Source organism: Leptidea sinapis, chromosome Z, assembly GCF_905404315.1.
Source record: "Leptidea sinapis chromosome Z, ilLepSina1.1, whole genome shotgun sequence".
In the NCBI taxonomy this organism is placed as follows: Eukaryota; Metazoa; Arthropoda; class Insecta; order Lepidoptera; family Pieridae; genus Leptidea; species Leptidea sinapis.
The window spans coordinates 22,908,056-23,178,672 of record NC_066312.1 but is presented as its reverse complement, the minus strand read 5'-3'; the positions used below and the strand labels follow the sequence as shown (position 1 = coordinate 23,178,672).

The 270,617-nt window shown below is 34.3% G+C and overlaps 5 protein-coding genes, 3 long non-coding RNA genes and 1 pseudogene across 11 annotated transcripts; 7 read left to right on the top strand and 2 right to left on the bottom strand.

Moving 5' to 3' along the window:
- Positions 1-2,011: 2,011 nt before the first annotated feature.
- On the top strand, positions 2,012-34,421 carry LOC126978269 (putative fatty acyl-CoA reductase CG5065). Of its 2 annotated transcripts, none has more exons than XM_050827007.1 (8): positions 2,012-2,157; positions 21,370-21,569; positions 23,169-23,477; positions 23,922-24,117; positions 29,108-29,306; positions 30,395-30,634; positions 32,218-32,475; positions 34,158-34,421. In XM_050827007.1, exons 2-8 carry the CDS (start codon positions 21,372-21,374, stop codon positions 34,327-34,329), a joined length of 1,572 nt encoding a protein of 523 aa, XP_050682964.1. In that variant the 5' UTR covers positions 2,012-2,157; positions 21,370-21,371; the 3' UTR covers positions 34,330-34,421. The 2 variants fall into 2 exon arrangements, with proteins under 2 accessions (XP_050682964.1, XP_050682963.1); XM_050827006.1 differs by lacking the exon at positions 2,012-2,157 and adding an exon at positions 16,702-16,885.
- An 8,066-nt stretch (positions 34,422-42,487) lies between these two features.
- LOC126979016 (uncharacterized) lies at positions 42,488-44,965 on the top strand. The gene is made up of 4 exons (XR_007732737.1): positions 42,488-42,500; positions 42,805-42,890; positions 42,972-43,087; positions 44,575-44,965. It is a non-coding gene; the product is annotated as an uncharacterized LOC126979016 (long non-coding RNA).
- Positions 44,966-55,613: 10,648 nt separating this feature from the next.
- Positions 55,614-73,687, top strand: LOC126978953 (mediator of RNA polymerase II transcription subunit 23). 3 transcript variants are annotated; one of them, XM_050828083.1, is made up of 17 exons: positions 55,614-56,109; positions 56,186-56,430; positions 57,710-57,842; positions 59,010-59,186; positions 59,488-60,257; positions 60,448-60,848; positions 61,166-61,340; positions 62,142-62,311; positions 62,592-62,710; positions 63,191-63,378; positions 64,518-64,698; positions 65,324-65,469; positions 67,836-68,059; positions 68,560-68,799; positions 69,532-69,976; positions 70,587-70,793; positions 71,708-73,687. In XM_050828083.1, exons 1-17 carry the CDS (start codon positions 56,068-56,070, stop codon positions 71,844-71,846), a joined length of 4,002 nt encoding a protein of 1,333 aa, XP_050684040.1. In that variant the 5' UTR covers positions 55,614-56,067; the 3' UTR covers positions 71,847-73,687. The 3 variants fall into 3 exon arrangements, with proteins under 3 accessions (XP_050684040.1, XP_050684038.1, XP_050684041.1); XM_050828081.1 differs by having other exon boundaries at positions 55,615-56,109; positions 59,485-60,257; XM_050828084.1 differs by lacking the exons at positions 57,710-57,842; positions 59,010-59,186; positions 59,488-60,257 and having other exon boundaries at positions 55,617-56,109; positions 71,708-73,686.
- A 2,007-nt stretch (positions 73,688-75,694) lies between these two features.
- On the bottom strand, positions 75,695-78,015 carry LOC126978954 (uncharacterized). Its single transcript, XR_007732731.1, has 2 exons — positions 77,570-78,015; positions 75,695-76,037 (listed from the first exon to the last, which is right to left on the bottom strand). It is a non-coding gene; the product is annotated as an uncharacterized LOC126978954 (long non-coding RNA).
- Positions 78,016-83,027: 5,012 nt separating this feature from the next.
- LOC126978873 (failed axon connections) lies at positions 83,028-136,948 on the top strand. The gene is made up of 6 exons (XM_050827988.1): positions 83,028-83,516; positions 124,810-124,945; positions 125,547-125,749; positions 126,258-126,395; positions 128,588-128,860; positions 129,314-136,948. Exons 1-6 carry the CDS (start codon positions 83,214-83,216, stop codon positions 129,380-129,382), a joined length of 1,122 nt encoding a protein of 373 aa, XP_050683945.1. The 5' UTR covers positions 83,028-83,213; the 3' UTR covers positions 129,383-136,948.
- A 4,440-nt stretch (positions 136,949-141,388) lies between these two features.
- Positions 141,389-144,267, top strand: LOC126978996 (uncharacterized). The gene is made up of 4 exons (XM_050828137.1): positions 141,389-141,473; positions 141,598-141,711; positions 141,815-142,052; positions 144,110-144,267. Exons 1-4 carry the CDS (start codon positions 141,414-141,416, stop codon positions 144,265-144,267), a joined length of 570 nt encoding a protein of 189 aa, XP_050684094.1. The 5' UTR covers positions 141,389-141,413.
- Positions 144,268-164,943: 20,676 nt separating this feature from the next.
- LOC126978877 (peroxidasin-like) lies at positions 164,944-227,926 on the top strand. Its single transcript, XM_050827993.1, has 7 exons — positions 164,944-165,121; positions 213,863-214,078; positions 217,487-217,558; positions 218,009-218,241; positions 222,271-222,564; positions 223,374-223,646; positions 223,716-227,926. Exons 1-7 carry the CDS (start codon positions 164,961-164,963, stop codon positions 226,565-226,567), a joined length of 4,101 nt encoding a protein of 1,366 aa, XP_050683950.1. The 5' UTR covers positions 164,944-164,960; the 3' UTR covers positions 226,568-227,926.
- Positions 216,019-217,070, bottom strand: LOC126978416 (fasciculation and elongation protein zeta-2-like; annotated as a pseudogene).
- A 241-nt stretch (positions 227,927-228,167) lies between the features above and the next one.
- On the top strand, positions 228,168-232,732 carry LOC126978879 (uncharacterized). Its single transcript, XR_007732723.1, has 2 exons — positions 228,168-231,466; positions 231,506-232,732. It is a non-coding gene; the product is annotated as an uncharacterized LOC126978879 (long non-coding RNA).
- The last annotated feature ends 37,885 nt before the right edge of the window (positions 232,733-270,617 follow it).

Sequence of the window (270,617 nt, the reverse complement as noted above, 5' to 3'; positions counted from 1 at the left end):
GTTGTCGATATTGCGAGTAGACCACCTGGTACGTTACATACATTCCAAGAATAAGTACTAATAAAATATAAAATAGCCTGCTATTACTAATCTTATTCTATACCACCTTTATTATAGACTTTTAAAGCCAGAACTTATTGTAATCATCATAATATTATTTACGAAAGACGCTCACTAACTAACAAGAAAACTCAAGTTCCGCAATCAAGCGGTTACGAACGCTATGTATTCTGCCTATGATTTTACTTCTGGTTGATTAATCTATGACACATACTATTTGTCCTTGTCGCGCTGCAGTTGACATCATAATCTCTATCTTGCTCGAACCACCACGGAAATAATTCGAGATTTATTTGTAAATAAGAAATAAAATACAAATACGACGTTCTTTTATATACTTTCGTATGGTATGAAATACCTTACTACTCTTATATATCTTGGAAACATAGTTTTTACATTTTCTTAACACACAGGTTGGCATTTTAGATTATTATTATCACGCCACGAAAACGTTCGGATTAGCTCGCTGCTATTAGCCGACTAAATGAAATTACGACAATTGTCTGAATTTGTCTGCAACAATTTGCGCGCGCTAGTGCGATATCTACCTCTTTATTGTATATAATATCATTGGTAATTATCAATTGCATATACATCATCAATTGAATTTACTACATATTTATTTATGTACGCTATTGCGTGAAGACTACATGTATTACAAATTAAAGAATAGGAATTTACATATTCATGGACAGACGGAGTTCCGAGGCCCATCTTCCGGCTTCATCACGAGATTGTATCGATAGTACTATAATCATTTCTTTTAATTAATTTGTTTTAGTCGTAACAGTCATCACACGTAAAATATTTTGCTCTATAATTTCACTTCACCAAATGATATCTGTATAAGCATAGATGCACTTCAGATCTTCTATACCATGGGATTAATCTGGATATAAAATAATATGAGTATATTTCAAACAAAAAAAAAACATAAGAACACACGTTAATTGTACAAAAGACAACACACAATTGTATTGTAAAACTTTTTGAAGTAAGTGAAAAATATAGTGTCAGTGAAACCAAATATGCATGTAGGTATATTAAATATATTATTTTAGCTCAATCAAATGAGGATAATGAATTCAACCCAATTCGACCAAAATATAATTCACACAAGCTCCTAAAATACTGAACAACCACTTTATCCAAATTGACTTTGGATCATAATTTTTATAACTATTAACAAATCATAGAATTATAAACAGTTACAAAATTTAAGGGTAAATGTATAATACACTTTTAAAATAAAGTGCGTTCAGGCGTTATGTGTGTAATATAAATGTTTTCTTTAAAAAAAACTACTGAACAGCATATGTAAGCGATCGGACAGCCTGAGATTTTATTATGAATTTGATTATTTCATAGCAATAGCAATGCTACAATATTGTAAATTTTTTTTAAAGAGCGTAAAAATGATCTCTCTTTCCGAAGTGGTGGTAGTTAGTGCTTTAATATAAAATTAAAAGTAAGCGAAAGAATTGAATTTTGAACAAATTAATAACTTTTATGTATAGACATATACCTTATGCTTAATAAACCGCAGTAAAGTAACAATCCGTTACCCAAAAGGTTGGCACAGATATGAAAAGACAAACTTACTATGTATGTAGGAGATCACGGGTCCTTTTATTGATGCACTTACGTAGGTGACACCAACTTCATAATGTTCATTAAGTTGGGTAAGCAAAACATGCAGCCCCTTCGTATACCTACATAAAATATACCAACACAAAAACTTATTTTAGTTTTAATAAGGAAAACAATTTATGACATTAAATTATGAAATCAATCACAGGTCAAACAATATCCTAAATTCACTTATAAATAACATAACACAACTAGGCTATATTCGCTAACGATGACGCAATGTTTACACCGACAAATCTTATCATGTTTTTGTTAGTACCGGCCTAGGATGTACAAATCCTTCACAGTTTGCACTTTGACCGTGAGAATACTGAACGATAATGAAAATATTGCGAAGCCTTCTTGACTCAGCATCCCACTTTATCAATGGTTGTAGTGAGCGCAGTAGTTGCTCGTAAGATACCACGACAGCCTGCCGCCAACGATACGTCAGCTTTGCATCGACAAGTGAGTATTTTAAGCATTATTCGTATACAGTACGCAGAAGGTCCTCTGTTTTATCTTGTCTTATATCTTGTATATAATCGAGCCATTCTTTTATATATATAATTTGAATCTCGGAAGCGGCTCCAACGATATTCATAAAATTTAGTATACGGGGGATTTCGGGGGCGATAAGTCGATCTAGCTAAATTTCAAATTAAAAAAATGTAGTATCATTCGTGCTTTAATGAGAAACAGCTACAATAATATTACAATACAAAGGTAAATTTTGCTACTATATACTAGATTATAATAGCTCAGATAGGACATTGGGAATCCATCCGGGAAGCATAAGCCTATTAGTTTATTTCTTGTTCAAGTTTTGTACATTCTTAAAAATCCGAGCAAGGCTCGGTCGTCCAGATATTTAATATTTATAGCAGCAGAATAAATATACGAGTATATAATAATAATAATAATTTTTTATTTGCGAATAACTGCCACCAAATTTTTTACAATTACAATAGATATGAACAATTAATTTCAAATAAAGAAAAGAAAAAAAAAACAATACAAATGTTAAAAAACAATAAAAACAAGAGATATTAATGGTTTGAAACATGTAAGGATTATTTAATAACTAGAAAACGAGGCAGCAGCGCGATTCGCAAAAAGGAAAGTTCTCAGCAAACGTTAGGACGTATTTTCCTAACACTGATATTATGAACTTCCTATTTTTTTTTCCGTGCAAGCTATTTTGGCAGTAATGTGTGAAAAAATAATTATAATATTTAAATATTTATCGTATATCTATATCTAACAAACAAAGCTCAGAACTTAATAAATTTATAAATCTGAAATGAAAATATATAAAAAAGTATTATAAAAATCTATAACTATAAAGGATTCAAAGTCAGTGGTACTCTTGAATATGGCCTGTTACTAATATGGAAAATCACAAATGCATTTTTTATGGATAAATATTTTTAAATTATGTTAAATGTAAACTTATAATATGTACTTTTATTTCTTCTATTATTTTTTTTATTGTAACCATAGTATTAGTTTTACTTTCTAAATGTAATTAGGGAGCATATTTGTAATTTTTATGTTCACCAATTAATTAAGATGTTGAAAAATGTATTGTATACCTATGATCAAAATGAAAATTTATGCGGCACATTTATAGTTTTACTAGATTTTTCCCACAGCTTTGCTGGCGGTGATAATCTATATATATAAGAGAATGTATGTTTGTATGTTCCCTCATAACTTCTAAACTATTCGACCGATCTCAATGAAATCTTTTGAAATAGATTCGTTGAAGCTCAAGTAAGGTTTACATATATAATTTATGTATATGGCAAAACAACGTTTGACAGGTCAGCTGGTAAAGAAATATAATTGAAATGCAAAATATTCTGAAATTCTATTTAGTTTAAATAACTGAAAAACTGCTTTATAAAAAATGTTTACGGCTCGAATTCTTGATAATCAGATGTAGATGCGTAGCCGCAAGAGTGAAAAAATATTCATTCACTATTGCTTAGAGGCGACATTTTATTATATAATGTGAAATTTTTTATTATAGACTAGCTGACCTGGCAAACCTTGTTTTGCCATATAAATTATATATGTAAACCTTCCTTGAGCTTCAACGAATCTATTACAAAAGATTTCATTGACATCGGTCGAATAGTTTAGGAGTTATTAGGGAACATACAAACATACATTCTCTTTTATATATATAGATACATAAAATAGGTGACCGAATACATGATATGTTTTTAATGTCTGTGTTTTGTTGATTTTATACTTATTTGACAGTTTTTTAAATACAGTTGGCAAACAACTGATTGGTACGTACCTCTTCTTCTTCTTCGCTTCATCTCTCTCAGGGTGCCATTTGTTTCCAAAGCGGTGGTATTGTTAGAAATGACATCAAAAAAGAATTCTAAAAGAATCAATATTGAGAAAATAAATGACTTTTATGCCTTTCACTATACCTACTCAATTTAATAGGGTATTTATTACATTTTTGAGGTGCCTCAATTCGATTCCAACATAAAAAAATAAAAACAAAAAATATTCAATTTTTAAATGCCATATGAAATGTATTTAAAAAATTATCGCGCGTTATTTAAACAAAAACGCGGGACGCCGTGTTGTTCTATTGTCACGACGTCACGTTGGTGTCACTTTGTTTGTTCCCGATGGACTCCTAAAGTACACAACCGATTTTACTAAAATTTTGCATGCTATGTGCACTGTGAACCAACTTTAGAGACAGGATAGTTTTAATTTCATTTCGTGACTTTTCATATTTTTTTAATTTCAAATTTTATTTCAGATCGAACTTCTACAAATTATTTTTATTATATTATATTATGCATTTGTTTGGGTAAAGTCTGTGCACTGGTTACCAGCTAGTGTAATATAAATATATTTATGTAACAGATCTAACTGCATATAGTTTTTCTTAAGCCAAATCTGGCTAGAACCTGTTCCCTCAAGAGTTGGCACTTTGCATAATGGCCGTTAGATTTTCTTTCAGAAATAAAATTTTGACACACGTCTTAACGTCTAATCTATACATATAAATAAAATTGGAGTGTCTGTTTGTAATATTGAAATAGCCGTTTTTTTACTTCATGTATATAAATATATATATAAACGGTAATTCACCAAAATAACAATTTTTGTCTGTCTGCCTGTCTGTTTGTTCCGGCTAATCTCTGAAATGGCTGGACCGATTTTGACGGGACTGTTATTGGCAGGTAGCTGATCGACTAAGGAGAAACTTAGGCTACGTTTATTTAAAAAAAAACTTTGATTTTAGAAAATCAAAGTAATGTTGCAATGTCCAAGGATCGGTCTAACTCTAAAAATAATTTATATGGCAAAACAACGTTTGCCGGGTCAGCTAGTTTTAAATAATAGTCTTAATCATTTTATCGTAATATATAATCTTAATATATATAAATTACGTGACACGTTGTTTGTCCGCGATGGACTTCTAAACTAATGAACGGATTTTAATGGGGCTTACTTCATGGAGTGCAGTTTGGTCCAACTTGAGAGATAGGATAGTTTTTATTTCAAATTGGGACCCATAATTATTTTTATTTTCAATATTTGTTTCGTATGGGTGGGTATATTTTCTATGAGAGAATTTTGTGACGCACGGTTTGACAGTTCCGCTATGAAACAATTATAACAACAGGGAGCATTTTTTACGAAATAATTCTTCATGTTTTGAAATATTATTGGCAAATTCCTATTAAACAGTATTTTTTTATTATCTACAGAACAACGTCTGTCGGGTCAGCTAGTTATATATTTTGAAGTTAATTTCAACTGTATACGATGATAGTAATTTCGTAACGTGCCGGAATGACCTCTGTGGGTTTTGGCCTGTTATATATCAATAAATTGTAATTATATATTCCATAATTAGAAAAATAAGTAAGTAAGAAGACATTACCTACTTTTATTAATATTTTTACATATTGAAACTCGGCAGATCACAGGATGCCTGCTAGATTATGGGTACCAGAACGGCGCCTATTTCTGCTGTAATGTGTAAACATTACTGTGTTTCGGTGTAAAGGGCGCCGTAGCTAGTGAAATTACTGGGCAAATGGGACTTAACATCTTATTTCTCAAGGTGACGAGCGCAATTGTAGTGCCGCTCTGAATTTTTGGGTTGTCTAAGAATCCTGAGCGACACTTTAATAATAATAATAACAATAATAATATTGACACACTTTTACACAAATTATCTTGCCCCAAATTAGGCATATAGCCTGTGTTATGGGTTGCAAGACAACGATATATTTAATACAATATACTTATTTAAACACACATAAATTCATATAAACATCCATGACTCGGAAACAAACATCCATATTCATCATATAAATGCTTGCATCTACCGGGATTCCACTCGGCTATAAAGTGAAACTTTTATTACATCGTCGCAAATCTTTTCGTCCATGGATCGCATGTCACATTACACCTGCGGGGTAGGGGTGAAGTTTTTTTTTTATTTCAATTAAAATAAGTCAGGTTGGTCAAGTTGATTACACGCCAGATTTAAGCTCTGAGTTTCCCTTGCATCGTGGTTTCATAAAACCATATTTTTTTTATGTAGCGATTATTATTCAAGTTATTTTTTAAAATATTATATTGTAATATACTGAATCGAATAGAGCTAAAACAAGATTATATAAAATACTTAAGTTCTTTGTGTAATGTACCTAATTGGAATGCTAAATGGCGTTTTAATGGTATTTAAGAAATTTTCATATAAATTGCCAAAACATGTCGGGCGCCCGAGTAAATGTCAGACGATCACATAGAACAATCTTTTGCCGCTTAAAACTCTATCTAAATTTGTTTTTCTTCATAAACTTTTTCTTTACAATGTGTAAACAAAACTCCACGATGATCAGTTTACTATTTAAGATATGAAGCGCAACAAACATACAAAAAAGCTCACAGCTTAGCTAGGATTATGTGTTTTACTGGAATTTGGCGACAGATATTGGGTAAAATTCGTTTAAAGTTGCTTCATTCAATGTATAAATCTCCTGAGATACCATGAGATACAATGAGTATATGATTTTTTCTCTTGTCATAACTGCCTGTTAGACTACATAAAACGTTTCCAATATTGACTCGGCAGAAATTGGCAATATGGACGAGCCGTTAACCGGAAAACAGAAACCCAGCAGGCTTCTTTTTTTTTATAAAAAATAATGGTTACAATGCCAAATAGTACGATTAAATGTAATATTGAATAGCCTGAGGACGGTCGCTCAATTCCCAATCTGTGGTATCATTAAGAAAGTCAATAATTATTTTAGTAACCTTTACCTTTGTATACGTTGGATGAGGGCAGCGCAGGACCGATCTTCGTGGAAATCTTTGGGGGAGGCCTTTGTCCAACACTGGACGTCTTCCGGCCGATGATGATGATGAACCTTTACCACACAAACGATTTTTAACAATTCTTTTGAATTTCGTAATATATATGTTTTGAAGATTATCTGGGATCTTTTTGTAAAAGCATATACAACACCCAACAAAAGAGTTAGCCGAATAGTAGGCATTAAAAGTTTATGTTTGTTAAGTGTTAACATTATGGTTATGACAGTTTCTAGCAAATACTAATACAACAAACTATACAAGTGTGTATAGGTTGGACTATAAACATGTTTCCGGTACAGTATTGAGTTTCAATCAGTTAATGATTGCACATAATATGAGATCAAAAAGTTGCCTCGCTTTACCTAAATAGCTGTGAACGTTGAGCCTTGAATTAGCTTGGTGTTGCAATCACGTTCAGATATATTTAATTTGGCATAAGGTACGGTAACGGTACTTTTAACCAAGGGCGTAGCTACCGCCATATCTGCCATATCATTATACGGGGGCCCACGACGTGCGTAAATAGTCTATACCAATCAGATGATATGGCCGGTAAAACTACACAGAACCTACCTATTTTCCATTAGTTTAGTATCAAATTCCAATTCCAATTCAAATTCCAATTCCAATTCCAATTCCAATTCCAATTCCAATTCCAATTCCAATTCAAATTCAAATTCAAATTCAAATTCAAAAACACTTTATTCGTGTAGGTCACGAAAAATGACACTTATGAATGTCAAAAAAAATAAAATTATTGTTTCTTATTGAATTTACCGTTACTTCGTAAAGGGTTGAGCTAATGAGAAGAAGTAGCAAGAAACTCATTGCCACTCTTTTAAGTCAAGATTTAATAATATATCATATAATATCATTAATTTTGGTCTTTCACGACAAATAATAATAAGAGATAGTTTACAAACATTCTAATGTATGTATAGTCTGTACTATGGATGCCAGATAACAATATACTTATTGTTATATACATACATACATATGTATATATTATACCTCGAAAACAAACTTTCATATTCTTCATGATAGTGATAGTATCTACCGGATTAGAACCGGGGTCCGCTAGTTTAGAGGTCAGGGCATTTACCACTAGGCTATCATTATGTAATAGAAAATCGTAATCTGTTGCTACAAATACGTACCTTTTGTATGTTATTAAAATCTGTATGCCCATATTCAATTGATGTCTCAGCGGTACACAAACAGAAGATTTCAATGGTTCAAATTAAGAGTACAATTAATTATGACTAGACGTAATAATTTTATACTGTGTAATTAATATACGCGAAATAAAGTTATTCCCAATTTACCTTTGTTACTACCTGAAAAGGAGAATTAATTTTAAATTTTGGAGGAGTTTGGTAACAAACACTGCGACACGAGAATTTTATATATTAGATAGTAGGGATAGCTTTTTTTATATTATACATAAGATAATTATGTAAGGCCTTTGATTGTGTTTAACATTCAACGCTGGTCAGGAAGCTATGTCACTATCGCATAAAAGGAACTGCGCACTATCTTCTGATTTCATATCTACACAATAGAATTCAGAAGGTCGACATGAAAGGCAGGAGATCTTCTGGGACTCCTCACAGTATGGGGGTACCACAAGGGTCTATTCTTGCACCGTTCCTCTTCCTTATCTATATAAATGACCTTCCTTATCTTATAGAAAATATAAAAGAATTGTTAAAAAAACGATTGTGTGGTACTCTAACATAAATGTCACATCCTATCTTGAATAAAAATATTTGAATTCCAATTTGAAGTTAAGAAAATCGACTTCGTCAATTAGCAGACCTTCATGTATATGTAAGGTCGTGCTCTAAGACCTTTAGTTAAGTGGAATTATTTCTTTAAAAATAAATACATGCGCATAGTCTTGCGCTGTGTTAGGCAAGCATATTGTGTTTGCATGTTTTTTTGCGTAACTGCTATAATTAACTCAGCTTCTGTACACTGAATACTGCACTTAACGGATGCGTTAATTATAATAATGACAATACTTCATATAAAATACTAAGTATTTTTTTTTGTCCGTGAAGCGATTATGTATTGTATGGTTAAGATTGTATAAACTCCAATTGACGCTACTTTGGGTGCCAGACTAAAATATATTAAATAAGATAAATATTTCGGTCAACGGACCAGCTAGCTATTCAACGCGGAAATGATTCCAATATTTTTGGTACACTTCTTCTAGTCTTTATTCTACTTCTAGTTTTTACTTCATGTAATCATTTTAAGGATTGTAAGTATAGTCTTAAGAATTAATATATTTAATAATATTAACATCCCCTCGACTTTACTCAGAAATGGAAATCCATCAAATTTTTATTGGCATCCACTTGGATTTGAACCCGGATCACTTAACTTTATTGCCAGTCAATATATTTAATATTAATGTAATTCTTCTTTACGTGTATATCATTGAACTCTTTCTAACTGGACTTATTTTGTACATTAATGGACATTTTTATTTTGTTCCGGTACACATAATCTCCGAATCAGCAAAAGCAATGCCAATATTATTTTATGCATTTTGCAGCTTGGTTAAATTTATTGATAAAGTGAGATAGGTATTTGATATCGTCATTTTTATATACTGTTAATAATAATAAAAGGAATTTATCTTCTCGGCATAATTAAACAATGGCTCATTACAATGCAAGTATAATTTAAATGTATATGGAAAAACAAGGTAATTGTGAAAAATATCTTATTGCTCCAGGTTATTCTAGATTCTTTTTTCGGATGTTACATCTCAGTGTCTTTCAAATTTCCATATAAGGTTTTAAAATTCACAGTTCATTCCTACGTAATAAGTACAAAACACATTATATAAAAATAAAGTATTAATGATTGTTGGAGGTGTTCGTTGGCAATTAATCTATATGTCGTAGGTATATTATCAAAGCCGTGATATTACAATTTCACTAGTGATACGAGTATTATAATGAAACGGTAGATTGTAAATCGAATTCATTTCTTACAATTTAACGGCTGTTTTAGTTACATTGTAATGTCACGGGTGCACTATAGTGATCCCATTAATATTATAAATGTGAAAGTTTGTATGTGTGGATGTATGTTTGAACTGCTTTAACGCAAAAACTATTGATTGGATTTTGATGAAACTTTACAATAATATAGCTTACACACCAGAATAACACATAGGCTATTTATTATTTACAAAACTATTGCGTGAATTATACTTTATATGGCAAAACAACGTTTGCCGGGTCAGCTAGTATTATAATAACTCTAGGCAGATAACAAATGAAGTTAGCAGTGTGAGACAGCGTCGGGAGATTTGGTTGGTATTTTTTTTTTTCATACGCAATTTACAAAAGAATAATAGTAAACATTGAAGCTGTATGCAATTTTCCATCTGAAATTATAGTTGAAATAGAAGAAACAAGGGCCGATTCGGTTCTTTTGTAATTAGAACGATTTTCTTGTGAGTTTCCCTGTATACATCGTCACTGTTACAATCGCCACCATCATGAATTACTTACGTATGCCACAAAAGCTTTAAATTCAATCATAAATGTTTTGTTGAAAGTAATTTATATTGTAGGTAGAGTTGAAAGTGTTTTGAGATCGTTAGTTTCATACGCCTTTCATATTACTTTGTTGTTTTTGAATAGACAGAAGATATTTCACAAGACTTTGTTACTATGTCTCTTTGTGTCGTAAATACTTTGTAGCTTCAAACAGTTTTGTAATACGCCATTTATTTTTAATGAACTTTTACAGTTGTCACCATAAGCACTTAAAACATCAAAAAAATATTCAATATTTTTTGCAATGATATACATCTGCATATATGACTATAACAATACTTTCTTTCTCGGTATTTCTTCTTAAAAAAGCGCATACACCTAAATCTGGTTATGATTCTTATACAGCAGTGTTCACTTAAAATCACATTGATAATTTTTTCTGGTAAAATGTATCTAAATGGAAAATTAGATACAAGCAAGTTATCAAAATTTCAAGGGAATTTATTTCATAATTAGTTTTTAAAGAACCTTAGAATTACTTGCTTAAATAACGAACTATTCAGTTACGATAATGGCTGTTTGTAAATATTTGTGGTTACGTCATTGCTGTTAGGTATGTAGGTACCTAAATATAAATTATGCTTTATGCTAATCTATACAGAGGTTGATAGGTTGACACTTATCAACTCTAGGATCAAGGGATTAAATGACAATGTAATAATATTATGGATATATTTTGATACTTTAAAAAACCGAAATAATAATCCACAATCTCTAATACTTTCTTAAAAATTTTTGAAATTAAACTTTTTTTATATTGTGGGAGTTTCAATTGTTTTCTCACATGGTCTTTCTTTAAATCAAATAGAAACTAATGCCACTTATTCAATCAGGTCAACGAAATAATACTTATAAATGTCGAGCTGAGCTTTAACGGAAAGAAGTGGCACGAAACACAATGCCACTCTTTTAAATCAAAATAAACAGATTTATCGTTTGACAAATCATTTTTATAACAATCGATGTAAAGCAATGCAACAAAAAAAGTCAAACGTCAAAAGATAATACAATTAATTAGCGTAGGAGGCCCAAAGCATTTTTCCGTTGCCTCTAATACGGAAAGGGTCGGCGAAAAGAGAAATTAGCACGAGGGTTGCAATGAGAAATACTGGTCACTAAAGATAATTATGAAATCGAAAGACTTAATCATGGCATTGAATAGGAAAACCTTTGAGGCATGTGTACTTACATGTCTGACTTACGGTTGCTAAACATGGGCACTGACCAAAATCTGTAAGAGAAAGATGTAAATAAATTATATACCATCATAGGGCAATATGCAGTCTAAAACAGAAGAGATAATAATAATATATAATAAACACTGTTCTCGGTACAAGAACGAAACTTACTGAGATACTGGAATGAATAGACTAACAGAAATGGAGGTGGGCAGAGCACTTGATGCGAAACACAAAAGGAAAATGGAGCCAGGCAGTGACGAAATGGTATCCAAGGTATGTCAAGCGAAATCGAGTAAGGCAGTTTACTAACTGGAGGACTCACACGCGAGACAGGAAGCAATGGAAATCTTTAGAGGAGGTTTATGCCAAGAGGCACGCCGAAATTAGGGAAATGTCGTAAATTTAGTTTTAGAATTATTGTATGTAGTTTGTTTCGAAATAAAAGGGCTTGTTGTTATTATGATTTAATGCTATGTTATGAATGTTTCAAAATCACGGCGATTAATAAATTTGAGTGTAGGACCATAACAAATACGCGCTTGGCATCGCAAGTTGTACTTGCAGGTTAAGTTGCTATTAATGTAAAACTTGCTTGCTAACTAGGAGACCTGCTGGCATACTTCGGTGATGTAAACGATTGCAATACAAGATTGTATCTATGGATTTTGTATTGCAGCTATCGAATATTATTGTTGAGGAATAAGCATTTAAGGCTGGGATGCACCAAGTAACTTTAGCAATAACAAACATGATAACGTATCGGTTAAGAAAAAAATTAAAATATTGAAAATTTTTAGATGACGTCATAAGTTCAACTGCTAACCGTAACCGTCCAATCTTAGCCGATTTAAGCTATTGCTAATGTGAAATAGCTAAAGAGCGACCTGTCAAATGTTTCAAATAATATTCGATATTGACTTGATACTTCACTTTTAACTATAACCATGCTAAGGATTACGATGGTGCAACACATTCCGCAGTCTATGTTAAAGTCAGCGTTACTGTTAACTTTAAATTTGACTTAAACCTTAACTATAACAGTTAATATGATGCAGCCCAGCCTAAGGTTATATAAAATATTTTAACCATATCTCAGCGTAAACTTAGTTATAATAACTGTTAAAGCCAATAGCTCAGACCGCTTATATATTGTCTATTTGCAAATTTATAATTATAATAATACTAGCTGACCCGACAAAAGTTGTTCTGTAGATAAAAAAAAAATACTGTTTTATAGGAATTTGCCAATAAAAATTCAAAACATCAAGAATTATTTCTTAAAAAATGCTCCCTGTTGTTATAATGAAATTGTTTCATAGCGGAACTGTCAAACCGTGCGTCACTAAATTCTCTAATAGAAAATATGTCCATACAAAACAAATATTGAAAACAAAACTAATTATGGGTCCCAAATCGAAAAAAAACTATCCTATCTCTCAAGTTGGACCACACTGCACTCCATGAAGTTATCCCCATTAAAATCCGTTCATTAGTTTAGGAGTCCAAAATAGTTAATCTTTTCAATCTTCTACTTATAAATAAATAACCATTTAACACATACATACTAATATGTTTTTTTAAGTTGAATAATAAAGATATTTAAGGTTATACTTATTATAAGGTTACTAATTTAGTTTAACGTATAATTTTTAAACACTTCAAGTAAACTTCAAAATTTTTACCATTTGCTTGCAAGATCTTTGTATAAAAATATTCCGTTGTTCTTTTGTAGAGAGAATATTTAGTTTACTTTTCAGTCACCCAGTGTTATATGTTTGAAATCGGATTTTTATCGGTGCTATCAAATTTTTTAATAGCAAAAGCACAAGACTACCAACTAAGAAAAGAAACTTATGCCCCAGACCTGACAAGAACGGGCGCAAAATCTCAGCGGACTTCTTCTTTTTTATAAAATTGCGATCAAAAATAAAATTCAAATTTATATTTAGCCTGTAGCCTGACGGTGATCGCTCCATTCCTGCTGTGATATCATTAAGAAAGTCATTTGTGTTATGTAACCTTTAGCACATAAACGGTTTTTTAACAATTTCGTAATACATTTGTTTTGAACATCTTCTGGGATCACGCAGACAGATATCGCCCAACAAAAGACATAACCAAGTAGTAGGCATAACAAGTGTATGGTTCCTGCTGTCAACATTATGTTTATAAAGTTTCTAGAAAATTCGCTTCTGTGCCTATGTACATACTTAACATTTTCAAGAATATATTGAGAGGCAAGAGTTAAAATGTTAATCATTTGAACCCTACCAGGGGTATGAAAATTTATTTGTTTATTTATTCTATTATTTATTTAATACAGCTTCGAAATTACAATAACTAAAAAAAATTGGTCCCACAAAACCATCTTGATGGTTTGTCTGTGGGATCAGCGCAATCTTAATTATAACATTTAGTAACTTAATATATAAATGTAAAGTTATGGAGCTTTTTAAAAAACTTGGAAGTGAAAGTTGTTACATAATATTGATTAACATTACTAAGGACTAATATTATTTAAATGCTAATATATAATGTGTCTAGATTGTCAATATAATTTTAGACATATTTTGAAACTTTATTTTATGAGGTTCGTGCAGTGACCTATATATATAGACAATGCACCTCATACAAAATCATAACCGAAATATGGCGGCACATGCAAATTACACCATAATAAAGCTTCGACTACTAGGTCTATACATTTCTGCGTTTTCTCCAGTTGTTTAAAATATTATTGGTCAATAGGCAGCAATGTAAACGTACACAATACGGCATAGCTACTAATATATATAAGAACATTTTAACTATCGGGAAAACCACACTATTTTAAGCGTATTACTCGACATTCAATAATTTGTTAATAACAAGAGCTTCTTTTTTAGTTCTTACAGTATGGAAACAATCATATACAACCAAGGCGTAAAAAAAGGAAAAGTATCCATTTAATCCCAAAGATTTTATGAGAACCGTTATAAAAACTTTAGTCGGGTTCACATATAACAATCGACGGCTAAAGAAAGCTATAGAACGCAAATTGAATGAATAAGTCAGCGCGGCGAGTGTTACAAGTGAAAGGAGATTTTTATCAATTTTACGTCCTCCGACGTTTTTATATGTGGACAAGGTCTAATAGCACTTTTTTTTATGAAAATAAGGGACGAGACGTGCAGTATGTTCAGCTGATGGTAATGGATATGCCCTACGACAATGCAGTCCCGCTCAGGATTCTTGAAAAACCCAAAAATCATAAGCGGCACTACAATTGCGCTCGTCACCTTAACACAGAAGATGTTAGGTCTCATTTACCTGTGCATTTACCGAGTAATTTCACTAGCTACGGCGATCTCAGACCAAAACACAGAAATGTTTACACATTACTGCTTCTCGGCAGAAATAGGTGCCGTTGTTGTACCCATAATCTAGACGGCTTCCTGTGCAAATGACCCTCCCATATATTTGAAACTATATATATTTGAGTAAAAGTATGGATGAGGGTATTTACTGGCGCAATGTATTTACTGTGTTTTACCTCTAATTTTAACGCTAGTGTCACTCCCATATTGTAAATAGTTTTAATATTGACAAAAATATAGTAGCAATGAAGAATAACAATGTGTGCGAGAGAGAAGAACATCTCTAACGGGGATTCAGTGAGATAGAAAAGGAACGCGAATCTATTAATAATGTAACTGATTTTTAGCCACGTTTGACTTTAGCTCCTGAGTGTTTTGAATATATTCAACAAGCTAACGTATATATTGATATAATCAAAATTGGTCACGCTTTATCGTTCGGTCAGGTGGTCTACACGGTAGTATATTCTCAGTCTAAGTTCGAAAATAAAATAGTATCTAATTAAATAATGAATAATTATGAAACCCAGTGTTACGAAAGCTCGTATATTATAAAAATAATTGAGTAAAAATAACTATTTATCAAACATAATAGCAACACTAATCTTAATAAGTATTAAGCGTGCTAGTTATGTTTTCTATGTAAACTTATATAAAAAATACACTATAAATAATCAAAAATATGGATATAGGAAGCAAGGTGGAATGAATATAAGTACAAGAACTGGCAATACATTTTTTTTCTTGCAGTGTGAATAGTTTGATTATTCTACTAGCGTAAATCTTTAGAGCAATTTACAACTATATAGGTACCACAAGTTATTAAATTTATTACTATCACTCAATTAAAATTAATCTTTAAATTTAAACAAAGAAAAGAAACAAATTATAAATACCAATGATAATCTTAATTATAATAAAACATTTACCATTTTTTAAATAAATTATGAAATATATTTTAATATTTATTTAGACATACGTGATATACTGTATCTTCTTCACACCACAATACTTATAACTCATCTGAGGTTTATTTATGATTTATTTACATTTATTTCTTACTTATTTAAGTCGAAGTGTTGAAGTATAATTTCTATTGCATCAGATTGCAGAGATTGTATCAATATTTTGTTAAATGCTGCACATGAATCAAAGTAGCTGTCGTAACCTTTTCGTCACCGACATCTTAGAAAATGTAAATGTTCATTTCAAGGTGTGGTAATGTGTTTGAATTGAAGCTCATCTTCACTAAAATGCCACTATCACATCTGCATGAGGTTCAATCTCAACGAATTTCACGTATTTCAGCCCCACACACACACACACACACTTTTTTTTTGACACTCAGCACACACTTTTATCAAGCTCATTCTGTACATGGGCATACTATTAAGGCTTGCAAGACCACAACAGATGATTCTCGGCCCAACCAAAATGATAGAGAGCATTGACCTCGCTAAGTTTTGTAGAGCGATTTCACATCTCGACTCATATACGCGCAAAACAGCTGACGCCACTTGTTTGTACGAGAATCTTGATAATTTGAAATAAATTTAAATTGATTTTATTTCATAATTTTAAGCATTGAAAACTACAGTGCATAGAGTTAAGTGTTGCCAGGCTTTTTCAAAGTTCGATAGAGTTCTTGTTATCTCTCTAGTGTTGCAAGGGAACTTTGGCGACGGTAACCTACTACCAGGTAACTTGAAAGCATCTATTCGATAAAAACTAATACTGTGATAGGTGTAAGTGTATAAAGTTAAACTAATATCTACACATAATTTTAACAAATCGAATTTAAAGGGCATTTAAATTTTTGTTACTGTGTTTTTATCTTAGATTTTGCTTAAAAGTTACTTTTTAATTATTATTTTTGTTAACCCCTCGTTTCGCGAGCGTGTAATGTAAAAAATCACTTAATATTACAAGTGTTTTAATTATTCAAAAAGAGTTTTATTTAAATCTAGTAATCTTATATTTCATAAGTTTCTTCAAATATATTTATTTAATATAATTGGTTTGATACTTCTTAAACTAGGCAAAAACAGTTTTAGCTTAATCGAAAATATACCTGTACATCTATATCTATCGTGTCTACTGTCAAATCGTGCGTCAATAAATTCTCTATAATAATATGTCCATACAAAACAAATATTGAAAATAAAAAATAATCATGGGTTGCAAATTGAAATAAAAAGTATCCTATTTCTCAAGTGGGACTAAACTGCACTCCATGAAGTAGTCCCCGTTTAAATCCGTTAATTAGTTTAGGAGTCCATCGCGGACAAACAAACGTGTCACGTTATTTATATATATTAGATGAAGTGATGACGTAATATCGTCAAAAGTACATTAAAGCGTCAAATTATATTTGAGGTTATGGCACTTACACCGGACCCGAAATATTTTCGGCTCTAAAAACATGTTGGAGACCAGTAGTGTTTGAGCGTAACTTACCACGTTGCTTAGACACGTGCTCAAGCCTCAAGCTATATTTGTGCTGACAAACGAGTTATATTTACGTAACAAGTAAGTAAAGACAGTCGCTCGCTACTATGTAGTAGTATCACAAATTAAAAGACTACAATATTATATTTAAATGAAACATTAAGTTTCTGAAGACAATTTTGTCCAGAGTCCTCTTTATTTTATCGATATACTAGCGGAACCAACAGACGTTTTCCTGTACACACGTGTTAAATTTGTTAAAGTGGTCTAGAGTGAGGAGATCATTAACATACGTAGGAGAATTATATGTCGACTGTATTGATAATCTAAACCAATTTCAAATTCACTGGAACACTGTAGAAAATCATCAAAATCGGTCCAGATATTTAGGAGGTAGTTCAATTGTGAATCTAAACCATCCTCGAATCCACTTAAACACACATAGAGAATTTCACTAAAATCGGTCCAGCCGTTTAGGAGGAGTTCACTGTCAACACACGTACAGAAGAATTATATATGTTAAGATATGGCCGGCAACGATCATGTGGTTTCTTTGGTTTTGATTGTAAGCGGCGGCGATCTCCTAACATCAGGTACACCAATACACTCCTCCTTTTCCATAACTAGGAAAGAATAGAGAAGAGTTCACAATTATTAAAAGAGAATCTAGTACCGAAAGCTTTTATACTCTTAATAAATTTCTATATAAGTAACAATTTCAAATAAACTTAAAGATAAAACTTGTTTCATATAATGGTAATAAATGGTGGTAAAGGAGCTCCTGCAATTAGACCACTCATCGGTCCATGTTGCGTGCAGTGTTGGTCAGATGTTCCAACCAGCCCAGCTCCTTCCAGAAGTTCAGAACACTCATGGGGTGTTCGCAGACTGCTCGAAGCGTTGTATGAATGTTGAACCTTGTATTAACTTAGGTTTTTGGCGGCTCGTTGGCCACCCCTGCACATTCCAGGATTATATGAGTGACCGTTTCATCTTCGGCCAGACAAGATTTCAACTTTATGTTACATATTATAATATTCAAGTCGTTTAGAATGCCTTTTGTACTGAATAGAGTAGTAAATACTTACACAAATGAAACAAAAATAAAATTTTATAAACGATGTGGGACTCGAACCTGCGACCTTTCGCGTTCCGTGAGAGAGCTCTTTTCAACTGAGCTAACCGTTCGTGTGACGTATCGTTTATAAAATTTTGTATGCTTTGTTCAACTCACAGGTTGTGGCAGCAATTTCGTTTTCAGTTTTATTTGTGTAATTAATCCCAGAAATAATCACTTTAAAATATAACAAATTGTTTAGTAAATACTTATTGATTATAAATAGCTGACCCAGCAAACGTTGTATTGCTATATAAAGTAATAAAAAAAATTTTTGGGGTGTAAAAAATAGATGCAACCGTTTCGCAGACCTACCAAATTTATCGTACTACAATTATTGTAAGTATTGATCCATTCCCATCTTGCAACCCTATAGCGGATTTGTGAATGGAACTAAATAATATAAAAAAAGGCGATACAAAGATAGGGGTTGATCGTAGAGGGTTGAAAATTTAGAGTTGTTATGTATGTTTTAATGCTGTATCATAAATATAAAAAAAATTTAGGGGTGGACCACCATTTACATTTAGGGGGATGAAATATAGATAGAAGCCGATTCTCAGACCTACTGAATATGCATATAAAATTTGGCAAAAATCAGTAAAGCCGTTTCGGAGGAGTAAGGTAACTAACATTGTGACACGAGAATTTTATACATAAGACAATGATTGCCTGTGTATTAATCAATTTCAAACAGATGAATAAGTTAATTATGGAACGTTATTACATACTGATGGCAATGACATTCTATACATATAGAAAATCACACCACATAAAACAAAACCGAAAAATGGACCATGCCACAAATTACTCCATAATGAACAACTATATCTATAGATTGCCATATTTACTCCAGTTGCTTAATTATATCTGTCAAATATAGTCGTCATTATAAAGTTCAGCGCCATTTTCTGCCTCGTAGTAGTGGTATTTGGTGTAGATAGCAAATATTAAGATCAAAATAGGGTAACTATAAAGTAAAATTTAAAAATTTTGTAGATTATCAGAAGTTGGGAGTAATTACAACTGGAAACCAATTTATTTCTTATTGACATTAACTGAGATATGCACTATAATTATTGTATGTCGCAATTTTTATGTTTAACAAGCCGTGTCCAATACCGCGTCAGAGAGGACTCAGATCAGATTAAGTTTATCAAATGTGTACCTTATAAACTTATTTCGATATAATATGCAATTGTATTATCATATATTTTTTTAATGAAAATAATGGACAAGTCCAGCAGGACGTTCAGCTGATGGTTATTGATACGCCCTGCCCATTACAATGCAGTGCCGCTCAGGATTCTTGAAATACCCCTAAAATTCTGAATGGTACTACAACTGCGTTCGTCACCTTGAGACATAAGATGTTAAGTCTCATTTGCCTAGTAATTTTACTAGCTACGGTGCCCTTCAGACCGAAACACAGTACTGCTTCACGGCAGAAATAGGCGCCATTGAGGTACCCATAATCTAGCCGGAATCCTGTGCAAAGGAGCCTCCCAATTTATATTATCATAACGCAAGTTGAATTTACAGAATATATGCTCATAGAAGTTGTTAAATATAAAGATACAACAATGTACTTGTGCTTTTCTGTCAAATGGCCTGTGGCAATGTAATAAAACAATAGCAATTGCCTAGAAGCGATTGAAGTAAAACTTAATAAAAATTAACTTGAGGAATAATTAACAGATACATAAATATATTATATATATATCCATTAAAAAAGCCGTGTTACCAACTAAGCACTTACGTATTGCTGAAGAGCTAGGAGCATTGTAAGATGTTTTTGCTATTTTGTTTTCTTGTAATCTTTGACGATATAACCTCATCTTTGTAGCAAAGTTGCCATTTCATTCTCTACCTAGAATAAAAAAGAATCTTTATAATAACATTATTTTAACAAGTGAGATTTTTTTATTTTACTAAGACTGACATAGAGTTATATTGATATTATTTTTCATTAGAAAATAAGCATTTACACTTCTTACAGGTCAAGTCATTATCAGGTTCTTGATTTTCTCTTTTATTCTTATTTATTGATGAAAAAGTAAAATGTTCCTAGGATTCCTCCATTTCATTTAACTGATTATTATTTTATTTTATATTCTATTTATAATTCATTAATACCAGTTGCACGTTTTAAAATTAATTAAAACAAAATAATTGAAAATCAGAATTTGATGGTTAGATTACTAATTAACACATATCAATATGACGTTGTTATTGAATATTAACGAATATAATAGGCTAATAATGGAAGAAGAAACCAAAAACCAGATGATACAGAAACGTGACGCCATCTTGCCGTAACTGACTTCCGGTTCCGTTGCATTGTCGTCCAGTTACCTCGTAGCCTAAAAAAGCTTTACTTCAAAAAATATCTAAAATTACAAAGTACATCTTAATTAACTTCAATTTAATGTTTTAGGATACATGTATAAATTTATGTGTTGTCTATTTCGTATTATGTAGTCATTTATATGTAATCTTTTCTGTATTAATTCTAGTTTCTTTGAATTTTCAGCCACCTAGAACTCGTACTTCCCAAACGTGCTGTTAAAGATACCTTATTATGTTTGTCTATTATTTATTACCTGACTGTTTTGTAGAAATGAAGGCCGAAATGTCTGTGCGGGATTTCTACAAGGGCAAGAGTATATTAGTAACAGGCGGTACTGGACTTATGGGGAAAGTGCTTATCGAGAAATTACTGTATGCCGTGCCGGAAATTGGAAACATTTATATTTTAATGAGGCCAAAACGAGGAAAGTCTGTGACGCAGAGGATGGAAGAGATGCAACGAAAACCGGTGGGTGCATAAAACAAATACTTTCAAGAACCGCACATTACGACCACCATAAAAATAGACTATTTTGTATCTGTAAACATGTTATTATTGATAAATTAGATATCGATAGTATTATTTCATTCAAATTTCGAATATCCCTGAAAAACAAAGAAATTTGATTTGACCATCGAAATGAAATGTCAATTTGCAAACAAATTTGACAAATGTTGAACGTAAGTAAGATTTTGAATGATATGATAGTTGGGGCCGACCCTAGTTTCTCTCTGAATAAAACAAAAACTATGACAGCTACCAGAAAACTTTTAATACCGCCTTACCGCCATCACTGGTTAAAATTAATGGGGGTCTTAATATGCGGCTCCTGAATGCATCATGTAGGCTTATGATATGTGGGCAGATAAAGTAGTGTATGTCTACATACATAGTTAGGGATTAAAACACTCGTGCTTAAAATGCCCATCATTGTGTACAGTCACATAAACTACTATATTAAATAGATGTATTATATTTTAATGTATAGGATATTTTGTAGGTTTAGGTACCTACCTGTAAATTGTTTAAATAAATACCTCTATGTTTAAACTACTCATTTTTGCCATTGATTTACTCTTTGACATTATTTTTTGTTTTAAATGCGTCAAAAGATTATATGCCCTTGAATCTCATTCAGCCATAGCTTACCGAAACCCTCTAAGAAAAAAGCGATTCACTCGATTGTATGAAGCGTGCTGTTATTGATAGATTGACAGATGGCGGCTTAATCTTGAATAAGACGAAGATTTTTAAACAACTACATTCCTACTATGAACTCTTTTTGCGATTCAATTGACAACCAAAAATGAACTGCTTTGCTATTCGAGTTGTATTTGCGAGTGATTCGAAAAAAGTTCCTATTTCCTTAGAGGAAAGTGAATCGTGTTGTTAATAACTTTAAAAAAATAGTAAAATTTTATTGATGAAAGATGAGATGAGAATACTTTGTTGGACTTTTTTGTAAAACAAAAAACTGAAAATAAATACCGAAAACAACGAACAGCTCGTTGAGAGCGTGTTTGCGCTGGTTTCTGCATACTAGCTGCACGAATGCTTGCTTTGTTACCTATTGGACTACGCCCCTAACACAAGTACCTTAAGTTGCCTCTTTCTACAATTCAGATTAGCCCAAATTATGCGCACATCAACATATCAGATATCTCAATAACAACGTAATAAAGATTTTAAAAGTGCTGATTACTTTTGTAATCCTACATTGCTCCTGATATACAGCTATTTGTGAAGGTATGGTGTGCAAAATTACTAAAATAATCCCCAAATATTTAATTTGAAAACATCAGTTCAGCTAAAAATCTCACAGATGAAATGAAATATTTTTATGGTTGCTGGTTGTGGACCAGTTTGCGCAGTTTAGAGTTACACTATATTTACGCTTTGTTTCACGTCTCCCACACTTCTATTACCTTCCTATTTACATATCTATGGTCTTAACAGATCTATATGTATATTCATACACAGATCCGTAGTCTCTTTAGAGGTAGTGGTAACTTTACATTATAAAAGTATTGTGTAGGTATATGACTAAGTAAGTTGTGTTGATTTCAGCTATTTGACAGGCTGAGAAATGAGCGACCATCAAGTTTCAATAAACTAAAACCAATACAAGGTGACATTCTGTTCGATAACTTCGGGTTGTCTGATACAGACATAGCGCTCCTGTCAGATGACGTCCGTGTCGTATTCCATTTCGCCGCGACCCTAAGGCTGGAAGCTCCACTCAAAGACAATGTGAATATGAATACAAGTGGAACCCAGAGGACCCTCAATATTGCAAAGAGACTTAGGAACTTGGAAGTGTTTATACACCTCTCTACGGCGTTCTGTTATCCTGATTACAAAGTACTAGAAGAAAAGGTAAAGTATTAACGAATGGACATAGAATTTTCTTGCGTACAGACGTGTATAGGTGTGTGTGGTGTCACACCAGAATAGCACCACCCTATCTCCTCCCTTGGGTGTCATGAGAGGCGACTAAGGGATACAAACAACGGAGGATGGGCAACAGCATCTTTCGTTAAGAGTACACCATTTACTGCGATCGCCAACCCGCTTACCAAGCGTGGCGATTGTAGCAAAAAACTCCACAAAAATGACAGACAGACGAGGTGACAGCCCGATAATACGTGATATAATGCACATATAATAATGTTAGAGTATTAATTGCACAATCTGTTACAGCTTTCAGTCTTCCTTTAAGTCTATTACGATTCATAGTTTCTTGCCGAATTATAAATTCGGGTATAAGGCCCTAAAGTGACTTTATTTCAAAGACTTTTCAAAGTTTCGCATAATATTCAGGTACATGCGCCAACGGTCAGACCTTCTGACGTCATGCGCCTCGTTGAGTGGCTTGACGACAAACAAATAGGGCAACTTACACCTTCTCTGCTGGAGTCTCACCCTAATTGTTATACGTATTCGAAGAGATTAGCTGAGTCACTTGTCAACGATGCGTATCCAACGCTGCCTGTCGTAATCGCCCGACCTAGCATTGGTAAGTCTCGTTATAATCTAGTTATTAATTAAGCTGATCATATATGTGTTAAAAACATCATTAGCTTTGTACTAGGTATCTGACTGTATCTATCAAGACACTGTTTTTCAGAAATGCTTGCTTGTATCAAGTTTAAATTAACACCAAAGAAACTAAATCAAATCAGCCATTCCAGCTTTATTTATGTTTTAAGTTTGCGCAAACTAATCACGAAAATTTGGCAAATAGCAAGATTTTTTTTTTGTTAAATATCGCGAATTAAGTTTGGTTTCAAACAGGCGATAGAATATACTATTATTATCTCCTGGGACTCCTCTCGGTATGGGGGTACCAGAAGGGTCTCTTCTTGGACCCTTCCTCTTCCTAATTTATAGAAATGATCTACCTAACCTCCTAGAAAAAAAAAACACAAGGTGGTATTATTTGATTAAGGTGACACTTCACTTATATTCAAAGTGAAACGAAGCCAAGTTTTATATGGCGAAGTAAACAATGCTCTATCTGACATTGTGTACGGGTTCAGCGCCAATAACTTATTGTTAAATAATCATAAAACCAAATATATTAAATTTACCGCGCCAAATGTTAAAAATGTAGATGCGAATATTTTATTAAGCGGAAAGGTGGTAAGACCAGTGGAATCTGCTGTATTTCTTGGCATTACTCTTGATTCCAAACCTCCACCCTCAGGCTGGCTCTTTAATTATTGTACGATATCACATTGTAATCCATATTTTTACATTTAAAAAAAGCCCGCTGAGTTTCATGAAATGAATGAGTGGTAGTTTTTGACGTTCAATAGGTGATTTTGTATCCTATTTTGAATAAAAATATTTGAATTTGAATTTATTATAAAGAGGTAAAGTTTGTGAGATTGTATCGGCAAACTCTGGTACTTATAAACCGATTTTCAAATTTCTGTTACCAATAAAAACCACTTTATTTGTGAGTTTCATGGCCCATTTAACCTGAAACATGAAAACACTTTGTGGTAAGAGTAAAAACAGTTTGACAGTTCGTAAGTAAGAGAAAAAACAGTTTGACGAAAACGTTTATTACAAACGCTTGCTTACAGACGTTTGCTATGAGTGATAAATATGATTGTTTTGTTTTGTTTGCATGTGGCAGCATCAGAACATTAACCAATATGGTTACACTGGTAAATGGGGACGCAGTCGCGGGTACCGGCTTGTTTAATATACATATAAACAGATACAACGCACCAAAAACAGACTTAATTTATTATATTTATTAAACAAATCAAATCTTATAACTATATTTACTACGATAGGATTAAAGTTAAACTATAATTAAGGGGAAGCGTACCATGAGTACATTCAGCATTTCCGCATTGGATAGCTAGGCTAATCTGTTGACCGAAATAGCTGCCAGCGCTTGGGTTTCCAGTAGCCCTATTGAGCTGCGAAGGCGAGGCCTTTGGCTATTTAGATTCTCCGTGCCTCTGGGCTTCACGGGGCAAGTATCTCGAAACCAAAAGGCACAAAGATGTAAGTCTCGCTGAGACCGATATATTTGCGACGCTTGCTGTCTTCGGCAGGGCTTGCAGCCCCAGCACCAAGTACCGTAACTTGGACATGAGAAGGAGCCAAAGTGTCGACACAAGTCGCGTCCCACACCAGCGCCCTTCCCCGTGCCCAAACCTCAAAGATGCTTAATCTTTATTAAAAGATCTTAAATTAATTGCAGAAACAGACGCAAAGGGCAACCTTATCTCTTGAGGTGATCTCTTGTTATTTCACAGTGTATGTATATTATGGTTTACTGCATAAATGAATGTAAAAGGTTTTATGATCTTTAGATATAAAAGCAAAACATAATTAAATTTAAATTGTTCACAAATATTATTAAGATCCTTCTTCAGCCCTTCATATAGTAAGCTTTTTTTTGTCGATATTTTAATTGTGTTTTTTTCATTTATGTTGTGAAAATAGTACCTACTGTTTAAAAGGCACTCTGGATTGGGGTTAAAGTTTCGTCAATTATTATTATTAGTATGATAGTCAGTATAAATTAAATTCCAAATTCGGTTATCGTTTGCCGATTCTAATTACCCTGGTGGCTTGTGAGTGGCTTAGTGGTTTTAATTTTCATTAAACTTCAAAAGGAAGGCAAAAAAAAGGACTTCAGAAAGAAGAAGGAGGTGAACCCTTCGATTTCATTGTTTTGTTATAGTATAGGTTTGTAGACCAATTTTTTTCTATGAGATGATATAATATCTCTCCCGGATTGGTCCGGATGGAATCTATGAGTATTTTTTTAAACTCAATAATGCACGTTACTGGTTCACGGCAAAAATAGGCGCCGTTGTTGTACCAATACCTATAATATAGCCGGCATCCTGCGCAAAGGAGCCTCTCAATGGTAAATGAAAGAACTCCTTAAGTTTTATCGGTTAACATTTATAGCATTTTTTGTTTTCTCAACAACAAATCAAATCCATTTGTATATAGTTTTTGTATAAAAATGGCCTCTGGTACTTATAAATGTAAGTATTTCACATGTGTTAATAAGATAGAGAAGCAACTTTATAGTCGTTATCCAAATTAATAAGGTAAATCACCAAATCGATCTGGTGATGAAGCTGAAAATTGGGCATCGGACCTGCTTGATAGAAGCATATACCTATCCATGACGGATCTTAAAATAATTGTTATGAGACGTACCTACTATTTATGCTACATGCACATATTTATTATTCAGTTACTTTAGATTGTCATATGATTATTACGGCAGTTCGCGAGACGCCTTAAAAACGTACACACCCCTCTACCCTGCTTCACATTCACAACCCAGTCACATTAATTATGCCCGCTCTAAGTTTTGCCACGCAAATGATTTACTATTATAATGCTATTCATTTATGTCAAAAATATGGTAAAAGGTGATTATTTTTGTGAATTACGATGTTATTGCATTTTCAACTACACCAAAAACTCGGCGAAATTTCGACTTTAGGAATAATCAATAAAGTGTTTTTATGCAAAAAGTACTATTTATTTAGTTTTGACACAACGGCGACGATATTTTCTATGAGAGAATTCAGTGACGCACGGTTTGACAGTTCCACTTTGAAACAATTTCATTATAGCAACAGGGACCGTTTTTTTTACGAAATAATTCTTGATGTTTTAAAATATTATGGGCAAATCCTATAAAACAGTTTTTTTTATCTACATAACAACGTCCATCGGGTCAGCTAATAATATATAAAAAAAGGATTGCGTGTTATTAAGTACTGAAATTTTACATATTTGGTTTTAGTGTTGTTATTCTTAAATTAAACATATGTATAAGTATGTACATTTATATACCTTCGTATATACGTTTGTAAATACGTGTGTTTGCCCAGCTAAGGATTGCTATGCGAATAAACTTGTAAATTGTAGCAAAAAAAAATTAAGATTGGTTATGGCTAAAGTAATATGTTTCCATTACTACTAATCATTATTATATATTTTAAAATGTGAACCTTGTATTTCTTGGTTCCACACATTGTATTTTGATTTAAGTATTGGGGAGAATCTATAACAAAATTTAGCACAAGCGACTGCAGACTAATTTTGCATTACTTTCTTCATTTTCAATAAACTTAAGTCGCCATTAAATAAATATAACCAGGCGTTATTAATCCATAAGTATCCAAATGATTTGAGCCTTTTTTGAGACTTAATTCAGCTAAGTGTTATCTTTAACCAATACGAAACATGTTTCATCTCTACACGAGGCGTTTTCAGGAGGTGTTGACACGCTTAATTCTGAAGCGAGAGTCTTGTTTCAATCCTCATGTATCGACATTTACCTGAAATACATGTATAATACATCCTATTTTCTTGTGTGTACACGAATAACTGTGCCTTATTTGATAACTTTCAGACACATTTTCTCCACGTATATATTATATACTAGCTGACTCGGCGAACTTCGTTCCGCCTAACAATCGATTCTTTAATTAAACGTAGCCTAATTTATTACATCAGCTACCCGTCAAAATCAGTCCAGCCATTTCAGAGATTAGCCGGAACAAACAGACAGATAAAAATTGTAAAAATTGTTATTTTGGTGTATATACTCGTATATTCATATATAGTAAAAAATTATTATTTCAATATTACAAACAGACACTCCAATATTATTTGTATGTATAGATTTAATTTTGATTTATCATGTCATCAGCGAAATTTGTATTTCTATTGGTTACCTATACATTAACTTATTTGCACTCATGGAAATTTTTATTTATAACTAGCTGACCCGGCACACTTTGTACTGCCTAAATCGATAGACCTAAACTTTTGTATAAAATAAACCTAAAAAAAACAAAAGGAATCCTTTTTTTAAGTGTTATTACCTTATTACCCGTGTTTTAAGGAAGTTTATTTTACCTCCTTAGAAAGTTAGAAAAATATAAAAAATTCTAATTAGTTATTCATTTTAAACTATTATTTTTATTTGATTTCTGAACGACGGGGGACACGTCAAAGGAAAATTAAAATTGTTGTTTTTATTTAAATCCGAGAATTTTCATATTTAATCAAACCTTTTAAGCCTTCCCTGGACTTCCACAAATAATTCAAGACCAAAATTAGCCAAATCGTTTCAGCGGTTCTCGAGTTTTAGCGAGACTAACGAACAGCAATTTATTTTTATATATATAGATTGAAAACGTTTATTATTTTATTAAGTTTTATTGCGAATGATTGTCAAATTGATATAATCATAATCAAAATAGTTTTAATCAAAGCCAATATTAAGCTTCTTAAGTTCTTAAGCTGTACTATATGTAAAATAAATTAATCAAAGTACCTTACTCGAGTAACGCGAATCTTATTATTTAATATATATTTTAATTAATATTATAGAATATTTTAATTAATATTATAGAATATTTTAATTAACAACACTTAAATTTGAACTTTGAATCTTTAATACTGTCCATTTATCTACCCAAATGAAAGTTTTTTTTTTTCAGTGTGCCCCAGTTTAGCAGAGCCTGTTTGCGGATGGGTTGATAATTTGAACGGGCCTATAGGCGTAATGCTTGGGGCCGGTAAAGGGGTTATTCGTACAATGCTTTGCGATGGAAATTTACAAGCCCAAGTAATACCTGTTGATACTGCTATTAACGCCATAATTGCTATTGGACAAATAGAAGGGACTAGAAAAGAGAAGTGAGTATCCTGGCGCTGGCATTAGACAGATTACATACTACAAAAATCATATCAACTTTGCCAGTTCTCACCCTTCACAGACCTCGATAAGTTAATCTTTTCAACTGATCTTTCCGATGCTCAAAGTAATTGATGCACGTTTATTTAATAATTTATTATATATATAATATATTTACCAAATTATTTTAAAACGCGGCTACATTTGTCGCATTCAGTATTAATTTATATGAACTTTTTCTTTTACACTTAGTAATTTGGACGAATTTACGCCGATTGAGGGATAGTGAGCCGCTTGTGAAGAACATTAATATGCTTGTATCTAATGCTTGACGTAGGGCATTGGCGACATTTTAATCAATAAACTCAGTGGGCGATGCCGTGCTCTTAAGAAGGCTTGTAAGCCCATATTATGCTAACAATACCTCATGAGTCAACCATATCGTATTGTGCTCTGCTTACAATAGTAGTATTATATGGTCGAGTGCCTCATCTGATGGTGAAGTGAAATTCAGCCACCATCAGCAATACTAGATTTCAAGAGATACGTTGCTGGCCTTTGAATTGAGAATATGCTGAATGTCTTGTTTGTAGGTTAAAGTTGAAGAAGTTAAAATTTTCTAGTAAAGTTAATTGAAACGTTTTAGTATTGTTGAAATAAGTATTGATGAAGGCGGTGACTTTAATACAAAAGAGGGTCCCAGTGAGTTTCTTCCATTTCCTCATTAAGTTTTGTTTGTACCCGACTCATTTGAGCGCGATTTGACCCTCTTTAAACGGCCACATTTCGCTTAAACTTCCTACATTTATCGAGGACCGAGAACAATACATTAATTTGACAAAATTATTCCATTTTTCAATTTGCAAAATAAGATTATTGTTAATTTATACAATTTTTCGTCTATCGTATGTAAGGTAGGAATTGATGTTCATTTTAAATTTCAACCATTATCTTTTCAACCAAAGCGTGTTTTTTAGGTTTTTTAAACATTTTTTTTATTTAATAGTACCAGTACAGTAGTGACAGTCCTAAATGTCTTTGTTTGTCCTTCGTAAATTATTAAATTAATTGCGATTGTTATGTCTTCCAGAGCCGACGTGATACCCGTCTATAACATAAACAGTGGTCACCAGAAACCAACAACATGGGGTGAAGTACTGGACATTGCGAAGGACTATGGCAGAAAGTATCCACTAGCATGGCCTTTATGGTATCCTAACGGAGGCATTACAACAAACGTGATAGCCCACGAGCTCCGGAGGGTATTCTACCATTTGCTTCCAGCTTATTGCATCGACTTTCTGCTTTTTCTCACAGGACAAAAACGCTTGTATGTACATATTATGTTATCAGCAATAATCAATAACAAAAGCATTTAAAATTATGCTATTAAAAGTAGAAAATAATGTTTTCGCACAGTTTGACAGTTCTGCTGTGACATTATTGCATTACAACAACATGGAAAATCGAAGTTATTGTTTTTTCCTATTACAGTGCGCAAAGTCCGATTTTGCGCATGCATTTGCGTTCGCAAAGTACCACTTTCCCACACACAAGAGCCTGCGGGAATATTTGAAAATAATTATAGTGGTCGAATTTTGCGCAACTTAATAGGAAAAATTGCATACTATACTCGTGCGCTCGTAGTTCATCCTAGCTACTTTGCGCACTTGTATAGTAATGTACTATACTAGCTGACCCAACAGACGTTGTTCTGTTCAAGATATATCGGTGTGTGATATATCTTAGGTTAAGTGAGATCTATAGAGCGTTCTTAGACTTTGCTCAGAGTTTACTTACGTAAAACTTAGCTGAGTGTAAGCTTAGTATAATCTTTTATTTCGTTTTTATAGTCATTTAATAGGTAAAATTATACTGAGTTAAGCTTAAACAGTCGAATATAAAAGAAAGTTCGCATTTTAACATAATCAGCAAAGTTTTACGTAAGTAAAGACTGAACAAAATCTATGTTCGCTCTACAGACCGCGGTTTTAATGTCAAACAACTGACAGTTATTTCAAATAACAACGGTAACATTAAAAAGATTATAATAAAGAAAATGCTTTATACATTTCTTTAAATTTCTGCGCAATTTCCTTAGTATTTTAAACATTTAAAAAAAAAGATAACTGAAATCAGTAAAGGCGTTCTCAAATAACATGATCAGCAAAAATATAGGTTAATTTTTATATATATGTATATATAGATTAAACTTCTACAAGTTTCATAATTAATAAAAACAAATTTGAATGTTGTATATTTGTATAAGTTTAGGTGAAGCGAAGTACTACTAACCAGCTAGCTATAAAAATAAATGTATGTATAAAAAATATATTAATGTTTTGTTTGCTCTTATTTTTGAATTATTATAATTCACTTATTTTTTGCATTTAAAACGGTTAATCTCTCCTATTCTACTGATATCACGAGCAGATATTGATTACAATGACTTATGCCCCGACTCAGTTGATAACGCGGGCGCTATAAGAATTTTATTTTTGTATTCATAAGATGAATTCAATGATACCTAAATATTTTAATGTCTCTGGCGTATTTTCCTCTGACTAATCGCCCTCTCTTATTTGACTTGAGCCGACTTTACAAGAAAAAGCATTACAATATAATGTGATACTTATAGTCTTATTCCGTTCCCACGTAATAAAGTGCTGAGCGCTCCTCTTGAAGTTTTGACTTCAAAAATCTTTAAATATTACATCTATTACTTGTTTTGTTACTACGAGTTATTTTAATCTAGTTAATGAAATCGGCGAATTTATCCAAAATCTATAAAGGGCTTTTTTAATTTAACATAAAATTTAATATAACATGTAGTTTGATATATCCAGGATATATCTAATTAAAATAATATAATAGTAAAAAGAATCAAATAAATATATGTTTGTCTTATTTTAGCATGGTCCGAGTTCAAGAGAGAATAAGCCAAGGCCTGCAAGTATTACAATACTTTACGATGAGACCTTGGTCGTTCCCGTGTCCTAACTTTGATAGCATCCAATCGAAACTGAAGGGAGAGGAGAAAGTAATATTCAACACAGATCTAACCGATATAGATAAGACGCAATACATGTACAACTGTGTAGAGGGAGGGCGGATATACTGCTTCAGAGAAGACCCTAATAAAATACATCTGAACAGACTCTATCACAATTTGTAAGTATAATTAGTAATACTAATTGTTTTCTAGCATCCCACAACCGCGCGTTACGCAATAATCTTCGTGCCTCGCAATAAATTGTGCTTCATCTGCAGCTGTCTAGGTATTCCCGAACCGATACGATTTATTGATTACTATTACATATCTAATACCTATAGCATTACAATCGCTTTTTGCGGTGGTATAACAATAGTTAGCGGAGAATTACAGTTACCGAAATGAATGCAAAGCTGAAGTGGCAGCGACATAGTTCGACGCATAGATGGCCGGTGGGGCAAAAAAGTCCTCGAATGGCGACCACGTACCGGGAGATGCAGTGCTAGTAGGCCCCCCAGAAGATGGACCTACGATTTGGTCACGATCGCCGGAATAATTTGGATGAGGTCAGCGCAGGACCGATACTCGTAGAAATCTCTGGGGAATGCCTTTGTCCAGCAGTGGACGTCTTCCAGCTGATGTTGATGATAATGGCGGTGGTTGTCACTTTCCAACAGGCAATATAGGCGAGAGATCCTCTTCTATAAAAAACAGGCGCGGGTATAGTATACCTTCGACACAAGGCTTAAAACTAACAGTTCATTACTAGCAGCTTAGAACAGTTCCAGTTTTTTTTACATGCTTTTTTATGTTTATTATGTCTGTCTGTACCAGTTTCACGTCCACCATGCCAATTAATACTAAATCACTAGTTACTCACTGATCATATATAAGTGTCCTGTGAGGCGAGGTGTTTAACGCTGTGTAATTTCAACCTCCATGTTAAGATTTCTATCCATAATACGTAGCAATTGCTCAATAGTGGTAGGCTTCCGTGCTATGTCGTGTATGTCTGTCAGTAATATAACTCTTGTTACCAGCTCTTATGTCTGCCGACAGATCTCATGAAGAGGAAACATTAGTGGCCATTTTTCCATACAAAACGTTCTCTAATCTCTTCTCCTTTATTTTTAACCCTAGATCAATATTGTTTTCAAATAAGATCAATATTATTAGTATCTAATATCTCTCTGTTTTATTGTTTTTAATGTTTTACTTACATATAGACTAGCCCCGCAGCTGCACCTCCTGTCGTCGCGCTTGTTTTAGCATCATTGCCTCCAAAAAGCGATGCTGACACGGTCACACTGCCTGCATGCAGCCGGATGCCTCCTGTAACTTCTCGCTCACGTGTTCACTTCCTTCTCAATGGCATCTTTCCAATCCCTCTTCTGAAAATATTCCGCTCAAAGGATAGAGTCTTTATTTGCGTTCACTTTTCAAACTTGCACTTCGCTGGTCTGCCGCTGTTCCTCTTGTCGTAGTGCTAGAGTACTGTAAAAAGTGCTTAAAACGGTTTAATCATATAGGCTGCAAGCCGAGGCCTAATTAGTATAAACCGACAACAATAAGCGAAAATCTCAAAACAATCCGGCAAGGAATATGACCTTCCCATTAAGTTTCTCAATTTTCTTTATGATTAGTTAATTTTAGGAGTAGAAAATTGCCGAGAACTAAACTCTGATTTTTGCGCTTCATACTCACGATTTTTAGTCAAAGTTGTGACATCATATCGCACTGATCGATTTCTGAGCCGCTAGTGTTTCCTCTATATAGGTAAAATATTTTTATCAAGACTAGTTATTCGTAGGTAGGTTATTGGTACAGTACGAAAAATAATCATCATTCTTTATTGTTTCAGCCTTTACGTTCTGGATTGGATCGTCAAAATTTTATTTTTGCTTTTTATACTATCCCTACTAGCTACAATGTTTGAGCCAGTAAGAGAACTATTCTCGTATGCAAAGCCAGTCGTCAAACATCTACCGTTCTTGGGGAAAGCAGTTTTCACGCCTTCATCAAGCCGAGGTTAATCATACGAAATCCAACTATTTTTAAGTTCTACATATAATAATAAAGTACTTACAGTAATACTAAACATTTATATTATATATAATTATAATTGTATATATATTACTCTGGTAAATATTGCTCCCACACGGTGATTATACTCCAGCCGAAGATATCCTAACCAATGTTACATAGCAGAAGATAAGAGTTCAGTTACATTCAATACCCACAAATTAAGTAACTCATCGTGCCCAAAGAAGTAATCACTTCAATAGTTCATTTCGTTAAAAGCAGAAAGTATGAAAATCACTCCATTAGGGACTGGGTTCACCCGTACCTATATGCTTGGGCATTGTCTTGCATCAAGACGAACCCAGGCGGAATGCACTGTGCAAGTGGAATCACGTGCACTGATAACTTCCTCAATGTAAGACTACGTTACGGTATATACTCTCACCGTTGCGGAATCCCTATATGAATTTACAAAGTCAGTTTTGACGTGTTCTAAAAAAGAATTACCCAGTTCTGATATAATAATTATTAAGGTTTCAAAAATATAACAGCATAAAATCATTTGGCCACATCACAGGATACCTTTTTTTTAAGGGCCTCATGAGCAATGTCGCGGCTAATAACAACAAAACTAAGGAAATCTGTCATCATACTCACAGTCAATTTCGTGTATTTTATAAGAAATACGAAAATCTATAATAGTGGATATCTAGTGGATATAAATTGAGATTTATTTACCCTGGTCTGTTTCCAAGTAGTGTTCCAGTATTCTGCGGTGGTTGGCTTGACTATGATTTGGTGGTTTCTTTTTAATCGAGTTAAACAAAGAAGTTTCCTGTTCTACATCATTTTAGAACTTATGTTCTGAAAAAAATATCATGATATATTTCTACGTAATATCTTAACAGTACTTTTCTATTCCGATTCTTACTACTGCTGATATCGGCTTGGTACGTCATGTTTCCGAAGCCGTAAAGGTTGACTAATGTGTTACTGAATCCGTTGTGATATATTTTATCTGCTCTGTGGTTGCGATGGTGCAGTTTTTAAAAGCAACTCAGGTCATTATTTTGATGATAAGTACGTGGATATTTTTGTAGCTCCTACTTACCTATTTGAGTCATTGGGCCATTCATATAATAATTATTTGTTTGGGTGATGGTGATGTAGATAAATAGAGTGTACAATAAAAACGTTCAAATAAAGAATAATTGTTTCATTTAAACAATTTGTAGGAGAGATGAACCAGCTGGTACCCCTCTGGACTTTCTCAAGGAATAGTAATATGTAGTCTGCTTTACGCTAGTTCCACACTCAAGTGCCAATTTCTATTTTGCTCCATACCATGGCATTTGGAAATATCATAGTCGAGCTTTTTCAGGTTTAGACTCCACATCGTATATAGTCCCCGTCACGAATATCATTGAATCCTGCCTGGCAAGAATCACAGAATACATGCGGTATCTTCTGTTATTTATCTGGGTGTGTCGGTATATTTTGTTTGAACTGATACTTTTTAGCATACTCCGCGCACAGAGGAGTAATCATTTGGAATTTCTAATAGAAGAGAGACTTTCACAAATAGAACTTTCTGTATTTATGCAGTTTCCGTACCGAAAAACAACAGTGTATTTGTACTGTTTTTTGTGTTTTAGCTAGAAGAGTGTGTCTTCCGGTGCAGGAAGTCTAGTGTGATTAGGATGTTTTGTGAAACGTTACTCGGACCATACTGTGTCTGCTATGAGGACATATTACGCAAAATAAAACGGATTATATATTCGCTGTATCATTTAGATCGCACGGAAGTTTCGCTTCATATTATACCGAAGCACGTTGACGGTGATGATTATAGTGAAGAAATGTCTTGATGTTAAGTCTTAGGCATAGATGGTATGATTGAAGATAGATCAGAAGTGAAAGGGCAAGACCAAATTGGCTTCGAAGAAGCTGGACGTCATAAGTAAAGCATGGCAATACTTTAAGCCTACATTCTAGCGCTGTACAAAGCGCAGGTCCAGCCACATATGGATTATTTCTGTCATCTCTGGTCTGGCCCAGTACAGCTCGATCCGTTTGTCTGCGTGTAACGTAAAGCAGCTTGAATTGTCCGGGGCCCAGTGCTCTGTGAACGGCTGGATCACTTCCACTGGCTTTTCGTAGAGACGTCGCGTCGCTTCATTGTGTGTCTTCTACCGCCTTTATCACTTGGAGTGTTCCGAAGAGCTGTTTGACCTAATTCCCGCCGCCGAATTTCACCTTCGCACGACACGCGAGAAATAAGGATATCATCTGTATATGTGGCGGTCCTCCACAATTCGGTTTTCAAAGAGGATATCACTTTAAAAATAACAAATTGAATATATAGTTAGACACTTTTTGATGGGTGAAATCTCGTTAGTTCGCGTCACCGAAATGCTTATAGCAGTATATCTGTAGCTATACAGCTGACGTATTGTGCAATAAAATTGAAAGGATGTCGTAAACACATCATTGTGTATATACTGTGCATTGTGGAAATAGTGTTTTTGTTTGATTAATATTATTGAAAATAACTTTAAAAATAAATCAATAATTTATATGTTTTTAATAATTATGAAATTTCAATTATAATCCTAAAAGAAATGACTTATTTTACATAATATAAAAAAATCACGTCGTATAAAAATGAAGCTGAAATATGGAACATGCAACAAAATACACCATAGTACATACATACAATCACACCTCTTTCCCGTAATGGTAGGCAGAGACCACTTCTTTCCACTTGCTACTTACATACTTGTTTCGCTTCGTCCAATTTCATAAATAAACTGGGACTGCTTTATCTATACATTGCCGCATTTACTCCAGTTGTTTAACGGCCGTTTTCAATAACGTATCTCTAGTTACGGATACATTGCTGTCACCGTTTAATGACAAGATTTTATCTATCCATAGTTATGTCCAATATAGTTATAGTCCAATGCTTCATGTCGATAGGTTATTGAAATGTAAGTAAGCGTAAAAGGATAGATTTGTCTACCTCTAGTAAGTTAAACTAAGGATAGATAGGTTTTAGAAACGGCTGATAGTCAATAAGCAGTTATGTAAATAGTTTATTCAGTTCTGGTTACGTGTGTTGAATTTAGAACCCGATTCGGACAGTGACAGTTGACACACAACTGAGGAGAGAAGTGTTTTTAAATTGTCTTTAAGCACACTTTTACTGTTCCGCTATCAGACTGCGAATGATATGTCCTTATCATATCTATATATATGTCTATATATCATCTTATAATTTTCACTTCTATCAGCAGTTTCTACAAGTACATTGTTTTATTTTTATTCATTAAACCTTAGATAACTTATACGTCTAGTTACAGCCTCTTGCTGCTAGACAACCGATGATAACAGGCCAGGATTATTACCTTAATGTGCGTGAGACAAAATACGTCTTACACTCGCGATTTGTATGTCACTTTGTGTTAGTGTGCGTGCATTGCTCAAAATATAGGCTAATCACCTAACCTCAATTTTTTTCGACGTTTTCACAGCTGTCATAGACGTTTATAGGCCGTTTTCAATAACGTATCTCTAGTTACAGTTATATACTTTTTTTTATGGAAAAGGAGGACAAACGAGCGTACCGGTCACCTGGTGTGAAGTGATCACCGCCACACATCCAGATGGTGGGGATGATATCCTAACTTGTGGCATGTCGTGCGAACATGGAATTCAGCGGCTGGAATCAGGTGAAACAGCTCTTCATCATAAATGCGGTAGAGGACACACAATGAAGCGATGTCTCTACGCAATGCCAAGTGATCCAGCCGTTCACAGAGCACCGGGTCCCCGACAATTCGAGCTGCTCTGCGTTGCACGTGGTCAAATGGATCGAGCTGATACTGGGGTGAGCCAGACCAGAGATGACAGCTATACTCCATATGTGGCCGGACCTGCGCTTTGTACAGCGCTAGAATGTGGGCCGGATTGAAGTATTGTGGTGCTATATTCTACGCCCAGTTTCTTCGAAGCCAATTTGGCTTTGCTCTCCAGATGGCCGCGAAATTGGCAATCGCTCGAGATATCGAGACCCAGAATTCCGATACTAGGCGAGGCTGTGAGGGAAGTGTTGTCGAAGAGCGGTGATATGGGGTTTTATTAGTGGTTAACGCACAAACTTGAGTTTTCTGGGGGTTAAATTGGACAAGGTTCAATTTTCCCCATTCTGCAACCTTCTCAAGAGAGGACTCGATAGAAGATCTACTATCACCGTTAAATGACAAGTAAGAAAGTGTAAAATGATAGATTTGTCAACCTCTAGTAAGTTGAACTAAGGATAGATAGGTTATTGGAAACTTATATGATCTGAGCATTAGTCGACTCATACCGGCTTTTGCCGAACGATCGTCGTAAAGCTGAGCGAGACAGCACAGTGAGCATAGACTTGTTCAATACCCACAATATAATATAATAGTCATCAAGGAATCAATAAATAATTACTTCAATGAAAGTTAAACAATTTGCATTGAGCCTTTGACAAGACTTTCCGGGACGATACGACATGGATGTGTGCTTCCTCCTGTGATTCCTCTGGTGTTGCAAGAGAATGTGGGCGGCGGTGATCACTTAATACCAGGTGAACCTTACGCTTGTTTGTCCTCCTATTCCATAAAAAAAATGTCTGGCAAAAAACTTTCATCTTCTTACGACATACTGTTATATTAGACCAAAGAAGCTTGTGAGTTAAATAAAAATATAGTGCTGTGTGCAGCGTCGCGTCGTCTGCGTAACTATGTGTTAGCCTCTATGTTGTCCCAACCTCTTGCTAATGTTTTAAGTTTGTTGCGCCCATTCATCTCAGTTCTGAGTCACATGTACTATTTCGAATGGGCGGTAGTTTTTAACATTCAATAAGACATGTTAAATCCTATTTTGAATCAAAATATTTGAATTCATGTAAAATTAGAATTAAATCTATTAAGAAATTTTTGCGTTTTGTCCGGATATAGTAACATATTAATTTGATGAAGTCCGAAACATTCGTTTCCAACCAAGACTGCGTAGATCGAGCCTTATGACCCGGGGCCGAGTGTTGCTGGAAGGACCATTTTTAGTTATTGTACATGGTGTTGTTAAGGGGCTTTACTACCTTCTCAAGAATGGTATCATGACATACTTGTGCCAATGTTTTGATACCTTTTTCACAAAAGTATGACTCAGTCACTCCTTCATAGCTAATACCTCACCAAACCATCACTAATGTCGGATAGTGCCCACGTTGCACTCTGTCGACTAATTGGGAAGCTTCCTTAGAGCTTTGAGAATAAATACGGTCATTTAGTTTGTTAAAATGTTGCTCAGTTATAGAAAAAATTCTCATCCGTAAACAATATTTTTATGTGACCTCCCTTTGTGTACCGCTTCGGTAGTTGTTTCGATTATACCACCCTATTCTTTTTTAAATTATCAGTTAATAAATGACCAGTACATCTCTTATCGGCTGCAAGTCCTAAAATTATTTTAAAATGGGCGACATGGTGTATTCTTCATCTCCCGAGATAAAATCTTTTCCTTTCCGGACAAGATTTCTTCGAATTCTTTTCCATACTGCTTTGACCACCTTTTTAGTACAATTATTAGTACAACTTTTCACAGATTTTACAAATATTACAAAAAAATATTTGGTCAGAACAATTATTTAATATATCTCAAATATGAAAATTTTTCCTGCGCCTGTTTTCGATTCTACGCAAGATATTACAAATTAAGGACGAATATTCAATTTTGTTCTTTCGAAGTTGGTAGCACTTAATTTTATCCACTAACCAAAGAGAAATATAATCACTACGTTTTACTACTAACTACCTTACTACTACTTACTACTACCTTAGTATAGGTACTAAAATTATGATTTCTACGAATTGTGTTATTCATTAACAAAAATATTATAATAACAATAGATACTCAATGACGCGCGCCAAGTACGTTTAAAAAATTGTTTTCAATTTTTAAATTTACCACAAAAATTTTGTAATTTTTGAACAACGGTTACTTTGTTTTTTTTTTTTATATGTTTTGGTAAACGGCAAATTTTCTTTCGTTTTTTTTTATAAATAAACTACACCAATTTTTCTTTGTATTTTCACCATTTTTAATGACTGTTTTTTTTTTAATCAGAGAAGTTGTGTGTATTTGGTTTTTTTATTTCATAATTTTTTTAAAGATCAGTTTTTTTTTTATTTGCAAAAATGAATTTATTATTGTCTCTGTTGCAATAGTTGGACGTGTACTTGGCGCAACATTTTACAGTGAAACTATTTTTGTGGGATATATAATATAATCGTCATAATACCACGCCCTAAAGTATCTTTAGTGCCTTATCAGTGATGTTGTAACTTGTTAATATTAACACGCTTCTACACAAATTATCTTGACTCAAAATTCAAGCTAGTCATAGCCTGTACTATGGGTGCAAGATACAAAAACGACTAATTTAATACGATACATTACATACTTAATAATATATAAATACGTACGGGTAAACTTCTACTACTCGGAAATACACATCCATGTTAATTATGTAAATGATTACAACAGTAGGTTTTATGTTTTATTATGGTACATGTTTTTAAAACGGTATGTTGGAACAAATCCCGGAAAGTCGATCATCAAAATCACTGGGCTATATGGATCAACGTAAAAATGAGATATTTGCCTTCAAATTTTGTAGACGCACTATAATTAGGCGAATCAATAATGATGTCACCAATCGCTTAGATGGGTGCTTGTGCAAAAACATTTGACTAATATCACATCAAAGAAAATTTAAATCAATATTTTTTGAAAGTATATTTATTTATTATTTATTTACTTTGGATTGAGCTTCATATAGTCTGAGAGCCCGTGACTGTCCGACCTTCTTTATTTTATTAAATTGAAAATATATTCACAGTGGATGCCTCCGACTCAGGACGATGGCTTAATTTAAACCTTGATTATTCGCGCCTTTAGGTGGTAACATGTGGTAAGGACCACATGTTACCACCTAAAGGCGGGTGTATAACATGGAATTACATTTTCCCAACTTTAAAAGATAATTTCCTTATATTTCCTTTGGAATAAATATAAGAAATATCGTTATCTATATTGCCAAACTGGCTTCTTAAAAGCTTGGTATACTCAGTAAGGCGAGACAGTACTTCACTATAAGTCACCGCCTGCAACCATATAAGGCGCAAATCAACATCAGGTATAAACCATAGGAACCATACGCCTATTTGCTGTCCTCTTCAATACAAAATATGAAAAGGCACAGCTAGCATTACTTATTGTTGAGCATAATCTGGGTGTTATCTAAAATATTTAATACAATAGGAGTTTGTTAGTTATACATTCAAATCACATGCCTTGGGACATACCTGACGATCATATACCTTTGTTATGAAGAGTTGTAATCAATATATAGGCTATCCAATAGGCTTAAATATGTAATTCCATATTATACATGATCGTATTACACACGAATTTTCATCAAGATCGTAAAGGTGTTCTTGAGTTATAAAAGGACATAGAAACATTCAAAAAAATTCAAAACTGGTAGAGTTTGTGTCAGATAATCGTAAAATGTTTATTTATATCTATAACAAAATATCTAAAAAATATCCAATTACTGACAGAGGCTACAGATTTATATAGTAGTACTTCGTTATGTTTGCATAATGCCCGGGAACAACTTATTCCGCAGTGTGGCAAACTCCTTTCGGCATAAACAAACCAAGCTTTCAATAACGCAAATTACTGATATGTAAAAAGCAATCGTGGAGTTATGCAAAAAGGCTCTCAAAGAGTAATTTGGGGACTTAAAGAAGACACAGGATTTCTGATGAAAGTTACAGATTATGTGTCAGTTGTTTCAGGAAGCCAAGTGCTACGAAGTGCTGTAGCGACGAAGGAAATAAGAAGTGAGTTCTTTCATAATATAATTGTAATATTTATACACTTGTCACCTATCATAGAAACCTGAACTTCAGAATAACTTATTGTGTATAATATCCCTAATATAATAGCCCTTGGGAACTTTCCGCTTTCATGAAAAAAGGAAAGTTTCAATCACGGGCTCTTACTCTATTTCAGTGACGCATCCAAGTCTTTATAAGAGACCGCATCAGAATATCGCGTTGCATTTGAAGCTTCAGGGGACGTGAGTACGATCTCTTTATTATATCATTTAATTTAAATGTTCATATTTTCTTTATTTCATTATAACATAGTTAGTACTTACCATTTTTAAAAAAGTGGCACAATAAGTGGCGGTTGGTTTGCGTGGAATCGAAAAGGCGCCGTTTTGTTAAATTCTTAGTTCAAGTTTACAATGTGTTCTTACTGTTTTCCATGGATAGTTTTCCTCGTTGCACCTATTTCACAATTAATTCAATAGAGGCTAGACATTTTCTTGAGTGTATAAGTATTTCCAGTTTACTTATTTTATGTATGTTTTTTTACAGTGAGCCAGGGTGCCCCTGAATGTATAAGGGTAGGAATCCACAGCGCTGTACTACCCATATACCTACTACATGGCCTGCAATCGGGAGTAAGTACTCTATACTATCTGTTATTATGTCATGTTATATAATGTATCTCTTGTAATAGCCAGCCCATCTTTTCCCGGCAGGAGTCACTAGTCAGGCCTGATCCCGGCTGCAGGCCTGTTACTTCCAATGCCCCGCGGCCGACGCCGTGACTTGTCTACGGCGCCGCCCGCGGCTCTGGCCCACCCGCTCAATTAAAGTAATTAACATTATTTTAGTACACGCAGATATCAACAATCTATTTGAAGAAAATAAACCTATAGATACCCCTATTTCTTACTCACTATATAATGTTACGGTCTTAAGTTTAACTTTATATTTATATTTATGTATTAACATTTTTTCCATTAACATTCACACAAAATTTTACAGTTTCAATAAAAATTCTTGGAGAAAATATTATCTTCATGTTTGAAATGCGCCTTCTTAGTAATACATAACTTTACAACAAAATTGCTGGCTAAATGCATTTTGTGTATTAATGTTTTTTTTATGACAAAAACGGACGAAGACTAACAGGATGTTCAATTGGTGGTAATTGATACGCCCTGCCCATTACAATGCAACGCCGCTCAGTATTCTTGAAAAATACAAAAATTCTGAGCGGTACTATAATTGCGCTCCACACCTTGAGACATAAGATGTCAAGGCTCATTTGCCCAGTAATATCACTAGTTATGTACCAGTCTCCAATTCGGACATACTATTAACCGAGACAAGACGAAGGTGATGATAGTAGACCGGGCCGAACAAATTGGAACCAACGTACCCTATATAGCCAACTGTGAAGTGGTACAGAACTATATTTATCTTGGTTCTACTATATCAAGTACTGGAGGATGTGGCGAGGAGATCAGACGACGGTGCGCCATCACCAGGTCTGCAGTGGAACAACTGGGAAAGATTTGGAGGGACAGGAGGATTAAACCAAGCCGACAAAAGTCAGATTGATGAAATGCCTTGTGTTTCCAATCTTTCTCTATGGAGCCGAAACTTGGTCTCTGAGACTGCTGGACCGCCGCAAAATCGATGCATTAGAGATGTGGTGCTGGAGACGCCTCCTAAAGATCCCGTGGACGGCATTTCGCACCAACGTTTCCATCCTCAAAGAGCTTCGTATTAAAGACAGACTATCGTCAATTGTGCAACTAAGGATACTGAAGTTCTTTGGTCACGTCTCTAGAAATGAGAACTCGATGGAGAGACTGGTAGTTCAGGGCCCGGTGGAAGGTAAGAGAGCACGCGGTCGATCGCCAACCCGCTGGTTAGACGCCATCACAAGGGCTACTGAGTCCACCATAGTCCAGTGTACTCGCAACGCCTCTAACCGTCAGAAATGGAAGCACATCCCCAGGAGATCTACCCTCTGAAAGGATATTGACCCATCGAACACCCCACCATGTACCTCGTCCGCGCAAACACGACCACTCTGACAAGAGTGTCCGACTAAGAAGATCACTAGCTACGGCGCCCATCAGTCCGAAACACAATAATGCATTCTTCACGGCACAACAGGCGCCGTTCTGGTACCCATAATCTAGCCGGCATCCTACACAAGGTGATAATCGCATAATTCGTAAATAAAAACCCCTGGTTTAGCGTGAGATCAGCCAAGTTCTCTGTATAAGGTACAATCAACTTGATAAGTGTGTACCTACATGAATAACATATTACAATTTGTTTCAGATTCCATATTATGAAGTCGACTTCATATTAGACGTTTCCGTCACATTTTCTTGTTATTTCGTGTTCATGTTTGTGTTATTTAAGTAGGTACTCGGATTTTTTTAAGTGTGTCTTTGATTTATAGCTCATACCCAGCCTCTTGGCTGGGCTTAATTATTTAATGTTTAAGTTAGATGTAAATTCTAAATATATATTTATTTTATAAGGAACATAATTTAAGACTTGGTTGCGGTGAATTAATTCAACGGGAGGTGGATTGGAAGCTTATGCGGTTTTTCATCTTTTGTTTTTTCATTTAGTATTTAGTTTTAAGATTATTTGAGTGTTGTTAGTTTAATCAACATAGTTTTATGAAATAAATATTTGTGTGATCACACTATTAAATAATTTATATGATTTGTTTTATTTTACCATTTTGGATGGATACGTGAGCGGTCGGGTCACGCGACAGTAAGTGATGACCGTCGCCCTACTCTCAACACCGGAGGAGTTACTCGAGCGATGTCGGATTTTTAGATGATGTACGCGTTCTTCTAAAAGTAGCTGTGTCTTATCACATATGAAACACCGCACAATGAAGTTGACTCCGACGTTTGATTGTACGTGGAAGAAAGTTCCGCACATTCATGTGAAGAGGATAATATTTAAGATTGTTGCATGTGGTTCGTTCGTGGGAATTGCAAGCACACACTTGACATGAATCAAACATCTCTTCGGGGTACTAGGTGGTCGTAATAACTGCGGTAGAAGACACACAATAACGCAACGTGTCTGGGAAATGCAAAGTGATCCAGCCATTAACATAATACCAACCTCATCTCCAACCACTCGAGCACCCTTGCGTAGTACGCCCTCGTATTATCTGATATTGTGGTGCACCCGATCTGACGTCTTGATTTACCAGCGCTCTAACAGCCTTAGGCTACAGGAAGCTAAATATATTGTGTACCTACCCCAGTTCAATATTTACTTCCCTCAACGTCTTGTCCAGTATAAAGGCCAGGTGATTACAGTCTAATTGAAATGGGGGAAAATTCATAATAATAATTGATACCTATATATTATCAACAGTGTAAATGTGCAATTCAACATCATCAAAACAATAATAGAAGTGGCTAATGAAAACAACAGCAGTAGGTAATTAATGAAATAATTATTCTAAGACATTTATTGAGACAATAAAAATATTCATATTACAATTATACAATATCCAGTCTCAATAAATAATTCCTTGGTTACTATTATTTCTATTATTGGATTGTAATATTAATAAAAAATATCGTTGGAGAAAATATTCCCTATTGCATATTATATAATCGACTATTATGTACAATGACGTTCTATACATGTGGACAAATCATTCGCAGTCTGATAACGGAACGGCAAAAGTGTGCTTAAAGTCAATGTAAGCACATTTTTCTCGTTAGTCGTGTGTCAACTATGAGTCAATCAACAATCCTAAGTCTGCTATAAAAACTGTTTAAATAATGCATTAACGACTCAAAAAAGAGATGATGTGACTTATCATTTGTAAGGTTATTTTATTTATATAAGATTGATATGCAAAAAGCGGAAGTAATTTAATGAAATGAATATTTTTTCATTAAATATAGTACAATATTATTGACAAGTCCCCAGACAAGACCCGCTTGTCAGAATGGGACAGATGAAAGGACACAGTCAGAAATGAAAATAGAGTCGCCCTTTTTCACCGACTTCAAAAAAAGAGGAGGTTCTCAATTCGGTGGTATGTATTTTTATGTTCGTTACCTCAGAACTTTCGACTGAGCGAACCGATTTGGCAATGAGAAAAGTTTACGAATAACTCAATATCGCGAAAGACGATTTCGATAAATCTTTTTTTATTGGAAAGGATATACTTCAAAGGTTGTTTGGTGATAGTTAGTTCTTTAGGCTTAAGGATCTATGATTAAGTAACGGAAGTCTTCAATTAGAATAAGAATAATTTATTGGGGTACCATATTAGTTACATAGATTTACAAAATATCTGGTACAAAGTATACGTTGGTTTAAAGTAAGTAACTTTAATTTTACAAGTATTCTGGCCTCACACTAGGATTGTCGTGAGGTCCAGTCTCTTCCCCTATAATAGTACAAAATAAAAATAAAAGAACTTTGCGTGTATGTGTGTGTATGTATGGATATGTGTGTATGTGTGTGTATGTGTTTGTGTTCAGTAAGAAAAGAAAATTGCTAACGTTGGTATAATAATTTAAATTATTGTTTTTTAGTTTAGTACAATTATAAGTGTTTCTGAATCATTGTAGTTTAAAACTTTTAACCAATCAAATATAATTTATAAATTTTTACAACTGCGTTTAGTCTCATCTATAGAACTCCTATTTTGTTTGTATAATTTACTGTACAGGTAAGGCCCCAGGAAATAATATGTTCTTCGAGCAAAGGAGAAAAACACTCTTGGGCGATCCCATATTAGCGCCCTATGAGAAACACGTGCCTGGTTTTTTTGCAGTTTTGTGGAATTTAAGTAATGTAGAGGAGATAAATAACTGTCTTATTCGAAGATGTTTTAGCTCTAAGTAGAGGGAGTCTGTTGGATATCGCCACGGCGTATTGTATGCTATTTTAAATATTGCACGTTGGGCTCTTTCTTGTTTATTTAGAAGTGTCATTATTGCGGCTCCCCATGAAATAATACTATAGCTCAGGATAGACTGACATAGAGCGTAGTATAATATAGCAATTAAGTGTGTGTCCGCAACATACCTAGGTTTTTTGAAAATATGTGAAAGCTTTCTCACTCTTTTGCAGAGTGCATCAATGTGGTATGACCAAGTTAACCTCTAATCAATTAACACACTTAGATATTTAATGTGCGAGACTCGTTCAAGTAGTTTACAGGTGCAACTGCTTTGAGTATTTCTTGTTGAGCAATCATGCAGGTAAATATGTAGAGGTTCTTTAGGTGTAGAGAGTGCAGATATATTAAAAGCTTTACTTTGATTTATGAATATTAATAGTGAGGAGGTTATTTTTAAGCCATTGTGATATTTTAGTTAATCCTTGCTGAGCTACACAAACTATATCACTCCATGATTTTCCATAAAATATCACAACAGTGTCATCTGCAAAAGTAAAGACACGTGCATTGGTTAATTCCATGGAACAAAGGTGATTTATGTAGATCAAGAAGAGCGTTGGTCCCAAAATACTACCCTGAGGAACCTCATAACGGATATTTACCAGATTATTAGTGAGTTGGCCCATACATATCCTTTGTCTTCGATTCTCAAGGTAAGAATGGAACCAGTTTAAAGCCAAGCCTCTAACTCCAAGCCTTTCAAGTTTTTTAAGAAGTATTGGCCGAGAAACAGTATCAAAAGCCTTGGCTAGATACAGGAAAACACCAGCGTATTTATTGTCCATTTTATTTGTTACAAAATTAGTTAAGTCACTTACTGCTTCCTTAGTGGATCTTCCACTGCGGAAGCCATACTGATTCTTAGCCAATATCTCATTAGACTCCAAATATTTAACCAGTCTTACATTGACTACTTTTGCTATTATTTTGGTAATAGTATCCAGCAGCGATATTGGTCTATAGATGCTTGGTTGAGTTGTATCACCTGCTATAAATATTGGCACTACATTTTCTATTTTCAATTCACCAATAACTATTCCTGTAGACAACCTTAAATTACAAATAAATTTAAGAGGAGCGGCTAAAACGTACTTAGCTGCTTTTAGAATATTGTTGCTAATATTATCATAGCCAGAAGAAGCACTATTTTTTTAAAGTATTATTTAATGTAATTATTTCAAAATAATAACATGGTTGAAGAAATATAGATTGTGGGAATAAAACTTTTTTACTTTTGCAATTGTTTACCAGTTCCAATTCTTTCAAGCATTGAGTTAGCCAACTGCTCTCCTATACTGCTAAAGTCTCATTCACAACGTCTAATGATACTGAAGGTTTTTGTTTAAGTCTAAGTAAATCATTAGTATTTTTTTTTAAATTACAGATATTTTTAATTGATTCCCAAATTTTTTTCAGATTATTTTTATCATTCAACAAGTACTGTCTCTCATATTTTTCTTTTTGAGCATGCAAGATGTCGCTGCAGAAATTTCGGTATTTCTTGTAATAGTTTTGAATTAATTCATCTTGTGGATTTTTTCTTGCTGTTGAGTGAAGCTCGTCACGGCATCTTATACATTTCAATAAGCCTGGTGTAATCCAAGATCTTATAATTATATCTGAACTACTATTTTACGTATTGATGTATTTAAGTCGACAGCAATTTTTATTTTGGAGAGAAAATAATTGGTTGCATCGTTGATATTTGGCAATGGTTATACTTGGCTGAATATTTTTATGCTATCCGGATATTTGACTCACCTACCGTAATATCGTTATCGTCAAATAATTGTTGTAGTCGAATATAATGATGATCAGTGGAACTCCTTAACGACTTACAGTAAGGGTGCTATCTGTGGCAGAATTCCTAACTGTCTGTAATAAAACTGCAATACGCTTCGTTCATCACTGCATTGAAAAATTTAGTAGATCTACACAAACTTAGACAAATTATTAGTTAGTGTGGTTCAGAATCACTAAAAATCTAAAAATTAAAATAAAATTTGACAAAAGCTGTCATACAAATATATGTTTATGTCCGCTTACAATAAATGTACCTGCGTTTAGTAATGCGATGGCTACTGATGTAACCTCGGTTACAGGATACGCGCACAAAATACCGCCTGTATGTGTTGAACAAGTTGCAGCTGGTTGCAGCTACTATTATTTATTTCATCTATTTTTGTATTGTATTTGTCATTGGATGAATTAATAAAGGCTTACTTCATTTGTGGCCAATACCACCCTAGGCCATATTACCATACCATTATTATCAATAAACTTACAAACTAAAGCAGACATCCAGTGCGCTTTGAATGCACTGTCCTGTCTGTCGGCTATCACCTTCAAAATAATATTGGGACTCCTCTCCAACCTATTTTTGACGGAGGTGATTCTTTTCCGTATGATTGCGGAGAAACCATCGACACGGTTCTCCACAAATATACCGGACGCGATACAATATCGAGGCAGTCCCAACATTATCCTGAAGATGTTATTATATTGGATCTCCGTGTCCATTAATAGATTTTTGGGTATAGTCAACCCACAGACTGTATTTGTCATTGGATGAATTAATAAAGGCTTACTTCATTTGTGGCCAATACCACCCTAGGCCATATTACCATACCATTATTATTAATAAACTTACAAACTAAAGCAGACATCCAGTGCGCTTTGAATGCACTGTCCTGTCTGTCGGCTATCACCTTCAAAATAATATTGGGACTCCTCTCCAACCTATTTTTGACGGAGGTGATTCTTTTCCGTATGATTGCGGAGAAACCATCGACACGGTTCTCCACAAATATACCGGACGCGATACAATATCGAGGCAGTCCCAACATTATCCTGAAGATGTTATTATATTGGATCTCCGTGTCCATTAATAGATTTTTGGGTATAGTCAACCCACAGACTGCACGTGTAAAAGCTCTGACAGAATGATTTTAATAGCGTGATCTTTACATCTTTTGTGCATCGTGCAAATCTGCGAGCCAACATATTCCCTCTAACCACGATAGCCCTCCGCTCCCTATCAATGTCACAATTATCCGTCATGTCTGCTGTAACCACATGACCAAGGTATGTGAACTTGTGCACCCTCACTAGCTCTTCACCGTACAACCTCACTGGAGGTACATAGCTCGGAGAAATTCCGCCTGCCGCAAAGACCATAAGCATGCTTTCTTTACATTATATTTAAGTCCATGCTTTTCTGCATAGTCTTCACACACACGCAGCAAATCTCCCAGCGCGCAGACCGATGGGCTCAGCAGCACCTATGGTTACCACTTGTCCCAGTAGTTATAGACCCATTAGTTTAATTAACTCTTTAGGTAAACTATACGAACGTCTGATTCTCGCGCGCCTCAAATATTATATCGCGGAGCTGATGATACCCGACCATCAGTTTGGTTTCAGGACTACTCACTCGTGTCCCCAACAAGCCCACCGACTCACTGAGTGTATTCTCAAACGAATCCAATACCGTACAGTTACAGCGGCCGTATTTCTCGATGTCGCGAAAGCTTTCGACAAGGTATGGCATAACGGCTTAATCTTTAAGCTGTATGAACTGGGTATGCCAGACAGGCTCGTGCGCATCATACGAGCCTACCTTACTGATCGAAGGTTCCGCTATCGAGTAGAAGGCACGTTATCCACGCCCCGACCCATCAGGTCGGGAGTGCCTCAGGGCTCAGTTCTATCCCCGACCCTCTTCTCACTCTTCACGAGTGACCTCCCGAAGCCTCAGAAAGTGCAAATTGCACAATATGCGGACGACACGGCTCTTTATTATGGCGCCACTCGGGGGCGCCTCGCGACTTATATAAGAGTGCTTCAGGTCGCCGTTAATGAACTAGGAGACTGGTTCAGAAAATGGCGGATTGAAGTCAATCCCTCAAAGAGTGCAGCGGTACTCTTTGGTAATACTAATAAAATAAAATCTTTGGCCCCTATACCTATTGTTAAATTATATGGGACCCCTATTCCGTGGGCCCAACATTATAAATATTTAGGTGTTACGTTTAACAGTAACATGAACTTCACAAAACATATCAGCACGGTTTGCAATAGAGCCCGGTTTGTCCTTAGCCGCCTGTATCCACTTGTGTGCAAGCGAAGCAAACTACCGCTCAGACACAAGGTGACATTGTACAAAACCATCGTATGTCCCATTATGTCGTACGCAAGCATCGTGTTTGCCCACGCGTCGCCGAGCCACTTGCGGCGCTTGCAAGTGGTTCAGAATAGATTCACGCGCACGGCCACCGGAGCGCCGTGGTTCGTTCGTAACGGAGATCTCCATCGCGATCTTGAGCTGCCGACCATCGCTCAACATTTCAAGGAGATATCGCGACGCTACTTTGATATATGATGGTGGCCGAGCACCTAATATCTTGGTGAGGGAGGCATGTGCTTACACTCCTCTAGACCACAGTCTGAACAAACAGAGGCGACCTCGACACGTACTAGTCGACCCGGACGACTATATTACGATCGCGAACGCGACACGAACACCATCACCAACACCGACACCAAACCAACCACACCGCCCTCGAAGACGTAGGCGCGGCCGTGTACATCAAACCGCTGCCACTAGTCACTTTGAAGATTTCCAGCGGCCACTATCTAATATAATGCGATTCACACACTTTGATAGAAGCCCGACGAGATAGTCCTCGTCCTGTAATCGTTTAACACCACTCACACTCACATCACAAATCACATACCTACAATAACGCTACACACAAATAGTCACAAACTTACATACACTCACACATACTTACATACATATATCACCGCACTCGCCGGCGAGTGCGAAATCTCTTCAAACCTAGAGTCCACTGGACTAACAGATATATTACATCGTTAGTGATCGTCTCTCCATCCAGCCTAGTGAGCAGGCGGTCCGAGGTTCGAGTCTCCTTCCGAGACGCCCCGCGCCTGTGAGCTACATTTTCGGCCTCCAAGGCCCCGCCCGGCTTCGCTGTAAAAGCCTTCAGGGCTATCAGCACAGAGGAGGTTTTTAGTCGGTAGGGGGTGTTTACACCCGAGCCCGACATATGGGCCCCGTATCGGGGTCTTCAATACGTAAATGTATTTTACTCCTCTCGAAAAAAAAAACGATCACTAATAATATTATAATGACGTGATATTGTATTGTGTACTTTCATATGTCTAAAAATCACCAGTAGAGGCAGTAGATGTCTCTCATCTATGAACCAATGTGAACTCTAATTATTGTAATAATATGTATTTGAAACATTTGATCAAAAACAACTTTAATCTCAATCCATATAATTTTCAAACTTATAAACTGAAAATACAAATTACACAGTACTTACAATCGGTCTGCTTATCATTCAAAACTAATATTTTTCTACATATTGTAAGTAGGTCAAATATTAAGTAAGTAATAATGATATTAATACGCTTAGGTACCACTGTTTTTACGGTGTTCTTCGTGTTGTTACTTGTAGGTATTGTAAAGTAATAGCGATCGATCAAAATTTTCACCGTCACAGATATCTCAAGTAATATTAATTTATATCTGCCTATTTGCCTATATTGATGCACGCCCTGAAACAGACATACAGCAGAAGCTAATAAAAGCGTATTTAATATGTAAGGGTAAATAAACGCATTCAGGAAAGTTCTTAAAGAATATATATATTTTTATTTTATTTACATTTTTTACGACTATTCGATATAATATATCAAATATTTTACATATAAGTAGATCTTACATGATTACCTCATTATAATTATATTATCAAATCATTAACTATCGTAACTGAAACTACGTGTTTATTTTATATTCAATACATGTAATAGTGTTGTAATGTATGAATTGTAACTTACTTAGTACCCACGTGCTTATCAGATTTTCCGGCACTATTATTGACACCACATTCTTCCATAATTTATAGAATTTTCAACTAACTTTATGAAAGTATATTAAAAATCAATTTCAATAATATTATTAAGCTTCAAAATACAAGACAGTGAAAGGTGCGCGAGAAATGATGCGCACCAAAAACGTTACTATGAGATTTGATGAGTAGATTTTACCCATATTTTTCTCATACCGGGCGCCTTATATGAAAATCGATTCTTAAAGAGAAAACTCCAATAAACAGTTTTATAAACTTCGACATAATATATTAATTATATCAACTAATATAGAATAAGTTTGTTACTAACATATATGTAATTTATTATTGTATTTAATAACATAGGTTAAAACTATTTCACTTACATTTATACAACGTGAACCAGAAAGGGTATAACATCCCTTCAATGGTACGTTATTTGGGTCATATGCAATAGTATGGTGATGTTTAAGTTTTAATAAATAAATAAAAAATAAGAAAAACACTTCGCTACGAAATAAAAATATTATTTTTCAAGTTCTTTTCTTAGACAACCTTAACTTTTAAAGAGACTGCCAGTTATAGGCGGGGCCTTTGTTTATAAACAGAATGAGGTGACCTACCTATGAACTTAAACATAAACAATAATCTATGATTAAGGAGTATGCACACTACATCAAATGTGGCTTGTGTCTGTATTTATTCATTAATTTTTTACTTCCTGTTATTGCGAAACAAATAAACAAAATAAGAATTTACATAACATTACACAGTTTCACATCTGTATTCCTGAAGGGTTAGAGGTGTATTTTTTCCACCCACGTTTCACAATGTTTAATTCCCACGTAATAGGGGGTGAGCATCTACATTTCTCAACTATGGGCTGCTAGTGAGAAATTTACTACGAAAAACTCAATAACTGCCCCATTCCATGCGGGTAGAAAACCCCGTCCGGGAATGGAGTACGTATTATTAATACGAGGATGGTCAAAGATATCCATATTTGACAAATCAATTCCGTGAAGAACAATTTCTTAATAGGAGCCTATTAGAATTATCTTTATTGGATAAAACATTTTTGAATTTAAATGTCAAGTCTCATTTGCCCAGTAATAACAACAGCTACAGTGCCATTCAGACCAAACCATAATAATGCTTACACATTTTTGCTTCACGGCAGAAAAAGATGACGTTGTGGTACCCATAATCTACAATTACAAATTTGGAATTATTTTCAATGTAACTTGAAGAAAACTTCAAATAATTCTACATTGAAGTGCTTCCGTAATAACTAATCAAAAATGTGAACTCTTTTAATTTCGAACGTAATAAACAAATCTTGAATTAAAAATGGTGCAGTGTGTAGGGTGCCTTTAGAATAGTCATTTACACACACACAGAGCAATAAATATCGTGTTTCAAAGCACAATTCAAAGAGTATTAAGGCAGACAGGCCGATCTTTTCAACCTAACATATTTAAATAAATACAAAATGTAAAAACACAGTTACAATTACACTAGTTTTTATCTTTTAAACGTGTTTTATTTAAATGTGTAACACTCGCGGAAATCAGAGTAAATACTAACATAACATAGTATCATAATTAGATTATAATTAACTATCTTTATTGGGTTATACATAACTACAGTAAATACAAATTTAGAAGTATTTTCAATGTCAGCTAAAGCATATGCACATACAAAATAACTTTGTCTTCATGGCAAAATGAGAACACAAATTGCTTTACAGCTGCAATAAATAGTAGGCATTTTACTATCATCTGATATTATGTCACATCTACGTTTTTCATCTGTTTTAGGTCAAAGAGAGTTCAAAAAACAGCTGATTAGGGTTGAGGTAATCATAGTTTTTGCGAAAACTTAGCACTTTAAATATTGTATTAAAATATAATGCTAATTCATTTCTGACTTCACATAGTCATTAGAGATGACCTAAGGAATGTCTGGTTCAAAGCATAGTATACCCATTTAGTTTCACCTTGTATATGGACCTATTGTTGTCTAAAATAAATAGTAAATAGTAAAACCACTCAAGTGCCTAACGTTTTATAAACAATACCTACAGTTTAATCCCAAATATTTTTAATTTGACAGTACTCCAACAACAGTTTTTTTTTAATAAACTAGAAAACTTCAATACACTCATTTTAATGCTGCGTCAAAAATGCGGCTGACAGTATACGGGATTGCGTTCCGTTTTAAATAGTAACTAGTATAACTGGCTATAAAGGAACGGCTTCACAGTATACTAAATTGACGTCACACTGTACAGTGGTCGCAGTGCATATCGGAACATACCCTTACTACTTTAGATTATTTTTTATATTTGACTTAGGCCAAAGCGTTACTAAACTCTCTTTGTTTTTTTTTGCTATATTTTTGTACTAACTCTGTGGTTATACTTGACATTTGACAAGTCTGTTTGGGTATGTTTTGAAGTAGGAACTAGGAACCAAAGAGAACTTAACCACTGTAGAAACATTGAACCACATTGAACTTTGAAAGTGTCCTGAAACCTCCCTGTCGCCGCGGCCTTATCTTAAAAATAGTACCAACAAAAATTCCTCCTGAATCCCCAACGTTGTTGATAATATTTTTACTTTTCAAGTACATTTATTGTACACAATATATACAATTTTTATAAGTTTTGTTTATTTCTGATGATGTGTTAACGTTTGTTACAATGTCTTTACTTTATATCAGCGATTACGTATGAAAAACTATTGTTTTGATCAAGGGTTAACGGCTCGTATATAATTTCGCATTTCAAAAGAAACGAAGAATCATGAATGAAAAAATTTATATTATTATTATATGTTTCACCTAATGTTGCACCAATATATTATATGACCAGAATAACAACACTCATCATATGTATACATTGTACATTCTAAGAATATTGCTAAATATATGGTGGAATACTATTTTTTTCAATAAAATTCATCACATAGGAATACAACAAGTAGTAAAATGGCTGATACTCAGGTTGGAAACATCGTCAATGAAATTTTGGTAAGTAATTTTCAAGGATGCAATATTTCTAGCAAATAAGTTACCACTTCCTACTAACCAACAATAACTTTTCTAGCGTGTGGAAACAGTGGAGGAGGCATTCAGTTGTTTCTTAGTTCATAAACCAGAGCAGGAGAATGAGAGGCTAGCCATGTATCAAAAGAAGTTGAGCAATGTGTTAACATCAACAAGTGCTGAGGTACAAGACTCTGCAATCCGTCAATATTTGACACTTACTGCAGTTCTTACGAATAGATATAAAATGAAGCAGCTATTAACTCTGTTAGAAAACTTGGTCAATACCAATATTCTTCAGGCAAGGTATTTATTATGTTTCCGATTTCCTATTACCTTAATAATTAGCTTATCAATGAAATTCAAGGTTTTAATGACAAGGAGTGACTAAATAAGCAAAAAGAAGTAAATTGTTCCACACCAACAGTAGCTCAGTAATTTATCTAGCAGTGAAGCCTGTCATACCAATAATTAATCAATTAGAACTTACAGAGTGCTACTGCTTATTGGTGCAAAGGTGCCTCTGATATACCCGAAATTTTGTGCAAAGATCAATACTGTAGTATTATGGACAAAAACAAAAGAGATAAAGTATGCCTAACATCCTGTGATACATGTCATGAGGAAAATCTACATTGCACATGCTCAGAACACTATTATGGTCATCACTATTTGGATAACCATACTCAGATTTTTTTTGTGGAACTCCCTTCCACTCAATAAAGTTTTGGAATGAATTTCCATCTATGCAAACCAATATTGATTTATGTAAAAGTATTGTATCATATGTAATACATTGAATACACACCATCAAAGGAAAGGTGGTCGTGGTTCATGTTGGGGCTTAACTGTTGCTGGAGTTGTAGTTTATTCATATTCCATGCTCAGCAAAAAAGATAGGCCTTCAACTGAAACTCGATAGGACCTGCTGAACAAGGAACATTGAATAATGTTAGACAGCCAAGCTACATCCAATGCATTTACATTCTACACAAGAACCTCAAAATGTGTGTCCTACTATGGAAGCTAACCTGCTAAAAGCTTTTTACTGGAGCAAGCTAACCTGCTAAAAGCAGGCAAAGCTTTGTAGAAGTCAAATGTAAACCCTCACAAGTTTCCTCCCCACCAAAATTGACCTCAGCAAATCCAGCTTTTGTAGATTCAGAGGTGTATGATCCACCATTAAACTGAGGTGTCTGAAAATCACGCAGGCGGAGAACCTGGCCTACTTAAACCCTATGAGGATCCTCCTGCTAAGTAACAGCTATTGTATCATTGTATACATTGTGATATATGTCATATCACATAATTGTACCTACCTATTCTTGGCAATTCTGGTATGGTGTTGAGGCTAGTTTTTCATGCTATTCCCTTATTTATATTTAACTGCATATCTATGAATGTTTCTAATTTAAAACATAGAATAATTTTATATTAATTATATTCACAACCTAGCGAGTCAGCTGATGGCCAAATTATATTATAGCAGGGTATTAAAATATAACATACATATTAACATGCTGTACAATATATCTTTAGGCAAATTGAATTAAAAAAGTCAATTATAATCACCCAATAATTTTAGAATGCTATGTGACTGCATCCTAACTAGTGAGAGGTTGACCTATCAAAATGCAGATTTTTGGATTGAATGTTTCAATTTGATTAGAAGAGTAATTGGCGGAGTTGATTACAAAGGTGTTAGAGAGATCATGAAGGTAATAATTATATTTTTTAAATTATTTGTAATTGTTTAAATTAACAAAATGTATGTTAAATTATATATAAGAACTACTAACAATCTAGGTGTGCCTAATTGTGAAGCACTACTCATAGTCACTTAAATAGCTACTTAGTATTGTTTCAAATGTTCACTCCTATAGTTCCCTATGGATTCCTTAATAGGCCTCAGGAATACTTAACTTTAAGTATCATTGGACTTATACTTAAATGGTTAAGGAATGGTTTTGACATGTAAAAATTGAGATTAACATGTCTATTTCTGTAATAATAAATGCAATTTAATATATTACTTTAAATTAATTTAAATAATTAATCAGTGATAAGTTACAATAAAATAAAAATGTTATTGATGGTGTACTCATGTTCTATATGTTGAGGATGTATGGTAGATATGTCCTCAACTAAACTGAGAAGGCTTCCATCGCTAAGTGTGGAGGTATAGAAGAAGGCCCACACCTTGTTTTATACAGGCTGCCACATTCTTTCATTTACTTGAGCTTTATAAGTGTAACTTATATTTTGTAATGAATTTCATGAAAATCTTATTCCCAAAACACAAAGTCACAGCAATCACAATTGAAAACACTAACTGAGTGGACTTGAGCTATATGTACACAGTAAATAATAACCAGTCATTTTATTTTAGTTGTTTTCAGACAATTTTGAGTTGTTTCTTGCTAATCAATATATTTGGATTTCTTTTCAATTGTCTTTAATCAAAAATAAGTGTTTATGAATAAATTTATGGGCTGATAAATTAATTTGTCTTATTATTTATTATACTGGTATCACAAATAATGAATCAATATCCTGTCGATATTGAAAGTTCAGCTACATACTTGCAGACTTACTTAAATGTTTCCTTAGCAAAGGAAACCAAAAGTGACACCTCTGGGATAGAACTCTACTTAGTAGATTAATATATACTCAGCTAAGTATATTTGTAAAATAAGGAATGACTATGAGTGTGGCAGTTAGAGCAAATTATGCAAAATACTATACCAGAAACCACCTAAAAGGCTGTCATTGCTCCTTAGCATCTAGTAATGCTAAGGCTTCCATTAAAATTTATACTGTTATATTAAGAATATATCATTAAAGAACAAAGAATTATTAAAAATTAAATTAATATATTTTTACAGGGTTGTCGAGATAGAGCACTATCACTGCCTGTAAGGCTGAATTCAAGTATCATGCCTCAAATGAAAGCTTTACACAATGTTATTGAATATATATTTGATCGGAATGCTTCCTTGTTACCTGCTTACTTTATAGTAACTGAAATACAGAAAGACTATCCAGATAATTTCACACATTGGGTAAGTTGATCTTCCTTCATAAATCATTTTGACTTGGGATCTTTTCTTTTTTCTGTCACGGTTAAGTTTTTCAAATATATGTATAATGGAATTGATCAGAATTGAAATGTTATTGTTATGAATATTATGAATTATACAGTCTTCTTTAGGCAATCATTATTGCCCAAAAAAAAAATACTTAGTATATCAACAATATCAATACTGATCCAGTTTGACTTTATCGAAATATTACACCCTTTTGGAACACCTATTTGTCATAAACAAAAATGATCTAAAGCAAAATTTTAACATATTCCAGCAGTTAGCAAAATTATTAACTACATTTGTTGAAAGCTTCAAGCCTTGCACACAGATGGTTTCCATAATTGGACACTCACAGATGCTTCCTGTCGTCGAATTCTCAGGCTATGCAGATCATTTAGTTAACCCATGGCGACTTGACCCAGCCACTTTGAAATTATGCTTAAAAGGAAATTTGCCATATGATGAAGAACTATTAAAACCTCAGATAGCACTACTAAAACATGTTTTGCAACAGCCTTATTCGAGAGATATGATGTGTTCTATGCTAGGTCTACAAAAGCAACATAAACAAAGATGTATAGCCCTTGAAGACCAACTCGTTGAGCTTATGATACTCCCGATGGAAAGAAGTGAGCAAGAGGATGATGAGGATGAAATGTCTTCCACACACTGGTGCTGGCTGCATTTATCATCACAAGTTATATATTTAATATTAATAGGTTTTGCATCATTTCCCAATATAGTGATGGGACTTCATAGCAAATTAATTGGGCATGATTTGAAAAAAGGCAGAGATCATTTAATGTGGGTATTGCTCCAATATATATCTGGAAGTATACAACGTAATGCATTGTCAACCTTTCTACCAATTATCAAACTCCATGAGCTCTTATATCCAGAGAAGGAACCACTACCCGTACCAGACTATACTAAAGCACATTCCAGTCACCAAATGGCTGTTGTTTGTATTTGGATGCATTTGTTGAAGAAGGCTGAATCGGAACATAAAACCATGGTGATGCCACAAAATCTTAAAGTTCAATATGAGTAAGTTAAAGACTACACACTTATAATCAACGCACCTAGTAGCAATATCATAACACAGACTGACATAACACAATAGCTAGACAAAGTAACCTTCAAATTGTACTAAATATTGCATCTTATTGTGGTTGTGTTAGATAATAAAGATTTGTAATATTTATTTATTTAGACTTTACTCAGATTTCTTTTCCAGATTCCTACAACACTTGATGACATCAAATACAACACCAACTTTATTGGGAGCAGATTACCGTATAGCCCTACTGTGCAATGCATATTCCACCAACCAAGAATACTATGCGCGACCAATGGGCATAATTATAGAATCACTATTTGGAAACCAAAAAGCATTACCCAATGGAAACCCAACGGCACCATTGCCTACAGTCCCATTATCAATGTGTATATTAGATAGCTTGACATTGCATTGCAAGATGTCATTAATACACTCCATTGTATCACATGTTGCTAAACTGGCACAGAATAAAACTAATATTCCAGGCAGTAATGTAATGGCACCGGCTTTGGTGGAAACATATAGTCGGTTATTGGTCTATACAGAAATAGAATCTATGGGGATCAAAGGATTTATAAGTAAGTATGGTAATATAATTCTGTAGATAGCTAATTTGTTGCCTATTTAGATGACAAGCCTCCCAAGATAGTTATGCAATTAATAGTTGATTCAATTATTTACTTTATATTTCCAATTCAAAATTCTAAGCAACTCTTTAATTTATCATTTGCTAACCCCACAAATCTTAATTTATTTATAATCTCATCGGTTTCCCTAATTGCCTGAATACATTAACATTTTATTGTGTATTTCAATTTATTTTGTTTTATGCCTTTACATTTTAAAATAGTCACAAAAAGTATGAATAAGAATAATCGTATTTTAATGTCGACAGATCAGTTACTACCTAATGTGTTCAAGTCACACGCGTGGGGCATTCTTCACAATCTTTTAGACATGTTCTCATATAGAATACACCATATACAGCCACATTATAGGGTCACCTTGCTGTCTAATATCCACTCATTGGCGGCATATCCTCAAGCAAATCAGACTCAGTTACAACTGTGGTAAGTAAATCTACTACTTTCTACAATCAGTTTGTTAATCATAAGAGTAAATCTTAATCTGTATCAGGTACAGACTGTATGTAAAACAGATTGATTTTTTATGTTCGCAAAAGCCAGTTCTCAAATAGAATTATAAGATCCTATAAAAATCTAGTCAAGTGGGTTTCTAGAGTGAACTATCTCTATGTGTTTGTCATGTTCATGCACATATTCTGGGTAGGAAGTTTATTAAATAAATTATACATCCATAGTAAAACTCCATTTCCTAATGGACTGAATGGAGGGTGACATTAACAAAATGAATCATTCATCGAATTAATCAGCTATAACAACTTAATTTAAGACAAAGAAAATAAACAATTTTCCTCATTCTCAATTTATTTTCATGATATTTTTGGTTGGCTTTGCAATTGACGCAAGTGCAAATTTTATTAAAATTGACAAACTAGTGGTGTTTGTATGTCGGTCAGTATGGAGTACGGACAGGCCTGAAAGTATAAGAGAGACAAAGACCAGTTCCTAAGAACTATATCATCAATTGTATTGACTAGAAAAACTGCATTCACAGATTTAAAAAACTAGTGCTCTTCTATTATATAGGTATCAAATTAACACATTTGATTTTTAACCTCATAAGCAACCTTAAAGAAATAATTTGTTTGTATGGTTCTATGCTAATGATTAGAATCCATCAAATTGGGTATAAAACTTATTCAATGGTCAGTCATGTTTGGAAACAAAATCTATCCAGAGAACTCATTATTACAGTCATATATAACTTTATTTTGTACATTTTTACAGCTTCGAAAGCACTGCCTTACGTTTGATTACAAGCCTGGGCAGCTCAGGTGTTCAATTGCAGATGTCACGTGTGGTATCTGAACCGAAGTCTCTAGTCTCAAGTGAAAGTGAGGAGTTGAATAGAGTGTTGGTACTGACATTGGCAAGAGGAATCTATATGACTGGTGCTGGTAATTATATTAACGTTATCTCCTATTATTAGCTCCGGTTTCATGCTGATTGACACAATTAGTTAAGAAACAGCTTAAAAAGTGCTGAGAGTATATTGTGTCTAACCAAAGGCTGCTAATTTTTCTGGTCAACTTCATGCTGGTGCCACATAGCATGTATGGGCACAGCATTTGTGTTGCTTCATGGTTATATACTACTATACACACAGATTTTACTATTTAAATTATTATTAAATAAAAAAAGTATCAATTCTTTTCATAAACAATTTTGTTTGCTTAGGAAGTGACGGTGCTGCAGTGAAGGAACTCCTCACCACAATAATGACTAATACACCTCACATGTGGTCTCAGCACACGTTGCAGTGTTTTCCGCCAGTACTTGTGGAGTTCTTTGCGCAGGTAATGTAATAATGCATTTAATTATTGTCAAGTAAGACCGAAAACGTCAGAAGTTCAGTAGCTGTGCCGAACTGTTTTTTTTATGGAGCAGGAGTACTAACGAGCATTTGGGTCACCTGATTGTGTGATCACCGCAGCCAACGGTTCAACCTATTGCGCAGTTTTATTGTAGTATCAATAAAACTACCTACTGACTGTGTATGCATTTCTCGTCCAGGATAGTATTGCCACTATTATTTAGTATTTATATCTCCTTACTACTAAACTTTTTAAATAAACTTATAAATTTAAAACTAAACTGCAAAAGTAATGATGGAGCTCGTAAAAGAAAGTCACAACCACGTGATCATGCCTTCGCAATAAATTTAATTTTCGAATAATTATAGCCTCTGTAATACGCCATGTTTAACAATTGTGTTGAAAAAGTCTACAATAAACATTATTTCAACGTTTTGAGACTGTTGTTTTTTCCAATTTCAGAACCCAGCCCCAAAGGAAAATAAGCAGCTCCTTAAGAAGTCTGTGGAGGAGGAATATCGCAAATGGACGTCGATGGCTAATGATAACGACATCATCTCCCACTTCTCTGTGCCGGGCACGCCTCTGTTCTTGTGTCTGCTGTGGAAGATGATCTTTGAGACAAACAGAATAAACCCAATTGCTTTTAAGTAAGTATAAAGTGACAGGTGGAAACTCATTATTTGTATAGTATTTTATGAGTAGGTAACCCTGTCCGTTCGTCTATCTTCCCTGTTCTATTTGCGGGGTTACGTTCTAATAATCATTTGCCTCATCACTCGCCAATTTGTTTTAACAGTGCAATCCTAGAATTTCTTGCTGAGTGATAAGAAGAGTTAAAACTTTGAAGAATTTTAAATGTTACTATGAATTAATCTTAGATAATTTATACGTCTAGATAGAGTTTCTTTATCTTAGGCAACGCATGAGAACAGGCCTTTGTTTATTACTTTAGTGTGCATGGCATGGTGGGTGCAAGCTACGAATGAATTAACTTTGTTTTAGTGTGCGTGCGTTACTGAAAATAAAGGTTAACAGTTCGCCGCTTGTTTTTTTCGACGTATTCATAGCTGTAACAGTCTATGTAGACGTAGGTTTATATTATCTAAGGAACTAGCATACCCTTGATCATTTTTATATTAAATGACTTGCTGACCCAGCAAACGCTGTATTGCCATGTAAAGTACCAAATAAGAAAATTTTTTATGGTCTATAAGAAATAGATGACGATTTAAGATTAAAACTTAAAATTTCTCCATCTACATAAAAATAATCTGATAGATAGTTAACAACAGCTGTAGTTAATCTACCAACTATAGTTATCTAAAATTAAGTTTATTTCTTACCTCCTGTGAGAGTTAAAATGATAATATAAAGATTCTAATTAGTTATTCATTTTAAACTATTATTTTAATTTGATTTCTGAACGACGGGGGCACATCAAAGAAAAATAAAAATCATTGTTTTTATTTAAATCCGAGCATTTTCATATTGATTCACCTTTTAACCAAATAATTCAAGACCAAAATTAGCCAAATCGCTCCAGCCGTTCTCGAGTTTTAGCGAGACTAACGAACAGCAATTCATTTTTATATATATAGATTACTAGATATGTTAAAAGTGATATTACAAAATACGGTTGGCAATCAGACCCCAGTAGTACTAGACTACGACTAGAGAATACAGACTCAAAACAACTACTCCTTCTTGACACACTAATTGACACTTGAAGGGAATCCTGTGTGTCCATAAATGCATACTGTATATTATAGTATAATTTATACTGCAGGATTCTAGAGCGTATAGGCGCTAGGGCGTTATCAGCGCACCTTCGAAAGTTCTGCGACTATCTCGTTTTCGAGGTGACGAACCCGGCGGGCGGGCCGCATATCAACAAATGTGTAGACGCCATTAACGACATTATATGGAAGTACAACATCGTCACAATCGACAGACTCGTGCTCTGCTTGGTAAGTATACCAATCGATTTGACATATATCCTTTTGGTTTCATGTGACAGATGACGTTGACGTATTTAGTATTGTGTTATGCGCGTGAGACTAGAGACGAAGACTAAAAATTTGACTCACAACCGCGGCCATCTTATTGGCATATTTCTTTTTACCTTTTCGGTAAGTGATTTCCGCCGAATTTTCGTTCTTGCCACATCAGACGTATTACAGATTTTTCCTGACCTTTTAGGTAAGTACGCGATCCTTAGTAGGACCATTATGTTGAAGACAAGCACATATCTGGTGTAATCGATTGCGTGAGTCAAGTTATATAGGTATTTACAACACTGCTCGCGATTGATTTAGTGGTTGGCGTACATACATCAAACCGACTATCCTAGTATTATGAGTTACTCTTCAGTATACTAGGTCGCTCCAAGTATTTTTCGAGGAAAAATGACGAATCATGCCAGAGGAATCCAAACGACACCACAAGTATCCAAAATTATAATGACAATAATATTTAATATAGAAATCAAACTGTTCTCAATTAGTGTGATTGACAATTGGCAGAAAGATGCAGCTAAAATTAATAGGTTGATCAATTGTTAATAAACTCTAAATCTGTGGCATTATTTTTTAGGTATTGAGGCCAAACCCGGACGGTAATGAGAGCCAAGTGTGCCTATATATAATTCAACTTTTACTTCTGAAGGGCTCTGAGCTAAGGAACAGAGCACAGGACTTTGTCAAGGAAAACTCCCCGGAACATTGGAAACAAAATAATTGGTATTTGTAATTTTTATTCGAAAGCGTTTTGCTTTCATAGGTTCATCCACTGTTTAAGTTTTCACGGCTAATCAATACTTCTAAATAGTTAAAATCGCTCTGGAAATTTCGGCCTTGTATCAAATGATGTTTACGCGGGTAGACTTGGGATTGCGTGTGTTGGTAACTTAAATCGTGAATAAGAGCAAAAATTTCTGCAATGTAGTGTGAGGGAGTGAAAGTCCAACACCTCTCGGGAACACTTCCCGTGATACAGGAGAAGATATACATTGAAGCGACGCCTCTACGCAGCGATAAGCGATCGAGCTGTTCACACGGGAAGCCCATATGATGGAAGCTTGCTTACAATGGCCGCTGCCAATGTATGTATTAGTTATACTAGATCAATGTTACATGTGGAGCAATGAATCACGACTTGTTGTTAGATGTTCCGTGTCGAAATGAAATTAAGTTTTTAAAATATATTCTAAGAAAACTTATAGTTGTATTTACTCAAAATAAATCCACAATATGCTTAAAAAAATGTTTTAAATTTAAACAATAAATAGTCGCGCCAAAAAGGGAGCCGCCATGATCATGACGTCATAATAACATAAACTAAGAAACGTCCACAACATGGTGGTTGGCGTTTACGGTCATGTGACGGTGATAAAACAATGATTTTAATTTTGAAAATATAAATAATTCTCATGTTTTAATAACAAATTAGTATTAAATTCGTATTTATTATAGTAAAAATACTATCAATTACATACTTTCACAATTTAATTTTGATAGATGAAACTGGCCTATCCTCGTCAATTGAGATGGGGCCAAGCCATAATATTACTGATGTCATATTGATATGCAGACAAAAAATCAGCACAGTTTGAAAAACTGTTGGACAAATATATGAGAATTATTTTTAGTCATTGATGTTTTTTCCTATTACAATTGAGTTTTTTATTGTTCCCGCATGTGTTTAAAGATGTTGTAGTAAATTATTAACTATATATTATTTCACATTAATAATAATAATAATGTTCACATTAAAACGGCCTTTTACTTATATAAGATAAATTTCAAGATTTAAAAATATTGTATGTATATATAAATATTTGTGGTTTATGTATGGAATTGCCTTTTTTTACTGAAAAGTTCCAACATTTTTTTTGTACGATTTAAAAATATTACATTTATTTAAGTGAAGTCCCTTTATCTTTGTTTCTATTCATTTCTGTCATCTCAAGCACATTTGTGCCTTTGTGGACCTGGACTCAACAAACTCTATGAAGGCGTTTTGAATTGCTCCTTGAGAAGTAAAATTTTTACCAAGTAGTAAATTGCCCATATTGCAGGTCTGTTGAGTACGGAGGGCTTGGAAGTGTAGGTCCTTTTGAAGTTCAATATTCTGCTGTTATCACTAATTACAGTTAGAAGACTTCAATAAGTTAATTTTCACTATTGATGTCAAAAAATGTATATAATATATATTGGTATTAAAAAAAACTGTTTATGCGATAGTTTAATTTTAAATGCCACCGAATTGTTCCATTATTTACATTGTTTCGTCTTTTTATGCATGACATCTTATATTAATATCGTCATGCCTTTCAAGTTCAATCTCCCGATGATCTCAATACACACGTGAGCTGCTGAAGTACCAGCCTTATGCTTCTCTGGTCAATGCCGCGATGATGGAGCAGAATGACTTTCTATTGCATTTTTATTGCAGCCACATGTATTAAAATGTTAAATCATTTGAAAATAAGTCAAATAATAAAATCTCACTATAAATTTAAATTTGTAATGCTGACTACGATTGCTTGCTGACGTCACGCAAATGTTACTTTGATAAGGTTCCTGTAGGTACTCAGTATGATTTCGAGTTAAAGATTGAGCTCATTACCCCATTATAGGCATACAGAAAGGTCAACAACTCATAAATTCATAATACTCTATTAAATGTCCGTGAAAGTAGTACTTTTCAAGTCATACATACGTTAAATATGTTATTAACATACATTAAAATCCGCCGACACAACGAATTATTCATATTTTCCGCGCAAAAAGTAGGATGTGCATGATTTTATTTGAAATAATTTAATAAACAAAATAAGATTATTTATTTTACTTGTATCTTCATTATTGTTTTATTAAATGTATACTTTAAATTGATAGTATTCGATGGTGAATACGTTTTTACTATAATATTACTGAGACAGTTTTTTTTTGTGTCTGTTAAATAATAACAGTATAGGTTCCGCCAGACGTTAAAAATCATCCTGTAGGTATATATATACCTGTAGGTATATACCTGTAGGCATATGCCCTGGATGTATGCCCTGGCGGTTTAGAGAATAGTAAATAATTAGAATTTTTTGCAGGTATGACAAGCATCTGGCCTTACACCGTAAGTATCCTGAAAAATTCGCTCCAGAAGAATCTAACGGTGCATACGGGGCCCCTATACCAGTCTACCTCAGCAATGTGTGTTTGCGATTCATTCCGGTTTTGGATATTGTTGTGCATAGACATCTGGAAATTCCGCAAGTGTGCAAAAATCTTGAGCAACTTTTGGAACACCTTGGGTATCTGTACAAGTTTCATGGTGAGTTTTAAAATCTTTTTACATTAAATTGGATCTTAGCAGGCGAATATGGTATCTGTTTATTTTTTTAAAGAAATAAAATGTTTATCTCTAATTGCTTTTAAAATAAATCTTTGTGGCCAAATGACAACATCAGAAACCAATTTTTATCATTGTTTTTCTAGCATTCAAATCTTATTTTTCCGTTACTATTAAAAAATAGAAATCTTTGACAGTTAGGACTATATATTAAGGAACATCCCTACAATAACTAGGTGCCGTTCCCTAAAAAGTTTTTAATTTGACCTTTAATCTAGCTGTCTAGCGAGACCTCTTTTTATGTTGGTCGAGGTCCATGTATGGAAACTATTAATGGTTTAACTGGTGTTGAGCCAACACATCGCATACTTGTAATCTCGTGATTCATGTCAAAATACTTCCATATCGGCTTTACGAGGTTATGATTCTATGGGACGGTGATTGAACAAGTAATGCCCGACATAATTATTATATTATTTCAGACAGGCCAGTAACTTTCCTATACAACACTCTTCACTACTACGAGACGAAGCTTCGCGATAAGCCTTTATTGAAACGTAAGCTGGTACACGCGGTTCTGAGCGCTCTTAAGGATGTCAGGTCCAATGGTTGGGCGACCACGGAGCCATTTCAGATTTACATTAGCAAGACTGATACTGACACAACCACGTGGATCCCAGATTTAAACTATTACTTGAACTTGGTCAATCGGATGGTGGATAGTATCCTTTATAAATTAATTTGTGTATCGAATCACTCTATAATTGGAATTTTACTCAAATATTTTGCAGCTTTAAATATTCTGCAGAAGAAGGCTTAAGCTCTAAGTGTATGTACAACATTTTCATAGAAGAGCTGTTTAATGAAGGACAATAAACAAATGGTCGTAAGGCTTTCATATTGGAAATACTGACGCCCACACCTCCTTGCGACACCAGAATTAATATCATATTTACTATCGTATCGAACTGGAAATACCGTGAAAGGAAGCTTTTTCCATTGTTTGGTTGAGTTAACGCTATAAATCCATATAATATGAATCTCAGTTTCTTCGAGGCTGATTTGTCTTCGCCTTCCAGTTGACCGCGGAAGTGATTCGAGACCCGATAGTTTCCGATCCGATATTACATTTGGTACCTTCAAAGCGGTACAACCACCTCAAACACTTGTAATTCTGTGTGAGGATTAGTGATTTCTTCCCATCAGGAATCCCTCGACTCGTTTGTCGTCCTGTTCTAAAAATTTTAAAACTGAAAATGATTTCTCACCAATACAAAGAAAATAATCTGCTGAAGTTCTAAAGTTTATATTGTTATGTTGTTGCAATACTTTCTTTATATTAATTAGCATAAGTCACTTAAGTGTTTCTTAGACGCCTCACATTTAAGAGAAAAATGAAGAAATAGGGTAAATTTTCAACTCGAAGGCATATAAATTCCTTAACAGTTTTACAGCCATGACAGGTATTTCGCACTTTCCCAACACGGACTGGCGATTCAACGAATACCCGAATCCGTCCGCTCATTGTCTGTATGTGACGTGCGTGGAAATAATGTCGTTACCGATAGCCCCCAATATTGTCGGCAACAGTATACTGGATGTAATAACAGTGGGCTTCATCGTCATACCGTCCGACAAACTGCAGTTATGGATCAATGCTATCGGCATCATCATGGCGGCTTTACCAGAAGCATACTGGGTGGTTCTTTACGACCGGATTTTGGAGTTAATTTCTACTCCCGAACTGGTTGAATGGACAAGCGAATATACTCCGTTCCAATTGTTTGCTTTGAATACAAATTATGATGCAATGGTCGAGAATAAGTATAGTTTTCTGTTAGCGCTGGCCCATGCTTTCTGGTATCATGCTGGAGCCGGACTTATTATGTTGATGCCGACGTAAGTACTGCATATGTTGTTCCTTTTTATAGTAGCAAAAAGTTTATTTCATTTGATATAATGCTCGCATAATACCGTTATTTATTCAGTGTATACGGATTTAGTCATCTGCTCCACTTGTTACAAGTATATAGATTTTATTAATTATTTTGTTTTTTTTTTCTTACACAAATACGTAGAAATGTTTGAGTATTTTTTATTGCATCACTTTGCATAAATATAGAACTGGAGCTGTTAATTTTAAAATAATCGCAATGAGTTTAGTTCTTGTTAAATAATCAATTGTTATCATTAATTAGTTCTACTTCTCCATAGTGGCGCTAAACGATTAAACATAATATAACTTTGACATTCTTAAGTGTCCCGTTTGTTGTATTTTTTTTTTTATTTCTCACTCCTTCAAGATATCATTGTTATCCACATGACTAACACGACGTAAACAACAATAGCAATATTTGAAGCTAGATTTTAGTTAAATAGACTTGAACTATATTGTACAAAAAATTTTAGAGATTAGATTTTATTTATTAAGTTTATAATATTCTTAATAATTAAAATTAAACATAGTCAATACGTAATTCAACTTAATCTCAATGTCTTTCTTTTACAGATTTGTGAAGGATAAACTCGCCCCTGAGATTCGCACTGAGACCCAGCTGTTATATTTATGCCATCTAGTGGGCCCATACTTACAACGATTCAATTCGGACCTATCAAGGGCTGTCGGGGACATCACAATAACGTTGTATGAACTATTGGAGAAGATTGACAAGACACAAACCAATCTGGTGTACATTGACCCCATATGCGATTTATTGTATCCTTTTTAGTATCGATATATATTTGTTTTACGAGTTGTCCAAGATATGGTCTTGATAATTTGTGATATGTCCTGCTCAATGCATCATGATTATTGGAGAACCCGAAGTCCTGAGCGGGACTGCCCACTAATTTCTCTTACTACATCGCTCTTGAAAACAAAATAACCGGTATTATTTATTTATTTATTAGCATCACCAACACAATAATCACTAACTAATTACATTAAATATTATTCTAAATGAGTCTAAGTGTTATTGCACTTACATGCAACGACCACATGCAAGTACGACGTACCTATACATAATTTTTAAATTTAATTGTACAACATAAGATCTAATCAACATAAAATTGAGATATAATACTATACAATTATATAATTAGTTTCTATTAAGTGAAAATTAAATAAAATGTACAAAACTTATTTTACTTAATTATGGCAGAACTAATGAATAATTACATTATTATGTATGTATTTCGGCGCCTATTTTCTGTCGTGAAGTAGTAATGTGTAAACATTACTGTGTTTCGGTCTGAAGGGCGCCGTAGCTAGTGAAATTACTGGGCAAATGAGACTTAACATCTTATGTTTCAAGATGATGAGCGCAGTTTTTGGGTTTTTCAAGAATCCTGAGTGGCACTGCATTGTAATGGGTAGGGCGTATCAATTACCATTAGCTGAACGTCCTGCTCGTCTCGTCCCTTATTTTCATCAAACAAAATATGTATATGTTATGTATATTATGTGTATGTGCCTATTATAACCTTGAGTGACGTACTTTAAATCCCTGGCAGTGCTTTAGAATTTTTAAATTTTAGGATCCTTCGTTCCACTCTAAATTAAAAATAACACTCCCCTTTATTTGATAAAATATAGCGTACTATCAAATAAGTTTCTTGAACACAATCCAGATACCACATCAAATACATGTTCGTGGGTGATGTGCTAAAGAATGAACTGGAGACGGTGATCAGAAAGCTGCGTCCCGCGTTGCAGATGCGGCTTCGTTTTATCACACATCTCAACGTGGAACAAATTAATGTTGCCTAGCATAACGATTACTACAGTTATACGCCTTCGAGCACTAGCTCTAGCTCGGAATAAAGTATACACTGTAGTAACAAGACTGTAACTCAAGTGAATTGTGTGTTCTTCTGGCGGGTCCAGACGATATTAGATTTGCCGTAAGGCCTCAATTACACGAGGGTTAAAATGGTATCGTGTGAAACCCAAATCTAAATACCACAAGGGTAAATATACCCAACTCGTTCCTTCCACATAATTTTAACACTAACCGTAGTAGCGTTTAAGAAGGAATTTCCTATCGTATTGTGTATTTACTAGTGAGAATTGCTGTATGTATTCTTTTTGAAGGGGTGATGTATAAATAGTAGTCTATGCTTTATCTCTAAATAAATACTTACCCCAGTGATTATATAGTAATAATAGAATTACCAAAGTGTATTCAATCGGTATTATAAACACTGCAATTAATTTATAATCGTGTTCAATTATATTTAAAAAATGCTCAATTTGCAACGAAATTCTCGCAAATATTAAGTTTATTAATATGTAAAAATAATACTTGTAACATTTATGTATCTTGACAATTAAGAGAATGACTTATGGATGTTAAGCTTAGACTGAATATTTGTGGATTATTTATTAAAAGTTTAATTGATTTTAGTTTCGCTAGGGCTATAAAAAAATTAGCAGTGTAATCATTCTTTTGTTGTGCAAACACTGGTTATAAGGGCTAAGAGAAAAGCACTTGTAATTCTAAACCAAAAGGCACCTCCACATGATATTGTTGTCATGCATAGTATTTTTCACGATTAACTTATCGCCACGCATCTGTCCCTGCTGGCGGCATTTTTGCATCATGCTATCAAATTTTTTTAAGCACGAAATTGAGTAGAGCCGTCCTGTTGAAGTTTACAGTAAGTGGTCGTTCGTGGACATAACCCAACAAAAGAAGGACGTATTCTTCAGGATTCACTCGCCCGTGGAGACAGCGCCTAAATGGGAAATCCTCTTATGTTTAATAAACATTTTACTGTCATCACAAGTAATTTGCTACAAGTTGTCCAAACTTATTCCACTGCACTATATCACATGTATTATACATTTATATAAATAATTTAAATTAATATTAATACAATTAAACAACGATGATAAAAGTAATATTACTGAACAATAATTAATACAGTTGGCCACTTTAATTTATAAAATTGTTTAAGTGCACTATATCTACATACACAATGTATGTAGGTATATAAAATAAATGATCAAAATGATTTATCCCACTGCACTATTTTTCATGCTAACTGTATATTTGTCATATGATTGAATTTAATTAAGAAATATGATCAAAACCATATTAATCAATAATTTTAACAATAATAATGTGTGTCACAATCAAGTGAAGATTATTTATGTACTTTATTGTACTAATAGTTAGTAACATTAGTAGTTAAGTAGGTATTAATAATTTGAATAGTAAGACTTGTAATATTTAAAAAAAAATCAATTTGCATTGTCTTAGTAAATAATAATTATAAGACACATCAGAACAAGATCACTATAACAATTTAGTTAAATTTTCACAATTATTTATAAATTTTATGATAAGATATTGTAATAGTGTTACCAATTCAGTCTAATAAAATGGTATTTTGCAATAACTTTTTTCTGTAAACCTTGAATAATATTCATTCTAACTTATTAAAAGTTCTAAGAATTAATGTATTACAGTGTTCTGTGTTAGTCTAATAAAAGTACTTTTGTATCAACAAGTAACATCAGTAAAGTGCTGATTCAACTTGACTTTGTCTTTGCGCATTGCGAGAATCTTGTAACACCACAGGAAGATAGAAAGTCTAGACTTTGTATACCATCAATTCAATAAGAATTTTTTTTTTTGACATTCATAAGTGTCACTTCCGTGACCTACATGAATAAACTGATTTTGATTTGTTTTGTCATCAGGTGACATAATATATTATGTATGTAGTTTGTCATTTTCCATACAAAAAAATTAAATGCACTTCTACAAAAAAATCCACATCCACCTTTCCTAAACCTGCAATGCAGATTGCAGTATGATGGTTAATATACATTTTGGATGCAGCCTTGAAACTTCTGCAAAGTTTCTGATTAAAAATATCTATTGAAAAAATAAACAGTCGCTTCATGTAAACTGTATATTCATAAATACATAAAATAGAATTAGGAATGTTGGAAACAATTCAAATTTAATCATTTTCAATACTTTTCGATGAGTATTTTTAATCGGGGTAGGCTACGAGGGACAGATGCATATCAGAGAGTATCAGGATAAATGCAAGGTTTACTATTTTCACCAAGCTAAACATCTTTTAAATATTTGAATGTAAATAATTATATTACATATATACCTATTATAAATTCTGCAGCTTTACAAACCTCATATACATCGATTGAGCCATATATTATTCCACCTCCATCTCGTGAGCTTACTAATTTGTAGGCAGTAATCATCTTATTATTCACAGTTAACAAGTCGATGCAACCCATGCATTTCAAACCGTGACATAGAGATCTCACCATAAAATCAGCTATATCAACTATTTGCAAGTATATCGTATTAAATATATCGTGGTCTTGCAACCCATAACACAGGCTATATGCCTAATTTGGGGCAAGATAAGTTGTGTAAAAGTGTGCCAAAATAAATAAATAAAATTTGCAATCTATATTCATAGGCTTGGTTATGATCTAGTAAACGAGGCAAAAAATCTATAATATAACCGTCACTTTCATTTTCATTTGCATGATCAGTCCGTGAAGATGGAGCACTTGTTTAGTAATCTATATATATAAAAATGTCTTTATATATAAAAATGTCTTTATATATAGAAATGTCTATATATATAAAAATGTCTGTATATATAAAAATTAATTGCTGTTCCTTAGTGTCACTAAAACTCGAGAACGGCTGGACCGATTTGGCTAATTTTGGTCTTGAATTATTTGTGGAAGTCCAGAGAAGGTTTAAAAGGTGAATAAATATGAAAGTGTTCGGAATTAAATAAAAACAACAATTTTGTTTTCCGTTGATGTGTCCCCCGTTGTCCGATATTTGTTTTGTATGGACATATTTTCTATGAGAGAATTTATTGACACACGGTTTGACAGTTCTGCTGTAAAACAGTTTCATTACAACAACAGGGAGCATATTTTATAATTCTTGATGTTATGATATATTATTAACAAATTCATAAAAAACATTATTTTATTTATTACTAGCTGATACCCCGCGACGTAGTTCGCGTACGTATTTTTACACCTTGGGTTACATTACTGGACTTTTAGTATAGATCCCTAATTTTTTTGAAAATGTTATAGCTGTTTAGCCTGTAACACTCGGGGATAATGTAGCTTCCCAACAGTGAAAGAATTATTCAAATCGGTTCATTAGTTGCGGAGCCTATTCAATGCAAACAAACAAACAATCAAATCTTTCCCCTTTATAATATTAGTATAGATATACAGAACAACGTCTGTCGGGTCAACTAGTAATACATAAAAATACTGACGTTTTCTAGTGTTTCGTGTTCGCTAGCATACAGTTTCCTAATTTCAACGATTTTATTTCGAGGTGTCACTACATTTTTCGAAAGATGCCTTGTAGTTGTTTGGCATAAGGGCCACCACGCCGCATACGTAGAGTTCGAAAATTTACGCTTTATTTATTATTTTAATTTTAAAACGCTTTTTCGTTTCATAGAGTTTCAAATCACATCGATTCTAAAGAAGTATCACTTCAAAAATTTGATGTAAGTAATTGGCAATGATGAAGTCTACAGTGATTGGAAATATGCAATCAAAGATAATGAGTTAAAAATGAAACAAAAATATATTTCTGAATTATTTTATATGTAATAATATGAAGTGTAATAAAATGATAAGGATTTATCCTATTTGTGTAAGCTTTTACATTACCGCTTTTGTAATTGCCAATTTTTTTAATATTATAATAAATGTAATATTAATTAATTAAATTATTATTAATCTAATAGTATAATCGATAAATATAGTAATCTATCCCCAGATAGACATTATATGCCTTCGCGGATTTTTCTGTAGACCTACATAGATATAACATACACAAAATTCCACTATACATTATTTTATTATATTTCAAAGGGCTTAGACAGCGTTTTCTTTGCAAGCACCCAGACGGCTTATTTTTTCCGACATCTGCAACAAATATTTATATATGAATAGGATTTTGTTTTATGATAATATGTAGTGATAGCAAACCACTGATTAATTTTTGAAAATGAGTGACCACCCTCAGTCGATTGAATTAATAAGTTTTATCGTAACGAATTAGTATAAAAAAAAGGAAGCCACCGATATCTTGCGCCCGTTCTCCTGAAGCCATATATTTTCGAATGAGTGATAGTTATATAGTGTATAATAGAAATACCTACGTGTATTAATTTGAAAACCATGCGTCCAGATTCAGTAAGTGACACTTCAATTACCTAGGATATCACTACATAGTATAAAACAAAGTCGGTTTCTCTGTCCCTATATCCCTATGTGAAATCTTTAAAACTACGCAACGGATTTTGATGCGGTTTTTTTTTAATAGAGTGATTGAAGAGGAAGGTCTATATGTATAATGACACCCATTAAATGGTGGAGATATACTTTTATTTTTGAGGTTTCTAATGTCATGTCGTAAATAATTACTTTTTTCCGCTTACATTGCAAAGGCAGGCTGAACCCTACGAGATTTATCAAAATAATTTACTTAGTATTGAACACATTGAAATGGTCTACAGAAAACTCCGCTATGGTATGTCTATCACTTATGGATATCCCACAATAACATTTTTTTGTCATTTATAGGTACGACAAATAATGGCTAATTTTAGAAACGATTTTAACCAATACAGCATTAATTCTTATCTAATTAAATATATTGTTGATTTAATATAGATCTATATGGCCCTTTACAGCATATCATATAAATAAATATGTTCGAAGATATTTTAAAAATTGCGGGATGTAGTTTTTTATCATTTTTTCAGTGAATGACATAGGCGCTAGTTAATAACTATAAGGTACTAGTGATTGTGACTACCCCACATTAAATTATAAAAAGATATATCTGGAAAGTAATATAATAAATATTACGATATTTAAATCTACCAGAATAAATTGCGGAAACTAAGGACACGAGAAAATAACATTTTAACTTTCTAAGTATCAAAGTATTAGTCTACTCTAGCGAAGTACGAGGTCTGATCAAAAGATAACCGTTATTTTCAATTTTTTCAAAAAGTATTAATTATTTATTCATCAAGATAGTTAATCTTGTCCCCACCAAAGTTATCCCCCTCATATATAATACACTTATGCCAGCGTTTTTTCCAATCCTCGAAATACTTCTGGAACGCGCTTTTTGGTATCGCCAACAGCTCCTGTTTCGATTTTTCTTTTATCTCCTCAATCGTAGCAAAACGCTTTCCTTTCATCGGTGTCTTCAGTTTTGGGAAGAGGAAAAAGTCAGCGGGGGCCAAGTCCGGTGAATACGGTGGTTGAGGCATGATAACGGTTTTGTTTTTGGCCAAAAACTCACGCACAAGGATTGTGTGAGCTGGTTTTTGCTCAAAATTTAGCAATTTTGGAACAATCTTCGTTGCCGCACGTTTCATGCCTTAAACATCCGTAAAAATTGCTTGGCATGAGTCGAACGATATGCATACATCATCACCAACCTCACTGATAGTGATTCACTGCTTCAATCTCGAAGAATCTTCGATATTTTCTCGGCCTTCCAACCGATACCACAATTGAACTTGTGTTGTGCTCATAGTAGACTCGCCAAACGCCACAGTCAACATTTCAAATGTCCTAGCGCATTTAATTTAATTTTTTACACAAAACTTAATACAGTTTCTTTAATCCATTTTGTCGAATAGTAAAAAATTGAAGAGCACACCAAAACACGACTAACCTTTTTATCTGTCAAAAACAAACTGACAATCCAAAATGGCTGATATTGCCAAGTGCCAACATATATAACAGACAAAAATTAATGAAAACATTTAATGTGCCATAATAATAACAGAAAAAAATGCGAAAATCGAACATACGTAGGTAACTCACGAAATTTGAAAATAACGGTTATTTTTTGACCTCGTATAGACCACAAATCACTATTACTCTAACGTGGTATTTAGGCACAAATAATGTCATTTTGAAAGCTGATAGCACCACAGAATAGATAGATAGTAAAAGGCTCATGTAGTCGGGGCACGCGTACGCCACAGTTTGTACATTTCCGTAAATGTTAACTAACAATACGCGCTCCGCATATCAGCACGTTTTTGACAGCCATTGAATAAAAACCCTTGTAATCAATACAAATATTCCTTACTGTGCTGTATAAGAGTGTAAGACTGATAGCGTGTAGGTACATCTTATCATCGATAAGTATTATACTTATTTTATTTCAAAACAATCATTACGATATCGATAAAGAGGTATCGATAGTTTAAGTATAGTCTATGAATGTCTTAATTGACTTCTTATTATTTACATAAATCCAATATTGGCTAGATGCTAAAAGGTATATTATGTTAATATCAAAGAATTTTATTTTTTATTGGAGCTTAATCCTTAAGAATCAGTTTTGAGCTGTTATGGTATATATGTATATATATACTTGGTTTGGATAAATTATGAGGAGTAAAAATCAAGCGTATGGATTCACGTACTTGGCAGTGAGATTATGACTTATGTGTACACTTTCAATCCCAATATGCCCACAGCGTAAAACAATTATTGCAAGTTACAACAGTATAAAAATCGTTTCCAAGGTCTTCAGTTTGACAAAGAGCTAATTTTGGGATCAAATATACTAATCTATATTTTTTTTTATGTACAACCAAGCTTCTAGACCTTCAACCGAGAAACTACTTCAAAAGTAAAAATTGCTTATAATTGGGATTTATTATGAAAACTCCTGTCGTGCGACTGTTTGACCTGTTTTCAGATTTATAAAAATTCCACTCATAATGGAAAAGTGGATCGAGGCGACTGGGAGACAAAACTGGTTTCTTGCTAAATCCAACATAATAAAAAGGATGGATAATATTTGCTCAATTCAAATAAAATCAAGACAGCCTACACAAATAGTCTTGGAAAGTTACAATATCAATATAATATTAATTACCAGGGAAGTAATAAGTACACGCATAAAACACAGTTTTTTTTTATAAGTATTCTTAGTTATTCTGTATATACCCAGGCGCCAGTAAGACGTGAGATTTTTTAAACCGTACTGCTTCTATACGCACTGCGCGTGCAGAAATAAAATGTCCAAAACAAGCAGTAACGAATGATTAATAAAAAGAGAAGCTATAAGTACTGATGAAGTATTAATAATCTTGTTAGTCTTATGATATGTGATATTTTATATTAATAAATGGCAAACATTCCCAGAATTCATGGGTTTCGATCTATCTTTTACAATTCTTTGAAGTATTTCCTCTACAGTATGATGTAACGTATTTACCAATACGTATTATGGGTACCATAATGGCGCCTCTTTCTGCTGTGCAGCAGTAATGTGTAAGTATTACTGTGTTTCGTTCTGAAGGGCGTCGTAGCTAGTGATATTACTGGGCAAATAAGACTTGACAACTTATATCTCAAGGTGACGAGCGCAGGTGTAGTGCCGCTTAGAATTTTTGGGTTATTCAACAATCCTGAGCAGCACTGCATTGTAATGGGTATCAATTACCATCAGCTGAAAGTCCTGCTCGTCTCGTCCCTTATTTTCATAAAAAAAATGTTTGTCTCTGTTTAAAAATTAACGGTTATTTAGTTTTGCTGGAACCTTCCATATATTAATTGTTAAATAATAATACGCTGTACCTAAGAGACGATTAAAACTATTAATTTGAATTCGTTTCGTTATTAATTAATTAGTGAACAACTTAGAAAAGAAAGAAAAACTAAACATTTAAATACGATGAAAGTTTATATAGAAAAAACAGGTGGAATTAAAAAGGCACTTAAGGAAATTAACCACAAAAAAGACTGGATACCAAATATTAAAAACAAAGTCGGTAAAACTAGTAGCAATAGACACGATATATTAAAAATAACTACCGAATATTATAAAAATTTATACAAAAGTGATAAAATTCGAAAAACTACAAAAGAATGCATTGCGCTGACGGACGAAGAGCAAATACCTGAAATATTAAAGGATGAAACTATAAAAGCTATTAGGACACAAAAGTTCGATAAGGCACTAGGACCAGATCTCGTTACAAATGAACTACTAAAAACCACATTACCAGTGATCGCTCCAAAACTAACAGATATATTTAACGAGATTCTCAGAACGGAAATTATTCCAGAGGAGTGGACAAAATCAACTATAATACTACTACATAAAAAAGGAGACAAGACAAATATATCACATTATAGACCAATCAGCTTAATGTTCAATGCTTACAAAGTGTTTTCCAAAATAATATTATCTAGAATAGCCAATACCCTTGACGAAAATCAGCCTAAGGAGCAAGCTGGATTTCGTAGAAATTTTTCAACTATAGACCACATCCACACCCTTCGACAAATACTACAAAAATTTAAAGAATTTAAGAAAACCTACTTTATCGGATTTGTTGATTTTAACAAAGCATTCGATACCTTAGAACATGAATTTATCTGGGATGCATTACATTTTCAAGGAATACAAACAAAATATATTCGAATTCTGAAAAACGTTTACAAAAAGAGTACTGCACAAATAAAGTTTGAATCTACAGGTGAAGAGTTTGACATTGAAAGAGGTGTTCGCCAGGGAGACCCTATCTCACCTGTTTAGGCTTTGTCACAGTTTTGTTTTCAGCCGTCCTAGAAATGGTATTCAGGAATCTGAATTGGTCAAAGAAAGGAGTAAATATAAATGGCGAAAATCTGAATCATCTACGTTTTGCTGATGACTTAATCGTATTTTCTGATAGCCCAGAAACTTTAAATGGAATGTTACAGGAGTTAGCGGATGAGAGTATTAAGGCAGGCCTTTCAATGAATTTAACAAAAACAAAAATAATGACAAATTCTGCACAAACAGTGCAAATAACAGTTAATAACGAGCAAATAGAATACGTTCAGGAATATATATACTTAGGGCAGTTAATATCTAATGAAGAATGTATGCAAAAAGAAATAGAAAGAAGAATAGTTAATACGTGGAAACGATACCATGCTTATTGTACGGTTGTCAGACATGGGCATTGACAGAGCAACTAGCCAACAAAATTAAAATTTGTCAGAATGGAATAGAAAGAAGCATAATAGGAGTAAAAAGAAAGGATCGTGTGAAATTAAAAGCAATTAAAAATACGACAAATTTTAAGAATGCATACACAACATTCAAACAATTAAAATGGAAATGGACAGGTCATATGATAAGAGAAAAGACAGAGAAATGGGCAAGACTAATAACTGAATGGCAACCACTAGATAGCAAAAGAAATAGAGGTAGACAGCCTATGAGATGGGAAGACGACATCAAGAAGATAGCGGGGCAACTATGGACTCGTATAGCAAAAGATAGGACAGAATGAAAATCTTTGGAGGAGGCCTATGTCGGAAGACAAGCTGTACCACAGTAAAGACCGTTTGCCGATAGCGTTTAGAGGCACTTTTTTACTATTTTAGTACCTAGTATGTAAAATTTGTACAGTAATAAAGGCTTTTTTATTTTATTTATATTTAGCTGTACCTAAGAGACGATTAAAACTATTAATTTGAATTCGTTTCGTTTACTTACACCCTTATCGCATTATGTATGGAAGAGAACAATACTTGAATACAATTTGTAAAGATATAATTGATTTCGATAAAATTATATCGATATGTATATGCATGCACTACATTCTTATTGCTTACATTAATTATTCTAACATAAGTTGCATCGATTAAACGTAAAGATAAATGAACCATACGTCACAATATTATCGTTCATTTTTAGTTGTATATTTTGCAAAACAATTATATTTCACTTGACATCAATTGACTGGTCTCACTTGAGCCTCGAGTAGGTACATTTGTACACAATAGTGGCGACAGGGTAACGCCCACATGACACTTCCTCTAGTTTTTTTCTGTTCCGTGGACACTCGATTTGTAGCTGACGTTTAATTTTTTGAACTTAACACTCTAAAGTTAAAATTCCACTTGACATTGACGTTTTACTTTTTCATGAATCAGCCGGTGCTGCCAGTTTATAGGAACCTTCGACTAATTTAACTATTAATGATTATTGAAAATCATATTAACTGAGTTCGCCCGCAGCTGTGAGTTCTTACTCTGTTGGAAAATTATCGAAGAGACACTGCGACTTTCTATGTAGCCAAGGTAAAGAAAAGTAAGTAAAGTATTAGTTTGGCTAAGTAGCCATGCTAAATATGTACCTATAAAATAAAATTACATGGAAAATATTAATGTAGTCTAATTTGATGCTTAAATTTTTGTATTTCTTGTTGTTAGTAAATTTTTATATTATTCTATTATTTTGACTGAAATGAAATTAACAGAACTTATGGTCGTGCGTAACACAACAACAAATAATAATTTTACTCCAACATCAAATCTATATGAGAAAGAAGTCTTGATAAAGTGTGCGATAACTATGTTCAATTTAACATGAACCCATGGTATATCAATTTCGTGAATAAATTACTAAAACTATGACTAGGCCAGTCTAGCGATACTCTCTAAGAAATAAGCGATTCAATCGATTGTATGAAACGTGCAGTCATTAATAGATTGACAGATGACGGCTATAAGCTGGTAAAAAACAGAGACAGCCGAAATCCACTACGTTTTAAGCGACTGTTCACTTTCAAATTTAGTGGGATTTTACTTCATCGCCAATCGCCATACTGTAATTACTAATAATATATCATATTTATGTGCAATCACTGCACGTTGTATACTAAACCCTTAAGTCCCACCTGTACTATTTACATCCTCTTTGGTACTGGCAGCACTTTCAATACATACCAGAGTACTCAACATTTTAATATTTCGACTGAAGGACGCTGTGTCCAAGTCATGAAATAAATTAAAAAAAAAACGTTCCGTAATCCCTACCTACTCTGCCGCCCGCGGCCCGCGACCGATAATAGATGCGCATTCAGCATTGTGCGTCGCGCATACCTTCTCTCAACTCGAATGAAGACTCATTCCGCATTCGGCGTACATCGCGGAGCAACGGACGTCTAGTTTGAACTGAGAATTATATTGTGCGCCTTTTTTGATAGCAACTTATTAACAGACTTTAATATTTTCGTGTTTTGTTTAATAATACTCGTGCACACTTGAATTGTCACAATGGCCACAGAAGTTGTAAACAACGTCCCGGACAACACGGCAAAGGAGAAGGAGCTCAAAGAGGACGCGCCGGTTGACAATTCCCAAACAAAAGAGGAGGCGCCTACCTCCGGTGAGAAGACCGAGGAAAAAATAGAAGACAAGAAGACAGAGGGTCAGTCCAAACCTAACATTCACAAAATGAACTACCAGCAAGATGTCGTCTACCTGTATCAATTCTCGAGAACTCCTTTGTTGCCGTCTACCTCACCATACTGCTTGAAAGTTGAAACATGGCTTCGTTTGGCCGGCATCAAGTACGAGGTAAGTCAAATAATTCTTAACCCTTAAATACCTACTGTTTGTTTTGTATAACATAATTTGTACGTTTGTTACACTTTAATTATTTTAATTTAACATATTCCTAGATATTTATTCATTTATTTAATAAAACTATTACTAATTTATTTACAATATTTTTTATATGTCATCCCACCGCTGGGCAAAGGCCTTCCCCTTCTTTTTCCATTGGTCCTTATTGTAGGTATGTTCTACGTGACTATATTAATATATTCCTAGATATATTTAACAATAATTAAACTTATTTTTATTTTCTTCGTGCAACGGTTGATGCAGCTGCCGCGAATTTCGCTTTGCGAAATGTTATTGTGAAAACACAACAGAGATAACGTTAAGAAGCATTTACTTTACTGTTATAGTACGTTCGACTAATTAGTCGTATAAAAATAACTACACACCTAGTTCTAGCTAGAGCATTTATTGTTCAAAATTCACGGGATATTCTAAAACATAATAACTATATCCATGGTAGGTACGCAACTTATCAATAAAAAAATAAGTAATTTCTTAATCAATTAACAAAATATTAACCTAGCTCTAGGTGGTAGGTACCTCCCAATAAAGAAACTTGTTGCGGGTCTGTCAAAGCTTAATTTGGTAGCTTAATGAGCTACATAACGTCCCTCTAACATAATTCCCTGGTGGCCACTCAGGAAGCAGCAGCTTCTTTGGACAACAAAATCTATTTCAGAACCTCATTCGCACTTATAATTATTAAAAAACCCCATATTTGCGTAGGTAGGTAGGTACTTCTTCGTAATATTAGGGAAGACGTGAAAAACCAGTTTTGTTTGGATAATTCCGCATGAAGACATTAATAATGTACCTAAAATAAAAGTGAAATTGCGTTTTTAATTATTAGTCTTGGTCACCACACACATATCTTTTCACAACCTTCTCGGAATTCTAGCAGATATCTGATATACAATAGGATTTCTAGTAAATGCAGCGCTTCTTATAACTCGTTAACAAAACATTTAAAACAATGGAAGTTACAGGAATTAATTTATCGGAGTTTGCATAATTTTAACGATTCTTAGATTCCATTTCACTAACAAACTAGATTTTAAATAAAAAATAACTTATCATGTGCATTTACTGAAAGGGTACAAATAACTGGTCTAGTGCGAGTCGTAGGGTTCCGTATACATCATACACCTACAAAACATTTAAATTAAGATGGCGCACATTTCGTATTTCGCACTCTAGGATTTTTTTTGTTGTTGTAGCAGCCATTATTAAAACAAGTCTGACAAAATTATGAAATACAGCCAGACGGGCGAGAATTTTTGTAATAGGTTACCAAAAATAATTCTACTAATTTGGTAGGTTTGGCGGTATCTCTTCCATAATTCGTCACAATTTAATTCATTGTTATCTACGTCGTTTTCCGTGGTGGTATAACCGGTGAAATATTTCTTATAAGCGATTGTCCTTGAGACGATTTAACACCAGACCCCTTCGGAACCCATAAAGGACTGCCCGTTCCGTTACCGACCAGCACCGTAGCGTGCCATGCATAGAGCGGCAAGTATTGTCGGGGAGAATATAGTGGGCATAGTAGAGCGTATCGTGTTGCTTGTCGTGTCTGATACGTTCATAGCACGGTCATGGTATGATACGTTGTAGTGGGTAGAGTCCTTAAATCTCAATAATATTATTAAATTACTTAAACCGTCGAGTAGGGAATATTCAAGAATATCAGCGCGTGCGTATACAAAGAAATTGCAAGTAATGGTTTTGTTGCACACCCGCCTATTTCGAATTTTTTTATTTAATACAGCATTTTCGGCAATACAAGCTAAAGATATACTCTTTAAGTTTGAAGAACCTGTTTGGAAAGATCACACTTTTTACTATAAACATTGAATATATAATATATCCCATCCGTTGGAATATAGATATAAGTTGGTTCTTTTGTAACAGGCATTTATTTTCTCAAAATAGATTCCTTTAGAATTCTTTTTGATGTCATTTCTAATAACTACTAGATACTACTACTACCACCGCTTCGGAAACAAATGGCGCTCTGAGAGAGAAGAAGCGGCGCAAGAAACTCTCCCAGCATTCTTTTTTTGCGCTCTTTTCAATAAAAATATACAATATTGTACAGTCATTTCTATCGCTGTATATGAGTAACATCTTAAGCCTTGTACACATACAAAGAAAGACGGCGAACAGAGGCCAGATAAAGGGGTTCGTTATTTTCACTCGTTGCGAACATAGTTTTATTTTTTGCTTTACTTGGGTCATCTTTCCTTTAAGAACTTAAAAGTGACCAACCCGTCATGGTTTTCATACAAACGCTCCTATGTGATCATGATATTTTGAGACAAGAAACTAATCTGATATATTTGATATAAAATATAAGAGATTTCCATCTATGTACATCACGATATTATCTCTGGAACCATGAATTAAAAAGTAGTAATATTCCTTTCGTCGCATAGAGATCAGCTAAGAAATTAAAAAAAGGATTTTGTTTGTGGAAAAGGAGGACAAACGAGCGTACGGTTCACCTGGTGTTAAGTGATCACCGCCGCTCACATTCTCTTGCAACACCAGAAGAATCACAGGAGCGTTGCCGGCCTTTAAGGAAGGTGTACGCGCTTGTTTTGAAGGTACCCATGTCGTATCGATCCGGAAACACCGCACAAGGAAGTTCATTCCACAACTTTGTAGAACGTGGAAGAAATCTCCTTGAAAACCGCACTGTGGAGGACACCACATGCTTTTGATTTTCTTTTTTATTCTTTTTGGATTTTGCGGCGTTTGATTTAAACAATCTCTCTTTTTAATCATAGCATTTATAAGTATAAAACTTGGCCAGATGAGCTACAAACATATTATCGCGATATATGCAGGAATAGCGTTTTTGCTTCCTATGGCATCCACGTGGATGACGTCGCGGGTAGTACCTAACTAGTTCAGTATAAGCCTTCAAAGTCTGAAGATGGACGTCCATAATCATTACTACTTTAATATAAAACAAAGTTCTCCGCCGCGTCTGTCAGTTCGCGATAAACTTAGAAACTGCAGCTCCGATTTTCATTTAAATTTTGACATTACTTATACTCTCATATACCAATTTAAATAGCGGCTGGCTATCAGATTACGACCGGCAATTAAATACTTTGTGTTCTATCTATTCTATGACTTAACAAATGTCTGGCATACAAAGAGTACCTAAATCTGACAATCCTAAAGCGAAAGGGCCTTTGTCAGAAGCCTAAAAACCATATTGTATGTAGTTTCAACAGCTTTTACTTTAATATAAGACATTATACATCGTTATGGTAGCAGTAGAACAACACGATGAATGAAGCCTGTGTAAAGTTCTAGTTAAGATGAATAGAATCACTATCACTACAAATTATAAAATAAAGTCATTCGCCACGTCTGTCTGTCTGTCTGTTCGCGATAAACTTTAAGACTAAAGCACCGACTTTTATGCTGTTTAGACCAATGGATAGCGTATAATTTGGTAAGTTTTTGTACACATTTTCGTAAATATTAACGACATTTGTTGGTGTCAAAAAAAAATAAGCCGTCTGGGAGCTTTCAACGATTACGAATTCTGTATCCTATATAGGTCTACAGAAAAGTCTAAAGGTATTTGTGTATCTATTAAGGCTACTACTATATCCATTACAATACATTAAAAAAATGAAAATTATAATGCGGCAATGGAAAAGCTATTTACTCAAATACGATATTAATCCTTATCATTTAATTACCTACTACGTTTTTGTTTCAATTATAACTCATTAACTTTGATTACACATAGCTTTAGGCTAGGAACATTATTCCCGAAAATCGAGGTTCTCATGAAACTTTCTATGTACAACCAAACTGTGGAATGTATTTCTAAGTCGAGTTAGTTCCCCTTCAAATACCGGTTGGGCTCGTACATGTAGAATTACGTATCATCGTACAAGGTATAAATTCTACGATGGTACGTACGTTTTAATACTTTTGTAATAAATAGTAAACATATTCTGTGGTGACTTTTTTTAGATAGAGCTGGTATTGGTATTGAAGGGGACTGCGCTGCAACGTCTATGTGTGCCGCGCCAATATGTGTAATTTAATATAAGGAGACGAAAAGTAATTCATTTTTATATATAGATTGTATGAACCAGGAACCGTTGCGGTCGTTCTCCAGAACACTATCTGATTAAAAGAAACAAACATTTGTTTTTATGTATAAGGAATATATTAAATGTTATAACACTATATTCAATAAAACCAAAAGTACTCCCCTTATCATTCTGCCCTGTGGTCTTAATTACGTTTTTTTAACCCATTTTGGTTATATATTGTTGTAGCGGCACTAACACAAACGGACGACCCATCGTAAACTTGATAAGGAACTTATGCGATTTCTCTGGTGCTTCGCAGTTCAAATATAGACGGCGATGATTTTATATTTTTCTTCTATCCAGTGAATTCTATTCTATAAAAAAATCTCACTATAGTATCGAGTTTGATGCGCATGGGCCTGCGATCCGCTTGTTTTCTGTATTGAAAAGCGGAAGAGAAATCGTTTATGATTATAATTAGTAAACGGTTTATTTTATACTGAAATGATGAAAGAAAACCGAGAATGTAAATAATGGAAGCGCGTCTCGATTTCGTCGACGGGTTTGTTTATTACGCTCCACCATTCCTTTCCCATTTGTAAACTTATTTGAAACAAAAAATTGATTGTTCGTGGCTTGCTCGCCAGATGTTTTGAGCAGTGTTGTTGGAACACTTTGTACATATTATATGTTGGGACAACGTTATCGATAAATCAAAATGCTGTTTACAATTGATAAATTTACCAAATAATTGCACTTAATATCATTTATTTTGTGTGCTTGAGATTTTTTATAATATTTAGTAAATCTCAAATAAAAAGTAAGTTAGAGAAAAATGTACCGGAGTTATCATATCATCATCATCAACCGGAAAACGTCTAGTAACCCCAAAAAATCACCATAACATTCGGTCCTGCGCTGTCCTCAGCCAACGCATTCCGGCATTCTTCACCAGATCATGACGTGTCGCCATTCGAGGACTTTTCTGCCCCACCGACCATCTGCGCTTCGAACTATGTGCCCTGCCCACTGCCACTTTAGTTTCTCAATTATTTGGGCTATGACTGATGGTGACTTTGGTTCTCCTACGGATCTCATCATTTCTGATTAGATCTCGCAAGGAAACTCCGAGCATAGTCCTCTCCTTAGCCCCATGAGCTTTCTCATCAGGGCCATAGTTAGCGACGACGTCTGGGTTCTGCAAGTCATTAAATATATTTTTTATAAACTAGTTGTTACTCGCAACTTTGTTAGCATTTACATTTACCAGTGTAACCACATCAAGACAATCATACATCTTTCATTGTTAAGGCAACGTTCGTAAGATATATTTTCGTTTGACTGTTTTTTCTCTGACTTACATTGCAAATATTGATTAATACGAATACTACGAGAATGTCTTTTAATTTTTCGGTTTGATATGCCCATGACACTTACAAATAATGTGGCTTTCTTTTGGTAACAGAATTTTCAAAATCGGTTCAGTATATCCAGAGATTACAAACCTCTTTATAATATTAGTATAAATTATAGGTAACTTTATGTATATAAAACGAAAAATGGTTGTATTACTGATCTATTTTTGTATTCATTAACCACGCCTTGATGAAGGTTCCATTTCTTTTTGTTTGCAAGGACCCCCGTTATAGTAATAGAAGATTTAGAACCCTAAAAAGAGATAAACACACAAAATTGACCCAAATCAACCACCACACAAGGACTGCACTCTTCTGCTATCCAACCCTACCCTTACTAAAATATATAAATTCATAATGTGATTCAGAGTTTAAATATCTTAATTAAGCAATTATGCACTTTATAATTGTGTAAGCAGACGTTATATTTACTAAGTACTACTACTAATTGAAGAATAGTTACATTTTAGTAACTACATTTTAAATTAAAGTGAATCAATCGTTATTTCGACAACATCCTATCAAGATTCCAGTGCACAGTAAAAACTGTGGCGTAAAAAGTCTGTAACCTGACACAATAAGATAACTGGAGCGGATACTTTTGGATCCGAACCAGTTGCAGTGGAAGGATCAAGGGCTTGTTTTTGTGCGTTCAAGTGCGACCCGTTCAAACCGGATAGTGATGGGCGAGCGTATCGATAGCTTCGAATGCAGCTAAGAGCTTATTTACACGAGGGCTATTTTTGTTTTTTATTATATTTACAATATTTAATTTATTTGCGGTGGAAGTGGCTTCTTATTGGCCAAATCACGAATAGTCACAAATAACGGATACGACTTAGGCTCGTTTGCCGTCGTTATTGTACGTGGACTTGTCCAATATAACGGTCTTGTCTTCTTAACTCGCCTCGCTATATTTTTTCTTTCTCTTTTGCTCCATTGCTTTATATAAAAGTAATTCGTCGCCATTTTTAAAAATCACTTTCATCAAAAACACGAGTAGTAGTAGTAGCGCCTGTTTACTTCACTTGCCAACTGAGTGTGAACATCTACTTGGATATTTTAACGAAGAGCGGAGAAACTTGATACCTATAATGTGATCGTCCATGCGTCACGACCTACCGATTTTATTTGTCAAAGACGGGTAAAGTGTGAATGAGCCCTAAATTTACCGCCTCCTAAGTTTTAATCATAATCTTTATAATTTATTTGCTTGTCATATTATTCTTATAGCTCTTCGATTATAGTAATATTTTATATAGTCTTATAGGTTCCGTACTCGAAGGTCAGCCAAAACTTTCGCCGCCTTTTCGTCTGTCTTTCAGCGGTATTATTACCTCCTGTCGTTAAAAACAACTTTATCATAAGTATTGCTTTTTTTGTCGATGAAACGAAACCCTTCGTGTGCAAATCTAGTTTTTATATCTAGAAATAGTTTAAAACAAAGTCGCTTTCAGCTTTCTGTTTATATATCCCCTGACTCCCAAACTAGGCAACAGATTATGATACGGTGTTCCTTCATTTAGATAATTTTTTACAGATGTTTTAAATCTGGTATATAATAAAGCAAAACTTGGTACATTTTTTGTAAGTAGAAAACAAGCATGTTGTTTTTGTCGAGTTCCTTCAAATTAAATTAATATCTCTTACGTAGGCCAAATCCTAAGAGACACTTAGAAATGGTGTACGAGAGCATTGTAGTTCTTCTGAAATGCTAAAGCATCTCTTATCTGTTATCATGTCTTGTTGACTGTTGTATTTATCATATCTTTAATTAAATGGTTAAAATTGCGTTTTTCAGCGTTATTTACACTTTTATGTCATATTTATCCTTGTCCAAATAAATAGAATAGTATTCTTGGGAATTAAATGAAGATTATAGTTAGTTATCTAGTACATTACATAATATCTCAAAGAGACAAAAGTATGTATTATAATATTATGTTATAGAGAACACGAGCAAAATTAAAACGCAATTTTTTTACGAACATTTTGGTTACTTGTGTGGCAATCCACATGACTATAGTTATTTGATGTTAGCTTTGACAACTCACAGCGGCCCAAAGAAGCGCAGTTTTTGCCGTTCTATAGAGCTGTGTAATACCTTCTAATTGTCTTAATAGGTGTTAAAGCTATAGGCATATATATATCTAGGTAGCGCTGATATCGTTAGTGGCCAAAATTATTGTCTGAAAAATTTGTGTAATGCTCTTTTTATATACTTAATAATGATTACTTTAATGTAAGGCATAAAATGCCAAAACGAAATGAGACATTCATCTTGGTCTTAAACCTGACCGATCGCGATGTGTCCATTCCCGTCAGCAGCAATACGCATAACGCAACTCTTTAGCTTTTCATTTCGAAACCTCGTTAATGCATCATTTGTTCGTATTGATTTAAAAGTCAGCAGCATGACACAAATATATTCACATTTTTACGACTTTTTTTTTCTTAGCATTTCGTTCAGATTCATATATTTATTTTAAAATAGGATATGACATCACTTGTTGAAAGTCAAAGGTAAGCTAGTATAAATATTTTTTATTGATATAACATTAAAAGATAAACTGAGCCGCACACAAATGAAAGTTAATAAAACAAAGTTATAATACAGATAGCAAATAAATATCTACTTGTATTGTCCATTTATCTCATGTATGACAAATAGTGAGCATACAATATAAACTCACACAGCTTTCCTGTCCGGCCATTGCAAGCTCCATAGCTGAATTGGTTATATTATAGCAGGCTTCGTTATGCTCGCGTAATACTGCTTGTGGCGGCGTCGTGGGGCAAGTCGTTTCTCTAAAATATATTCGAGGGAGGTGATGATCTGGTCTACGCGTCAGGCACTTGAACGGGCGCTATTTGTGTTGGCTAGATTATTTTGTCATCAGTAATTCTGCTTCATGTTGTTTATTTTAAAATTAATATATATATAGTTACAATAAATCATTTTTTCAGAATGTGGATATATTGCTCCCATAATATCTGTATTTATGTAGTGTTTGTGGATTGACGACCCATATCGCCGAATGGTTGGTGACCTACTAAGATAAAGGTCTCGGGTTCGAATCCTGGTAGGTGCAAACATTTATATATCATGAATATTGCTCTTTGGTTCCGAGTCATGGATGTTTATTTGGGTTGCAAGACAACGATATATTTAAATACATCCTTGTCTTGCAACCCATAGCATACACGATGCCTAGTTTGGGGGAAGACAATTTGTGTGTTTCCTACAAAAATTGATACATCTTTTACCTACTGTATGATATCTTTTAATGTTGTGTCAATTTAGGACGCGGAAGTAAAACTCTAATGTCTATATTTCAACGGGACACCTCGGTTACTCACCTGGTGTCCGTTTGGTAGTCGTCGGACGCGTCATTACTGGTGTCTTTATGGTGTCTAGTTTGGTAGCTTACGGGAACCACGGTGGCACGACTGGTTGAGCCACCGTGGTGTCTCGGTCAAATATAGCCCTAATACTTAGGAGTGGTTGAAAAATCTGTGAATAGTTAGTTTCTTTTAACATCTTGAAATGCATCGTGAATAATAATGTCGAAAACAATAATGTATAGAACGTCATTGCTATTGGATAATAATATTATTTCGAAACAATGTATATGCATATATCAGCTCATCACTATGCCAAAGATATCTCTATCTTAATTACAAGTGAACTCTGAAATCAAAGGTTAACGCACGTAGTCTCTTTTTTAAATCACAACAAATAATATGCATAGTATTATACCATAATTATATTATTTGCCTTTCGTTTTTTATTTCTGAAGAGCAAGCAGGGGCAAGTGCCTCACCTGATATTTATCTATTCGATGATAAAATGTGAAGATAAAAACATGATCACTTCATTCCTTGGATGGAGGGGTCATGTTCCAACATGGGTGTTTCCTTCTGAGGATTTGCCAAAAAAGTAAAGAAGGAGAATAAATGAAGGTAAACACATGATAGCTTCATTCTTCGGATGGACATGTCAATTTGAAACATGGATCAAAGATTTGTCAAAAAAGTAAACAGCAAAACCAAACCAAAACTATGCAAAGCTGTAAATATATCGTTGTCTTGCAACCCATAGCACAGGCTATGCCTAGTTTGGGGGAAGACAAGTTGTGTGTTTCTGAAAAAAAATTATACATCTGCTATACCCAATAATTGTTTTTTTTTGTATTAATTTACATACTCGTATTTACTCGTTAAGCCGTTTGAGTATTTTTGTTGCATCGCTTTAAATAATCCATCCAATTCCACGGATTTATATGTTTCAACCCTAACAGTAACGATATCTCAGCACGCTTCGTCTACTTTAGAGCCAGCTGAGCTACAGTAAGTAAACTCTATCAAGAATAAATGAAATTATCGATACAATTGAGCGGAACGGGCCATCTCTAATTGAACAGAATATACAATTATTGTTTTCATTCGTCATCGCACTTCAACAATTTTTGCTGTTTAATATGCGTGTAATACTTTGAGTACCATGTACTATATATTTTACTTGTATTTGATTATAATGAAATGAATATATATACATTATATACTAGCGTATAGACGAACAAGTATGCAAGATAGAAGAACGGAGATACAGCATGATACAAAAGGTAAGCGAATCTTTTGTTCCTGTAACCGATTTTGTTTGACAAGTCGTAAAGACTTAGCCATTCTTTGGATTAGCTCCTTAGTATTTTAAATATTAAACTAGCCACTAGCAAACGCACACATTGACAAATCAAAGTTGGTTACGCATTATCGGGCTGTCAAGTCGTCTAAACTTTATTCGAAGCCTCTCGTTCTACTTAATCTCCGAAGAGGCTGTGCCAATTTTGATGGTATACGTTAGCTGACTCATGGCTAATGGGTATTCGTTTGAAAATTATGTTACGGTTGCGCATAGATAACACCCAAGATATAGAATACACCTTGAAAATTCCATTTTTGATGGCCAGGTTACCACGTAAAAAAATCGTGTACCCGGGTAGTTGTCGCGCGCCTGGGGCTGAAAAATAGGACGACATCGGAAAATTATAATATTATAATACTCAAAGCAGTTACATCAGCAATCGTGCTTAACACCCAGTTTATGTTGGTGAATGTTCCAAAAATATATAAGGTGCCGAGCTAAACGCGTACACTGTCGGCCCCAATAATAATATTATAATTTCGACCAATATTGTTTCTCAAACATGCCTGCCTTTCGCGATGTATTTATAAACAAACACTCAAAACGTTACAAACCTGTATCGAAACAGTATCTTTTCAAACGACTCTAAAATGTTGCAGAGTGCAGTTACCTTAATTTTATTATAAATACTAAATCTTGATTCGTGTGCGAAGAAGGCGTGTATGTTATTAATTATTGTACTGTGGCAGATAAACGCTGCTTGATACCTAGTTCTTGGAGTAACAAATCGATATTCGGTCTCCGTATCACTCTTCTTCACATTTCTAACTAAACATGAAAATGAAGTCATATTTTTACACCTTCATTTATTCTCCCTCTTTACTTTTTTGGCAAATCTTCAGAAGGACACACCCATAATGCAAAATGATCCGTCCATACAAATAATAAAGCAATCATGTTTTTACCTTAATTTATTCTCCCTCTACTTTTTTGGCAAATCTTAAATTATTCACAGATTTCTCGCTACCACTCCTACGTATTAAGGCTATATTTGACCGGGACACATACAGCCACCAGAGTCATGACGCGTCCGAGCTGGTCGCGCCACCAAATTGGTTGTGCAACCAAACGGACACCGGGTGAGTAACTCTCTATAGAGCTGTATATATTTTGTTGGTAGCGGCGACTGGTTGCGCTGCCGTGGTGTCCCGGTGAAATATAGCCCTTAGAGTTTTAGTTCCGCGTCCTTACATTGACACATTGAATTTAGGTACAAAAAGATAACTCTAAAACTATAAGAAATAAGAACGGATTGTGTTTGCAACTGTTTAACTTTGTGTAAACAAACGTTACTGGATGTCCAATGGCGTCCCAATTAGGACCCTTCTGAGTCACATGATCATACATCTCCCCCTTATCTGACCCTTTTTAGGGTTCCGCATCTAGTTCTGTTCCGTACTCCACTGTTAATCCATCTGTCTGTACCACATAAATCGCAACAGACAGCTATACATAATAATATAATAAAAATTAAAATGATCTCCATACAAATAAGTATTAAGTACATATTGCACGATGGTACATGGTTAGTATGTGTGACTCCCACTTGAGCTATTTTTAATAAATTAATATTATCATTAAGGATAACTATTAATGAGGGGGTGAACAAATATTTTTAATCCACCAAATAATGAGGCTTTGCGGCTTTGAAAACAAATGGAATAATCAATTTTCTTTTAAATTTAGTACAATAAATAATATAACTTAGATCAGAACGAAATACCCCGTCTAGTTAAAATTGTCCAAATATAATAAATCATCGAAAATTGCCGTCAAATGAAATTTAATTACAAAAATACTTAAAACGACGCAGTTGTTCATCTTTTTCAACCCTTCGTATATGTTCGGTTAACACTTGGCTTTTTTAAATTATATTATACTTGACAGGGTTTAACGGATAACAAAAATACTCCGATTTATCACATACCACTTGTACTTACACAACGCAATATGCGATGCGTTGTAACGATGAAACATAAGACAGGAATCCACTGTAAGTAAAGACGTTGAGTTAAATGAAGTACACATTATAGGGAGGCGTGTTTCATGGTGAGTGTGGTACGGTACGGTGGGGGGAAAGCGGTAGGTAGCTCGCAGACCGGCGGGTCGTTGGCCGCAACCTTGTAGCGAGCAGCCTCTATCAAATTATACTACCAATCACTATAGCACTCTCGTACAACGGTAATCGTTGTTAATAAAATAACAAAAATACTACACCTGTTTGTAATACATATTGATACTACATTCAAAGTAAGAAATATGTTTGTAATAAAAGTATAGTTTTTAAACCTCCACTGTTGTATTTTTACACATCTAAGTTGTAGTCTTCTTGTTCTCGCAAAGGATAAGGAAATATGTACTCGGATGATGGAACTTATTATAGAGAAGGAAAAAATGCGTGTGTGTCATAGAGTACATCCTCTTACATAGGAGATTATTTTGGTTTATTACCGGCATATACAGTTATATTTTTTTTATATTATTAATATACTATACTCATAATTTTAGTCCATAATTTAATTATTATCAAACTAATAAAAAGTGCTCAGCCACTATAACTACTTATTCGCTAATCGTATTTCAAATAATGCCATGTGCGTAACTTTTTTTTAGCTGTATGGTCAAGTTAAAATGACGTTTGACAGAAAGGGACAAAACAGTTTGATAGCCAAAATAGGTTAAATAGGCGGTTGGTATTTTAGTGAATAAAAATACGGAAACGGATCTGCGAAAATTAAAATGTGCATTCATTCAAAACAGCGTGGGTTGATTTCAATCAAAACAATAAGCTTCTCATCGTAACATAAAAATAAAAATATGTATACCTAAATCGATGAATGGACTCTTCTTCTCGCTTGATTTTAATTATGTGTTACTTTCTGTGAATTGTTTCGAGTACACCCAAACATAGAATATTAATTTATTTAATGACTTGACACAGTTATAAGTTATTATACTTTATTACATGGTGCGGTAGTTTATGTCATTTATTATTTTAATTGTTCCCACTTTGAACATTAGCGGTTGGCTTTGTGTAATTAGTCCAACGATACCCAGTGGTCGTGTGAATTATATATATAAAAAAATACATAAACTGTATGGACTAGTTTTTAAGATTAAATTTAATTAATTACAATATGATGTTAGTCACCATTTGCAAGTTTGACTAACATCATATTGTACGAACTGTACTTATAAAATTCATAATACTTTAAAAATGATTTCTTTATGAGAAAAAGCGACGAAACTACCGAGATATTCGCCTGACTGATTCGCATTCGCAAGAACAAAATTCTGAGCGACATCGCAACTGTCCCTGTCCCTTTAAGGCATAATAGCGTAAGTCTCCTTGGTCCAGTAATTTCACTAACTATCATTCAAAACGAAACAAAAATCAGTTTACAAAAACGGCGTTGCGGAAAAAGAGAATGCTTTAAAATCTAGGGAAAAACTCGATTTCGTAAGGGGACTTAAGGGGTATTTGTTACTATATGACTTACGATGATATCATTGAGGCATGTCTTACTGCTTCCCGCTATACCCACATTGTGGGCAGTGTATGATATGAGTATTAAATCACAAACAAAGATTACAAACATTCATCATTTGATCAGAGTAATGCTTTTCCTTTAAAAGTCGACTGTTTTTGAGAAACAATACAGAGGAAATTATTAAGGGTCATCAATTCTAAGAGAAACAACAAATAATTTTCTCCGTCCATTTAAAGTTAGATTGCCGTAATAGCGGTGAAATCCATCGCGTGGAAAAGAGAATGATGTAGAAAATACATTTTCATAGAGCTAAATGTTTGTAACAATATATTAAGTATTAGTTTGTGGTCAAAGCTTTCTCAGAACGGTGGTTGGCGTGAAATAAACGTTTGTGTTAAAGCATGGTGATGTCTCGCCGCCGTCGACACACTTTCCTACTATCGTGTTATTTCTATGTGAAAGTCATGGCACCAAGATCAGCTGCTGCACCGCGACAAGTGATCTTCAATGAGAGCGCCCAGTGCATCTCCAGTATGACATTTTGTATTGTCTTCTTAAACTGTAACGGATAATTCGAGAAGTACACTAAAATAAACCTTTACTTTAATTATTGCACTTGTACGTTCATGAACCGATCGATCCCAGCCACCGAGACAGTTTTCCTAGTTGTGACTTTTGACTTGTTACTTACAGACAACCTTAATAAAAGCAGTTATTTCGATGGATTTTCTCATTTTCTACAAGCTGTTAAAATTTCATAGCGCTGTGAAACAAATAAGAAAACATAGTTTTTCGATTAGTTGTCAAATTAATACTAATATAGATAAAGTACCTACAACGCGTATACTACTTACATAAAATACCTTTTGTGGCTTATATACTTAAGGAATAGGAAAATGGGGGGCCATTGTAAAATATCGTATTTATGTGTCGATGAAGCTCAGTTTAGGAGACATTTTTGTTTCCGTCTTACTTGATAAATAAATACTAAAATCCAATATTTAGGGCTAGCTGAGAGGTGCCACATATCTATATAGCCTTTAGCCGTCACCCACTCAAATGTGTATAAAGCACCAGGAGCGCGACGTCACTCGCTCGTTTTATCGATTTAGTTAAAACAGTATTGTTCACGCTATAACTTGCACTAAAGTGTTGGATTATGAACAAGGATAGCATAGATAGACTTTTCATAATATAATCATATGACAAGTCTTTAGAAAACACCTAAGACGTTCTAGACGTTTTAAAAGTTTGGAATCTTTGGAATTTGGCGAATTGTATTATTTGGGATTTGCATAATAATCAAAAGAATAGGCCAATTTTTAAATATTTATTTTATTAAATGCTTTTATTTCAAAATATTGTACAATGATTCTGAACAATAAAATAAAGTTAAGCTCTCATCCTGATATCAAATTTAAAATCTCAATTATTAAATTGACTTGAAAAACTTGACACGGCAAAACTGAACAAATCCATTTTTATATTAGCTTGTTTTATAGTGATTTCAATGACAACATTAATATTATATAAAAGCTTCCATCCATAACCACCCAGAATTTGCCACACAATGTCGCTGATTTTCGCAAAATGGCCGCCACTGTTAAGAGAATACTATCCCTCATGAATCTGGCAATCACATTATACAATAATTATTCATGACCGACTTCTTTTTGTAATATTAGTATTGATTTCCATATTGGTGATATAATGTGGTGACCCTGGCTAGCAGACAGACACGAATACATATCATGGAACCAGATTGTTTATAGCCTCAAGCGTTTTTGATTTTTTTTTAAGTGGAAGCCCAACTCAATTTCTATAAAAATAATTAATAATTTGTTTGTTGCCAACGTAAATCATCTGCATATTTACTTTTATTTCAACGGTCATAAATATTCCAATAGAGAGATATATATATATATTAGCAACATTGATAGATATCCGGTGACACATAATGAGTTATTTGATACTACAAAGTAGGTACATCAAATTTTACATGAAAGATAATACATTAAAATAATGACAATATCAGCATAAAATTCATGTAATCAGCTTACAGGAACTGAAATAATTAATGAATATATTTATGCCATATTGAATTTAAAATATATAGCAGAACTTAGAGAAATTATACGACGCTTTTTATGCACTGTTTCTAACACTTCTGTTACTGTGAGTAATTTGTGCTAATGAGAGTTAGAACTTTTTAAAATTTTATTTTTATGAGAAAAGTATCAAGACAAGCACGACGTTCGCCGGACGTAAACTAAACTACTGATTAACGGACGGAAATTACGTGAGATGTTTAAGGAGGGGGTCGAGGCAAATCTCATTTAATCTTACGTTGGAGAGAGAGAGAGAGAGAGGTCTCGGCAAATACCACGCTATTTTTTTCTGATTGAAACAAAAAAAATTATACTATTTGCATTCATTTAAACATATGGACATGTTCGTTCCAAAAGTCTCTCTTGAGACCGCGCATGATGCTCCATGGACTGAATTAGAGTAGAAATTCTTTTTTTAATCACAGTAGTTACGATTTGTATTGTTAAATTTTTATTACACTTCTAACTCTCAGCAATATTGATTACTAGTCTTAACTAGTCGTAAATAAATAAAAGCACGAAGCATTTATTTTTCTTTTTACAATAACAATTCAACGCGTTTACGTAAGAAACACTTTCAAAAATCTCACGTGAGATTGGGGGATGGGGTTGAATAAAATCTCACGACACTCACCAGGGATGGAGGGAGGAACAGACAATTCAAAAAAAGAACTCACGTAATTTATGGACGCCCCCTTATTGGCCAGACTAGTTACACATCGTTTTTAGAATGTGAAAGTGAGTTACGGAAACGTAACTTCATAATTAATAATTATTTCCTCGTTCCATACTCGTCTAGGTTACGGCTTGCGAGGCCGTTGACAAACTCAATCGCGTGCTTACTGCCATCCTATGGGAGTTGAATTAGGGCCTGTCCTTATAGATACTATTTAGTGACAGCCGTCACGCTACGATGGCGCATGTCTGTGATGATTAATTAGTGACAATGGCTGTGGCACAAATAATTATGCAAACATATTTATATGGTCACCTCAATATCATGTCTTTATACAACATAGGTGGGACTAGGGTTCGATTGTCATACGTACTAAGTCTTACCTTTTGCCACTAAAACAGTCTTTGTAACGTATATTATTTTTGGGTTGGTAAGATTATACTGAACTAGAACATATTTTTAATTACTATTTCGTAGAACTTATTTAGAGCTGTTACTCTATATAAGTTATATTGGATATGTTTATCCGTGCAGATAATTAATTAATAAACTCATATAATTTTTAATTATTGAGCTATGTTACGCTGTTATTAAAATGTGTTTCAATATAAAATCATGACGAAAAACAATGAATTATTAGAAATTCATCAATCAATTGAATTTCCAATATATCCATGTTATCTTCAAAAACTCACCTATAATAACTAACTTAAATAAGTACATATATAGTCAATCTGCAAATTAATATCAAATGCCACAAAAAAGGATTTTATTTAGGTTTTTGTAACCAAAAGTATGACTTATCAGTCATAATATTGATTTTCAAAATTTAATGGATACATAGGAAAGCAGGTTTTATCGAATAACAAACAAGCATGGGATGCATGTAGACGCGTTTTTCTACGAACCTTCACCAGTGCGACAAGTCGAGATATGTAAGCCGTACAAATATTAAACAAAAAAACAACGGTTGAAGAACGGCATTTAGCGAACCAAAACTTGTTTTGCATATTCCAATACATACTACAACCTGATTGCCGTTCTATAACCTCCATATAATACTGAAGATTTATTATTATAATATTTTACTATTACAATTAAATATTACCTTCGCTGGTTGACAGCAGACAATATGGTTTGGTCTGCATAAAGTTAATATAGGGATTTAAAAAAATGTAACTTGATACAAAGCGCAGGTGCCACATTAAGCGGGAACATTAGCTGAGCCTTTTTTCCGTTTTAAAATTTCTAGCATCGATTAAAAATTATGAGTTAAAATCCCAATAGTACGAGTTTCGTTTTTGGCAATTTCTTTCTCCAAAATTTAACATATCGTAACGAAATTTTAGAAAGTGAAGGAAATATTCTGTGACGGACTGCTTGGATTTTTTCGCTTTTTGTTGTCGGCGTTTTATACTAGTCCTCTGTTTGCAGTCTATATGATTAAGCTGTTTAAGGGAATTTTTGAAGTACTCTACCCACCTCTTGCGCTTGTAATAACATAAATGTCAAAAACAGAGAGTCACAGATAATGATGATGCAGATCTTATTTGAATAAAAAAAATATTGGGTTAAAAACAAATTAGAAAACAGTCGAGAATATTTATATGTAAAAGTGGCCTAATATTTCCTCTTAACAATATATACTTAACCCAGATTAGTAGCCTGACGGTGGTCTTTATATTTAACAGTTTCTAGCAGTAAATAGTTTAATATTTTCCTCCAACAATATCCCTCGCATATTTCTAATTCAACATTGCAGATACAAAACTACGCAATCAGAATTGATAACTCGTTGCACGCCTATTGATGGTGTACATTGACGTATTTGGAGGAGCATGCAGCCTGCATTATAACTTAACCAGCGATGTCCAAACCTCAAGGATAAATAAACATAGCTCAAATTTCTTTCATTAATGAAATTCCTCGCACGGTTTCTTCATCTCACAGGTCGAAACGTCATACTTTACTTTAAAAATACCGCGGAAACAAATCCGGTAACGCTCCTGTGATCCATCGGGTATTGCAAGAGATGTCGTTGGCGGTGATTACTTCACGTAACATACAGATAACAAACATACGTCTACTCTTCTTTCTTATACAAACGATAGTCTCTTCAAATGATGCCGAATAGGAACCGGCTAAGTGATACCCCCGTTTACTCGTTCGTATCTTGATTCGTATTTGATAATATTCCCTAGAAGTGCGAGAACTTCAAATAGTTTGATTTTATCAATATCATCGGATATACTTAATTATTTAGGGATTGTTTAATGATGATATAGCTTCTTATTTATTGCGTCCAATATTTAATTGTTATGGAATAGAAGACTATCGCATGCAAATCACATCGTGTGCGCATTGCAAAATTAGTCCTATTCTGCGTCTGACAACATCATTCATGACTGTAAATCATTGCTTACAAATATTAATATATTTCTTGTTTCTTATATTCTCCATTGCCGTCTATGTCAAAAACAGGTAAGTCTATTTAAAATCATCGGAAACATCGAACTATAATAATTTACAATTTTATGTTAATAGGACTCGAATCTCGAGCGGTGCATTGTAATGGTAAGACCATTTCGAGTCTCCAAAGCGGATTAAGCTTTGACATCAAATTCGTATTCTCTAATGTCGACTATACGTGGCACTACCTTCGGGTGCGGAAGTGTTAGCAGTTCATAACTGCTCTCTGTAATCAAACAATCAAAACTGTCTAGAGAATGCAAAATTGTAGACTCGACCGTTCGCTTGGTTGATATTCGACGTTCAATTGATATCTTATCGAATGCACCTACTGCTTTAGTTAGCGAGGGATAGTTCGCGTGTTCGATATTTCTCTACAGCTGCGATACATATTAAATTCATAACTCATATGAGACACCAGTAAGCTTGAAGGTACGCTGACAAAGGCATGGCAAATGCACTTTCTCGGTAGAAACTGGATGTACCTCCTTTTCGTATAAGCATCATTACCTATAAAAATATTGCGCCGCGGCCGCTCTGGAACTGTAAAGTGTAAACCGGACCTAAGATCTAAAATAATATTGTAGATAAGCTACTTGACAACAGGATGTTCTTGTTCCCTTGAGATATTGTAAGACTAGGCGTTGTCTCAGTACGGCTTACTGAAAATACTATCGTTCCGGTATTCTGTATGAACGTCAAGCGATTGATTTATCCAGTTGCATATTTTTAATATCATTTTCTTGATGAATGAATGTATGATACTAGAAATAAATACTTTAGTTTACTCGGATAGCGATCTGATTGTGAATTAAAACGTTTTAAACTGGAAGGAAGTGTTCAGTAACTTTTATTTAAACTCTAGAATAACGCGACGATGTCGCATCGATGTAGGTACAATTCCCTACGTGACCAATCAGCAACTGCGAATACCAATGTAAACATAGACAGTTTAAGTTAACATACCATAAGGGACCACAGATAAGATAAATGTAACTTATCGTTGTCAATATTAAATTGTTGCTCGAAATAGCCCAGGTTAAATATAACGCTTTTTATATGCGCACGTCTAGACAAGTAGTATTTAAGCCGCGTAGGTTTTGGGCTAAAACACTCAGACTCAGAAAAATAATTACATTTAATACATTGTAATTATTTTTCTTGCGTTTTTATGTGTATTTATGTGGATTATTAAGAGAGCTACCAAGTTATATAATATAAATGTATATAATTTTGTGCTGTTCTGTAAATGTTATAACTAATACTACATACTACTAAAAACAATTTCGCTCAGTGATTAAAGTATAAATCGGTAAAGTTCAGTTCCGTGGTCACTTGGAAGAGAAGGCCAACCTCGCCTCTAAAAAGCTTGGTGTACTCAGTAAGGCGAGACAGTACTTCACTAAAAGCCACCGCCTGCAACTTTATGAGGCGCAAATTCGGCCTCACATCGAGTACTGTTCTCACCTCTGGGCGGGTGCTCCCCAGTACCAGCTTCTTCCATTTGACCGCATACAACGAAGAGCGGCTCGAATCATCGACGATCAAGTCATCTCCGATCGGCTTGATTCTCTAGCATTGCATAGAGAGGTGGGTTCTATCTGCATCTTCTACCGCATTTATCACGGGGAGTGCTCAGAGGAGCTGTTCGGGTTGATTCCAGCGGCTGAATTCCACCATCGGACATTACGTGCAAAGTACCATCCGCATCACGTAGACGTCTGGCATTCCACAACCGCGCGTTTTTTTCGAAATTTCTTGCCTCGCACAGCCACTTTGTGGAATCAACTACCGGCAGCGGTCTTCCCGAACAGATACGACTTAGGGACCTTCAAGAAAAAAGCATACTCCCACCATAAGGGCCGGCAACGCATTTCTTGACACACCTGTTGTTGCGGATGTCCATGAGCGGTTGCTTCACCTCTCCCCATCCCGTGAGCCTCTTGCCCGTTTGCCCCCTCTCATATAAAAAAAAACAATGTCAAACAGGAGTATATATGTAATAAAGCTTATCTAGACAAAATAATCAATCAAGAGGGAATGGAAATTGCAGTTGAAAAGAATACATGAAGTACAAGTAACGAGAGAAGGGCTATCTGTTGAATTGTGATTGATTCTGAGAATTCAGTAGCAGAGGGTGGACGAGGATTCCTCAAGTGACAAAACACTTGACTTGATTGGACACTTTGCTAGCCTCAATTGCTGGTTGCAATGGGTGTGATGGATTTAGAAGGTCAAATTGATTTACTACCGCATTTACCTATTATTGTAATAAAGGGTAACCTAACATAAACGAGGAGCTCACGTGATAATACACTGGCAATATCTCGGAGGCGGATAACTGAAATTAAATGTGTTCTTTTTTACCACTGAAAATGTAAATGCAATATTTTTTTTATGTAAGTGTTTTATAATGTTAGCTCCATTGTCTGAATTTCCATGCGACTGAGAATTTAATACATCTTAATAAATATATACAAATCATAATAACATATCTAAAAACTATCACATCCTGTTACACACATACACATACACACTCATTCTTAGAAGTTATATTTTTATTTTATCTAATTTTGATAATTTGATTTGACTATGTAGGTAATTATGTCTGGTACCGAGAAGTCACTGACAGATGAAACACAGTTCATACTAGTTAAGCTGTCTTTGCACCCTGTATTGTATGTAATTACAAGTACTATTATTAATTATTGTAATGTTTGGGAAATAAAGTTATTTGAAAATGATAGTTGTTTCAGAAGAATAATTTTGATATTTAAATCAATACCGCAGAATTTTCTATTTGTTTCACAGTATGCACTTTATCAATCTTTAATAGATTAAATCAAGTAAAGTAACGTTCCTATAATGTATGCTTTGTTGTAAAACTGTTGAAGCTCTGCTAATTATTGTTCACGGCGCTAATGTAATCGACAACTCCCTTCAGTGTTGATTGTTAGTAGTGTTGCTTAACACCCACTATCCATTATGGAATTCCATTGCACTGACTGTAAAGCGGTTATGGCACAGGTGTTGCTCTTAACCCGAACTTACTTGCTACTTTACCATATTAATTACGTAACTTAACTTTTATCTAGGTACTCTCCTTAGTTTATAATAAATTTTTATAATTTCTTTGTAGTGAAACTTTGACAAAACCATTTCGTGATAATTTATATGATAACTAGCTGACCCGACAGACGTTGTTCTGTATATAATAAGTAAAATAATGTTTTTATATGAATTTGTAAATAAAATATCATAACATCAAAAATTACTTCGTAAAATATGCACTCTGCTGTCGTAATGAATTTGTTTCACAGCAGAACTGTCAAACTGTACGTCAATAAATTCTCTCATAAAAATTATGTATGGACACATCAAAGGAAAAACAAATTTGTTGTTTTTATTTAATTTAGCAGCATTTTCCTATTTATTCACCTTTTAAGCCTTCTCTGGACTTCTACAAATAATTCAAGACCAAAATTAGCCAAATCGGTCCAGCCGTTCTAGAGTTTTAGCGAGACTAACAAATAGCAATTCATTTTTATATAGATAGATAGATAGATTATATTTGTATTTAATTAATGCTTATTATGATTAAGGGTAAACGTATACACTTCTATATTAAAGTCCCAGCCACTGTTCAGGCATTATCTATAAATAAATTTAAATGTTTTAAAAAAAATGGCTCTGTCGTAAATCCTATTACTCCACTGCTCGGACAGCCTGGGACTAGATTGTGATTATTTTGTAGCGATAGAAATGACTATACAATATTGTATATTTTTATTGAAAAGAGCGCAATAAAAGAATGCTGGGAGAGTTTCTTGCGCTGCTTCTTCTCTCTCAGAGCGCCATTTGTTTCAGAAGCGGTAGTAGTATCTAGTAGAAATGACATCAAAAAGAATTCTAAAGGAAACAATTTTGAGAAAATAGATGCCTTTTATGCCTTTTATAATGTAATTTAAATCTGGATATAGAAATTGAATCCGATGTATTATATCGATATTATTATAACTATTTGTTTAGTCTGAGATACTTATGTAGTTCCTTTGCTCTATTTATATCGAACGCTATGACTCATGTTAACAGTATATGCGTAAACCAAACGAAGTACATAAACCCATTAATGTTAATTAAACTCAGTGGTATATAGAGTGAATCTCAAGGGGCTTAACATGAGTCAACTATGGCTGATAAACTTTTCCTTTAATTAGCAAGGAACGGTCATAGGGCGACGTGACTGCGCCATTGAAAAACGTTAAGGATTATTAACGTCTGGTTTTTATATTGATTTTGTTTATGTTAGATTATTTAGAAACCAGATTTTATGTTATCCACCAAAAGATACTGAATTTGCATTCTAATACGTCAATCTTAATTTTCAAATCCATTAAAGAGATAAAATTTGTATTTGTCACATTTTTTGAAATAAGTCTAACCCCCTTATTCATAATAGTCTAACTTAAAGCATTGCTAATTCTCACTCTGTCTTCTTCTATTGACCTAAGTCAGAATGAGAAAAAACACTCCTTAGCGGCTGTTTAAAGTTAGCGGACCATTATGAATAAGGGGGTTATTATTTCACAATGCCCAAGTTAAGTTACGAATAGTTATTTACTTGAAATACCTATCGAATAAAGACATGATTTGCGTTTTACAATGTTATCTAGGAGGTAAGGGCCATTAAATTATAGGATGGATCTAGTATTAAATATTATAGTTAATATATAATGGTAGGGAAGTCCAAGAGACTAACCCCCTTATTCATAATGGTCCGCTTACTTAAAACAATGCCCCGCGGAATCACTCGCGCAGATACCGATCTCGTGGTAGTGGAAAGTGTTCTAAGTCGGACTATAGATTTATTTTTGTTAACATAAAATTTTCAGATATCACTTAGTTTTTATTTATTATTGTATTATTTTCTTTAGATTGCTTCAGAACATAATAATGATGTACAATATTGTCAGCTAATTACGAGCTTTATTTGTAATGTAATGTAAAATTTTATATTAACTGGATAATAAACACAAAATAGTATAAAGATTTTGGAGCTTTTGCTATGCCAAATAGGAAAAGGCAGGTGCGTACATAATAATATATAATAAACAGATACGTTTTAAATTTGTCCGTCTGTTTGTTCCGATTTTTACGATAGGTACTGTCATTGGTAGATAGCTATAGCGTTATAAGATATCATTTTTTAAATTATTTTGAAATAAAAAGAATTTCGTGAAAAAACTTAAGAAAAAACAACACAGTAAGTATTTTGTTTCGGTTACTGTAAAGGTCGTAACAAAATACTATACTTTTCTTTTATTTCTTAAGTACAAGAACTTCAAATGAGAGCATCTAATCTAGATCCATTTCCTGTGGCTCAGTAAACAGATGTCTTGGTACAGAAATCTCGAACGAGACGGGAAATTCCAATTATGGGTCATTAGAAAGCAATTGATGAATAGCGTGAGCATACACTAACCGGTACACGCGATGCACCTTTAATGTCTGGCAATGAGCCGAGTGCTTACTATTATATTATGTGAAGTAGGTAATTTCGCCGCAAAATCCTACTAGTATAATAAAGTTTGTGAGTGTGTGTGCGTGAATAAGTAACAAACATATTGTTACTTTTTCACGCAAAACTACTGAATGGATTTTAATGAAACCTTACGATAATATAGCTTACACATCAGAATGACACATAGGCTATAATTTATAAAGAAATGTGTGTGATGAGTGCCAAATGAAAAGAATTTTTCAGGTTATTTAAGCTTTGTAAAGTATGTCAGAGAATACTCCAAAAATAATTTATATGGCAACACGTTTGCCGGATCCAGCTAGTACAGTATAAAAGGTAAAGTTTTTTCGAGAATTCTAAATGTTTCTTTTCATCTTCTCAACATTATATTGGTATATTAAACACGGGGTTTTTGATGAGGTTTGTCTAGAACTTATATATTTTCAAACTATACAATATTGATGTACTGTTTCAATTAAGATCTTAAGTTAAACTCTAATTTCGTATTAAGTTAATGGTATGTAGGACGTTCAGTTTATTCCGATACAAAGTAACAATATTTTTCCACTGTTATGTTTCACGTTATTAATGCATTGTATAAGCAGTTACGCTTTATATTTTTACATATTCATTAAGAGCGCATAAGAAACCCGACACCGAGGAGATAGAAAGTCGATTTTCACTTCAAAACAATATTGTCGGGTAACAAATAAAGAAGCCACGTGACTATCTCGAATATCATATTAATAAGTTAGTTTTACTAAAATAATGTTACATGCCTTGGGGTAGCATCGCGTTATCTCAAGAATTATTTTAGATATATTTTCCCTTTTCTGAACGTAATATTGTTACGATGGTCACGTCAAACATCAAATTCGATAGGTATCTACTGGCCTAAAGGAATCTCGATCTTGAAATACCTAGCTGCTTTGTGAACAAATTTGTTTACTTGTTATTCACTCTGGTTACTAGACTTACTACCTACACTACTCGAGAACACTCGAGAATAATCCTGACTTGTATAAATAGAGGCGCACTTGAATCTTTTGTGTTATTGTAGATTAGTTAGTGCTATTTGTGCCTAGTAAGAATTATATTACCGACTAATAAATTATTTATGGAATTATACGAGTGTTTTCCGAACCCTGTAGTCCTGATACGTCTGTGGAAAATAAGATAATGATTGGTTGACTAGTTGAAGCGTAAAAGCGTAACACACAAGCAAATTCCATGTAGCAGTTAAATACCTATTGCTAGCTGTTCTATCCGGCTTTACAAGAATATTTTTTTTACCACAGAATACCATAATGTACTAGTAATAATAATATAAATATTAAAATAATTTATTTGCTGGCATTTTTTCTCGCAGATGTAAAACGTAAAAAGCTCTATTTTTTGGCCTTTGGTGAGGATTGTTCTATTTGTAATTGTTTTATTTTTTAAAGAAATAGGTGGATAACCGAGCGTACGGGTCACCTGGTGTTAAGTGATCACCGCCGCCCACAATCTCTTGCAACACCAGAGGAATCACAGGACCGTTGCCGGCCTTTAAGGAAGGTGTACGCGCTTTTTTGTAGATACCCATGTCGTATCGTCCCGGAAACACCGCACAAGGAAGCTCATTCCACAGCTTTCTAGTACGTGGAAGCAAACTCCTCGAAAACCGCACTGTGGAGGACCGCCACACATCCAGATACTAGGCGAGGCTTGTTTGCTTAATTTGTAATATTCTGAGATATCCCTATTATTCTAGCGTTATTCGCTGCGTATTATTGTTCTAACAACTCATATGTTAGGTATTTTCATACTAAAATTATATTTTTACCGATATATTCTGCCTTTACGCTTTCGATATAAACATGCTTACATTCCATGCAGATCTAAGACGTGTCACATATTTATTACGTTACCTAATTAAACATGCTTAGAATTCAGATTAAAATCACGGATTATTTATAAATGCCTGAGGCATACTTTTATATTCTTGCTCGCTTAACTGTACCTAAAGATTGTTCAAGCTATTAGTCAAGCTTAAGTGGCTGTCGGCTACAGATATTATTATCTCCATTATTGTCGTTCAAGAAAACGTTAGCGTTGTCAGGAAATTGGTAACAAGTCTCGCTCCGATATTACACGACGTCATCGGCAGTTGTTTCCTGGCAAAGTTGTTAGTGACACTTTCTCTATAACAAGACGATCACTTCGATATTTCCTTTAAATCATTGAATATACCTATATGTTTTAATAAAAAAAGTGTGTGTGTACATATGTACCTATGCAAGCTAGAAGTTATACTTCATTGGCCTAACAAAGTAAAATTCCTTAAAATTATTTAATCCTCTTGCTATTCTACGTTTGTTGAAAGAACAATATTATAAAAATCTTGCAACGATGGCTATGGCAATTAATTATTTAATAACGAATACGGCTGTACGGGCTTGAACCCTTTGCCTATCCTAATAATGGACGAAGAAACCAAAAAAATAACGAATGTCGCAAACATCAGAAAATTTTAGGAACCAAATTCAACCTGTTACTTTTGTGTTACAGTGATGCGCGCGCATCTTAAAATTTCACTCATATTTTTTCCATAACGCGCCTAAAGTACTTCAATAAAAGAACCAAACGTATTCATTACATATTCTCCTCACCTTGTTATTTAATTTATAGGTATAAGAAAGTTTAGTTTCAATTCTCGTCTGAGGAAAACCTTAGTTACAGCAGATGATCTGCCCTGTCTATCCCCTAGGAGGATTCTACGCCTCTTAAAAGTAAGAGGTCTTAAGGCGAAGAGTAAGCAGAAAACACGCAAACCTGCTGTTTTTAGACAAGTTTTGTGGTGAAAGTATAGCAATTCGAGCTATGAACACTACTTAATCCTGTTACACATATCCTTAAGTCTTATTTGTAGGTTTCTAATGCTTGCTGTTGGTTAAAGTTAACACAGCCGACCCTTTTTGAACTACCACTTTTCTTTGAAGTTAAACAAGTTTTTTCGCATGGCGTGACGCATTTTTTTGGTACTTCTCTCAGAAAAGTTTCTTCTAGTTTCTCTAAAAAATTCTTATAGTTTAACTTTTTTGTGTAGGTTAATTTATTAAGATTAGTAGTGAATAACGAGGATTGTAATCATATAAACTGATTTCCACGCAAGAATTTTGAAAATATTGGCTTTGTTACATAGATGGCGGGCTGGCAGCCGTGAACTCATATCGCTATATCGCTAGCATTTAGCGTCGCCTTAAGAATGAAATTTAAGCTTCGGCACAGTAAGGGCACATTTCCCTAACTAGTAGCCTCGATTTCCACATCTCATTCTTAGGTATACATATAGGGAGTTGAGGGCAGGTGCGCTAGCGCAAGCAGGGGGCACAATAGATTCCTAAGATTTATGTGATTTTAAAAAACCTTATCTTAAAAATCTTACAAAAAAAATCATCACCAACATACCTACTATTATGAATATGCAAAAAACAACAAGACACTTGTTTAGGTACTAAAATTTCTTTTTTTAATACATTTTGAATGCGTAATGCGATAGTCTATCTGCGAAGTGCTGTTCTACAAAATCATAATAAAAAAACGATAAAGTTTATTTTTTTTTTAAATGAAAAATATAAGATAATTTGACATATTTGTGTAAATGTAACCAGGCAAGTCAGACGTGACGTCAAAATACCCACGTCTCTGCGTCTATTAACCTGTTATACTCAAGAACTTCTTGATAAAAGTTTAACAACCTTATACTTATCGTTGACTTGACCACTACTGCAAATAGTCGTAAGTATGATGGCCGACTCGTCGTAAATAAAACTATAATAATTATTTATTGTACTTAATTAAAAGATATTGTCTCTTAGTTATAAGACTTAAGGACTTTAGTCAGACTGTTAATATTTACTACACTAGTATATTATTTTTTACTATTAGTTGCATATGACCTGGACTGAATCTGGTTCTACCGAGTCCTCGATCCCGCATGCCATTCGAATTTGTTCGTTGATTCACACTCATCTACAAACGTGGAACGTTGATACAAGCCTATCCCCATTCTTCAATGTAAACTTCGAAATGTTTACTAAATATTGAGTTCTTCGAAGCGGCAATACAAACACAAAAATATTCCTGGTAGATTGATTACACGAATAGATAACATGGAAGTGAGATCTATTAAGGATGTTATGATTTGACCGAGCATTCGACGTTATAAGCGTTCTCTCAATTTCTAATATTTGCTGAGGATAAATATATCTTAGCGGCTTAGAATTATTTAATATTAAGTACGCTTTGGTATTATAATATGTTTTCTAATACGTTCTCTTTCATACAAGTTTTCTAGCCACAATATATTGAATAGAATAATTATAAAAGGATCAAACAAACTTACTAATACTATTACTTAATACTATTATCTAAATAAATAATGTGGCAAATAAAAAACAACCCGAACGCTAACATAAGAAACATTGTATAATGCTTCCTATCTCATTTTCTCCTACGTTAAATCTTATGAATGTATGTGTCTATCTCTTGTTGACGCTTTTTCGTTTCATAGTTTTTCAAATCACAACGATGCTAAGGAAGTTTTCACTAAAAGAAACATATTCATCGTACCTATAATATCTACCATAATCGGAATGGCAGAGCCCGTCGTGTTACTCCCCAAATGGAACTCAATCATATTGGTAGTGATCAAGTTTGCAAAAAAACATTGCGTATTTGGGTGTTTCATATTATACAAATTTACCTTTCGCTGAATACCTTAAATGTATCTTTTTGTTTTAATTCTTCAATAACATTCATAAAATAATAATCACGCCTTTTAGTGTAACACATCTACATGCACTGTTTCTTCAGAAGCTGTTGAGTAGAACTAACTAAAAAGGTTTTCGTCCTCCATTACCGATATTTTAAATAAGTAGTAATGGACTGTCGCAATAATAATGCCTAATTGTTTTAGTTTTATTGAATGTATTCATATTTGCATTATGAGTTAAAGAGCATGTGCATGCTAAGTGAAAAAGTACTTTACAGTATGTGCTAAAAAAACCCCTCGAAATTGTACAGTAAAGTCACTCGATTACTTTCGTTAAAGCACATACATTTCCCCGCAGTGACAAGTCTGTGAGAACGCAGCAGTGAACACCCTAATTATTTATGTCGTTACCGACTTGTGACCCTTCGTCCCCTTCATACATTCACGCTGTGGTATTTGGAACGCATGTAACTGAGATCGCTTCATTTAATCAATTGAATGAAATTTTTATGTATCTACAACTGTCGCCTGTTTGTTGACGCACTGCTATGTTAGCAGTAAATTATGCTCATTACACATTGTATGAAATAATTGTAAATAATTAAAGTTATTATTAACTTACAATTATGTGGAATTACTTACAAAACGTTATATCAGATTCAAACGCACGATACGCGTTAGGATTTATATATGATAAGGTAATTGGAAAATTGGTAAATCTTATTTTTTTACCGATTATTCATTAAATACTTTACTGTACAGTAGGTCTTTAACTTATCCAGGCACCAGTATGGGTGTTCCATAATAGAAGGTAGATGATAAAACCATGCTCTTACGTACATCTGTCAATAATGATACATTTTTTAATACGGCCGTAGACGTACGTATTATTTACGTCATCATAAATCATTACTACATATAATAATAAAACAAAGTCCTCCCCCACGTCTGTCTGTCTGTCTGTTAGCGATAAACTCAAAAACTACCGCACTTATTTTCATGCTGTTTTCACCAATGGTAAGCGTGCATCGGAAGAAGGTGTTTGTATTAAAAAATTGTTGAGTTTTTTCATACATATTTGTATACGGAGTTATCGGAAAAAACTAAGCCGTCTGGGAAAAATAATGTATGTTGAATTTGTGTATCTTATATAGATATACATAAAAGTCCGCGATGGCATATGTCTAACTCTTAAGGATAACATACTATATCCATTTTAATAGTTTAAATAATTTGGTAATTATATAGTGGTAATGTAAAAACTGTTTACACAAATACTATATGAATCCTTAACATTTTACTGCTATTATATAATAGCATAAAATCATTCAGAAATACGTTTTTGTTTCATTTTTACCTCTTTAATTTTGACTACACATTTCCGAGGGCTTTAGACAACAATCGTTATTCTACTTAAATCATTTTTTCAATTGACAGACAGCGTTTGACAAGATAAATGTAAAATGTGAATCTTTATATAGATATATCATGTATAAGTCATCTCTATCTCCCTCCCTGGTGTAGGCGGGATTATTGCAGGCAGACGCAGAGCTGTAGTACCATTTATGCATATGTCGTTGCATATATTATGATGTTCTGTGAATGCTTTGATATTAGTCACCGAGTAGTCTGTGGTGTTTAACTAAATTGCTGAAATCCCCGCAGGTTTAAGCAATTCAGTCAAAACGGGGGCGGACTTGTTGTTGATAGACTTATCACCTTCAGCTGATCATATTTACAAACAATGTTGTAAATTTTTATCGAATACACAAACCTACACATTTCAATTCTCCCAGACGATAGAACTGGTCTATTATTGTAGTCAACAATGCTAGAAAAACAATGGTTTCTTTGTGAGTAACCGTGTTGTTGCTAATTTTCTGTAGTGTGTGTTGAAATGCAGTGGTAATTCAGCTCAGGTGGTTCAGCCCCTGTTTCGGTCTGAAGGGCGCCGTAGGTAGTGATTTATGGGCCAATGTGACTTACCATCTTATGTCTCTTGGTGACGAGCGCAATTGTAGTGCCGATCAGAATTTTTGAATTTTTCAAGAATCTTTGAGTGGCACTGCATTGTAATAGGCAAGGCGTATCAATTACCATCAAATGAACGTCCAGCTCGTGTTGTCCCTTATTTTAATAAAAAAAAGTAGTAGAAGAATATAATATGGTATTCACAATAGTAGTCTGTACGTATCCAGATATTATGCTGAATACAATAAAAAAAGCATATTGAAATGTAATATTAAGATATTTACAAAAGTTTAATTAGTTTGTATCTTAAAAGAATTCCGTCGTTATTTCAGTTACATTCCAAATCTATCTTGTGTTGCAAATCCGATTATCCTAATAGCTATTATAAATGCGAAGTTTGTTACGCTTTCACGCATTAACTACTGAACTGATCGGCATAAAATGTTGCACACACTATCAGGGCTATATAAAGTACAATTTTGTCCCGAGTTTTATTCGAAATTCCCGAGGGAGCGTTACGTATTCAAATTCAAATATTTTTATTCAAAATTGGATGTGACATCACTTATTGAAAGTCAAAAACTTCCACCCATTCCAAAATGTATGTCAGGTCTGACCTGACAAGAACGGGCGCAACAAACTCAGCGGGCTTTTTTTTTCATCGAAAAGATATGTTTACAAAGTAATATTGTACAATTAACTTACTATTTAATAGCTTGAGGGTGGTCACTCCATTCCCAATCTGTGGTATCATTTAGAAAGTCTTTTATGTTATAGTAACCTTTACCACACAAACGTTTTTTAACAATTCTTTTGAATAACGTAATACTTTTATAGTTACGTATTTAAGCCATACACACACTTTCAATATAATATGTAGACAAACTAAAGCGTGCAAGAGAGCAGAACATCTTGAACTGATTTTGATTGACAAGTCGTATACAGTCAGCCACGCTTTGTAATTAGCTTCTTCGTATTTTGAAAATTAAACCACTTGCTGCAATCGCACAGAAACTTGACAATCATAGGCTGTCAGGTCGTTTAAATGCTACTGTATTGTAAGTCTATGCGTAATGATAGCCAAAAAGAGACTTGGAACGCAATAGAAAAAACATGTGTGAAAGAGAAGAGAGAATTATCTTGCCCTCTTTCGAGATCATAAATGAGGGTCTAATGAGAACGAATTCGCTGGTACTAGCTATTATATATTATTTTTTATGAAAATAAGACGAGCAGGACGTTCAGCTGGTGGTAATTGATACGCCCTACCCATAACAATGCAGTGCCGCTCAGGAGCCTCCCACTGCTATTATATATGTATATTATAATGTTATAGCTCGTCCCTTACTGTCATAAAAAAAAGTATTTACAATCGAACGGGGAATGTGTTTGCAAGCTTTCTAGAATCTTGTAATGACTGCCTCAGTCTTGGGAAAATTTCGCCTTTGTTGGCAATTTTATTAATTGATTTTATTGTCATTAATTTTTACCTTTTAATTATACATATATATATGACCTTTATTACATTTGGATTTTGTTACCTCACCTAATTCTCGTAAAATTGTACTATAAATAGTCGAAAACATACAAAGCAGACCAAATGACTATAAATAAATGCGAACTAAATGATAATGCATCAGGAACAGTGGCTTATTGTTAGCCAATATGGGCGCGTCCGTTGTAATTATCTACGAGGTAGACAGGTCGACAACCGTGAGTGCTTCGACCTGGGCTCAGCAGCCAGCGCATGCGCGGATTACAGCATCGACCAGACCCCAGCCACCCCGTGTAGGCGAGGTGTGCCCGGGACAAACACCCCCCCAAACCTAGCTACTATTATAGGCACAGTACGCAGATATTTTATCAGACACTAATCTATAGACAGTTATATTATGTCGTCGTTGTCTGTCTCACTTGAATTGTCTGGCTTCGAGAACTAATTCATTTTGGTCCTTTGCAGCATCAATATTGCGATGAAAAATCTATTGAAATTACTTCTTGATTTTTTTATTACAGATAGGCAAGTTTATGAATTAAATGGCAATGATTGAACTACCAAAGACATCAATAATCTTTACCTTACATATTTAGCTTCTAATGAGTCGTCAACATATTTCCTTATTGAACTAAGGTCCTTGTATTATAGTGAGGAGTGACACTGATAACGAACGAGCCTTGTGTCGATTATTTTAGAGGAGTATCAAACTTGAAGTTATGAAGAAGAAATTCTGAATAATTAAATTAAAATAATAACAAATCATATTATGTTATTATATCTTCCATGTTGTTCGAAATGTTTTCCATAAAATAAATAAGGTTTAAAATTAATGGAAAAGTTATTGCAATTTTAAATTGTAGACCGGCGCGTGCTAAACGAACTGTTAACACTTCTCTTGATTTTATTCTATAACCCACTTTTAAATTGCTAACGTGCGGAAAATATAAGCCGTATATTTAAATATTGTGATTATAGTGAAACATTTTAATGATTTGATGATGAGAGTTTGCTAAGAGCTAACTTACAGTTTACGCACCACAATAATTAGAGAAGAGAGAGATGTCAATTATACAAATAGATACCATAATACATCTCGACAATGGTTTACAGTCCCTTTGGCAGTTTAGTTTAGCGTAATCTATCAAATGAATATTTATTAAAAATTGACGTTTTCTTACCATATATCCAATATAGAATCAATTCCCGTAGAGGGATGGGCTACTCAAAATATTGATAACTTTTTGACAGTAGACATTAGCTCGCTAGGTTTGACAATAAATTTTTGTATTGTATGTGTTTCATTGGACTGTTATACTTTTTGTTATATATATATTTGTAATTTAATATTATTTTAAATATAGAGACATACAGACGGGTATCCCTTTAGTACTCTTCGGGTACAATAACTTAAAAATGTTATACTTGAGGCTTCGTCAAAACGGGCAAAACTATGATGTTTCATTACACATATCTTACGACCAGATCAAAGCCTGGCATTGGAGGCTATATAATTCACAATAACATCACTAAAGTTTTAATTTCGTTGGGACCTCGCATGGAAGAGTGAGAGAAGAAGCATTAAAATATAGAGAAAAAGAAAAGTAAACTTCAATTTCTAAGTAATACTAAACCCGCCCATACTTTGATTTTTACAATAGGTAATATACTTAAACTTTGTACATTTACCTTGCTACTATAATGGCTACATCAGAAGATATACACACGATATTTTCTTTCAGTACAAATTCACGTTTACGTTCCATCTTTAAAGTATATTTAATATAGAATCAAACCTCTGATCGATTATTTGTAGTAACTCTGCAAATACTAGACGTGGCTCATCAGGAAGGACTTAGTTGAAGAAAATGAAAAAAATACGGATGCATTTCTGTCTAATTAGGTTACACTTTCTTTGGACGCACTTTACCCCAGCCTACCGTAATAGCAGAGGTCCTACTAACTGGTCATATTGTGTTAACCGAAGCCACACTTTATGAATAGAATAGTTAATGCAACAATTAACCGGTGGGTAAGAGGATTATGATCCAAGTAACGGTACTTATAACCTGTTATAGTTCATTGCTCTCATAGCTATTTAATACTATGGGACGTATATACTAAATGTATACTTGGTGTGACAATGCACGTTTGGAAAGCATGCTATGCCAGTTAAACCAAATTATACGGCAAGGGGATATATATACAAGAAGTTTCATACTATTATATTATATACTTTTCAGATGACCAACGTGCTAATTTTCTATCTATCAATCGTCTTCCTATGCAATGAAGAAGCGGACAAGAGTAAACCTGATCTTCGCACCGACCGTTGTGTGCTGTCCAAATTATAATAGTAAAAATACATTTTTTATCTAAAACTAACTCCATACCTACAATAAATTCTAAAAACTATATTTACAAGATATCCCTGATTTCAGCATGCCTCTTGACATAGGCCTCCTCTAAAGATTTCCATTGCCTCCTGTAAACTACCTCCATCGATTTCGCTTGCTATACCTTGGAAGCCATTACGTCACAGTCTGGCTCCATTTTCCTTTTGTGTCTCGTATCAAGTGTCCTACCCACTTCCATTACTAGTGGTCTATTCTTTCCAGTATCTCCGTGAGTTTCAGTTTGTACGGAGAAATGTGTTTCTTATTGCACGTCTTCTTTAATATTTGGCAAGTCTTTCTCTGAGAGATTTGGTCAGTGTCCAAACGATAATAAGAAAGTCTTAAATAAACCAATATTACTTACAGAAAAATATAATAGATCCTAGAATGGTCAGATCAGAATCAAGATTCTGAGTCATATACTTAATAAACCAACAGATATAATCCGTTTTTATATATAGAACTATTCGTAGATATGTTCGCGACGAAGGTTTATTAAAATACAGTCTAGCGAATTTACGAAAGGTGCCTCGAATTGAAAAGTGAGGCTTTATAAAGAAGGTTGTAGAACATAATAAGAGCTGTAAAAGAGACAGTATATGACACGACTTACATTTATATGTTAATGTTAAAGCATAAATTCAGACAGTAATATTAATTTTTAAGCGCTGATGTCGTGCAGATAACTTGAATAAAATTCCCTGTATTTTTTTGTAAATCAAAACAAAGTACGTGTTTGCCCTAACAATTGTATATTAAAATCGCTTGAGATAACTCCGGCTAATAAATAATATGTGTAATTGTGTTTTAACTTCTTTGGTATATTCTGCTTTGATTCATCGCTCACATTTACTCCACTCGATCCGACTTTTTCCGGATAATCGTTAAATAGCCGACCGTCGCCAGCCCCACAGTATTATTCGATACTTACCCACAAATTGAAGTGTTCAGCACACCTAAAGATACTATCACTTCAAAAATATAAAATTCCAGAAGAAGAATTTGAATTTCAAATGCATGTGAAGAGCTTTTATTAAAATTAATAACAATAGAACTAATTGTACCTGTAGAGGTCGTCCGGGGTAGTTCCTACTGCCATCGTTGCTATTTATGCCGATAGCGGTGTATTTGTACTCTTGGTTTCTGGTTAAATGGCGTGGGTGCCGATGTAATTACGTGAGACATTGGCAGGCAATATGTCTTGCAACGCTCAATCTACGTCATCCTGCCACGTTGCCGAGTGTCCCTCAATATATCCTTCAACATATTGCGTCGCAATTAAGTGACTCACAACATTGAAGGGTTAAAGCTACTGTGGTTAAAGGCTCCGTTTCGAGACAACATAAATGAGTGCCTGAATTAATCGGATATTACTGAAAATATTACTATTCAATAATACAATTAAGCTTACAATGGTAGTCGAAGCAGCAACCTATAGCTCGAAAGGCTCCACATGTCTTCCTCTTAAGCTAGTTACACATATAATTTATAATGAATAGCTGTACATACCTGTAAGAAAGCTATTCTGTTCATAATGTTTTGTTAAATTGTATAGTTTAGAATGGCTTGTTGGTGGGTCTATAATAAATAAATAATAATATGTGGGCCTAGCCTAAAGCCTATTATTAATTGTGAAATACAATTTGTGATGGCCGCCGCGCATAATGATCATAAAAATTGCTATTATCCATTTCCGTGGTTATCGGGGTAGTAGTCATTTGGGATTATTTTTGAAATCCAAGATAACCGCTGCTAATCATTATTATCATCCATATTTTTGTGTATCGTTTCCAAGGATTTCGGGATGCAGAAAATTAATTTCATGTCTTAAATCCAACATGGATGCCGTTCTAAATTATGATTTCAATCATATTATTAATTCATATTTATAATTATACACACATATTATTAATACATTTTTGATCCTTTAGGATTACACGAGTGTCTACGATACCTGTCTATCCGCCAGTCTGTGTACATCAAATTCAAAGCTATCGTACCAACGAGCTATCGATATATTCAAAATTTAATTATAGTACTTAAGTTTCTGTAGTAACCGATAGTTGCGCTTCAGATAGTTTTAATTCTATGAATAGTTTTATTTAATATAATGAGAGTCGTTAAGTTTATGGCTGTCAATGTCAGATACGTTTCATACGGCCCACAAGACTAGGATTGTATGTTAATCTCTATGTATCTTGCCACACACGAATTTTTTACTGATCCCTTTGTTCCGTATCTTATCTCACTAATAGACTAATGGAGGTCTTAAATAATAATTTCTTCGTAATATAAAGAGAAGTTTAGAAATTCTGTAGTGTTTAGCACTTCTCAACTAACCATAATTAAACAAACAAGTTTGTAGTTTAAAGTGCTGAGCTTCACATTAAAATTCTATAACTCGGTTACCTACATGCCTTTCATTTCGCTGCATTGAATAATGACTCATGAAATATTTATTGTTAAAATATCAAATTGATATAATTTTATTAGTACCATGGCACCTTTCAGATCTTGGTGATGATTTGACTATCATCTGTTATGTAGTGTTTCCATATAACTACTTGCATTATAGTAACAAAGGGATTTGGTTTGGACGAGTTTGTGAATTGTTTTTGGAGCACTTTTCTGTTTTGCTTCGTCTCGACATTTTACAGCAAATGTGCGTGTTGTCATGTGTCGCAGATGTTCACTCATATGAGTTGTTCAAGGCCTGCACAAGAAAGCCATTTATTCATGGCGATTAAATTGCGAAAACTCTAGTCTTTCGCATAAAATATTTAACTCATAAAAATTGTGAATATATTGCCGCCAGATGTTAAACCCGTACAATATAAGGGTTTTTTATTTATATATTATATTATTTATATATATATTCTAAAGGTATATTAGCTTTATCGTGTGGAACACTTTTATAAAGTATGTTCTTCCTCTTCCTTTTGTTGATTCTATGGATTAATCTATAACAATTGCTGCTACATAAAATGAAATGTACAGCTAAGAGAGACCGCGTATATATACTAAATACTCTATTGAATCATGCCGTCAAACATTTCCAAGCGCGTTTTACTTGGATATTAAAAATATGAAAGTTCATAGCTAACGTACTGTAATGCACCTCTAAATTAAAGAGGCTGTAAGAGCGAGAGACCTTTAATGGTAAAAGATTAAATAACGTGGCATATAATTTATATGATGAATGGAATGTTGTAGTGTGCTTAGAATAGAAATCTTCTCGTCAAAAGAAATAAATCCGAAGAGCTTGAATGTGTATGCACACTAACTTCTACACATGATTTCATACACATTTAGATTTGACTTTTTAGACTTTGTTGACAAGCAACAATGAAAGAAAGCTGTGGACGAAACCGTAGGAGCACGCCTTGCTAAGGCGAGTCAAAGTGAGGACAGGAGACGTGGGAACTGTGAAAGATGGCGGGAAAAAATATACTTTATATCCTTTCTTGTACCCCTGACAAAGTATGTGCAAGGATTGCCGAGGATTGTGTATTTCTAAAGGCGTGTAAGCGTAACAAACAAAAAAGAAACAAAGTGGCAATTTATTATATTAGGAAAGATTTGTCTTTTTTTAATTAATTAAAATTATTTAATTCGTATTCAAACGGGTGCCGCTTTTAACTGAGGCATATTTCTAATTTCAAGGATGATAGATTTTGACGATTTAAAAGTAACTCCAATGCTATTATGAAAAAAAAAAATTTGAATTTGAATATGAGGTATGTGCCAATGTAAGTCCCATCGAATCGGCCCAGGTACTTCGAAATTATACCGAACAGACGGACAAATCATCATTTATTGTGGTCCTATTGATATTATGTATTCATAAGTATTTAGTAATATTTTGTAATTACAAACAGAACGTTCAATTTAATTTATGTTTCGATGTATTCGTCCTTTGTTTCTATATAAATATGGTACGAATAAAATATATCTGTGAGTGGTTACCTGATTTGAATATTACAGTGGCTTTGTTCACGCATTATTGTATTCGCATAAATCGTTAAAATGTATTCAGGTAATGGTTTTGAGACCTATTTGAAAGTCTCATTCACTCAAATTTAAATATAGCCAACTCTCAAAACCCTCTCTCGAACAATCGTTTTCAAGTGGCGTTTCATTATCCTGGACAGTTCCATTATTGACAAATAGTTTCATATCCCCATTTCTCGGCTCGCACAGAAATTCACTTATCAGTTGTGTGGGGTGTGGGGTGGTATGGCGTTAGCGAGCTGCGAGCGAGGCCCGGGCGGCGAGGGGTGGTGAAGGCGGGTCGCGGGGCGAGGGACGTAGAGCGTCGGCCGCTGAACTCGGAATCAATACAGCTGCCTAGATCCCCGCCCTTTGGCGGGTGTCCTCCGACGGTTGCCATAGCTACGGAGCGAGATAACCCGACCGCACAAAGGCAATTTAACATTACAAAGACGAAAAATAGAATCTTGGATGGAATGTCATTTCGTTTTAGAAAGTATGTTTACGATATCAAGCACGGACTGTACAAACTCGTTTTAAAAAATTCATAGTTTTGGCGCTAGTGACTTAAACACTATATTGGAAGGATATTTATATGTTTTTATTGTGTACATCCTTAAATAAATGAATATAAAATGATAACGCTATCAACGTAAAGTTTGCTCTTACAGACAAAGAAATTTACAAGGGCCACGCCCTATATATATAGTATAGATTGAATAGTGCTCAAACCAGGACTGTATCTAGGCAGCATTTTCCCGAGGTCGTTAGTAACAAAGCTTCGCGTTCTGCGCATGCTCGGAGCCCGGGGGTTGACTCGTCTGTTACTGGCTACAATTTAAAAATAAACTCCACGAAAATGAAAATGTACCCACATATGACACAAGTCACGTTTACATAATGGTAGCGACATGTGAATTACGATCCTTTGTAGTTTGTTCTATTAATAGAGCATAAGAAGACTTAAGAACTGCACCCTTCTTGGCATTGCTGACTCATCTCTCATATGATATTGTTAAGATAAACTTACTGACGACACTATTTGGTTATCCTTGAATATTTTGACTAACGGATTTCAATTTCGGTCCTATAGTCTTCCCTTGAGGAGAAGAGTTACGAAGCGTCGATGGTGCAATAGATTGACGGAGAGACCACAAGATGCCCCCGGTTTAAGCTTTGCCCGTCAAGTACCAATTTGGTTTTGGTTTTAGTATTCGTAAGTACGTTTATTCGGCGCTCTTTATGAAGTTATAGGCCGCGGTCATCACATACTATCAAGATCTCGTAGATACGCAATATCTCGCAACTTTATTCCTCTTCACCTCCTCTTCAACTACTTTCCATTAAAAAGATAATCACATTTTTTTATGTAATATAAAAATATAAACGTTTCAGATTTTACTCTAACCAATCATACTATTAGCTGAGTCAGAGACAGCTTATACGCTTTTTTAGTATAATTAATGAGATGCGGGCATTTGTTAGACTATATGGGCTCTGTGGAAATTGGGCCCTATATAGTAATTTAGTGAAACAATATAATTTAAAGAGAAAGAATAGGGTACAAATGTTATTAAAAAGAATTACTAATAGACAGATGTGTATTAAGTTTCATATTTAATTTACAAAACAACGCAGGACTTATAGGAAGCGAACGATTTAGTTTAAACTTATCGTTTTTATCGTTTGATATGACGTGCATTTGGCGAAGTTTCACTTAATAACCACGTATGGATAGACACGGTGGGAATGTTTTGAATGCAACAAAGCGAATATTATGTGCGATTCTTTATTTGTCAAGTGAAATTTCAATGCGCTCGTTGCTCGCATGTATATTTGATAAGACTTTTGTTTAATTCAAAATTTGAATTTTGAAACGAATGTTTGGCTTACATCAATTTATCTTTTTATTTGAGATCAATTTTGTTGTTTTCAATTATAAAAATTATTAACACATTTCGAAAGTGGCTTTATATAAGTACATTGTATTGTTTACAGGTATCTGGTATTATATATATGTCGAAATTTTTCTACCTTTTTTTTATTGAAATTTTGTAGCGTATATTTATGAAATACGTCCCGACCGGACCTCTTGATGGCGTTAATATTTCTGTCAGCATTATCCCTACAGAAAATATAGAAAATCTAATGAGCATATAATTGAGATGTGACGTTTTTTCAGAACGTAGACCACAAGGCGAAGTTCAGGTCCAAGAAAGGGCAATTGCCTTTCATCGAGCTGAACGGAGAAGAGATTCCGGACAGCGCCTTAATCATCAATAAGTTGTCTGAGAAATATGAAAAGGACCTCGACGCAGGTACGTCTATTTGAATAAACCTACCCACTGTCCGCATTAATTAGATTTATATCTATTGGAAGTTCTTAAGAAATTTTCTTTCATGGACCTACAACTATCTTGAATGCTTCAATGAAAATTCTTGTGGATATTTGCAGGACCTACCTTCACTTCGGTAACGTTCCATTATAAAAGCTTTATTAATATAAAATAAAACTTTTATTTCCGTTATTATAAGTTACTAAAATTTCAAATTTAAATAAATTAAATTAAATTGAAATTCTTCAATCATTGCTGGAATACTTTTTATTATAATATACTTAGTAATAGAAATTAGATATCTGATTGAAAATCAGACTCGGCATATTGCTCTTCTATTTAAACAAAGCCCACATCTACAGCCTCCTGCTCTTAGAATTCAAAGCAGCGGGGTGATTTAAAGTACGTTTGTTGGAGCATCATTTTATGTAGAGCAACGTTCGGTCGTGAACTCAGAAATCGATATCAGATCAGAGCTAAAGGCTAGTCCCGGGACGACCTGTAGCTGTAGTCTAGATAGATCCAGAGCAGCGCGCATGTGCACTGTGCATACAGAACCTGACTTGTCCCATATTTACCTCAGCTCTCTCGGCGGAGCAGCGTGTCGTCACCCACGCGATGATATCCATGATAGAGAACCACCTGTCTTGGGTGATCTTCTGGTGGCGCGCCAAGTACCCCGACAGCGTCATCAAGGGCTACCAAGTCAACCTGCAGAACGCGCTGAACACTCGTCTTCCCAACGCCATACTGAACTTCTGTTACAAAGTCACATCTGGACGTAAGGTAAGCTTCTGAATATTAAAACTCTAAATTATTTTAGTGTTAAATGATAATGTGACAGTATTGGTGCAACTTCAACACAAAGACATTATTGTAGTCTTTTTACGACTACCTACGCTTCTCATTTTAAATAATTTTTTAACTGACTCATTTGGTATTTTAATTAAAAAAACATAACGTCAAATTAACTGGAGAATTTTTTTATATCTGAATTAACTGAAGCGGTTGATTGAGGTCGGAGGCATAACAAAGACTTTGCGTCTGCAGGTGTGTTCCTATAGGATGTGGTTCTCACTACCCATCAAGTAAGCTATCAGCAATTGAATTGGGCCTTATCAGCCCTTATTTTTATATTTCCTGAGGAAACAGATCAGGAGTATCAAAATTCTGATGAGGAATAGATATTATTACAAATTACTAAGCACGTTAACTTTTCTATTAGAAGCACTGGTTAGTTATCCAGCGTGGAGTTCAGCCCGTATTACAGTACTAATTCATGCTAAACTAATAGGGAATGAAGAAAGCAAAAGCCCACGGCATTGGTGTCCACAGCCAGGAAGAGATTATCGACTTCGGCAAGAACGATCTGCGCGTGCTCTCCGATTTGCTTGCTGACAAGCCGTTCTTCTTCGGAGACTCGCCGACTGTGGTGAGTATTTAGTGTGTACTAGTTGATACTTTTTATGTAAGAAGGTGAAGGCGTGATAACTTAACACCAGGTGACCTGTACGCTCGTTTGTCCTCCTATTCCATAAAAAAAAGATGATCCACCAGATTTCAAGCAGCATTATCTGCGCCGTAACTCGCAACGCATCAATACTAAGAATCTAAGTATCGGCTGTGATTGAGACACTTCGCAGGACCTGGCTTTCAGATTTCCATTGCTTTCTTTTTTTTCCGATAGAATTGCACTACTCGCGCTTGGCCAAAAAAGCTATGTTAAATTGTTTTCACAAAAAAAGAACTAATTGTTCCTAAGCTGAAAATTTTTAAACACTTTATGTACATATTATGTCGCAGGTATATTGTCAAAGCCGTGATATTATAATTTCACTAGGGAAATTAAAATTATACAGTAGATTGTCAATCGACTTCATTTCTTACAATTTACCGGCCTGGTTTTAGTGACATTGCAAGTCATGGGTACATAGTATAAGTGATATTGTAAAGCAATGAAATTTTGATAAGAGGCCGCCTATGATTGCTCTGTTTCTTGTATTTATTGTATAATCATTATTTTTAAGGTATGTATTAGTGTAATCAACTTGTTGTTATCTATATTCGCGAATCGGACTTTGTTCACTAGTAGTTCCCAAAACTAATTAACACCGTTAATCACAACGCACGAGCCAAACGTAGCGTGCCGCGGCAGCGGCCGGCGAGTGCCAGTACCGAACCCGCCCTTGTTCACTACTATATCAACAATTATTTCAGATGCAAAATTGCATACAGCCTCCAATGTCTACTATTATTGTTGTGCGAATTGCGTTTGAGAAAAAATTACCAATCAGAACGCTCAACGTCTCGAACTGCCAACTTCATTTGTTATATATCTAGATTTATTATAATATCACTATTGTGATATAAAGTGGCGAGTTGAAATAGTACGGGACTTGTCCTACCCACTATAATTCAGTTCCGCTCAAAGTTCACCGTTCTTCAATTCGAAACAAATAGTATTTGTACTTTAATGTACAATGCTTGGCGGCAGTTCAAGGCACCGCTATACCTAACTAGCCGGGGATTCTGTGCTAAGAACTCCGTGGCTATCATTTATTGTTTTATTTCTAATATTCGAATAAGGAAGACCAAAGCTTCATAGAAACGTCGGTGGCTCAATAGGTTGAACCTTAGACTCTTACCCCGGTGTCCCCGATTTGATCATTGCCCGCCAAGTACCAATGTGATTTCGGTTTTTGAATTCGCACGTACATTTAATCGACGCTTGTCGTTCCTCTGTTGCCGTTGCGGTGATCACAGACCATCAAGTGACCCGCATACCTGCTTGCCCTCTTCGAAATAGAAAACTAATTTCGTAAGTTCAATATTTTTTTAGTCTTTAAAACATTGTCATTTCTAAAGTCGTTTAATAAGCCATTAGCCTTCGGTTAGACGCTACTGTTCGCATCACTCACAGTTTTGTTTCATTCATGCTTGTGGGTGGGGAACGTGCCTAAGGTGGAGGGGGCAGAACACCTAGCTCTTAAAATAGATTCTACAACCACAGTGCAATAGCCTTTGTTGGTGCGTTGTACGAGCCGCCATTCATTATCGACTTGTTTACAATGAAAAGATGATATGCTATGCAATAATCGTGTAGATTTTATATTCTATAGAGTTCCGCGTACTTTTTATGACATAATTAACGATAATACGATAATTAGGTTTTTTTTTATGAAAATAAGGGACGAGACAAGCTCGACGTTCAGCTGATGGTAATTGATACGCCATGCCCATTACAATGCAGTGCCCCTCAGGATTTTTAAAAACCCCAAAAATTCAGAGCGGCACTACAGTTGCGCTCGTCACCTTGAGACGATAGATGTTAAGTCTCATTTGCCCATTAATTTCACTAGCTACGGCGCCCTTTAGACCGAAACACAATAATGTTTACACATCACTGCTTCATGGCAGAAATAGGCGCCGTTGTGGTACCCATAATCTAGCCGGCATCCAGTGCAAAGGAGCCTCCCTCTGGTAGGTATATAGCAATGTCTTCGGTACTATTGGGTTTCGATTTTACACGGATTATTTATAAATATTATTAGGTCATTACTCGGTACAGATATGCTGCAAAAAGCCGCCACTGTGGTAGAGCATAATCCTGTACGTACGTTTCAGCTGGACGTCGTGGCCTTTGCAAATCTGGCTCAGCTGCATTTCATCGACAAGGAAGTTTCCCACCCGCTCCGCGATGCGATGAACGAGTTGTTCCCGAATCTTGTCGGCCTCGTGACTCGTATAAAGGAACGCGCCTTCCCCGACTGGGAGGAGATATGCGCTGTCGAGGTCGCCGTGCCAGCGTCCAAAAAGGAGAAGGACGCTAAAGAGACTAAAGAGGGAACAGGACAACCTGAGAAACAGCCCCTCACTGATGAGCCTGAGAAAGAAAAGGTAAGATATAATTAACATGTGCGCTGATGAATTTAAGTTAACAATGGTTCTCGACAATAATGCAATCTATGCTCCAAACTTAAAGGGATCCCTTGAGTCTGTCGAATGCTTAACAGCTTTTTAGGCAGCTCTAGAATTCTATTTTTGTAAATAATTTAGGTGACTTTATAGATAAGCAACTAAACATTCAGAATGAGTTATGGTGTGTTTATCCCAAACCATATATTATATTTCCATATTTAAAATTTAGTCTAATTTATCTATTTCAGAGAAACGTTCAAATATGTTAGGAAAATAGGAATTAGTATTAATTTTATATGAGTGTTTATTTATCATTTAAATTTAAATATATTGTGTTCAGTGAGTTTGTAAAGATAAAAGATGATGAATTGTGAAAATGGACTTGTATTAAATAAGCATTTCTATCAAACTGACATACAAATATTATTTCAGGATGAAAAAGAAAAAGAACTCGAGATGGAGCCAGAGGACAAAGAAAACGAGAAAGAGAAGGAGAAGTAAACAACGGCACCCTAACCATCAATTCATTGTAAATTAACGGCGTTATCACCGGAACCGTATTTAACGTCGCCATACTGACAAGTTTAATAATTGGAGAGTCTCGGCCGATTTCACCGCCTTTGATTTGATATTTAACCTTTAATTAGCCGTCAATATAGCTAGCAAGGCGGTTCCTAGCTTCTAAAATTGGAGACGGTGAAACTGGCTTGAGACTGACACAACTGTACATTATAACATGTAAATCCATTTGTCTTTCCCATTTCTTTGATTTCTCAAGCGTTATTCGTCAGTTAACTGCGCTCATCGATTGATATTACATTGGTGTTGTGTCGTGTTTAAGTCATTTATTAAGGTTCTGTATTTGTTAGTTGACCATTAAAATTTGTAATTCATTTCACATAATTAAGTACTCTGTTTTAGCTACAACATTAGATCGTATATTCCGGAATACTATAATTATTAAGTATCTATAAGAAAGGAACTCAATTAAGCTTCTATAATTGAGTAACTTAGCATATAATTATGAATAGTTTATCCATTTGTATTGTAAGTTTTGGCGGTGGGTTTGTAGTGACCGCCGTCTTCCTTAGGGAGCATCTCATGACTATTCACATTAGTTGATCATAGCAGTAGTGCGTGTAACCTATATATGAGCGTACATACTCATTAATCATATTTAGGCTAATTAAAATGTTGTGAATTAAAATGATTAATTAGTAGTTTAAATGATACCAAAAAATTGGCTGATTTTGTAGACAGTTTGAATGTTATTGTGGAGTTTTGAGCGTTGGTGAGCATTTTGGACTGTTTTGTGAAAATTTATTGGTTTATACAAAAACGATATAAAATTTACATTTTACAAATTTTTGATAGAAAAGAAACATCCAGGAAGACTGTTTATTAAAATATGTTATTGTAATAATTGATAGTCCGTAAATGTTTTGATATTATATTATATGTTAAGGTTAAGATTGTACTCAACTTTTATATAATCATAGTAGGTCCGCGTCGGAGCATTATATTACGACTCCGGCGCATATCTAGCGAACTCTATATTTCCAAAACATTCCATGCGTCCATGCAGTTTATAGCGCCAACGCCTTCATCATAACTCAATATTCACCATCAGAAGTTATTAAAAGTTAAAAACGATAGCTTATCATCGTATTCGTATCATTCATTCAATATTAAACCGGAGTGTGTGCTCTTTATAAAGATATATATTTCGATCTATAAACTGATCTTAAATTTAATATAGGGCCTCGTTTACCACGTCCACGTGAAGCGTTGATTAGTAACTACCCCACTCAAAATTAATTGGCAACTAAAAGTTATGAGTAGGTATCTACTGTAAATTTCAAGTGATCACATTGTTAAGTGTGTGATGGTTTGACACGAAGATTTTTGAAGTTATACTTCTTAATGAATAAATGATGAGAGTGATGCGCGCGCATCACTGAAACACAAAGGTAACAGGTTGAAGTTGGTTCCTAAAATTTTCTGACGTTTGCGTCATTCGTTATTTTTTTTTTTGGTTTCTTTGTCCATTATTAGTATGGGTAAAGGGTTCAAGCCCATACAGCCGTATTCATTATTTAATAATAAACTGTCAAAGCCATCTTTACTACAAGATTTTTGTAAAATTGTTCTTTTTAAAAAAACATAGAATGGCACGAGGAATAAATCATTTTAATGATTTTTGCTTCGTTAGGCCAAAGAATCATAACTTCTTGCGTACATTCATAAGTTTACACACACTTTTTTTTGTTTGTGGGTTAACTAAACTAAGTTATTATGGATAAAGTTAAAAAAAACAACGCGACGAACATTACATGGATGATTAAATCCAACTGTCAATAATGACAATAAATCGATTTTCGATTATTTTATTTTCAATAACTGTTGAAAAGCACAAAACGATAACGATGGCATCTCCGTGGAGTGTTTAAGTGTAAAGTCACCCGTTAATTGCCAGAGGATGTAATTGAACTACGGGTCACTTAATCTTATGATTAGTGTTGCTTGAATGTCGTGAAATTCGCACGTAATGTTACAGGTGACTTTAACCAGTGATTAAGCTACTTGATGCTTTACATGTGGGTGGTGAATGTGGCCCTTAGAGTTATTAAGAATACCACCAGCTGTACTATTGTTCATAAAGTTGCTTCGCAGACATCAATCATTGTACCATTGTACTCATTTGATCATTACCTCTATCAACGGAAGTCCGTCAACCCTCATATTCCAGAAAATCGGAGTGTTTTAAACACATGTCCCAAACCCGAGAGTCTCAGAGTGACGCAGCGTGAATATATCTGTGTCGTATCGCATTACGCCACGCCTTAGGCCATTTTGTGTCGCTTTACAACTCAGATAATATTCAAGCGTCACGCCAGGTTGGTCCATCTGTTCAAGCACTCACTCGCAGAAAAGTGTTATCACCTGTCAATAAAATTGCGCCGCTTCTTCTCTCTCGGAGCACCATTTGTTTCCAAAGCGGTGCTAGCATTAGAAATGACTTCAAAAAGAATTCTAAAGGAATGAATTTTGTCAAAATAAATACCTTAAAAATAGGAAATTGCAGCCGTTTTCCTTAGTTCTATTAATGCTTATTACTTGATCAACTTAGTACCAGTGGGAGGCTCCTTTGCACAGGATGCCGGCTAGATAATGGGTACCACAACGGCGCCTATTTCTGCCGTGAAGCAGTAATGTGTAAGCATTACTGTGTTTCGGTCTGAAGGGCGCCGTAACTAGTGAAATTACTTGGCAAATGAGACTTAACATCTATGTCTCAAGGTGACGAGCGCAGTTGACCCATTACAATGCAGTGCCGCTCAGGATTCTTGAAAAACCCCAAAAATTCTGAGCGCCACTACAATATAATGGGCATGGCGTATCAATTACCATCAGCTGAACGTGCTGCTGGTCTCGTCCCTTATTTTCATTTAAAAAAAAAATTTAACTGAGGGTCTACCGGGCTTCTTGCTCATACATCATCCATATCGCCATCATCCATATCGCCATCATCCATAGCGCCATCATCCATAATCATTATAATTTTTTATATCTCCACCCCCATTTTCTTTATCGTTAGACAGTATTGTAGAGTAGTCACACATTATTATTGCAGTGTTCTACAGTGATTGATGTTCTGTGAAGCTTTTATTTTTTATTTTTAGGATACAACTGTGTTGTATTTTATTATCAAATTCTGAAACTTTGTAGTTGTTAAGAATATGACAAACTACAAAGTTGTAGAATAGTTGATTAATTGTAATTGTATACTTTATTAGTCATCAAGGGTCTTGAATGAAATTAATTTTCCATGATTTATTCATCTGATCATCTCCTTTCTATTGTCACCGGTTCATCATATATTTCACACCTTTGATGACATGAATTTTGAGAACATAATTTAATATTGTTATGTTTAATGCAAATTTAATTATTATTTCTTCATTAACTTGGATAGATGCATCCATTCACCGATAATTCATGATCTATTATCATCATTTCATGTTCATCATTCGGTTCATCATAAATTTCACAAACATCAGTGATGTGCTGCGTACGGTGTCCATTTGATCATCACTTGTTTTCGAGATAGTCGGTAAATGTCCTGTGGTATGTATGTACCAGTGGTAGGCTCCTTTGAACAGGATTCTGGCTAGATTATGCGTACCACAACGGCGTCGATTTCTGCCGTGAAGCAGTAATGTGTAAGCATTATTGTGTTTCGGCTTGAAGGGCGCCGTAGCTGCTAAAATTGCATTGTAACGGGCAGGGCCTATAAATTACCATCAGCTGAACGTCCTGCTCGTCTCGTCCCTCATTGTCATAAAAAAGACCTATTTGCTATGTCATTTCATCATTATAGCAAGTTGTACAGCAATTGAATATTTGTGGCCTATTTCAACATCTGCAGGATGTTTTAACTAGATATATGCGGGTAATAAGTTTTCCGGGCAGCTCAATAAAAGCTAGAGCGTGCAATTAACACGCTTGCTCGGCCAGAAACTAAACCAAATAGATTTCTATAGATGACCATCGCTCAGAATAAATCAACAATTAAAAATCAAGGATCAAGATTGTACATGTTAATTTACCGATAATTTTTTTAAATAGTTTAACAATACAACAATATTACTACTAAGCCACTTAGAGCTTATAAATGATATATTTGATATTTGTAATAATTTTTGGGTCAACTGAATTACCTGGCACTAATTGCTGTTAAAAATTTCTGGTTCCGCCGGCTACCTGATTCAAACCGGTTCCTATATCTATAGGAACCGGTTTGAATCATGTTAAACTAGATAGTTTATTACCGACTTTCTCGCTCATTCTATCACTCATCATCCATCATCATCACAATTTTTTATGTCTCCATCCCATTTTCACATCTCATCATAACCGTGCAGTATTCATTTATGTATTTATCATTTATCATGGGTGATGAATATTAAGTGATGATAATTTTTGAAGCTTTTGATTCAACATTTTGCGTTTATATGTTTTCGATCATGTTTTCCATGTTCATGCGTCGTTCTTACGGCCAAAGAAAACACATCGAGGAAATCTATACCTGCGAATTAGTTCAAATATTTAAAAACGGTGAAAGCCTGACTATTATAATACAGTAAAACAAAAGTCTTGTTCGCAATGTTTGAAACAATGATCAAAAAGCGGAAAATGAAAATTATTCGTTTCGTTTTAAATATGTGTATCGTTAGAAGCGCTAATAGATGCGAATCTCAAATACTTTTCTAAAATGGATCAAAAAATATTATGCTCAATTAATATTGAATTAATGATAATAAAAACGAATTCATTAATAGCTCTTCGTCTATAGAAGTAAGGAAACATTAAACTCCTTTCATGTCATCTAGTATTGGCACAAACGTTTTTATATTACGTTCAGATTAAGTTAAACAGTCGTTAGACCTATATAGCAGTTAGGAGGGTGATGCATGTTAAATAGAGTTAGATATGTTTCTACTCAGGGAACCATAGATTTATTATAAGTACTCATGTAAGCGTACAAACAAATGTTGGTATATCTTCATCTCAGTGGTATAGGCTGTACGTAAAATATTATATTCGAATACGCCGTTATGCATAATGCTTAAAAGTTTCAAGGCCTGTATGCTAAGGTAACAACGGGAATGCTCAATAGATTCTTTAATATTATTGAAACTTTTTACAACGAATAACAGACTTGAAATATAGATTTAAGACAACTGACAGAACAGTTCACCATAGGTGAAAATACAAAATTATATGACATTTTATTTTTAGGAATTCGGTTCACGAATAATCGGGCAAAATTCTCATCGATATCATTTTCAAATCTAAGCAAGCTCCTTATTGCGTGATTGGTATTATGAGGTGCGCACGCGCATTCTTGCATAACGGCAAAAGAATATAACTCGGTATGGTGTAAACTTATAATAGATTTATGGGAGAGCAGGGCCCAACAGCCTGCAAGGACCGTGGCATTGAATAGAATAATTTGGTCATTCGACTTCTTACGTTCTAACTACGGTTTATTCGGTTCAGTGCGTTTTCGGTCTTCCCTTAGAGTTCCCTTTATTATATGTCACTTAGAGCGGACATACACAAGCAAAGCAAGCTGACACTCATTGTCGTACACATGTCGACCGCTACTGCTGCACTCACTATGTCTTGATGAAAATCATTGACACCTCGAGCCGCCCGTGTATTACCGCTCTTATTGTGCTGACCGAAATACGCTTTCAGAAATATTATTGTTTATTCAAATATGTTTTATAATATAAAATTAAAAAAAAAAACCCCAGGTATGTATAATTTGCCGGATCCGATCACTATATCATCTTACTCGACTCTGGTTCTGATTATGTCAAAATACTAATTCTCTCCCGACATTGATAACGTTTATTCCATCTTAAATTTCAAAGTGTCCTCCAAGAAACGAATAAAATTTTACGAGCAAACTGTTCATTCTAGTGATGTTATATAATATAACATGTCTCATCATATTTTGTTTCGCAATATACTTTACGAACTTATATAAAAGGTATTTTATACTTCATTTGTTATTACTCTCACCGTTTTTCAGGTGATTTCACCTAATAAATAATTTATTAGTAAGTAAGTAAGTAATTTCACATTGTTAGTTATGGACGTGCGATTGTGTCTCTTTTGATACACATGTAAGGATACCGTAGTGGAATCAGGCGATCTATACATACCTGATGTCGGCGTAAAATATGCAACTAATGTTAAAAAAGGTTCTAAATGCCATTTTAAGTCAATTCGTTCGAGCATTTAAAAGACAATTGACGCACAACTCGTGTGTAGATACATGGAGCGTGTTAGGTTCGCTAGAAGGACATTCTCTCAACTTGTTTCCGTCTATACCCTATATTCTCCTTTTAGAATAAGGTGAAGTGTATATTTGATCGAAAATCAACCGTTGTTCACAAAGTAGATATCATAATAAGTATTCAGTAGCCCCCGAGAAGCGCGGGGCACGAATAACTAAATGATATTAGATGTAAGTAAAATGTATGCATAGAATGAATCGTATTCGAGTCCGATTTAGATGTAAGGCCGCGTAATTGCTGGCTATTAGCGACAGTAGTGTAGTGGAGTTAGTGTACAATGTTCAGTTCGTTTTACTGTTTGTTTCAACATTTTTTGGGGCTTGGTTGACTAAGGTCCCACCCCGCAACCATGACGATCACTGCCACTTAAACTCGGGTGTAACGAGTTAAGATTAAGAGTGTTAGAATAGGACACGATGTCGGTAAATGTGTATCATCTATACCAGATAATGGTTAGGTTTTAGTGAGTCGGTGTCGCCTGCCGGGACTCCGCTCAAGTTTACCGCCGCCGTGTAGGTATAAGTCATGTCATCTATTTCATCTTACGAGGGGCGAGTCCCGTTTCATACATCGAGCTCGTAAACCTTAACATTAGTAGAACTCGTTTGCGGGCTTTTTCAATGTTAGGGCCCAACCTCCGCTTAAATTCTTTAGATCACATCCATGGAACTAGCTAAATAAGAATAGGGATAAGATACATATGACATTGTATTTTAGCTTGCTTGGATTGTCTTCGGATTGTCATAATTTACTTTGACCCAATTACAATGGTGGTTTGTTGGATGGATGCACGCCATGTGATTATTCTTTGTATCTAAAATTTATTATTCTGTTGCGTTTTCTAAAGTTATTTTAAAACTTCATGAAATTATTCAAATGTGTTTTAAGTTAGCGCTATTACAAATTATTCTTAATCGTAGCCATGAGAATCGTTATGTAGAACAATTTAAGATATTGATAAAGGATATTTATAAGATTTATATTAATTTTTGTATTCGTCTCTTATAGTGTCATTCTCTGTGTTTTGCAATTATTGTGTCAATATAATTACTAATTATTAAGAAATATTGGAATTAGATATTAATGATTAGCCATTTATTGATGTATATGACATAAATCTGAGCTTTCAGTGAAAATTATATTAATAAGTAATTCATTGTAATATTCTGTCAACATTAAAGTATATGATATTCAATGAGACGCTGTGAATGTTTTGGTGAGATTTTGTTGAATCTTACTGAAACACTGAGCAGGATTGTTTTAATTATCTTTCCTAGATACCTATGTGACAGTTCAATATGCTTCCAGTAAAAACAGTTTCTGTGTTACATATAACTGACCCTAATATTAGTGAAAACGAGTGCTGAATTGGACTAGATTCAATACTATTTCTGAGACCTCTTTTATATAAGATCATCTGTACTATCCTTGTTCTGCAACAAGAATGGAGACACACTTCTTTGGCTTAACTTAATCCGTTACCAAAATAGACAGTAATACGAAAAAAAAAGGTCGGGAGGTGAAACGGTTTGAGAAAAAAATTTGAATTATATAGGCATATGTTTAAGTCAAATATAAAGTTCCGGATAAGTAACCGCGAACATACCGTAATATACTAAAAACATTCCTCCGAAAGACACTGCATCCAATAGTATAAGTGTTATTCCGATCAGTTCAGTAATTTTCGCAGTATAACTGAAGGAAAAAAAAAATTACATAAAAACAACCGAAATCAAAAAAACTATTCCAAAATAATAACTAAAAGTATAAAAATAATTGCGTATTTTTATTTATCTAATTCTAATTACGATTATTGTTATTTTTGGAATCGGTATCTTCACGCCGCGGCCCCGCTCTCGCCTCGTCGCGACGTGCACGCGGCACAAGCACATCTCACTTATAACTATGTATGTACAAACCTATCTTGTCTGTCGACAAAGACATTCTCTAACCGCCGGTTTCAATAGCGTAGATATCTCTAGTTACAGATATATTGCTATCAATTTAATGAAATGATGTAATCTATCCATAGTTATGTCCAATATTATGAAATGTAAGTAAGCGTAAAAGGATAGATTTGTCTACCGCTAGTAAGTTAAACATAGTATAGATAGATTATTGAAAACGTCCGTAAATGTTTCCACGTATTCCTGTCTCTTGCTAAACGGGTCCACACGAGAGCAGCTATTTTCTTGAAGTCATCTTCCCATCTTTTGGTTTGTCTGCCTCTATTTCCTCTACCTATCTCTTTACTTTTTCTTACATAATATGTTAAGGGCATATGCCCCGTCACATATTCACATACGGACGTTTTCAATAACCTATCTATCCTTAGTTTTACTTACTAGACGTAGACAAATCTATCCTTTACGCTTACTTACATTTCAATAACCTATCTATCCTTAGTCTAACTTACTAGTGGTAGACAAATCTATCCTTTTACGCTTACTTACATTTCAATAACCTACCGACAGAAAGCTTTGGACTAATGACTGTTTTCAATAACCCATCTATTCTTAGTTTATCGTACTAGAGGTAGACAAATCTATCCTTTTACGTTTACTTACATTTTAATAACCTATCGACAGATAGCATTGGACATAACTATGGATCTATAAGATCTTGTCATTAAACGGTGATAGCAATGCATCTGAAAATAGAGATACGTTATTGAAAATAGCCGTTAGATCATTTTTGCGTCTAGATAGACTATGACAGAATAATAATAATAATAGATTTTAGAACTAACCTATAACTAGTCCTGTCATAAATACTGAAACAAAGAAATAAAAATTTCTATAGCAGAATACATTTATTATTTTACAATGTGTGTTAGTTTAATATAAAACAATATAAAGTCTAAAAAACTTATTCGAAGTGGTCTCCATTGGCTGCCATACAGCCCATTAAACGTTGAGGCCAGTTATCAATAGAAGCACCCACTCTTTCCATGAAAAATTTCTTCACAGACAATCGTACGGATTGTTTTAGGGGCTCCAAATTATCATGGCGTTTAGATCAAACCGTACTCACTAAAACTGACCATAAATCATAATCCAGTTGATAAAGATTGGGACTAGACAACGGCTAGTCTTCAGCTGGTGAAGTTTGAAACGTTCTGATATACCCTGGTCATACAGGTATTAATGCTTACCTAATTGCTATTCCATCTCAACTTGCTAGTTGTTAGTTTATTGAGTCAGGATATAAGCCTGGCGCGGGCAGCCAGTTCGTGCTCGCTCCTCATAAGTTACGGTTCTGCCCAACGGTTGCTAAAAATATTTTTGTATAATCAAGTCTTCATATCCATTACAATATATTATATTTCTATGTTTGAAATAATTCTTTTTTTTAAAAGCGAACTCAAAAGAGGCCTCGTAACAGTTCGGTTCCAACCAAGATTGCGTAGACCGAGCTTTATGACCCGAAGCCGAATCTTGCTGGAAAGGCCATTATTAGTTAATGAACATGGTGTTGTTAAGGGGATTCAATACCTTCTTATGAATGGTATCTTGCCACAGTTGTGCCGATATTTTGGTACCTTTTTAAAAAAAAGTATGGCTCAGTCACTTGTCGTAGCTAATACCCTAACAAAACAACACTGAAGTCGGATAGTGCCCACGTTGCACGCTGTCGACTAATTGAGAAGCTTCCTTAGAGCTTTGAGCATAAATACGGTAATTTTGTTTGTTGAAATGTTGCACAATTGGAAAGAATTTTTCATCCGTAAACAACATTTTTCTGTGACCTTCTTTTACGTATCGCTTCAGCAATTACAAAACATTCGGAATTAATATTTTATGTTTTGTGTTGTTCATGAGCTTAACTTCAAATTGGTAATTGGTTTACACGATTGGTCAACTATTACAGCACAAAAAAAATACTCAAAATCTGCTAAATAAAAACATAGATTTTCACTTTACAACTGAACGGAACCGATTTATGGCTCTTAATTTTATATACATATAAGTATAAACACCCTTTTCCAAATGGTAATTGGAATTTACATAATTACCAATAGTTTTTATTTTATACGAGATATACTGTTTTGGCGCTTACGACTTTTAATTTCAAGCTAGCTATCGCGTTTGTTTGTATGCAGGCGGCCCCCCTCAGTCCGTTTCTGACCATTGTCAGCGTCGGACTTGTGCCAATCGAGCTCCCGAGCATCGATAACCGTATCTTATTCTGAATAAAATATTACAAATTATTAAAAATGGGAAAAAAAAAGTTAAAAGTTTCTAAAATGAAGATGAAAGCTCTGTACATTGAAAAATGTAAGGATATGGTCAAGAAAAGGTAAGTAAACGTGAGATACATATTTCTTTTATTTGAATTATGAATAGTATATAGGCAGGTACCTACTAATTCCTATTCATAATCCACATACCTACTTATGTACTTGCTTACCTAGTTAGAAAGAAGGTAGATACCTAGGATAGGAAGGAACAGGTACATGAACAGTAAAGTACATGCCAAAGTAATGTGTGTGCAGGTACCTACCTATACTGCGTGTGTAGGTTAAAAATTATATAAAGTTTCTTTATAAGATGTGTATTTGGTATCATAAAAAACAGTATTTTGGTACCTAGTAGGTACCTTACCTACTCAGCGACAAAGACAATCACTCACAGAATATTTTTGAAGTATGTAGCTAGGTAATATATTTATATTTTTCATCATAATAAGGTAGGTATTTGCCTATCTACCTTCAAAAAAACCCTGTTCTACCATTCATCATAATTATAATGTTTATTTTGTATATTATTCCTACATTCTAGGAAACAATTGTCCGAACAAAGAAAAACTATGGAGTCGTCTCTGGATTTAGGCGAAACTGAAACGAATACAATCGATTCTTTAGAAGGGTATGTATGTAATTATCTACTACATATTTATCACACTGTGACTGCATAATAATAGTTTTGAACGTGTGTGAAAATAATATTCCAATGAACTAGACATGACTAGAATTTTATTTTGTAGAAGACAAGAAATGTCATCGTCGTATGCAGATTTACAAAATGTGACGCTCACGTAAGTTTCATGATTACCTACATAGATATAAGTGTCAATTTATAAAAGTAAAGTGTTGTTTGTTTTTAGAGTTCCGTACCCAAAGGGTAAATCGGGACCCTATTACTAAAACTCCGCTGTCCGTCCATCTGTCTGTCTGACCGTCTGTCATCAGGCTGTATCTCATGAACCGTGATAGTTAGCTAGTTGACATTTTCACAGATGATGTATTTCTGTTGCCGCTTTAACAAAAAATACTAAAAAATAGAATAAAATAAATATTTACGGGGGGTCCCATACAACAAACGTGCCGTTTTTGCCGTTTTTATAGATAGGTAATGGTAAGGGACCCTTCATGCGCGAGTCCAACTCGCATTTGGCCGGTTTTTTCTCTTTTAATGTTGTCCCGCTGCTGGACAAATTTCTTCATCAAATCCTTCCACCCATCACAGGCCTTGTCAAGTTTACTAATGTTTTTTTAGGGCGGCCGAAAAGGATCAGAACTCACTTCGATGTTATTTTGAAGAAAAATCGCCTAAAACAACAGTAAGTTTATTTTTACGACATTTTATAACATGACCTGAAAGGTCATAAATTAATCATAACATCATATCATAAGTGTTTAATTTATCTTTCAGATTGAGATGGAATTAGATGATAATGATGCGCCTCCAAATATATCGCAATGCGAATCAGAAGCAATGGTAAACAAAATTTTATTATTCGTTTTATATCGTAGCTTTATTCGAACAAAGTATTTTTACTAGAGTGATTATTTTGGTCATGGGCTAGAATGTAAATAATCAATCATACATTTTTAATTTTTAGACAGAAGAAAATCAATATAAGGAAAAGGACCAGGCTTCAAACGTATTACCTGAAAATCAATGTGAAGAAAGTAATGCACTTCCATATATAGTTGAAGGCACATCTGAAGTAACGGTAAGCATTCTGCTTTTGTAAGATTTACATTGCATGTCCTTACAAAAGTAGGAAGATCATACAAGAGCCACAATAAACAAATAAATGTTTCTGTATCTTTCAGATGCAGCCTGAAATACAAAACTTGGGGCACCGAATAATAGATTTTAATCATTTCACATCAGAACTTGTAAAAATTTCTCAACACAAATCTCTGTTTAAATGCGGATTATCTACAATGAAATTAATTTCTGAACATCGAATAGGATTGCAATCTGAATACACATATGTATGTATGATGTGTAATTATAAAAATAATATAAAATCGTCATTGGATGATGTGAACAAAGATGCTGTTGCGGGTATAATGGCCGCAGGTTGTGGTCATGCGCAATTAAAACAATTTTCAGCAGCAGTAGGTTTACCTATTATGTCAGAATATACCTATAATAAAACTCAAAATGATATATGTAGGGATTGGGAGGACACTGCTTGGGACGAAATGAAATTAGCTGGTGAAAGAGAAAGAGAAGAAGCAATTAAAGAAGGAAAAGTCACGAAAGACGGAATACCAATGATTGATGTAATTGTAGATGGGTGCTGGAGTAAACGTTCGTACAGAACAAATTACGCAGCGTTATCAGGAGCTGCAGCCATTATTGGCAGACGTTTCGGCCAAGTCCTGTACATGTGTGTAAAAAACAAATATTGTTGTATTTGCGCCAGAGCTCAAAAGAAACAAGAAAGCCCAAAAGAACACGAGTGCTATAAGAATTTCGATGGAGCTTCTACTGCTATGGAGTCAACTATTATAACCGAAGGGTTCAAGCAATCTATTGATATGCATGGTTTGGTTTACGCACGTTTTATTGCTGATGGTGATAGCAGCACTTATTCGAAAATATTAGATGCCCGGCCATATCCAGGTATTACAGTTGCAAAAATTTACTGTCGCAATCACTTATTAAGAAATTATTGCAACAAGTTACAACAGCTTACTACTGATACACATTATAAAGTGGTGGATAGAAAAAACCTTACACAAGAAAAAATACTACGGTCAAGGAAATATATATGCGAGGCCATAAAACTTCACAAAGAGAGCAGGAATGAAGATGGTTTGTACAAAGACATAAATGCATCTATTTGCCATGCTTTTAATCGTCATGGAAATTGTAATCAGCTATTATGTAAATATAATATGCATCCAGAAGCTCCCAACACATTTTTCGGCAGTTTACTTTGGCAGAAAATAAAAACACTAGTTGCTCGATTAGCTGAAAAAGCACATAGTCTAATTGAAGATGTCGATAGCAATATTGTGGAAAGATTCAATGGCGTCATTGCAAAACTAGTGGGCGGAAAAAGAATAAATTATTCTCAAAGACGATCTTATCAAGCAAGATGCTCAGCCGCTGTAATTTCTTTCAATACAGGCAAACTATTATCTACTGTGCATCGAAATATATGTGGACACAGTCCCAAACAGTCTATTAAAAAACATGAACAAACAATGAACGATAAAAGGGCTAAGACAAAAAAATGTATAAGAAAAAAGAATCGCTTATTGGTACCAAGGACGCTTAATTTGGATTATGGTGAAATAGTAGACAAACCAGATTTAGACGAAGACACTTTGAAAAAAGCAAAAACTACCTTTGTACAAAATTTGATGAAAACTGATGAAGAGCGAAGAGACATTGAAAAGAGAATCATATTACAGAGTGAATCTGGAGAATGGTTAGAGCTAAGGCGAAACATGTTAACAGCCTCAAATTTTGGAAAAATTGTAAAACGAAAACAGACAAATACATGCCAAAACATAGTAAGTACTGTATAAACCTAATATTGACCATGTTTCGTCAATAAGCCATGGAAAAAAATATGAAAAAATCGCGCTGGAACAACTATCTATGATGAAAAATGTTAAGATTGAAAATTGTGGCTTATTTATTGATGACAAATACCCATTTTTGGGTGCAACGCCTGATGGCATCACAAGCGACATGATTGTGGAAATATAATGTCCCATAGCACCATTTAAAATTGGTTTAGAAGAAGCGATTCGGCAGAACAAGATGCATTTTTATAAAAAAAAATAAAAATGGCGCAGTAGTGATTAACCAAAAATCGGATTGGTATTTTCAAGTGCAAGGTCAATTGCATATCTGCAAAAAACAACAATGTTTGTTTGGAATTTGGTTTGGCGATAATAAAATAAAAACAGAAATTATAGAAAAAGATGAAATGTATTGGGCAGACGTGATGGAACCAAAATTGCTGAAATTCTATTACGATTGTCTCCTTCCTGAGTTAGTCGATCCCAGACACATAAGGAATAAGCCAATTCGTGATCCGGAGTACGTGGTTGCACAAAGCAAGGAAAATGCTGCGTCAAATATTGTAAATATTTCAGAAGAACCAAAAACAAAAGAAAATTCTGATGATACTGTTGCTGACACGGATAAAACTGCTGATGTCGACAATTTTGCTTTTGTTGACGAAGATGTTGCTGACGCAGACGATGTTTCTGTCGTAGATAGTTCAGAATATATTATGGCTTTTTCTGAATATTGACCGCAAACTACCTACTATGTCCTCAATAATTTGATAACTTATTTAGGTAATCGTTACATTATAATAAGAAACAAAAATTAAATGACAACGAAATTTTTCTTACCTACCTCTTAATTTTGGTTTTTACTTATATATTATTATACTTACCTATGTCAGAATTTTATAATTATACTAAAATCTAATAAGAGCGGAAGCAGTCCTTAATTCTTTATTGCACACAATACAATACATAGGAAAAAGACAGAAATAGAGGACATGTACAAAGGCGAGCAAACAACCCTAACAAGAGTTTTCTTCCAGCAAACCTTTTGAGGCTAGAGAGAGGTGCCTTTAGTGGCAGGTTCGTGTACATACATAAGGTATGAATACAAAGGATTAAATGGAAAATAATTATACTTACTAAAATACATATAATACATAAATATCTATATATATATTTATATATATAAATATATATACTTATATAACAATATAGCAGTGAATATGAGATCCGGCGTTTGTATGTATATAAGTTTGTAGGTAGGTAGGTATGTTTAGTATGTGGGTATTTGTTCATCACTTAATGTTTATCATGCCGTCAAATTATTTTTATCGACATAGTACCACAAAAAATATCAGCTTGTCTACAAAAATTTAAAATATTCAAATCATTATAAAAAACTAAATAGAGGTAAGGCGACTCCACGACGTCTATGTCCCAGCGCGGCAGCGCACGACAGAGTAGCGCGCGAGTTATGACGCGAGACGGGCCGCTCGCGTGGCCCGAGTGCACGATAGCTGCTGCTAAATTACCGGGATATGAACTGATTGCGGGGAGCTCATGGGGGCGTGGCACCCGATTTCAAATAATTGTTTATCAATGCGTCACCTTAAATTATCAGTTAAGAAATGACCAGTACGTATAGGTTGCAAGTCCTAAATCATCATTTAAAATACGCCTCATGTTTCTAGGTGCTATCTTCATCTCCCGAGATAAAATCTTTTGCTTTCGGAAAGGATTTCTTAGAATTATTTCCCTTGCTGCTTTGATCACCTTTTTCGTACGAACACTACGTGGTCGGCCAGATCTTTTCCTGTCACAAACAAAGGAGGTCTTTTTGCAGGTAGTACCTATTAATAGCCCGGTGCACGAATGATATTAAAGTATTTAATTATAAGATATTAATATAATTGCCCGTACACAAACATTTTACTAATACCAAGCGTATGGAGAGTTGTAAAAATTGCATTTGGCTCCATACCTACTTTGTGTAATGCAATCACAGCGATTCGGTTCTCTTTATCACCCCACTACATTTTAATACCTATCGCAAAATATTGTACAATGTATGGACGCCAAAATGAGAAAACTCAATGAACAATAACAATATTAAAATGACAGATTCCAAATTAAAATGTAATAAGTATTTTGTTTATTTTTAATTTTAACAGTTGTTATGGCCAGACTAAGTAAGTTTTTTGAGCAATTTACGAACACTAACACAGTGTCATACAAAAAGAGAGTGTAAGTTGTAAGAATTAGCTTGTCATGCACACTAAACTAATATTCCTGACCTGTTTTTATCGGTTGTCCAACAGCTAATGGGATGAGATCATGCCCATTACGTGTATTGTACCTACCCAGTGTTGCCAACCCGAATTTTAGAAAATTAGTAGAAAATTTATGTGCCAAATGTTGGTAGAAGTTGGTAGGATGTAAAATGCAAAATTGGTAGATCTACCACCTCAATTTAAAAAAAAAATTAAGATTAAAAATGCATAAACTGTTCTTAAAATGTTTATTTTTGAAAATTATACATATTTTTATTGAAAAATTGTAAGTGTTCTGTGCTAGGCTGCCCGTTGTTTGCTATAAATCCTTTAGTACGCAACAATCCCTCTAGAGTCTCCGTGCAAATTCTATTTCTCTGGAAGGTTTTCATATTATTAATTGCAGAAAATAATCTCTCAATCTTGGCGCTACTATGTGGAAGTGCGAGTAATTTTCTCACGAATTCGCATAGCAGGGGAAACATTGGAGACTGGTCTCCTTTTTTAATGGATGAAACATGCTTCCAGAATTCTTCAGGTGTAGGATCCACATTTTTTTCTGTGAAATGAAATGTCATGTTTCTTAATAAATCAACTAACCAACCGGGAATGAGCCACAGATGACAGAACAGTATAATAATGGCTATGACTTATGAGCGCGAAATGGCGCGAACGGCGAACTGTTGCTGATGTTTTTTTTTGTGGTTTATGGCCTGGACTCTTTGTATGCTTGACGCATCGTCGCATGGCTCACGCAGCACATCGAATCGTCACTTGTCGATATAAAAATAATTTAAAGTGGTGATATGGTCAAACTAATTACAAAATAGGTAGTTTTTAGGTCTAGGGTGGTAGATAGGTAGACTGAGGTGAAAATGGGTAGATCTACCAAAAAGTTGGTAGATATGACATCACTGTACCTACCTATATCTATTATTCATTAGAAACTTAGAAACAATAGGTATTAATAATATTGTCTTTAAATAATATTTACTATAGGTGCCATCATGAAGTATGAACTGAGTTGTTTAATTTTATAGTAAAATGTGTTATTAATAAATCCATTTTCACTTTTAAAGTCTAATCAAAAAGCAATGACTCCATCTGAGTATATTTTAATCTGTGGAAAAATAAGTCAAAATGGAGGTCTAACCTACATAAATAATTTTTTCACTCTAATGCTGCAATTTAATATTTAAACCCTATAATTAATTAAAGTTAAAAATATTATTTTTTAACATTGCACTGTGAGTGTGAAAGTCAAAAGATACTAAAATAATATGCAGCCGTTTACAATCACGCCATCTGTTGTAATTCAGCTATACTATTATAAAAACAAATCTCTATCAGGACCACAATAATTGTCGAAATAAGTAGTTCTCCAAATTTGTGCTAGATAGCACTGCAAGTATCCAGGTTCTTGATAATTTTCTAAAAATAGAAAATCTCAGCGATGGATAACTTATACAATTTTCCAGTTTTGTAAATTAAAATATGTATTTTTTCAGATATAGACATAACAATATATTTTTTCATTTGTAATCTGTGCTACCCCAAAATAGTTGAATATATAAATACTAACCCATGTTACGTTTTTTTTAAATAAACCTATTAAAATAAAAAATTGATAATATAAATATTTGTAAGATATTAGTTCACCCGCGTGTGACACGCACTTAAATTTTATTTATTTTAGGTTTATTGGGTTCGAAAATACTTTTGAATAACGGTGATCAGTGATAGTTTCACTTGAACTATATTTACAATACTACCTATGATCACTATTTAAGTTGCGTTTGAAAAATCATCGAGGCACTTGAGCGGCTTTACACGTAGAGTGTGTTGTTTGTTTGAGTTCGTTACATAGCATGTCGCAAATTGTTCAACGCGGTATTTTGCAGTTTGGATAACATTAACCGGTGGAAAATTTAGTCTATGCAGTCTCCTTAGCTTAACACCACGTGTATCCTACGTCACAGTAATATTTTTTATGTGTAACCACCGTGACCATAGTATATCGACTTCCATTTTTAAAGTGATGTTATCCGTGAGTGCCAATCTCTTTGGCCGGTGATAGAGCTATATATAGCTGAAGCCTTGCTATATAGTAGATTACAAGCCAGCTAACTGCTGCGGTCTACCGCATACCACTATAACCGGCCTAACTCTGTCTGCAATTTTGTAGTTCCAAAGTGCACGTTTTGTATTTCCGCGGTTCCCGCGTGTCTGAACTTGTCCTTAGCGCTGTAAAGTGTGTTATTCGGTCTATGTTTTTTTAATCTCTTCATTTACTAGGTATAAATTAACTCTTAGTACAACCCTAAAATTGATTGTATCTGAATGTTCTAAATATAGTTATACTACTAGAATGCTAGAAATGTTTAATAAAACTATGCGGCGTTAGTCACGCTATAGACATACATCCGCTTTAAAACACGCATAACGTGTTTGACAGCACAGTTGTATGTAAAACACATCTTATATGTCTTAGCAGTTAATGTTCTGTATGGTTATTTATATATATAGTAGCTGCCCCGACAGACGTTGTTCTGTAGATAGTAAAAAATCAACTGTTTTATATTTCAAAACATCAAAAATTATTTCGTAAATATGCTCCCTGTTGTTAGAATGAAATTGTTTCACAGCGGAACTGTCAAACCGTGCGTCACTAAATTCTCTCATAGAAAATACGTCCATACAAAACAAATATTGAAAATAAAAATATTTATGGGTCCCAAATCGAAATAAAAACTACCCTATTTCTCAAGTTGGACCAAACTGCACTCCATGAAGTAATCACCATTTAAAATCCGTTCATTAGTTTAGGAGTCCATTGAGGACAAACATTGTGACACGAGATTTATATATGTAAGTTATAACGATTTTGAACTGGTATTATTTCTTATCTGAATTTATGTAACCTTAAGTGTTAAACGTAAACGAATTATTGTAAATGTAATCATTAACTGTTTATTTTCTTTTCTTTAAACTTTTTTTTATTAATTACATACAGTGATATAGAATACATTGCCAATTCACAATCGTTATAGGTAATATACATATAGACAGTACATATACAGTATTTCATAGGTATGAAACGCCAAAATGTTTATAACCAAAATTTTACTTTATAATTATTATTATTTTTTAAAAACGTTATTGAGTTACAAATTATTTTCTGTGCTTATTACGAATATGCAAAGTGTATTGCTAATTATATAATTATTATGTTGTGTTTGGAGAAAAATAAGTGCAGATTTTTATATAGTCCTCGGCACCTATTAGTTCCTATATTAACATACATTGACATTAGACTGTGTGGTGAGTTGTGGTACGCTCTGCATATACTTAGCTCGGTGCCTGTGACACCAAATGTATCTAAGTAGAAACCAACAAATATATTCAGAGGTGGATTATCCATTAGGAAACCTAGGCAGTGGTCTTCGTGCTTTCGCATGAAAAAAGGAAAAAATGTAATTTTTATTGTGTAAATATTTTAAACCTTCTATAAAACTGTAAAGCATAAACCACTGAATTGATTGTATGATAGTGGTATATTATATAGCTGGAGATCCAGATTTATTATCCAATATTAGTTTCTGTATATGACCGCCAAAGGAGACCTGATAAGATGCTTGGTGATGTGTCTAGGGCACCCTTGACAATTCTATACCTCAGTTACAAAGAGTAACAATTCAGAAAAGGGTTCCAACAGAAAACAACTCGAGTTGTTACTGTATGAACGGAAAGTTTCGATATCATCCCCACCATCTGGATGTGTTGGTGCTCCACATGCAGTTTTAAAGACATTATTTAGTCTATAAGTAAAACTATCATTACGACTACGAGGAAGTGCACCAAGAATTCGACAAGAATTGAATTAGTTTATATCCCGCACAGATCACTTTTCGATATTCCCGCGTTCTAATTTTAGTTTTATACGAGATAAAATGTCGTCATTGTTTATCAGCCATATCCAATAATTCAGAGTGCAAACGCGGCGTAGGCCTGCAACACATTATCGACATGTTATTGAGTATCTAGTAAATTATTAATTTATCCGTTGCGTTACTGAAAGGAATATGAAATATTTTATAAAGTCTTATAGTAATAACGGTAATTAAAGATTATGTGCCATAACGTAGAGATACAGACTCTTAAGAGGAGTTGTTCAATGTATGACACAGTAAATTCAATGATAAATGCAATACAATGGCTTTTAGCTTTTGACTTTTCGAAAAAAATTCACTGTCGCCGCCCTTTGTATAATGGCGCGCTGAGAGAGAAGAAAAGGCGCAAGTAACTCTCTTAGTATTCTATTTTGTGTTATTTTTTTCATCATCATTTCGGCAGAAGACGTGCACTACTGGACAAAGGCCTAGGCCCCAAATCCATCTAGGCCATCTATCTAGCGTCGAACTATGTGTTCTGCCTACTGCCACTTCAGTTTCGCAATCTTTGGTTCGCCTACGGATCTCCTCATTTGTGAATGAATCTTTCAAGTCAAAGTTTCTCGCCTAACTCACTTTTGTTGGCCTGTGCTCATTTACAAACACCCATTCACAAGATTGCTGGCAGAAGGTTGCAACGCTTCAAAAAGTATAACATTCGAAATTCAAATAGTTCCGATTAGCTAGAAGTGCAAAACTTTTAGTGTGCCCCATGTACCATCTCTTACTTAAATAATATGTAATATGTGAGAGGGAAATATTTTCCTTCGGTCTTCAAATGAGCTTTTATCCACAGTATTTTAAAATTAGGTGATCGAAGTTATATCGTAAATATATAATAATTCTTCTTCCAATACTTCGAGTCACATAATCTTCTCTCTTAATATGGCGGAAGAATTGCTCCACCGCTGATACTGTACACAACTAAGTGGATCACACAGTGAGGAAACTTGACGTTAAACAGAAATGTGTGGAATGGACCTTGCGAAAGCGTTCGAGACAGTTTCGATCACTAACTTGTTGTTTAAGCTTGAATCGTTCGGCATATTAGTCTAATATTATTTAGAGATTGTGAACTTAAAAATAAATTATCTGACTCGGTCAATGAAATCATAGGATTGAGCAAAACAATTCTTGGAACTATTTCAACATAGTAACTTGGCAGAAGCCTCCGCAGCTGTGATTTTTGTATTGAATACTCTGCTGCTTTTTCGTAAATTTTAGCGTAGTGAGCTTTAGACATTCTCTCCTGCAAAGTCGGCAATGGATTTTTTGGGACGGCAGTTCTAAACGTTTGTCTTTTAATGCGTTTATCCCAATGCTTGCAATGCATAATCGTACTCTTTGTCAGTTGATATAAGCAACTAATTTAAGTTAATTTTCCGTCTTGAGAAGCTAGAACCTCAGGGCTCCACGATTCACTTTCGAAAACTTATTGCCAGGGGTCATGATGCAGCCCCGAGGCACGCGATTCTTCATGATGGTTACAGTGGCATTGAAACTACGGTCACTCAATTCTAGCATCAACTTCTTGGTGTAGAAGTAACAGTAGTGTCCCGTAACCAATGACATGATCAAGAACAAATCTCATGGCAAAGATGTAGTTCCTTGATGCCACAAACAGGGGCACGCATTCCGTATAGGCAATTAGGCAGTGCCGACTTCGTTAAGATCTTAAATAATATAATAATAAAGGTTTGAAAATGGTTTTATTTTAATTTGGTTTGCAATACCTACATTTCTAAACATTGTATTATTAGGTAGGTACTTGTACCTAGAATGACACAAACTAAAATAGGTATTTGGTTTACCAAATCGTCCGGAAACTATATGCGAAACACAAAAAACTTCAATATTTAGTCCCCAAAGCATAGCGCTTTCGGACTAAAGCGCATCTACGAGTAGTAAGATCTACTGTGCGAGTGCCCACCTTGCCAGGAAACTAATGAAGAAATTAGGATGTGCAATATGAAATACTTTGAGTCCTATCCCTGAGGGGTTGGGTTTGTTTGGATAATATTGCCGACTTCCGCGTTGACCTGAAAATGGTATAATTGTCTTGTCAATCGAGAGATGTTCTGATTTCGTTGAATGTATTGTCTACACTTAAACAATCAAACAAAGGTCTTACTTCCCCAATTGTATCAATTACACGTGTACTTTCTAAAACGTTGTTATCAAAGATTACTTTCAGTTGGGTTGCCCACCAAAAAATATCTGTCACGATTCATGTTATCTGCAACTATTGGAAGTCATATTCTTCCAAGAACATTTTAACCATATTCATCCCAATGTCTTCAACTCCCTCATTTATAAGCCCAAGATTTTTTTAACTCTTCATCTGATTTCCGACTGATTTGTTGCCATTTCAATTAGTTCAGCTGGCCCCTATTTTAAAATAGAGTCATCTGATTTGGAACTGTAACGCCCATCTAAATCAGAACTGGAGGGCCCAGATATTATGTCGTCATCATCAGAAGCACTGAATTCTCCCTCACCATTGTCCTAACTCCTCCAGAGTTTAGTCTTCATTTAAAAGTACAATTACAAAACAAATAAAATTCAAGGACGAAAGACTGAAACGTCCGCACAACTAGAGCGGCTTTCTTTAGTAAAAGTACATTCAAAATACAAACATACATATCTTACCGTCTTGGAACCTCATGTACTCAAATAAAAACAATGGTGGACTGATAGTTTGTACAACTTATGTCAATATATTATATTTATTACCAATTACGAAAATTTGGGAACTCTGAGCCGTGGCACGCGCTTCAATTTTAGTGACAGTAATATTATAAAAAACCAAAGAAACTTAAGACTTATGGATTATAACATTTATGTTACTATTTATTTTGAAGGTACAACTTATTCAGTTCCAATTTAAGAGTCCTTTTGTCTTAAATTTCTTTTTCTTATAATAAGGGACGAGACGAGCAGGACGTTCAGATGATAGTAACTGATACGCCCTGTCTATTACAATGCAGCGCCGCTCAGAATTCTTGAAAATATCAATAATTCTGAACAGCACTATAACTGCGCTCGTCATCTTCAGATGTTAAATCTCATTTGCCCAGTAATTTCACTAGCTTCATTACTGCTTCACGGCAGAAACGGCGGCGTTGTGGTGTCCATAATCTAGCCGGCATACTGTGCAAAGGAGCCTCCCACTGGTAAATTAGTAATTAGCAAACCTAACAACATCTTATAGTGACCATATCAATATATAAAATATTTTATATTTTAAATAAATATATTGACTTGGCCATCGAACTAAGCATTCTAATTTAATATAATATATATTACGTCTTGTGAGGTACATTGTATTTTAACAAAAAAAAAAAAGATTTTTCGACATACTTGGCTTTCGCTTGCCACAATGCTTGTATCTTTATTGTATTCACAAAAGAGGGATCCCTGCACATCAATACTTCCAAATTCCACATTAATTAGATGTTAGCCGCCCAGACTTGTAACTCACGAAAGTGCCACATAAGCTTGCCACATATACACCAACTACATAAATAACAATATTATACACATTATACCATAGAATAATATTATACAATATAAAAAAATTTAATTGTTTGGTATATTTAGATAACTGGACCGATATTTCAAAATATTTTGGTTTTACCTTGATTTACATACTAAACACAAACGGCCTTTCAAATAAAATTGGCATAAAGTTATAACTAAGCGTAAACCAAGAACACGTAAAATGTTTACAAATAGACATTTTGCTTACGAATGGTTTGTTCGGACGTATAACGTTTCCCGCATTTATTTGCAAGGCAGCTTGTCATTTGAAAAACTTCAGAATTATCATTGTATTGACAGTGTTGTCAACGATATTGTAAACATTTTGCATTTTCTTTGTTTATCATCAGTTATAACTTTATACCAAGTTTATTTGTAAGGCCGTAATTGTATTCTAAATTTGAAGCTTTTATGTCTGCTATAAGTGCATTAGAGCTTTGATGATTGGTCAGTCAATGAGTAGGTGACAAAATTAAGAAACTTTGACTAGTTACTTATATCTCTTAAACTACTGGTTCAAATTGAATAAAATATGAAATATATTGTGTTTATACAATGTCTAATTGGTTTGTCTAATTCAGGCTTCTAGTTTTATTAACAACGAAGTTAAAGTGTGATAATGGCCTGAACTGCATCGAGAAAAAGATGGCCGTGCCCCCCGAATTGGGTTTAAAGACATTTATTCTCATAAGATGACTTATATGAGAATTTTACGTAAACTATGCTTATAATAAAACTAGAGTTCGAATTTCTGTACAAAGAAAAAAAATGCTCAAAACCGAGTGAGGGAGATGTAAGAAGAGAAATACAACAAATCCAGATTGTTTTTCAAAATTCTTAAGTCTGTTTGTCTTTGTGTACAGGCTATGAAATCTATGAAACTGTTGAACCAACTAAATTGAAATTCTGCATGATGGTACCTTACATCGCCGCTCAACATTTTGATTCTTTTCATCCCGGAAAATTAAAGAGTTCCCGAGTCATAGTTAAAAAACTATGGTTACTTATATAGCTTAGTGCACAACAACTTATGCAGATGTATTAATAAAATTTGGCAGATTGATCTCTTATATTGCCGGCCATCATCTTAGATACTTTTCATCCCGGAAAATTAAAGAATTCCCGCGCGACAGTAAAATAACTATAGTAACTTTAATAGTTTAGTACATACACAACAATTTATGTACCTAATTAGGTAAAATTTGGCTTGTTGATACTTTATGTTGCCGGTCAAACATAATAAAATTTATAAATTCCATAAAAACGACGGATTTTCTCGGGAAAGTAAAGCATTACAAAAAGAAAGACCAGACATATTAAATCAATTGTTTGTGACGGACGTCTTTTCCGCCTGAGGCAAAGAGTGAGAACGACAGGTCATTTAGGTCAGACATTATAATAACTAAGCCGGTCGTCAAACAGTACACCGAGATACTTGATAACAATTTTCCTCTCAAGAGGGTGATCGTTAATTTTTAACAAAGCATTTTTTAATATTAAGATGCATATGGTTTTGCTTACACCAAATCAAAGTAAATAATTCGGGAGATACACGCAATTATTGATATACTTAATTAACATGATTGTATATTTTAAGATTTATATTATTATGCATTACTAAGGAATAAATAAAATTATAAAAGATGCACTGCCGACTATAATATATTGCGACAGATATAAGAGATGAGCGACACCTTAAAATATAATAAAGAAAACGTAACCAACGCGACTGAATTCGTTTGAACTTTTACAAAACGCATCTTTTTAATAGACACAAACTAAGGTATCTCACTTTTTTGTCAATAGCGGTAAATATAAACTTTATATTGGTGTTTGAATCAACTAATTTGATAAGTAATTTTGGAAGTTATGGCTTTCCAAGAAGAAAAAGAAAAGAGAAATAATTTTCTTATTGTATTTTTCATTCAACTATCCAAATTATCCTGAACGAAAATTTTATACATATAATGAAATTGTAAAATTAAAAAACTGTAGGGACATAAAATATATTTTATCAATGTCAGTCTATATGTCCAAGTAAAAAGAAAAAACTACTACTACTAAACAGATTTCTTAACGCACTAATTATTAATCGACTTCAAAGAGATGGAGGTTCTTAATTCGATCGGTATTTTTTTTATGTATGTATACCGATTACTCCGAGATTTATAATCCGATTTACGTAATTCTTCTTTAGTTCGACGCGGAATAGATGCCATTTACTCCCATAAAAAATTACATAGCTTGGCCCAGTAGTTTTACACACATTTTCATAGTACATTTTCTATGAAAATTTTTGTCTACGAGTATGATATAATTGTCTATTTTTGTGCTTTTTTAGGAGATTTCATTCAGTTTGATTATATATTATTATTATTAACTGACACTAAAAAAAAAAACTACTGAAAAGTATAAAAAATCTAGAAATTTAGTTTAATACATCTTTATGGAAAACCTTTAATATTAAAAAAATACTATTATTTGTATGTGCTACATATTGATAACTTTGAAATCGGTGCCAAGGCAAATGTAATAATAGGTACCAACACTCGCCACGCGTGACTTTCAGCGGGATAGCTTCGTCTATAAAAAAGCAACCCAAGCGGAGAGACACGCGTGGCCGGACAACCTTAATAATTACAGTAAGTAAGCTGTTTATAATATTAAGTTTTATTTTGTTTAGGGCTTGGCACCGACTAAAAACCTATCAAAAGGTACACATATAAAAAATAGTATTTTATTAATATTAAAGGTTAGCATACGAGGTTTATTAAATTAATATTTTAGTTATTTGATACTTTTCAGTTTTTGAAGTCGGCTTATTAATTAAACGTTTTTTTTAATAATAAGAGATCGGGACAACATATAGACTTCTTTATATATATATAATAGAATAGTATTATTTCTGCTTTATAGCATGACGACGTCGCGGGCAGCAGCTAGTTATACAATATAAAATTTAGTATATTTATTTAATAAAAATAATTACTATAATTATCCATATTAGTTTTACACACTATTTTAGCGACACAGAAGAACGGAAACTACAGAACTATTAATTACAAAAGTCTAACCGTAATAATGAAAACTTCAAAAGCAACACGGTAAGCACGAAAATATCACGACGACATGTACCTAACGGTAATAAAACTGCAAACCGTACTGACAGGACGACCACGAGGGGGTGAAAGGGTAGGCGGCTTCACGTTTCAGTGAGGTCCAGACTCAACGATTACACTCAATTTTTACTTTATAATTCCCAAATAATCAATCACAGTGTTGTCGAAACACGAAGTGACATTTGACTACATGTTTTTATTAGTCTCAAACACATCAATTCCGTATCCAACCATATAAATTTAGTTTTAATTTTTAATCTTCAAACCGTTAGTTTTTCCAAAGTATTTTCTTTGAGTGTACAAAATAAACAATTAGGTCGAGTCGCTTTCGAGTTTAATAAAAAAAAGGTACAAATACAAAAGGCAAATAAAAGATTATTCGCACAGATACATTTATATTGTAAACAAACCTTGTGTTTTGTCTAGCTACCTTCACATAAAATATTATAAAATCTTTGGCGTCTCTTGAAACCTTTTAGTGAATATAAAATTTATAGAGACTATCTTTATTGTCTTAAAGGCACTTGATTATTTCTTGTTGCAATGAGAGGATTCTTAGAGTTTTTAAAAGATTAAAAGGGAATTTATCAAGGAAATAGTTACTTAGAATCTTATTGAGAATTTGTTCTTTATTATTAACAGCGTCTATCGCTGTTGTTGTATTTTCAGCAAGTAGGTTCACTGTTTCTTTTTATTATTAGGACGAACTGAGCGTTATTATTATTATCTGTGTTTATGTAGTGCCGGTCGAACAAGATGAAGTAGATTCGGTAACCGTTTACATTCAAAACACACATTTCGGGTATCGTGTGTGTTTTCGGTTTAAAAACATTCAAAAAATCTTTTGTTCAACGCTTTTCAGAGTTCATCCTGTAACCTTATTAAGTCCACTGTCACGTAAACGTGACTTGATAATATAAAAAATTCAACTTAACAATTTTTAAGTACACCAGTGGGAGGCTCCTTTGCACAGGATGCTGGCTAGATTATGGGTATCAGAACGGCGCCTATTTCTGCCGTGAAGTAGTAATGTGTAAGCATTATTGAGTTTCGTTGTGAAGGGCACCGTAGCGAGTGAAATTACTGGGATGTAAATGAGACTTAACACATAATGTCTCAAGGTGACAAGCGCAATTATTGTAGTGCCTTCAGAAATTTTGGGTTTTTCAAGGATCCTGAGCGGCACTGTAATGAGCAGGGCGTATCAATTACCATCAGTTGAACGTACTGCTCGTCTCGTCCCTTATTTTCATAAAAAAAAACTCATAGACGAACATACCAATCATAACAAAATCATCGATTCTTCTAGATGAACAAATAACATAAGTTTTACAATTAATATCATTACCATTTCCCTTCGGAAAAATTTAAGTTTGAGTGGCAAATAGCAAGAAACATCAAACAACTTCGTTATTTTACAAAGTCAATATGAATCTTTATCAATGAGAACTCTGCAACGAAGTGACATTTATTCAAGTCCATGTCAGACATTTTTCGATTGGGATTGAGTTCCACTCACAAAGGCATCGTAGAGTTCGTTTTGACTGGAGTTGCGTTTGCTTGAGACTTTATTTTTAACGACATACCACAGAATTTCAACAGGGCTTAAATCCGGACTATTTGCAGGCCAGTCTAAGACGGAAATACACTGTTCCCTAATTAGACATTACACACGGTTGGCCGTATGTTTAGGGTACTATATTATTTAGAAAGAAACAGGTAACAGACATTCCGGAAAAACATTCCCATACTTTGGTTTATTGAACTAAGATAGCGCTTTCCGTCTGAATTTACCATGTCTTTTATAATAGTCAATAGCATAATAACTTTCATTACAAAACATTTCAAATGGTCAACTATTCTTTTGGACGTCCGCTTTTCACCGAAATGCAATTAAAAACAATTATTTGCGTAAATGAAGCGTCACATTTTTTTTTGCGCATTTTCTACAAGCTTATTGTAAATTTACCAAATTCCAATTTGATGTTAAATTGCCAGCTTAAACAGCGAAGAAAGAAGTTTTTACTGACTGAAAAATTGAACGAACTCTAGTTAAAAAATTTAAAGTATATGTATACTTTATTTATTTTCGATATTTTAAGGGTTTTTAATTGAATATTTTTGTAATTAATAATAATTATTGGATTTACATATTTTTCACGAATTTTGCACGTTGATTTTATGCTACCATAATTATTATAAGTGTTACCACCAATGTATATATATATATCCATTAATATTATATTACAAAATCACACTTCACAAGAATATCGCAGAGATAAAGTATTGTTTACGTCGCCTACTTCAGCGAAGAAAAGTAAGTATAAGTACTGTAAGTAAGTACTCGTTAAAAGCAAAAACAAGAGTAAAAAGCCAATTTCAATTAAGCAAGATGAAGTTTTTACAGATAGCTCAAAGTAATTTGTTTACTTCATTCCTTCGTCCGTCGTTTATATACCTGTGAAGGATGAATTATGTCAGACAGAAACGGGCGCGAGACGTGCCCCGTACGTTTCTTTTTTTTTTTTTTAGGATAAATCTACTTTACGGATTTAGATCCTGAAACGGGGCTCATAGGCTGCAGTCTTCGCGTAAGTGGACTTTCTCTCTACAAAAACTGTCCTCTACTGGTAGCTCGAAGGCTTTTGACGTGGGCCATTGAGTTCGCAACTACTATGCAAAAACAGTCGCTTAAGGAGACTCGAACCTCGGACCGGCTGTGTGTGATGGTAGTACAGAAGATCGCTTACGATCTAATGTGATCTGATAGTCCGATGAACTTTTGACAAAAAGAAACAACGCACTAACCGGCGAGTGCAGTGATGTACAGTGTGATATTGTATGTATGTGTGTATATATATATATTAAGTGTGTATGTATGTATGTATGTAGGTGTGTATGCTTGCGTTTTAATACTCTCTAATCTTTCTAACTGCATATGCCGCAGAGCTGAGTCTATCTGCTAGATGGGCAATATGTTGACCCCACTGAAGATTTTTATCTAACGTGATACCCAAGAAGGCCGTAATGTCCACAAGTTCCAATCTCTGGTCATCTATATAGATAGAGGAGATCTCGAACAGAGATAGAGCAAGATAAAAAAAGCGCGTCTAATATTATTGTAACCAATTTGACTTGACAAGTCGTAAACAGTCAGCCACGCTTGGAATTAGTTCCTTAGTATTTTGAACATTAAACTAGCTAAAGCACACATTAACAAATCAAGATTAGTCACGCATAGTCGAGCTGTCAGGTTGTCTATTTGCTAGTATATTCTAACTGTATGGTCTAGCATATAGTCAACGGCGCCTATTTCTGCCGTCAAGCAGCAATGTGTTAACATTACTGTGTTTTGGTCTGTAGGTCGCCGTAGCTAGTGAAATTACTGGGCAAATGAGACTTATCATCTTATGTCTCAAGGTGACGAGCGCAGTTGTAGTGCCATTCAGAATTTTTGGGGTTTTACAAGAATCCTGAGCGGCACTGCATTGTAATGGGTAGGGCGTATCAATTACGTTCAGCTGAACGTCCGTCGTCTTGTCCCTTATTTTCATAAAAAAAGTCACCCCTTAACTTGCTAATTATAGTATTTACTTTTCAAGTATCCGTTCGTTTAAAAAACTTATTAGTTTATCATTACAGCTCTCGCTCTGTTTGACATAACAAATATCCGAGCAAAATAATGATATTCTTCTACAATTATTAATGTTAATATTCTGTTAACAATATTAATAATACTCATACCTTAGATTAAGGATTGGTCACCGCTGCGCTCCAACTAGATACCGCACTACCTAAGAACAATTTTATAGCTTATTTATTACGGCAACTATTAGATTATTGTGTGCGTGACAACTTGACGCTCAATGGCATCTTTCATATTTTGTAACATACGCTAGTGAAATTAATATTATGACAGTACACTGCCAGTACATATACGAGAACCTCCTATACGCCCATAAAAATATTAGTCAATTTAAAAAGAATAGTGATGTACACAGTGTCAATACTCGAAACAAACATAAACTCGCAATTCCATCTACTAGGCTCCGTAAAATTGCTAAATCTTTTAAAGTGGATTGTGTTATATTTTATAATAAACTCCCAAATGATATTATAATATTACCTATTAAAACTTTAAATTTATCGTAAAAAATAAATTAACATCTAAGGCCTATGATAATGATAAAGATAGTTGGAATTAATGTTCTAAATTTTGTTAATGAATATTGTTATACTCATTTGAATGCTATTGTTACTTTTGTACTTCATCCTGGCTTGCACTAAATAACTTATAAAGTTTTACAGTGAATAAAATTTTTTTTGACTTTGACTTTGACTTCGTTTTATTTTACATTGAAATTAATAAATACAAAATGCTTACTGATGATATATGATCCCAGTGTCTTTCTTATTTCTTTTAGTATTATTTTTACAAAGTTTTACCACGCAACCTTAGTTTAAATGATTAGCAAAGTTTAACAGAACATCGAACATATTTTTCGAGACTGGCTCGAGTACGCCCACTTGGGCGTAGTATTAGTAGCCGCACTTTGCTACTACGCCTGCGGTATCTAGATGGAGCGTAGCGGAGACCAATCTAATCTACGATAAATACATTTGTTTATAGTTTTGTCACGATGTGTCAGTACACTGCTCTGAATATTTTTTAGGGTTCCGTGCATAAACGATAACCTATCACTAAGACTCTCCCGACAGTTTGTTTGTCTTTTTTTTTGAGAAGAGGAAAATACATTTAGGTATTTAGACCCCGAAACAGGGTCCAAATGTCGGGCTCAGGTGTTTTCAACCCCAACCGACTAAGAACCTCCTTTGTGCCCAGCCCTAGAAGCTTTTTCAGCGAAGCCGCGCGGGGTCATGGAGTCCGAAAATGTAGCTCAGAGTCGCGGGGCGACTCGGAAGGAAACTCAAACCTCGGACCGACTGCTCGCTAGACTAGATGGAGAGAATATCACTAACGATCTCATATATCTGTTAGTCGGCATTAGATAAAAAAACAACACAAAAGGTCGCGGATCTTGGACCAGTGGGAGGCTCCTTTGCCCAGGATGCCGGCTATGGGTACTACAACGGCGCTTATTCTACCGCGAAGCAGTAATGTGTTAACATTACTGTGTTTCGGTCTGAAGGTCGTCGTAGCTAGTGAAATTACTGGGCAAATGAGTCTTAACATCTGATGTCTCATGGTGACGAGCGCAAATATAGTGCTTCTCAGAATTTTAGGTATTTTTAAGAATTCTGCAATCGACACTGCATCGTAATGCACAGGGCGTATCAATTACCATCAGCTGAGCGTCCTGCTCGTCTAGTCCCTTATTTTCTTAAAAAAGAATATCAATTTGGTGCTTAAAATTATATGTTTATAACGCTTATTTTGACAAAATAGGTCAATCAATATATTATATTGCTGACGTAGAATATCTGTTATGATAATTTATCTAAACCCAAAAGTGTGATCAAGAGAGAGTAACGCATCGTACTTGGTAATTCTGATTTTCTACATACCTTCGATGATGATAAAAAATGCTTTAAACAACAATGAAATCCAGAGGGCCATCTGAATTCATTTGAAATGGTATCTGCGACCCTTTTCCCAAATTAAAGCGAAGCCTTACTAATTTTTTTTTTTGGAAAAGGATGACAAACAAGCCTAAGGATCACCTGGTGTTAAGTGATCACCGCCACCCACATTGTCTTGCAACACCAGAGGAATCACAGGAGCGCCTTCCCCACAATACGATATAATGTAATAATGTTTGTATTTATTTCATAAGGTAAAATAATATACAATATTTGTATGTGAGTTTGTTTTTATGAAGGCTTGTTACGCTTTAAATACACAGCGAATTATGGAATTTTGCACAGACTGTGTCAGATTTACGGGGCATTTTTTATCAATAATTATCCTCGGGAGTTTGAAACGTTTTTAATATGGATGAAGTCACGGGCAGCGGCCAGCGGGCAATCAAGCAAGGTACACTTACCTAAAAGGCCAGCAACGTTTTTTTCATTGCTTTTTTCATAACCATAACCTTAACCATGTGTTCGAAGTAAATCCATCGAACAGCATTATATTACAAATATTGCTTAGTAGATAAAATTAATTGTAATAAAACCATGTGTCGCCTTTAGTAAGGCAGTACGCGGGTGAACATTGATCGGGCCGGTCCTAGTAACCATTAACCATTTGTCTATAAACATTACAGGACTGGTCCGAGTAACCATTTTACAGATTCGAACCCACGACCTCCGGCGTTCCGTGCCGGTGCTCTAAGCCACTGAGCTAACCGTTCGATTACCGCCTTGTTATAAAATTCTGTTTGCTTTGTTCAACTCTCAGGTTGTGGCTTCATCTACAGGATCTACTTTACAGTTGATAACCTGCTCAACCCCAATATTTGCATATTAGGAAATTGACTTGAGATGTCGCTCTTGTAAATCTAAACAATTTGTCATATTTTTAAAGTGATAACCCTCACTTCTAGGATTAATACACAAACAAAATTTGAAAAACAAAATTTTATGAACGATGCGGGATTCGAACCCACGACCTCCGGCGTTCCGTGCCGGTGCTCTAAGCCACTGAGCTAACCGTTCGATTGTAACCAATTAATAGTAGAGATCCGCATACTCATAAGTAGAATCATTAATTATAATTATTTATCAAGTTAAATAGATTAATTTAGTAACTTAAGTAAATAAATACCTTTACCATAAAAACAACATACATATTATATCTAACCCTAAGTGCACCCCTTTTCATAGTCCTTCGAGCATAGTTCGGTTCGCGAGTGTTAAGAGGTATTTTCGTAAATTCGAAGCAAACCAGTGACATAGAAAACTTAAAAAGAGCAATTAGCAGACATCGTTGTTGTTAACATTTTTTAATTGACCATTTAAATAAGCCATCTTATTCGGAAAAACGCTGTCGCATATGTTTAAGGAAATACAATACTCTGTTGCACAAGGGTATAATGAAACCGTATCAAAATTTGTCAGCAAAACCAGTTCATTGACCAGGCTATAGTTCTAGAACAAATGACAAAAGTTCCGGATCCAACTCCACACACGTGACCAGTTAAAACCAGATTTAATAAAGTTATTGCAAACCGTAGGATTTAACTTACGAAAGTGGACATCAAACGAACCATCACTATTAGAAGATTTAAAACCTGACCAATGTTATATGAATCCATTTGAATTGAAGCAGCATGAATCAACCAAAGCATTGGGACTAGGGTGGAACACTCAAAAGGATAGTTTTATTTTTAAATTTAAGATAGAATCAACTTCAGTAAATACCAAAACATCTAGATAGCTACGGCAATTCTATTTTTTATGACGTTGTTTGCACCAACTTATAGATTGTATAAAACACAGGAAATGACCAATAACCAAAGTATCTATTTTGATCCAATATCTAAGTTACAGCTAGTGAGAGACAAATCGAAATTGATTGTATATTATGATATGGAACCATACTGTCCAGATATAGAAACTTATAATAAAATTACGAATTATTTAGATAAATTACGTTACTCCCTTGATTATACAAATAGTAATTGTAACATAATTACTTACCATCTTTTGAATACGCAGCATTTTAAGTTTCACGCTAGTGGTATTGTCAACGGTGTCGAATATCTTGCCAATAAGTTGTACGGCGTATTGGACTCCCGCTTCGCAGAACAGTATACGCAAGACATTGAAATAATAAAAAGCAATGAAAAGCATTTGGCTAACTTAAGGAAGAACCAAATTTCTGTTTTAGAAACAGAGTTTAATGTGCTTAAGAATAGACAAACTACAGTAGATAAACAACATAAGCTTATAAACAAGAAATTAAATGAATTTGAAGAAAACACCAATACTTTACAGCGTGATATTCAGAATGTTTCCCACGTTCAGGACTTTTTGCTTACTTCTGAAATTGCCAACAGTTTGTTACATAGTTACATTTATATATTCCTAAAGAAATCGACCCAATAAACTACATCATAAGCCTTAATATAATATCTAAGGAAATATAATTTGATGATGACGTTAATGAGACCAATACATCATTAATTGCACTTCAAAGGGCAATAAAAATCTTAAAAAACAGTAAAGCGGATGTCATTGATATCTTTGCATGAAATTCACATAATATTCACATTCATAAGTTATGTGATGATAATCGTCGGCTAATAGTAGAAATCCGCGTACTCACAAGTAGAACCATTAATTATAGTTATTTAATAAGTGTCATAGATTAATTTAGTATCTTAAGTAAATAAATACCTTTACCATAAAAACAATATACATATATCTACCCCTAACTGCACCCCTTTTCATCATGTATAGCGGCTGTTTTTCCAATCCCATAAATAATAATATATATTAATAATCCGTAATAACATGTGAACATCACCTCTTGAAGCGTTCCATAATGTGGTCGTAGCCTTAGCTTGAGATCGCTTGGTCGGAGGACGGCGCGCATCCCGCAGCCAACGACATTCGCGCGTCATCCGCTAACCGCGACGGTTCTTCCAATATGGGGGTTCTCTCTATTTCAAAGTTACTTTTTCTTTTTTATTACTTTATTTCTGTTGAAACAAAATGCCCCATAAATTGTGAGTGCGTTCGTAACATAGTCCGATGCGCCAATCAGGGTTTGATGTCAGTTCCGGCGGTGCCAGAAGAAATCTTTACTCTGTAAGTAAAACTTTCTTGTAGATTTTCGCGGTCTTTACAATAGGCTCGGTTTACTGTGCGAATTATATCGTTTATGAGCAATGCGAAAAGCGCTGAAGTACTTTTACTTGCATTGTTGCGTTAACATTTTATATAGAAATAATTTGGGTACTTTTCTATTTAAAATATTAGTCGGGGCCGTACTTCTAAAATCGCGGTGAACTTTTCCCTTGATATTACTTGTAGGTCACAGATTTATTATTTATATTAGAAAATATATTTTTTGTAAGTAATTTTATTATTGTAGTAAATGTGCGATTTTATAACAACCGCTAGCGCCCTATAAACCTATATAATAGGTCTGACGCGTAAAATTTCAAATAGGTTTTTTACTATCAATAATTTTCATATCCCGTTTTGAATAAAAATATTCGAATTTGTAACGAGTTTAATTTCCACATTGAGATATTCACAAAATGAGTACGAAATGTGTAATCTGTTCTCCAGGGTCCTTATATTTCTTAAAGTTTATTTGCAGCCCCGACGGTGTTAATAAATTGAAAATTAAAACACTTTTTTTTTCTCATCTCGGACACATTATATCTCCGTCGGCCGTCGGGGACTTTGGGCCTTCGTTACTTCTACAACTACCACCAACTACCAATTAAATTCAAGATTTTAAATCCATACATATTGTAATAAAACCAGGTGTCGTGCTGTGAACATTAAAATTCAATAAGTAGTAATTTTTTGTAACGAGTTTAATTTCTACATTGAGAAATTCACAAAATGAGTACGAAATGTGTAATCTGTTCTATAGGGTCCTTATATTTCTTAAAGTTTATTTGCAGCCCCGACGGTGTTAATAAATTGAAAATTAAAACCCTTTTTTTTTTCTCATCTCGGACACATTATATCTCCGTCGGCCGTCGGGGACTTTGGGCCTTCGTTACTTCTACAACTACCACCAACTACCAATTAAATTCAAGATTTTAAATCCATACATATTGTAATAAAACCAGGTGTCGTGCTGTGAACATTAAAATTCAATAAATAGTAATTTTTTGTAACGAGTTTAATTTATACATTGAGAAATTCACAAAATGAGTACGAAATGTGTAATCTGTTCTATAGGGTCCTTATATTTCTTAAAGTTTATTTGCAGCCCCGACGGTGTTAATAAATTGAAAATTAAAACCCTTTTTTTTTCTCATCTCGGACACATTATATCTCCGTCGGCCGTCGGGGACTTTGGGCCTTCGTTACTTCTACAACTACCAATTAAATTCAAGATTTTAAATCCATACATATTGTAATAAAACCAGATGTCGTGCTGTGAACATTAAAATTCAGTAAATAGTAATTTTTTGTAACGAGTTTAATTTCTACATTGAGAAATTAACAAAATGAGTACGAAATGTGTAATCTGTTCTATAGGGTCCTTATATTTCTTAAAGATTATTTGCAGCCCCGACGGTGTTAATAAATTGAAAATTAAAACGCTTTTTTTATTTCTCATCTCGGACACATTATATCTCCGTCGGCCGTCGGGGACTTTGGGCCTTCGTTACTTCTACAACTACCACCAACTACCAATTAAATTCAAGATTTTAAATCCATACATATTGTAATAAAACCAGCTGTCGTGCTGTGAACATTAAAATTAAATAAATATTAATTTTTTAACCACTTTTTATGAAACTATGTTTTTTTTCATTGACGATTGTCCACTATATTTATTTTCATGGCATCTGACCATTTAACCAATCTTGTGCACCTACTTGTAGGTAAGTTATGCAATTTAAAAATTTTATACAATTCAGTCCAGCCGTTTTGAAGAAGCCTTGACACAAAAATTTTTGTTTTCCAGTGAAGTGTGTAAAATTTCATATCATTGTACATAGAAAAACAACGCTCAGAACGATGGTTTAATTCATAGTTCCTGTCAATGTAGAAGTAACATTATAATTAATGTGTGCGTGAGCGTCACGTACTTACATTCACCAACACGCACACAGACAGCCAAATAATGTTGCAAGTGAATAGACATTTCCCTAAATCAGTAAATAGAAAGAAATACTAGATTATATGTAATAAAGAAAGAAGAAATAAAGTATAAAATTAGAATTTAATAAAAACATCACGAATTTAATTATGCAACAATTTTTGAATGTAAGTGAAGAAGTGCTTTAGAATCGCTGTTTTTTAAAACTCGATGAAACGAAAAAGTGATGGCATCATTTTTAAAATCCAATAGATAAGATATCAAAATTGTTGAAATCACAAATTTGCGCGGCGGCCATCTTGGATTTCAAAAATGATCCTAAATTCGTTCTCTGCACCCTTGAGAACCTCGGATGTAGCTGGGAACGGCGCCTCTATCATCTCGCTTTTTCGTTTCATCGTTTACATTATCGTATTTAAAGACATTATACGTATTGATATAAAAAAATTACAACAAAGCATGCTTCAAAAGATTATGTCTGGAAAAGGAGGACAAACGAGCAAAGAGTTACCTGATAGTATGTGATAAACACAGACTATAAACTCTTCTTCTCACTAGAGGAATCACAAGAGCGTTGCCGACCTCATAATATAGCGTCCAATACACGTATATATGAATCCGCAAGATTTTCCGATTACTTACAGATGTACTACTATGTTCCTTAAATAGATTATTAGTATATTTATACTCGTATCTAACGAATAGACTAAATTTTTTGAAGTTATAGATTATTAGGCGCGTTATGAAAAAATGGTGAGAGTGAAATTTTAAGATGCGCGTGCATCACTGTAACACAAAAGTAGTTGGTGGAAGTTGGTTCCTAAAATTTTCTGACGTTTGCGTCATTCGCTATTTTTTTTTTTGGTTTCCTCGTCCATTATTGGGACAGGCAAAGGGTTCAAGCTCATACAGCCGTATTCATTATTTAATAATTAATTGACAAAGAAATCATTTCAAAATTTTTCTTTCTAAAAACGTAGAATTGCACGAGTATATCATTTTAATGATTTTTCTTCGTTAGGCCAAAGAAGTATAACTTCTTGCGTACATACATACCTTGTCATTACACACACACTCAATTTTATTATAATCATTGCCAATATTTATGGTTGCAGTAGACTTGGGGGATCGAATATCTATTTAATTTATCAATATATAGTTTTAGTAGTCTGGCTTCTACGGTGCGGAGTCTAGAGAATACCAGCGTTGAGAAGTAAAAATCCCAAAAATTATTCTTTAAACTTCTTGAACCTACTAAACTTACTAAATTAATTGGAACGTAGCAGACTAGGATCAAATCACGATAAAAGAACTAAACACTGTCTTATTAATATCTCATACAAATAAAATTTGAAACCATAATTTATAAACGATACCGCGAACCCGCGACCTCTCAGGTTCTGTCCGAGCGCTCTTATCACTCGGGTTCGAGTCCCGCATCGTTTATAAATTTTGGTTTCAAATTTAATTTGTATAATTATTCTCAGAAGTAAAGGATATCACTTTAAAATAACGAATAAAATCTATACAATATCTTGAATTTAGTGGATAATCTATACATATTATAACAAATGGCGTAGTATCGAGTCTAAATGAACATAGAACATTACATGATGTAGATAATTCTAGTTAAATTAGATCTTTTTTCTGTTTATCAGTTTGCCCGATGTTTTGTACACGGTTTTCACTATTGTATTACGGCTTCCCGTAACATGTTAATTAGTTTATTTAAATAATACTACGAAAAATGCGCGCGCGAAGTCGTAGGCTCAGATGTAATGTAATGCTAATGCGAAATATGTTGATCTCGCACATTAAGTACCTACCATACTGAAAGTTACCCTGGATATAGCGTAGGCCCTTGATCGTGTATGGCACAAGGCGCTTCTCTCTAAAGTTCCATCATTAATTGGGCTTCCCGAGAATTTATGCGTGTGGACCTTCTGGGGCGTCCTCACTGGGCGCATCATACAGGTCGTTATCGAAAGTTATTGTTCGAATCCGAAGCCCGTTTACGCTGGAGTACCCCAAGGCTGTGTACTATCTCCTACACTGTTTCATCTGCATATCAATAATATGTTGGACACCTCCAATATACTTTGCTATGCAGACGACACCACTGGTGATGCCGTATACATGGAACATGCAGGTCTCGGAAAATCGGTGACCGAAACCAGTGCCGGGAGAAACTTGTGTCTTCTATCGAGTCCTCTCTTGAGAAGGTTGCGGGATGGGGTAAATTGAACCTTATCCAGTTTAATGGTTGTTTGTTTAAGGCTATCTTTACAACCATAGGACTGCCATATATTTTATACAGAATTATTCCCGCTATAGATGGTTTGTACACATCACCTATTAGTTTTGATTTTTCCCTTTCATCTCTTGCATAACGCATTCATCTAATTGCCTTATTTTAAAGATCTCCGTCTTTGGAAAGAGCTTTATTGTGCGGTGTTTCCAGGGCGGTACGACACGGGGACCCTGTAAAAAAGCGAGTACACATTATCTAAAAGACTAGCAATGCTCCTGTGATTCCTATGGAGCTGCAAAAGAGAGACATTCTATCGTTTATCTTCCCATTTGATTTAAAAAAAAATCAAAGGTGGAGACCGTTGATTTTTTTTAAATCTTGATCTCGGTAGAGCGAGAAGAACAAGCCAAGGAAGTTTTTAACTTTAGATAATGGATGTTCATAATTATTGCGTACTAAAAGGCATGAAAGGCATTTATTTTCTCACAATTCATTCCTTTAGAATTCTAATTGATGTCATTTCTAATATACTAGACACTACTACCGCTTCGGAAACAAATGGCCCTCTGAGAGAGAAGAAGCGGCGCAAGAAACTCTCCGAGCATTCTTTTTTTGCGCTCTTTTTAATTAAAGTATACAACTGTACTGTTGTACTGTCATTGCTATTGCTATAAAATAATGATAATCTAGTCCCTGGCTGTCCGATCACTTAGATATTCAGCCGTGGAGTAGTAGGATTAACGACGGCGCCATTTTTTTTATAAAACATTTAAATTTATTTATAGATAACGCCTGAACAGTGGCTGGAACTTTATTATAAAAGTGTATACATTTACCGTTAAAACTATTATGTATCTTATATCTTACTATACTGGGATATAGGCGTTATTGCATTTATCTATTTACATGATACTTTAACGACTTTGATATACTTATAACCTTGTCTGTACTACTAAAGAATATCATATGCTATCGTAATCATCATGGTCTGACGAGCTTAACATCATTGTTACAAAGAGACTGGCTGGCGGCAATATTTAATAAAGATTTGAATGATGATGATAACAGAATCTGTTTTCAAAATTATTATTCTAGGAGTTTCTTATTACTTGTGTAACGGTAGGTTGAAAATCTAGAGATGGTTAAAACCAGGTTACGAATAATGAAAGTATTATCCAGTGGGAGGCTCCTTTGCACAGGATGCCGGCTAGATTATGGGTACCACAATCTTTTTCTGCCGTGAAGCAGTAATAATAATGTATTGAAACAATCTTTAATAAAATATCATTTAATTTAATAAGGACTTATACAGAGGTGTAAATAATATGGTTTGATTATTGATGGCACTTATATGAACTATTAAATGTAAAAAAGTAGTTATAGTGACATAACTACAGTAATTGGTATCGCAGATGTTTTGTAGATATTTGTACGTTCAAAAATACTGTAGAATATTTTTTTGTGCTATCATCAATAGTTTCCGCAGCGCACGCGATGACAGAATTTTTATGACAATTAATTTCACGTGTTGGGTGATATTATTGAATTTTTATATATGATCACTATTTTTTGAAAATGTAATATTTTTGTGAAATAATTTTTTAAATTGGTCCAGTAGTTTTTGTGTGAAAACATTACAAACATACATAAAAAAATACAAATTTTTCCTATTTTAAATATTAGTTTAGATTATACCGATGTGCTTCCAGTATCTGTTGATGTCAAGAATGCTTTCTTATATTATATAATCCATTTATTTGCATTACGAAATTTTAGCGGAATCAACAGGAACAAAAGCATAATTGCTACTATTGCCTATTTGAGCCCTCCGGCAATATGCGCATAATATGCGGTGACAAATTCATGAATTTCTGAAACCCATGAATTGAAACCCTGTAAATGCTTGTAAGAACTGTTATGACGTAGCAGTTGGATAAGAGGCTCTTAGTTATCGTTAAAATGATGATTGAAATAAGAAAATAACAGAAAATAAAGATAATAAGCTCAAACTATTCGTTTTTTTTTGTTAAATGTAAAAAGAAAAGAACTCTTTTGACATTCATAAGTGTAATTTTCTTGAAATACATGAATAAAGTGATTTTGATTTTATTTGATATGCCGTTTGAATGGGGAAATCTGGTCACTTATGACATAAAAAGGTACTAGTTTTTAAACCAATAATACTATGTATAATTTTAGTTCGATTATACCTGCAATGAAAACCAGAGTATAAGCCTTAAACCCAAGCATTATCTGGAAATAAATATATTTTTAATTCCAGATAATGCTTGGCTTAAATTTAAGTAATTAATTCAATTTTATATTTAAAACAAAAACACTGAGTTTGATAAAGACAAGATTCCTATATTTTGTTCCTTGGTCTGACAAAAGTTGCAAATGGGAGCATATTATATTTTCGAATGGATGGTACATATTGACGATCATTAAATGATTCTAACCCTATTTTAAATCGAAACATATGTATTATGAATGAATTTGAAATGAAATTAAACTATAATAATGACGTTTAAAAGTCATTAAGTAATATTGATCTCCTAAAGATTTTTATAAGTAGTTTAGTTTGGAGATTTTCCCTTTAAACATAACTATTCCTTTAATAAATTTTCCTAAACATTTGTCGGTATATTGAATGTAGGTTCGATGCAAAACCGATTCAGAACTCTAAACATCAAAGCAACAACAATTATCATATAATACAGGCAACAGAGTGGCTAAAACATCAATTATTTAATTAATGCAATTTAGAAGGAAATAAAATAGAACATAAAGAGCTCTTCACTTTGATCTCAGCTTCAACTAAACGGTTATTTGAGAATCAACTCTGAATATTTTTATAAGAGTTCGCAAATATTAAAAAGAACACTGCTACAGTGTACATTGGCAATCGCAAACAAACGGCACATCCTGACGATCATCGTAAATACATATCAGACATAATATTGAACGGCCAGAATGTCATTATATAATTTACAAAACCTTAATTTTTTTGAAAGGAAGACGTTAATAATAGCGGTTAAAGTATGAAATTGCCGTTTTATTGTAATAAGTACTTCGAATTGACATAGAACCTTCATGGTTTGAGATTTTTGATGGCAGCAATGTATAACATAGAGAAGAATGGTAATTATTGTGATTAATTAAATATGTTAAATTAGAAAAAAAACGAATTTCATATTTCAGTACAAATTGGCAATTTCACACTTTAACCCGTTATATATTAGGTATACCTAGGTTCCTCTCTACACATCGTCACATTCGATGGAACCACTGAGAAAAGCAGCGAGCCCATTCTTTCTTAGGGGTCTCTTCTATGGCATTTACGTCGGCTTTCATCGCATCTTCAGTAAAGGTCGTATCGTCAGTCTCGTAAAGCGAGTACCTCGAATTTCATCTTTAGTTCTTGGGAATAAATAAAAGTGGCAAAGCGCCAGGTCAGGACTGTATGGCGGATGACTCATTATCTCGTCACCTGCCATAGTCAAATTTTCAACAGTCCATTTTGCACAGTGCGCTGAAGCATTGTCGTGGTGAAGGAGGATCCTGCTTCGAGGGCGCTGCTGTCGATTTTTTCCAAGAAAACAGGCAAACAGCGATTGACATACCAGTGACTAGGCTTGCCCGTATCTGCTGATAGGTCACTCTCTTATCTTCCTCTATCATGCGTCGCAAAGCACTGACGTTATCTTCAGTAGTCGCTGTTAAAGGACGTCCTTCACGCGGAACATCATTGAGATTGCTACGTCCACGCTTAAACTCGTTAAACCAATTGTAAATAGTGGCACGAGATGGGGCTTCATTAAGAAATGCTAATCGCAGCCTACCATAGCATTGTTGTTGAGTAAGCCCACAACGAAAGTCATAATAAATCATTGACTGAAAATTTTCTCACGTTACGTTCATTTTCACGTATTTTTTTTTGGTGTTTAGTGATCACCGCCGCCCACATTCTCTTGCAACACTAGAGGAATCACAAGAGCGTTGCTGGCCTTTAAGGAAGGTGTACGCGCTAGTTTTGAAGGTACCCATGTCGTATCGTCCCGGAAACACCGCACAAGGAAGCTCATTCCACAGCTTTGTAGTACGAGGGAGAAAGCTTCTTGAAAATCGCACTGTGGAGGACCGCCACACATCCAGATGGTGGGGATGATATCCTAACTTGTGGCGTGTCGTGGGAAGGTTGAATTCGGCGGCAGGAATCAGGTTAAACAGCTCTTCGGAACACTCCCCGTGATAAATGCGGTAGAAGACACACAATGAAGCGACGTCTCTACGCAACGCCAAGTGATCCAGCCGTTCACAGAGCACTGAGTCCCCGACAATTCGAGCTGCTCTACGTTGCACGGGGTCAAATGGATCGAGCAGATACTGGGGTGCGCAAGACCAGAGATGAGAGTAATACTCCATGTGTGGCCGGACCTGCGCTTTGTACAGCGCTAGAATGTCGGCCGGCTTGAAGACTACCTCGACTACCACAAGATCGGTTACTACCGAGTGAAACCGCAGGGCATTGCTAGTCAATATAGGTATATAATAAGTTAATAAATAAATATAGAATGTTCGTGGTTACTTAGCAATACAAATAATTCAGCTAGTGACATTTCGTTACTTATGACAATTCATACAATGAGCGGGCTTCACAACCTTCTCAAGAATGGTATCTTGATACACGTGTGCCGATGTTTTGATACCCTTTTCACAAAAGTATGGCTCTGTCATTCCTTCATACCCCTACAACCCATCACCGAAGTCAGATAGTGCCCATGTTGTATTCTGTCGACTAAGTAGAAAGGTTCCTTAGAGCTTTGAGCATCAATAAAATCAAATCAAATTTGTTTTTCAAAATATTGTTCAATAATAAATCCGTAAACAAAATTTTTCTGTGACCTCCCTTTGCAGCTTAGCTTTGTACAGCTACAGTAGTTGTTTCGATTTTACCACCCTATTCCTTTTACAATAATCAGTTAGGAATTGACCAGTTCGTCTATTATAGGATGCAAGTCCAAAGTGATCTTTTAAAATACGATTAAGATCATACGTATGAACGTATGATCTTAATCATACGTTCATACTTTCAATATGGCAGCTTACAACTTAGGTATTGAAATGACCAACTTGATTGGTTTATCAAAATTTCCCATCTGTAATTAGCCCTTTTTCAACTCGTACGGCACAGAGCTTTCAACGTTACGCTTTCATATATATTTTTAGTTATCCTTAATTATTGGCAAGAACTCTAGCAAAATGCACAAACTATGAAGAATCGCTAAGAAAATCTGAACATAATATTGTTGTATCAAGTTTCTACCAAGTTCTGCTAATAAGCTGAGTGGTAAACAAAACCTCTTTCATTTATATTATAATAACTACAAGAACTTTCTAGAATAATAATGCAATATACAAAAGGTTTGCTATTACTGAAATCCAATACTTCTTACAGACTGTCTGGGTTTTCTTCATCATATCGTTTTTCATGAAAGCTTTGTTTAAGCAATTAAATTATAATTTTAAATGCAATTTCAAGAAAAACGTAGCCGTAGAGAAGTGAGACATAAATCTAGGAAATCCAATATTGCATATTACCTGTCTGAGTCTAGAAACTATTAGATAATATAATATGATAAAAACTGCTAGACAATTGATATAACTTAATATGTAGCTTCTAAAATATTATTCTAAACCGGACATCGCTTGCAACGCTTTACAATGCGGAGCTACTAAAGTAGGAATTATCTTCAAGCCTGGATTATATTATCATTACAAGTACTACTTTATATTATATGTGTCAAACTTCAACTTGTTATTAAATACAGTAAATCATTACCAATGACCTGTGTTTTTTTAAATGTTTTTAAAGCTTAACGGAGGATTATAATAGAGCCAACGGGTCACCTGATGTTAAGTGGTCACCTCTGCTCACATTCTCTTGCAATTCCAGAAGAATAATACGGAATCTTACAATGGTGTACCCAAAAAATAATTAATAGAAAAACAAAACTGTAGTACCAATACCCGAAACATATCTATTTGGCTGATTGCAGTTAAAGTAACAAATATACTTCTTGAGATGGACAATCGTACACCTGACGAATAGCTGTATGTAGAGAGTTAGCCCAGAGGCTGTACACCTATTTCTAAGTCCTTATTGAGTCCATCTTAACACGGCTGTAACGGGTGGGGTGAATACTGATGCAATTTGTGTCATATCGCATTACGCTACGCCGGTTTCACATCATACTATTACTTTTATGGGCAGAGTATACAAAGCTCCGACTCAGGTGACATCATTGTTTTAACAACACATAGATATAACTGTAGTAATATACGGTTATGAAGCATCGTCTTTGAAGGACGCCTGTGAAATGTGATGACATAGCTGAATATACCGCATCAACTGGACATGAAAGGTCAAAAACCGTGTTTCAGCGTGTTCAAGAAGTACACGAAAAAGTGTGTGTATACTTATGTGTACACGCAAGAAGTTATACTTCTTTGGCGTAACAAAGCAAAAGTCCTTAAAATTATTTATTCCTCTTGCTATTTTACATTTGTAGAAAGAACAATATTGTAAAAATCTTCCATATATGGCTTTGACAATTAATTATTAAATAATGATCCAACTTATACCTGTTACTTTTGTGTTACATTAATGCACGCGCATCTTAAAATTTCACTGTCATCATTTTTTCATAACGCGCCTAAAGAAGTATAACTTCAACAATACTGTCTCAGCCATCCATAAGCTCAGATACGTTACCTATAGCTAGGGATGGCGAGTGCTGGGCGAAGAACGAAATTGTCCGTCTCGCTGTTGCTGGGGTCCAATCAAAAAGCTGACAGCTTGACTGCAGACACACTATTCATAGTAAAAAAAGATAATACTGAGAGAAATTATCAGATAATTTCTAAATCAAAACGAAAAATTTTATAACATCCTTGAATATGTGTTCGCAAGAAAAAGAATTAAGTGTCGTCGCCCGGTATCGGTTGTGCAGTACGACGTTGTTAAGAGTTGTCAGAACTCTTACAAGTCATGGAAGTGGAAGACTTAGTGCTAGCAATGTTATCTGACTTCACGCTCTGCCGACTATACGGAGAAATTTATTATAATATGATTTTACTAAAGTATGAATTGTAAACTTTGAGGATATATCCATCTTTAAATGGGTGTTGTGTATGCTTTTTGTAAAATAATGAGGCAGAGTGGGAATTATTGGTTCCGCCCTGTAAGGAACTACTCTAAGTCTGAGATCTATAGAGTGAACTTAGACTTTGCTCAGACTTTACTTACGTAAAACATAGCTGAGTGTAAGCTTAGCAATATATTTTATTAAGTTATTAAAGTCACACCCGTCTTTATGAACTCTCTGAGCTTAGGAATTTGAAAAACGATCTAGTATTCAAGGCGCGTGTGTTCGTAATTATTCTAAAATACTTTTAGAAATTTGTAAAGATTCAAAACGTATCCATATTCGCAAACAGATTATTTCTTCAAAAACAGGTTAAAATAAAACAAATAAATATTCCATCTATATTAAAAAAGATGGAGTGATAATCGAAAATAGTAGGGTAATAGTAAATCACTCAAACTTTTGATCACATTTTTTCCTGTTCAGATTATAAATACTTTAAATTTTTCTTCTGAACCTGTACCTGTGAAAGTACCTGAGTTCACAGTTTCTTTTGCATTTAGGCACGTTACTACTAGGCTACTGTTGAAATAATAAAAGCATTTCACTCATTAAATGTAAAAAAAACATATGACATATGGGACAGGTGTGTCACTATTATAGCAAAGTTTATCAAAAATATTGCTCAATTATGTTTAATTTTCAATAAATGTTGTGATACTGAAATTCTTCCAGATTATATAAAGTACAGTAAAGTTATACCAGTTTTTAAGTCAGGGGTTAAGGAAGATACTAACAATTATAGACCAGTTTCTTTTCTAACAACAATTAGTAAAATGTTTGAGAAAACAATATTAAATTAACTGTTAATGCGTTTCTCTGGCAATAACATCTTACATTCTAATTTGGTTTTACGAAAAGTCTTTCAACAACACAAACGTCTTTCACAAGCTGGTATGGCGTTGATTCGACACATATTTAATTTTTGAAATAAAAATATAATCGTTATTCCAAAAACGAGACTACAAAATTCATTTGTTTGTGTCATTTGTGTAGTTAAGTAGCAGCACTGAGTTTATTTGAGATTGCTTCAATATGAGCCCCTCATTGTAGTTCACCTAATACTATTCCAAGAAACGAAGTAGAATCTACAAGTTTTAAAGGTTCCCCATTTAATATTAAAATTCTAGATACTTTCCTTTTACATTTAGTAGGTAGAATTAAATACATTTTGATTTGCTCGCGTTAAGTGAAAAATTATTCACTTATCGTCTGTGAAACGAACAATTTTCACATTCTTTCGAAGCTACAAATGGCAAATCATTAATGTAGACGAGGAACAAGAAAGGTCTTAAAATTGAACCCTGAGGCACACCCATCCGCATTAGAGCTTCTGATGAATGTTAATTATTAATTACTACTTTCTGGGTTCTATTAGCTAAGTTTGAAGTAATCATACTTTCTGGGTTCTATTAGCTACGTATGAGATTAAGTGGTTTGCTTCTTTTTTCATAATTATTGAGCTTACGGATAAGGGTAGAATTGTCTACGCAATCAAATGCTTTCGAAACATCACAAAATGTCCCTACAGCATTATCTCATCTCTCCCAAGCATTAAATATGTGTCGAATCAACGCCATACCAGCTTGTGAAAGACGTTTGTGTTGTTGAAAGACTTTTCGTAAAACCAAATTAGAATGTAAGATGTTATTGCCAGAGAAACGCATTAACAGTTAATTTAATATTGTTTTCTCAAACATTTTACTAATTGTTGTTAGAAAAGAAACTGGTCTATAATTGTTAGTATCTTCCTTAACCCCTGACTTAAAAACTGGTATAACTTTACTGTACTTTATATAATCTGGAAGAATTTCAGTATCACAACATTTATTGAAAATTAAACATAATTGAGCAATATTTTTGATAAACTTTGCTATAATAGTGACACACCTGTTCCATAAGTCATATGTTTTTTTTACATTTAATGAGTGAAATACTTTTATTATTTAAACAGTAGCCTAGTAGTAACGTGCCTAAATGCAAAAGAAACTGTGAACTCAGGTACTTTCACAAGTACAGGTTCAGAAGAAAAATTTAAAGTATTTATAATCTGAACAGGAAAAAATGTGATCAAAAGTTTGAGTGATTTACTATTACCCTACTATTTTCGATTACCACTCCATCTTTTTTAATATAGATGGAATATTTATTTGTTTTATTTTAACCTGTTTTTGAAGAAACAATCTGTTTGCGAATATGGATACGTTTGAATCTTCACAAATTTCTAAAAATATTTTAGAATAATTACGAACACACGCGCCTTGAATAGCAGATCGTTGTTCAAATTCCTAAGCTCAGAGAGTTCATAAAGACGGGTGTGACTTTAATAACTAAATAAAATATATTGCTAAGCTTACACTCAACTATGTTTTACGTAAGTAAAGTCTGAGCAAAGTCAAAGTACGCTCTATAGATCTCAGCCTAAATTCAGAAATTTACTCAAACGAAACATTTTAAATGCAACAGCCGGAATCGACAAATAAAACACATTTATTCAATATTTCAACGTATTACTTTATGTTGTATATTATGTTGTATATTGATAGAAGGTTGTTGATAGAAAGATGTTATTTTGATAATTAAAGCAAATACTTTTCGATTGTTTGGTATATATTCTATTATATGTAAATATATTAGACGTATATAGTCGGCCGTCACGAGATATCCGGTCTAACTAACATTGAGTAAAAGTGGATAGTTCACTTGATAAATGTAGAACTCATTATGAAAGAAACAATGAACCTATTAGAGGGCGCATGACGGTATAAGAATGTCACGCCGTTTGCTTTGACGACATAGGTATTACTTTATTTCGCTATTCGATGCTTCTCATCAAAAGTTTTATACATTTGATAAATTTTTTTCCATAGTAAAAACCGCTGAAAGATTTCGTCTCTATTGATAAACTTTTCAATGGCGGTCATTTGAAGGGTATCATTTTCATCTAGATTAGCAATGAATACAATACAATTCACAATACACGCAGTCATTTCGTCAAAAGCTTTTCATAGTCTCTCACACAAAGGAAATCAGGAATTCCATATATGCTGCACCTGAGTTTTATTTGGACATGCACTAATGAAAAACAGTGTGAAAGGCTTGATTTGATGAAACACAGAATCCAATTTCAACCGTATTTTCTCTAGAACTGCCTTTGTGTTTTTTATATTTACTATATGTTATGTACACATTTTATATTTTCCAAATTTAATATGATTTTGCAGTTTGATTCTGTTACATAAGAGATTATTAAAAAAACTGTGCTATCATGCAATACAACGTGGACAATAAATTGTCATTAATATAAATGATCCGAGTTGTGGTCACAAATTATTTACATTCAAATAAAAGTGTGAATAGTTAGTAAGCAGTGTGTCTCTCTCTGTGGTTGTTCCTTTACAACTGAGTATCGTAGTCATCGTTGGCTGAGGATTTGAGGATTTATGGATTGTCCATCCTTACCCTAGCATATTTTTACCCAACTTAAAAAAAGGAGGAAGTTCTCAATTCGTCGGTATGCTTTTTTATGTTTGTTACCTCAAAACTTTCGTCTGGATGAACCGATTTTGATAAATCTTTTTTTATTTGAAAGCTGGTGCTTCCCGTGTTGTCTCATTGTAATGGTCCAGATCTGATAATGGCAATGGCAAGATAAACAACTGGCTTCAAAAGCACTATTCCAAAACATTATATATAATATGTTCTAAAAAGTATAAAAATAATTGCGTATTTTTATACAATCTAATTAATTAATCTTATTCTAGTTACGATTATTGTAATTTTTGCAGTCGGTGTCAGCCAAGATAGATTTGTAACTACATACATAGTTACAGGTGAGATGTGCTTGAATCATGAGGAGGCAAGAGGCGCGAGCGGGTTGCGGCGGAATTACACCGATCTCAAAAATAACAATAATCGTAACTAGAATTAGATTAATTAATTAGATTGTATAAAAATACGTAATGATTTTTATACTTTTGAGTGCATGTTATATCTATTGTTTTGGATAAGTGTTTTTGAAGTCGGTTGTTTTATTTGTTAAGATTTTTTTTTTAAATTGTAATATATACTTAACTAGTCGTTTTCTTTTATAGAAGAAGAGGACAATCAAGCCTGATACCGGATGTTAAGTGATCACCCCGTTACTATCATCTTCAAATGATCAGTATTTGTAGTAAAATGAAAGTAAGTTACTGAAGTTAAATAACTAACTTAAATGTTGGTATTTATACTTTAATAGCAATTGATTTATAATTGATTGTTTTTTTTTTAAATCAGTTCATCACTCTGACTGAAGTCAGTTTGTCTTGAATTTTATAATGCAAGAAGTAATAAAAGCGGCCAAGTGTGAGTCGGACTCGCCCATGAAGGGTACATAGCAGCAAGTAACATAATATAAAAGTTCTTGTAGTTCGTTGTAACGATTTATGACGTATAAAAATATCAATTAAGTTTAGAAAAAAAAAAAAGAAACTGCAATATTATTTTTATGACCTATCCATACCCCTAATAATAAATAATAATAATCCCATAATACCTCACACGTATGGGTTTTGTGACATATAGACGGACAGACAGACAGACCGACATGACAAATCTATAAGGGTTCCGTTTTTTGCCATTTGGCTAAGGAACCCTAAAAATGCATGCCTAAAGCGACATTGTTTCCAATATTTTTCATTTTTTCATTGATGCATTTTAAGCAGTGATGTATAATTTAAAAAAAAAAAGTAGTTATATAAGACTTTTTTGCTGGTGAAATAATTTTATATATACAGTATAAGTAGTTTTTAAATTTATTCCGAACAAAAAAGATAAATACACTTAAATATATCTTAAAATGTGTACACTCTTCTAAAGAATACCAGGTGATTTAAGACTATGCGCGTAACTCTGCACTAAACTTTTCCACGACATATCTCCGAAAGAAAATAATAATTTTAAGAAAATCAAAACCAAAACCAAAGAGAAAATTGTTCTTTTTAGCGCGTTTCTTAGCTTTCTTTTTTAACTATTATATAATATTATTAGTATTTTTTAATTATTAGATTTAAGTTGGTGATTATTTTTCTCCGATGACAAATATAAGAAGACGAGCATCTCTACGCTCAATTTTTAAAATTAATATTCGACAACTATTTGCTATAAGTATGGAGTCTTCTGTATTGCCGGAACAATGCACAACTATTGTATTAAGTAAATTAATTGCGTCCGTCGAGCCCGGTAGTAAATTTAATATATTATCCACAACATGAAACTAATTGGCTACTTGTGAGTTAATAATTTTGCTGTTCGCAAGGAAAAGGTTTATTATAAAACATGATTATCTGCTCTCTTTGTAAAATATGCTTTGAAAAACATACCTTTTTGTACCTAAGTTAAGGTGAATTCTATTTCATCTTCCATATTGCAACGGATGTAAACTCACAAGGATCGTATAACAGCGGCTAATTCGCAACATAATTGCTTGATTTTTAGCTTTTCATAGAACTTTATATGAATAAAAATTTGACCTGAAACCAGCTCACGAGCTGCACACAGTGTAATTAGTATAATTATAGTGTCGGTTTTATTTCAAAAGGCGTAGTGATATTATTATTGTTTTATTTATTGTGTTATGTAATAATCACAGCGATGTTCACAGAGGACTTCTTTGTGTTTTACGAGTCCGTGGTTTTAGATCTTTTCGTGATACTTTTTTGGTTTGGCCAGGGTTTACTATTTTGTATATTTAAAATATTCTGCCATTATAATTTTTGATTACCAATAAATTAGTTCAGAAAATAATAATTATAGTATTTACTTACAACCATCTCTCTTCAGCTAATCCTCTTTTGTAACAGTTTCCTGCCTCTATTTTTATTTCTTTAACAGAACCCCAATTAAATACTTATTTAAATGCAGTTATCAGTGAGTTCAAAGTGCATATAAAATGTTTAAGATGATCTATAAAAAGTGGGAATGCGTTTGTTGTAATAACTTTTATTAAATATAATTTAATTTTTCGATAAAGTCGCCATCTGCGACTATCATGCCATATAAATAATTTGGCTTCCCAACTGGAGGGCACTGGTAGTGTCATAATACAACAGACTGAAAAGACACAGCATTCCTAACCTAGCTGATAGATTCACCACCGGATACTCAGCAAACATGTCGATCAGTTCGATGGAACTGACTATAAAAATGAAGTACATGACAAAAATTAACCACCAAAGAGACAATAAATTGTCTTATTGTCCTAGGCTCTGATCGCCAAGATGGCAGAAAATATCAGAGGTGAAAAAAAAAGTACAAGTAGCTCCATGGTTGAGAAATTTAATCATGACCACCCTTATCCCAGAAAATCACTCCATCATTTTACCGGTTACCTTAAACTTCTTAGGGGTTGGAGTTAAAAGGCTCTTTCAGGCAGGCCACAGATTTTATATTTCGTTTCTTAATAGTAATGGTGAAGACACGTTTCATTCATGGTAATAAATCGCAGTAAGAAACATTCAGAATCTTCTTTTGCATGAAATGTTCGACGTTGTTTGTTTAAGCATATCAATTAATAACCACAAACAATTCAATTTTATCTCTTTTGACAACACTCTCCGATAAATTGAATACTTCCATATCCTAAATAAACAAATGCAGTTACATTTTTTAAAAAGCCAAAAGCCGGATACCTTTACCAGCTAGTAAACTCACCTCCTCGTATATCCCTAATTTCAGTGGCGAATAGTGCCCGAAATTCCCGGCTTGAATAACTATTGAGAATTTGACGAAGCCTATTGAGCTCATATTTAACAATGCTCTGTGAGAGGCCGTTGTAAAACTTTTTGATTAATTCCCGATCACTGCGCCATGAAATATTTCGGCTTCGTTTTTTAAATGTGAAAAATTGGACAGAATTCAATTATTATCATATTATGCTTTTATAAAGTCTTTCCGTGTTCAGAATATTTGTTTGGATCGAATGTTGGAAGCTAAAACAACTTCCTGACATTTATTGGGCTCAAAAAATTCATTTGTATATCTTCGGTGACATTATAGTAATATGGTATCAGAGAAGATATGATGGAACTCGAAGGTGGCCAAAATAATTTGTAAAAAAGCAACGCCATTCGACCGAACTTTGGCTTGTTTCATATGAAAGAACTTTGGTGCTGGATGAGTTTCACGATCAAATGAATAGATAATTTAGGAACTGGTCATACTGAACCCTTAAACACTTCCACAACCTGAGCGTTGAACAAGATATACAAGATTTATCAACGATACGTCACAAGAACGGTTGACTACAGAGTGTCCACTGGGAAAGAGCGCTCGCACGGAACGCGTGAGGTCGCGGGTTCGAGTCCCGCATCATATAATTTGTTTTCAAATTTGATTTGTGTAATTAATTCCAGAAGTGAGGCTTATTACTTTAAAAATTACCACTTGTTTAGATTACATTACCTTAACCATGGTGAGGTTGAATCGCTGTAAGTACCTACTGAAAAAATATATGGGATGAAAATAAAGTTATTTTTATTAAATCGTTTTTAAAATAAATCGATTACAGTACTGCGTAATAGGCAAGATATTTTTACTATTAATAACAGAAAAAAACAAGTATATAAATTGTACACAAATAAAATTTGAAAAACAAAATTTTATGAACGATCCGGGATTCGAACTCACGACCTCTGGCGTTCCGTGCCAGTGCTATAACCAACTGAGCTAACCGTTCGAGTGACGACCCAATATGCAAATATTGGGGTTGAGCAGGGTATCAACTGTAAAGTAGATCCTGTAGATGAAGCCACAACCTGAGAGTTGAACAAAGCAAACAAGATTTTATGACGACACGTACAAATGTGATATTGTATTTGATAGAATACTATCAAATTATTATTTAGAATAGTATCACAAACAGAGAAACAGGAAAATAAACCAAATTTCTTGAACTGGATTATTATCATTATACATAATTGTGAAACTGTTACCACGATGAAGGGATAATGAAAATCGTGGCAAGATTAAATTTTTATGTTAATTTAAATATTAATGTTGGTCATTGAAGCTGCGACCGGATGCACAGCCCGCAGTGAATACTTGATAACAACATTCAACAGGACCCCACTTATCTTATCACCGTGTAATAAATATTATTGGTTGTCGTGAGTTCCAAGAATTAAATTCATGGTTAGATATTATTATGTTTTTATTAATTATATGTGTACATCATTTTTTTTTCAAATATTATAATCGAGCACAAAATATGTGCCGTTACAAAATTGAAAAAAACTTGTCAAAATATTATAGTATTGCATCGCGGTAATTATGGGTATCGCGGTATTATTATATACAGGGCGTCCCGCGGCTATGTCCTGTATAATGTGAATGTCAAATTGGTTGGCCTATGTCATTATGCGGTGTGTCCGGGACAATACGACATGGATACCTTCAAAAAAAGCGCGTACACCTTCCTTAAAAGCCGGCAACGCTCTTGTGATTCCTCTGGTGTTGCAAGAGAATGTGGGCGGCGGTGAACACTTAACACCAGGTGACCCGTAAGCTCGTTTGTCCTCCTATTCCATAAAAAAAAATATTGGGCATTATAATTATTTTGGGATAGCCTCTATATATAGAATATACAAGTGCTGACTCGGCAAACGTTATTAGCTAAATAAAATTTAGTACTCCGCGCCCACTCATTGTATGAATTGTCATTGACTGAATTATTTGTATGGGGAATATATAGGTATTTATAAGTCAAAAATATAGGTTCCGGCAGGCTAGCGAAAGGCTTTCTCTAAGGAGAAAAATGATTCACTCGATTGTATGAAACGTGCAGTCATTGACAGATTGACGGATCACGGGTATAATCTTGTAAAAAAATGAGATAGACGAAATCCACTACGTTATAAGCAACTGTTCGCATTCAAACTTAGCCGGATTATACTTTGTTGCCAATCGCGATACTGTAATTACTACATTTCAAACTTATGCCAATTCGCTGCACGTTTCATACTAAACTAAATTTCATTACGTAGTATTTACATCCTCTTTAGGTTCCGGTTAAATAACTTTGTTGAAACACGCTGCATCTTATGGTTGAAGTATTATTCCCATCGGTTCAGTAGTTTTCGCAGTATAACCGAAGGAAAAAAGCGGCTATTCATTTATTAGCATAGATTACCTCAGTATTCGATAAGTACATGGCGGTATTACTTATGTCAGAAAACGAATATTTTTTTATGATTTCAATTAAACTAAATAAAATTATAATAAAACTGATATTAAAATATAAAATTTTCCTCTTTGTTGTCATTTTAAATCTGTGCTACGAATCTTTTTTAAATATTGAATAAATGCTTGTATTCCTTTTAAATATTTTTATCGTCTTTATTACAGTCGCGATATCGCCTTGAATAGATTATGTTTAAATATTATTTGTCGCTTGAACTCATTTTTTTTCAATTTCGTGGGTGATTTTATTTATATCCGAATCCATTTTCAACCAGTTTCATGAGCACATTACAATGCTATGAAAATAGATGCATAAAATAACAGAATGACAGATGGATCAAATTAAATATTTTTTTTATTAGACATTTCAGCTAGACACTTCGATTTACGGCCGTTTTCAACAACCTATCTATCCTTAATTTAACTTACGGATACATTGCTGTCACGATTTAATGTTAAGATCTTATCTATCCATAATTATGTCCAATACTAGCTGACCCGGCAAACGTTGTTTTGCCATATAAATTGTATTGATCTTGTGCTTGCTAGTTGACAAGAGATGGCGCTAGTTGTATTCATTAGTTACAATCACACTTCTTTTATATTTTGTATAATTCACACTATAGTTTTATAAATTATAGCCTATTCGTTATTCTGGTGTGTAAACTATATTATTGTAAAGTTTCATCAAAATAAATTCAGCAGATTTTGCGTTAAAGAAGTTCAAACATACATCCAGACATACAAATTTTCACATTTATAATATTAGTAGGATAGTTATAGACCAATACTATCTGTCAATAGGTTATTGAAATGTAAGTTAGCGTAAAAGGATAGTTTTGTCTGCCTCTAGTTAGTTAAACTAGGGATAGAGAGTTTATTGAAAACGGCCGTTATAGATTTACAGATAAGATATTAACGTCATAAAACTGATCTGTACACGATCAAACTAAAAATGTGATCTCTCACCGCGTGCCACATAATTATGTGAATTTAGCCTAAGGGTCTGTTTCACAATATGTGTACAATGATATTATAGTATTAAAATATTATTGTATGTGAATAATAGGCTACTTGTGGCTACACTGTGGCTACTTGTGGCTACTTGTGGCTTATATATGAATCAAAGACATCGTTTGCTATTCACAATGCATCATTAATATTGTGAATAAAACTAGTAAATTGTAGGAAAGATCAAGTAACAAATTGCCAAAAATAATAAACAATTGGACAGTTCCCTGATAGGTATTGTTGATAAATGTCGATTGATGTAGAGTTAAGCTATGAGTTATTATGTCGTAATATTTCATGTTTCGTTGTTTATTATTTATTATAATCATATTTTGTTTGTGTGTCTAATAAAGGAAGTATTTAATATGTTCGATGATCAGCTTGTATTTCTACATATTACCTGAACCACGTCTGTGTTTCAACAACGATCAAACTACATGGAAACATTAGATGACACGTTGGATACGTTTTCGGCTTACAAAATAAGACTTATTATTCATGTAAACTAATAAAAAATATATTTTATTAGTGTTATAATAATATGCTGAACCTTCACATTATCTCTACATAGTATAAAACGAAGTCACTTCGTGTTGTCTGTCGATATGTATGCTTAGATCTTTAAAACTACTTATGTTTTAAAGTTTATATACACACTAGCTGACCCGGCAAACGTTGTTTTGTCATATAAATTATTTTTTAGAGTTAGACCGTTTCGTGGACATTGCAACATTACTTTATTTTCTCTAAAATAAATGAATTTTTCTAAAATAAACGTAGCCTAAGTTACTCGATATTACATCAGCTACCTGTCAATAAAAGTCCCGTCAAAATCAGTCCAGCTATATCAGAGATTAGCCGAAACAAACAGACAAAAATTGTAATAAATGTTGCTTTGGTGTATGTGCTGTGTAATATATATATTTATATACATGTAGTAAAAAACTGTTATTTCTTTATTTTATTACAGGCTCTATTATAAATTATGTAAGTTCTAAAAGACAGTTACAGTCTTTTCATTGTAATAATTCTTTGCCAAAAGTATATATATTAAAATGTATAAGTGATTTCAACTTATCCATCCATTGACTCATCAAAATATCTATGGAACCATAAATCTCAGAGACTTGAAATTTGGCAAAATACTTTCTTCTTGGAGTGAATGTCAGCTAAGAACAGAATTTATAAAATTCATAAGAGTTTTTTTTATTATGATTTATGTGGTGCTCTATGATGGGCTCCTGAAATTTTATCAGCGGACATTCTCAAATAAACATTTGTTTACATGAAAGTGTAAACAATAATATGTTAATAAATTGAAGAAGGCTCACTAGCAAATACCAGTAACTTAGAAGACTTATTCAAATATGTACGAATTTCAAATAAATTTCGCAATTGAAGTTAAGTAATTAGATTTCATACTAGAAAAACTTTTTTCAACTTTCTCGTTGCGTCAAATGGAACTGTATTAGATACGAGGTTGTGAAACCAACCCGCCTACTAGTCAAATATACCTGGCAAATAAATATAGCGGTGAGTGATTGTGAAATCTGAGTTGCCAAAAACTTTTATGAAAGTCTAATTAATTAGCGATTTCTTAATTTGCTACTTTACATCTCGATTGTGAAATTCAATTTTGTTCTCAATTTTGTTTCAACAGGCCCTGGTAATTATAGGATTTCTCAATACCTAAGATACTACGTTTATAAATTCGACACTTTATTCATCTACCTAAGCTAGCATCAGACTATCTATATATAATTAAACGAAGAAAGATATTCCATGTTAAGAGTTCGTATTCGATTTTGTGGACCCGCCGCGAAATAATCATCAAATGGTGGCGCGAGAGAACTTAAAATGTTTTAAAACAATTGTGTAAAGTAAAAGGATTCAAAAAATTTACTGCAAAAAGCAGTAGCAATACCGGTATAGTAGTAAAATAAGTATACTGGTCGTTTCTATTCAAATACTGGTTAAAATGTTAGAGTGAATCGATTTTGTATATTTTTAATATTGTTATTTTTTTATATATAATGGCTATATTTTTGTAATTGGGCTTTGTAGTGCACTTTGAGAATATAATATGTTCCACTGGACAAAAGTTTATAGCACATTACATTGGTTGTATTCGTACTAAAAGATGCTCTGACATCTATTTTTGTGAATCCCTATGAAGTTATTGTCTTCTCCTTAATACATTGTGATCAGAAATATATTTTACTCTGTTGTGCAATAAATTAAAACTTAAACCTTCTAAAATAGTTATAATTAATCACATCATTCTGATACAGCTCTGTAAATAACTCAAAAACTAGAGTTTTCGTCGAGAGTCAAATAAGCACTCAAGCAAGACCTACCTGAAGCGCACACTCAACACAATCGAGAAACGGACTGCCGAGTAGGAAGGGGTGGACTTGATATTGTTCACTACAGGGCATTCCCTTTGATCATTGTGGCTCCTCTTGAGAATCCAATCACTTTGACTTATAATTACATAAGTCACACAAATATCATTTGGTTAAACGTAATTGCTCAACCTCTGGTCAACCTTTGTTATTGGGTTCATTATCCGGGTTTGTTTGCGGGAAAAGTTATTGTTTGTTAAAGTTATTGTATATTAAAGTTATTATATATATTGCAAGATGATATTTTTAAATTTGAAAGCTTACGTTTACGATGACACATTCATTCAATACGTAAATTATTTATTGGCTTTTACAACTGGTTGCGATATTAAAAAAACATTGACAACGGTTGTGTGATAAAGTTAACTATAGCGTAAATGACTTTATGGATGATGATTATTATAATATACTCTATATATTTTTATGGATTAATTTAATTATAATGCAAAATATTTAATAAGAGATCCACTGAATTTTCATGTATACTTTCTTCTCAGGTCCAAAACAAATATTTTTGAATGTACGTCCTCTTCAATATGTGATATTGATCTTATATTATTCTTTCACTATATGTGTACATTAGTATAAACTTGTAATTGACCTCTTGTTATACTATTTTTTGAAGTAGAACATGATTAGGCGCGACTTGAGGGTAACTCAGAAAAAAAATTAAAACAGTTTTATAACCGTTAAATTTTAAATCAATTAATTATTTATAGTGTATTCAGAATTTTTGTTACTATTTTATTTTATATTCAATTATTATTTAAAGTAAATTACTGTTAAGTTTTAACAATGAATATATAATAGGTTTAAGTTATATCGCGCGTAAAGATTACACGCGCACACTATTTTATTAACAGATTCATTATTTAGAGTGCTATAATTAATAGTCATAATATATAAATCAAAAATCTATAAAATACCGTAAATTATATTTAATTGCAGTAGATCTTCAGTAGTTTGATAACAAAGCAGATTTAATAAGCGAGGTGATTGGATATTTTAATTAATATGATTCATTCAATAACTTTGTGTTTAATGTTTTTTTACTGCATTGTAACGAACGAATGAATAATTATTATATTTATGAATTTAGTTGTTCTATTTATCATTTAAAATATATTTGCAATGGTATTGTGGTCCATATTAATCATTAGTGTTTTCCTAATATGTCACCGAAAATTAAAAAAAGATATAAACCGAATATTCAAAAAACGATTTAAATAAAACTTTTCTGGAATCATTTTTTCTGGCAACAAAAATCACTTTTTTTTTATTTTAACCTGCACCTTAGGTGTCGTTGGATACATAGTAATGATATTAAAAAAAACAGTTATTCATAAGCAATCACGCAGGTACCTAATAAGTAAATCCTTAAAGCAGACCAAAAATATTATTTAGTTTCCTAAACATTTCATTTATATAGGCATTAATTTATTTACACATTAGTTGGCTGTATATGTACGTACGTATGTATATATATGTACACCTGTCAGGAGTATCTTGAAAATATATTTTCACTAAATATATAGAGTTGCACTCAAAAGCTTAACATAGCTTACAATTTACTGAACTCAGTCTAGTAAACATTTATAGAAACCTTTGACAGGAACGTCGCTATTCAATTTATTTTTCCTACATCCTAAGTTAAGTGCACAGTGGTCACGGGTGTATTAAGAAGTCAATATGAGACTTGAAATTTATTTATTTATTTACTGACAAACAGCATTACATACAATACATTAAAATAATTATGGTCTTAAAGGTACATCATCAGGTATAAATGCCAGGTACTGGTGCATACACCACTCTTATTGGAAGACATTAATTTAAATACAAAATAAGGTTCGACCAACAAATTTGACAAGGATTTGAAGCAAATTATTAAAAACAATAGATATTAATAAAATAAAGAAATTGTTTGTTTGAATATCAACTAACATATTATTATTTACGAACAGTAATATGCTGTAAATTTTTTTTAGACTTGTCACTGTGTCATGAAAAATATCAAAATCTCAAATTATATTAAAACATTGATTGCAAAAAAAAAATTAAATGAATGTTGGCACCAATCTTAAATTAGCGTATAACGTATTGAAAGGGAGGAAATACTATTTATAATCATACAATTACATACAGCTACATTACTACTACGTACCCTTAAATAACTTAAAGTATACTTTGATATAAGGGAAAGTGTACTAAATGATAAATAGTTCATGAGAAATAATATAACTACATCATATTTTCGAAGTGTGAAGTTAAAAAAATATGCAATTCTATCTCATACATTTATCTACTTAATAATCTTTTGTAGTATTTATAATACACTTTTTTTACAAGTGTACGAGTACATAATATTTTAAGCTTTGCGGGGTTTTCATATAGAAACAGACCAAGTCCCCTTAATGCTATATTCCTATTTTCGATTGCCTTGTGTGTATCAGTGAACGATTATGTTGCGAAAAAAATGCGTATTTGGTTTTATTAACTAAAAGTTACATTTGTGAAGATCACCAATGGTTTGAACATTTTAGTTACCTTTTTAAAATAAGACTGTATGTTATTTTTTTTCCTCGTACTATTTTATGTTTGCGGAAAGAACAATATTGTTATAAGGAAGGTATTAAATAAAATCAATGAGAATAGTGTAATACCTAGCGCGTAATTTAGGTAAATAACGTAAATTGAAATATCATTAAATTATTTTTATGAGAATAAGATGACGTTTATAGTCAATTGAATCATCGCGCGGTTGCCAATTTGCTGCCCCCGCAGCTGTTATGGTAACTGAAGTATGAAACAAATGGTCTAGTTGACCAACTAACGTCAGGGTGTCAAATTTGGGTGTCAGTGTATGCGCGCTAATCGTCTTACGCAGCAGAAGAAGTAAAGCTTTAAAATGTATATTAAGTCGTTTATAAAAGGTTTTATTACATTTTTCACCATTTCCAAACAAAAATATACAAACTATTCTATTATATGTAATATTATAAAACCCAATTACAATAGATTTTGCATTAAAGTTATATGTATATAGTAAAATTTAAGAAATAAAGAAGCTAGTATTTTTTGAAAAAATAGTTTTCATTATAAATTCCTCATCAGTTATGTAATTATAGGATGCTTTCACAGACCTCGGTCACTGTCATAGCTCAAACGAAACGTCGTTCTGTAACTACAACCTCAACCAACACAAACAAAACGATGCATCGCTTCACAAACGTCTAATAAACTATAAATATAAATAAATAGGATTCAATTTAAAATGTATTCAAATCTGACGTAATCAAAAGAAATGGAACTAAATCTCAGAGATGGAAATGTTTTTATGTAGATTTCCATGAAACATCTGCATCTGCATATTATGTTACAAGTAATTTGATTGATTACATACTTAAGAATTACTTTATTTTTAACTATGTAAAGTGAGTCGAGCGAGACGGTATATTTTTTTTTTTTACAAAAAACGCATTTATTTTATCAAAATTGATTCCTTAAGAATTCTTTTAGATGTCATTTCTAATATACTAGACACTACTATAGTTTCGGAAACAAATGGCGCTCTGAGAGAGAAGGAGCGGCGCAAGAAACTCTCAAGAAATGTAAACGTAAACAAGAAAGATCGTAGATTCGGGTCATTTGATGGTAGGTCATGACCGCGTTGTTTCCGCGCCTTTTTGAACAGAATTTGAATTTATACAATTATTTGTGTCTTCTCGTGCGGGTATGAGTAATTTTTTTATGACAATAAGGGACAAGACGAGCAGGACGTTCAACTGATGGTAGCTGTAACGCCTTGCCCATTACAATGCAGTAACGCTCAGGATTCTTGAAAAACCCAAAACTCTGAGGGGCACTACAACTGCGCTCGTCACCTTGACATATTATGATAGTCACATTTCATAATAGTCATAATAGGGATTTACATTGAAAACATTTCTATTATCTCTCTTTAATGTATAAACTCGCGCTTTGTAGCTATACATAATATCAGACATCACTGTTAAATAACGCAGCAGCACGCGACGAATAAATCTAGACATTTGACCTAATTTTTAGATTTAGATGAAGAATACCTTTGACACAAAAGCATCATCATTTTGTCATTACTTATACTCTCACATACCAACCTAAATAGCGGCTGGCTATCAGACTGATTACGACCGACAATGAAATACTTTGTGTTATATATATTTTATGACTTAACAAATGTTTGGCGTACGAAGACCACCTAAATCTGACAAGCCTAAAGCGACATGGCCTAAGTCGGAAGCCTATAAACCATATTGTATGTAGTTTTAGCAGCTTTTGCAATACTTTATACATCATTATGGTAGCAGTAGAACAACACGTTGAATGAAGCCTGTGTAAAGTTCTAGTTAAAGATGAATAGAATCACTATCACTACATATTATAAAATAAAGTCATTCGCCGCGTCTGTCTGTCTGTCTGTTCGCGATAAACTCTAAGAGTACAGCACTGATTTTTATGTTGTTCAGACCAATTGATAGCGTGATTCTCGGAGTGGGTTTTAATATATAATTTGTTACGATATTTTGTACGTATATATTATAGGTGTCGGAAAAAAATACGCCGTCTGGGAGCTTTCAACGAAAACCCTTTGAGATATAACAAAACAATGTATGGCGGAACTTTGTATCTTATATATGTTTACACAAAAGTCCGCAATGGCATGTCTATCTATTAAGAATAACATGCTATATCCAAGTCATTTCTTAAAAAAAATTACAATTATAAAGCGGTTATGTAAAAGATGTTTACACAAATACGATATTGATCATATTATATCTCATATTATTCATGTAGTAAAATATTATAATATCATTTAGAAGAGAATATATCATTGAGAAGAGTACATTATTCCCGAATTCTTGCATAGTTTTTTTGTCTAATGATCAGCTAGTGACTAATGAAAAAATCTTACTGATAACATAAAATATATATAAAAACAAAACAGTACAAAATAAATCGGAAGTTATGGCCAAGGATCAATATTGAATTCAAGAAATATGTGAAATATTCAGCATCGTACGATCATAGTCTTTCGATTTTACATTTATCTCATGTCCACGCAGATAATTCCGTGGGCGAATGATAGTTTGTAATACTTATATTATTGTTATAAGCATTGCTTCTGGTCGGATGAGCAATTTATTAATTATGCTACGCTGCGCTAACAGATCACTCAAACACATATTTTCGTTCATTACACAAGTTAATAAGTCAAAGCTGAAAGGGACTGTAATATGCAATTTCATAATAAATGGAATGTATTTAATCATTGCCAGTTATTGGAAATTTATGATGATATTTGAGTAACGGGCTATTAATTTCACATAGACTTAATTTATATTTCATATTTCACAAGGACTAAAAGGTAAATGCAGTTTGTTTTCAAATAATTAATTTAGGCGAACTGTTAATGTATTATTGATTCTCTGGAATCGTGGTAGGACTCTGGTGTCATTATAGCTGTTATTTTCGAAGCAAATCGATGTCATAAAGGTAGAGTGGCAGAAAGTGCTGAAAACTTAAATAATGCAGAGGAAATATGTTTCATCTGGTGACGGCAATCAGAGAACAAGTTTAAGAGGCCAAGAGGCCACAGTGATGTTGTCAGCTTCGTAAGATGTCCACGTAGACTGACACCATATTGACGGTTTACGATCAGTTGTTTATTAACGAGGAATTAATAATATTTAAAATTATTTTATCTTTATTATCTTGTAAGAATATTGTAATTATATTTTAAAATATGCTCACATAATTTACTTATATAATATAATTCACAAAATAATCTATAAAATAAAAAAATGTTACAAAGGTGGAGGCTTAGTAGCGCTAGATATAACGTTTAATGGAATTGTAATGAAGATGAAGGTGACCTATCGGGATCAGTGCTGGCAATTGGTGACAGGAACAAGATCTCTTTTGTACAATCTCTCTAAATAAAGGTCACACCAAATCAATCAAGTTGAAAGAGGCTCAATGATATAACCTTCTATTTTACAATTATCGTCGAGTCAGTAACGACGTAAAATAATTGACGCAACCGTTCACTCTGAACAAGGTGCACTCTTGAAGATGTTTTGGCTTTTTCTTTTGTGTCAGGAGAGCATAGGCACCAGTCACAGTTCACCAGTGGGAGGCTCCTTTTGAAACAGTTATATGTAACCATTATTGAGTTTCGGTCTGAAGGGCGCCGTAGCTAGTGAAATTACTGGGCAAATCAGACTTAACATATTATGTCTCAAGGTGACGAGCGAAATTGTAGTGCCAATCAGAATGTCAGGTTTTTCAAAAATCCGAAGCGGCACTGCTTTATAATGGGCAATGCGTATGAATTACCATCAGCTGAACGTCCGGCTCATCTCGTCCCTTATAAAAATATTTTATTTACGTTAAACTTATATGAGTGTGAGCTTAGCACAAACTTTGATTTCGTTTTTCAAGTCCTTTGACAGCTGAAATAATTCTGAGCTTAAGCAAAGACAGTCCAATGAAAAAGTGACGTTCGCGTTTTATAAAACTCGGCAAAGTTTTAAGTAACTAAAGTCTGAGCAAACTCTAAGTACGCCCTATAGCTTTCAGCCTCAGAATGTTGGCACAGACTAATTATACGACACAAAACTTGCTTGAAATTTAACTGTCTGTAAATCAATTTGACAAGTTTACTGCATTCCACTCGGCCGTTCCCAATATACTATCTACAAATAGAGATAAATTATTATCTTCTACTGTCAGTAATAAGCTGTCAATAATCTGAAGCAATTCACTCGTCCCAATATACCCGATAAGTCATTCATATCGCCTTATTAAGCGATGAGAATGACTTATCATTGCGATTCACGCGTCCCAATATTTTGGGACGCGTGAATTGCAATTTCCGTACAAACTTCAATCGCTGGTAAGCTATACGTCGTCCCATTGACAGACATCGTGTACCGATAAGGTGAGTTACCGTCGATAAGTTTACTGGGACAAAAAGTCAACGATAGTCACGATTTTTATCTCAAGTAAGAGATAGACTGAATATTGGGAACCGCCGTTAGAGATAGACTGAACATTGGGAACGGCTGTAAATGCCCAATTTTGTTTATTATAGTTTGAAATCTATCTTATTTGTATAAAATTATCAAACACAACTGATACGAGTATATCTTTATATTTAAAATGATTTAAAAAGGAGATGTTTACAACAACATCATCATAAATAGTTGTTATACTTAATACTTTATGCAGCAGTTGTATAACGAGGGTCAAAAAACGCGAGTGGTGTGGTGTTCGCCTTCGCCTCACATCGCAATGAATGACGCCAGGAGAGAGAGAGAATGAACTAGTTATACAACGTGTAGGATAAAATAATTTTTCTACGACTTGGTAATTTTAATTAAAACAAAAATTAAAAAAAAACAAATATCGCAAGTTTTTGAGTTGCCGCTAAAATGGGCGGGATATGTATTGTGTACATACTTATCTCTGGTGAGTGGTTTCATTTTCCTTCAAGAAATGCCCAAAGGTACACCCACAGAGCCAAAGCGGGAAAATTGAAAACTACAAAATATACCAAGCAGCATCTTGGCAAATTATATTAACAAGTATTTTTCTTAAGTTAATTTTAAAATGTTAAGTCTAATGACTTAAACATGACACTGTTATGTATGTAATATGCACTAGCTAATATTTCTATGAACCCTAACATAGATTTAAATTGTCTATGGCGCCAAAAATAACTGCTTTTTTGACGACATTATAGTTCGGAGTAAAAAAACATTGTTTACCGTACGTAAACAATGTTTTTAGGCCATAGAGTATAATAGACTTTTTTAAAGACTTAATAAAGTATATACTTATATTACTCGTCGTGGCTGCATAAAATATGACAGATAAAAGTATTTAACGTATCTGCCTGCGGCCTCGCTGTATTATGAAACTATAATATTATTAAATCATTTGACAACTAAACTATTTATATCTTGCCCCGAAATGATACATAACGCTTTATAACATGACTGCAAAGCTTATCAGTGTCGAGTTCAAATACATCCGTAGATCATGGTCGCAGTTAGCTTATCTCGCTGGTGTACTCGTATACAACTGATATTCTTAGAATTAGTATTAAAACACTCAGCACTATCGAATTATATAAGGAATATTAAGGTAACAGCCAAACAATTATAAGTAATGTTATATTATGTACATGAGACCAAAAAAGTTACACTAAAATGTTACAATTTATATATTTTTGAATGGTTATAATTATCACAACATAATATTATAAAACCTAGTCCTCCCCTGCGTCTGTCTGTCTGCTTCTATGTTTTCTTTTTGTATATATGAAAGGTAATTTGTTGGAGTTGTCGGGAAAAAATAAGCTGTCTGGGACCTTTCAACGAAAACGTTGCCTAAACCGTTTGAGATATAACATAATAATGTATGGTGGAATTGTGCATCTTAAATAGGTCTACATAACAGTCCGCTATGGCATATATCTATCTATTAAGGAGAACATACTATATCCATTTTAATATATTTTTATTGAAAGCACAGCGTTTCGGGTCAGCCAGTACTTTTATAAAAGCAATTTGTAAACGTCAAAATGATATTTAACTAACGTTCATCACTCCAAAGAAGACCGCTTACAATTAATATATTATTTGTTAATATGTTGAAGTAATTAAGTATGAACATGTCGTACATATACGACTTGTATAAAGTCAAGGCATAGCATTAACTCGCATAGATTTAAAATTGAATACTAAATTCATTATTCAGTCTTATCATTTCAGTACTAAGTCTCATTATTTTGAACCGGAAAATACTCAAATAGCGGCAGTATTTTACAGTTTTGTGTTTAAATGTGTGCAAATTAATGAAGTTTACATACGATGAATGGTTTTAATTTAGAAATGAATGTATTTACATCGTATGCACAAAACGCGTTTCTATTCATGTACTAACTAAGATCCTAATGGGACCGTCCGAGCTTTGAAATCCATCCAAACACAGCCTCATTTCGATATTTCAGTACTTCATAACGAGGACTCGCTCAAAGCAATACAGCAATATCAAATGACAATTTGAATACGGATGTTGTAATTGAAATTTTCGAGAACAGCCACTATTATATTATGAACACGTGAGCAACGTGAATCTGTTGGAAGAGTGAACGAGTACGTAGCCCGACAACATGAAAACGGATTTGTAATTGGAATTTTCGAACACAACGACAATCAAGATTCAATTGCAGGATTGAACGAGTAGTCCGACAATTGTTAATTATTGTAGCAAAAGATAAAAGATTTTATTATTTTTGCGTTTGGCAATAATACCAAAATATTAAATCGGAGTTTTAGTTGTTCTGTATTAATTATGTATTAATATGATATGAATGTTGGTTTCGTTTATCCGATTTGAGTGGGATTTTCAACAACATCAACTGAAGGAAGGCAAGAAAGTGGGAGTTTACTTTGGGAGTAGTGGGAGGCTCCTTTGCACCGGATGCCGGCTAGATTATGGGTACCACACCGGCGCCTATTTCTGCCGTGAAGCAGTGTAAGCATTACTGAGTTTCGGGTGCCGTAGCTAGTGAAATTACTGGGCAAATGACACTTGACATCTTATGTCTCGATCGCGATTGTAGTGCCGCTCAGAATTTTTGGGTTTTTCAAAATCCTAATCGGCACCGCAATGTAACGAGCAGAGCGTATCAATTAACATCATTTGAACGACCTGGTCTTCTCTTCTCTTATATTGATTTACAAAATAAAAAGGAACAGCATCAAATGAAGTGGGTTTCGGTGAAAAAACTTTAAAACCATTAAATAAATTAGAAAATCTAGTAAACCTATAAAATTGATATAAATATATAAAACCTGTCTTTTGTTATTACCTTTTTCGTGGTTAAAGCCATTGAATAGCATATTGTTTATAAATTCATTAGCTCTTTTATCGTGCTGCACCTTTGCTGATTTTATGAGATAAATGAAGCCTAAATAACTCCCGGAAATACCAGTCCAGCCGTTTCGAAAATGTGCAATAGGAAAACAATTTAAAGATTAATTAATATTCGTGTAATAAATTCCTTCGTGCATTGTTTGAAGAGTTGTAATTTTGATATAACACACAGTAAATTAATTTTTCAGTATGAAATATGAACATGTTTGTTTGAAAAAAATTTAATCTTCGAAATGCCCTTTTGGGATAGAGATACCACCTTTTAGAGCGCACCCTTCCTGAGTTATATCAACAGTATAAAGCATCAATCTAACGAAATAAGATAAGAAAATATTTTCGCGATGGAAAAAAGTTTACAAAATTCAATTCAAATCATGTGACATTGAAGTTTTGCATAGTAACCAAACTATTTAATAGGCAATCGTTATAAAATATTTAAAAATAAGGATAGGATGAATTAAATAAAACATGTGTGTTAAAAAAAACATTATTTAAACATCATTGTTTTAAATAATGTTTGAGTGGTTGAGTGGAGCGATACTGCCTATAAAGCTAGAGGTCCCGGGTTCAAATTCCGGTAGGTGCACACATTTATATGATGAATATGGATGTTTCTTTCCGAGTCATGGATGTTTATATGTATTTATGTATGTTTAAGTAAGTATATCGTATTAAATATATCGTTGTCTTGCAACCGATAGCACAGGCTGTGCCTAATTTGGGGAAGATAATTTGTGTTAAAGTGTGTCAATATTATTATTATTATTTATTGGGTTTGTCGGATATTACAACGATTGTATTTCATATCATAATATGAGATACGTTGTACGAGACTGATCCCGGCCCCCGGCTGAGTGTCGCTGTATGTGTCAGACATCCGAGCTGTGTCGCTCGGGGCTAGAATTAATCTTAAGCTGTAAATACGTGATCGGGTTTGGTATGGCTGAACCATTGGACGTGGTCCGGTAGCGAACCGTATTCGATGGTATGTCGCATTGTTCAAGCACAAAATTATTATTATTATCGTTTGGGTCGGATCTAGAACGACGCTCGACCAATTGGTGCAGGCAACCAGTGACCCACCGGGCCGTCCGATGGTCCGGCCGTACCAAATCCGATGTGTTAAGGCTATAACCAAAGCTATTACGCTATATGTTCACTGCCACACGTCACATTATAATAAATATGTAACTGTAAGATAATATGGAGTTAAAATATGCTACTGCATATATAATCGTATTCATTTCAATATATTTCAATTGGTTAATCTAGCCACAAATTAGGACTATATTTTCTTTTACTTTATCATGGATAACAGACAGCAATAATACTACTATCGAATCATATACATAGATAAATAAATGATAGCTATACATGCAGATATTATTATTGATGCAAAATACAATTTCACTAAAACTTAACCCTTCATTAAACGCATGGTTAAAATCGAAACCATCTTCCAAGTGGCTATTAAGCAGTGAAGGATTTCCCACCCCAGTCGTATTTTTATAATTATATATTGTTTATTGACAATTTCCTATTTGATAGCATATTTTGATGGTTTTGCAGATAGCCCTGCAAGCAGGCAACAATTTGTAGGGCAGTTTTCAAATTTGACAAAAAAAAAATAACTTTTTTACATCCGTATATGAAAAAATGGGTATCAAATGAAAATGTATACAAATGAAAGCGAATGTCATTTCTTGTTCAATATACATTTATATTATATAAATTTCTTTTTCAATATACCAGACACTACTACCGCTTCGGAAACAAATGGCGCTCTGAGAGAGACGAAGCGGCGCAAGAAACTCTCCCAGCATTCATTTTTTTTTCTCTTTTTTTCGGTTACTATTATTGCTATTGCTTTTTATGAAAATAAAGCACGAGACGAGCAGGACGTGCAGTTGATGGTAATTGATACGCCCTGTCCATTATAGTGCCGCTCGGGCACTATAATTGTGCTCGTCACCTTGACACATAAAATGTCAAGTCTCATTTGCCCTGTAATTTTACTAGCTACGGCGCTCTTCAGACTAAACTCAATAATTTTTACACATTATTGCTTCACGGTAGAAATAGGCGCCGTTTTGGTACCCATAATCTAGCCGGCTTCAAAGGAGCCTCCCACTGGGTGGGTGTCCTATGATTATATTTTTTTAGTCTGTTTGTTGGTTATAAATATAAAAAAAATCAATAAAGTGATAAATTAATACATATTAGGAAGTAGGCAGATACTCAATGGTAAATGCTATGTTAAATATGCTATAATAGATATAAGAAAACTAAATCTCTAACGATTACAACGCAATAGAAATAGCAAAATTTATTTGTTGTCATTATAAAAATAAGGTAGTCACTTTTTATAAATATAAATATTTATATATTTCAGTGTGGTGAAGTTTCTTCCTATTTTATATGAAAATTTAGAACAATTTTTCTTAAAGTCTACGGCTTCTTAAGCAAATTGTCGGACCAACTTTTGCTACCAAGTAAAGAAACAATATTGTGATGCAAGTAGACTTGATTTTTTGTGATATTTTCATGGACGTATTTTAATTTATATTACGTAATTATTATATCTATATATATTACCGAGTTGGTAAACTCATGTGACATTCATTTGAATGTAATAAAATTGGAGCTTACATCAATATATGCTCACTACGAGTATATTATAGCCATTTAATAATTATGACATACAACTACAAGCTTGTCATTAAGTCTAGATGTCACAGTAATGCCATAATGTGATAAAATTCCCATTGAAGAGTGATTTGGCGGTCAGTTCAAAGTGAAAATCATTATTTCTTTCTTTGATCTGGTCAAGCAATTACAGTAAATATCTATTGTACTGACTTTTGAACAATCCGTACTCGTCAGAACTAGCCCAAGCGTTTATACATCTATTTGGACCATTTTTACATGGGAAAAATTTTCTTCACGAAATGCTTTCACAGACTTTGTTGAGCAAAGTTATCCAGAGATCAACCACAAAGACATAAATCACCTTCTCATGAGATCACAGAAATATATAGATAATGAGTCATAAATAGTGCACGGCAATACTTGAAGCCGGCCCACATTCTAGCGGTCTACAAAGAACAGGTCCGTTCTCACATGAAATATTGCTGTCATCTCTGGTCTGGCGCACCCCTGTATCAGCTCGATCCATTTGACCGAGTGCAACGCAGAGCAGCTCGAATTGTCTGGGACCCAGTGCTCTGTGAACAGCTGGAACACTTGGCGTTGAGTAGATACATCGCTTCATTGTGTGTCTTCTATCGCACTTATGACGGGGAGTGTTCCAAAGCGCTGTTTCACCTGATTCCTGCCGCCGAACTCCACCTTCGCACGACACGCCACAAGTTAGGATATCATCCCCACCATCTGGATGTGTGGCAGTCCTCCACAGTGCGGTTTTCAAGGAGCTTCTTCCACTTACTACAAAGCTGTTGAATGAACTTCCTTGTGTGGTGTTTCCGGGACGATACGACATGGGTACTTTGGGCGATTCCTCAGGTGTTGCAAGAGAATGTGGGCGGCCGTGACGACTTAACACTCGTTTGTCCTCCTTTTCGTTGAAAATTAGGGTAAATATGTTTCGAAATTTAAGAGTACAAAACGGTAATTTCATTATTTAACATTGCTGTAAAGTGACCCAAAGTATATAAGAACGTGGTCTGGAACGTGTATTAAATCTTTGTGTTGAGTTATGTATAAAGCAAAGTATTAATAAACCATTAATATTGCTGATTTCTTAAATGTTAGCATGTCTGTTTAAACATAATATTATATATTGTCATACAATTCTTATATAAATATGCCACTGACAAAAACATCTGACAATTAACGGAATCACAACCTAAAATAACAATATCAATTTACAAATAGGAAAGAGACAAAAATCCCGCAGTCCGCAGGTAAGGTGCCCATGAAGCTGGTAGCCCCTCACTAGCACGAGAGCCTATAATTTTCCGTTATTCAAAATAGAATTTAAAATCACTTATTGTACGTTAAAAACCACCATCCATTTAAAATGGTGTGCCTCAGACCTAAGAAGAACAGACTCAGCGTACTTTTTTATATGAAAATATGTATTACAATGTAATAACGTACAATAAAAATGTACAATTAAAGAGCCTGAGGGTGTTCATATATATTGACTAACGTATTGATACATTTATGATTAGTGCTGTGTATATCTTACAAGTGAAATTGAATCGATTTAGTGAAAAGTTCAATGTGTATATTAAACTATGTATGCATTGTTGAAATTGTGTTTTTGTTTTATTATTATTTGAATTGTTTAGTTGTAGGATCATTTTGCATATTAGGATAAAGAAAATGAATAACAGAAGTTACCTTTAAATCCTCGTATTCATTTTACATTATTTGAAATTATTTTTTAATAAAAATTACCATTAATTGAATTTCTAAGTGTAAAATCTAATTGGAATATGTCCAATGATCGAAGATTCAGTATTGCAAAATATAAAACGATCAATGAGATTTTACGCGACACCTAGGTAAATTTTTGCCACTTACGTTAGTTACCATAAGCCTATTGTATCTTTTTAGAAAACAATGACATAATTGAAAGTACAGTGATGCAAACATTTGAAATAATGTTAAAAATCATATACTTATTGAAATTTATGTAAAAACAAATACTATCCATAAATAATATTATAGTGTATTCGTAAATAATAATTGTTATTTCAATCAAATTATATTTATATCATGTCATGATCTTGAACAGTCCGTAATATATTTGAATAATAAAAAACAATATGCATATAATTATTTCCCGGAGAAAATTAGATTGAAGTTGATAATTTTATTTCAGACATTATGAAATTTCAAATTGTAATACTAAAAGTTCTAAGTTTTCGCTTCTATCGGCAGTCTCTACAGCTGCCAACAGTTTTGTTCAATGTCAATTGTCAATTTCAATAACGTAACAAAATCCTTTCGACTTTGATGAACCAGCGAGGGCTTCAACTGTTGCCAGCCAACGCTTGGGCAACGACGGTGAGTCATGGTCCACCCACCAACAAAAATATTCATTTTATTTAACTGAAAGATTTCTGAACCTGTGAAACGGGGTGTTTTGCGAAGTTTAAGTAATACCTTTACATAGGCTGCACTAAAAGTATCGGGAATAGAATATTTCCACTGTTCCTGTCATATTAAAATTTTTTTAATTGAAAACTCCTTGGTTTTAAAAATCGAATACCATTTATTTATTTAAAAAATGATTCTCGGTCTTGTCACAAGGTCTTATCAAACTTGTTTAGTCGTTGAGAAAATGGAATTGACTCGAGAAAATTCTAGAGCGATGATTTATTATGACTTTCGAAGTGGTTTAACACAAAAACAGTGTATTGACCGGATGATTTCTGCATTTGGTGATGAAGCCTCATCCAAAACCACAATTTATCGCTGGTTTGTTGAATTTCAACGTGGACGTGTCAAGCTCAGTGATGATCCCCGTCAAGGTCGTCCAAAAACTGCAGAAAACGTTGATGCTGTGCGTAAGCTGATTGAGGAAGATCGACATGTGACATACCGCGAAATTCAGGCAACTTTAGAAATTGGCATGAGTCAAATACAAATAATCTTGCATGAACAATTAGGTGTAAAAAAGTTGTTTTCCCGATGGATACCGCATTTGCTCTGTGAAGAGCAATAAGCGGCTCGCGTTACTTGGTGCGTCAGAACTCTCGAAAGATTCCACGCAGGGTCCTCAAATGCTGTATACAACATTGTATCAGGTGACGAGTCCTGGATATAAAAGTACGAACCCGAAACAAAAAACCAGTCACGGTTTTGGGTGTTCGAATATGAGTTAAAGCCAACAAAAATTGTTCGTTCAAGGAGTGTTGCAAATAAAATGGTGGCCACGTTTGTCTCCAAAACCGGCCATGTTGCAACTATTCCTCTTGAGGGACAAAGAACGGTTAATGCAGAATGGTACGCTAGCATTTGTTTGCCACAGGTCGTTTCTGAACTCCGTAAAGAGAACTGAAACCGCCGCATCATCCTCCATCACGACAATGCGAGTTCTCACACCGCGCACAGAAAACAAGAAAACATAGAATTATTAGACCATCCGCCGTACAGCCCCGACCTAAGCCCTAATGATTTCTATACTTTCCCTAAAATAAAGAATAAATTGCGTGGTCAGAGATTTTCATCACCTGAAGAAGCTGTGGACGCCTACAAAACGGCCATTTTGGAGACCCCAACTTCCGAATGGAATGGTTGCTTCAATGATTGGTTCCATCGTATGGAAAAATGTGTCAAATTTCGCGGAGAATACTTCGAAAAGCAATAAATACATTTTTAAATCGTTATGTTGTGTCACTTCCTTGATTCCCGAAATTTTCAGGGCCGCCCTCGTATTATTAAATACATCAATATGGAAACCTTAGTATTGTGGAGAAATACTAAAGTTTCTTTAGGTGTGCAGTTTGGCGAAGTTTAAGTAATACTTTTATTATAAAAAATTTCAATAAGAAAAGCTTAGAATTGCGGAGAAATACTAAGTTTTTTAACTTTTATTGTTATTTAGATTATTTGAAATACAAAAGACTTTATATTACTTCTGTCCAAGATTGGAGTCTATATGTACCAGATTATTACCTATATTACGATTAATACCTCGAATTTAATGATAAGTGATGTACAAGTATCTAAAGAGGCAGTACCTACTCATAGAACTGCGCACGCTCTATATATATCTAAAGGTGCAGGTCTGGACGGCATTCCCGTGATATTCCTTCGTTCTACCGCTAAGTCTATATATCAGCCGCTGCAGCTTATTTTTAATCTGTGTCTACAAGATGGAGTTTTTCCGACCAATTGGAAGTCAGCTCGAATTTTACCAATAGACATGGGCGGTTCAAAGGCATTCATGAATTAATTGAAGAACAACACGGTTTTGTTAAGAGACGTTCGTCAAACACTAACTTAGTAATTTATACTAGCTACCTTTTCGAAGGTTTAGATGCCAATAAACAAACAGATAGTATATACACTGACTTTTGTAAGGCATTTGACCGGGCGGACCGTATAATCCTACTAGAGAAACTAGCCTTCAATGGCATTCGTGGCAACCGTTACGTTGGTTTAAATCGTACATTTGTAATAGAACGCAAAAAGTTATTATTAATGGTCATGAATCGGACTTTGTCTCGGTTAGCTCAGATGTACCTCGGGGCTCAATTTTAGGCCTGTTATTATTTATAATATTTGTAAATGATATTCATAACTGCTTCCAATTTTGTAAATTCTTGCTCTACGCTGATGACCTAAAGATATATCACACTATCGAAAGCTATGAGGACCACTATTATTTCCGAAGACCTAGATCGATTCTCTAATCACTGTTGTGACAATAAAATTACTTTAAGTCTTAATAAGTGTAAATCGATCACCTTCACAAAAAAGAGAAATATAGACGTTATCTGGAACTCGACTCAAGAGCGTAGACAATATTAGAGACCTAGGTGTTATTCTTGATATGAAGCTACATCTTGATACGCATGTAGACATGATCATTAATACGACTAATGAATATAAAGAGTATGGTTTTGTGTTTCGCTCCTGTAATAACTTCACCCAGAAATCTACTTTCCTTAAAATTTATAAATTCCTAGTACGATCACAATTGGGATATATTGTACCAGTGTAGAATCCCTTTTATCTGAAATACATCAACGCAATGGAATCCGTTCAGAAAATTATTATTATTAACTAAATTACAATTATTAACTAAATAAGAAGTTGTTACTACTAACATAACAAAAGGAACATACAACAATAAATAATAATAACAATTATTTCAGTACTTAATTGCCAATTAAGGGTAGAAAAGGAGCTTATACATGGTTGTCAACAAAAAGAGCCTCTTAAGGAATTCCAAAGAGGTATAACTTGAACTGAGGTTGTAAAAGAATTAAATGAAATAACATGTTATACTAAAAGTGCAGACGAGAGTCAAGTTCATTTTAATTCTTTTACTCCTTAATTGGATGATATTTAAAAACTTGACTTGTGCCTTAATTACCTGTAATATACATATTTTGAAACATTTTTCATTATTTTGCATTAGATAAATTAGGAGAAACCTGTAGCGGTTATCAACGATTCTCAAAATCAACTTGAATGTAATGAAATTTATGTAACTGAAATAAAATGTATATGGTTCGAATCCCAAGTTATTCACACAATCATTTAGCAAAATTCCAGTTTTTCCACGTTTTTTTGTTTGAACCCAAACCTGTAAGCGGTATCGCAATTGCGCTCGTCACATTTAGCCATAAGTTGTACACTAAATTAAGCCGAAACACAATAATGCTCTCATATTACTGCATCACGGCACAGAAACCTATTTTAAGTTTAAAACTATGGCACTATTTTGTCTTTGTTCGATCCGTTCCATAAAGCTGACAGATGTAACTATTTTATTGCCATTTGAAATGGCTAATAGAACTAGACAAAGTCAAAGCCAGATTAATTGAATCCCCCTTGTCATATTTGAAGCAGTCTGATTTAGGCCTCGTTAATTCCTTTGCTGATTGCAAACTTGGACGGGACTTCTCTATGATGCCGATATGACGCCATAAATATTCGATACTGTTTCTATAACCTCTATTATAGAATAGATAATAGATAACAGTTCGATTTCATACTAACCCCTGGGAATGACATTATTTATTACACATGTTTTAATATCATTACATAATATATATAACTATTTAGTAATTAAATTAATAATTTTATTTTGGTAATAGGTATGTCCAGTTCTTAAATATTAAAGAGTATAAACATTTTCGTTGTCAATATTTTCAAGACCTTCGACAATATTTATAAAACTTTATGCACATGCAAAAATAATATTTTGCTTCTGTAGATTTTCCACAGACTTATATTTCACTTTGGTGTACTTTTGATTATAGAGTTCAATTTGTGGTTAGATGTAATGTGATTTTGTTTATTTTTTAAATTAGATCTACAAATATGAAGTAAGTATTGAATTTTTCGATCTTGTTTATCAATTAATTCATGAAGTACATAATTTTCCGAGAGGATGTTTTCTACTGCAAGGTATTATGAAATTAGTGTCACTTTCATTTCATGTTTACTCCTATTTCAGTATTCATCACATTTCACAGAAGCTCGTTGCTCTAGCTCGTCTTATAAAATCTCTCGGGATAGAAATTTGCACATTCTAAGTGTGTTGTTTATATAGTTTTTTTTAAAGAGAACAGCATAGATTCTGTTTTTCCGGTGGAACATTCGCAAACTTTACGCACTTTAGTGCCGTCTTGAGGATTACTTGAGAACTTATATCTAATAAAAAATAACATTAAAATTAAACACAAAAAAAAATATTTTTTTTTGGGTTCCTAACTCCAGACCGCTCTATGTTATCGTATTTGTATGCAATATGACTTATACAAACTTAATTTGAACCACAGGGATGGATACTTACGTATTAATTTGAACCAAAATTAAGGGTCGATGCGGGATATATTATCAGCTATTGCGGGAATCACGCCACTTTACTATCCTTAACATGAAATTATACACAATTTTATTTTAGTAACAACACTTCACCAGTGGGATTCTCCTCTGCACAGGGTGCCGGCTAGATTATGGGTATTACTGTATTTCGGTCCGAAGGGCACCGTAGCTATTGAAATTACTGGGCAAATGACACTTAACATCTTATGTCTCAAAGAAAGGAGCGCAATTGTAGTACCGCTCAGAATTTTTGGGGCTTTCAAGAATTCTAATCGGACTGCATCGCATTGAAATGGGCAGAGCGTATCAATTACCACAGCTGAACGTGCTCGTCTTATCCCTAATTTTCATAAAAAAAGACCCTTATGCATGTTTCCAATTAGTTGACCACAATGTGAGTTTGTTGATACTTGTGGTTTTTCTTTCAAAAAAATTGCTAGTACTTATGTATTTGCACTCAAGATTTGTCGAATTTGAGATCCCAATACAAAACTACGAATAATTAAGTAAGTAAATAAACTGTTGCCAACCCTAGAAATAAGATGTGTTTACATCAATTTTTCAGAAAATCTAAATAATATGTACAAATAATAATAAACGTTTATCAGCGAAACTTGCTCGTCCAATTTTACGCAATAGACGGGTACAAGCAACTGCTTGTTATTAAACTTAATGTAGTGGAAATCTGAGTTCTGACTGGCTCGACGAAGTTGTAGAATTTAATCGGAATACCTAGTATTTGATCGGAAAGTTCATATCAAAGGTATCCTAGCTACTATTGTAAAGCTTTGATGTTGTGCTGAGTGTGTTATTATTAAATTCAAGAACTTTCATTAACATTTATTGAAATTGCGAGCTTTATATAATTTGCATCAAACTGAAATAGTTTTTCTTATAATAAATTATTGGCAATGCTTATAAAACAGTCGAGTATTACATTGTGTTCTTATTGTATGGGATATTAATTTTCTGCTCTAAAACAGTATGGTACTTATTCTGTTGGAGATATTTTAGTTCAAATGATGTGAGTAGGGTATTATCACTGTTAAGGAATGTCTTATTGTACTTATGTCTTATGTTGATACTATAATAATTATTATTGTATAATGATGTGTTGTTAGTGTAACTATCAGAAACACAACATATTATAAAACAAAGTCCTCCGTCGCATCTGTCTGTCCGCGATAAACTCAAAAACTACTGCACCGATTGTCATTCTGTTTTCAACAATGGATAGCCTGGTTCTAAAGAAATGTTTTATTTATTAAGTTTTTGTACAATTTTAATGTTCAGTATCGATATTTGTTGAAGGTGTCGGAAAAAACTTATCCGTCTTGGAGCTTTTAACGAAAACACTGTGCAATATAACAATATAATGTATCGGGGAATTATGTATCTTATTATCGGTGTACGGGTTATATTAGATGTGTCATATGACTGTCTCTTATGGATGACATACTATATCCATTTTAATACTTTAAGAAATTGGCAATAAACGGTAATTTAAAAGCTGTTCTCACAAATACTACAGTATTCCTTATCATTTTAAATAAGTTAAATATTTTACACTTTTACACCATATAATTTAAATGAATAAATTGATACGGGACTGGATCAGGGATTGGAAATGAATATTCCACTAATAGGAACGAGTCTTTATATGCGTTCACGATTCAAACTTGCACTTCGCCGGTCTGCCGCTGTTCCTCTTGTCGATGGCGGTGCCTTCAGCAGATTACACCACACCAAACACTAGTTCTCTTCTATCTCCTTCTTCTTCTTTCTTCGTAATCACTTTCCACTTTTCACTACTTCTTCTTTTCCCTTTTAAATTTTGAGTACGAACTAAAACTGCCGTAGGCCACACTTATACCCCCGGATCTGTTCTAGTTTCAAAATGATTCTCATTATATCATACGTTTTTTTTATGGAATAGGAGGACAAACGAGCGGGTCACCTGGTGTTAAGTGATCACTTCAGCCCACAATCTCTTCCGACACCAGAGGAATCACAGGAGCGTTGCCGGCCTTTAAGGAAGGTGTACGTGTTTTTTTTGAAGGTACCCATGTCGTATCGTCCCGGACACACCGCACAAGGAAGCTCATTCCACAGTTTAGTAGTACGTGGAAGAAAGAAAACTCTACGTTATTCCCGAATCAGAAAATTTCCAATCACATTTTTTTCTGTTGATAGAACAGCGTCGGTCGAGTCAGGTAGTAAATGAATATATTTGTCAGGATCAAGTTTTGTGCGGAGTTGTGCAGTCATATGATTGCGACTAAAATATTTTACTGTCGGGGGCTATCGCTGTGGGGCTATCACTATGGGGAGAAGATGCTGCTTTATATAAATTGGGCTCATTGCTCATTCCATTATACATGCCATAACGAAATATATGCTATATCAAATTCAAATTTCTTTATTAGTACCAAAAGTAGTACGCGATAGTATAAATGGTTGGAACATTTTTGTAGCTGAGAAAATCTGAGTCAGAATATCCCGCTCCTTCATATATATTAGTATTAAGTAGGTGATTTTTATTTTTTTTTATGAAAATAAGGGACGAGACGAGCAGGGCGTTCAGCTGATGGTAATTGATACGCACTGCCCATTACAATGCAGTGCCGCTCAGGATTATGGAAAAACCCAAAATATCTGAGCGGCACTATAATTGCGCTCGTCACCTTGAGACGTAAGATGTTAAGTCTCATTTGCCCAGTATTTTCACTTGCTACGGCGCCCTTCAAACCGAAACACAGTAAACTGCTTCACGGCAGAAATAGGCGCCTAGATAATATATTGTATAATAACCTTTATAAAAAACATACAAAATAAAGTTCCTAAGATTAAATTTCGTTTTAGTCTGTTTTTTGGTTATTGACGTATGTAGGCAGATATAAACTGTTTTTTTTGTTTTCTACCATTTATCCGTTTGCCTTTTGCGACGTAAAAATACCAGCAAAGTATATCGAGATAAAGTAAGAAAACTTAAACGAAAATATAATTAAACATTTTTCGCATCTGTATTTCCTTGGATGATTTTATTTATTTATTGATCAATTCTTTACGATTGTGTCAAAAGTTCTATCGGATAAAAATATTACATCTGAATTGTGTATTCATAGAATGTGATTACTAGAATTTTCAAAAGAATTTTCAACTTTCTCAAAAAAAAAAAAATTTTCATGGCACTATGTTAAAACGGTTGAATAACTCAACGAACAATAAAGCTTCAGTTACTGCTGATGTTTTAATTGAGTCACGAATTATATGAATGCTGTTACATTTAAAAAGCGCAGAAACTTAAGCGGTCGAGTACATGAAGTGTGACTTGCAAATGACAAACTATTTTACGAACTATTAAACGAGTAATGCTTGTATATAAATATATATAAAATCTGAATCACAATAGAAATATTCAAATTCAAATTCAAATATTTTTATTCAAAATAGGATGTGACATCACTTATTGAAAGTTAAAAACTACCACTACTACTACTATTCTTCTCAGGCCTGAAGCATTCATTTTGAAATGGGTGGTAGTTTTTTTAATTTTCAATAAGTGATGTCACATCCTATTTTGAATAAAAATATTTGAATTTGAATAATAGAATTAATAAATTGATTACGTAAAAATGGCGCGGGGAAAGAGGTGGGCCGGCAAAACGGTTGCACAATTCAGTTTTCGCTTAGGTATTTAGTATACAGCTTCTTAAGCAAATTGTCGGACCAACTTTTGTTACCAAGTAAAGAAACAATATTGTGATGAAAGTAGACATGATTTTTTGTGATATTTTCATGGACGTATTTTAATTTATGTTACGTAATTTTTTATTACGTAGTTTGTTATTTCCCATAATCTAGCCGGCATCGTGTGCAAAGGAGCCTCCCACTGGTATGGTAATCTATATAGGGGATCAGTCATGCGTGGCTGACTGTTAACGACTTACGACAGTAAGAGCAGATTCCCTTTCATTTCCATCTAGCTGTATAGAACTCCTTTAACTTTTCCTCTCTTATACGCTTTTTTTATCTCACGTCACGTTACGGTTACGCTTATTGGACTTTCATGTCGTCTTTGATTATAACAAAACAATATACGAATATATCACTGACCTGTATAATTACCACTGGAGAGGCTGTTACATATGTTTGACAGCAAATTTTTTGTGGCTACTTGATGCGCCACTCGCGAGCGTCCAGAGAACTAATTTTGACGTATAATACAAATTGTTGCGAAGGAACGTACAATACTCTGAAGTATTTTTGCATTTTTAAATTAATTTTATTCGTTTTCTGTGTTATTTATACTTCAAGAATCAACGTATAAATTACACATTATTTTTGTTGATTTTTTTTGTCGATGTTTGCATAGGTTTTCATCACTAGTTTTAGTACCGCAGACTCTCGCTACATGGCCAACAGCGCCAAAATGGCGAATATCAAACAGGCACAAAAGCACTTTGACAGCCGCCAGTCCAGTGGTATATATTCATTTAAGGCGAAGGGTTAGCAGAAAACACGCAAACAAGTTGTCTTTAGACAAGTTTTGTGGTGAAAAAGTAGCATTTGGAGCTATGAACTCTACTTAATCCTGTTACACATACCCTTAAGTCTTCTTTGTAGGTTGCTAATGCTTGCTGTTGGTTATAGTTAACACTCCACAGCCTTTTTGAACTATCACTTTTCTTTGCAGTTAAACAAGTTTTTTGGCATGGCATGACGCATTTTTTAGTACTACTCGCACAAAAGTTATTCTATCATCTTCTCGCCTCAATAGGGTTACTGGAAACCCCAGCGCTTGCAGCTATTTCGGTCAACTGATCAGCCTCGCTATCCAACGTCGAAATGCTGGCAGTATTCTTGGTACCGTAATGATAGTTTAAATTTAATGTATTCATATTATTGTTAATAAAGTTATAAGGATTAATTTTAACTCAAATAAAATTATTATTCAATTCTAAAAATATTTGGCTTCATTAAAATATTTGGTCCATTAAATAGAAATGATTTAACTTCGTTGTTGTTGTCGCTAAAGGAGTTCTTGACACAACCTTATCCTGCAGACCGAGGTTACCAGTACGCATCCTACCTAACTTGTTTGTTACAACAGTTTAGAAATTAATATAGTTTTATTTTCAGGGACTTACAAGCCAACCGCATCTATGACATTGCTCCAGGGATCTTCAGTCATCTCTACAAACTCAGATCACTTCTGTTAAACGACAACAAGCTCACGGAGTTACGTAATGGAATGTTCTATGGGGTCCGACGTGTGAAGTACCTGTACTTATACCGGAACAAAATCACAAGTATTGAATCGGGAGTATTCCAGGGAATGCAATATTTGGAGCATTTGTGAGTACTTTTCTCTCGAGTTATTAATGTTTCAACATTTTTCAAACGCTACGTATTCTTGTTTCTGATAAGTTTCTTCCTCAATCCTCCAAATGATTGGACCCTTATAGAACTTGTGTATGAAAAAAAAAATGCGTGCGTACAAAGTGCACATGTCAGAAGTGAAACCTGCTTTGTGCATGAACGTCTAAACTGCATATGAAGTCCTGGTACATGTTGCTAGGATGATACATGATTTCACAGCTATGAAAGACATTACTATCACCGCTACCATATTTATGTTGTAGTAAGTAAACGTCAGAATATATTAAGGTATACTCGCGTTATAGATAAGAAAATCTCTTCTTCAACTATGATCGCCTGGTACCAAAACACTGTGTACACTGCTTCCTATCTCATTTTCTCCCACGTTAAATCTTATGAATTCATGTGCTTGTCTCGCTTTACTGTCACTTTTTCGTTTCATCGACTTTCAAATCACAACGATGCTAAAGAAGTTTTCACTTTAAAATATAAACTTTGTTTTTGACGTATTTGTATGACGAATTGATTGGGATATTTGTGAGGATTTGTTTTAAGCATCGTATGTTTAGTCTGCCTTATCATTTACATGTTTTTATTTAATCTTGCTGAACAACTTTTAATTTACGTTTTTCAAAGTATTTTCAATAGTAGCGAGTCAATGCAGAAAAGTATTGATAATAATATGGGTAATCATCTTGTGACTTGAAAATTTATCGCGCAATAAATTGCTCTCCTGATCAAACTTGGGTGAAGAACAAACATTGTGCAGATTAACAAAAATAACTGTATTAACAAAAATAAACACTTATAGAAAACATTACCATATATATAAATATGATACTAGCTATGCCACCTAATTCTTCAGCAACAAGGCTGTGTTTGTCCTTTAGTATGTCAATTTACACCAATGTTTTGGTGTTTGGTAATTATGGTCATGCTGTGCACTGGATGAGTAATGACCCACCTACATGAAATCGTATCCAATGGTGATATACCCCTGTGATCTCCAATAATACTTCTCTGCATACCAAAATATAAGTCAAATCATAAAATGGATCGAGATCATTTTGAGCCATACTTATGAGATAATGATATAATTGTCTTTTTCAAGGTCAAAAAATTTATATTCTATTCAAGGTCAAAAAACTTTATATTTTATTGTGCTATTTTTTTGTTGACCCCCGGTTGGTTGTTACAAGCGTTGAAAAGATAACAATGCAAGTTGGAACTCAAAATATTTAATATTAGACTACATTTAGTCTAAAAACTTTGCAATTTTTTTACTGCTTGTGCTGCATTTTTCCTTTTTCATAAATAAACTTTAGAATAGATCAAATTTCTTCATGAGGTTTTACTCAGCTGGACAGAAAGAAATATAATTGAAACATAGCGGAACCACCATTATACTAATTTGTTTAATTTTATTTAAATGTAAACATGTTAATATCATCGAAACCAGCAACTGATTCAAATATTACAGGCAAAGTGATTTTATTACAAATTTATACACATATACGAAATTATGAAAAGACTTTACCACCGGCCATTATTGAGTACCTCTTATAGAGGGTAGACAGAGAAAGATTACAAAAATGGTAAAATTTTTTTTATTATACCTTTAATTATTCACAAAAATTCGGAAAAAATGTGGTTATAAGTAAATCCAGATTTAAAGAGGGAATGAACATACTTCCACTGGGCGCAATACACACAGTCCTCACTCAAAATAACAATTAATTTGATTCTTTAGCGATAGCTAAAGATATAATTGTTTAATTAAAGACCTTGCAAAAGAACACAATAGTTCTTGTCACTATCAAACTATGTCTAAACATATCTTACTAAGTGTCAAAATACGCCCCAATTAGGAGGCTTTCGAATCACGTAATACGTGCGCTACTAACTTATGTGTTTCTTTAATATATAACAACACTGTATTGTAGATAGAATGTCGGACACAGCACTTTGAGGATGTAGTCTGGCAGAAGTGTTGAGACTGTGGGACTGTCCTTGTTGATGGCCTTGAGAATCTTTATTAGGATTTGGAGAGTTTGATTGTCCGGTTGTCCGTACTCCGAATGGAAGAGGATCACAGTGGTCAGGTACTTAGGCTCAGAGGTCTCGCTAGCGTGAGGAGATCGCGGCGGTCCGCGCTTCTTCTTCTCGGCGCTGTACTGTTCGCGTTTGTTCTGCAGTGCCAGCAACAGAGATATGAAGGTGTTCTTCATCTCCTTCTCATACTCCAGCTCGTCGCGGTGCGCTAGCTCAGCTATCAGCGTCTCCGAGAACTCACGGATGGGTACCTCGAGTTCCATGAACATCTCGTTCAGTTGTGCGAGGGAGAGTTGTCGTAGTTTTTTCTTCATAGAGCGGCGCATTAAGAATCTCCCTTCCCTTTTCCAAAGCCTCGTTGTACTCGATGATGTCACCTTCTGATGATGGAGTCTCTTGCATCATGTCGTCTATCTCTTGTATCACATAATCAGCAGTTTTCACCGGCCACTCATGGTCTTGATGCAGCCCACCTAGGATCAGCGCGTGCATATCTAGGTCTGAAGCCACGGCCTCGTCCTCCGAGCTGTGGATCTCGTCATCCGGGGTCATGCTGGTACTCTTCTTATCTGTTAGGTTTAATGTAGGAATGTGCATCTTTCTTGAAAAGGACTTGGTCCAGTCAATGGGCAGGATGTCCCCGAAGTTTCCAGTCAGCGTCCACCACATTTGGCATTCATTCATTATCTCTTCTTGAGAACGAACTTGCATTGGCGCCAGCTTTTCCACACTTTCTTCATAGTTACCGAAGCACTTTGTAATTTTCTCATCGAATATATTCACCAAATCTTCGAGCGATCCAGAAAAAGTCTCCGTAAAATTCCAATTCCCCCTCACAATTTTGCATATTGTCCTGTTTACACTTCACTGGTTTTGGTTCGTTATTATCGTTTATTTTGTTGGAGTCTGAATACATAATGTTATAATTTCATTGTAAATGAACCTTCTCACCAGCTCTACAAAGATTTCTTATTAGAGCTACATGTCACACCATGCACCAACTGACGTAAAATTACTGTAAAATGTATATATTTAAATGGCTGTTGTAGTTCAAATGGATTACTACTATTCACGTAATGGATCTCGATTTTTATTATTGGGTCAGTGCATCTCTAGCTATATTTAGATATGTCGAACGTTCCAAGCTGGTGGTTAAAATGAGAAGGCCTGTTCATTTTCTGTGTATGTTACATTCAAACACACTGAAAGACCTGAAACAGCCTTATTTAGTGACTGTTAATTTAATAGTCTTTTTAATTAATTATCCAGAAAATCATTTAAAAAGTTTTTTCTACAACAATAAATAACGTAGAAAATATTTCTCTATTTCAGGTATTTGCACGTCAATGAAATACACACTTTTGACCCTCTGACATTTTCAAACTTACCTCAACTGGAACGCCTGTAAGTAATAATCGAGTAACACTTCTATACCTAACTGTGTGGGTTTCACAATTATTAATTTTATACATTTTGTAATTTAGTAATTAAAAATTATTTTAACAACTGTTTAATATCATCCCTAATAAAGAAAGCAAAATTAAATAAAAATAATAATATTATTAAAAATATAATTTTTGTTAAAACAAACAAACAGACAGCTATAAACGAACTGTGACCCCTCATTAGCTGAGTAGATATTTAAATTGTTGATTTTAGTAAAATTTTATGATATTCCCTAATTCTTACTTATACTAAAATATAGTAAGTACTGTATGTACTGTATGTACCACTTGTAATTTAAATGAAATTGCTCTTCCCACAAACGGCTGCTGCACTGCCAATGACAATAATTAAAGAACAACTCATAATTATAAACTTTGTATTTTCTTACAAAATTCTTTTTTTTTTCAGGTTTCTTCAACACAACAACCTGAAGACAATTCCACTGGGTTCATTCAGAGGTTTACCAAAACTCCAAAAGCTTAGATTGGATAGCAATCCTCTAAAATGCGACTGCTCAATGGTTTGGTTTGTTAAAATGATTAATGAACACAGCGTTATGACGGTAGCAGCAACTTGTTATGAGCCTTCGGGAGCTGCAGGGATGTCTTTGGCCGCTATGAAAGAATCGGATTTTCAATGCAGTAAGTGGTTTACTTCAAATATTAAACAATTCAATGCATACCCTGTACAATGAATAAATAAATAAATTTCGTTTACTTCAAAGATTACATATACATTTTTTTAGTGGTTGAAGCTTCCCAGTAAGTTGTCTTAGGACACTTGTATTGGGAATATGTCGCAACTTCCTTAGCAGATACATTTTATTTAGTAAACAATATAGAAATAAACAGAAATGATTTAAAACCAAATTTAATACACACAATTTAAATAATTGTGTGTGTGTGTGTGTGTGAGTGAGTGAGTGAGTGTGTGCATGTGGGTTTGAATTGGACCTTTAATTGGGTCCATCTATACAATGCGTGTGTTTGTCATGTTTTAATTTTCCACTTCATCATAAGCAAGACAAGTTAGCCAATTATTTAAAGCTTTTCTGCATAGATGTTTTGTCATAGGATATATATTTAAGAAACGATTTATTTTATTATGTAAGTACACTGATTGACAGCTAAACTATCGTTCAGCAAAAGTAGTGCGAACAGTAATCGTGGGAGCTACTTTATCATTTCTTCTACTGATCAATTTGGCGTGATCTAGCAGAAGTGACCTGTGGACGGCTGAAATGATGTTAAGAACATAAAGTTTCCTAATTGTCAAAAGATTATAAGTCAAATAGAGCGAAACAGTTGGAAATCTAAAGGTTTGAAGTACATGACCTTGAGTAGTGATCTTTGAGCTCTTTCCAATTCTAAGAGGCTTATCTTAGTTGCACCGCCCCATACCGGGATGCAGTAGGTGATCACTGATTGAGCCAAGGCGATTTTATTAAGGACTGTGCTATTGCCACAGAGATTTAAAAATCCACATAAGTTTTCTCACCCTGGTTATGACCAGTTCGATTTGGGAATGCCAACTTAACCTTTGGTCAATCAGGATGCCGATATATTTGGTACAATTCACCTTTTCTATGGAGGGACAATTACAGTTCAAATCGTGTGGGTTGGAGTATGAATGGATTCTGATATAGAAGTCTTGAACGGGCTGGTATCTGTCATGTGGAGAGAAACATATATAGTTTGTTTTTGATATATTGAGTGACAATAGATTTTGGTTTAGCCAATTTGAGACTCTTTCAAGGCCCATGTCAGCCTTCCTCTGTACGGCTTCTCACGAGATACCAGAGAAAACAATGGCTGTGTCGTCAGCATAAGTGAATATACTCGCCCCGTCGATCTGGAGGTTACAGAGGTCGTTAATATAGATTAAAAAGAGCGTCGGGCCAAGGACACTGCCCTGCGGTACGCCAAATTTCACATTTTCCATTGTGCTGTGGTATAGGTCAACCTTAAATTCCTGTATTCGGTCATTTAGGTAGCTGTCTAGGAGAGAGAGGGCTGTCCTCGTTGATGGCCTTGAGAATCTTTATTATCTTCTCTTACTTATTATCTTCTCCAAAGCCTCGTTGTACTCGATGATGTCACCTTCTTGTACACAGGAGTAACAATGGAACGCTTTAGAGAGGAAGGAAAAATTCATGATTTAAAGCAGAGATTAGCCAATCTTGTTATAAGTGGGATCAAGTAATCTTTACAGAGTTTAAGAAATTTCGTTGAAATTCCGTCCCAGCCAGGAGCGTTCTAGAGTCAAGAATCATAAGTATGCTGTTAACCTCTTCAGTATTAGTATCAAATAGTACAAAAGAAGATGAATGAAAATGATGTATAGAGGGACTTTGGTAGGAGCCAGTTTGCTCAATAATTGTTTTAGCCAGCTTTTGTCCATTTTCAACTAAGAGTCTAATAATCAGATTTACTAAAATTTGTGATGATGATGCTTATAATGAGTTATTTCATTTATAGTACTCCAGACAGCTCTAGGGTGTCTTAGGGACTTATTTATTTGATCTTTGTTGTATTTTATTTTAAGCTTCTTTATGAGGTTAGTGCAATAATTTCGGAAACGTTTGTAGGTTGATTTTAGAATAAGACTCTGTGGGTTTAATCTCAGTTTAATTTGCATATTGTTTCGAAGTTTGATGCAACGCAAAACTCCAGGCGTTATCCATGGCTTCAATATTCTTTTAGTGTGCGATATCACTGAGAGTTTAGTGTTTACTTGGATAGCAGATTTGATCATTTCTATTAAAGAATTTGAAAATAAATTAGGGTCATTAAATATATTTAATTTAGTAACGTCAGTGGATATAAGGGTGCGATATGCTTTGTTAAAATCAGTAGTAGTTTTAATCTTGTGTGTTGTGGTCTGTTACTGTAGTATTTAGTACAGGTACATAAGCTTTCTTTAAGTTCTTTTCTAGTTTGAGAATGGTACCCGGTAAGAGACCATGAAAAGATAGTACATTTAAATATTCAAGCCTATTCCTACGTTAATGGGCTTTTTCAGTCTGAGTAGGTATAAGGTCAATTATTGTCGCCTAGACGCCTTCTAATGTTTTGAGTAATAATACATAAGTTATTGTGGGAACTACTTTCATTTTTAGATAGATCTTGAATATCACATTTAATTGAGGTTGCAGTTTGTATCTCATCTAATTCGTGCAGATTATTTAAACTATCCATAGTGAGTTAATTGTGAATGGTAGTCATAAGACACTCACATGATGTTTTATGTGTGGCCATTTTAGTATATAATATAAACATGCATATGTGAGTGCTTTTGTTGTGTGACGTATGTGAGAGTAGTTGGAGTGTAGTTATACACATGTAACTTATTGGTATAAAATGATATTGACTTTTTACCTAACATAATACTAACTTGAGATTTAGATTGTGTGTTTTGAATGTCAGTAGATTAAGTTGTGGGATGTATGTTATATTGTGTGTGTAGTGTATGTGTGAGTTATTATTACACAATAGCAATTTAACATTAATAAAATTGGAAATACTAGATTTAAAATTAAAAGTGTCCGTTTGGAATTTAATTAACAAAAGTCACAATATATTTTTCTGCAAATCTACTAGACACTGCTCTGATCTTATTATGATTTGTTTATCTCCTTCTTTTTTCTGGAGGAAAATATTGCCATTAGAGCACCAACAGAAAGCTTATTTGTTCTTCTTACGAAATTCTCTGGCTTGGAGATAAAGTTTTTTAGTTCTTGATGGTATTTGTTCTTCTATGTACACAGGTTTCTGATTCCCGGGGGGCCAATAAGCTTAGTGTTTAGTTTATCATTAGCCAATTTTTGGTTATTGAATTTTCGTACAAAGGGATAGCAACTGCTGTTTTCTTAGTACTGTGGAAAATTCCACAATAATAGGTCGCGTAGTGGATGTTTTTCCAGGAAGGCGGTACACATCACGAAGGTCACTTGGGGAAATAGGTAATCCGACTGCTTGACTAATATTACATGAGATCATTAAGCTTACTAACACTTTCTTGTTCAAGTGGTGGCATATTACGTATTTCGATACAAGACGAGCCAGATTTGTGATCAGTATCTAGAAGTTAACGCTCTAGTTCTGTTATATATTGTTGTTGTTGCCGCTCTTTTTCAAAAACTCAACTTCATTTTGAATATTCATACAAGAAAAATAGATTCCTTAATTTCTTCGTTTATTTTATGTATATCTTGGTTAGATTTTTGAATTTCAGCATTCTGTTTCTTCAAGGCATCCATATTTCCGACTAGTTTTGACAGTAATGTAGTTTGAGTGGACAAGGATTGCATTAAGTTAATATTAGATAGTTCAGGCGTGATATTATCAATTAAATACTTTTTATTTGGGGAGCTATTCGGCCTCAGGCGTTTGGATCGTTTTTTATTTGCTTGCTCATCTAACAGGGTCTCATTTGAGTCAGTGTCCGTTTTTGATTGAGTACGGGGGGGCTTTGATTTGTCCATATTTCGTACCGGGGAGCGTTGAACATATGCCATCATAGAAATTTCGTTTTTAGTGAAATTAGTATTTTCTAGGTCTTCAAATAATCAATTCAATAAAGAAATATTTATTTTCAGTAATATGAAAGAATAGTAGGGCAAATAATAAAAATTTTAAGAATATGTAAGTTAATCTTTTTTATATTTTCAGAAAAACCTGAATTCCAAAAAGAACCGGAAGACATACTTGTGGATTTTGGGCAGAATGCTTTGTTCGTATGTTCGGCAACTGGAGAACCTGCCCCTGAAATTATTTGGTATCGTGATGCTACTGTTGTTTCTCTTGAAAGATCAAGATATGAAATAATGGAAAACGGATCGCTTATGGTCCATGAAGCTGAGGAAAATGATGTTGGAATTTTTGAATGTAAAGCAAAAAATTCAGTTGGAGAAGTACGATCGAAACCAGCAAAAATGATGGTTCATAGCCAAGAAAAAAAAGATGGTGATTATTTACACTGTGTCAAATTAAATAATTGGCTTTACAAAGCAACTCGATTTAAAGTTATTATAGTTTTCTGAGAATAATCCAAGAATATGCAAATAGTTTACAAACAGATATTATGCTTATGATTGGTTTATTCGTACGTATAAATTTCCCGTGTTTATTTTCAAGGCTGCTTGACATTCGGTAAACTTCAGAATAATCATTGTTTTGACAATGTTGTCAGCGATACAGTCAACATTTTGCATATTCTTGCTTTATTATCAGGCATAACTTTATAGCAAGTTTATTTGGAAGGCCTTTTATGTTTTATATTACACCTTTTTTAAGCCAAAAGTGCGTCACTTATTATATGTTAATATGTGGGCGGAAAAATTGTACGGAAAACCATTTTTAACGCGTTGTTCATTTGTTTTGATGTTTGTGTATTTAATTTTTTGAAGAACTATAATTGACAAGCAATTTATAAACTAACTACGTGTCAGCCAGTCAGTCTTAATTATTTTTAAAGTATATCTAAAAGACTAATAGCTTTGTGCATCAAACTTTTCAAATTAATATTTGCTGTTTATTTCAAAAATATTATTTATTCGTTTTTTATTTCTTCATGGTTGTATTATATAGCATTTATTACGAGGGAGCAAATATCGAATCCACTACCCGGATGTATGGAGGCCGCCCACTTCGTCTAGTGCTTTTAAACTCAACACCCGTTAGCAATCGCATACTCTCTCTCCTTGGTGAACAATATTATATTTAATCATTCAGTAGTAAAATTTATATCGTAATGTAAATATTTATTGTTACAGGTTTTCCAATCTTCACAATTTTACCTCGAAAGCAAGAAGTTAGCATCAACCAACCTTTAGTAAGGTTTGACTGCACTGCACGCGGAAATCCAGAGCCCCACATTTCTTGGTTATTCAATGGAGAAAAAATGCTTCTCTCTGATCGAGTCACCATGCGTCACAATGGTTCCATTTTTATAGAAAACGTTGAATTAAACGATAGTGGGAACTATACATGCGAAGCCGAGAACATACTTGGTAAAATTTCATCTTCAGGCAGCCTCGAAGTAATGGGTAAGGTGATTTAACTAATAATCAAAAATATTATTTCAGTTCCATTTTCTATATAAATTTTTGTTGCAGTTCCTCCTGCGTTTATAATGGTACCAAAGGATCAAACAGCTGCTCTTGGAGATACAGTATATTTTACTTGTACGGCTAGAGGAGTGCCAAAACCACAAATTACTTGGTATAGAAACACCATGATTCTGCCTCCAGACGAAAGCTTCATTTTAAGCGATAACAATCAAAATTTAACAATAACAGAAATCAGTGGGGATGATGACGGAATTTATCACTGCAGAGCAGAGAATTCAGAAGGTCTTACGGAAATATCTGCTTTTCTAAAAGTGGAACAAAATAAAATCATTGTTCCTAAAATTGTGTTACGCCCAGAAGATTTAGATGCTTTCGAGGAAACGTCTGTACAGCTACCATGCAAATATGAGAGTGAGCCACCTGGTAATGTGGAATGGAGAAAAAATGGGAACAGACTTACTACGAATGATCGCTTATCTATAACAATAATTGGTAGCTTAGTTATCAAAAATATTACGTTAGCTGATAGTGGCAGTTATGAATGCTCGGTTCACAATGAATATGGGCGTGATACTGCGGCTGCATTTTTGACAGTAAAAAATCGTGTAGTACCTGGTGAAGAATATATCAATATAGCCTTAACTCAAGCCACCCGAGATGTTGATCAAGCTATAGCTCGAACTGTTGAAGAACTATTTAATAATAAGCGTAGAGGTACTAGTTTCCATGAGTTATATCGAATTTCTAGATTTCCTGACGCATCTGCTCGGGACATTGCAAAAGCGGCGGATATCTATGACAGAGCATTATACATTATACGAGAGTATATGGTGAATGACTTAAATGTTACAGTTGATGGACAATTTAATTATGAAAATTTTCTTTCCAAAAAACTTTTGGACGTGATTGCAACTTTATCTGGATGCGTAGTACATAGAGAAGCTAAAGATTGCTCAGATATGTGCTATCATACTAAATATCGAAGCATTGACGGTAGCTGCAATAACCTTGAATCTCCAACATGGGGTTCTTCCTTGACCGCTTTTAGACGTATACTGTTTGCACAATACGAAAACGGTTTTAGTCAGCCAATAGGTTGGAACGTAAATCATAAATATAATGGATATACATTGCCAAGTTCGCGTTTAGTGTCAACAACGGTGATAACAACGAAGAATATAACTCAGAGTGAGTATTACACCCACATGTTAATGCAATGGGGTCAGTGGTTAGATCACGACTTAGATCATGCGCTCCCGTCAGTAAGCTCACAAACATGGGATGGGGTTGACTGTAAAAAGACTTGTGACTATGCACCACCTTGTTTTCCCATTGAAGTACCACAAGGTGATCTCCGAATAACAAATCGTCGTTGTATTGATTTTATTAGGACAAGTGCTGTTTGTGGCTCAGGAATGACTTCAGTTTTATTTGAAAATCTTCAAGCAAGAGAACAAATCAATCAATTAACTTCATTTATTGATGCGTCCCAGGTTTATGGTTATGAAAAAAACATCGCTGAAGATTTACGTGATTTGACAAACGACAATGGTACTCTGCGAGTAGGGGCCAAATTTCCGGGTCGCAAGCCACTTTTACCTACAACTGGCTTGAATGCAATGGACTGTAGGCTAAATCTTGAAGAAAGTACTCGAAGTTGCTTTGTTGCCGGAGATATTAGAGCCAATGAGCAAATCGGACTTGCTGTGATGCATACTATATTTATGCGGGAGCACAATCGAATTGCTACCGAGTTAAAGACATTAAATCCTTTCTGGGATGGGGACCGACTATACCAAGAGGCTAGAAAGATAGTGGGGGCAGAAATGCAAATCATAACGTATAGACATTGGTTACCGATAATTCTGGGCCGCGAAGGATATTCTTTATTAGGGGAATATACTGGGTATGACCCATATTTGAATCCTTCTATATCAAACGTATTTGCTACAGCAGCGCTTAGATTTGGTCATTCCATTATTAATCCGATTCTCAACCGCTATGACGAAAACTTTGAAACGATCCCTCAAGGTCATTTATTGTTACGTGATGCTTTCTTTTCTCCTTGGAGATTAGTTGATGAAGGAGGAGTGGATCCATTACTGAGAGGTATGTTTGTAACTCCAGCGAAACTCAAGACACCCACGCAAAATTTAAACTCTGAACTCACTGAAAAACTGTTTTACTCTGCTCACGCTGTAGCTCTTGATTTAGCAGCCATGAACATACAAAGAGGGCGTGATCATGGTATTCCTGCTTACACTAAATGGCGTGATTTTTGTAATATGACAGAGGTCAACAGTTTCGATGACTTAGCCAATGAAATATCGGATCCATCTGTTAGAGCTAAGCTGAAAGACCTATATGGTTCCGTGTTTAATATCGACGTATGGGTTGGTGGTATATTAGAAGATCAAGTAGAGGGTGGTATGGTTGGACCTTTGTTCCGGTGTCTCCTTATTGAACAATTTCAACGTTTACGAAGTGGTGATCGCTTCTGGTATGAAAATCCTTCAACCTTCAAATCAGATCAGCTGAGGGAACTCAAACTTAAGACAAACTTAGCTCGCATTATTTGTGACAATGCTGACAATATTGATACAATAAACCAGAATGTGTTTGTACTTCCTGAAATTCAAGAAGGGCTTATGTCCTGTGATGATCTGCCAAAGATTGACCTTCGCTACTGGGTGGACTGCAAAACTTGTCATGACAATTTTGATTTAGAAAATAATCGCGTTCGGAGAGATATTGGAAAAGCTAACCTTGCTGATCAGTTGAAAGAAAATGAGTTTATGCTTGAAGATCTGCAAGACTCTGTAAACATTCTAAAGAGTACGGTTAAAGACTTAAGAAAGAAGGTTGAAGAGCTAGAGATGAAGAATAATAAAAAATAATTTTTTTAATAATCACTTTTCAGGAATAAAGCTATAATTTTTTAAATATACATCAATATAATCTTAATATTGATGTATAATATTTGACATATTATAATAAATATATAATAATTTACATTAAGTAAATAGCGATAGGTGGTAGGCGACTACGGGTTTTTTAAAAGTGGGAGAGTCACGCTGCCGTCTTATGACGTCAGCACAATCGGGGCAGACACATCCGGGTTACTTACCACACTCGCACAGAACACCGGCGTTAAGTAGCGGCCTAGGGCCGCTATGTTTCGCATAGGTTAGTGTCCAGGACCAGAGGCCATCCCCCCCCCCCCCTACCAACAAGATTATGAAAGTGGTCCTACAAGAGATATTATTACCCAGGAGGGTAGCCGGAGAATCCCTCCCCGAGCATTCTCGCTCGGGCTGCCCCTCGTATTTTGGGAGCCTATATATGCCTTTTAATTTATGCATTACTTTATTTTGTACTTAGTAGTTTAAGTAGGTAACTTCAAATCAATTAATTTATAATAATTATTTACATAATTCAGTGGTTAAGTGGGTCTAAAAATGGTTCAAATTTGGTTTCTTCCCAAAATAGTGCACCTAGAACGCCAAGAGATTCTGTATAATATTATAAATTTTGGGTACATTTAAAATGTCGAGCTTGCAGCTAAATATAACATAAATAGAAAATTAAAATAAATAGAGTTATTCCTGAAAAGTAACTATTGAATGTATAGCCTAACAGTTCTTAATATAAGTAAATGTGAATAAAAAAATAAAATAAAAAAAAACTAAAAAAAATTATAAAAGCTCAAAAATAGATGTGATATCGGTGTCGTAAAATGTCCGTCTATTATGTATCTATATACCAATGTCTTTAGCTTAAGATAGCATAACAATAATTATTAGGATACACGTATTTCTCGCATTATAAAAATTAAAAAAAAAGATATGTGATATCTGTGTTCAGGTATTATAATTGTTCTTATATATTAAGGTGTTACTACTAAAGTATTTCTCCTTAATTATTTATCTTATATTTAAAATTCTCGTGTCCCGCGTTTCTTACTAAACTCCTCCGACACGGCTACGCCGAATTGTATAAAATTTTATGTGCATATCGGGTAGGTCTGAGATTTTTCATGCCCCAAAATGATAAGGGTGACCCACCCCTAAATATTTTTTTTATGTTTTTGACAAAAAAATATTTTTATTTTATTTCGATTTAGGTAGCATTAAAAGATACATACAACTTCAAATTTTCACCCATCTACGTTCAAACCTATTTTTGTATCGCGATTTTTATATTATTCTGTTCTGATGGAAACAGATCCGCAATAGGGTTGCAAGATGTCATACGAATGTAATAGGTCTGAGAATCGGTCGTCATCAATTTTTTATACCCCAAAAATTTGAATTATTTCTTTTAGTACTTTTGATGGCAATACAACGTTTGCTGGGTCAACTACGAGTATGAACATATAATAAATAATTAAGGAGAATATAATGATAAGGTGTTTTAATGGTTATTACTTATGTATTCATGTTTCTTATCTTAAGATGTGTGTAGAGTTAGTATAAGTACCTATTGTCTATCAAACTATCGGAACATACTCTTGGGAACGTTACAATTAAATTATTAAAACTTTCGTGAGCCATTATTAAATTATCTGTTAATACGGCTTTACTCACGTTTTTGGTCGGTGTCGGTACCGACTAGTTTCGGACTATTCGGAACCAACCATTTCTAAAACATTGTGGAGTTCTAATTGTAGTCACATTGAACGGTCACACACATCACACATCGTTACAATTAAATTATTAAAACTTTCGTGATTCATTATTAAATTATCTATTAATACAGTTTTATCCCCTTTTTTGTCACGTTTGTGTTTTTGTGTCGGTGTCGGTACCGACTAGTTTCGGACTATTCGGAGGTCCATCTTCAGGGTGAGTGTGGTAGGTTCGCGGTAACGTCCCACCTCGTGGGACGTTAAGAGCCGTATTAACAGATAATTGAATCGTTACAATGTTCTATTTTTAACAGCAGTTGTACTTTAGTTTCAGTTTGATGACCGTTGCAAGACTATTGCTCGAGAATGACCGAGAATTTATGTTAGTTTTTGTATATTTCATTAAAAAGAGCGCAAAAAAAGAATGCTGGTAGAGTTCCTTGCGCCGCTTCTACTTCTACTTACTCAGAGCGATATTTGTTTTCGAAGCTACCACTACCACCTACGGTGACTACGGAAACAAATATCGCTCGTTAGAAATGACGTCAAAAAGAATTCTTAACGAATTAACTTTGAGAATAATGGTTATACCTTTTAATTTATGCATTTCTTTATTTTGTACTAAGTAGTTTAAGTAGGTAGCTTCAAATCAATTAATTTATAATAATTATTTATATAATTAAGTGGTTCAGTGGTTTCTTCCCAAAATAGTGCACCTAGAACGCCAAGAGATTATGTATAATATTATAAATTTTGGGTATATTTAAAATGTCGAGCTTGTTCAATGCCGCATTATAATGATGTTGTATTATTTTTATCCGTCAATCGATCTACATCGACTTACCTGACGACAGCAGCTAAATATAAATATTAATAGAAAATTAAAATAAATAGAGTTATTCCTGAAAAGTAACTATTGAATGTATATAGCCTAACAGTTCTTAAAATAAGTAAATGTGAATAAAAAAATAAAATAAAAAAAAACTAAAAAAATTTATAAAAGCTCAAAAATAGATGTGATATCGGTGTCGTAAAATGTCCGTCTATTATGTATCTATATACCAATGTCTTTAGCTTAAGAGAGCATAACAATAATTATTAGGTTACACGTATTTCTCGCATGATAAAAATTAAAAAAAAGTAAAAAAAATATGTGATATCGGTGTTCAGGTATTAATTGTTGTTATATATTAAGGTACTACTAAAGTATTTCTCCTTAATTATTTATCTTATATTTAAAATTCTCGTGTCCCGTGTTTCTTACCAAACGCCTCCGAAACGGCTAAGCCGAATTGTATAAAATTTTATGTGCATACCGGGTAGGTCTGAGATTTTTCATACCCCAAAATGATAAGGGTAAAACCACCCCTAAATATTTTTTTTTATGTTTTTGACAAAAAAAAGATATTTATTTTTTTATGATTTAGCATCAAAAAATACATAAAACTTCAAATTTTCACCCATCTACGATCAAAACCTTTTTTTGTATCACGATTTTTATATTATTCTGTTGTGATGGAAACAGATCCGCAATAGGGTTGCAAGATGTCATACGAATGTAATTGTAATAACATACATTTTATATATTTGGTAGGTCTGAGAATCGGTCGTCATCAATTTTTTATACCCCAAATATTTTAATTAACTTTTTATTACTTTAGATGGCAATACAACGTTTGCTGGGTCTACTACTAACATATAATAAATAATTAAGGAGAATATAATAATAAGGTGTTTTTATACTAATTATTACTTATATATTTATAAGTATTCATGCTTCTTATCTTAAGATGTGTGTAGAGTTAGTATAAGTACCTATTGTCTATCAAACTATCGGAACATACTCTTGGGAACCAAATAATTAGCCCACGGAGCGCAATAATACTATAGCAACAAAAGTGAATTTTATTGTGCTGCATCCAAATACGGAAAATTCGATTGTTTTGATGCAAAAAATTTTTTATATCGTTTTATTTTTCAACCCTATCATTAATAAGTATAGAAAGGAGACCAACCATTTCCAAAACATCGTGGAGCTCAAAATGTGACGAATCGTTACAATTAAATTATTAAAACTTTCGTGAGCCATTATTAAATTATCTGTTAATACGGCTTTACTCACGTTTTTGGTACGAACCTACCACACTCACCCTGAAGAAGGACCTCCGAATGGGCCGAAACTAGTCGGTACCGATACCGACAAAAACGTGAGTAAAGCCGTATTTACAGATAATTGAATCGTTACAATGTTTAATTTTTAACAGCAGTTGTAGTTTAGTTTCAGTTTGATGACCGTTGCAAGACTGTTGATCGAGAATGGCCCCGTGTTATTTCATATTATATACTTATTACATATATGAATAGGCTCTATCTAGATTCTAGACGTGTAAATTGTCTAAAATAATAAGTTACCAATACCGTTTACTAATGTTGGCCTTTTCATTATATTGACACTGACATTTTTAGCCTCGCCATAGCCTCCTCTGTCATAATGTCAAAACGCTCGATTTCAATAAAAAATTTAGACATTTCACCTGATTTTGACAATAGTATATTGTGCAACAAGTGCGACCAAGTTGTCGATTGCCCACGAAACCAAAGTTGAACAGTCATTCGCTTGAGTGGGTATGGTGTGGTATGGTATATATAGGGGCTCCTGTTTCCGCAATTAAACCACTAGTATGGGTCCATTGTGCGTGCAGTATTGGCCACTTACTCCAATCAGCCCAGCTCCTTCCAGAAGTTCAGAATATTCCTGAGGTGTTCGCAGACTTCCTTGAGCGACCCCGTATTAGTCAAGGCTTTTGCCCGTCGGTTGGCCACCCCTGCACATTCCAGGATTATGTGAGTGACCGTTTCGTCCTCGGCTAGACAGCCTCTGCACCTAGGTCTGTCCGTTACGCCGACTGTGAAAAGGTGCTTGTTTAGTGATGTGTGACCGGTTAGGGTGCCCTCCATTATCCGGATCTCATGTCTCTTGAGGCTTCAGTGGGTAATCGACAACGTCGCACGAGCTGCACATACTATTTGAAATTACATTTGCGTGGGACAAGTAAACTTTTCACACTCAAACAACATTTGCGTGCGACAAGTAAACTTTTGGCACTCAAACAACATTTGCGTGCGACAAGTAAACTTTTGGCACTCAAACAGCATTTGCGTGCGACAAGTAAACTTTTGGCACTCAAACAACATTTGCGTGCGACAGGTAAACTTTTGGCACTCAAACAACATTTGCGTGCGACAAGTAAACTTTTGGCACTCAAACAACATTTGCGTGCGACAAGTAAACTTTTGGCGCTCAAACAACATTTGCGTGCGACAAGTAAACTTTTGGCACTCAAACAACATTTGCGTGCGACAAGTAAACTTTTCACACTCAATGCACGCACGTAATTTTAAAATGGGCAATAGGCTCTTTTTCAACCACAACAGCGAGCGCCAAGATACTACTTTTCCCACATGAGTAACAAACTATTTATTTTTATACTTAACAACTGTATGATCTGATATATTTAAATTTTGTTTATTATAAATTAAAATGATTGTCTTGCCATATTTTTTTCGAAATGGTCGGTCTCTTTTCTGTTACATTTCAATCAATCCTTAGCACTTATATCAATCCTTTCAAATATATCATAGCAATCGCATTGGGAAAAATAAAATATTAAGTATTGGTCTCCGCAGCGCTCCAACTAGATACCGCACTACCTAAGAACAATAGCTTTTTTTAATACGGCAACTATTAGATGCTTGTGTGCGTGGCATCTTTCAAATTTTGTAACATACGCTTCGTGTTATTTTTCATTGAAATTAATAAAATGCATAATACTTACTATTATATGTGATTCCTGTGTCTTTCTTATTTCTTGTAGTATTATTCTTACAAAGTTTTACTACGCAATCCTGCATTTTAGTTTCGATTATTAGTAAAGTTTAACAGAATTCAACACAAGAAAACACTCGAGCCAGTTTCGAACAATGTGTGACGTCGAACACAATGTTCGAAACTGGTTTGAATATGCACAGTTGAGCGTAGTATTAGTTTCCGCACTTTGCGACTACTCCTGCGGTATCTAGTTGGAGCCCAGCGGAAACCATTTCTTAGTCTACAACACAGTAATTTCGAAATATTTCTGCTCATGTAAGATAACCGGTGTCAAATTCACAACACAACTGTAATTTTTTTATAATTTTATAAAGCAATATTTTGGTGTAAAAGTCACTTATCACCTGTAAGTCTAATATCAGTCTACAGTGGAAAAGTAAATAAATATGATGCAACGAACAAATATTATTGTTAATTTAATTTTATTTATTTATGAATATTTCCGCTTACGTAAATTGTTAACAGCTCGGCACTTCTGTAATTTTATTGTTTAATAATATTTTTCTGTAACAATGAAAAGTAAATAAACATCTTTCAACCACCAAATTTTATTTTTATTTAAATCCCCTTTTTTATTAGAATAGACAACCTAGCGAGTTACTTCCACCTGATGGAATATCAAAAACACCTGCCCATAGATGTTCACAATAAAAGAGGTCTTGCGCTGGCGGTCTTTGACATAGGGAAAGTATATTCTCTAAGTTCTAAGGTTATCCCCTAACTTGTATCGGTTTGGAGATACTGCTGACTGCGGGAGATGATTTCAAAAACGGCAATGGAAGCCCTGTGTTCCACAATAATTATTATGAATAATCTCAACCAGGTAGATCATGACTAAAGGTATACCTTTCGAACAAACGATGACTAAAGAATGCCGGCTAAATTATGGCCTATTATGGGTCCCACAACAATGGGCCATTTTATGTAGAAGCAATAATATGTAAGCATTATTGTGTTTCGGTCCAAAGGGTACCGTAGCTAGTGAAATTACTGGGCAAATGAGACTTAGCATCTTATGTCTCAAGGTGACGAGCGTAATTGTTGTGCCACTCAGAATTATTGGGTTTTTCAAGAATCCTGAGCGGCACTGCGTTCTAAGGCAGGGTGTATCAATTAATATCAGCTGAACTTCCTGCACGTCGCGTTCCTTACTGTCATAAAAAAAGGTATGAAGAATTAATTGAAGCCTATTCTATATTCGTTATATATATATACACTGGCCTTCAAAAGTAAGTATCAGACTTTTAAAATTGGGATAACGTTTTAAGTTCACAAGATATACTTTCGAAATAAAAAGGAAAATTCTCCAAAGAGAATTTAATTTTGTACATAAAAACTTTATAGCCGGTAACCTTCTTTTAAGAATTGGCTGAAAAAAAACTTCAAAAACAAAACCATTCCTTTTTCAAAGTGGACGTTTCCGAATTACAATTTTACCATTCACATTTTTCTTTCTGTTTTAAATTTTTTTCAAGATCGATGGGTCTTGTTTTAAAAATTTATGCTAAAAAGCACATAGCATTTATTTATCATGTCTCTTTCAGTTGAAGAATGTGCTAGGATCATGGCTTTTCTGGAACTAGGCATCAGTATGCGTCGCACTGCAAGAATGGTTTGTGTTACGGTACGAACGGTCCATAAGGTAAAGCGAAGGTACGAAGAGACTGGACACCATCTGAGGAGACCTTGTAATGGCAGACCCAGGTGTACCAGTGCCCGAGAAGATCGTTATATTATTTCCACTGTGTTAAGAAATCGCCACCAAAATGCAGTTGAAGTCCAGCAACAGCTATTTCAGACCCGGAGGGACTACATTAGTGACAGTACAGTGAGAAGAAGACTTGCTGAAGCAAATTTGAAACCCCGAAGACCAGCGAGTGGCCCAAAACTCGAGAGACAGCATCGAATAGCGAGACTGCGATACGCCCGTGAACACATACAGTGGGATGAAGAAGAATGGTCAAGAATTTTGTTTGCAGATGAGTCTCGATTCTCCCTTTACACTTTTGATGGAAGGCGAAGTGTTTACAGGCGACCTGGTGAGCGATACCTTCAAGCCTGCATCTCAGAAAGAGTCCATTACGTTGGAGGCAGTGTACATGTATGGGCTGACATATCTTCAGAAGGTCGCACAGAGCTAGTAGCCATAGAAAATGGCACCCTCGCTGGGCAAAGATATGCTCAAGAGATTCTCAATGAGTATGCAGGGCCGTATTTAGCAAATATGGGTGATGGATCGATGCTGATGCATGATAATGCCTGGCCACACACGGCTCATATCGTACAAGAGTATATTCAGGAGGTCGGTATCAGCGTGATGGCTTGGCCATCAAGAAGTCCTGATCTCAACCCTATTGAACACGCCTGGGATGAGCTTGGGAGGCTAATCAGAAATCGCAGACCACCACCTACTACCCTCAGGGCACTAAAGCAGACCCTGGTAGAAGAATGGGAGAATATTCCCCAACATCGGCTCCGAAACCTAGTGTTCAGTATGCCAAACCGGCTCGAAGCTGTTATCAGAGCTCGAGGAGGCAATACCAGTTATTAAAAATTAAATAACATGTAATACATTTTAGTTGAATTTTTTTACACTAAACTAAAAATGTCTATTTTCATTGTTTTATCTTTTTTAAGTTAAAAATGTTACTAATGTATAATTTTAGTTTCTAAGAATTAAAGCCTATAAAATTTGCAACAAAACGTTTTTAATCTTAAATCTCTACCTTCTATAGTTAAGAAAACAATTTATGTTGAAAAGTGTGATACTTACTTTTGCAGGCCTGTGTAGGTCGAGTTGATTTATTAAAACTATTTTTTTCATCACCCAAGAAATGGATTTCGATAGTAATGCGGTATTTAGTTTTTTATTTATATGCAATGGCGAGTTTTGCAGACAATACGTAATGAACTCCACTATTCAGATTCAACAACACAAATGGAAGAATTTAATTAATTCTCTAACACAAGATTATACTACGTTTACAATGAGGATTTTACTTACAAAAGCTGGCTATGACTTTATTGCGCGTCTCCCTTGAGGTTCAAAGAGGTATTTCTATTTAAATTAAAGTATAAAACGATAGGGGATAGCAGTGTAAATTAATATTCACAATGTAATATTATTACAAGTCCTAGTAAAATTAAGAATTGTAAAATTATTGGGATAATTAGGAATATGTTTAACCATGATAAACTTTGTTTGATATGTGTTCTTGGTAAGATTAATTTAAAAAATTAAACTTTTGGATTTCTCTGTGAGATGTATATCAACTGATGCTATCTGTGTGAATGAAATACGCCTCTATGTCAATATATCATTATCTACACCTGGCTTCATTTTTTATACACAAGATAAGCTTTCAAGTGAGCATGGCCAAGGGGTAGTCATTTAAATTAGAAATAATCTTAATATACACTCATTGATTCGTTTCCTCGTACTAAAAATATAGAAGCAATTGGTATAAGTATACAGATTTCCACAATTGAGTACGTGATTGTATCGGCTTATCAATCTCCTAATTTACCACTTCTGAAGTCAGACCTTGATCTACTGTTTGATGTAGGCGGTCGTGTACTGATTGCTGCTGACTTTAATGCTAATCATAACTATTAGCGAAGTAGCTATACCAACAGTCATGGTAGGGTCTTGTTTCAACACATGTTAGCTAATGACTACTAAATCCACTCCAGTAGAGCAACTGAAGTTAATTATTTTTCCCGACATAGACCGTCAAAGCCTGATTTGGTCCTTACCAAGAATATTGTTAGCATAAGCGATATCCAAGCTGTAATAGCTCTCTCATGTTATCAATACCCTTTAATTTTTAGTATTCGTACGTACGCATAACGTGCCTCGACTTCATAGAACAGTTTCTTATCGCGTCAAAGGAGCCATTACAGGCCAAAAATGGATGAAATTATATCTCTCCATTCAACTACGTTTAACACTATAAATGAGATCAACTTTAGATTTAGATTAGATTAGATCTCAGATTACCCGTCCGTCAACAAGGTATTCATCGCGGTGCAATTACAATAATTATTATTCATTAAGTTCTTTGTCAAATTGTAATTAGAGTGATTGTAAATAGTGTGTTTTGAAGTGTAGTACATGGTTTAATGTTATCTCGAAATTTAACAGTGAATCGGAAAAGTTATTTGTGTTTTAAAATTTAACAATTAAGCAGAATAAAATTAAAATTCAAAATTACCCTCAAATGCTATAAAATATTACTTGTAAACAAAACCACTTCAATTTAATTACGAAACTGACAAGTGACAGCTGGAACATACGAGTCTGACATATATCATCTACAAACTTATGAGTGAGTGTCATTTCTTTTTTTTTTTTTGGCTTGGAATACTGAGACCTATATAAACAAAAGAAGGTCTTAACGTATTGGCCACGTGGGGCTGTGAATTCATTCCCGACCTAGTACTATCCGACTTGTTATTAAATTTAGAAATTTTATTTGTTAGTAAAATAATTTACGGATTTATACAATGCTACGTTCGCCATCTAAACAATATTCTAACTCTAACCCTGATTTGAGTTCTGAAAATGACTCCCAACAGTCTCAGGCACTAAGGAAACGTAAACAACCTCACTGTGAGTTAACAGAATCTTTCAAGCAATTCACAATTATGATGCAAAATACGCTTTCTGACTTTAAGTCCGACCTAGACATCAAAATATCAAAAATAGGAGAAAATACTGAAAATATCCGGCTGGAATTGGACGCATTGTCTGCATCAATGAATGAGTTTAAGAAAGAGCTGTGTTCTTTACGTAATGACCAAAAGACGACCAGTGAGCAGGTTTTGCAGTTAAGTGAGAAACAAGAGGCTTTGTGTAAAGAAATGGGGGATGTTCAAATCTCTATAGATTTTACTAACAAAATTAATGAAGATGTTAAGCTACGTGTTTCAAAACTTGAGAAAGATGTTAAAAAGTCGGATAACTCTTTATCTAAAATACTGTCACTTGAATCCAAAATCGAAATCCTGGAGGAGCAAGCTAGGAGCTGCAATATAGATATAAGTGGTTTACCCGAAAAAAGGAGTGAAAACCTTATTGAACTTATGGAGACTATATGCAGAACTATATGCTTCCCTATTGATCGGAAGGATATTATTGCTATACATCGAGTACCACAAGCTCTACTACAAGTGAACCGGCCTAAAAACATTGTTGTGAAGGTATCTTCTAGGATTCTAAGAGACAACATATTAAGTGCATTCCGAAAAAGAAAAGATATTACATCGGATCAAATAGGCATATCTGGAACGCCTAAACCAATTTATATGAACGAGCATTTGACGTTAGAAAAGAAAAAGTTGTTTCGTATCTGTCGGGAAACTGCAAAGAAAGAAAAATATCAATATGTCTGGATCAAACACGCAACAATACTTGTGCGGGAATCTAACAATCATGCGGCTTTCACAGAGTGATATATCTAAAATTAAAGCTGGTGGTAGCAGGATACTTAATGTCAACAAATAATTTATGTTACTTTGTTTTATCAATTTGCTATATTGTGCTATTTAAGTATTTTCACTGTTCATGTTTCCTTTTATGGTGTTTAGTTAAATATTTTTATACGAAAATAATCTCTTGTGTTGATGTCCGTACATAACGAATGGCGCTTGGATTGTAGGGAGTATAATTCAAACTCGGATCTCATTTATTCTACATTCTATTATTATATATTCTTATCTACGTTTATATAACTGAAATCGCAAAAATTGCTTTGGTAACGTACAATGGGCTTTATAATAATAAAGATGGCTAGCATTACGTGCTACTATCAAAATTGTAGGGGCATTCGCACTAAATTACATACGTTGTACATGAATATTCTTTCTCACGAATATGACTTAATTATATTAATAGAAACAAAGGTTGATACCTGAAATTGACAATAGTGAGTTCATAGACCAGCGCTACAATGTTTACCGTTGTGATCGCAACCGAAGTGCTACGAATAAAAAGGATGGGGGAGGCGTGTTAATAGCTGTCTTAAAGGGTCTACGACCAATGCCTATAGATTTAATTTATCATAGTAGTTCTTTACAAGGAATGGAACATGTAACTATTTCTCTTCCCAAGTCAAACGGTTCAAACCGACATATTATCACCGCAGTCTACATACCACCGAAAACGTCAATAGAGTCGTATATTGCGTACTTCGATTTATTAATAAGTACTCTAGAAGAAACAACTATAGAAAGTTTCTCGCTTTTTGGGGACTACAACATGCCAAATATAGAATGGGTGTCCAAGATCGATAGTCTTAAAGGCTTTGATTGTAAGGGCACATCCCCACTAAGTACTCACTTAAGTAACTTTTTGTCATATCTTGGGGCAGTGCAGTATAATTGTATTAGAAACGGAACAGGAAAAATATTAGACTTATTGATATCTAACAAAGAGGTTGATATCACTGTACCTACTATTCCGCTTTTACCCATAGATAACCATCATTCCCCATTTTGTGTTTCAATCGCTTTTAAGGTTGTTTCTTATCATATGCCGCGGTGCCCACTATTAAAGTATAATTTTTATAAAGCCAATTTTGACTTTATAAACAAGGACCTGGACAATCTTGACTGGCCTACGATACTCAGTACAAGCGATGTAGACGAAGCTGTTGATATTTTTTATAACTCAATTTTTGGTATAATTAAATTATACACTCCTCTAACAAAGCAAAAATCTACTAGATACCCTATTTGGTTTGCATCATCGTTAATTCACATTGCTAAAAACAAGAAAAAAGCTTGGGTTAGGTGGAAGAAGTATAAAAACGCTTCTGATTATGAACAATTTTCTTTATTCAGATCTAGGTTTAAATTAGAATGTAACAAATGTTTCACAAAATATTTATCGTCAGTTGAAGATAGTATAACAAAAAATATTAAACATTTTTGGTCATTTATATCAAATAAAAAAACAAAATGTAGTATTCCTTCGTACATGCGTTACAAAAATCTTCAATCGATTGAACCTTACAGAATTTGTCGAATGTTCTCTGATTTTTTCCACTCTGTGTATGAACCTTCCTCTCTTTCACTCAATACATGGTCGCCCCCGCCAGAATCAACGGCGAATGATATAACTTTAGACTATGTACACCTCACCGAAAATAAGGTTCGAGTAGCATTAAAAACCCTGGATTCATCAAAAGGTACTGGCCCTGATGGGCTGCCTGCATTTTTCCTTGTTAGAACGGCTAATGCCATTTGCAAACCTTTACACCTGATTTTTAATAAATGTATTTTATATGGTGTTTTCCCTGAAGTATGAAAACGTGCAAACATTGTACCAGTTCATAAGAGCGGCTCTAAACATTTAGTGGAAAACTATCGTCCCGTTTCTATTTTATGCGAAGTAGCAAAGGTTTTTGAACGACTTGTTCATAATGAACTTTATCCTGTTGTCCATAGTACAATTTTAGAGGAGCAACATGGTTTTGTTAAAAAGCGATCTACTATTACCAACCTAATTAATTTCACTTCTCTTCTATTTAATAATATGGACAATAACGTTCAAACAGATGTGATTTATACTGATTTTATGAAGGCATTTGACAAGGTGGACCATGAAATTTTGTTAGGTAAAATTGCTTTTAATGGTATACGTGGTAATTTGTTACGCTGGTTTTCTTCTTATATTACAAAAAGAACTCAAAAAGTAGTTATTAATGGATTTAGGTCTGAAAGTATAGATGTCACTTCTGGCGTACCTCAGGGCTCCATACTTGGACCTCTCCTGTTTATTATTTATATTAATGACATAAAGCAGTGTTTTGATAATTGTAAATTTTTACTATATGCTGATGATCTAAAAATATTCAAGTCAATTACAAACCTCAACGATTGTGAGTTAATCCAACAGGATCTAAATAGATTATCTGATTATTGCAGAAAGAATAAATTAACATTAAGCCTACATAAATGTAATTCTATCAACTTTTCAAAAAAAAATGCATTATTAATTATAATTATTCTCTTTCTAATGTTACATTGAGTAAAGTTTTATCTGTTAGGGACCTAGGAGTTATCTTGGATAATAAATTACACTTAAATCTTCATATTGACAAAATTGTTAACACTGCTTTCAAAATGTATGGATTTATCATGAGAACATCCATTGACTTTAAGAAGCCCTATACTTTTTTACATTTATATAAATCCCTTGTACGTTCCCAATTGGAATATGCCGTTCCTATTTGGCACCCTTTTTATAAAAAGTATTACGAAATGATAGAAAATGTCCAACGTAAATTCTTAAGATCCATGAGTTACAGATGCTATGACAATTACAATATGTCGTACGCAGATTTGATAGATAAGTATAAACTACTATCCCTTCAATCAAGGCGCAAACTTCTTCAATGTATGTTTCTGCACGGCATTATACATAGCAAATTTGATTGTACAGAATTGACCAACAAATTAAATTATGTTATTCCTAGAACAGCCCATATCCGAGGACTGTGTAATCGTAAACTTTTTGCAACAGGTAAATTTCGTACTAATGCAGGAATAAGATCACCTCTGCATCAATTAGTTGACAATTACAACAAAGAATTCATTAGTGTTGACATTTTCCATTTATCCGAGAGCCAGTTCAAGTGCCAAATTAAAAAAAAAATACTGGATAATATTTGATTTATTTACATACATTCTTTTAAATACCTACTGATCATCATAAGTACTTTAGGTTAATATCATTGTATATATAGTCATAATTTAGTGTAGATTTGTGTAGATAATTATTTCTTTTGTTTTCCTTTTTGTGTTTATTAATTGTTTGATTTCTATAAATTTAATTTACTCCAACTAGCCATAATATTAAGAACATTGTGTATTTCTCTTTAGTTTCAATTAGTATTGTATAAACATTTATTTTTGTACCTAACATTGAATACCTCTAAGTTTTTCATAGTAAGATGTGGATAGCGTATCTGACTACAATTTTATTAGACTTAATTGTTATTTCTTTATGTATCTACTTTGTAAGTTGTAGTTGTTTGCTTTTCCTAATAAAAAAAAAAAAAAAACTTGGCTGTTGATCTCTTGCACTCTACACTTCTTGCCGCCAAAGAGTATGGTGTTCCAACTACCATGACTAAATTACAAACCCCTAAGCTACCCCGCTATATTTTGAATATTAGAATAATAAAAAATATATGCGAAGTGTAATAAACAGACTTTGCCACCTCATGAAATGTTAGAATCCACCTTGACAATACTTGGAATCATGAGCTAGCTAAGGTTGATAATCCCTCAGCCAACATATGGCGCATTACAAAATCCTTAAAGCCTAAGTAAGTCTACTGTAATTCCGAAAAAGTCTTTTCATAGAGTGTGGCATGAGGGCTTACTACACAAACTAGTCATTCTACATGTTCCACTAGACCTTGTAAAACTGATTAAGTTCTATTTTTCCGACTCCCAATTTATAGTTCACTAGAACAAATCCAAGTCATCATGCTTTCTATAACTTGCTGGTGTTTCTCAGGGATCTATTCTAGGCCCATACTTGTTCCTTTTCTTTCTTAATGACATCCATATCCAACCACGTTCTAGCCTTGCATCTTTTGCGGACGACACAGCCTCATACATGATTGATCTGACAATGTCAATCTTATAATTAGTAGATTACAAGTTGCAATCGAATTGATTTGTACATATTTCTCTAAATTGAAGCTTAAATTAAACGAGTCTAAGACGGAGGCAATCTTGTTTATACGTCATCGTAAAGCCCTGAAACGACGTCTTATCATCGCTGGTGATGAAATCACCTGGCGAATTTCTATTCAGTATCTTTTGCAGTTTTAATGGATAATAAACTCCACTGGTCAAAGCATGTTAAGCACGTACACGTAAAAGGTGCCCAAGCCCTGGGTGCCCTTAGTCCCGTTTAAAATCGCTAAAGTAATTTAAGCCTGTACACTAAACTGAGAATATACAGTACTCTCGTTCGTCCCTGCATTACGAATGCATGTTCTGTTTGGAGTTCTAATTGTAAATCTAATTATAAGTTGCTTCAAATATTTCAAAATAAAGCAATAAAAATTGCTCTTAATACCCCTTTTACAGTCCATTCTCAGTTATTTTACCTCTGACAGAAGTCATAATGTGTTTTCTTTATGTTCGTGTTTCTGTCGAGTCGTTTTGTAAAGTTCCTAGCGTTTTTCTTTAATATTTGTGAAATTTCATCTGTTAACATGCCGAAAAGAATTCAAGGTAGCGGAAGAAATATTATATTATCGGTGCGTAATATCTGTGATAGAGAAAAACAAAATAATGCTCCTTTAATTCCATTTGAAAAGGTTCGTCAACGAATGGCTGCTGTGAAAGATATGTAAATTAGGGTTACCCATCTTTAAATTTTTTCCCAATTTTACTGGAAACTTGATGTTCTAAAGAAAGATCCTTATGGAAAGGCTTGACACTGTAGCGGAGGTACCAGGTACAAGGAGGAGTAAGAAGGTGTCCTAAAAACGGTTTTACTGGCGTGCGATGTTCATGGAGTTGGTGAAATGGGATTTATACCACCTGCCTTATTAGTTAAATCCCAGTCAAAATCGGGTGACTACCACGATGACATGAATAAAACAAATTTTATGAAATTGCTTCAGGAAAAACTTATTCCTAACTTGCCAACTTATAACTTAGAAGTTATGGAATATGCCCCTTATCACTGCAGAAGACTGGCAAAAACAATGCGAACATGTGCGCCACATTGAAGACAAGTTATGTGATAGAGATGGGTTTATGGATACTGCTATGGACAGATTCATAATAGAATTGAATGCTGAGTCTGATACAGAATCTGAAAACAGTTACGATGATTCATCTGATTGTGATTATTCATCATCGGCAATCCTTTACGTATCAAATATAACATAAATTATGGTAAGCAAATTTATGTACAACCGATGATTCCAAATATAGATCAATTTAAATGCGTTCGTCTGTCCCGATAACAAGAGATCCTATTACAAACTACGTTCAAATATATCATTATATTGTATAAAAAAAATTATCAGCATTACCGTAAAATTTAACAAGTTGTATAAGGGAGTCATAGAAACTAAATATGGCAACATTACGCTCAGGTTAGCTAACCTAACAGCTAGAGGTAAAATAACTGTGAACGCACTGTAGAACAAACCTGACAAACACAGAATTAATTTTCCAATTGTAATTGACTTCACTTACATTTTACATAAAAAGTTAACTAACAAAAATCCATTGATTTCTAATATTCATAATATACACGCGTCACTTTCCACAGCACTACCTTTTGTTTCCTTCAACTAAAATCTGACGCGAGCACGAGCATAACAAACAATTGGAACCCGGGGCACAGGGGGCCCGCTGTAATCCCGCTCAGTTCCTCGCGCCGTGAGATCCGGGGAGGCGAGGTGGCTCGCTACTCTGTGCTTGTATTTGGTTGTACATTGATATGGACATAATTATATAACCTTTAATGACCTTTATAACTTATAACCTTATTATTATTACTTTATAATAAATAATTTATAACCTTTGGATTTGTGAATATATATTGTAACAAGCGTAATCATTTTCAAATAATACGCATTGGATGATATTGTTGCAATTTATTTAAAATAATTATAGCAACTATTCTAAAATTTTGTAGTTTAATCAACATATTCTTACCGCCTCTAAAAGCTGCATCGATAATAATATAATTAGGAAATAAGATCAAAAAGGGTTTTTAAGCTTCTAAGAATAAGTTTTAAACAACACAAAGATATATTCGAATAGAAATTTATATCCCATGAAGACAAAAAAGTCGCTTGCCCGAGGGTACAAGCTAAATAGATAGGTTGTTAATTTATTATTGCTAAACAATTAGGTGTAAATATGATAAAAAATACTATGAATTGGTACTGAATTATATTTATATTTTGGTGCAAGGAGAGTAAAGGAGCCTATTAGTAAAGTACAAAGTAGCAACTCATAATTGGTTATAAGTCGTTTAATGGGTTATGGTACGAGCTGAAAGCGATTTTATTTTCACACCATATTAGTATTGTTTCGTACATCAATTAGCATTATTTTAATATCATTATTAATACTCTCTTAAGTGAGATTGCTTCTTTGGTATATTTTGTAAAACTGTTATAAATTTATGCTCCCTTACATGACAAATTATTTTTTTCGTAATTACTCCTTATTTTGAGTAGTATATAATTTTTTATTGTAAATATGTAAGCGATCACATATTTATTATATCACAGATTTAATATATATATATATATATTTTTTTTTTAATTTCATTATATATTTTCCTAATAACGAAAAAACCTTTGAATGTTTGCGTTCTACATAAGCACGCCAAGTAACTGTCACGTACCACACCAAATTTTTTCTCTATTTGATTTTGGAACGAAGTTCCTTGTGGGACGATGCGGAGGGGTACCCTAGCCGGGAAGAAAAGTCCGGAACGTAACCCATGAAGTTTAACAACTCTCTTCATGTACGTCGAAGCGTTGCTACGCGACAATATCTTACTGATTACTTAATGCAACCTGAATAACATAACAAATAAAATAATACACCTTATATAAAAAAATAAAAATAATCTTTAATGAATTATACACATACAACCACAAAAATAAAACACCTGGTAATCATACATAAAACCAAACAGGAAACACGTGTTGCTTGTATGTGAAATGTTTTAAATAAATTTTTATTTTTTTACTAACATAGTATTTGTTGACTTTATACTGTATCACTTTCTATCACTGTATTGAATTCACTTTTTATTATATTTTTAGGAACCAGAAGTGTTAGTTAAAAAACAATAAATCCACAGGCTAAGCGTAATTTACTTTAATTGATTAATAATTAAATAAAAATAGAACAATGAATTAATATCACAACCTCTGATTCAAAATAAATCAACTTACAAAAATAAAATAATATAATAACTTACTGTAAATCACGTCAGTCACTAATTCAACGAATTCACTCTACCATGTCCAACGAGCAAATGCCCCGAGCACTTTTTTTTTTGAGAGGAGGAAATACTGGTGACGGTTTGCGGCTATAACCAAAAGGGATAGCCGCTTCCGACCCCCGTTGCTCCCTGCCCTCGGTGGGGAGGCTACCTCAGCTTGGCTCCATCAGCGGATCCTCTAGTCCAGGTTGTGGCTTTGCTTAAAGCCTCGAATGTCACATTCGACGAGTCACATCTCCTCGAAAGCATCACCTCAATTCAGCCCCTCGCTGACTCCCCCGCGTCCCCCGACGAGCCCTATGCTCATTCCCTAGTCCCTGCAGACATGGAGCTTTCAGACTCCGCCACCTGCGGCCGCAAGCGGCCAGTCCATTCCTCCTCGGAGGACTCAGATAACGGAATAAATACTCACTGGTTCCGTACTCGATACCTCTCTCCGTCTCTATCGTCCCTCTGACGATTCATTCCAACTGGTTCGGTCCAGGAAGAAGCGCCAGTCAAAGCGCATCAGGTCCGAGAAGAATTCAACCTCCTCTTCCACCCCAGTACCATTAATGTCCCTTGACATTAGTTTACCCCCGGACTCTGTCCCCTTCTCTTGTCAACCGGCGATACGCTCGCCCGTTCCCTCTAACAACAAGCCTCCACCGCCAATCTTTCTCCGAGATAAAGCAAAGTGGACATACGTAGCCCAGCTTTGTACCGATCACAAGGTGCGATATACCCGTGCCTCAAACACAGGTGAGGCAATACGCATAGTCGTACCGACCACGGATGACTTTCGCAACCTCACTCTCCTCCTCTCACGTAAGAACGTGCCTTATCACACTTATGCGCTCCCGGAAGAGCGCAAGGTCAAGGCTATCCTCCGTGGCCACCCGTACGAGCTCTCTAATGAGCTCATACAGACGGACCTTGTCAAGAAAGGCGTTCCGGTTGAGGCTGTACATAAAATGTACAGCCGTACCGGGAAGAAGTACCCGATAGCGTTAGTCATTTAAACTAACGTCTCTGAAGCCAGGGAACTTTTCAAAGAAAAGCGCACCGTATGTGGACTCTCCAATATACTTGTGGAATCCCCACACAAACGGGGGTTTCCCGGTCAATTTCACCGCTGCCAGATGTATGGTCACGCAGCGGCTAACTGCTCCGCCCCTCCCAGGTGCGTAAAGTGCCTTGAACCCCACAGCACCAAAGAGTGCAAACGCACTCGCGATGAGGTAACACCTCCCGCATGCGTGCTCTGCGGGCAGGAGCGCCATACCGCGAATTATCGCGGATGCCCTCGTGTCCCTCGCTCTAATAAGCAGACTTCTAGGCCACCTCCGGCCTCTAACTCCCAATCCCATTTTCCTCATATGAGGAATGAAACTTACCCAACTCTCCAGCTCATGGAGTCAATCAGCCCCTCCCTCTCAGGCATCCAATGCCTACTCCCGCAACGCTCCGGCCACCTTCAGTGGCCCCAGGTGGGCAGTACCTCCCCAGGCTCAATCACAGGTGCAAAGCCCCGTGAAAGACCTCTACACCTCACTAGGCGAAGTCCAGATCCAAGAAATCTCCGTCCTGGCACGGACACTCCGAACGGCTAAGTCCTCCAAGGAGTGCTTGTTTGCGCTGGCGGAGCACCACCAATTGGTTGCCTCCTTGTAATGCCTAAAGCGCTTAACGCTTACCACATTGTGCGGTACGAGTGAAGCCTAGGGGCGTATCACTCGATCTAACCAATCACTCCTTTTCTCCTCTTTCAATCTTTCGTCTGACCTGGATTGACAGGTACTAGATACATGTAACCTCACCTCCCATTTGTGATCATCCTTCTGATGTCACCAGGTCCCAATTAGATAGCACCTTTTGTGCAATTCCAGCGAACACTCCCAAGGGAGTATCGCTTGCGCCGCTCTTCCCCAAGAGATGGTCGCCTCCGATGAAGGCTTAGAGGGCACACTGCCCAAAGCCAACCTCAGGTGGTGTTTAGTGGGTAGGCACTTAGGTTTTTACGTGAGTCCCACATAACCAACGCAGACTTAGGCTGCGTTGGTATGCATGAGCATTCACCACCTCCCTCCCGTCGTTATCCCGGAGGGTAGCCCTTTCCCATTGTCTGGGCGCAAAAAAAAATCCAAAAAAAAAACCGCGCTACTAGCATCTGTGTGGAGCTCAACAGGTAAGCTTGGATCAAAGATTGCAAGTATTGCCTCACTTGTCATTTTTTGAATAATGTATCGCCGGACGCGATTTTGGTCCGGTCCCCGATTGAATTTAACACCTTTTTTAGTGAGGCGTGATATGCATGCAGACTTTGTTGCATAGCCCTCGATGTAGCGATGAAAATACCCTGCAAGTCCCAAAAATTGGTGAACCTGTTTGACGTTACTTGGGATGGGAGTGTTTATTAGAGCTTAAATTTTTCGAAGGCTCGGTCTAACCTGACCATAACGAATGACCCTACCCAGATACTCCACTTCTGTGGTAAGAAAAGAATATTTGCGAAGGTTGATCGAGAAACTGGCCTCGCAATAAACTAATGCCTTCACTGATTGTCATACTTAATATCAACACGTTATCAATGTATACTAAAACATTGTCGGTTTTAACTGTTCTGTTAGCTGTACCAGATATCAAAAACGTAGAAGAATCATTGATTACAGACATTAACGAAGCTCACTCTTCGCAATAAAGGGGTCTATTTACATCATCATGTACAAAGGTGTTAACAGAATTTACTTTTAGCGTTGGGTTTAAATTATGAGTCAGATATTGTTTGTGTTTCGTCCGAATAAAAGTAACTCCATCCCTATAAAGAACATCTATACCGATTATAATAGGTGTATTCATAGATGATGCGGGAACAATGATAAAATCTACGCAATATTATTAAACTCAACTGTAAGTGTGACGTATTCGTGAGCTTTGATTTCTCCGTCACTTAATCCTTTTAGAACACAATTGGTTTATTTTCGTTGACAAGCAAAGTATTTTAAAATCCCGGATGATATCAGAGATACATTAAGCGCACCGCTATTTATTAAGACGTCCACAGGTATGCCTTGTATAACCGCCGTAGTTATATCATTGTTAGCGGAGTTATTTGGAAGTTCATTACATAAATTAACTTTACGGTGATTGTTGTTTTGTGCCAAAGATCTATTTTTCGCAAAACCACTCGTTTTCTTTATGTCCAACCTTTTTACAAAAAGTACACGTATTTTTTGAGTTTGATTCGGAAGTCTTGAGTTTTGTAGGACATCTAATACTTGTATGACGGATAATTTTACGCTAACGTAATAATGACCGATGTGCATACTCGCCATAAGTGGGAAATTTATCGGAAGTCGTGTTTACAATCAATGACCATGACCGACCAGGTTCTAGCATCTCCTTTCGGACAATGAGCTGCCCGTGATAAGCACTCTAAATAACCCAAGCGATTCGCCACCCTAGCACGCTCTACCTCGTCACACCACACCTCAAAGTTGTTGATAGCAGGGTCAAAATAAGACATAACTATTACGAGTTATGAGATTTTACCTGACCTATCGCGACAAGTGCGTCTGCAAGAGCTTTAGTGCCAGACGCATCATCCCTTTGAGGTGTGCTGACACGATGCGTAACCAATGGTGTTTGGGACAGGCTCGCGTTACTCTCTTCGATAGCATTTAATCGCGCCACTATCGACCCTAATGCCTGTTTGACGGTTGTACGAGATCGAGATCTAGACCGCGAACGATAGTCATGAGAACGGCGACGAGACCGCGAGCGAGATCTACGCCGAGAAGAATAGAAGCGAGAGTCGCGAGAATTGCGGTGAGACCGCGAGTGAGATCGATGACGGCGTCGACGTGATTTGTTTCGAGTACGCTTTGTCTTGCGACAAGGCGACTCATCGGAACTGATTGATCGTAGCATTGGTGGTTTGAGCAGAGGTTGCGTGTTTTACTTCTTTTGTAATTTGTAACAAAGCGAATAAAACAGATATACTCAAGTTCCACGTGGGCTACAGGCTCTATCCCACTTCTGATTTTAGGAACCAGAAGTGGAGATAATAATTTCACAGGCTAAGCGTAAATTACTTTAATTGATTAATAATTAAATAACATAGAACACTGAATTAATATCACAACCTCTGATTCAAAATAAATCCACTTTCTCTTGGGAGAGAGTGGCGCAAGCGGCACTACCTGTGGAGTATCCGCTGAGGCACTCTAATGCAAGCCCTTTTGTACCTGTCGTTTTGTAACTGTCGTTGGGTGACGTCACAATTTTCAGCAATTTATAAAGGTGTATCCTAATAAAATAAAATGTTTTCTATGAAATTAATTCACAAAATAACTTAACACGAATACAAGCCACGCTTAGATCATAGAACGTTAGTGTGTGTGTGCTGTAAAGAGTAACCATATTCATATAAATTGCTGTTTGTTTGTATATATATTTTTTTAATGAAATAGGAGGACAAACGAGCGTATATAACCTGGTGTTAAGTGATCACCGAGTGTACCGATGTTTTGATACCGTTTTCACAAAAATATGGCTCAGTCACTCCTTCATATCTAATACCCCACCGAACCATCACTGAAGTCGGATAGTGCCCACGTTGCACTCAGTCGACTAATTCGAAAGTTTCCTTAGAGCTTTGAGCATTAATAGGGTCATAATGTTTGTTAAAATGTTGGTCATATGTAAAAATTTTCTCATCTCAAAACAATATTTTTCTGTGACCTCCATTTGCCTACCGCTTCAGTAGTTGTTTAAATTTTACCACTCTATTCTTTTTTAAATTATTAGTTAAGAAATCACCAAGTACATCTATTATAGACTGCATCAAGTCATCTTTTAAAATACGCTACATGCTTCTGGGTGCTATCTTCATCTTCCGAGATAATATATTTTGCTTTCGGACAGGATTTCTTCGAATTCTTTCCCTTACTGCTTTGACCACCTTTTTCGTACGAACACTACGTGGATTCCCAAATCATTATCTGTCGCAAACAGGGGAGGTTTTATTGTACCTATAAATAGCCCGTTACACAAACATTTTACTAAGATCAAGCATATGGAGACCTTTAAAATTGTATTTGGCTCGATACCTACTTTGTGCAATGGAATCACAGCGATTCGGTTCTCTTTACCACCCCACTCCATTTTAATATCGCAAAATAATGTACATTGAGGCGCCAAAATGAGAACACTCAATGAACAATCATATAAAAATTACAGATTCCAAATTCAAATGTAATTTTTTTTTATTGTAGCAGTATTTATGGCCAGACTAAATAATGTGGTACCACAATGTGGTAAGATATTTTCTTGGTTTTGTAGTAGATATTACATACCTACATTTTGTTTATTTAACTCAGACGATCCACATATTGTGAGTTCTGATTGTGTTTCGGTTTCTTTTTAGTTTGATCTATAGTTGGTTTCTTTTGTTAATATATTCTGTTATAATTTTGCTATTAGGTATATTCTTTTTGTGATTGTACTGTATTTAGTTATTTGTGGTACTTTATATTTAATTATTTCGTTCTTTGCAATAATTTATATAGAATTGTCGGTTCGTAGTTTTTGTTCTCAATTTAAGTTGTTCTACTACCATTTTATATAATCTAGAAAAATCTATAACTTTATAGCTCAACATATAATATATTTTTGTGGTCTAACACCCAATTATAGCAAAAGAAGGTGATAATTATTATTAATGATTATTTTCGAGGTTGCCATGTTCCTATTACAGAACTAAATGTTTCTTTTGTTTTAAATCTAGTGCTCATATATATCATGGAATAATATAATTTTTGTTTTTGTATTTTACTTGATAAGTCAATATTCACGTCACCATAGACAATTGTTCCTCTTTCGCTAGTAATTGTGTTTCATAATCTACTAAAAATCATTCAATTGATCATAATCATCAATAACATCATTTTTATTATTTATTTTTGTTTTATTTTTTTATTTCTAGCTTTGGGGCAATTACCAGTTATATATATATCTTTTAAATCACTCATTTCTGTTTCAAGTGTTTAAATTTTTGTCTCTGAAACACTATTATTATGTTCAGATATTTCAGTTTCAGTTTCAACAGAAGATTTCTCTGTGTTCAGGCTGTCCACAGAAGATTGCCAGCTTTTAGTTGATTTTTCAAGTCCCTAATATTCTTACTTATGAATTTTAGTGTTACTTTTTACTTTTAAATTTCACGAAAGGCTCTGTGCAATTAAACTGGTTTTCAGTCTGTCTACCTTTTCTAAGAACAATCGTCTATTCAGTTGATCCCTTAGATGCCGACCAATATGCCAGTGAACCGTTTCGGCTACGTGGTGATGTCCGTTATATACTCCTCACTTGTACCACACGAGAGAAATAACCAACACTATATAGTTGACATATTTATGTATACTCACGCGTCTCGCAGTGCTTGTGAATTTTCACAGAGCGAAATGAAAAATATTGATATGTTTCGTATTGTGTCGTATGGTGTATTATAATCGGCCATTGACGCCTTTGCGCTGCATAAGAGGGCTGGCTATATATGGATGGAATATAATAAATAATAATAACTTATCTTAGCGAATCATTAAGAGAAAGATTTTTGGAAATTAACATAATATTAGGCTCTCAATAACGAGGTCTCATATAGCCCACTGGTTAGTGACCCTGTCCATTGAGCTAGAGGTCTCAGGTTTGAATCCCAGTAGGTGCAAACATATTTTCACTATATGACTTGTAGTTGACACAATGGAGCCACATGAAACTCGAAATCTTTTTGGTTTATCTTTTTTTAATTTATTTTATAAAAGTTATATGCTCAATACAAGATCGAAGTAAGAAGAGAGCCTGCCTAAACAGTTTCATGAGCAAAGTATCACATACAAAAGTTAAATACATAAAACAAATTTAACGCGATGAATATGGATGTTTGATAGCGAGTCATGGATGTTTATATGTAATTACTAGCTGACCCAGCAAACGTCGTAGAAGACCTACCAAATATATTGTACTACTATTATTGTATTCGATTGACATCTCGCAACCCTATATCGGTTTGGTGGATGGAACAGAATAATATAAAAATCGTGACATAACGAATGCTGACTAAACTAACTAACAATGTAACATAAGAATTTTATATATAAGACGTATGTTGAAGTATGGTATTTATAAAATATTTACAATACTTAATGTTATTATATGAAGTAGTATACTGGCGGCATTTCCGTGAGTAGAAGATTTCTGTAGCTCTTTTGAGGCGCTCAGATAATACCTTGTACATTTTCACCCCTGGGCCAAGTCTCTCGACACCAAATGGCACAAATATGTAAGATACACTAATAGCGACGTATTTGCGACGTTTGCATCTTCGGCATTCAAAGCAGCAGCCCCAGCACCAATTGAAGTACGCAGTTGGACACGAGGAGACAGAGATCGACGCAAGTAGCGTCCCACACCCGTGCCCAAGCCACTAGGGCCATATATTCCATCAGGACTCTTATCATCCCGAAGGATTTCATAAAACAGCTCGTATATTAAGAGCGGTAATTGCCCTGCAGATGACTTAATTTATGTCCGCAATGTACAAGATAATGTACCTGCATGCCACATCGGTATTGATATGGTTCATTTAATTTTATTTCTAGCCGGAGTGTATACTTGCTGATAATGTAATTTTATAGAATAGCGTTCCAATCAGCGCAGAATGCAACACGCAGACGAGCGCGCAATATTCTGTCAGTATATGTGATCAAAGATCATCAAAGGCTATCTTACAAAGACGTGCGTCCTGTACTTTTTGACACTTTAAATCTTCTGGAAGATTATGAATACTCACAATATTTACGTAAGATTTTTTAATTTCGTTATATTTCAATTAGCTTTGCAATCTCCGTACTTGGTACATAACACACAGTTCTAGTTTATATGGAAGTATCCAGCCCTGGTCTGTAGTTCTAGTAACGAAAGGCAGCGTACTATAAACTGAAGATAGAAACGCTGGTAATGAAACGCCCGGTACTTTAAGAGTTCCGAAACCACAAAACCGTATTGGAAAAGAGGCTTGAGCCTATACCCAATCGATAAACGCGCAATTCGAAATGGTTTCTAAAATATTTTTAAATCAATTATCAATCACATAAATTAATCTTGAAAATTTTCTTAATAGAGCATTTGCTTACATATTTGGAGCATATTTTGCTCAAAAATTTGGTTGCTTATTAAGATAATAAATAAGTAATGAAATAAAAAAATGTTCACTTCTGATAAGTTCCTATCATCCATAGTATTTTAGTAGATACAGAAATCTTATAACTATGTTAGTAAATTCAAGTGCTTAGAGACACGCTAGTTTCAGTAATGCACTTTTGATTTATGTATTTTAAAAACAAAGAAGAATCTCCTTGTTATAGTATTCAGGATCGAGTTGGGTTGTGAAGAGCAATGATGCATATTTTTGTAAGATTATGGGATGGAAATTATAGCCTTGGGCTTGCGTGAGAGTACTAGATGCACTGCAGAAGCGGGGAGGCCCCATCAGCATTCTCAATCCATTGTTATATTGGACCCGCAGAGCGCTGAGAGTCCGCTGAGTTTAATTGGTCCACAGCCTGCACGTGTACAATTATTGCGTGGCACTTATTTTAACGGGATAACTACAGAACGTGCAGAACTGCGTCACACTGCGTGCCAACATAGACATAGATAGCTTATCGACCCATCTGTTTATTTGATTGTAGTACCAAAACTGAAAGATACGATATCCATTTTCTGTTCTTGTCTTTAAAATGATCCACCAAATCATATTAGCTTGGCCGTAATACTGTCTGGTTGATCACCACCCCCGGACACTCACAGGAAGGCCTGCCTTAATATCGAACTTTTTTGTATCTTCCAGAACCTTTGAAAGTTATTGACTTTATGATAAGAAGCTATAATATCAAGCTTAATTTGTTAAAAAAAATTAAAACAAGACCTGACCATAGTTCAGGCCTGTATGAGAACTAATCTTGAATAATCAGTCCGAAACTTTATTAACATTTTTGATAATATCATCGTTTAAGATCGATGGAATGGAACAGGAAATAATGGAAATCCAAGAAGGTGAAGTAAATTCTCATCAAAAATTTAATTATTGGGGGCCAGAACATCTTATTTAATTATCTCAGCCAGCAACACTTTTTAAATTAGCTATGAGAATAATTTTGGTAATATGTCGCTAATGAAATGATCAGAAATTAATTTATCGAACTTGTGGAGCATCCGAGAAACCTCAAATTAGTGAAGCCTTACCACCGAACAGAAATTGGTTTTGGCTAATTCGACCGTTTAAAGATGATCGTCTTTTCTATGTATTCTCTCAATATTGGTAGATATTCTTTAAATAATGGTAAATAAATTCTAATACTTCTATGTGTTAGTGTGATAATTCTACCGCAGAGATTAAAATGTAAATTTCACAACAATAATAATTTACTGTATTTATGATATCTGTTTAGTGATTATAAAAGCCTCAATAGTTAATTAAAGTTTTAATAGTAAACCCGCTCGGGGATGTGCACTCAAAATGAAACATGAAATAAAACCACGATTGCAATTTAAATCTGGTTCGATGTGAAATCCAAACAATAATATGTAACGAATTTTATTGAAAGAACTACGATTAAGCGGGTCCATAGGTATATACCACAGTACAGTTTAATTCATTTCAGCCGGAAGAGGTTCACTGCTGGACAGACATCAATTTTAATTATGCTCTGGCTTCAGAATTCCAATTCAAATGTTACATTCCTCAACTTTATAGAAACATTATAATTGCGAAAGTTTCGAATTAATATACTGTTCTGAAATGTTGAATATTTGAAATCTAGAAACCACGTACTCCTACCTAAAATGCCTCAAAGCATATTTTAATCCTCTAGCACATGAGTAACTAAATAGTACAGAGACAAAGCTTCATACAACCACGCGAAATGGTTGCACTACTACAATAGTCCGGTGCATGTGTGAGTGTCAACTGGCCGGCTATTGCTTAAGCGGCGAAACTGGTTATACCCGGTTGACGATCGCACTGCTAGTTGACAATCTCATAGTTAACGCCACAAAACAGCTTAAGGAGATTAGAATGGCCTTGTTGTCGTACCTAATTGTAAACAATGTCGATATTATGTATGTGTATACATTTGTACATACACAGAATAGGTAAAAAAGGCTGAAAGGGTAATGTGAGCGTAAAAGCCGCGCCGTTACTATGATTAAACAATCATACTTATACCATTTAATGCGTTCACCGCTGGTAGTTTTTTTGACTGCTTGCAGTTTATGTTTAGAGTGCGTCAGGAACGTAGCTACGACGAATAGTATTATAATACCGTGTTTTGCTATTAATAACAAGTAATTAGTAGTAAGTAACAAGTAATTAGCAGTAAGTAGTAACTAATTTGTTCAGTACTTTAGAGAGATTCTTAGTATATAGTCGATTCTTACTGAGTAAAATTTGTACACTAAATATATTTGGAAAATGTAACTGTAATCTACGAATTCGGTATGTCAAAAAGGTTGTTACACGTTAAATTCATCAGTTATGCTTTAACTTAACAAAAATATATAACAACAAATACTATACAATACATTTACATAAAAATTACGTTTAACTTATTTTAAATGTATTTATAATGTTACCTGCTATGTAAAGTATCCTTATGTTGTTAACAAATATTATATAATTTATAATACATATATTATATAAAGATTAAGCACTAGTAACTATATTTACAATACTATGACTACATAAAATTAAAACTATCATTACGTGGAAGGGTACCAAGGATACTGGCAGCATTTCCGCGTTGAATATCTAGGCTGATCTGTTAACCGAGATAGCTGCCAGCGCTTGGGTTTCCAGTAGCCTTATTAAGGGGCGAAGAAAATATTTTGAACATTCTCCGCGCCTCATAATACATTGATGTAAATTATCGACATAAATATCGATAGAATTTTTTCATTTGTCAACCACTATGGTGTGACAAATATAGATACTTTTAACAATTCACTAGGTATGGGGGTAGTGTTTAATCGTTGAATATTTTCGATTATTATTCTCATAGAACTTGCAATCGATAGTTGCATGTTTTATAATGTATGGATTTATTAATTTTAATCAATTTCTTATATATATATATCGAAATAATAATAAATTATTAATACTTTTATTACAATTCCGCCTCGTGCATATTTTCGATCAGTAGGACTATTTAGTCAATCCGTGTTAGTCGTAAAAATAATTTTATATAAAGCGTGCTTTTTAGTTTTTTTTAACTACTATTTATTTTTCATTTTTTAGTCAAATTAGTGTAATATCATCGGTCCTCGATAAATCTACAAAGTTTGAACGAAATCTAGCCGTTTAAAGTGGGTCAAAATCGCGCCCAAAGAAGTCGATTACAAACATACAAACATACAGGTGAAGTTACTATAAAGCGTATAAAAATAGTGAATTAGCGCTTATGGTGCAATAAAGAATTAGAACTTAAAATTATTTATTTTACAATATAGGAGCAAAAACTAAATCTAATTCAATATTAGTATCATCATCATCGGTCATATTTACCCACTACTGGTATTGTACCAAATGTTGATAATTAATTCTTATTCACAGACTCTGTCGAAGAGGATATCTCGTTCCTAATCTTCTAATTTATATTTATTGTGTTCGTCGACTTTACCTACTCCAGTCATCTGTAGTAACCTTATCACATTTTACTAGCCGTAAATGGTAGAGATGTATTTTCTGTTCGGCTGCATTACTCGAACTCCGGTCCCGAACTCATTGAATTCAGCCCTTGTATATCCGATCAAAAAATAAAGAGACAGTTCGGATCCGGCTAGCAACAGGTCTATTACAATTACCTCCCTGCTCTCCAAAATCAGGACAGGCATTGTTAGCCTCTAGTTCTTGGTATACAGAAAGGTTACCCCCAGAAGACTCGAGTTTGCCCGTTTACCACTCATAAAGCCCCATTTGTCGTAACACCGCTCTTTGACCTTAAAGCTTCGCCTAGTATCGGAATAATAAATAGAACACGGCAATACGTCAAGCCGGCCCACATTGTAGCGCTCTACAAGGCGCAGGTTCGGCCAAATAAGGTGTACTGCTATCATTTCTGGTCTGGCGCACCCCAGTATCAGCTCAAACCATTTGAACGCTGCAAGGAGAGCTGCTCGAGATGTCGAGGATCAAGTGCTCTTTGAACGGCTTGATCACCTGACGTTGCGACATGGCTTATATTTTGTGAATAAAAAGCCCATACCTTTCGAGTATTATTTACATGATTTGAATATATTCGATTGAAATGTCAAAATCGATTTTTGAGTCGGGCTGTTCGTTATGTGTGGCACATTACTTTACTCATGTACCCATCCATGCTACTGCATGGATATGTTATACTTAACATTATCGGTATGACAGTTTAACTAAAAAAAAATGAGACTTCAGAGGCGTGAGATGTCAAAAGTAGGCGTGTGTATGCCAATTATCTATGTGTTGACCAATTATAGGGTTGGGCAATTAGTTACGTATGTTTGCGAATGCTTGTGTTTATTTGACTAGGGCGTGTAGTATAACATTGAGTTGCGACAGTGGTTCCCATACAAATTACGCGTGATGGCCATTCTAATGTCTTTTACCTATTCTGTAGTTAACGCGACACACGTGTTGTCTTATTATTAATATAGTCGTTAACTTTAACTTTATGCATGAATAATACGATAAAAAATAAAAAATTATCATATTTTAATTATCCCAAGAACTACAGTAGGTAAGTCAATATATCATTTTTATATTTGTATAATTATTTATGGGAAGTGAGTACATCGCAGTTTGTTTTCTCTATTTTATTATTAATGCAAGTTTTTACTTAACATTTGCTTGTGGGTTAGTTGGTATATTACTATGTAGGTATTTGTTTAAGTTCAAATATTGCAAGTAACGTTTATAACACTTACCCATATCTGATTGAGCTAAAATTTTGTACACCTGCATAACTTCGGTGGCGATGTAATAATATGATATTAAATATAATCTGACGCTGCAGCCAGGATTATGTCTTCAATAGGAAACTCTTTAACGGTTAGTAGCACGGCCGCGAAAACTTGTATGTAAGTTAAGTCTAGATAGGTATTAATGTTCGTAGTAAAAACGTAAAAAAAATAATCACGTTTTTACTGTGAACTGCTGCTGCAGTGATTATTGTCACCTTACGTGGAAACTCCAAGGACTAACTGGACTAACCGCAAATTGTAAATTTAATTTTGTTTTAACATTAACGATACTAACTATTAGTAGGCGGCTGGTAATAAGCAAGAGGCTTTTATTTTAAGTGAGCAGGAATTAGACTGCATATAACTCATAAATCACTTCTATTGAATGAATATTGAGAGTTAGTTCTTTAAATATCGTGTGGTTGTGTGGGTATATGTGGCTAGCGTTATTCTCCCGAGATGGGTTGTTGAGCCACGTTGCGACCGATACTTCCTTGAACCACAGGTTTGAGAGACCGCCTGCCCTAGCCTGTCCATCATCCTCCAGAGTTAGAGCTCTAGGAACTATGGTGGTAGAAAAATGGTAAGCAAATATCTCTTACAACACTTTTCAAAAGCGGGCAATATTGTTACTTATTTTTGTAGGGTTGTCACAAAAAGTAAAGAGAAATAAAACAAAACATTTTTTATAGCTTTTTTATTGGATTTGATGTTAAATATCCTAGATACAAGATTTCACACAAAAGTTACGGTTAAGGTGTCGGCATTAATATTACAAACTGCCATTAATATAAGTAGTATAGCCAAAGCTGAAGGAAGAACTCGAGGTCTAATGACTGAATCGGTGAACTTACACTGAGAAACACAGAGCCACAAGAGATTATGATTATTTTTAAGTGATATCCCTCACTTCTGGGATTAAGTATACAAATTTAATTTAAACGGACGGTTGGCTTGGTTGGTAGAGCGCTGAGATGTAACCCGAGAGGTGCCGGTTACAATCTCGTAACATCCAGAAATTATGATTAATATTTAATTTGTGTACTTAATCCCAGAAGTGACAGATATCATTTAAAAAATTTAACAAACATACATATATAATGTAAACATTAACTAAATTTAATAAATTAAATTAACTTCAAAATAAAGGCTGCAACGTTTTTGCAAAATAATCAGTTTGCAAGTCCATTCCCTACATTAGGATATAAATTATAGCGCTTTTGTATATAAACACTTCCAACGTATAAGTTCGCTTAAGTACATATTTGGACATGGTTCATAGAGTTAAACTGTAATAAACTGTACCAAGATAAACATTGACTCAATACCTCATATTACTTCACGTTCAATTCCGAACATGTTAATTATCGAATGGTTTCAACATCCTATCGGTTAATTAGTTTGCATTCAGTGTATTTAGTTCGTGTTTACTGCAAATATCCTCAGGCGTTTTGATCCTTTGAAGTGCAGAGCTTTGATACATTAATTGACAATCAAAAATAATGCAACCACTTAATTAGAAACCAAGCAATACAGCAAATTGGTAACTGTTTGAGTAGGATGCCTCACGTCAAACGCTTTGATTTTAGCTGTGGATATATTGACTGAACATTCCCCTGACCAAAGTGAACTTCTCAATCAACGGATCCGATTCGAAACACATTAGTGTAATGAAAGTTTTTATTTGATGGTCTTCGCTAAAAGTTTCCAGGCTGAGCGACATTGATTTCAGGTCTATTTTGGATTTCCTGACAGTTTTAAAAGTTTGAAAGCCTCTTAACGAGTCAAAAGTGATCGACGTGTTTTATTAAAAACGTAAAGGTAAGAAAACAAAGTCGCTCTTTGATTCACTTGCGTTTGCAAATCATCAATCCATATGCAAACCCCGCTTGTAGATCTTTACTTTTTGTTTTCGCGTTTTCTCATTTTTGTAATGCGTAATATAAAATGTATTTTTTCGACTCCTCTAATTTAATCCGTGATTTATACAGCCACGATCATCAACAATAAGTACGCGTTATTGAGTCTGAAAAATTCTATACTCCTATAAGCCTAAAAAAACATTGGTTACCGTACCATAATTTCACCAAAATATTAGATAATATGCTGTTGTTGCTTGCGGATTCTCTCTGAAGGTAAGTTAGTCATGGAGCTAGATATATTAAGCTTTTTTATTCTGCCGATTTCATTCAATTGGGTTAACTGCATTGGGTACTTGACTTTTACTGATGCCTAAGCTTGTCCGAATCTGCTGATAGATCACTATTTTATTAGTCTCAATTACACGCCGCACATCTAAATCTTCGAATGGGTGGTAGTTTTAGACAAACAAACAAACAAAAATATTTTATTTCGTAGGTAAATTGCATTACACTTCAAATACGTCATTTTTTCATACAGCTCGTTCAGAATGCAGATTTCCTTAGAGAAGAACGAGCAGGAAACTCTAAGGTATTACAGGTTCTTAATTCTCTCTAATTTTACAAATCGCTTCAATTACAATATATGCAAAGTTACGACGAGTGATTACACGTAATTTGCAGATTGATAAAGATTGATAATTATTCTTTTCGATTTTTGAATTCTTCTTCTATATTTGATTCTGTAAAAAATACCATGTGGTGTCGTGGGACATGGGATGTCTGGGAACGAAGTTCCTTATTATAAAAATATTAATTTTAAGTTCTATTCGAGGTATGAAGAAAATAATTATTCGGGTATACATTTTTGTATAAAGATTTTTTTATTTATAAAAAAAAATTACAAACTTTACAAGACCTTATTTTTTCACAAAGACATAAAAACAATGAAAACATTTTAAATAATGGAAAGTGAATTGAATACAGTGATAGAAACTGATACAGCGACAGAATTGGTGATTGATAATTGTATGAAGTCGCCTAATAGTAAAAAAATAAAAATTTATTTAAAACATTGCACATTAGCAACACGTGTTTTTGTTTGGTTATATGTATGATTACCACGTGTTTTATTTTTGTGGCAGTATGTATAATTCAGTTACGATTTTTTTTTATATAGAATGTACTATTTTATTTGTTATGTTATTACTGTTACATTAAATAATCAGCAAGATATTGTCGAAACATTTTCTTCGCATGGAGATTTATCTACAAATCATCCGAGCTCTCTTCAAACAATGAAACTACGTTTCTACTCAACGCCAGGTGATCGAGCCGTTCACAGAGCGCTGGGTCCCCGCCAATTAAAGCAGCCCTGTGTTCGCGGTCAAATGGTTCGAGCTAAAACTGGGGTGCGCCAGACCAGAGTTGACCGCAATACTTTATATGTGGCCGGACCTGCGCTTTGAAGAGCGCTAGAATGTTGGCCGGGTTGAAGTATTGCCGTGCTCTATTTATGACGCCCAGCTTCTTCGAATCTAATTTGGCTTTGCCTTCCAGATGATCGAGGAATTGAGATTCGTTCGAGTTTTTTGGAACTAGTATTTCGATACTGGGCCATGCTTTAAGGGAGGTGTAGTTGAAGAGCGGTGATACGACAAATGAGGTTTTTTAGTAGTAAACGCGCAAACTTGAGTCTTCTTGGGGTCAAATTGGACATGATTAATGGTTTACCCCATTCCGCGACCTTCTCAAGAGAGGACACGATGGACGACACAAGTTTCATCTGGAACTGGTCGACAATTTCCCTAGAGAAGCCAACAAGGCTCGTATATACGGCATCACCAGTACTGTCATCTGTATAGCAATGTATGTGTGTCCAACATATCATTGACATACAGAAGAAACAGGAAGAACACACAGCCTTGGGGCACTCAGGCGTTTATGGGCTTCGGGTTTGAGCAATAACCACCGACAACGACCTGTATGCTGCGCCCAGTGAGTAACTCTAGGTTCACTTGCTTAAATTCTAGGGGAGCTCAAATGATCGAAGTCTATATGCGCCCTGTGCCATACACGATTAATATATTCGCTTCTTCCTTCGCTATATCTAGGCTAACTGCCAGACCTTCTCCCTTCCTTTCGATAGCCGCTGTCTTTAGTGCCGTCTTTGTCTCTACTTGTCTATTTGATGTAGCTAATCTTTCAACATAAATTGGAGTGGCTGAAATATATTGGTTAATGTCTTTAAGCCCTGTTTAATTTATGGTACGCATTGCAACTCGCGCGTGATCAGATACATCAAAAACAGGAAACCACATCATGCACTTTTGTCAGCAATGTGGCATAAAAATCGCCATTTATCGTAGTTTTTTTAGGAATGTAATCGATAAGCAAAATCTCTTCAAAATACAAAAAAAAACAGTGGTCATGAGCTTGAATACCAATTTCTCGACTTTGAACATCCGTGGCGGTTTTTCCCCCTTTTCTATCCACTACAATGACGCCTGTTTTGATTCCGGCTCATATTGTCAGATCCATGTTTCGTTAACTGTGACAATACGAGTAAAAACATCATCAGGATTATCACCACAGATGTCCAAAAACTCCTGCGAAGTGGTGATCGACGCTCCTTGTCCAGTGGCGTAAGCATTTTTGGCATCTAGCTCGCGCCCTAACGTTTTGCATGTGCAAATGAATATGCAAAATTTCGCAGATTCGTTCCATATAGTTTCAGCTTTCTGCTACAACTTAATTGAGTGATTAATATAGTTATCTACTAATATAGTTTAGTTAAATTAAGGGACCGACTATCGAACGAGTCGGCCAGTTGAAGCAGCCCACCCTGCCCGTTGTCCCTCGTTGCACTCATCCCACCCCGTGTTACATTCCTGAGCTAGAGAAGAGAGAGCTGAGAAAATTCACGAAATAATAATAGTTGTATAATGAATTCCATCATAATTTACTACCTGCTTTTAATTGATATAATAAAATGATTAATGAATTTAGTAGTTTGTTAAAAGAGCACAGTTATTGATGATTTGCCATTATTGAGTTCTTGTAGTAAACTGACGATAATATGTGTCTTTTTCTGTACTCAATGTGTACTACTCGTAATACAAAATTCGATGATGTTCAGTTGAGTAGCTTAGGCGTCAAATCGTAGTAAACGGATTAACATTCTAATTTCTAATTATAGTTAGGATTATGAGGATTATTAAGAGAATTTGATCAGTCTGATTCAAATGAGACTCATTTTCTACAAGTTTTGAGGTGTAACCACCACACGTCATCACCAATCCAACGCTTATCGGCTTTAATTAGATACTTGTTGGCCTTTTGTTTTTCGATTCATTGATAACACTTTCAACATTTAACATCCACCGATTAAATATATAAAACGCGTACAAATTTCTAAAAAGCTGTCCATGCTCCTGTGATTCCTCTGGTGGTGCAAGAGAATGTGTTCTTGCAGTGCCTGGTCGACCTGTTAATAAATCACTGTGCTATTACTAACAATGACAGTAATCACTACCATCATGTACACGAAGCATTCTACCAGAAACAATGAATTCAAGCTATGAAGGTATATTCAATAAACCGACAGTAATTCTTAATCGCCATTTAGTTTCCTGTACGTTCTTCTCGAGTACGTGCTCTACCTTTTCCGATTATAAATGTTATATTAAAATCAAAATTAAATTATTATTTATAACTTTACTGTGTTATGCAAGAATGGGGGATCATGTTTTTAATGAGCTCTACAAGCATACCGTACATAAAGTATGAACATTTATTTGAATACATCCAGCAGCGCGTCTCATGATACATATTTCACAACAAAACCCATTAAAGATTTGTGTACAGACTTACCGTTGTGTATAGCAATCAATGGATAATAAGCTAGCGAGTATTCTGATGTTTGGTATCTATTCACTGCGGATTGATACAGATTGGTAACAAACAGAAGTTGAATGTTTGAACGTGATAAATAAACCGGATGACGATTGGATGACGAACGTATTTCGAGCTGAACGACACAATCGAGCAACATTCTCTGCATTCCGATCAACGTAAATTGAATCTGAAGGTAAATTACTCTTTCGAACGGAATTTAGACATTTAATCCATTCCCGACTCGTGGTCACACCAGTGTGACTACGAGTAAATTTTTTTCCTCGTCGTCACACCAAGGGTTTTACACCTTGTTGGTAATTGATATTATAAGTGATGTGTCAATTTCTATTCTCATGATCTTGACATTCTCGATAGTTTAGATAACGAATGACTATGCACGGAACATGCTTTTTTCCTCGTCTTCACACCACGGTTTTAACTGCACCTTAATTAAACTAGTTTTTCCGTAAAATGGCCTAAAGATATATAATTATTAATAAGTTTCGTTTGCGTATTAATAATCAAATTATCTTTTTAAATTTTCTCTATTTCCTTGAGCTTTTTTCAATGTCAATGTCCACGTACTCTTTTAAGACAGTTAATAATTTAATAACTATCACACAATTTTTGTTAATTATATTGTTTAGTGGGGAGTGCCTGCAATGAAACTTTCATGTTTCAGCTAGTATTTCTTCATGTTCGTTGAAAAATCTTTTACTTTGCCAACCGAGGCACTCAAAACTTTGACTTAATTTTTATGTAATCCCATCATTCAGTGACGAATTCTGGAAGCGCGAGAGGTAGCACTGTGCATAAACCAACAAGTCGTCTGTGTAACTTATCATTTATACTTATCGATTTTGCTATGCCAAGGATTTGGGTGCCTCGGTTGGTACCTACCGGGATTCGAACCCGGGACCTCTAGCTTCGTAGGTAGGGTCGCTAACCGCTCGGCTATACAGTTCGGCTAATGAACGCATCGTGTGATTTTCGTTTAAACGCTTTCGTGATAGGAACTTTGATTTAAAAAACGAACTACGTGGAAGACCAATTCATTGAAATCTGATCTGATCTGCAGAAAGAAACGCGTGATGAAACCCGTGTTGCCTTGTTGAATCGGTACAGAAATGAAGGATTTGGATTTTTTACGATAAACGTAAGTGAAATGGCATCTATTCCGCATCGAACTAAAGAAGAATTACGTAAATCGGATCATAAATCTCGGGGTAATCGGTATACATACATAAAAAAAATACCGATCGAATTAAGAACCTCCATCTCTTTGAAGTCGGATAATAATTAGTGGGTTAAGAAATCTGTTTAGTAGTAGTAGTAGTTTTTTCTTTTTACTTGGACATATAGACTGACATTCATAAAATACTTTTTTGGCTTCTGTTTGTGGAAGCTAGTTTATTTTAAAAATATATTTTATGTCCCTACAGTTTTTTAATTTTGCAATTTCATTATATGTATAAAATTTTCGTTTAGGATAATTTGGATAGTTGAATGAAAAATACAATAAGAAAATTATTTCTCTTTTCTTTTTCTTCTTGGAAAGCCATAACTTCCAAAATTACTTATCAAATTAGTTGATTCAAACACCAATATAAAGGCTATATTTACCGCTATTGACAAAAAAGTGAGATACCTTAGTTTGTGTCTATTAAAAAGATGAGTTTAGTAAAAGTTCAAACGAATTCAGTCCCGTTGGTTGCGTTTTCTTTATTATATTTTAAGGTGTCGCTCATCTCTTATCAAGATATCTGTCACAATATTTTATGATCGGCAGTGCATCTTTTATAATTTTATTTATTCTTTAGTAATGCATTATAATATATATCTTAAAATTTTCAATCATATTTATTATATCAATGATTGCGTGTATCTCCCGAATTATTTACTTTGATTTGATTTGATTTGGTGTAAGCAAAACCATATGCAAGATGCATATGGTTTTGCGTTAATTAATATAAAAAAATGCTTTGTTAAAAATTAACGACCACCCTCTTGAGAGGAAAATTGTTATCAAGTATCTCGGTGTACTGTTTGACGACCGGCTTAGTTATTATAATGTCTGACCTAAATGACCTGTCGTTCTCACTCTTTGCCTCAGGCGGAAAAGACGTCCGTCACAAACAATTGATTTAATATGTCTGGTCTTTCTTTTTGTAATGCTTTACTTTCCCGAGAAAATCCGTCGTTTTTATGGAAATTATAAATTTTATTATGTTTGACCGACAACATAAAGTATCAACAAGACAAATTTTACCTAATTAGGTACATAAGTTGTTGTGTATGTACTAAACTATTAAAGTTACTATAGTTATTTAACTATCGCGCGGGAATTCTTTAATTTTCCGGGATGAAAAGTATCTAAGATGATGGCCGGCAATATAAGGGATCAATCTGCCAAATTTTATTAATATATCTGCATAGGTTGTTGTGCACTAAGCTATATAAGTTACCGTAGTTTTTTAAGTATGACACGGGAACTCTTCAATTTTCCGGGATGAAAAGAATGTAAAAGTTGACCGGGGATGTAAGGTACCATCATGCAGAATTTCAATTTAGACGGTCCAACAGTTTCATAGATTAATTAGCCCGTACAAAAAGACAAACAGACAGAAAAACGAAAATTTTGAAAAACAATATGGATTTGTTGTATTTCTCTTCTTTTATTTTATTTTTTATTTATTACAGCTTTGACATTACAATGACTAAATAAAATAATGGTCCCACAAAACCATCTTGATGGTTTGTCTGTGGAATCCGAGCTATCTTAATTATAACATTTAGTAACTTAAATAGATGTTATAGAGTTTTATTTATAAACGTGGAGGTGAAAATTTTTATACAATATTATTTAACATTAATAAGAACTCTTATTATTTACATGTTGATATATAATGTGTCCAGATTGTCAATATAATATTTTATAACATATTTTTAAACTTTATTTTATTAGGTTCGTGTCTTATATCTGCTGGTAAACTATTTAATATATATGGGATTCTCTTTTTTAATGTTCTATCTCCGTAATAATTATTAACTCTAGGTACTTCATATTTACCATCAGATGTAGACCTTGTCTGGTGAGCATGACATACCAGGGTTGGACTACGCTCTTGATTGCCACGGTGGTATAGTAAATATTTAATTTTTAACGTAATTGGTAGTATTCTACATATCTTAAATATTTTTTTATAGTTATATTTACACATCTCTTTTGTTTTGGTATTCTACAAGTAGTTTTAAAAATCTTATCTGAAACAATTCTAATTTGTTTATGTTTGTTTTAAAAGTTAACCCATAGCAATTAAGAGCATAACTCATTATGGAATTTACCATCGATATATACAGGCATTTTAATGTAAGCACATTCCTCTAAGCAGAGGAACTTTAAAACTAAGGTGATAGAATTTGCCTAGGAGTATTCTTAATTTCTCACAAAGATAATCGACATGAGGAGACCATGAAAAATTGTTATCTAATTATATTCCTAAATAAGTACAACTTTTTACATTTTCAATTGGTGTACAAGTATATTTATGGGCATAAATTTGCGGTGGACATTCAGTCGGACACAGGTAAGAAGAGTGTATGATTAGCTGTTCCTTTTTTCAGCGTTGATGACGATGCCATTGTCGTGATTCCACTTGACCACTGCTTCCACGTCTTGTTGCACGAGTCGAGTTGTCTCGGCGAGGTCGGTGCCGGCGCGTAGTATGCACAGATCATCGGCGAACATGTGTGCGGTGTGCCCGCACAAGCTGTTAACGTGCATGAGATAGCACACGGGTCCACAGCCCGCCCCTTGTGGGACGCCGCCAAAGAGTATAATAATATATAGGGACGCCGCTCTGCACTGGGGTCTCTTCACTGTATGCGTCGCTCACCTGTACGCGGTACGAGCGTGCCGTCAGGTACTCCCCAAACCATTCTTTAAGCGGTCTTCGTACTCCGCATTCGTCCATCGCCTTGAGTAGTGTTGCTCTTTCAAGCGTGTCAAAAGCTTTTTTGTTGTCAAAGAAAATTGCTACTACAAATTGCTTATTTTATAAATAATTATTTATCTCATCTGTGAAATTTGATAATAGAGTGTTAGTAATTTTTCCCTTTTGGAAGCCATGTTGTTTTTCATTTAATATTGCATTTTTACTGAGAAATGTTTCGAGTTGATTAACTATACTTTTTTCGATGATTTTATCAACGCTTGACAAGATAGCTATTGGTCTGTAGTTAGAAAACACTCTATTATCACCTTTTTTAAAAATAGGACGAATTATCGTGTTTTTTAACTCCTTGGGAAATTTACAAGATTTAACAGACATTTTCTTACATCTCCCTCACTCGGTTTTGAATATTTTTTCTTTGTACAGAAATTCGATCTCTACAGTTTTATTATAAGCATAGTTTACGTTAAATTCTCATATAAGTCATAAGATTATGAGAATAAATGTCTTTAAACCCAATCTGGGGGCATGGCCATCCTTTTCTCGATGCAGTTCAGGCTATTTTCACACTATAACTCCCTTGTTAATAAAACTAGAAGCCTGAATTAGACAAAAAACCAATAAGACATTGTATAAACTCGATATATTTTATATTTTATTCAATTTGAACCAGTAGTTTAAGAGATATAACTAGTCAAAGTTTCTTAATTTTGTCACCTACTGATTGACTGACCAATCATAAAAGCTCTAATGCACTTATAGCAGACATAAAAGCTTCAAATTTAGAATACAATTTGTGTTTAGTATGTAAATCAAGGTATAACCAAAATATTTTGCAATATCGGTCCAGTTATCTAAATACACCAACCAATCACAATTTTTTATATTGTATAATATTATTCTATGGTATAATGTGTATAATATTGTTAATTATGTAGTTGGTGTATGTGTGGCAAGCTTATGTGGCACTATCGTGAGTTACAAGTCTGGGCGGCTAACATCTAATTAATGTGGAATTTGGAAGTATTGATGTGCAGGGATCCCTCTTTTGTGAATACAATAAAGATACAAGCATTGTGGCATGCGAAGGCCAAGTATGTCGAAAAATCTTTTTTTTTTTGTTAAAATACAATGTGAGGTACATTGTACAAGACGTAATTAATATATATTATATTAAATTAGATTGCTTAGTTCGATGCCCAAGTCAATATATTTATTTAAAATATAAAATACTTTATATATTGATATGGTCACTATAAGATGTTGTTAGGTTTGCTAATTACTAATTTACCAGTGGGAGGCTCCTTTGCACAGTAGGCCGGCTAGATTATGGACACCACAACGGCGCCTATTTCTGCCGTGATGCAGTAATGTGTATGCATTCCTGTGTTTCGGTCTCGGGCTCCGTAGCTAGTGAAATTACTGGGCAAATGAGGCTTAACATCTTATGTCTGAAGATGACGAGCGCAGTTGTAGTGCCGCTCAGAATTATTGATATTTTCAAGAATCCTGAGCGGCGCTGCATTGTAATAGGCAGGGCGTATCAGTTACTATCATCTGAACGTCCTGCTCGTCTCGTCCCATATTATAAGAAAAAGAAATTTAAGACAAAAGGACTCTAATTTGGAACTGAATAAGTTGTGCCTTCATATAAATAGTAACTTAAATGTTATAATCCATAAGTCTTAAATTTATTTTTTATAATATTATTGTCACTAAAATTGAAGCGCGTGCCACGGCTCAGAGGTAAATAAATCATTTTCAATCACTCTTTTTCTAGCACCTTCCCCAATTTTTGTAATTGGTACTAAATATAATATATTGACATAAGTTGTACAATCTATCAGTCCACCATTGTTTTTATTTTAGTACATGAGGTTCCAAGACGGTAAAATATGTATGTTTGTATTTTAAATGTATTTTTACTAAAGAAACAAGCCGCTCTCGTTGCGCGGACGTTTCAGTGGTTAGGTCTTTCGTTCTTGAATATGATTTGTTTTGTTATTGTACTTTTAAATGAAGACTAAACTCTGGAGGAGTTAGGACAGTGGTGAGGGAGAATTTAGAGCTTCTGATGATGACGACATAATATTTGAGCCTTCCAATTCTGATTTGGATCGACGTAACAGTTCCAAATCAGATGACTCTATTTTTAAAAAGCGGCCAGCTGAACTAATTGAATTGGCAACAAATCAGTCGGAAATCAGATGAAGAGTTAAAAAATATCTTGGGCTTATAAATGAGGAAGTTGAGGATATTGGGATAAATATGATTAAAAATGTTCTAGGAATAGTTGTAAATAACATGAATCGTGACAGATATTTTTTGGTGGGCAACCCAACTGAAAGTCATCTTTGATAACAACGTTTCAGAAAGTACACTTGTAATTGATACAATTGGGAAAGTAAGAACTTTGTTTGATTGTTTAAGTGTAGACAACACATTCAACAAAATCAGAACATCTCTCGATTGACAAGACAATTATACCATTTTCAGGTCAACGCGGAAGGCGGCAATATTATCCAAACAAACCCAACCCCTCAGGGATAGGACTCAAAGTATTTCATATTGCACATCCTAATTTCTTCATTGGTTTCCTGGCAAGGTAGGCACTCGCACAGTAGATCTTACTACTCGTAGATGCGCTTTAGTCCGAAAGCGCTATGCTTTGGGGACTAAAT

Excerpts from the sequence above, each read along its gene's own strand:
- LOC126978269 (XM_050827007.1), top strand. The coding sequence starts at position 21,372 with ATGAAGGCCGAAATGTCTGTGCGGGATTTCTACAAGGGCAAGAGTATA. Across the intron at positions 21,570-23,168 it reads AAGAGATGCAACGAAAACCG|CTATTTGACAGGCTGAGAAA; the intron begins GTGGGTGCATAA and ends TGTTGATTTCAG. Across the intron at positions 29,307-30,394 it reads GAAGGGACTAGAAAAGAGAA|AGCCGACGTGATACCCGTCT; the intron begins GTGAGTATCCTG and ends TATGTCTTCCAG.
- LOC126978953 (XM_050828081.1), top strand. The coding sequence starts at position 56,068 with ATGGCTGATACTCAGGTTGGAAACATCGTCAATGAAATTTTG. Across the intron at positions 62,312-62,591 it reads AATCTATATGACTGGTGCTG|GAAGTGACGGTGCTGCAGTG; the intron begins GTAATTATATTA and ends TTGTTTGCTTAG. Across the intron at positions 68,800-69,531 it reads GGTCAATCGGATGGTGGATA|CCATGACAGGTATTTCGCAC; the intron begins GTATCCTTTATA and ends ACAGTTTTACAG.
- LOC126978873 (XM_050827988.1), top strand. The coding sequence starts at position 83,214 with ATGGCCACAGAAGTTGTAAACAACGTCCCGGACAACACGGCAAAGGAG. Across the intron at positions 125,750-126,257 it reads AAGTCACATCTGGACGTAAG|GGAATGAAGAAAGCAAAAGC; the intron begins GTAAGCTTCTGA and ends CTAAACTAATAG. Across the intron at positions 128,861-129,313 it reads ATGAGCCTGAGAAAGAAAAG|GATGAAAAAGAAAAAGAACT; the intron begins GTAAGATATAAT and ends ATATTATTTCAG.
- LOC126978996 (XM_050828137.1), top strand. The coding sequence starts at position 141,414 with ATGGAATTAGATGATAATGATGCGCCTCCAAATATATCGCAATGCGAA. Across the intron at positions 141,474-141,597 it reads AATGCGAATCAGAAGCAATG|ACAGAAGAAAATCAATATAA; the intron begins GTAAACAAAATT and ends TTTAATTTTTAG. Across the intron at positions 141,712-141,814 it reads AAGGCACATCTGAAGTAACG|ATGCAGCCTGAAATACAAAA; the intron begins GTAAGCATTCTG and ends TGTATCTTTCAG.
- LOC126978877 (XM_050827993.1), top strand. The coding sequence starts at position 164,961 with ATGGGGGTTCTCTCTATTTCAAAGTTACTTTTTCTTTTTTATTACTTT. Across the intron at positions 165,122-213,862 it reads CCAGAAGAAATCTTTACTCT|GGACTTACAAGCCAACCGCA; the intron begins GTAAGTAAAACT and ends TTTTATTTTCAG. Across the intron at positions 223,647-223,715 it reads AGGCAGCCTCGAAGTAATGG|TTCCTCCTGCGTTTATAATG; the intron begins GTAAGGTGATTT and ends TTTTTGTTGCAG.